The 288,358-nt window shown below is 45.7% G+C and overlaps 4 protein-coding genes and 2 non-coding genes across 17 annotated transcripts in view; 2 read left to right on the top strand and 4 right to left on the bottom strand.

The window, feature by feature from the left end:
• Positions 1 to 49,929: 49,929 nt before the first annotated feature.
• On the bottom strand, positions 49,930 to 119,558 carry LOC148517356 (multifunctional protein ADE2-like). Of its 3 annotated transcripts, XM_088478738.1 has the most exons (19): positions 119,106 to 119,558; positions 116,629 to 117,075; positions 109,541 to 109,612; positions 108,410 to 108,472; positions 107,887 to 108,288; positions 104,789 to 104,863; positions 91,669 to 91,761; positions 82,003 to 82,458; positions 79,374 to 79,445; positions 78,015 to 78,199; positions 70,527 to 70,563; positions 68,728 to 68,925; positions 67,952 to 68,130; positions 60,314 to 60,493; positions 60,109 to 60,222; positions 59,336 to 59,419; positions 57,489 to 57,669; positions 56,120 to 56,278; positions 49,930 to 50,151 (listed from the first exon to the last, which is right to left on the bottom strand). In XM_088478738.1, the coding sequence occupies exons 1-19, from the start codon at positions 119,500 to 119,502 to the stop codon at positions 49,985 to 49,987; spliced, it is 3,561 nt and encodes a 1,186-aa protein (XP_088334864.1). In that variant the 5' UTR covers positions 119,503 to 119,558; the 3' UTR covers positions 49,930 to 49,984. The 3 variants fall into 3 exon arrangements, with proteins under 3 accessions (XP_088334864.1, XP_088334863.1, XP_088334862.1); XM_088478737.1 differs by lacking the exons at positions 78,015 to 78,199; positions 79,374 to 79,445; positions 82,003 to 82,458; ... (5 more) ...; positions 116,629 to 117,075; positions 119,106 to 119,558 and adding an exon at positions 70,706 to 70,811; XM_088478736.1 differs by lacking the exons at positions 78,015 to 78,199; positions 79,374 to 79,445; positions 82,003 to 82,458; ... (5 more) ...; positions 116,629 to 117,075; positions 119,106 to 119,558 and having other exon boundaries at positions 70,468 to 70,557.
• On the bottom strand, positions 100,654 to 100,761 carry LOC148517357 (U6 spliceosomal RNA). Its single transcript, XR_015879299.1, has one exon. It is a non-coding gene; the product is annotated as a U6 spliceosomal RNA (small nuclear RNA).
• Positions 119,559 to 124,450: 4,892 nt separating the features above from the next.
• Positions 124,451 to 186,489, bottom strand: LOC148517355 (multifunctional protein ADE2-like). Of its 9 annotated transcripts, none has more exons than XM_088478728.1 (17): positions 186,453 to 186,489; positions 180,692 to 180,746; positions 178,748 to 178,813; positions 167,801 to 167,944; positions 157,121 to 157,293; positions 156,724 to 157,041; positions 153,919 to 154,056; positions 152,135 to 152,213; positions 149,841 to 149,971; positions 149,207 to 149,243; positions 147,693 to 147,872; positions 147,198 to 147,376; positions 142,011 to 142,190; positions 129,286 to 129,399; positions 128,274 to 128,454; positions 125,853 to 126,011; positions 124,451 to 125,326 (listed from the first exon to the last, which is right to left on the bottom strand). In XM_088478728.1, exons 2-17 carry the CDS (start codon positions 180,723 to 180,725, stop codon positions 125,160 to 125,162), a joined length of 2,280 nt encoding a protein of 759 aa, XP_088334854.1. In that variant the 5' UTR covers positions 180,726 to 180,746; positions 186,453 to 186,489; the 3' UTR covers positions 124,451 to 125,159. The 9 variants fall into 9 exon arrangements, with proteins under 9 accessions (XP_088334854.1, XP_088334853.1, XP_088334856.1 ...); XM_088478727.1 differs by lacking the exon at positions 186,453 to 186,489 and adding an exon at positions 185,010 to 185,195; XM_088478734.1 differs by lacking the exons at positions 124,451 to 125,326; positions 186,453 to 186,489 and adding exons at positions 126,807 to 126,902; positions 185,010 to 185,196 and having other exon boundaries at positions 125,927 to 126,011.
• On the top strand, positions 185,184 to 254,378 carry AASDH (aminoadipate-semialdehyde dehydrogenase). Of its 2 annotated transcripts, XM_088478725.1 has the most exons (15): positions 185,184 to 185,382; positions 188,592 to 188,839; positions 201,843 to 201,963; positions 219,589 to 219,908; positions 222,913 to 223,105; positions 225,452 to 225,693; positions 225,826 to 225,932; positions 226,495 to 226,667; positions 227,728 to 227,920; positions 228,128 to 228,246; positions 228,331 to 229,081; positions 230,348 to 230,511; positions 244,067 to 244,192; positions 249,943 to 250,074; positions 252,828 to 254,378. In XM_088478725.1, the coding sequence occupies exons 2-15, from the start codon at positions 188,607 to 188,609 to the stop codon at positions 253,248 to 253,250; spliced, it is 3,297 nt and encodes a 1,098-aa protein (XP_088334851.1). In that variant the 5' UTR covers positions 185,184 to 185,382; positions 188,592 to 188,606; the 3' UTR covers positions 253,251 to 254,378. The 2 variants fall into 2 exon arrangements, with proteins under 2 accessions (XP_088334851.1, XP_088334852.1); XM_088478726.1 differs by lacking the exon at positions 249,943 to 250,074.
• Positions 204,099 to 204,213, top strand: LOC148517354 (U5 spliceosomal RNA). The gene has a single exon (XR_015879300.1). It is a non-coding gene; the product is annotated as a U5 spliceosomal RNA (small nuclear RNA).
• Positions 254,379 to 263,825: 9,447 nt separating the features above from the next.
• CRACD (capping protein inhibiting regulator of actin dynamics) overlaps positions 263,826 to 288,358 on the bottom strand; it is a 24,908-nt gene continuing 375 nt past the window's right edge. The window contains exons 2-8 of the mRNA XM_088478796.1: positions 288,281 to 288,358; positions 285,431 to 285,499; positions 281,828 to 281,995; positions 278,686 to 281,323; positions 271,685 to 271,875; positions 270,864 to 271,017; positions 263,826 to 264,052 (exon numbers count right to left, since the gene is read on the bottom strand). The exon at positions 288,281 to 288,358 is cut by the window's right edge and continues 75 nt beyond it. Of these exons, the coding sequence (XP_088334922.1) occupies positions 263,895 to 264,052; positions 270,864 to 271,017; positions 271,685 to 271,875; positions 278,686 to 281,323; positions 281,828 to 281,995; positions 285,431 to 285,499; positions 288,281 to 288,358 (3,456 nt within the window). The 3' untranslated portion in view covers positions 263,826 to 263,894. The remainder of the gene's footprint in view (positions 264,053 to 270,863; positions 271,018 to 271,684; positions 271,876 to 278,685; positions 281,324 to 281,827; positions 281,996 to 285,430; positions 285,500 to 288,280) is intronic.

Raw genomic sequence — 288,358 nt, 5'->3', positions numbered from 1 at the left:
AGCAAGCCGGGCAATTAGTACCCGCCCCCCCCCCAAACCTTGGCGCCCCTACTCCTATGTGTTCTCTTCAGAGCCTTCTGGCTAGCAAGGAGCAACACCATACTCAGTGTATGTGATATATATATATTCAAAACAGGATGCACAGTAAATCCTAAGAAAGACTATCACAAAATATTCAGTTTCCAGTATCCAAAACTCGATGCTGATGTAGCCACCTCCACTAAGCCCCAACCATGGGCGGATAAGTCGGAAATATGAAAGAAAACGGAGTGTAATTTCAAAAGACAACTTTACTGCACATACATTAAGGAAACAGATTATTGGCCTCACGATCCCTCTCCAGTGCCCCTGGTTTAAGATCATGCTGGCTCCAATGTAGGTCAATGCGGCTGAGACAGTTCCTGGTCTCCAGATAGCTGGAACCTGACATGTGGCGTCACCACGTCTCGCGCCCTCCAAACCACTTCAAACGCATTTAGTCACCACTGAATCCATCTCGGGGGGTGTCAGACAAAGTCCGTGGTGACGAATCCCGTTGGTAGTATTAATGTTTCCAATTGTAAAGTGCAACGAATTATGCTGCGCTACATATATAAGAAACTGTTAATAATATAAACAACACATATGCACTCAGCTATCCACAATGTAAAACGTAACAGCAAATGTGATTCGTCAGACTAGGCCACCTTCTTCCATGGTCCAGTTCTGACACTTGCATGTCCATTGTATGCACTTTCGGCGGTGGATAGAGGTCTGCGACTACACAGCCACATATGCAGCAAGATACAATGCACTGTGTGTTCTGATACCTTTCTATCATAGCCAGTATTAATTATTTAATCAATTTGTGCTACAGTAGCTCTTCTGTGGGATAGAACCAGACAGGCTAGCCATCAATGAGCCTTGGGCGCCCATGACCCTGTTGCCAGTTCACCGGTTGTCCTTCCTTGGACCACTTTTGATAGGTACTAACCACTGCATACCAAGAACACCCCACAAGACCTGCTGTTTTGGAGATGCTCAGATCCTTACCCTTGCCCATTATTCCCGATTCCAAACAAATGAGAGTTAGCATACTGCCTAATATATCCCACCCATTGACAGGTGCCATTGTAACATATTTTTTTATATTATTTAATTCTCCTGTCTCCTGTCAGTGATTTTAATGTTATGGCTGATAGGGGTGTGTGTATATAACAAATAATATCAGAGGGCGCTAATATTCAGATTCAAAATATCCTCTGTAGATGTTACTTAAATAGTGATCCTTGGTTGCTTGAATCCCCACGACAATCTTCCTAAAATGCTTGGGGGCATGTTCAATTGGGCGCGAGAATTAGCGAGGTAAAAAACCTTACGCCCAATTTTGGAATCCCGCGGGTATGTACGCTCATGATACCACGCGCAAAAAAAATAATAATTCTGCACTTACCTGCCATGGGGTCTCCGGTGGTCTCTGCTGCTCCCGGTGGCCTCCCCTCTATCCTCTCACTGGAGAGGGGGCTGCTGGGAGTCCCGGAGGCTGCTGGGAGATGTAGTTCTCCCAGTGCCCTTTCCAGGGGGGGGGATGGGTCAACACAGACACTGGGGGAGTCACACACACATTCACCCTGCACACTCACCACTCACCTGGCTTCCGACACTGGATGAAGAAGACACCGCTTCGGAAGGTAAGTAATTACGGACTAATTAAGCTAATTGGTAACGTCCAATTGCTTAATTAGTCCTCAGGGGGGGTACCGCCGGGGTGCCAGAGCAAGTCCCGGTGATTTTCCTAAAATTACAGATTTTAGGAAAAAAGAAAAAAAAATCACACTTGCTCTGGAGGTGCGTGAAAAAAAACATCCTGGCACGTAAAAAAAAGAAAAAATCTGCAGCTATTTGAATAGCAAAAAACCCGCACCTGCTGGAAAAACCTCACAAGTGCGGGTTTTTTGCTATTCTCGCACCCAATTGAATATTCCCCTTGGTGTTCCAAATTTTACCTGTAGGGTATACCCTCTCACAGAATTCACCCAACAGAAAATGCCAATTGGCTGTATCAGTAAAAAACAATGTTTTTATTACATATAAAAACAGAGATCACATATTAAGAACATGTACACAATCGTACAGAATGACAAAGTATCCGCAATGGACAGGAGATGGATATTTCCCGCCACCACCCTTATGGGTATGAGCTTAGGATCTTTTCCACTGTACATGAGGAAACTGCACCAAACACCACCCTACACGTTTTGTCCAATAGAACTTCTTCAGGGGCAAATACTTTGTAGCTGAGTGATACATATAAGGGCACAGTTATTCCCTTATATTAAGGCTGAATTGAAATAAAACATGTGGTGTTTAAGGGGCTACATCTCAAAAGCTATTGAGGTACTGAGCTGAAATTTGGCAAGGAAGGGTAGAACTGTCGCTTGGTGCTGCATACCAAAGCTCAGGGCAAAAAATAAATAAAAAATGAGGATTTTGGAGTACGCTAAAGTTGCAATTGTCATTTTTTTCTGACACTCAATTAGGACCACTTTTCTGCTGTTTTCTATGGGGAATTTTTGGGAAGGCATAACTCAGGGTAGGGGGTGAATTTAGACTTGGGGTGTTAGGTAGCTATTGTTTCAGGGTAGGTGCTTTTTGGGTTCAGGTAAATTAGAAAGTTACAGTTTTTACCTCACAAATATGTCATTAAACAGATAGGGAGTTTCAACTTGTTGCGCTGCCTCAATAGGTTTCTCTAGCAGGGGGTGTAACCTGTCTTCACTTCGATGCACCAAGATGGCTATCCTTTGAAGGCGTTAGTGGAGGCGAAAGCTGGCAATTGTAGCAGGTGTTAGCGGCGGCAGAGACCGGGTGACGGTGTGGCAGTTAGCCAGGTGGGGACCGATAGCGGTGGAGGTGTTGGCGGCAGGCCTGTATCCGAAAGGAAGGGATCCCCGGCCTGGGCTGACTAGTGGTCAGGGGTAATGCTTTGGCTGGGGGACCCGGTGAAAGGGCTCACCTGGCTGTGGCATTAGCCCCCGCTAGAAAACGTTCGGTGCTGGTTCTGGTAAATACAGGGGAACCCTACTCTTTTTTTCCCCTGTATTTCCAGAACCAGGACCAGCTCAGAGCCCAGTGCTGGTTGAACAAAATACTAGGGACCCCTACGTCATTTGTCCCATGTATTTTAGCAACCAGGCTTGGTTCTGATTAGCCTGGTGCCAGCTGTGCTTAAATACAGTGGACCTCCATGTAATTTGTCCCCTGTATTTTCACAACCAGGAGCAGCAGTGTAAAGCCCGGGGCTGCTTGTGCTTTGGGGTGGGTGGGGGGGGCTATACCTTACACAATCAACATGGCATCCACTGCCCAGGGGTGCCGGGGATAGCCCCAGGCCTGGGGTGCCCTGGAGAGAGGGACCCTTTTATTGGGGGGGTACCCAGCTCCCCAGGCATCCCCGGCCTGGGTTGACTAGCGGTCAGGGGTAATTATTATTATTTATTAACAGTTTGTTATATAGCGCAGCATATTCCATTGCGCTTTACAATTGGAACATTAATAGAACAAAACTGGGTAATAACAGACAGATATATAGGTAGGAAGGCCCTGCTCACAAACTTACAATCTATATGCTTTTGCTTTTGCTGGGGAACCTGGTGAAAGAGCTCCCCTGGTTGTCGCATTAACTCACCCCCGTGCTAGAAAGGATCCGGTACGGGTTCTGGAATATACAGGGGAACAAATCCAAGACCAAATCGGTGCTACTGGATAAGCTAAATGCAAGCAAAAAAAAGTGCTCAAATTAATATCATGGACAGCACCATTTTATAATTAAATCCATACAATTTAATAATAAGGGACAGATACAAGGAGAAAAACATCAGGTATATAACAATTAACAATCAGGTACATACCATTTAGAAGAGAAGTGTGTCGAGGTGAGGATTACCCAAGAAGTGGTTGTCAAACTGGCATGGTTGGTATCCCGGGAGGGGTCTGGAAAGTATACTTACTCTCCCCCCTAAACCTCCCCTTTGTGTCTAAACCTAACCCACCCCCCTTAGTGCCTAACCCCTCTCCCCCCCCAGTGGTGCCTAACCCCGCTTCGCTCCCTAAACCTAACCGTCCCCCCAACAGCTAACGCTAGGGGCACCCCGGACACCTCGTTCGGGCTGGCATCCTGATTAAGATAGGCATCAGTATTTAGACGCCTCTCTTAAATCCCTTGTCGGGATTGAGACCGGCGGCATCGCGGCCACTGGTCTCATAACTACATCCCCTCAAACTGCCTAAAAACCTATTATTAGGTTTAAGGCTAAGGGAGGTAAATCTTACCCACCAAAATGATTTGATACTTATAGGGCTGGTACAAAAATATTATGCATTCATATTATTTGTAAAACTAGTATAAATCCTTACCATTAATAACATCTAATTGTCATATACTTTATATGACTAATGGAATTTTTTTACCACTACTCACAAATCCCACTATTACATATCAAACCTTTTACCTTACAACAGAATCCTTTTATACTTTATATAAGAGTCTATACAAACAAAAATATATATTGCTGGAGTTGTTCGGCATGCGTTCCAGCAACCATATTGCATACCTCCCAACATTTGCTGGGAGGGAGTCGGGACCTGCGCGCGCCCGAAAAGGCGCGATTTTCGTTTATTTATCCCTTGAAAAAATTAATGAAAATCGTTTATTAAAATCGTTCATTTACTAAATCATTGTGTGTGTATGCAGCTCAAGATGTAGATCCATTTGTATGTTTATACTGCATTAGTTGAATACATAATCATTTTTTACTAGCCCTATAAATATAAAACCATTGCGGTGGGTAAGACTTAGGTCCATATTTTTATTATTATTATTATTACCAGTTATTTATATAGCGCACACATATTCAGCAGCGCTTTTACAGAGAATATTGGTCCATTCACATAATTTCCTGCCCCAGTGGAGCTTACAATCTATGGCCCTCATTCAGAGCCGCTCGTTAGCGGCAGTACGCTCGTTCCGAGCGATGTTCGCACATCTGCGCATGCGTACGGTTTTTAGTACGCATGCGCGAACCAGTCAGTGCGGCCGAAAATCGTTGGTACGCAATATAGCGAGGGCCTGCTATTTTGAGTGACAGAATGAGGCGTATGTGGGTGGTAACAGGGGAAGGTGCTTGAAAACGGGGAGTGGAGATCCGAACGCAGGCGTGCTTAAAGGTCAAAACGGGCGTTTTAAGGGAGTGCATATTTAATACAGCAGCGTCATTGACCACGTCACTTGGTTTTTTTTAACTCAGAACTGCTCGCAAAATAGCGGTTGAAAACACCAACCACAAGAATAGCGAGCAGTTCATACGCTGTATGATGTACTCGATTAATCTAATAAATAGCGGACATGACGTATGGTGCGTGCGGCCAGGGGGCGTTTTTATCAAAAAAACGAGCGTATGTTTTGCTCGCTCGTTCAGACTTAGAGGTGTGAACAGACTGCAATTTGCGAACGGTTCATTTGAATAGCCACCCCTTGTTTTTGAACGAACGACCACAAATAGCGAACGGCTCTGAATGAGGGCCCATATTCCCTACCACATGCTCACACACTAGGGTTAATTTTTGTTGGGACCATATATATATATAACACTAGCTGAATTTAAAGAATATCTCTCTTAAAAAAAAACATTTTGTACCTAATAGGTTTTATGCAGTTTGGGAACCAATTCTTGGGTAATCCTCGCCTGGACACACTTGGTCTCTTCTAATTGGTATGTACCTGATTGTTAATTTGTATTAGAGATGTGCGCTGACCCCCGTGTTTTGGTTTTGGTTTTGTATCTGGATATCCCCTGTTTTGGATCTGGATTGGTTTTGCTAAAACCTCACCTCCGTGTTTTGTTTTTCGGTTTTGGTTTTGGATCTGGATTTTTTCTTAAAAAATCATGAAAACGGCAAAAATTACATAATGGGCCTGTTTGTGTTCCTACAGTATTATTAACCTCAAAAACATTTATTTCCACTCGTTTCCAGTCAATTTTGACCACCTCACAGCTCACTATATTGTTTTCAACCAGTTTAGGCCCAAAATTTGCACCAAGCTAGCTGGCTGACTAAGCTATGCGGCATAAAAATGTGGCAGTAAAACTGCTAACATGGCACATCAGGAAACAAATGTTTTTATTATTCAAGAGAGGCCTGAGGGAGTTGGAGTATGTATGTAGTTGAAGGCAGGGACAGGAAAGTTTTGGTAGTAAATTTAATTTCATTTTTTTATTTTGAAGTAAATTTATGAGGGAGAAGAAGAAGGAGAGGGGAGGAGGCATTTCCAAAAAAAAATTTTACTCATTCACGTCAGTCTTTGCCCCAGAAGAATCCTTGAGCGTCATGCCTGCTGCTGGGAGTGGATTTTCTCATCCCAGAAGGGGACCAGGAAGACTTCTAGAAATGCTTTCCACATGAAAAAGCATTTCACAACCTGTACAGGGACATTAAAAAAACATAGATAGTGGCCTCCAAACTGCCAGTTAACCAGCACAAAGTTATTAAGGGGTAAATTTAATTTACTAAAGTGAGAGTTTTTAGAAGTGCGTTTTAGAAGTGATGTTGCCCATAACAACCAATCAGATTCTACATAACATCACTTTCTAGAAGATAATAGCTAGAATGTGATTATTTTCTATGGGCAAACAACATCACTTCTAAAACTCACTTCTAAAAACTCTCACTTTAGTAAATTAAATTTACCCCTTAAGGTCTTACGTTGTGTCTTTCTTGAGAATCCTGCGCTTGCTTCTGCGACTAGGAGTGGATTTTCATGCCAGAAGGGGACCAGGAAGAGAGCTTTCCAAAAACAATTGACTGTTAAATAATCCTTTGCAAACCTTCCGAAAAAGCATTTACCAACCTGTACAGGAACATTAAAAAACAACACAGTTAGTTAGTGGCCTTCAGTTCAAAATGCCATTGTCCACTTAACCGGAGCAGATATTGTGGACAAGCGGAACAGAGTAACAAATGTAATATTTAAGATTTAGGGTTTAAGTCTTACGTTGTGTCTTGAGCGCCATGCCTGCTGCTGGGAGTGGGATGAAGACATTTTTTCTTCCCAACGGACATAGATCTGAAGAGATGTAAATAACTACTGACAGGATAAAGAGGCAATTTGGAGGCCCTTACACAAAACTGCCTTTACTTTACTTGAGCTGCCCACCTTCCAGTGTGTACTCAGAAAGAGTTTTCAGCACAGCCGGGAATATTGTCGGTGATCGGCCTGAGACTATTTCCCCAAAATGTGGAAAAGATTATGCCCATCAAAATGAACAACAAATTCTACCAGAAAGACCTTTACCGTCAATTACGTGCAAAAATTACAGCGGCACCTGTAATGGTGGATTCCAGCAGGGGACAAATTAATATTGTGTGAAGACGATGATGTATACATCACCCCAGATTATACCATCACCCAAGCCTATATCGTCATCCCATCCTGTGTTGTGTATAAATTACAGCTGCGCTCCCTGTTAGATTGGGGATTCATTGCCCACTTTAGTGGATGTGAGCTCCATTTGAGTCCATATCGCCACACCCCCTACACATCTGCAGCAGCTGCACTCTGGAATACGGTTACATGGAGTTGCCCCTCTGCCTTGCTGAAATTCAGGTTAGAGGGGCCATGGGTAGGGACTGGGAGTAGGGACACTATAATCAGAGAACGCAGTTTTAGCTGCTTTATTCCATTTTTTAAACCATATCCTCTAATTTCACCTTTGAAAATGTTTATGCAAATCTCAGCAGAGGTTTTTTTTATGCCATAGCTAATGCACATACACACAAAAAAAACAGATTGATTGATTGAATTAATTTTTTGGGGGCACTTGGGAGGGAGAGCACCCAAACGAGGCAGTAGCCTCCTGATAAACGACACAGGCAGCACCCCTGACACTAACAAAAAAAAAAAAAAAAAAAAGATTGATTGATTGGTTGAATGACTGAATACATTTTTGTGAGCACTTGGGAGGGAGAGCACCCTAACGAGGCAGCAGCTTCATGATAAACGACACAGGCAGCACAGCACCTATGTTGCTGATAAATGTGGCAAAAGCGCACACACAAAAAATTGTTTTTATTTTTCACTGGTGGTGTTGCTAACAGCCACACGCACACACAAAAAAATGTTTTTATTTTTTCACTGGTGGAGTGGCTAACACGCATACACAAAAATGTTTATTTATTGTTTCACTGGTGGAGTGGCTAACAGCCACACGCACACACAAAAAATAGTTTTTATTTTCACACTGGTGGTGTGGCTAACACGCATACACAAAAAATGTTTTTTATTTTTTCACTGGTGGTGTGGCAAGCTAACACGCACACACCAAAAAATAGTTTTTATTTTTTCACTGGTGCTGTGGCTAGCACGCACACATAAAAATGTTTTTATTATTTTTATACTGGGGGTGAAGAAGAGCACCCCTGATGGACAGAGCACCCCCTGGACAACACAGCAGAACAGACAGACAGCCCCTGTGGACAACAGCCAGCCCCTATGGACAGGACAACCTCAAAACAGCCAGCCAGCCAGCCAGCCCCTATGGACAACAGCCAGCCAGCCAGCCCCTATGGACAGGACAACCTCAAACAGCCAGCCCCTATGGACAACAGCCAGCCAGCCAGCCCCTATGGACAGGACAACCTCAAACTGCCAGCCCCTATGGACAGGACAACCTATTATGCACAACAACAGCGCAGCACAGCCCCCAGTACAACCTCACAAATCACAATTATGCACAACAGCAGCGCAGCGCAGCACAGCTCCCAGCTCCCTCCCTCTTCACTTTCCACAGCCGAATAAAAAATGGCGGTGATCGCGGGACCTTTATAGAATCCAAAACCTGAGAGAATCCGACAGCGGGATGATGATGTTTTGAGATCCGAGTCAGGCGGGAAAACCTGGGCCGACTCAGATCTGCCTCGTATCTGCTAAGTTCGGATAGGTTCGGTTCTCAGGGAACCGAACCCGCTCATCTCTAATATGTATACACCCAGGGGCTGGCTGGCAACTTTTAGCCTGGGGGGCAAATGCATGCAGGCGGCCCTGGCAGAGTAGTAGCGTGTAGCCAGGGTGACCGAAGAACGTGCGTGCTATGGCGCCCCCCCTCAAATGTTTCAGGGAGGAGGCAGGTCCATATGGGATTAATGTAAGGTAAAAATAAGACTAGGGGCAGCCCCCTGTCGTAGTGCCCATATGCAGTGCCCCCGTGTGCCACAGGAGAGGACACCCTTATGCAGGCCTCCAGTAGTGCCCCCAGTAGTGATCCCCCCCTATGCAGTGCCCCTTGTGCCCCCAGTAGTAAGCCCCTTATATAGTGCCCCTAGTAGTGGTCCCTCCTGTGCAGTGCCCCTTGTGCCCCCAGTAGTAAGCCCCTTATATAGTGCCCCCAATAGTGGTACCCCTATGCAGTGCCCCTTAAATAGTGCCCCCAGTAGCAGTCCACCCCCCATGCAGTGCCCCCAATAGTGGTAACCTTTATGCAATGCCCCTTAAATAGTGGCCCCAGTTGTAGTCTCCCCCCTATGCAGTACCCCCAGTATTGCCCTTTATATAGAGCCCCCAGCAGTGGTCCCTCGATGCAGTGCCCCCAGTGGTAGTCCCCTCCCCCTATATAGTGCCCCTAGTAGTAGTTCCCTGCCCCCTATGCAGTGCCCCTAGTAGTAGTCAACTCCCCTTGTAGTGCCCCTAGTAGTAGTCCCCCCATTGTAGTGCCCCCAGTAGTAGTAGTCCCCCCCTTGTAGTGCCCCCAGTAGTAGTCCCCCCTTGTAGTGCCCCAAGTAGTAGTAGTCCCCCCCTTGTAGTGCCCCCAGTAGCAGTAGTCCCCCCCTTTGTAGTGCCCCCAGTAGTAGTCCCCCCTTTGTAGTGCCCCCAGTAGTAGTAGTCCCCCCTTTGTAGTGCCCCCAGTAGTAGTAGTCCCCCCCTTTGTAGTGCCCCCAGTAGTAATAGTTCCCCCAGTAGTAGTAGTCCCCCCCCTTGTAGTGCCCCCAGTAGTAGTAGTCCCCCCCTTGTAGTGCCCCCAGTAGTAATCCACCCCCCTGGTAGTGCCCCTAGTAGTAATTCCCCCCTGGTGGTGCCCCCATAGTAATCCCCCCCTGGTAGTGCCCCCAGTAGTCCCCCTCCAGTAGAGAGAGACTTAATTTATAAAAAAAATCACTTACCTGAAACCCCTGCTCCTGGTCCCGACGCTATCAGCTCCTCCGACCGCTTTGCATGGGAGAGACGTCATTACTCATGACGTCTCTCCCATTACCCACTGCGGGAGCCGGAAGGTGGCTCCCGCAGTGGGAGCAGCAGCAGCCGATGAGAGTCTGACAGACTCTCAGCGGCTGCTGATTACAGCAAACACACAGCTGCCGGCTCCAGCGGCTGTGTGTTTGGCAGTGTGTAGCGCTGACCGAACTCCGTCCGGTAAGCGCTACACACGCGGTGCAGTCTGTGTCACAGTGACACAGACTGCCCGCATGATGCTGCGGCCCGGGGGGCACATGGCACCCTGCCCCCCGGCCCAGCCCGCCACTGTATACACCTGATGTTTTTCTCCTTGTATCTGTCCCTTATTACTAAATTGTATGGATTATAAAATTTAATTCTAAAATGGTGTTGTCAATGTTATTAATTAGATACATTTTTTGCTTGCATTTAGCTTATCTAGCACCACCGATTTGGTCTTGGATTTGAGTCCAGAGATTTTAGAACACTCCTTATTGTGAATGTATTTTTCTTCACTGGTAAGTAACCTTAGATAATTATATGGTCCATTGTGATTTTAATAATATGCTTGTTCCGCATTCATATTATATATAAATTTTATTATCACCCAGCTACAAAGTATTTGCCCCCGAAGAAGTCCTATTGGACAAAACGCTTAGGGTTGTGTTTGGTGCAGTGTCCTCATGTACAGTGGAAACGACCTGCCATCCTGAGCTCGTTACCCATAAGGGAGTTGGCGGGAAATATCCATCTCCTTTGTCAATTGGGGATACTTTGTCATTCTTTACAATTGTGCGCATGTTCTTAATATGTGATATCTGTTTTTATATGTAATAAAAACATTGTTCTTTTACTGATACAGCCGATTGCCATTTTCTGTTGGGTGAATTCTGGTGAGAGTGTATACCCTACAGGTAAAATTTGGAACACCAAGCATTTTAGAAACATTGTCGTGGGATTCAAGCAACCAAGGATCACTATTTAAGTAACATCTACGGAGGATATTGTTTGTGATATTGTATTGTATTTGACCCTAGCTGCAGGGGGTTTTATCTAGAGGTACAGCTTTGCGTGATTGATATTAGTGCAAGATAAAGGCATTTGATTTTGATATATATTACTGTCCTAATATGTCTAGTGATGCAATCAAAAAGTGTCCAGTGCAAACAGAAAAGGCCAAATACAATTATTAGCCAATGTAGAACACAGCCTCATTGATAAGGTGGTGAGAATATTCATAAATCACAAAAGGAGCAGTCAATCAAGGGTAATAATCAACGCCTTCAGTGTAGTATGTCTCAAAATTATATGCAGTCCATGCATTCCAAGATCTGCTAATGTCTGGGGTGTGCACCGGCCACTTTTCGTGTTTTGTGTTTTGGTTTTGGATCTGGATCTTTCTTCGTGTTTTGGATCTGGATTGGTTTTGCCAAAACCGCCCTTCCGTGTTTTGGGTTCTGGGTTTTGTGTTTTGGATCTGGATTTTTTCTTAAAAAATAAAAAAAAACGCTAAAATCACATAAAATGGGCCTTTTTTTGTTCCTACGCTATTAATAACCCCAATAACATTAATTTCCACTCCTTTCCACTCTATTCTGAACACCTCACAATATTGTTTTTAGGCCAAAAGGTTGCACCGAGGTAGCTGGATGACTATGCTAAGCGACACAAGTGGGCGGCACAAACACGTGGCCCATCTAGGAGTGGCACTGCAGTGGCAGACAGGAAGCCAATCAGCGTTATGGTGCCCATTTGCATGTAGCACGAACCCGGGAGATCCATGCTACATGCATCTGTGTCATTGGCACAGAGCAATGACAGGTCCGTGAGACCCGTCTGTGCTGCTGTGGTAAAAAAAAAAAAAAACCTGTGTAAAAAAAGAAAAAAATGGCGTGCACCCCCCCAAAAAAGAGCAACCAGCCCGGGCATTAGTAACCCAGTGCTGGGTGTGCTTAAATACAGGGGACAAATGACGTAGGGGTCCCCTGTACTTAAGCACAACCAGCACCAGCGCTGGTTGCCAAAATACGTGGGACAAACGACGTAGGGGTCCCCCGTATTCTGCGCAACCAGCTCTGGGCTCTGATCCGCTCCTGGTTCTGGAAATACAGGGGAAAAAAATTAGTAGGGTTCCCCTGTATGTTCCAGAACCAGCACTGGACTTTTTCTAGCGGGGGGCTGATGCCACAGCCAGGGGAGCCCTTTCACCGGGCCCCCCAGCCGCAGCATCAGCCCTGACCGCTAGTCAGCCCAGGCCGGGGATCCCTGGAGAGCTGGGGACCCCCCCCCAATAAAGGGGTCACCCTTTCCAGGGCACCCCAGGCCCAGGCTGATAGCCCGGGGCTATCCCCGCCACCCCTGGTGGCGGTGGGTGGCGGGTTGATTGTGTGGTGTGGTGTAAATAAAGAATATCAAACATTGTCTTTACAAGTAGAACTGCAAGTCCCAGCTAGCCTGCCCCGCATGCTGGTACTTGGAGAACCACAAGTACCAGCATGCAGGGCATTAAGGGCCCACTAGTACCTGTAGTTCACCTGTAAAAAAAATGTTTAAAAAAACACAGGACACACACACCGTGACAGTATAAGTTTATTAAACATACATACACACACACACACACACACACACACATGTACACATATTCACCTATTTAACCTGTAGCATCGGTCCACTTGTCCGGTAAAGTATCCATAGGGGACCTGTGAAAAAAAAACATACTCACCATCTCCTATGCGAGGTTCTGTCCTCTTCGTTCCAAAGTAGGCATCCCCGGACTTGGCAAAAAAAAAAAAACGAAAACGCGATCCACGAACTTAGTACCGTTCTATAGAACGGTACTTCCCGAATGAGAGCTTAGCGGCGAGGTATCACCATGGAAACCCCGCTGCTAAGCGTTCATTGGCTGAGAGAGGTCATCTCCCGTCTCTCAGCCAATGAACGGCTCCCTCCATTGTAGTCAATGGTGGGAACCGCAGGGTAAACTTTAATAACCTTGCGGCTCCCACCATTGACTACAATGAAGGGAGCCGTTCATTGGCTGAGAGACGGGAGATGACCTCTCTCAGCCAATGAACGCTTAGCAGCGGGGTTTCCATGGTGATACCCCGCCGCTAAGCTCTCATTCGGGAAGTACCGTTCTATAGAACGGTACTAAGTTCGAGGATCGCGTTTTCGTTTTTTTTTTTTTGCCAAGTCCCGGGGATGCCTACTTTGGAACGAAGAGGACAGAACCTCGCATAGGAGATGGTGACTATGTTTTTTTTCACAGGTCCCCTATGGATACTTTACCGGACAAGTGGACCGATGCTACAGGTTACATAGGTGAATATGTGTACATGTGTGTGTGTGTGTGTATGTATGTTTAATAAACTTATACTGTCACGGTGTGTGTGTCCTGTGTTTTTTTAAACATTTTTTTTACAGGTGAACTACAGGTACTAGTGGGCCCTTAATGCCCTGCATGCTGGTACTTGTGGTTCTCCAAGTACCAGCATGCGGGGCAGGCTAGCTGGGACTTGCAGTTCTACTTGTAAAGACAATGTTTGATATTCTTTATTTACACCACACCACACAATCAACCCGCCACCCACCGCCACCAGGGGTGGCGGGGATAGCCCCGGCTATCAGCCTGGGCCTGGGGTGCCCTGGAGAGGGTGACCCCTTTATTGGGGGGGTCCCCAGCTCTCCAGGGATCCCCGGCCTGGGCTGACTAGCGGTCAGGGCTGATGCTGCGGCTGGGGGGCCCGGTGAAAGGGCTCCCCTGGCTGTGGCATCAGCCCCCCGCTAGAAAAAGTCCAGTGCTGGTTCTGGAACATACAGGGGAACCCTACTAATTTTTTTCCCCCTGTATTTCCAGAACCAGGACCGGATCAGAGCCCAGAGCTGGTTGCGCAGAATACGGGGGACCCCTACGTCGTTTGTCCCCCGTATTTTGGCAACCAGCGCTGGTTCTGACTAGCCCGGTGCTGGTTGTGCTTAAGTACAGGGGACCCCTACGTCGTTTGTTCCCTGTATTTAAGCACACCCAGCACTGGGTCACTAATGCCCGGGGCTGGTTGCTCTTTTTTGGGGGGGGGGGCATGCCATTTTTTTCTTTTTTTACACAGGTTTTTTTTTTTTTTTTTACCACAGCAGCACAGACGGGTCTCACGGACCCGTCAGTGCTCTGTGTCAATGACACAGATGCAAGTAGCACGGATCTCCTGGTCCGTGCGTGCATCTGTGTCATTGAAATACACAGCAGCACAGACGGGTCTCACTGACCCATCTGTGCTCTGTGTCACTGTCAGTCACACAGATGCATGTAGCACGGATCTCACGAGTCCGTGCTACATGCAAATGAGCACCATAATGCTGATTGGCTGAGAGCCGTGACAGACGGCTCTGTCAGCCAATCAGCACTTTGCCCATTAAAGGCAAAGGCATTTTTTTTAAAATGGCCGCTCGAGGCAAAACCTCGAGATCCAACAGCAGATCTCGAGGTTTTGCCTCGGGAGAGGGATCCGGGGCAGACAGGGAGATCCGAGATCCCCGAAGTTCGGGTGGGTTCGGTTCTCAGGGAACCGAACCCGCTCATCCCTAAATTTTGAAGAAAAAAAAATCTAATATATGGGTACTTCCTCAGAGGTACATACTGTACAAAGTTTGTTTGCACTTTATAAGAGGGATGAAACGCATGCACACCCAGATGAAAAGACCGTCCCGTTCTTGAAATGTTGGCTTATATAATTAAACGCTGGCTTTGATCTATTGAAAGTCCATTGGAGTGCCACCTGTTCCTTCATTTGGGGGACACCAGCTTGTTTATCTATATGACGGTGGTGCTGAACGGCCTGTGGTGTGGGGATTTTTAGAGCAGGCAAGTGTACACTTATATTCGTACTTGTATAAAAGTGTGTCCTGACGAAAGGGCTGTTGCCCTGAATTGTTGATTGAAATACACTTATTTTTGCATCAGTAACTGTGCTCTTGGAGTGCTGTTATGTTTATTTGGAGTAGTGTGTATGTATGTGTATATATATATAAAAGACAAAAAACACTTAGAGGGCGCACCACGCACATGAAAGTCTTTAGGTGAAGACAAGAGCTTAAACACACTATAGTAGCGATGGGGGGGAGATCCAATCGGGAATGTCAAATGCTGGACACTGATGAAAGTGTTCCTTTCTTTGAGAAATCTGTGGATTTTTCTCAACAATGGTTTAAAAAAAGACCCTCTCACCAAAAGAGCACCCAGAGAGTTTGGCCAATAAGGCCTCACATTAGAATCAATCCAAAAATTATTTATTTTTCAGCAATTTTTATTAAAATTCACTTGTCACAACATAAATTTAAAAAATATTACTTCATTACTAAAAAAATGCTTACATCAGTAATGATTCAATGCCACACTTTGGGAGAAATAAGTATCCTGCTGCTACCCACACAGGGGTTAGATCTTTTATAGCAGGTTCCTCCCTTAGGGCAATCAGATTCCACAGATTAATACCCTACGGGCTTTGTCCATGAGGACTTCATCAGGGGTAAACAATTCAGAATAAACACTGTAACCAATCCTGATTATAAATTGGTTAAAAGAATATCCTTATGTCAATTGGGACCAGAACAAATGATGTAACCAATCCTGATAGTAAGTTGGACAGGATGAGATCCTTTTACCAATTAGGACTTATAAAGTGATGGAGATCTAGGAGCTACTTGATTTTTCCATTATGCAAGTGTATTTGAGTAGTATAAAAAAGGGAAACAGTCGGGAAGCCGACGGATGGAATCCTATGGACAGATGAGACAAAGATCAACTTGTACCAGAGTGATGGGAAGAGAAGAGTATGGAGAAGGAAATGAACTGATGGGAAAATGCCCCAAGAACAAGCAGGAACTGAAGACATTTGCAGTAGAGGCCTGGCAGAGCATCACCAGGGATGAAACCCAGTGTCTGGTGATGTCTATGCGTTCCAGACTTCAGGCTGTAATTGCCTGCAAAGGATTTGCAACAAAGTATTAAAAAGTGAAAGTTAGATTTAGGATTGTTTAGTTTGTCCCATTACTTTTGGCCCCTAAAAAAGTGGGAGGCACATATAGAAACCGTTGTAATTCCTACACCGTTCACCTGATTTGGATGTAATTACCCTCAAATTAAATCTGAAAGTCTGCAGTTAAAGCACATCTTGTTTGTTTCATTTCAAAGCCATTGTGGTGATGAATAGAGGCCAAAATATGAAAATTCTGTCAATGTCCCAATATTTATGCACCTGCCTGTATTTTTGCCAACATTTTGGCTAAGAGCTGCCATCTGAGAAACGGGGAGTTTTTCACTTTAGAGAAAAATTATTTATAGGCCATACTATGGGCCATATTCAATTTGAAGCGAAAAGGCCGTTACGTAATTTTCACCTATTTTCATTATCCCCGTATTCAATTTCAAAGACTTTTCGCCGGTGCAAAAAGTATTTGAAAAAAACGGGGATAAGTTTTCACCACGTTTTACATGGCGAAAAAAAGTGCAGAATTGAGGTTTAGGGGTGCAGGCTTAAAAAAAAATTAGCCTGCACCCCTGGGAGTATCATTTAAAAAAAACTGTCAAAAAAAGTTTCAAAACAAAAAAATCAGGACCCCCCAAAAAATGTACTTTAAATTTGGGGGTGAAAAAAAAAATATGGGAACAAAATGTCAAACTAACGAAATTAATTCTGGTGGGGTCCCCAAGTATGCGGCAGGTGTTTTCTTCATTGCGCAGAGTAGCGGCAGGTGCATCTTTGCTGAATTTTTTATATTAACTTTCGGGACTTAAAAATATGCTTACCCCCATTTTTATGTACCCCAAATTTGATAGGAAGTTATTTTTACAAAAAAAAATCTATATGCACCTGCCGCAGCCATTAGAAACCCCGACTTCCTTCAGCAGGTAAAATTGGGGGTACCCATAGTAATCCCCCTTTAGTGGGGTCCCTGGAATATTTCCCCAAAAAATTCCCGTTTTTTGGCAATACTTACCTTTCCGCCGGCTCCCGTTTTCGTTGATTACTAATTGAATGCTGGGATAAAGCGGGCACGCACCTGATACTTTATTCCCGGAATACCTGTGATGTGGAGCGTAAAGTCCAGCACGGACTTTTCGCTCCAAATTGAATACCCCCTATATTGGAGCCACATTTATCTATCTGTTCTACCTTTAATAGCTCCACCTCCAGAACCAGTGTTCCTTATATATATCTCAAGATATATCACCGCTGCTCCCAGGATTGTTGCTGGAGCAGCCCCACGGCTTTTTAAATGTGCATCATTTCCACAACTGATGCATGTTCTGTAACCCACAAGTGTGATGACTCTCCACCTACCGCCGATGAGACAAGAATTACAATGTACTAAACTCATCATCTCCCATAATTAGTCTAAGTTAATTGGCTTTGGTTCTCTATTGCCGATAGCTCTTTTCATATGTGTGATTGTAATGATGTACAGTGGCTATGAGTCCAACTCAGCATGCCTTATAAAATAGTGCTATGCCAAGAGCAATGGTAGCAGACTGAAATGGCCACGGTGTAGTGGGCAGGCCTGTATTTTGTTAAGTTCTGAGGGCAGGCAGTGGGATACACGAGGTTGGAAGTAAGAGACAGCTTATAAGGCAGTAAAATGAAAATTGAGCAGAATCCTCCCCTTTACAAGCCAACTTTATTACTGCAAACCAATTATGTGTCTGTCAGCGTCCTAATGATACTGCCTTTGAACCTCTATATACCCCTGCCTATACTTTCTAATATCCTGCCTATAAACCTCTAAGGATGACGCTAATTTGCGTACGAAGTCATACAGTAAATAAAGACTCCAGACCTAGAACCTGTGGTTCCAAAGCACAAAGTATTATTCAAGTAAAAGTACAGCAGTTACACGCTATGATCCTCATATAATCTTAGCGCAAAGAGATTATACAGACCCAAGTACAATTATACATACGCAGCGCTCTCTGGTCCAAATGTAAGCATCAGCAAGAAACCCCTCGTCAATCAGCATTCAGCACGAAGACTAGGAACCCAGGGTCAGAGCACACATATTTATACCCCCCAGAAATAAACAACACAATAGAGAAGTTTGTTGCTAATACCATTGGTCCTAAAGGAGAGGGCATATGTTACAAGGCATTTAACAGGTTGGTTCAAATAGACACAGCCCAGCCTCTAACAACTGGTGGCCTCTGGTTTCCCGCCTCATGCAAATCCTAACAGTTGTTCATATAATGTACATTTTGTTGCTTGAAGTCTCTGCGGTCCATAAGTTGAGAATGCATGTTGTGATCTCTCCATCGATATTACCGGAATACTGTTGAGAGAGTACGCATCAGTAAAATACCAAACATGGCTTACTTATCATGTATAAAACCTTAGTTACGAAATAACCTTTATTTCCTAGCAATCATAATAAATGTGCATACTCGAATCTTATACCTTATAGAACCTTGTATGTGAATATGTAATGTGTGAGTATGTGGGGTTTGATGTAAAGACGCTAGTTAACTTGGGGCAGATGCGTGTTCATGGAGCTAATATTCAGTGTTTTCATACAGGGTCTTATGCATTCGCTAATATGCGACTAGTTAACAGCGCAATTGTGCGTATTAATGTGTGTATGAGATGGTGAAAGATGCAATCGCATGATGCTAATAGTGATATCGCCACATGTACTAAAGTGTGAGTTTATCTAAATTGGCGCTTGGGCGGCCATTCACAAAATGGCGTCTTGCAATCTCATTTCCAAGATGGCGTCTTGGGGCCAGTCGCAAGATGGCGTCGCTGCGATCCAATTTTAAACTGATCTTGTCTCAGCCAATAATCCAGCTTCGACATGTCCGTACAGTGAGTTACAGTATGAGCTTACAGTGCAGAAAGATGCAAAACGTGGGCAATAAAATGCAAAATGGGTTTACATGTTACTCTGTGTGAGCTTCAATCATTTTTGAAACATCTTGTTGGGTCACAGTTTAAATAAGGGTACCGCATAGATCAGTACAGAAAGCTGTACTTTTAGATATGTTTATGAATAACCTATTAACTGTCCATATTTGCAGATAAGCCTAAACTATGAAAGGTTCTAAATACAGATTTAGACAAAAGAACAAATTGGGTATGATTCTCTGCCCTACCTTCTCCTTCTATGTATTCTTGATCACTGTTACGGGTATTATTTTGGTTCCTTTTTGTCCACTTGCTAATGCTACCCTAGCTCTTTATTATTAATACGTTATTATGTCTGCAACGCTCCTTAAAAATCCCCAACTACAATTCTTTGTTTTGTATATTGTTGTATATTGCCTTTACTTTACTGTAGGTGTATCTTCATTATTTTCTCATGTGGCCATTGTTATGCTTCCTACCTTGTCCTATCTGTGATTCTAGTAACTGGGCCACACTCTGTATTTCATTGTTTTTTTTTCTTGTGTTTGTACAAAATAAACAGATAAAAAAATGGGCAAGAAAATCAGATAATGTTTCAAGGAAATAAATGTAAGATTATTTACCTAAGCCCTAGCTGGCAGCAATGATCATACCAAATGGGACGCAATCTGAGGTTTTAGGAATACAGGCAGGCACTAAAATGAATAGCTGCACAGAGCCAGGCAGCTGCTGCAAAGCGAAGATCCTGGGTTTCCTAAAAAATGGGTATAGCTGCACCCAACCTATATAGTACAGGTTGAGTCTCCCATATCCAAAATGCTTGGGACCATATTTTGGAATAATTGCTTCTCATAATGAAATATCTTGGGAATGGGACCCCAATATACACACACAATGCCTTTATGTGTTATATACACCTTATACACACAGCCTGCAGCTCATTTTATACAATATTTTCAATAATTTTGTGGCTCAAGCCAAGTTTGTGTACATACATGAAATAAATTTATGTTTCATTTACACTCTATACACATGGAATGGGTATGATTCCCGTCAGCGGCAGCCCGACAAGAGCAGAGTTAGAAGCAGCGGAAGCCCGACAGCGCTGGAATCCCGATCGTGGATAGGCAAGTATCTGCTAACCTAACCTAACCCCCCTAACCCTCCTTAGGGGTGCCTAACCCTAACTTCCCCCCCAAGTGCCTAACCCTAATCCCCCCTTTAAGTGCCTAACCCTAACCACCCCCTTCCCCGCTGCCTAAACCTAAGTCTCCCCGGGGGTGCCTAACCCTAACCCTCCCTCCCCCTAGCCTAACCCTAACCCTCCCGGGGGGGGGGGGGGGGTGCCTAACCCTAAGTCCCTCCCGGGAGCCCTAAACCTAACCCTCCCCCCCGCGGCGCCCGGCATCACTACGATCGGGATGCCAGGCGCCGGTGTCCCGGCGTCGGGGAAATGCGGGCGTCTACATCTAGGATACCCGGCCTTTCACCTATGCCGGTATATGACAGTCGGGAAGCCGGCTGCCATTATTTAGGCAGTCGGCTTCCCGATTGCTTCCCATACACACAGCCTGAAGGGAATTTTATACCATATTTTTAATAATTTGTGCCTTAGACAAAGTTTGTGTACATTGAACCATCAAAAATCAAAGGTTTTATTATCTCAGTCATGCCAAAATTATTCCGTATTTCGGAATATTTGGATATGGGAGACTCAACCTGTATTTTATGACTGGATGACTCAGTTTACAAAAGAACACTGGAGTATATCAGACCACATCTTGAATAATTGAGCATCAGTCCACAAAACAGACCCAGATGAACATTAGAGGCAGGCATAGAGGTTCATCTCTGTAAGGGGTACATTTACTAAATTAGGAGTTTTTAGAAGTGGAGATGTTGCCCAAAGCAACCAATCAGATTCTAGCCATTATCTTCTAGAAGGTGTTCGTTATATGTTAAGTAGAATCTGATTGGTTGCTTTGGGCAACATCTCCACTTCTAAAAACTCTCACTTTAGTAAATTTACCCCTAAGGGTAGACATGAAATATGTTGGTGCCTTAAATATGCCTAATATAGCTGTATATGCATATTTATGCAGGTCTGCATTAGCATGCTATTTAACTGCACTCATTATACATTAGTCCAACCCTTCCCTTCCCCATCTCACCTTTAGTTATAATGAGGCACAAGTGCCAGATACATGCAATTCTGCATTGGTGCATATGACTGTGGTCTTTGTGGGCATATGCAGTGGAAATTTGCACAATTTATGTTGCACAAACTGGTTTCAATTCAGTTCAGCAAAAACAATGAAAATTTAAATGTATTAATTTGAGTAGCCCTCAGTCTGAAAAAGTAGGATTATGCAATGTGATCTGAAGTGATAAATTAATTCCACCTTGAATCAATGTTTCCAAACCCCCCAAAGCTTGGTTTTCTACAAAGACACATCATTAGTATTTTTGCCATTTAAGATTTTTAATTAATTTTTTTCAAAATGTACAAAAAGTTTACAACTTCAGCACATGAAATCCCCATGAGGCACAGGGAAAATGCTACAATATCCTTATACAGTTAATGAATTTGTCTCAGAAGGAAATAGAAATGGGTAAACTTTCAGAACGTCACACTGACAATGGACTCATTGTCTGTACAAACCCTAAAAAGGATATAGGGTATCATTCCATGAATATGATCAGTTTTGTTTTCTATTTAACCCTTCTTTTAGATGTTCTTTCTGGATCTTTTTCTACTGCTCGACATTCAGTTTTGGAGTTTAAATTAAAAACCCTTGAAAAACAAAATCCTTAAAACCTCTCATCACATTTTTGTTGGGATCCGATTTGAGCTTTCGTTTTGGTCATTTTTATTTTTTTTAACTGTGCAATAAGTTTAAATCCATGATTCTCATAAGGTTTCAGGGCCTCCACCCTGGCAATGAAGTCTATGTGCAATATAGTCAAAAGTATACAGTACATTGATCTATTTTCCACAACATTACACCTTTACCATCAGTAGTCCACATCGCTGATATCAGAGATGATGGATTAATGGGGGCATATTCAATTGAGCGCGAGGTTCAGCTCCGGGTATCCAATTTTTAAAAAGTGGTCGTGGGGTTTTCAGCTCTGAAAACCCTGCGCAAAAAAAAAATATATATATATATCTAAAATAAAAATACTACACTTACCTGCCCAGGGGGTCTCCGCGGCACCCGGTGGCCATCCCTCCATCTTCTCACTGGAGAGGGGGCTGCTGGATGATGTACTGTAGTTCTCCCAGCGCACATTACGGGGGGCACACTGACACTGGGGGGGGGGGCCCACACAAAACACTCATACACACTTACAAACACTGACACACACACTGCATACTCACCGCTGCTGCAGACCAGACGCTGGATGCAGAAGACAGCGCTGCAGAAGGATTAAGGACTAATTAAGCTAATTGGAAGCTTCCAATTGTTTAATTAGTCCTCAGGGGGGGTAGCGCAGGGGTGCCAGAGCAAGTCCCACTGATTTTTCCTAAAATTAATGATTTGCGTAAAAAGCAGACTTTTTCTGAAGGTGCAAGGAAAAAACACACCTAATTGAATAACAAAAATCCTGCACCTGCAGGAAAAACCTTGCAGGTGTGGGATTTTTGCTATTCTCGCCCCCAATTAAATATGTCCCATGGACTGAATATCTCCCCCCCTTCCCTCCCCTAGAGAACAAGGTTCAGCAACCCAGCAATATTGTCCCAATGCTCCACATCCAACTGCAGTATCTGCTATATCGCATGCAAGGAGCTATGCAGAGTTGAAAATTGCGATATCTTTCTTTCAGCACCACAGCAGTAATCATCCGAATGACTGAATTAGAGAAATGCCATACATGTACAGCTAGAACTTTGCAGCTTTGCACCTCTTTAGGTTTGATACATCTCCCCCTAAAGAAAGCCATAGCTCAGCCCAACTTTCATCCAACTTGTCTGTTCAACTAAAATTGTTCTCCATACATCTAACCAACTTCTCTCCACCTTGTGGGGTTACAAAATTTGGCGTCCAGTGCCTGGCTACTTGTGTTTTTTTGGAGAAGGGGGGGGGGGGGGATGTAGGAAGCTCCCTGCACTGTGCCAAGACCATCAGTAACTGGGTGTGTTCTCACAGTTAGCTGCTTTGTGAAAGAAAGCCCTTGATAAAAGGAGGCTTATAAAATATACTTTGACTGTGCTCTTGGAGACCAGGATAAAATCTGGGCATCCCATATATCTTGCATAACTGTGCAACTAATCTGACAGAATAGTTGAAAGGAAACTGCCGTATGATCACTTTCACTGTCCCATTGCTTTGGTTGAGCCCAAGGACCACTGTGCTGACTTATTTTTGTCAAACTAATATAGTAGACCTGAGCATACTATCAAATATAGACCAGTAGACCTAAGCACACTATCAAATATCTTCAAGGTGTCTTCAGCACTAAAAACCTGTACCTCATGGAGAATCATGGCCATCAGAGGAAAGAGTCAGAAGATACAAAAATTACAGCGTGGAATATCACCTCACGTAATCATTGGCTTTCAGAACAAGAAACTTTTCTTCGGCCACATTTTTTTTTTTTTAGAAATTGTGCGAGTTTGGTGTTCAGCACAATACTAGGAAGAGAGAGCTGTTGATTCCTTGAACAGTAGTTAAATAAGTTTTACTCCATAAAGGGAATAAGCTCCCTTCAGTGCCTCAGACCTATGCAGTTAACATGATATAAAACTTATGAAAAGTATGACTATGTTGCTCGAGGGAATAAAGTATAGGATGGAATCTTTGTTGTGACTTAGGTAATTGCTGAGCTGCTAGGTTTGCAAGGTGGATTCACAAAGTACTGCTGTTTTCTGTGTGTATTGGACAGCAGAGACACTAAAAATCACTATATCACAAAGAGAAACCGATGTTGCTGGAGAAAAAACAGGATTTTGGTACTTACCGATAAATCCCTTTCTCCGATTCCACAGGGGACACTGGAGTTCAAGACAGTGGGGTATAGACGGTGGTAGAGCAGAGCCTGGCACTTTAAATAATTTAGAAGTGTGACTGGCTCCTCCCCCTCTATGCCCCATCAGCCCCAGTTTAAGAACTGAGCCCGAGAGGAGACGGAGGACAACAGAAAAACGAGGAAAAGGAGAAGACCACAGAACGGAACAAGACCGACTGAAGGAGAACAGAGGAACCCACTGCAGGGAACACATGCAGTCACACCACTATAGAAACCAAACAAAAACGGCAGGTACGCAGCGCTGGGCGGGCGTCCAGTGTCCCCTGTGGAATCGGAGAAAGGGTTTTATCTAGGGGTGTGCACCGGCCACTTTTCGTGTTTTGTGTTTTGGTTTTGGATCTGGATCTTTCTTCGTGTTTTGGATCTGGATTGGTTTTGCCAAAACCACCCTTCCGTGTTTTGGGTTCTGGGTTTTGTGTTTTGGATCTGTATTTTTTTGAAAAAAAGCATAAAAACAGCTAAAATCACAGAATTTGTAGGTTTTTCTGCTCCTATGCTATTATTAACCTCAATAACCTTAATTTCCACTCATTTCCAGTCTATTCTGAACACCTCACACCTCACAATAGTGTTTTTATGTCCAAAAGGTTGCACCGAGGTAGCTGGATGACTATGCTAAGCGACACGAGTGGGCGGCACAAACACGTGACCCATCTAGGAGTGACACTGCAGTGGCAGGCAGGATGGCAGTTAGAAAAACTAGGCCCCAAACTGTACATAATGCAAAGAAAAAAAGAGGTGCAAGATGGAATTGTCCTTGGGCCCTCCCACCCACCCTTATGTTGTATAAACAGGACATGCACACTTTAACAAATCAATCATTTCAGCGCCAGGGTCTGCCACACAACTGTGGCTGAAATGATTGGTTCGTTTGGGCCCCCACAAAACAAGCTGGCAATTAATGTGTCCCTGCACAAACTGGCTCTACGGAGGCAAGATGTCATCCTCATCCTCCTCATCCACCGATTCCTCACCCTCTTCAGTGTGTACATCCTCATCCTCACAAAGTATTAACTCGTCCCCACTTGAATCCACCACCACAGGTCCCTCTGTACCTTCTGGAGGCTGGTCTCCCTGGAAGAGCTGATAATTCATTTTGATGAACATCATCTTCTCCACATTCTGTGGAAGCAACCTCCTACGCCTTTCGCTGACAAGGTTCCCGGCTGCACTAAACACTCTTTCGGAGTACACACTGGAGGGGGGGCAACTCAGGTAAAATAGAGCCAGTTTGTACAGGGGCCTCCAAATTGCCTCTTTTTCCTGCCAGTACAGGTATGGACTGTCTGACATGCCTACTTGGATGCTGTCACCGATGTAATCCTCCACCATTCTGTCAATGGTGACAGTATCATATGCAGTGACAGTAGACATGTCAGAAATTGTTGCCAGGTCCTTCAGTCCGGACCAGATGTCCAAACTTGGTCCTGCCTGCCCTGCATCACCGCCAGCGGGTTGCTTAGGATACCTAAGTTTTTTCCTGGCAGCCCCAGTTGCGGGAGAAAATGAAGAAGGAGCCGTTGACGTGTCACGTTCCGCTTCAGCTGACAGTGTGTTCACCAGCAGGTCTTTGCACCTCTGCAGGCTTGTGTCGGCCGGAAAGAGAGACACCACATAGGCTTTAAACCTAGGATCGAGCACGGTGGCCAAAATGTAGTGGTCTGATTTCAACAGATTGACCACCCTGGAATCCTGGCAAAGCGAATGAAGGGCTTCATCCACAAGTCCCACATGCCGAGCGGAATCGCTCCGTCTTAGCTCCTCCTTCACTTTCTCCAGCTGCTTCTGCAAAAGCCTGATGAGGGGAATGACCTGACTCAAGCTGGCAGTGTCTGAACTGACTTCACGTGTGGCAAGTTCGAAGGGCTGAAGAACCTTGCACAACACGGAAATCATTCTCCACTGCGCTTGAGTCAGGTGCATACCCCCTCCTTTGCCTATGTCATAGGTGGATGTATAGGCTTGTATGGCCTTTTGCTGCTCCTCCATCCTCTGAAGCATATAGAGGGTTGAGTTCCACCGCGTCACAACCTCTTGCTTCAGGTGATGGCGGGGCAGGTTCAAGAGTGTTTGCTGGCGCTCCAGTCTTCGGCACGCAGTCGCTGAATGGCGAAAGTGGCCAGAAATTTTTCGGGCCACCCAAAGCGTCTCCTGCACGCCCCTGTCGCTTTTCAGAAAATTCTGCACCACCAAGTTTATTGTGTGAGCAAAACATGGGACGTGCTGGAATTTGCCCAGATGTAATGCCCGCACAATATTGGTGGCGTTGTCAGATATCACAAATCCCCAGGAGAGTCTAAGTGGGGTAAGCCACTGGGCGATGATTTCCCTCAGTTTCTCTAAGAGGTTGTCGGCGGTGTGCCTCTTACTGAAACCGGTGATACACAGCGTAGCCTGCCTTGTAACGAGCTGGCGTTTCTGAGATGCTGCTACTGGTGACGCTGCTGCTGTTGCTGCGTAAGGTGATACATCTACCCAGTGGGCTGTCACAGTCATATAGTCCTTAGTCTGCCCTGTTCCACTTGTCCACATGTCCGTGGTTAAGTGGACATTGTGTACAACGGCATTTTTCAGGACACTGAGGACACTTTTTCTGACGTTTCTGTACAGTCTCGGTATCGCCTGCCTAGTGAAGTGGAATCTAGACGGGATTTGGAACCGGGGACACACTACCTCCATCAATTGTCTAAATCCCACTGCACTAATGGCGGATACCGGACGCACGTCTAACACCAACATAGCAGTCAAGGCCTCAGTTATACGTTTTGCTTCAGGATGACTGCTGTCGTACTTCATCCTCCTCGCTAAGGACTGTTGGAGGGTCAATTGTTTAGTAAAAGTAGTGGTGTTCCTACTTCCTCTCTGGGATGATGAACGACTCCCAGCAGCAGCAGCAACAGCAGCAGCGGCAGCAGTAGGCGTAGCAATGCAGGATCCTCCGGAGGAATCCCGGATAGGAGAGTCAGTCATGCCAGTGATATGGCCTGCAGGACTACTTCCGATCCTGACTAAGGAGGAAATTGACGAGGAGGGAGTTGACGGTGTGGTTTGCAGGCGCTTGGATACAACAGGACAACGGGATTTAGGTGTCCCTGGACTGCTTACGGTCTGAGCCAAAGTTTCTGAACTTGACAGTAACTTTTTATGAACGCGCTGCAGGTGCCGTATAAGGGAGGATGTTCCTAGGTGGTTGACGTCCCTACCCCTACTTATTTCACCTTTACATATGGTACATATGGCAAGACAGTTGTTGTCCGGATTTGGATAGAAATATTGCCAGACCAAAGAGGTGGAATGTTTGGTCTTCTGCCCAGGCATGACCGTGATGGGCTTTTTCATCCCACGGACAACAACTGTCTCCCCCGGAGCCTGATTTAAACAAACCACATCACCATCAGAATCCTCCTCGCCAACTTCCTCCTCAGCGCCAGCTACACCAGTATCCTCATCCTGTTGTACTTCAACAGTGACATCTTCAATTTGCATATCAGCAAGTGGACTGTGGGTGCTCCTTTCAGCACTTGCAGGGGGCGTGCAAATGGTGGAAAGAGCCACCTCTTCCCGTCCAGTGCTGGGAAGGTCAGGCATCGCAACCACCACCACACTTGGACTCTCTTTGGGGATTTGTGATATCTTCTTAGAAAGCACAGTTCTTCGCTGTGCTTTTGCCAGCTTAACTCTTTTGATTTTTTTAGTGGGAGGAGTGCTTCCATCGTCATGTGAAGCTGAACCACTAGTCATGAACATACTAGGGATCGACCTTAGCCGTTCCTTGCCACTCCGTGTCGTAAATGGCATATTGGCAAGTTTACGTTTCTCTTCAGCTGATTTAAATGTCTTTTTCAAGGTCATTTTCCTGAACTTTGCCATTTGGGATTGTATGTGCCCTCTACTATGACATTGGGCATCGGCCTTGGCAGACGACGTTGATGGCATGTTATCGTCTATGTCATGACTAGTGGCAGCAGCTTCAGCACTAGGAGGAAGTGGTTCTTGATCTTTCTCTATTTTATTTTTATCGGAGAAAGTTTGGTCCTCCATTTATGTTATATCGATTTGATATATACGTGCGGCTAAACACAGAAAATAAATTTTTTTTTGGTTCGGACTGGAGTGTACTTTGTGGGTTACAGCACCCTTTAACGGTCAAGCCAGCCGGCCCTTTACTTATGACACAGGCGCACTCTTGGCACTACTTTGTTGATGCACGTGCGGCTACTGCGCACACAATTCACAAACACAGAAAATAATTTTTTTTTGGTTTGGACTGGAGTGTACTTTGGGGGTTACAGCACCCTTTAACGGTCAAGCCAGCCGGCCCTTTACTTATGACACAGGCGCACGCTTGGCACTACTTTGTTGATGCACGTGCGGCTACTGCGCACACAATTCACAAACACAGAAAATAATTTTTTTTTGGTTTGGACTGGAGTGTACTTTCGGGGGTTACAGCACCCTTTAACGGTCAAGCCAGCCGGCCCTTTACTTATGACACAGGCGCACGCTTGGCACTACTTTGTTGATGCACGTGCGGCTACTGCGCACACAATTCACAAACACAGAAAATATTTTTTTTTTAGGTTTGGACTGGAGTGTACTTTCGGGGGTTACAGCACCCTTAACGGTCAAGCCAGCCGGCCCTTTACTTATGACACAGGCGCACGCTTGGCACTACTTTGTTGATGCACGTGCGGCTACTGCGCACACAATTCACAAACACAGAAAATAATTTTTTTTTTGGTTTGGACTGGAGTGTACTTTCGGGAGTTACAGCACCCTTAACGGTCAAGCCAGCCGGCCCTTTACTTATGACACAGGCGCACGCTTGGCACTACTTTGTTGATGCACGTGCGGCTACTGCGCACACAATTCACAAACACAGAAAATAATTTTTTTTTGGTTTGGACTGGAGTGTACTTTCAGGGGTTACAGCACCCTTTAACGGTCAAGCCAGCCGGCCCTTTACTTATGACACAGGCGCACGCTTGGCACTACTTTGTTGATGCACGTGCGGCTACTGCGCACACAATTCACAAACACAGAAAATAATTTTTTTTTGGTTTGGACTGGAGTGTACTTTCGGGGGTTACAGCACCCTTTAACGGTCAAGCCAGCTGGCCCTTTACTTATGACACAGGCGCACTCTTGGCACTACTTTGTTGATGCACGTGCGGCTACTGCGCACACAATTCACAAACACAGAAAATAATTTTTTTTTAGGTTTGGACTGGAGTGTACTTTCGGGGGTTACAGCACCCTTAACGGTCAAGCCAGCCGGCCCTTTACTTATGACACAGGCGCACGCTTGGCACTACTTTGTTGATGCACGTGCGGCTACTGCGCACACAATTCACAAACACAGAAAATATATTATTTTTTTAGCACTTGGGGGGAGCACCCCTGATGGACAGAGCACCCCCTGGACAACACTACAGCACCCCTTTAGGACTGGGACACTGCACAGGACTTTGGAACTGACTGCACAACACAGTCCAGCCAGCCCCTATGGACTTTGAAGTAGTGGACACAGCCCCTATTAACAACAGCAGCACAGCACAACACAGCCAGCCCCTATGGACTTTGAAGTAGTGGACAACAGCAGCACTACACTACACTACACTACACAGCACTAACTCCCACCCTCCCTCTTCACTGTCCACAGCCGAGTGAGAAAATGGCGCCGACGCGGGTACCTTATATAGGATCCAAAACCCGCGAGACTCGGAAGGCGGGATGATGACGTTTTGCCTCGATGTCAGATCCGAGTCAGGCGGGAAAAGTCGAGCCTGACTCGGATCGGACTCGGATCGGGGGGGCTCGGGGGGGTTCGGATTTCAGAAATCCGAACCCGCTCACCCCTAGTTTTATCGGTAAGTACCAAAATCCTGTTTTCTCCTTCATCCACTAGGGGACACTGGAGTTCAAGACAGTGGGGACGTCCCAAAGCCAACCTCCCGGGTGGGAGCGCGGAGAACTTGCTGATCCCTTGGCCAAACCGAAACAGGGACCGCCAAGAACCTGAGGCCCAGCGTAAGCTGAGGAGCAAGTGTTGTAGCACAGGAGACAAACACTACTCCTCACTAAACAGTCACAGAAAGTTCCACAACTTACAGCTCAAGTCAAAAGGAACAGAACAGCCGTTGAGCGAACAAACACAGGTGAGAAACTTAAGAATCTGTAATCTCAACTGAAATAGACCAAACCAGACTGTTGGTGGCAGAGAGACCCACAAGAATCTATAGGAGAAGGGTAGTAAACGAGCACAAACTCGAGAACCTTATTAGAGTCTAAACAGGCAGCTGCAGCAGCCGCAGACAGCAGAATCCCAGCACTGCTGGACATAATCGCATATAATATGAGATATGGTAAGAACTTACCCTTGTTATCTCTATTTCTACGAAGTCCATAGGGTTCCACAGGATACCTTGGGGTATAGGTGTGACGTCAGTCGCTGGGCACCATAGAGTTAAGCTTTTCAGCCTCCCAGGATGCACTAGGGTCCCCCTCCTATACCCCGCCCCCGAGCCAAGGCACCTCAGTTAGTTATCAAGCCATAGGCCGGAGGAGAAGGAAGAGAGAGAAAAAAGATCTGGACACATACAAGAATCACATTCTCACCAGAGGGAGACGGAAAACCGGTGACCAGAGCAAAGCCCATTTGCAGCACAGGTGCGACAGGGCGGGAGTCCTGTGGAACCCTATGGACTTCGTAGAAATAGAGATAACAAGGGTAAGTTCTTACCATATCTCATATTTTCTACTTCAGGGTCCATAGGGTATCCACAGGATACCTTGGGGATGTCCCAAAGCAGTATCCTTTAAGGGTGGGGACGCTCCTGTGCAGAAAGGAGAATCCGCCGCCCGAAGGAAGCATCCTGAGAGGCGAAGGTGTCAAACCTGTAATACCTCACGAAGGTATGGACAGAGGACCACGTAGCAGCCTTGCAGATCTGAACTGCCGAGGCACCACGTCGAGCTGCCCACGAAGGACCCACAGACCTAGAGGAATGAGCCTTCAGAGAAGGTGGGACCGGTAGGCCTTCATGAAGATAAGCTTCAGAAATAGCCATACGGATCCAGGCTGCCAAAGTTTGCTTTGAAGCAGGCCAACCCTTTTTACGGAAGCCATAGAGGACAAACAAAGCGTCCGACTTCCTAAACGAAGAAGTGCGGTCAACATAAGTCCTTAAGGCCCGCACAACATCCAAAGAGGCCTCACCCACGGAAAGACCCGGTGAGTTAAAGGCCGGAACAACTATTTTCTCGTTAACATGAAACTGGGAAACAACCTTGGGAAGAAACTCGGGCCGAGTGCGGAGCACTGCCCTGTTCCCATGGAAAACCAAGAAAGGGGGTCTACAAGAAAGAGCCCCTAACTCAGAAACACGTCTGGCCGAAGCAATGGCCAGAAGGAAAACAGTCTTAGCTGTTAGCCATTTAATATCCACTGAGCCCAGTGGTTCAAACGGCGGTCCTTGGAGAGCCCTCAGGACCACAGCCAAATCCCAAGGCGCCACAGGTGGAACAAAGGGCGGCTGAATACGGAGAACACCTTGCATAAAGGTGCGCACATCCGGGATTGTAGCAATCCTACGGTGAAACCAGACAGATAGGGCCGAAACCTGTACCTTCAAAGAAGCAAGGCGAAGCCCATGATCTAGTCCCGCTTGCAGGAAGGCGAGAATCCGAGACAGACGAAACTCCCGCGGTGCATAACCTCTCGGTCGACACCACTGGAAGAACGTATGCCACACGCGATGGTATATCCTCGCGGAAGACGGTTTCCGAGCTCGTAACATGGTACGCACCACAGAGCTGGAAAACCCCCGGGACCTCAGCATGGCCGTCTCAACAGCCACGCCGTCAAAGACAGCCGAGTCAGGTCCGGGTGAAGGCAAGGACCCTGAGACAGAAGGTCCGGTCGTAGCGGCAACCGCAGAGGACTGTCCACGGACAGACCCTGAAGGTCTGAGAACCAGTGCCGTCTGGGCCAAGCGGGAGCTATCAACAGGAGCGTCCCTCCTTCCTGTTTGAATTTCCGGATTACCCGTGGAAGAAGGGAGACCGGAGGGAACAGGTATGCGAACCGGAACGTCCACCGGACAGACAGAGCATCCACCAGAGACGCCCCTTCGTCTCTTGTGCGAGACGCGTACACCGGCAACTTGTTGTTGTGCCGGGACGCCATGAGGTCGATTTCTGGAAGACCCCACCTGTCCACCAGTAGTTGAAAAACGTCCGGGTGCAGGGACCATTCCCCTGGATGAACGTCCTGGCGACTTAGAAAGTCCGCCTCCCAATTTAGCACTCCCGGGATGAAGACCGCTGATATGGCCGGAAGATTGCGCTCCGCCCAAACCAGGATCCGAGAGACCTCTACGAGAGCCGCCCGACTGCGAGTTCTTCCTTGCCTGTTTATGTAGGCCACGGTGGTAGCGTTGTCCGACTGGACCTGCACCGGGTGACCCTGGAGAAACCGCTGTGCCTGCAGGAGAGCATTGAAGACCGCACGGAGTTCCAAGATATTTATTGGAAGCTCCGCTTCTGTCGGCGTCCACCTGCCCTGGAACAAGTGTGGACCCGAAACTGCTCCCCAGCCCCGAAGACTGGCGTCCGTTGTCAACAGGACCCAATTTGGAACCCAGAACGGACGTCCCTTGTTGAGGTGGGTCGTCTGTAACCACCACGCAAGGGACAGGCGAACCTCCGGGGTGAGCACAATCGTCTGGGACTTCAGAGACTGAGGCAGCCCGTTCCACTTGGACAGGATCAGGTGCTGCAGAGGTCTGGAGTGAAACTGGGCGTATTCCACCATGTCGAACACCGACACCATGGAGCCCAGTAACCTCATCGCCGAGTGTAAGGACACCCGGCGGCTGTGCAGGCAACTGCGCACCCTTGACTGTAAAGCAGAGATCTTGTCCTCCGTCACGAAGATCCTTTGCTGTCCCGAGTCCAATAAGGCTCCAAGATGCAGAATCCTCCGAGACGGGATTAGAGTGGACTTCTGCCAGTTGATTAGCCAGCCGTGCCGTTGCAGCAGTGCAATGGTCAGGTCCAAGTGGCGTAACAGGAGCTCTGGAGATCCTGCCACCAATAACAGGTCGTCCAAATACGGCAACATGCGGACTCCCTGCAGCCGCAGAGAAGCCGCCATGACCGCCATCACCTTGGTGAAAACACGTGGTGCTGTTGCCAGGCCAAAAGGTAACGCCCGAAACTGGAAGTGGTCGCTGCGGATTGCAAACCTGAGGAACTGTTGGTGGCTCAAAAGAATAGGGACATGCAGGTAAGCGTCCTGTATGTCCAATGACACCATGTAGTCCCCAGGTTCCAGCGCCAGAATGATGGACCGTAGGGTCTCCATCCGAAACTTCGAGACCCGCAAAGACTTGTTGAGTGCTTTGAGGTTGAGAATCGGACGATATGACCCATTGGGTTTCTGTACCAAAAATAGATTTGAATAGAAACCCTGGCCCCTCTGGGAGAATGGAACAGGCACTATAACTCCAGCCTGGAGCATAGTGTGCAATACCTTCCGCAGCTCCGTAGCCTTGTTCCGGTCTGATGGTAGACCCGTGGTGAAGAAGCGAGCCGGGGGTCTGTGCCGGAAGGAGAGGGCGTATCCATGGGAAACCACCTCCAGAACCCAAGTGTCTGTCGTAGTGGTCGACCAACACTGGGCGAACTGTAGCAGGCGGCCTCCCACCCTGGGATCCCCCAAAGGGAGGCCCGGACCGTCAGGCCGCAGGCTTGTCATCTGGCTTGGGGGCCGGACGTCTGGTACTCCATGCCTGCTTCTGGGGCTTGACCGATTTCTTAGGGCCAGCCTGTCGAGGAAACGACTGTGGTTTGGGCCTGCCCTGGGCCCTAGATGACCGAAAGGACGATGGTCCAGAACCAGAAGGAGCAGCGGCCGACGGGAGACAAGCAGATTTGGCTGCCGCCAGCGTGGCCACAATCTTATCCAGATCCGGACCGAAGAGAACTTCTCCGGTAAACGGCAACGCTTCCAGACCTTTCTTGGAATCTGCGTCCGCCTTCCAGGATCGCAGCCACAAGGTGCGACGAGCAGCTACCGCTGCTGAAGAAATTCTAGACACCAGAGTACTAATGTCTAGAGCCGCCTCGTTGATGTAGGTGGCCGAATCACGGAGATTGCCAATCAACTCCGCCTGTTCGGCCGGACAGTCGGATTCAAAAGAAGCCTCTAATGAATCCGCCCAGCGCTCCATCGCTCTGGCAACCCAGCAAATGGCCATAGCCGGCCGTGCTGCCCCCCCCGCAAGGGAATAAGCGGACTTCAGGCAGATTTCTACCTTGCGGTCCGTAGCATCCTTAAGGGAGGACATGGATGGCATCGGCAATGTGGCACTACGGACAAGACGGGTCACGTGAGAATCCACCTGTGGAGGGGATTCCCACTTAGCAAAATAATTATCCGCGAACGGATAAGCCACCGCCAGGCGTCTCTGCGGCTGGTATCTTTTGCCAGGTTGTTTCCACGCCTCCTCTAAATGGTCCACCAACTGACCCGAAAGAGGAAAGACTGTGGCATCGCCCTTCACATCTTTGAAAAAGGCATACTTAGATTTAGCCGCTGGGGGAACTTCGTCCTCAATCACCAAGGCTGTGCGGACCGCCCGAATAAGTCCAGGAATATATACTTTGGACTTAGCATCAGCGTCCTTAGTATGGAGAGGTTCCTGATCGTAAGGATCCAGAATCTCCCCATCATCAGACGTCCCTTCGTCATCCTCATAAGGAGCGGACAGAGACGCCACCGGCCTTTTATGAGGCCGCATCACAGACTCCCCTTGCAACACATCCGACAAGTGCTGTACAGAACTCGTCAGGGAGTTACCCCACGCTGGCTCCTGAGAACCCGGGAGCGGGGAAATAGGGAGACTGTGGGGTACCACCAATTGTCGTGGGAACCCCTGCATGGGTGACGACACCACAGACTGCTGGGACAAACCCATCGGAGTAAACGCGGGCTGCGGAGCTAACTGGCCCACTAAAGCTGTTAACGCCTGAGCGAAACAAGCCCAGGGCGGCTCCTGTACCGGTGCTGTAACCGTAATAGGCCGCGCCATGGACAAACACTGCCAGCAAAGGCCCTCCGCGCTACCCTCCCCCTCCGCTAACGGTACTTTGCACGTGGTACACTGTAGCCGGAGGGGAAAATCACTTTCAGACATGATGGCACCACGTATGTGACCTCTCTCACCAATTAAGTATTAAATAGGCGAGAGACCACCCTGCAGCACCGCACCGCAAGGGCTTTAGCAGAAAGAACAGGGACAGTAATAAAGCTGACAGTTTAGAGAAGAAAAGTTACAGGCAGCGCTAGCACAGTCACATACAATGCAGAGAAATAACAATTACTGCACTAACAGCGCTGATCACTCAACTACACAGACACAGGGCCTGGTAGGACACAGCGCTGCATACACAGACCTGAGCCACAGCGGAGGAGAGGTATGCGGGGGGACCCAGACCACGATGCTTCCGTCCAGCGCTTCCAGCAGCGTTCACCATGTGTTCTGGAGAAGATGGCCGCCGAGGAGCAGAGAGGAGGCTGGCCTGGGGGAGGAGCGCTGCCACAGGACCAGTCGGCAGCATGCAGAGAGGGCTGTGTGCAGCGGGGGAGGCGCCGGCTGTGAGACAGGGAAGGCGCGCTCCCCTGGCATGCATTTAACCCCTGGGACGCCGCAGCGCTACCGCTCTGCTGCGGTGCGCTGTCCCAGGGGGTAGTGGAAAGTGCAGGTTGGTCGCCTGGCTCCACGCTGCAGCCAGTCCCCAGGGAGCCCCCTGCCTGGGGACTTAGGACCATGTGACCAGCGGGGACCCACCGCGGGACCCCGCTGCTTACCTTTGTCCCCCTTGGATCCGGCCATGGTCCGGAACATCTGGGGTCACCGCTAGCTGTGACCCCAGATGCTCACCAGCATCCCCGGATCGGTACCGGCGTTCTGGTACCGGCGGGGGTGTAGGGAAGACAGCATGGACGTCAGGACTGTCTATGCTGTACATCCAGATGTGCAGCCACAGCTGCACTGAAGAAAGCTTCAGGGGCTCTTCTAGCCCCCACTCCGACAGGTGCACCCGACGCCGGCCGGGCACCAAACTAAACTGAGGTGCCTTGGCTCGGGGGCGGGGTATAGGAGGGGGACCCTAGTGCATCCTGGGAGGCTGAAAAGCTTAACTCTATGGTGCCCAGCGACTGACGTCACACCTATACCCCAAGGTATCCTGTGGATACCCTATGGACCCTGAAGTAGAAATAAAAGTATAACAATACCAAACCACAGATACAGAGCTGATCCTGTCCACAGACTCCCAACAAGAGTATGCAGGGAGGCAAAAGACAAGACTGAACAGTCGCCCCGAACCATCCTTGAGGTCCAACTACAACAAAGTTGTTAACCAGTGGAAGGGCTAGACCATAGAAGTCTCCAACGAGTGAAGATCCCACTGGGCATGAGACCGAGGCGAAAGAGAGAGAGAGGATTGAGACTACAATACCTTTCAGAGGGTCAGACGGAAGTACAACCCAGTATGAAAACAGGGATAAAACAGGAACGGAAATGCTGCCGCTAAAAAGAAAACAACAGACAACTTCCAACATGATAGAAGTGCGTAGTCAGTACCAACTGCTGGCCCGAACATAGTATGAAAACAACCAGGAACCTAGCAGTAAAGCAGCCCTAATGCAACAGCCACCCAGGAAGAGCTACCAATATAGGGAAGCATCCCATACAACAAGGCCAGAGCACTAGGACAACCATATGAGTGTGATAAAAATATCAACAGATACTGAACAGGAACCCAACCAGGTCCCCTGCGTGGATCACACTTATGTTCTAGTAGAATAGTGCCGCCAATCCAATGTTGTAATTATGCCCCCACACTCTAGGAAAACTCTATAGTGTAGAGCCAACTGATTAAAAGAGCGGATGGCTGCTAGGACAGCAGCTAGGGTGCGTAAGGGAGAATAAAGCTATGAATGTCAGGTTGCATGAAATAGGAGCATCATCCGAGGTATTAGTAAGCTCTTACCTTTGAGCGACCAGAAGCCCTGTGGACGCTATGTAGAATGTCACTGACCTTTACGATCACACAGCAACCTGCCACGACAGGTATAGAGAGTAGCTTCAGTGGGCTAAGACCAATTGCTCTACAGCACGTACTTCAGTCTGGAGATGTGCAGTAGAAAATACTGTGGAAACTAGCAAAATTTTTAGTTGAGACAAGAAGGTCGTAGAGCAGGACTCTATACCTGAGCTTGTTCCATTAGAGACGTGTATCTGTATAGCCGTATTATACCTACACCCCAAAAACAGTCTGCTAGTTTAAGTATCCTTACAGAAATATTTATAATGGTGAAGTGCGTATTATGCCCACCAGTCTAATATAACCCAGGTCTGACCCTGCCTATATCGGCAGGTGGTCCTAGGCCTTCCAGATATGAATTGTACCTAAGGGCCCTTTAGGCTCATATTATTGAGATATGCTACAATAATATGGAGTACCGGAATCGATACTGAGAAGAGTACCTGTACTTAGACATAGAACGAGTTGGTCATCCCAAGTAAAGAAGGGAGATATCAATAGAGATAACCCCAGTAGTTTAAACAAAAAACAGGTTTTTGTTTCCCAATTATTAGGAAATATTCATACCAGGAATGGGCGTCTTACAAGTTTGCTACCGATTGCACCACTGTAATGATAATAGTCCCCCGAAACGGGGCGCTGTAGACTGGCAGGAATGGAACTATAACTCCAGGAGGGTGTAAATATATTATATATACATATATACACACACACACACACACACACATACACATGTGACATGTCTAGGATCCATACTAGAAGCAATGCCTTAGAGAATTGTGACTATCACCATGTAAGCTGCAGCACATGACTCTAGTTTTTAGAGCCACCATATAATATTAATATGTATTTATGTAGCTTACAGCTTCTGGTAATCCCAGGCGGCTTCCCTTGTACGGATTATAGGTAAACCTAATGATTGTGGAGGTATAGGCATTCTACACATATACATAAATAAATATATATGTATATGCACACACAACCCAATCCCCAGGGAGAGAGAGTGTAAAGCGTAGTCATTATACCAACTACCGCATCAGGAGAGCCAGCCTCCAATCGCAGCCTCCTTCTATCAATATGCTAGGTATTAGACATAAATTGATAAGAACAGATCCTACCCCTGCTCCTACGGTAAGGATAAGAAGCGATATCCACATATGGATACGCGTACCTACATCAAATTTAGTAGGTGACGTAACATTTTAAAATTAGAACATGAGCAATAATCAAAGCCATGGAATGAACTGAGCCCAAGGACAAATTTTACTCCATCATGTGTGTTATACAGCAGGGCTAGTATAAAATACAATATACATACAAAGACTGTTCATGTGCCACGTGTGGCCATCATTCTGCTACGGCGTAGGGGCAGGATATTTGAGCAGTGTGCTGTCCCAGACTGGTATTGATCCTGGGACCCTTCTGTTACTGGCGTACTCGCCTTATCAGGTGAGCCATCTTAGCGCCAGATGAATCTGTTCTTCAACGTGGGAATCAACAGGAAGACCCCAGCGTTGTGAGGCAGCAACGCCAAGAACCACACCAGCCGCGTGTCAATAACCTCTTCCTGTATGTGCTGCCAAAGGGAACACATGATATAAAAAGATGCAGCTATGCATACCTTCTAAGGTAAACACAGAAAGCTGGTGAGAAAGGTTTTAAGACCAGCCTAAAATGGTATCCACATATGCATTGGAAGCCAATGTGAGGCATAAACCTGGGGATGGGACGCAAAAATGTGCTAACCCTGGGTGAAGGGTATGCTATGACCATAAGTTCTGGCAGCAGCACCGGAACAGTGGAGCCAATACACCATGAGGCTATAATACTTAACAGGCTAAGATATCAGGCCCTTAGATTAATCTAGGCGCCCTATGTTACAGAACGAAGGGGAGCCTGACGGGGTAAACCAAGCGGCGCTGCAATTGGCAGGACTGCGTTTGTGCACCGGTCCTGGAAGTAATGTCAGCACATCGTCTGTAGCCGTGATGCATCGGCTGAACAACTGGCCCCTTTCAGAACCGCTTAACGCGGTGTTATAGTGGAAAAGCGGGATTGGGCTAGGTCCCCTACCACTAGCAACCAGCTATCCACTGTAGCTAGCACTAAAACTCCTGTCATACAAGGACAGGCATCCCTTGCTGAAGCACTCACAGCGTGGTGGGCATAAGAGACCTGCGCTAAAGCACTTCTAGCTGCAAGTAGTGCACTGAGCTATACTGCTTGTGTGCAGTAGTAATTACTGTCCTTAAAAGGGAAGCAGGGGACGCTGTTTGATTATGAAATACCGCGCTGTGTGTGCGCAAACTGTTACACTTCTCAGCATAGAGCTGCTAGCCCCCTTAGTCGTATAAGCGGAGTAGGCTGAAAGTCCGGTCAGTGCAGGGAATTCGGGGAGCAATCAAGGCTCCTGAAACAAAACTGCGCATAAATCAATGTCTCTCCTGCAAGACAGGAGAGGGGCTAACTCACGGGAACACTGAAGTTGTGCTGCTGTGGCAGCAGCGTGACATCAAACAGCGCTGCTTTGTATAACATAAGGCTATTAGCTCTATGCTATAGAGTAGCTAATAGGGAAGCCTGCTCAGCCCAGCCAGGAGTTGCAGGACGCAGCGTCTCCTCCTGATATTTAGATGAGGAGAGATGGTAATAGCTAAGGCAGTGCTGCCAGCACATGGAGAACATACAAACACCACACAGAAAGGGCCGCTGCGGGATCAGAGCCTTGCGCTGGTACTTAAAGGCTATTAGCCTGTTACTATAGACTAGTTATAACAGGGAAGCCTGCTCTGAGGCGAGCTGCTAATTAGCCAATGCAGTGCTTGTGCTTCCTCCCTTGCGGTGTACATGCTATGCTGGTACCTGTAGTACTTCTGCAGTGGATGCTTCCATGTGCTGCAGAACAAGCTGTAGCATAGGGACACCAGCCCCAGGACTGGCCGGCTGCACAGGACAGGCAGCTGCTGTGTGTAATATCTCCCTGATGGGGCACGCATGTGCCTGCCTACCTCGTAAGCTGGAGATACCCTAGTGTATAGCGGGTGTACAGGGTGGGAGGGTGCGCGGTGCAACGGGGATCTAAACGCTGCCATCGCGCCACTCCCCATAATCAGAGACCCGGACACTGAGCTTAAGGTGAAGTTTAGTGGGGGAATTGAACCCCAGACCTTTTGGACGCTGTGCTGGAGCTCCTATTCGGCGTCCGCACGCGGCGGCCGCTCGGCGCGCCTACCCCAGCACTACATATGTACTCTGTAGCGAGGAGGTCCCGGACCCAGCCGGTTTCAACTGCGAAGGGCCTTATATATGGCAGAAAAGGGAGAGCCTGACTAAGACGGCGCCGCTAGATAAGCAGGACGCGCCATTCGGAATGGGCGGCTGATGCTATGGCCGCCGGTAATAAGCTCCGCCCCCGGTAGCCACTGCGCTGTCCTGTCAGCGTTACATGAGTAACTGGCCGACTAGGGATAAGCCCGAGACCCGGACGCTGCCTGTCAGGGCCGCGGCGGGTGCTGGAAGGGGCCATTAAGTAGCGACAGCCACTGCAGCGCGTTCTTTAGGACCACTTAGCACCTGCTGTTACCCAATAAGGGACTCGGGTGCGTGCGGGGGCATGGTCGGGTCTCCTAACAGTGACATGTTATGTCACTGAGCCCAGCTATGCATCCACTGCTCCTGCTATCAGCAGCAGTGGTTATACTTACAACTGCTGCGGCCGGGATGCTGGGCTGAGGGGGCGGCGTGGAACCCGGACACATGCCGGTGTCAGCAGTGGCGGGTCCTCGCAGGGTCGGATGACTCCAGTATGTGTGCCCCCTCCTTAGGGTCACCGGACACAGGCTGCAGTAGCCGTGTGGTGCCCTTCCCGGCGGCTCCCACGTAGCAGGCAGACTGCCACAGTAAGCAGCCTGCCTGTCCTCAGTGCTTGTAATAATTAATTATATGAGAAAGGCTGGAGACAGCCTGATGTGCGACCGGCTCTCTCGGGCACATTCTAAAAACTGGGGCTGATGGGGCATAGAGGGGGAGGAGCCAGTCACACTTCTAAATTATTTAAAGTGCCAGGCTCTGCTCTACCACCGTCTATACCCCACTGTCTTGAACTCCAGTGTCCCCTAGTGGATGAAGGAGAAAGTCAAGTACACTCCGTTGGTTGAGCAGCATAAAATCATTTTGCCTCCACTTCATATTAAGTTGGGCCTAATGAAGAGCATGGTAAAAGCTCTGGATAAAGAAGACCAGGCTTTCAGTAATCTTAAGTAAAAATTTCTACAGTGAAGTGCAATACCCCAATATTTGAGGTATTACAGCTGCTGCAGACCATTGTGCTTTTCTAAACACGCACAAGAAGAGAGGAGCCCGTGAGAGGCCATCTGGAATGATGGGGAGAGTAAGTAGAAGAGGAGTAGCAGTTGGTCAGAGCCTGGAGGTAGCAGCCAGAGAGGGCGGACATGCACCACTGGGGAGAACAAGTTACCTCAGGAGGATGGAGTGACATCAGCCAATATGTGAGGTGCTGAACTGTACCAGGGATGAGAGATAACCCGGTGTGAGGTAAACAAGAGGGGGGCGGGGTTCTGACAGCTGGAGAGGGACTGAGCCTGCCTGCTGTGTGGATCAGGTCTGTTCCTAAAATGCAGCACATTACACCAACCCACTTTCACCTTCTATCAGGGATCAGCAGCAGAGTCACACAGGCATTAGGGACTACATATGACCAGGAGAGCACAATCTTAATCCATAGTAAAGGAGTATAAAGGACACCTTACAGCAACGCTCCCTAACTTTAATGAACTAGACATTTAAGGAACATATCTGATCCTGCTGACTGACTAAGATAATATCCATTCAGTCTGTGAAGTTGCATAAACCCTATGGCGTTAGGCAAAGAAATCTCATGCACCACCGAGCTCATAATCTGAATTTAACTTTACAGAGATTCAGCACAAGTGTGTAGTTTATACTGCAGTGTAGATAGGGGTTCATGTGTTTAATGGTGTTATGTAATAGGAGTATTAGACAATAACACAAAACAGTTTATGGTTATAGTTAACTTGTCATTATTGTTGTATTGCAATGCGTGTGTCAAACTAATATTTTCTTTTGGGAAACATTAGCCGGAGGAGACGTCTGTTACTCAGTTTCCTGACAAAGTTGAACACAATAGTTACAAATAGTTTAATACCTGTGGCTAAAGTAAACCTAACCTAAGGACTTGTAGGGGAACTTGCCTCTCTGAAATGCTTGGGTAATTGAGTAAGGTAGCAGGAGGAAATATGATTTACCCATCACTTCATACTAACGGACCTGTTAAGCCGCTAGTTACAGTGGGCGGTAGGTCAGGGTAACCACATAAGCAAAGCTAAAAGAAGGCAAATTTGTTGTCACCCAAATACGGAAATTGCTTATGGATGAAATATTTAACTCTAAATTGAGTCTTCTGCATGGTCCTTCAAGGCTGTTGGGTGTGGATTCTTAAATAACAGAAAGAAAAAAAAAAAAAACAAGAGACAAGTTCTTACCATACCTTTGTTATCTCTGTTTCTACGAAGTCCATAGGGTCCACAGGGTTGACCTTGGGGTTATAGCTGGAACAGGATCCATGGGCACCACACAGTTAAGCTTTTAGCTCCCAGGATGCACTTGGGTCCTCCTCTATACCCCGCCCTCGAGCCACAGGCACCTCAGTTGGTAAGCAGCCTAGGCCGGAGGAGAATATGGAACAGAGAGAAGGAAGACTGGAACACACAAGAAACCATACACACAGCAATGTGAGACGGAAAACCGGTGACAAGCCACACAGCCCATTTGAAGCCAGGTGCGTCAGGGCGGGCGCCCTGTGGAGCCTATGGACTTCGTAGAAACAGAGATAACAAAGGTAAGTTCTTACCATATCTCTTGTTTTCTACTTCAGGGTCCATAGGGGGTCCACAGGGTTGACCTTGGGGATGTCCCAAAGCAGTTCAACTAAGGGCGGGGACGCTCCTGTGCTGAAAGGAGCACCCGGCGCCCAAAGGATGCATCCTGAGAGGCAAAGGTGTCAAACGCATAGAACCTCAAAAACGTTTGAATAGAAGACCAAGTGGCCGCCTTACACAGCTGAACAGCAGAAGCGCCACGTCTAGCAGCCCAAGAGGGACCCACAGAACGAGTGGAATGAGCCTTAACAGAGGCTGGCACAGGTAAACCCTCCTGTGCATAAGCCTCACAAATAACGGAACGAAGCCAACGGGCTAACGTTTGTTTGGTTTTCACAAGAGGGGTTGGCCTGCCAACAAAGAGGATAAACAAGGAATCAGACTTCCTAACCGAAGCCGTCCGGTCCACATAAATTCTAAGCGCCCGGACCACATCTAAGGAAGTCTCACCAGCTGAAACATCAGGGGACTGAAAAGCTGGCACAACAAGTTCCTGATTAATGTGGAACTTCGAGACCACTTTGGGCAAAAACTCAGGACGAGTGCGGAGCACCGCTCTGTCCTGGTGAAAAATCAGGAAAGGAGGGCGACAGGAAAGCGCCCCCAATTCAGACACCCTCCTGGCCGAAGCAATTGCCAGGAGAAAAACGGTCTTAAAGTGTCAGCCACTTGAGCTCCACCGACTCAAGAGGCTCAAACGGAGGACCCTGCAGGACCCGTAGAACCACCGCCAAGTCCCAAGGAGCCACAGGAGGCTGGATCCTGAGAACACCTTGGAAAAAGGTGTGAACATAAGGCAGCATTGCAATCCGCCGTTGAAACCACACAGACAAGGCGGAAACCTGAACCTTCAGAGATGCAAGGCGTAAGCCGAGGTCCAATCCTGATTGAAGAAATTCCAAGACCCTAGAAACTCGGAACACCTGAGGATCATAATTTCTGGACTCACACCACTGAAAGTAAGTGTGCCACACTCTGTGATAAATCCGTGCGGAAGCAGGCTTGCGTGCCCTGAGCATGGTACCAATAACCGAACTGGAGAAGCCCCGAGACCTCAAGACGGCTGTCTCAAGAGCCACGCCGTCAAAGACAGCCGACCCAGATCCGGGTAAAGACAGGGCCCTTGAGACAACAGGTCCCGACGCTGAGGAAGAAGGTACGGAGCGTCGATGAAGAGGCTCCTGAGATCGGAGTACCAAGGACGTCTGGGCCACGCCGGAGCTACCAGCACTAGCGTGCCGCCGTCCTGCTTGAATTTCCGCAGAACCCGAGGAAGTAGGGATATCGGAGGAAACAGGTACACTAGGTGAAACGTCCATTGCACCGACAGCGCGTCCACCAGACTTGCGCCTGCGTCTCTTGTCCTTGACCCGTAAACGGGCAACTTGTGATTGTGACGGGAGGCCATCAAGTCCAGCTCCGGCAGTCCCCACCTGTCCACGAGTAGCTGAAACACCTCTGGGTGAAGCGACCATTCCCCAGGATGCACGTCGTGACGGCTGAGGAAGTCCGCTTCCCAATTGAGGACTCCAGGGATGAAGACCGCCGAGATCGCTGGAATGTGACCCTCCGCCCAAGTCAGGATGCGAGACACCTCCGACATCGCTGCCCGACTGCGAGTTCCTCCTTGGTGGTTGATATACGCCACCGTGGTGGCGTTGTCGGACTGCACCTGTACCGCCCTTCCGTGAAGAGCGGGGCCGGACGACTGCAGGGCCCTGTATACAGCCCTCAGTTCCAGGATGTTGATGGGAAGAAGAGTTTCTTCCGCAGACCAACGACCCTGGAGAGACAATGAGCCGGTCACTGCCCCCTAACCCCAGAGACTGGCATCCGTCGTGAGCAGGACCCAGTCCGGGATCCAAAATGGGCGCCCCTCGACCAGATGAGCTGTCTGAAGCCACCAAGCCAAAGACTGCCGAACGTCCGGAGACACCAGCACCTGAGAGCGGATCCGGTGAGGTAACCCGTTCCATTCCGATAGAATCAGCCCCTGCAGGGGCCGGGAATGGAACTGGGCAAATTCCACCATGTCGAATGTCGACACCATGGACCCCAGAACTCTCATAGCCGAATGGACCGACAGGCGGCAACCGCTCAGGCAACTGCGTATCCGCAGCTGTAGGGAGGCGACCTTCTCCGGAGTCAGGAAGATCCTTTGCTGACGCGAATCCAGCAGGGCTCCCAAATGAACCATCCGCTGTGATGGAATCAGGGAGGACTTTTTCCAATTTATCAACCACCCGTGTGCTTGCAGGCAAGCGATCGTCAGGTGGAGATGTTGAAGCAGTACCTCTGGGGAGCTCGCCAGCAACAGGAGGTCGTCCAGATACGGCAGCAGCCGTACATTCTGGTTCCGAAGATGTGCGGCCATGACCGCCATAATCTTCGTGAACACCCTCGGCGCCGTGGAGAGACCAAAGGGTAGCGCCCGGAACTGATAGTGGTGTTGAAGGATAGCGAACCTCAGATACCGCTGGTGCGAAGGTGCTATCGGAACATGGAGGTAGGCGTCCTGGACATCCAGGGACACCATGTAATCCCCCGGTTCCATCGCCAGAATGATGGAACGTAACGTCTCCATCCTGAACTTGGGAACCCTGAGGAATTTGTTCAGAGACTTCAAGTTGAGGATAGGGCGATGAGAACCATTGGGTTTCTGCACCAGAAACAGAGACGAATAATACCCCGTCCCTCGTTGTGATAGAGGAACGGGAACAATGACCCCTGCTTTCAGCAAGGACTCTATAGCCTCCTGAACCTGTAACGCCTTGGTCTTGTCCTGAGAAGGACTCGTGCAGAAAAACTGGTGGGGTGGTCTGTACCGAAAAGACAGGGCGTACCCCTGGGAGACCACTTCTCGAACCCAGGCATCCGTGGTGGTATTGTGCCAGCACTGGGCAAATAGAAGAAGTCGGCCTCCCACTCTGAGGTCCCCCAGAGGGAGGCCCGTCCCATCAGGCCACAGGTTTATCTTCCTGCTTTAAAGAAGGGCGCCGTGCACTCCAGGCTTGCTTCTTGGGCTTAGAGGCAGTCTTACTCGCAGATTGTCTCGGGAAGGACTGACCTTTCGCCTTCCCCTGAACCCGAAAGGAACGAAAAGCCGAACTCCGAACCTTAGCAGGCAGTGCCGCCGAAGGGAGGAAGGCTGACCTGGATTTAGCCAGGGTATCCACAATTTTGTCCAAGTCCGGACCAAATAGTAATTCCCCATTGAAAGGTAAGGCCTCCAGGCCCTTCTTTGAATCAGAGTCCGCTCTCCAGGACCGCAACCATAAGGATCGGCGGGCAGACACCGCTGCAGCCGATACCCGCGAAGTCAGCAGACTAGCATCTAAAGAAGCTTCTCCAATGTAAGAAGCAGCATCCCTCATCTGTCCCAACAACGCCCGCTGGACATCCGGAGCGTCATCCGAGAAGGTATCTTCCAATGCATTGGCCCACCCCTCAATGGCCTTGGCCACCCAGGAGATGGCCATGGACGGTCGGGCCACCGCCCCGGAGAGGGAGTAAATAGACTTTAAACAAGTCTCAACTTTCCTGTCCGTGGGATCCTTCAGCGAGGATATCGACGGTAATGGTAAAGTAGCGCCCCGAGTTAAACGGGTGACATGGGAATCCACCGCCGGTGGAGTTTCCCATTTTTTACAATGTGCCTCAGGGAAGGGATAATTAGAAGCCAACCGCTTCTGAGGAAGGAATCTCTTACTGGGCGCCTGCCAAGCTACCGCCATATGATCCGTCAACTGATCCGACAGGGGAAACACCGCAGAAGCCACCCTAGTTTTTTTGAAACTAGGAAACTTCGACTTAGGAACCGGTGCTCATCCTCCATAAGAAGAATAGCTCGCACCGCCCTAACCAGTGCTCGCACATTAATGGACGACTTGGTATCCATTTCCTGGACCGAGGCGTCAGAGTCAGTGTCATCAGGGACCTCCCCATCATCTGAGGAACCCTCTGAGTCCGATACCTGAGCAGCCCGTGCCATGAGTGAGCGTTTTGAAACCCTAGAAGGCATGTCAGTCTGCAACATTGACTGAAAAACCGAGGAAGCGGCCGCCAAATTTTGTACTGAGTTGGAGAGCACATCCACCCAGGGTGGAGGAGTCACCATAGGGGCCTGAAAAGGTACCACAGGCTGCTGCGGCACAGGAGAAGCCTGTATATACATAGGCAACCCCGCATAGGGACCCACCGACTGAGACCCAGGAGGACTCCGCAATAACTGCGGGACACCCGGGGAATGGGGGATGGTCGGCTGGGGTAACGCCCTAGTAGGGAGAGCAGTCGGGACCGATAGACGGTCCGCAATAGACACCAGCACTTGAGAAAACATCGCCCACGGTGGTTCCTGCGTCAGAGAAGGTCTGGATGGGCCAGGAGCCACCTGGCACCGACTACACAGACCCTCCTGTGACAAATCCTCCCTATCCACTCCTGCAGAACAGCGTCCGCAGGAGGCCAACATCGGAGCCACTGAGCGCTCAACCTCCTCGTCTGACATGACAGAATATATTATATATCTGGCACCAGGGTAGAAGTAAAACGCTCTCACCGGTGTGCTGAACAACAGCCCACAATATGGCACTGAGTAGCACACAACTGTATGTGACGGACCTCACAAATACGTGATCTATATAAGTGAGGTCAGTAGAAACGCCCCTCCCCCACACACCTGTAGGGCTTGTAGGAGAAGTAAAGGGATAGGTATAAGCTGACAGTAAGCAGAAAATAAGCACAGACAGGCAGCACTAGCAAAAGTCACATACCATGCAGAAGTAATACTCACTGCACCTTTACACTACAATCAACCTGCCCAGATTCAGTGTCTGGGAGGGCTATAGTGCTGTGTACACTGTCCTTAATCAGGGGAGAGGTACACAGGGGGACCGGTCCGCATGCTCCCTGAGAGATCTGCGCCGCCACTGTGAGAAAATGGCCGCTGGAGACCTCAGAGGAGGAGTGGCCGAGTAATCTGCAGCTCAGCGACGCCAGACTGCGTGCTGAAAGGCGCGCTGAGCTGAGGGGAGGAGCCGCTGACAGGGAAGGCTTCCTCCCCTGGCTGGCCATAACCCCAGGGATGCTGGCTTCCCGCTTGCCCCTTTATCCCTGGTGGTCTAGTGGTCCCACGGGTTATGGGGGGGGCCCGCCGCCACTGCCAGCAGCCTCCGGTCTGTCCCCAGGACCGGAGGCTAAAGGACTGCATTTAAGGCATGCCCCGCGGCTTACCTGCATCCCCGGCGACTCCGGCAGCAGTCCTGGGAGGTAGACAGAGTCCGACTAGTACGGACTCTGCCCTCCCTCCGCGATCCCCAGATCAGTACTGGCGTCGCGGCGCCAGTCGGGGATCAGAGCGGCAGCGTGGGCGTCTGTACAGACAGCCCTTCGCTGCCATCTGTAGTAAAAAGAGATTAAAATAAATAAAATCTAACTTAAAATAAAAGCTTCTGGGGGCTGCTCCTGCAGCCCCCCTGCGCGGTGACCGACTCCGGCCGGGCACCAGCTTACACTGAGGTGCCTGTGGCTCGGGGGCGGGGTATAGAGGAGGACCCAAGTGCATCCTAGGAGCTAAAAGCTTAACTGTGTGGTGCCCATGGATCCTGTTCCAGCTATAACCCCAAGGTCAACCCTGTGGACCCCCTATGGACCCTGAAGTAGAAAAGCCAACTATAGTATGTATCCATTGTAAACAAACAACTACAAGAATATAGGTTGTAGAATGTCACTTTAAATTCACTTTTTTACATTCCCATCTAGACTTTAACAGCCTGGGTAGTGTAAGTGATTAACGGGGAAGTTTTCACCAAGATATTCTAACAATGGAGCATTGCTCCCAAGGAGGCTGGGACCCTGCAATAATGGGGGAACTGCTGGTTCCTTTTTAGAGACCAAGAAGACCCTATGCACACGGAAAGCGTCAACATCCTCTTTCCCTAATGCAAAGTGACTTTACATTTTATCTTATATTCAATTACATTACAGCTAAATGTGGACTGGAATTTAGTTTCTGCATTTTTTAACCATTTCTGCAGTTATTAGTATTTTATAAATGAATACAATGAAAATATTTAAATTCTATAGAGATTAGTTGAAACTTTATCTTACCGTTTTCAGATATAGCTATTACTGCTTTTGTGAGGTGTGTATCTTATATGTGACATGAGAGAAAATCTGATTTTTGCACTGAATTCAGCATCCCTAAATTAGGTGATAACAGATATTCACATGCCAGAAGCAGAGATTTTGTTGAGAAGGCCAATCATTTGCTCCCACACACTGGTCGGTTATTGTTCTAAACAGCTACCAGTTGGCTGGTTGGAAGGATAGCTGGCGGATGTACGGCCAGCTAAAGTCTGCTAATTACTTACATTTGCACACTGGGACATTTGTGACCAATAACTCTGGAGCGGGGTTCTCACTCCATTTAATCAGCCGCTCTTAGCTGAATGGGGTGTTAGAAAATGCTCTTCTATTGCAAGACAGAGCTGGATGAGTTTTACAGATTAATATGTGGTGCATAGACCCAGTTTTCATAGGTCCTTATGCATTTGCTACTCAACTTCCAAGTCACAAGGAAGGAGTGCTCTGGCCAACTGAAATACCAGCACATTGAGAAGAAACAGCACTTTTGTGTCTTAGACAAGATTGTGAATATGCCAGAGTACATTACCAGCCTACCAATGTAATTACTGGTTGCAGCTCAGAAAACACTCAAGTCACAACAGAGTTTAGAAAAGGAAGTTTAATTGTTATACAATGAGGAGCATGTATTCTAGGCAGCGTTACATGCTGCACGCTCTCAGCTTCACATCTGCTTGCTTAAGAGAAATCCATGTGTTCAGGGTGCACGAGCGCAACTTGGACCACACCAAGTGATTGTTCAACCCAAATATCTGAGCAGCAAACTGAGCCGCTGCTTCTGGAGACAGCACAGTGGAACAGCCGAGACCTGCATACAGACAAAAACAGGATTTTGGTACTTACCGATAAATCCCTTTTTCCGATTCCACAGGGGACACTGGAGTTCAAGACAGTGGGGTATAGACGGTGGTAGAGCAGAGCCTGGCACTTTAAATAATTTAGAAGTGTGACTGGCTCCTCCCCCTCTATGCCCCATCAGCCCCAGTTTAAGAACTGAGCCCGAGAGGAGACGGAGGACAACAGGAAAAAAAAAAAAAAAAAAAAAAAGAGGAAAAGGAGAAGACCACAGAACGGAACAAGACCGACTGAAGTAGAACAGAGGAACCCACTGCAGGGAACACATGCAGTCACACAACTATAGAAACCAAACAAAACGGCAGGTACGCAGCGCTGGGCGGGCGTCCAGTGTCCCCTGTGGAATCGGAGAAAGGGATTTATCGGTAAGTACCAAAATCCTGTTTTCTCCTTCATCCACTAGGGGACACTGGAGTTCAAGACAGTGGGGACGTCCCAAAGCCAACCTCCCGGGTGGGAGCGCGGAGAACTTGCTGATCCCTTGGCCAAACCGAAACAGGGACCGCCAAGAACCTGAGGCCCAGCGGAAGCTGAGGAACAAGTGTCGTAGCACAGGAGACAAACACTACTCCTCACTAAACAGTCACAGAAAATTCCACAACTTACAGTGCAAGTCAAAAGGAACAGAACAGCTGTTGAGAGAACAAACACAGGTGGGAAACGTCAGAATCTGTAATCTCAGCTGAAATGGACCAAACCGGACTGTTGGTGGCAGAGCCCCAACAAGAATCTATAGGAGAAGGGCAGTAAACGAGCACAAACTCGAGAACCTTACTAGAGTCTAAACAGGCAGCTGCAGCAGCCGCAGACAGCAGAATCCCAGCACTGCTGGACATAATCGTATATATAAAAGTATAACAATACCAAACTACAGATAGAGCTGATCCTGTCCACAGACTCCCAACAAGAGTATGCAGGGAGGCAAAAGACAAGACTGAACAGTCGCCCCGAACCATCCTTGAGGTCCAACTACAACAAAGTTGTTAACCAGTGGAAGGGCTAGACCATAGAAGTCTCCAACGAGTGGAGATCCCACTGGGCGTGAGACCGAGGCGAAAGAGAGAGAGAGAGGATTGAGACTACAATACCTTTCAGAGGGTCAGACGGAAGTACAACCCATTTTGAAAACAGGGATAAAACAGGAGCTGAAATGCTGCCGTTAAAAGGAAATAACAGACAACTTCCAACATGATGTAAGTGCGTAGTCAGTATCAACTGCTGGCCCGAACATAGTATGAAAACAACCAGGAATCTAACAGTAAAACAGCACGAATGCAACAGCCACCCAGGGAGAGCTATCAATATAGGGAAGCATCCCATACAACAAGGCCAGAGCACTAGGACAACCATATGAGTGTGATAAAAATATCAACAGATACTGAACAGGAACCCAACCAGGTCCCCTGCGCAGATCACACTTATGTAAAGATGTGCAATAGCCTATAGGTGTGCTTCGGTCCAGAACCTTAACAGGTTCTAGTAGAATAGTGTCGCCAATCCAGTGTTGTAATTATGCACCACCCACAGTCCAGGAAAACTCTATAGTGTAGAGCCAACTGATTAAAAGAGCGGATGGCTGCTAGGACAGCAGCTAGGGTGCGTAAGGGAGAATAAAGCTATGTATGTCAGGTTGCATGAATTAGGAGCATCATCCGAGGCATTAGTAAGCTCTTACCTTTGAGCGACCAGAATCCCTCTGGACGCTATGTAGAATGTCACTGACCTTTACCATCACACAGCAACCCACCACATTAGGTATAGAGAGTAGCTTCAGTGGGCTAAGACCAATTGCTCTACAGCACAGACTTCAGTCTGGAGATGTGCAGTAGAAAACACTGTGGAAACTAGCAAAATTTTAGTCGAGACAAGAAGGTCGTAGAACAGGACTCTATACCTGAGCCTGTTCCATTAGAGACGTGTATCTGTATAGCCGTGTTAGATTATACATACAACCCCAAAAACGGTCTGCTAATTTAAGTATCCTTGCATAAATATTTCTATTGGTGAAGTGCGTCTTATGCCCACCAGTCTAATATAACTCAGGTCTGACCCTGCCTATATCGGCAAGTGGCCCTAGGCCTACCAGATATGAATTGTACCTAAGGGCACTTTAGACCCATTTTATTGAGATATGCTACAATAATATGTAGTACCGGAATAGATACTGAGAAGAGTACCTGTACTTAGACATAGAACGAGTTGGTTATCCCAAGTAAAGAAGGGAGATATCAATAGTGATAACCCCAGTAGTTTAAACAAAACACAGGTTTTTGTTTCCCAATTATTAGGAAATATTCATACAAGAAATGGGCGTCTTACAAGTTTACTACCCAGTGCATCACTGTAATGATAATAGGTCCCCCGAAACGGGGTGCCGTATAACTGGTAGGAATGGAACTAGAACTCCAGGAGGGTGGAAGTACATAACTTTATATACATGTGACATGTCTAGGATCCATACTAGAAGCAATGCCTTAGAGAATTGTGACTATCACCATGTAAGCTGCAGCACATGACTAGTTTATAGAGCCACCCTATAATATTAATATGTAGGGATATAGCCTACAGCTTCTGGTAATCCCAGGCGGCTTCCCTTGTGTGGATTATAGGTAAACCTAATGATTGTGGAAGTATAGGCATTCTACCCATATACACAAATATATATATGTATATGCACACACAACCCAATCCCCAGGGAGAGATAGTGTAAAGCGTAGTCATTATACAAACTACCGCATCAGGAGTCCAGCCTCCAAACGCAGCCTCCTTCTATCAATATGCTAGGTATTAGACATAAATTGATAAGAACAGATCCTACCGCTGCTCCTACGATAAGGAAAGAAGCGATATCCACAAATGGATACGCTTACCTACATACAAATTTAGTAGGTGACGTAACATTTTAAAATTAGAACATGAACAATAATTGAAGCCATGGAAGGAATTGAGCCCAAGGACAAAATCACTCCAGCATGTGTGTTATACAGCAGGGCTAGTATAAAACACAATATACATACATAGACTGATCATGTGCCGCAGGTGGCCGTCATTCTGCTACGGCGTAGGGGCAGGATATTTTAGCAGTGTGCTGTCCCAGACTGGTTTCGATCCTGGGACCCTTCTGTTACTGGCGTACTCGCCTTTTCAGATGAGCCATCTTAACACCAGATGAACCCATTTTTTGAAGTGAGAATCAACAGGAAGACCCCAGCGCTGTGAGGCAGCAACGCCAACAACCACACCAGCTGTGCGTCACTAACCTCTTCCTGTATGTGCTGCCAAAGGGAACACATGATATAAAAAGATGCACCTATGCATACCTTCTAAGGTAAGCACAGAAAACTGGGGAGAAAGGTTTTAAGACCAGCCTAAAATGGTATCCACAAATGCATGGGAAGCCAAATGTGAGGCATAAGCCTGGGGATGGGACGCAAAAATGTGCTAACCTTGGGTGAAGGGTATGCTATGACCATAAGTTCTGGCAGCAGCACCATAACAGTGGAGCTAATACACCATGAGGCTATGATACATAACAGGCCCTTAGATTAATCTAGGCGCCCTATGTTACAGAACGAAGGGGAGCCTGACTGGGTAAACCAAGCGGCGCTGCAATTGGCAGGACTGCGTTTGTGCACCGGTCCTGGAAGAATATCAGCACATCGCTTCTAGCCGTGATGCATAGGCTGAACAACTGGCCCCTTTCAGAACCGCTTAACACGGTGTCATAGTGTAAAAGCGGGATGGGGCTAGTCTACCGCTAGCGACCAGCTATCCACTGTAGCTAGTACTAAACTCCTGTCATACAAGGACAGGCAACCCTTGCTGAAGCACTCGCAGTGTGGTAGGCGTAAGGGACGCGCGCTAAAGCACTTCCTGCTGCAGGTAGTGCCTGCGCTATACTGCTTGTGTGCAGCAATAACTACTGTCCTTAAAAGGGAAGCAGGGAACGCTGTTTGATCATGAATACCACGCTGTGTGTGCGCAAACTGGTACACTTCTCAGCATAGCGCTGCTAGCCCCCTTAATCGTATAAGCGGAGTAGTTGAAGGTCCGGTCAGTGCCGGGAATACGGGGAGCCATCAAGGCTCCTGACGCAACACTGCGCATAAACCAACGTTTCTCCTGCAAGACAGGAGAGGGGCTAACTCACGGGAGCACTGAAGTTGTGCTGCTGTGGTAGCAGCGTGACGTCATACAGCGCTGCATTGTATAACGTAAGGCTATTAGCTCTATGCTATGCAGTAGCTAACAGGGAAGCCTGCTCAGCCCAGCCAGGAGCTGCGGGACGCGGCATCTCCTCCTGATATTTAGATGAGGAGAGAAGCTGATAGCTAAGGCAGTGCTGCCAGCACATGGAGAACATACAAACTCCACACAGAAAAGGCAGCGGCAGGATCCGAGCCTTGCGCTGGTACTATTAGCCTGTTACTATAGACTAGGGATAACAGGGAAGCCTGCTCTGAGGAGAGCTGCTAAATAGCCAAGGCAGTGCTTGTGCTTCCTCCCTTGCGGCGTACATGCTATGCTGGTACCTGTAGTTCTTCTACTGTGGATGCTTCCATGTGCTGCAAAACAAGCTGTAGCATAGGGACACCTTGCTGTGTGTAATCTCTCCCTGATGGGACACACTTGTGCCTGCCTACCTCCTAAGCTGGAGATACCCTAGCCCGCCTGTTATAGTGCACATAGCCCAGTTGGAGTGCACTTATCCGGAGAGTAAGTCCAGAAGCCTTGCATAGCGGGTGCACAGGGTGGGAGGGTGAGCGGTGCAACGGGGACCTAAACGCTGCCATCGCGCCACTCCCTATAATCAGAGACCCGGACACTGACCACTGTAAGCCGTGGTGGGTCTCTCTTAATAAACTCCTTGTCCAGGACTGGCCGGCTGCACAGAACAGGCAGCCTGATAGAGGAAATGGTAGGCGCCCGCATGCGGCAGGCGTTCAGCGCGCCTACCCCAGCGCTACACATGTACCTTCTGTAGCGAGGTCTTAATATGGCAGGAGGGAGAGCCCGACTACAAATGGCGCCGCTAGATAAGCAGGACGCGCCATTCGGAATAGGCGGCTGATGCTATGGCCGCTGGTAATAAGCTCCACTCCCGCTAGCCGGGACCGCGATGTCCTGTCAGCGTTACATTAGTAACTGGCCGACTATGGATAAGCCCTAGACCCGGACACTGCCTGCTGAGAGCAGCAGCGGGTGCTGGAAGGAGCCATTAAGTCGCGACAGCCCTGCAGCGCGTTCTTCGGGCCCACTTAGCACCTTCTGTTACCCGATAAGGGACTCGGGTGCGTGCGGGGGGATGGTCGGGTCTCCTAACAGTGACATTATGTCACTGAGCCCAGCTATGCATCCACTGCTCCTGCTATCAGGAGCAGTGGTTATACTCACGGACTGCTGCGGCCGGGATGCTGGGCTGAGGGGGCGGCGAGGAACCCGGACACATGCCGGTGTCAGCAGTGGCGGGTCCTCGCAGAGTCCGATGACTCCAGGTGTGTGCCCCCTCCTCTAGGTCACCGGACACAGGCTGCAGTAGCCGTGTGGTGCCTTTCCCGGCGGCTCCCACGTAGCAGGCAGACTGCCACAGTAAGCAGCCTGCCTGTCCTCAATGCTTGTTAATAAAAACTAAAACTAAATAAGAAAGGCTGGAGACAGCCTGATGTGCGACCGGCTCTCTCGGGCACATTCTAAAAACTGGGGCTGATGGGGCATAGAGGGGGAGGAGCCAGTCACACTTCTAAATTATTTAAAGTGCCAGGCTCTGCTCTACCACCGTCTATACCCCACTGTCTTGAACTCCAGTGTCCCCTAGTGGATGAAGGAGAAAGGAATGGTTTTATTTAAGTCTTGTGCCAAATGTAGTTTCCTGTGCATGGACAGTATGCACTATACAGAACTCCACACATGGTTTAACTTACCACTGGGCATTCTTAGGGAAGACCAGACATCCTGCGCCCCCCAGTCTGCAGTAAGGGGAGGACAGTTAATAACTGGATAAGCTGTGTTTCCCGAGAGCACAGGACCCAAGCCATTGCTTCTACCAGCAACTGCAACAAACACTGTCGGAATGCCATCACCTGACGGGAAATAGAAAATGACTAGTTAGTGGAACAGTTGGGATCTAGGTATTCACTTTATGCCAGTACTATATGGTCTCAAACATAATTAAACAGACAAAAGCATTTGAACTGCAAGGGACAATATATGTAGCATGCAGGCAATTCCACCCCGATTTATCCATATGAAAAAGATCAATATATGAAGAATGGGGAAGTCAGTCTATGGATACATACAAATCAGCTTTGTCTGATCAGTCATTTCTGATGTTAAATAGCCAACAGAGAAGATGTCAAGAGATCCTTTACTACAGATCCCTAGAACACGATTTGAGGAGGAGATCAAACATAAAAGGGTAAAGAGTTTAAAAGCCACTTTCACAGCAGGTGCAATAGTGTTAGTCACCACCCTTCATCCAGCTAAACATCAGGCAACATTTTCAAACAAAGACAAGAAGTTGGCAGCACATTGTCAAATGAATTATATAGCACTCAAACCAACATTATGAGTCCACATTTCTCACTATTCCCTACATTCACCTCTATACCCCAATGCAGTGGTTCTCAAACTCTCATCAGGACCCCACACAGGTCATGTTTTCCAGGTCACCTAGCAGGTGCACAGGTATACTCATTACTCACTGACACATTTTAAAGGATCCACAGGTGGAACTAATTATTTCACTTGTGATTCTGTGAGAAGACCTGGAAAACATGCAGTTTGGGGTCCTGAGGACAGTTTGAGAACCTGTGCCCTAATAAAATGGAGAAAAGTCTGTTTTTCTCCCTCTTCTTTGGATGATACAAGTGTCAAAGTTTATCACCACAACCAAATAAGCTTTTGCAAGCTATATGGCCAAGAGATTAATCTCACTTTAAGGACTTCTGCAGACGAATAGTTTGTGTAAACGCTGCTGCATCTCAGAGTATGACCAGTTTCAGTTGTCATTGCTGCTGTATATATTAGTGCGGCTTGAAATAGAAAAAAAAAAAACCCCAAAAAACTGCAAGTTGTCCTGCTGTGTTTAAGCCATTCTGTTTACATCAATGTATGCCTAATAAAAAACTTTTTTTTTTTTTTTGCCTCATCTGTGGCACCTACCCATGGTTTCACCTAACATGAGTAAACAGCAGCTGTTCTTGCATCCCACTTACACAATGTGGCGAGAGAAGCGGCAATATAAAAGAAGAGATATTTAATTGAGACCTTTCCTCACACTACATTTATTACCTTCATACTCAGACTTAATCCTCAGGGTTTCATCAGGGCCTTTATGGGCAGAGGTTACCCTCAGCTCACATGGGATTCCATAGTTTGCACAGGACTTTTTGATTTTCTCACAATGTACCAGATCAGAAATTGACCCCATCAACACAACCACCCTTCCTTGGCTCTCACTGGTCAGTAACAGCTAAATGCAAGACAAAAAGAAAATAAAAAAGGCACTTTAGTTAGTAGCAACGCAATACTGATCTAAACACAATTATTCTGATATCAGTCATGGCTACAGAAACTCAGCATTTATTACACAAGTGTAGCATATCTGATCCCCGCAACTCCCCCATACACCAGAGTTCCTGTCACAGGAGAAGTGTTTTACTGTCAATCTCAAAATTTGTAATTTCATAGCCCGATTTGCCATCGGCCTCACTGCAACATAAAGCCACTGGTAGAACTGGTTTGTGAAGATTTAGCAAATTAACTGCAGTCACAAGACCAGTGCCTTCCCCCATTCACAGGCAGAATTGTGCTGCCTTGTGATTGGATTACACCCCAAACAGGAGCATGTGACAATTCATGTACTTAATCATGTGTTTCCTTTTAGCAACCAAACATGGCTTTACATAATTCATAGCCTGTGCATGTTATGAAGGTGGAAAATACTAACAAATTATGCATCATAATAGAATAATTGAACTTTGAAGAACTTTTTTTTTTTTTTCTTTTTAATCTTAAAATGGCCACACATCTAAAAGAATATCTGTCCAACCAGCCAACTAGTTGATTGGTTGGAATGAAAATCTGGTAACGTATGGGAGTAAATGACAATCAGCAATTTGCTCCTAAATACCAGAAAACTGATGAAAATGGTTGTTCAAACATTTAACAAACTTGTCTGATCTAAACAATGTGTTCAAACAGTTTTTGTCCATTTTCCGGCGTTTGGGAGCAAATTGCTGATTGTCATTTGCTTTCATACTTCACCAGATTTTCATTCCAACCAATCAACTAGTTGGCTGGTTGGATAGATGATCTTTAGATATGTGGCCAGCTTTAGACTAGTTCAATAATCCAGGTATATAGCACAATTTACAGTTCCTTGAATAGATTTATGCAGCTTTTTACTGTCCCAGATAAACATGTCACATGTGGAAATAAAGCATCTGCCATTACAGCAACTAACAGTATCATTTCCAACCAATGCCATTTACACGGTATGGGAAATGGATATCAAATCTAAAGGTGCATACACACGTAACGATTTTGTTACCAACAATTTTCTGTCAGATTTTCTAAAGTGTAAAGGCGCACACACACTGGGCGATTAAAGTGGACGACTGAACGATAAAGTTAGCGTTATCGTCCATTATTTTTACCTAAATGATGGATAACGATGGACGAACGATGCGCGTTCCCACAGGTAGTTAGTCTTTATCGTTCATTGGACAAACATGCAGGCCAACCTGACGATATGGTCAGGTTGCTGCATGTTGGGGAAGGATATGATATCGGGGGGATGATTTCGTTCAGCAGGAGTGATCATGACCGACATTGAGCACACCCTGTCAGTTACACACTAGACGATATCGCTCAGGGAGCATATTGTCTAGTGTGTATGCACCTTAATGAACGATTTTTTTTAACTACAAACGATTTTTGTAACTTCCCTTAATGAAAATCATTCAGTTGGTCAGGAAGAATGAACTACAAACAGGAACGTGCATGAACGATAATCATTCATCATCATCACTCACAAACTGAACGATTTTTTCAACGATTGAATAACGACATCGTTCTAGTTAAATCGTTACGTGTGTATGCACCTTAAGCAATATGATGATCATTAGAGTTCTTACCTCCACTCTGTCTGCAACCCATTCAAAATTTCTTTTCACCACCTGCATAGCTTCTGGTGTAATTTCCTTTAGATCTCGGTATGTCTGGGAAAAAACATACAAGCGTCAGAAGAAAAACAAATAAAAATAAAATACATTTAAGGCAACAACTGCAGGACAATAAAAGCGCCTTGACTGCCAAACTGTCACGCTGGTGAATCACATTATTTCTACAAAGTGCATTTAGAAGCCGAGACACTGATGAATAGGTTTAACATATTTAGGTCCCTAATATGCATCTCAATGTTGGAGGGGGCAGGGATAAAACAGCACAGACAAGTCCATCAGTCACCATTTTTAAAAAGGAACTACATGCAGATTGTGCAGGATCTTTCCATAGCGGTTTAGTGCCTTCATAAAACTAATGCACAGGGAGCCATTATAGGAGATTACTTCTGTATGTAACACTTAACGGGGTATCCAATTAGTAGCGCTGCTAATTGATCGCTGCTGGGCTATTCAATTAGCCTGAAGTGCCGCCCGACGCCGGCACTTATCGTGGATATTTTTCGGGACGTGTCCTGAAAAATAATCCACGATAAGTGCAGTTTTTTTCACCACCTAAACGGTGAAAACATAGGTCCTCGAGCTTATCTCTGACCTGAGTGTTTTCAGGAGAAATATCCTATTTCGACCAAAACGATCGGCAAAAAGAGGATTTTGGATATCCCCCATAGTGTGGTTTTCAATGCCCCCCATGCAGTCTTACAGAAAAAGGGGCCAGACCTACGCACCTGCTTATCTTTCTGCTGGGTCTTGTCTCCTGATGGCCACAGACGCCATGAGTCATTATCAATCACATCAGCAAGGACAATTTCTTTTTTGGTCACGTCCACACCAAATTCAATCTGGTTTAAAATTATATAAAAAATTTTTTTAAGAAATTACAACAAAAAAATAAAAAAACAAACAATAATTCTCATTTTGCAGTTGATTTACCTTCATGTCTACTAGGGTGCAATCCTGTGTCGACCATGCTTTTTCCAGAATCTCAAAGATGGCCACTGTGGAATGATTCATGATGTCCACCTCCGCCTGGCCAATGAGAAGTCCTGCACAAGTGAGTTTAGCAGCAATTAGTTGTTCTTCAGACCACTGAGGGTCATTATTAGCATCATCCTGCAATAAATATAGAACATTCAAATCATTAGTTTTAGTTAAATGTTTTAAACTAAATACAAGCTACTCCCAAATGACCGTAATATGTAACATGAAGGTGTACATCCATATCTAGCTGCTTTCAAGGTCTTCATATATGTGACGAAATTATTCATAATTTAGTTATAGAAAAAAAAAAAAAAAAAACTCTTAAAAATGTAGGGGCCAAGCTGTTTTGACACCTAGCAATCTGCACAATAGATTACAATTGAACAGTTTGTCTGGTTTAGGTCTACAGCAGTGGTTCCCAAACTATGTCCTCAAAGTACCATAACAGTCCAGGTTTTAAGGATATCCATGGTTAAGCACAGGTGACTTAATTAGTACCTCAGTCAGCTGGATTATACCACCTATGCACAAGCATGCATATCCTTAAACTTGGACTATTAAGGTGACTTGAGGACAGATCTGGAGGAGGTGTATCAAACCTTTGATATAAAGTGGAGAAAGATAAAGTACTAACCAATCAGCTCCTGTCATTTTACAGGATGGGTTTGAAAAATGACAGTAGCTACTGGTTGGTACTTTAGCTCTCTCTCTAAAAACAAGAGATATGGTAAGAACTTACCTTTGTTATCTCTGTTTCTACGAAGTCCATAGGGTCCACAGGGTTGACCTTGGGGTATAGCTGGATCTGGATCCATGGGCACCACGCAGTTAAAGCTTTAGCTGCTCCCAGGATGCACTTGGGTCAGTCCTCCTCTATACCCCGCCCCCGGCCACAGCACCTCAGTTGGTAAGCAGCCAAGGCCGGAGGAGGAGACTAAACAAACAGAGAGAAGGAAGACTGGAACACACAAGAAACCATACTCACAGAATTGGGAGACGGAAAACCGGTGACCAGCCACACAGCCCATTTGAAACCAGGTGCGTCAGGGCGGGCGCCCTGTGGACCCTATGGACTTCGTAGAAACAGAGATAACAAAGGTAAGTTCTTACCATATCTCTTGTTTTCTACTTCAGGGTCCACAGGGTTGACCTTGGGGATGTCCCAAAGCAGTACAACTAAGGGCGGGGATGCTCCTGTGCTGAAAGGAGTACCCGGCGCCCAAAGGATGCATCCTGAGAGGCAAAGGTGTCAAACGCATAGAACCTCAAAAACGTTTGAATTGAAGACCAAGTGGCCGCCTTACACAGCTGAACAGCAGAAGCGCCACGTCTAGCAGCCCAAGAGGGACCCACAGAACGAGTGGAATGAGCCTTAACAGAGGCTGGCACAGGTAAGCCCTCCTGTGCATAAGCCTCACAAATAACGGAACGAAGCCAACGGGCTAACGTTTGTTTGTTGGCAGGCCAACCCCTCTTGTGAAAACCAAAGAGGATAAACAAGGAATCAGACTTCCTAACCGAAGCCGTCCGGTCTACATAAATTCTAAGCGCCCGGACCACATCTAAGGAAGTCTCACCAGCTGAAAGATCAGGGGACTGAAAAGCTGGCACAACAAGTTCCTGATTAATATGGAACTTCGAGACCACTTTGGGCAAAAACTCAGGACGAGTGCGGAGCACCGCTCTGTCCTGGTGAAAAATCAGGAAAGGAGGGCGACAGGAAAGCGCCCCCAATTCAGACACCCTCCTGGCCGAAGCAATTGCCAGGAGAAAAACCGTCTTAAATGTCAGCCACTTGAGCTCCACCGCCTCAAGAGGCTCAAACGGAGGACCCTGCAGGACCCGTAGCACAACCGCCAAGTCCCAAGGAGCCACAGGAGGCACAAAGGGAGGCTGGATCCTGAGAACACCTTGGAAAAAGGTGTGAACGTCTGGTAGTATTGCAATCCGCCGTTGAAACCACACGGACAAGGCGGACACATGAACCTTCAGAGATGCAAGGCGTAAGCCGAGATCCAATCCTGACTGAAGAAATTCCAAGATCCTAGAAACTCGGAACACCTGAGGATCATAATGTCTGGACTCACACCACTGAAAGTAAGTGTGCCACACTCTGTGATAAATCCGTGCTGAAGCAGGCTTGCGTGCCCTGAGCATGGTACCAATAACCGAACTGGAGAAGCCCCGAGACCTCAAGACGGCTGTCTCAAGAGCCACGCCGTCAAAGACAGCCGACCCAGATCCGGGTAAAGGCAGGGCCCCTGAGATAACAGGTCCCGACGCTGAGGAAGAGGGTACGGAGCGTCGATGGAGAGGCTCCTGAGATCGGAGTACCAAGGACGTCTGGGCCACGCCGGAGCTACCAGCACGAGCATGCCGCCGTCCTGCTTGAATTTCCGCAGAACCCGAGGAAGCAGGGATATCGGAGGAAACAGATACGCCAGGTGAAACGTCCATTTCACCGACAGCGCATCCACCAGACTTGCACCTGCGTCTCTTGTCCTTGACCCGTAAACGGGCAACTTGTGATTGTGACGGGAGGCCATCAAGTCCAGTCCGGCAGTCCCCACCTGTCCACGAGTAGCTGAAACACCTCTGGGTGAAGCGACCATTCCCCGGGATGCACGTCGTGACGGCTGAGGAAGTCCGCCTCCCAATTGAGGACTCCGGGGATGAAGACCGCCGAGATCGCTGGAATGTGACCCTCCGCCCAAGTCAGGATACGAGACACCTCCGACATCGCTGCCTGACTGCGAGTTCCGCCTTGGTGATTGATATACGCCACCGTGGTGGCGTTGTCAGACTGCACCTGTACCGCCCTTCCGTGAAGAGCGGGGCCGGACGACTGCAGGGCCCTGAAAACTGCCCGCAGTTCCAGGATGTTGATGGGGAGAAGTGCTTCTTCCGCTGACCAACGACCCTGAAGCGACAAAGAGCCGGTCACTGCCCCCCAACCCCGGAGACTGGCATCCGTCGTGAGCAGAACCCAGTCCGGGATCCAAAATGGGCGCCCCTCGACCAGATGAGCTGTCTGAAGCCACCAAGCCAAAGATAGCCGAACGTCCGGAGACAACACCAGCACCTGAGAGCGGATCCGGTGAGGTAACCCGTTCCATTCCGATAGAATCAGCCCCTGCAGGGGCCGGGAATGGAACTGGGCAAATTCCACCATGTCGAATGTCGACACCATGGACCCCAGAACTCTCATAGCCGAATGGACCGACAGGCGGCAACGGCTCAGGCAACTGCATATCCGCAGCTGTAAGGAGGCGACCTTCTCCGGAGTCAGGAAGATCCTTTGCTGACGCGAATCCAGCAGGGCTCCCAAATGAACCATCCGCTGTGATGGAATCAGGGAGGACTTTTTCCAATTTATCAACCACCCGTGTGCTTGCAGGCAAGCGATCGTCAGGTGGAGATGTTGAAGCAGTACCTCCGGGGAGCTCGCCAGCAACAGGTCGTCCAGGTACGGCAGCAGCCGTACATTCTGGTTCCGAAGATGTGCGGCCATGACCGCCATAATCTTCGTGAACACCCTCGGTGCCGTGGAGAGACCAAAGGGTAGCGCCCGGAACGGATAGTGGTGTTGAAGGATAGCAAACCTCAGATACCGCTGGTGTGAAGATGCTATCGGAACATGGAGGTAGGCGTCCTGGATGTCCAGGGACACCATGTAATCCCCCGGTTCCATCGCCAGAATGATGGAACGTAACGTTTCCATCCTCAACTTGGGAACCCTGAGGAATTTGTTCAGAGACTTCAAGTTGAGGATAGGGCGATGAGAACCATTGGGTTTCTGCACCAGAAACAGAGACGAATAATACCCCGTCCCTCGTTGTGATAGAGGAACGGGAACAATGACCCCTGCTTTCAGCAAGGACTCTATAGCCTCCTGAACCTGTAACGCCTTGGTCTTGTCCTGAGAAGGACTTGTGCAGAAAAACTGGTGGGGTGGTCTGTGCCAAAAAGACAGGGCGTACCCCTGGGAGACCACTTCTCGAACCCAGGCATCCGTGGTGGTATTGTGCCAGCACTGGGCAAATAGAAGAAGTCGGCCTCCCACTCTGAGGTCCCCCAGAGGGAGGCCCGTCCCATCAGGCGCAGGTTTATCTTCCTGCTTGGAAGAAGGGCGCCGAGCACTCCACGCTTGCTTCTTGGGTTTAGAGGCAGTCTTACTCGCAGACTGTCTCGGGAAGGACTGACCTTTCGCCTTACCCTGAACCCGAAAGGAACGAAAAGCCGAACTCCGAACCTTAGCAGGCAGTGCCGCCGAAGGGAGGAAGGCCGACTTGGATTTAGCCAGGGTGTCCACTATTTTGTCCAAGTCCGGACCAAATAGTAATTCCCCATTGAAAGGTAAGGCCTCCAGACCTTTCTTTGAATCAGAGTCCGCTCTCCAGGACCGCAACCATAAGGATCGGCGGGCAGACACCGCTGCAGCCGATACCCGCGAGGTCAGCAGACTAGCATCTAAAGAAGCTTCTCCAATGTAAGAAGCAGCGTCCCTCATTTGTCCCAACAACGCCCGCTGGACATCCGGAGCGTCGTCCGGGAAGGTATCTTCCAATGCATTGGCCCACCCCTCAATGGCCTTGGCCACCCAGGAGATGACCATGGACGGTCGGGCCACCGCCCCGCAGAGGGAGTAAATAGACTTTAAGCAAGTCTCAACTTTCCTGTCCGTGGGATCCTTCAGCGAGGATATCGACGGTAATGGTAAGGTGGCGCCCCGAGTTAAACGGGTGACATGGGAATCCACCGCCGGTGGAGTTTCCCATTTTTTACAATGTGCCTCAGGGAAGGGGTAATTAGAAGCCAACCGCTTCTGAGGAAGGAATCTCTTACTGGGCGCCTGCCAAGCTACCGCCATATGATCCGTCAACTGATCCGACAGGGGAAACACCGCAGAAGCCACCTTAGTTTTTTTGAAACTAGGAAACTTCGACTTAGGAACCGGTGCCTCATCCTCTATAAGAAGAATAGCTCGCACCGCCCTAACTAGTGCTCGCACATTAATGGACGACTTGGTATTCATTTCCTGGACCGAGGCGTCCGAGTCAGTGTCATCAGGGACCTCCCCATCATCTGAGGAACCCTCTGAGTCCGATACCTGAGCAGCCCGTGTCATGAGTGGGCGTTTTGAAATCCTAGAAGGCATGTCAGTCTGCAACATTGACTGAAAAGCCGAGGAAGCGGCCGCCAAATTTTGCACGGAGTTGGAGAGCACATCCACCCAGGGTGGAGGAGTCACCATAGGGGCCTGAAAAGGTACCACAGGCTGCTGCGGCACAGGGGAAGCCTGCATATACATAGGCAACCCTGCATAGGGACCCACCGACTGAGACCCAGGAGGACTCCGCAATAACTGCGGGACACCCGGGGAATGGGGGATGGTCGGCTGGGACAACGACCTAGTAGGGAGAGCAGTCGGGACCGACAGACGGTCCGCAATAGACACCAGCACTTGAGAAAACATCGCCCACGGTGGTTCCTGCGCCAGAGAAGGTCTGGATGGGCCAGGAGCCACCTGGCATCGACTACACAGGCCATCCTGTGACAAATCCTCCCTATCTACTCCTGCAGAACAGCGTCCGCAGGAGGCCAACACCGGAGCCACTGAGCGCTCAACCTCCTCGTCTGACATGACAGAATATATTATATATCTGGCACCAGGGTAGAAGTAAAACGCACTCACCGGTGTGCTGAACAACAGCCCACAATATGGCACTGAGTAGCACACAACTGTATGTGACGGACCTCACAAATACGTGATCTATATAAGTGAGGTCAGTAGAAACGCCCCTCCCCCACACACCTGTAGGGCTTGTAGGAGAAGTAAAGGGATAGGTATAAGCTGACAGTAAGTAGAAAATAAGCACAGACAGGCAGCACTAGCAAAAGTCACATACCATGCAGGAAGATATACTCACTGCACCTTTCCACTACAATCAACCTGCCCAGATTCAGTGTCTGGGAGGGCTATAGTGCTGTGTACGCTGTCCTTAATCAGGGGAGAGGTACACAGGGGGACCGGTCCGCGTGCTCCCTGAGATCTGCGCTGCCACTGAGTAAATGGCCGCTGGAGACCTCAGAGGAGGAGTGGCCGAGTAGCTGCAGCTCAGCGACGCCAGACTCCGTGCTGAAAGGCGCGCTGAGCTGAGGGGAGGAGCCGCTGACAGGGAAGGCTTCCTCCCCTGGCTAGCATATTAACCCCAGGGCTTGCCGGCATCCCGCTTGCCATATATCCCTGGTGGTCTAGTGGTCCCACGGGTTATACCTCCTCAGAGGGGGAGCCCGCCGCCACCGCTAGCGGCCCCCGGTCTGTCCCCTAGGACCGGGGGCAAAGGACTGCATCTGCAGGCAAACCCGCGAGCAGCCGCTAATCGGCGACTCGCGGCTTACCTTGTCCCCGGCGACTCCGGCAGCAGTCCAGGGAGGGACCCAGAGTCCGGCTAGTACGGACTCTGGCCTCCCGCCGCGATCCCCAGTGCAGTACTGGCGTCGCGGCGCCAGCGGGGAAGGAGAGCGGCAGCGTGGGCGTCTGCATAGACAGCCCGTCGCTGCCACACTAGAGCCTCTGTTTTGAAATAAAAATCTAACAGGCTCTTTTTTTTTTTTTTTTTTTAAATAGAAAGCTTTTGGGGGCTGCTCCTGCAGCCCCCCTGCGCAGGTGACCCGACTCCGGCCGGGCACCAACTCAAACTGAGGTGCTGTGGCCGGGGGCTAGGTATAGAGGAGGACGGACCCAAGTGCATCCTGGGAGCAGCTAAAGCTTTAACTGCGTGGTGCCCATGGATCCAGATCCAGCTATACCCCAAGGTCAACCCTGTGGACCCCCTATGGACCCTGAAGTAGAAAGGCTTGATACATATCACCCAGATTTTGAGAAACCCACCATGTCAGTTTGACATGATGGGCACTTTGGGTTTTAATGTTGTAGTCTCTATAGCATTCAAACCCAATAGTGCCTACCATGTCAAACTGACCCAAGGAGCAGCCCTTGTCACATCACTGCAGGATGGTACACAGAAGACATTGAATCTCTCTGCAAACTGGGAAGGGTGGCTGTGCAAACCAATTAGAATAACATTCAGAGCAACTCGGAGGCCATTAATCTGCTGTTGACATGCACAAAGATCAGGTCTACTTCTGAACTCATTGGCTAGTGCATATTTGCAAATTCCTAGTAATTAGACTTGCCAGCTATACATTCTAGCTGTGGGTGAAGACCCCTTGCATATAGCATGGTCTCTGTACCCGGACACATCTATGCCTGGTACTGCTGGTTAATGACCACTCCTGGTGAAATGTCACACGAGCAGTCTGTTACTAGCCATGTTAGCTTAAGGAGCAACATGCTATGTTGCTGGTAACCTGCCCAGCTCTACACATGGAAGCAAACCTGATTACTATACTACCCATCACCTACACTAACAAGTCAGTCAGTGCTAGATAAGGAAGACCAGAAGTGGCAGCAGGACACCAGGATCCCTACATTTTACTTCTACTTTTCCCTCCACCTGAGCTAATTGTTCCAATTTAAACAGATAACAGAGAGCATCCCCACAAAACACAAAAGGACAAAATAACCTTGAAAAACAGTTCAACTTTCGGGGGATAAAACTTGTATCCTTCCTTGACCCCAGGATTTCTCTTTAGGAAGGAGCCAGTGGCTATTCTCCTGCACACCCATTCTATGGGAATCATCTCACAGTGGGTGGCGATGAATCCTGTCTCACTGCATTTCTTCACAAACGCGGTCTTGATGCCTGAAAGCAATGCAAATAGAGGAGGCATGGATGGACAAGTTATAAAACATTCACAGACTTGGGAATATTAGATGTAGGTGAAATATGCAGGAATCACATGCAAGAAGATGACTCCAGGACAAACAAATACATATTGGGAAACTAGAACAGACACAGCCAGGTCATTAGATTAATAGTCAATGCAAGGTGTCAATGTATCCTAGTAAAGGCCAAGAGGTGATATGACATTTTAAAAGTCATTAGAAGTAGAGTTTGTACAAATCTAATGTGGAGCTACAAATAAAACAGTCCATAATGGAGTTGAGAGGTCAGACAAAATGTTTTATACCACATTAATCATTAAATAACAGTATAGAGGATTTTGCAGCAAAATGTGCCCTAAAATGCATGTAAAACTACTCCATTATGACAGCACATTTTAAGATTCTCAGACAAGCAATGGGCCACAGAAAACCCAGATTATTATAGACAGGCCACCATATAGAAATATTAGATAACCATAAAGAAACGACCATGTCGATTTGTGTTTTATATAGTGGCAATTCACTATAGTATCATGGATAACGAATCGAGAGGATTGAGTTACAGGGATCTTACCAGCTTCTTGCAGCATTTTAAAGATGCAGCTGGTGGTCTTGTTGGAGATTGAGGCTTTCCCCTCCATGTGGTCCTTCCTGGCTGCATTGCCTGCAGTGATCTGGTCTTTGGACTGCATGAGAACACAGCCAGGGTGCTCCGGCAGCTCATACACCTCTTTAGTTTTACCTTCATTCAGCTTCTTGCCAACCCTTGGTTCTTTACAGAGAACAAAAAGATTAACAATTAATTATAAAGCACACACATGTACTGCAGCGCTTTACAGAGATTAGATCATTCACATCAACCACTGATCAAGTGGAGTTTGCAATCTATGTTCTCTACTACAGTACATGCAGTCATACACTGGGGCAGGCTTGCTGAAATTTCCCTTTCATCAGGTGCATTTGAATTACACCATTTCTGTGGCTAGCCTTAAGTTGCCCATCACCTGCTTTTATTCAGCAAGAGAGCCTGTGCAATTCATGTGTCCCTGAATAAAGTGATTACAGCACTACAACTTCGGTTATTTTATTATGTCAGAAGCCAAAATAACAAAACCAGTGGCTTTCGGAATTGTGGGAAGAAGCCAGGGGGGGGGGGGGGGGGGGGCGACCACGGAGCATGTAAGTGGAGTAGAGGGAAGTGAAGAGAGCGATGGAGCAAGTAAGGAGGGTGCCGGAGGGAAGGGCCGCGGACAGAGGCCTGGCACCTTAGGTGCAGGGGGAGGGCCGGGCCCCGGGTTGGTCCGGGCCCCATAGCAGCCGCACCCCCTGCACCCATGGTAGTTACGCCACTGGAAGAAGCACACACAAACTCCACACAAAGGTCTTGGTGGGTCTGAAATCCAAAACCTCAGTGTGGAGGCAGCAATACTAACCACTGTGACAACTGCTGCTTACAGAAATAACCATTGTTTATTTGTAACTTAATATTTGTAGAAATGATCCAGAGCTATCCGGCACTAGCATAGCAGGAAAAGTGTAATGGTGCATACACATTGTCAGATTTTTCATCAGATTTGAATAACTATTTTAAAAATCGTTCAAATCTGATGAAAAAAATTGTTCATGTGTACAAGCATGAACGATGCGTGTTCACGTTTGTTAGAGAACGATTGCTGACATGTTTGCAGTCAGATATCGTTCAAATCGTTGAGTAAATAGTTAGCAAAATCATTCAAACGATATAGTTCAAAAGAAAAATCTGACCGTGTGTATGCTCCATAATGGAGCATACACACGGTCAGATTTGTCAGATGAACGATTTTACCAAAGATTTTAACAATTTTTGACTGCATTAAAATGAATGGAATCGTCCAAGTCTGACTGCAAACACAGATGTCAGATATCGTTATCTGACCATCGGGAACGCGCATCGTTCATCTGACAGATGCGTCAGATTTTCCTTCAGATATGAACGATTGAATGATTTTTTTAAATCGTTTTTGTTCAGATGTGAAGGAAAATCTGACGGTGTGTATGCAACATTATACTGTAGAACTTAGTGCATCATTCAATCCTGCATTACATACAAGGGTGCCATTTCTTACACACATGCCAAGTGCATTGACCAAAACAAAGCAGACATGAATGTACACTACTATACGGTGACCCGGTGACACAATACAAGGCTGTGATGTATGTACTATGGATAGTGCCCTGCCGATAGGCTGATCAGCGAGGGAGATGGATGAGGCCTGTGATGGCAGAGTTATGACACCGGCAGCACCGCCTGCCTCCCCCACGTGCTCCGCCTCACCTCGCTCGCACTCCATGAAATGCACCAACACGCACACGCCGGGGGATATGCGCACTCACCTGCGCCGGATTCCATGATGCTGACGCAGTTGTCACCCTACAGGGAAACAAATAGACAATTACATGCTGCAATGTGCGCGCACAGAGGTTGCCGTTTAGCGTAATTAGAGTGCTGTATCTGTACAGCGTTACTACAAGTCCCAGCATGCCCTCCCCACCAGCACTGATGATGCCATTACCGGAGTCACAGCAGCAGGCTGCACGGCGTACACACACAGGGGGAGCAGAGAGGACGGGGAGCCGACCGAGGCACCGGGCACACTCCAATAAGAAAGAGCGATGTGCCCGCCCACTCACAGTACCCAATCACGGCGCTCCTAAAATTCTTATTTGCATATCGTCGTTTGTTAACTCTTCCAGTGCTGAGGTCTGCTCAAGTTCTAGGCTGCACAGCCACAGACCGAGATGGGTCATGGGTGGGAGAGGGTGATGGAAGAAGAGCTGGCTGTGACCCTACTGGGGCAGATGATGGGGGTTATTGTATGTACATACTACACTGATTGCAGACTGCTGCAGCAGTTTTAGATCTTTCCATTTCAGAAATAATGATACATTGCTGCACCAAATGAAAAATATACTTAGGGCCGACTTCAATTAACCGCGAAAAGCCGAGCCGCGTTGTTTTCGCAGCCTTCATGTGATTTTAGGCGATACTTTATCCCTGCGCGATCCCGCTTATCTCCGTATTCAATTCCAAAAGACGTGAAAAAGCCAAACAGGTGAAATCGTCAGAAAGCAAAACTGGCAAAAAGAAAACGCTGCTCTAATATCAGAGATCAATATCGAAGTGTCCTAATAGCTGTAATAAAGTGTTTTGTGTTCTTAAAGTGTCAGAATCGGCTGTTATATGCATAAGTGCTGAAAAATGATACAAAGCAATTTCTTATGGGAAAAATAAGTACCAAGGTCAAATTTGGGGTACATGAAAATGGATACTAGCATAGTTTGATGTCTCTAAAGTGAAGATTTAAAAAAATCTGAAAAATACACCTGCTGCAGCCTCGTGCAATCCCAAAAACACCTGTCCCATCCATGTAGCACCCCGAATTACCAGGCTCACCACTCTTTACCCATTTTCCAACACTTTTTCATTTTCATTTCGGTCTTCTCAAAAATTTCTTTTTATGTTTTTTGGACTTAGTCATTAGGGGAGGTATCCAAAGGGTTCTGAATCAAATCCCAATATTTGCACCCCAAAATATAGATTTTGCACTTCCAATTCGCTTGCCTATACATAAAGTTTTTTTCCGCCTGGTCGAAAACTCCTGGAATTGAATACGGAGATACTTTGAAAACAGGTGAAAAGTCCAAATCCGCAAAAACTTTTCTCCAAACAGCACTTTTCATGGCTAATTGAATACGACCCTTCGTTTTAAAGTGGCATCAAAATCATAGTTGAATGGGTTTTGAAATGATTTGCAGGGACTTTGATGGGGTCTATTCAGCAAGGACATTTTCACTTCAATCATGCGGAAACTAATGTTAATTTAATTATTCCGCTATGTAACAAAGGAATAACGGAGAAGATAACACAATAAAGTTACAGTTAATGTCCAACTCCATCTATAACCCGTATTCAATTAGAAGCGAAAAACCGAGATCCGCAAAAAAGTATTGCCGATTGCGACTTTTCACCTGTCAGAAAAGTATCTCTGTATTCAATTCCAACCGCTTTTCACGTACGCGGAAAGTCAGTGCAATGTAATAGGCGAAAAAGTTACGCCTATGAATAGGTGGAGAAAAGTGCACATTTTTTGTTTGGGGGTGCAAAGGTGGGCAAACCACTCAGAACCCTTGGGACAGCCCCCCAAAGGAGAACTGCATCAAAAATCCTAAAAAAAAACCTTAACACCCCAAAAATGTATTTTGAATTTGGGGGCGAAAAAGTGCAAAGTGGGGGGACAAGTTCGAAAACTAACTAAATAAGGTTTTGGGGGTACTCTAAGAAGGGGTCAAGTGTTTTGGGGATTACAGGTGCATTTTTTGGGGTGAAATTTCACTTTATTTAAAAGTTCACTTTAGAGACATTAAAAGATGCTTGCACCAATTTTCAGGTACTTTATGCCATTCTTCACCACTTGTGCAAAGACGCTAATTAGTGGCAATTGTGCGAACTTAAGTACCCCAAATAGTTTTATTAGGGCTAATCGGACACTACTACATTGATCCCCAATGTTTCTGCCGCTTATTGGGGGGTTCAGGCTGATTTCCCCGATTCTGACACCACTTTATCGTGGGGGCAAAACTAATTGAATACGGCCCTATATCGCAATGTAGAGAGCAAGCTGTATACTGTGCATCCGTCCAGCTCAGAATTATCACCCCTAAGTTGTAAGAATGCAGGTACTCAGCACAAATATGGCTCTGTGATGTGTTCCTGTGTCGGCAAGTAGAGGAGAGAGTATGTACTATTAGCTGAACAGGCTGGGTGACTGCAGGGTCGCACATTTTCCCTTATCTGGTATCAGGGGCTAGGCAGATTTATTGCTGCATGTGAGCTAGGAGTACGAATACACCTCATATCATGACCATGTGCTAAAATGCGGTACCCTAATGTGAGACAGCTTCCAAAATAAGATTTAAAAAGTTAACATTACACATTCTGGGTTGTGTCCCTGGCTTAGCAAGTGGTTACAGTGCCTCATCCTCTGTCACATCACATGTCTGATACCATGACTTTCATTATAATTTCTGTAGTCTCTCTGGCCTAAGCAGCTTCAGGAGCACAACACACTTTGATTTCCATAGGTGCTGGAATATTTCTGGTGCAAGTCCGACTAGATTTCCAGAGCAAGATGGGTGCACTTGCAGAGGAGAGGGACGAGATCTGGGCTGGTCCCAATTCTCTACTAGCTCCCTGTGCAAGAAATTTAAAGTGCCTTCCTACCATTGACACGTATTGCTCCCTGGTGTCCAGACTATAGCCAGACAGTTAAGGGGTTGACAATGTCTAGATAGACACAAGGGGGTAAATTTACGAAGATGGGAGTTCTATTTAAGAAGTGATGTTGCCCATAGCAACCAATCAGATTCTACTTCTCATTTATCTAGCACCTTTTAGAAGATAATACCTGGAATCTGATTGGTTGCTATGGGCAACATCACTTCTTACTAGAACTCCCATCTTAGTAAATTTACCCCCTGATGCTAGACAAGCAATAGGTCAACAGGATCAAAAGGTAATTTAGTTGGCAGTGTAAATTTCTATATCTATAAAATACCTGAGGACCAGCCCAGATCATTCTTCCATCCGTGGTCTTGACCTGCACCGCCGGCAGAACTGCAGAGACTGCTGAATCCCGTAAGCACCGGATGTTGAAGAGCATGCTGCAGTGGCTCTCTCCATAGGGTCTATTTACTAAACCTTGGATGGAGATAAAGTCGACGGAGATAAAAGGTACCAACCAACCAGCTCCTGTCATTTTTTAAACACAGCCTGTGACATGGCAGTTAGGAGCTGATTGGCTGTTACCTTATCTCCATCCAAGGCTTAGAAAATAGACCCCCTAGCATCAAACACAGAGCCACTGCACAGCACACCACAGCCCCACAGGAACACATAGGACACTGTTGATTCCTTCCATCTCCTCTCCAAGCACGACAAGTCCCACTGTTGTGACACTGTCCCTCGGGTCCGCTCAGCACCTGACATCATGAGGTCCTTTCCGGCTAAGGGAATCTAGGGACTACCTGTAGTGATACCCCAGGGCTTCGAATGACAGTCAGGTGAGGAGGCGGAAATCAGGGAGGGCAGGCAGGCCGGCCAGCCAAACCCAAAAAGTTACGGTGGCATCCATAGGCAGCTGACGGTTGTTGTAAGTCATCAGTCCTGACATGGGTGGCCGCATTGCACCCCCTATGGGGTGGTGCTCACGTCTGGCCACTCTGCTTGAATACCCCTTCGACGAAATGAACGTGTTCCTAGTGAAGTACGGAGTTGGCGCCTTTTGAAGAGCATTTAAGTTTGTGGAGCAAGAGTATTACATTTAGATTATTCTCTATACACTTTACATAGGAAGATCAAGTACATAAAAATTTATTTTTCTTTATATTATACATATGTTCAGTATTTATTTGACTCAGGGCCTTATTCAGGTGTAGACGCTAATGCATTAGGAGCTGAGATTTTGTATGCGAATGATACAGCCTCCTGGAAATGTATTGAGCCTCCCACCAGTGGTATCACAGAACCAAGTGAGTGTGGTATAAGAGATAGACAGTAATTAGATAGACAATGTATAGATAGGCACCAGTTGTTAATAGTTAGACAGGGACAAAAGGTCAACAAGGACAAAAGTTAAACACCCTAAATTTCGACATGTAAGAAGGTCAACCGGTACAAAAGGTCGACAGGGTCAAAAGTTCGACATGAAATTGTCAACACATTTTACATTTTTAGCTCTAATCTTCACCCTAATCCTCCCCTTGGTGCCTAACCCTAACCGTCGGAGTAAGTGCCTAATCCTCCAGTAAGTGCCTAACCCTAACCGTTGGGGTAAATGCCTAACCCTAATCTTCCAGTAAGTGCCTAACCCTAACCATGGGGGTAAGTGCCTAACCCTAATCCTCCAGTAAGTGCCCAACCCTAACCATGGGGGTAAGTGCCTAACCCTAATCCTGCAGTAAGTGCCTAACCCTAACCGTGTAGGTATTTGTCTAGCCCTAATCCTCCAGTAAGTGCCTAACCCTAAACGTGGAGGTATGTGCCTAACCCTAATCCTCCAGTAAGTGCCTAACCGTGGAGATATGTGCCTAACCCTAATCCTCCAGTAAGTGCCTAACCCTAATCGTGGAGGTACGTGCCTAACCCTAATCCTCCAGTAAGTGCCTAAACCTAACCATAAAAAAGTCTTATTAGATTCCTCCACCAGCACGATTACAAAATTCTGCAGCAGCTGCATGACAGCCCACCTGCAAGTTGTGGCACATATTAAGGCGTAAACATAATTTAAACTCTGACAAGTCTGTTTCTGTCATTCTTGAGGAATCAAGAAGAAAATTTTCCCTGTATTCACTATGGATTGGCTTGAAACCACATTGAATAAGAAGAATCAAGCCCCCAAGTATTTTGACACTTGGAGAGGTATGTGCCTACACTACCTGTAGACTTTAAACAGAGAATACATAACTCCATCAAGCGCATCCAGTGGTAGGGTTACCATCATGATCCTCAGATTCTCCTACACCCTTAGCTGGGCTTTTTTTCATTTTCTTTCCTCGCCTCAGACGCGTGGTCCCACCTAGAGGCTCTCCCTGCTCTCTTTTCATTTGTATTATTGGCTCTGCGGTGACTCAACAAAAAAAAGCAAAATGACAAAAAATGACACATAGATAAGATAGGAAAAATGGGGAAACTTGGACCTGAAACAATATGGACAGGCAGTTTATAGAAACTCCATGTATAATCCCTAATTAGAAAGTCGGTGCTATGCAAGCATTTAGTGAATAAAATAAAAGGGAGGAAATGTCCCAAGTCTAATAAAAAAGGGCAGGAGGGCGGAAGAAGGGCCAGGAGCTTGCAGCTGGAGGTGAGAGAAGAGTAATGTGGGGTGAGCAGGGATAATTGTCAGGCAATAGATAATGTTGTACAAGTACTGTGGATAAAAGCTGCTGCCCAAGGCTTGTAAACACAAGCATTTCTCTGAATGGAATGCAATATGGGAGAACTGCCAGGGAAATAGTAATCTGTACAGATAATGAGGTGCCTGCAAGGTCTGCAATGAATGTAACTTGGGAGATATTGAAGGTGGGATGTACTAACCACAAAAATGTTGTCAAACTTCCCCAAAAAAACCCTGCCTTTTCAGAGGTTTGCCGCAATCCCTGTATGCACTAAAGTGGTCCGCAGCAGATGTCCACAGTTACCCGCCGGCACTGTAGTCCCCGTAGAATTCTATCTGCCAGTATGCACTAAGCATAGTGGCACAAGCGAAGGAAAGTGAAACTTTTCTGAGCTTGTGCCCAATAGGCAACACTTATCTATAGATGGCATTGCTTATAGAAGCCTATGGGCTTCTTTATGCAGCATTCCCCTGAGAGGGTTCCGAAGGACCCCTCTATGACCCCCAGCACCTGTGGCTTGCACATGCACAGAACGACGGCCGTGCATGCACAGTAGGACTCCTGGGTCATAATGCCGGAAGTCTTTACATTGCAAAGGACAGTTGTTATCGGAAGAGCTGATCTTTGCGTTTTACTCGCATTTATTCATGCATACAGTGTTACTACGTGCCGCTATGCATGCAATAAGTAGCGGGATAGATCACATGCAATATGCGATGCATGAAACTTCCCGCCCTGGGGATGGCTCTGAGTCGGATGCTATGTCGATGACGGAAGCATTTGTGCATTTTATTTTACACTGCATGCATCTAAGTCGCACTGCCCATGTGTTCCGATTGTGTTCATGCGTATTCACAGCTACGATTTCAGATGCATGCACGGAGAAGTATATTGAAAATGTACTGGGAGGGGGCTATTCAGATGTACGGAGATGGTCCTTCTTATGGGCATGTTATGGGAGTGTCACAAGCGTGTTATGGGAGTGTCACAAGCATGTTGCTGAAGGGTTTGTGCACACAGATGCAGAACCACTCACATAGGAGGCCATACTCCTACAGAGAAACTGCACCTGCCATAGGGCTGATGTAAGATTCGATGGTGCGACTGATGCAGGTATTTAAAAACACACCAATCGGTATATCAGCATCTATGGATGAACGCTGAAAGTGAGCCCCTCAGCCCTGGCACATGTGGCCGCACGGCTGTGCGCCAGGGAAGAGCTTTATAGTGGTATTTGTATAAAGTCATCCCACTCAGAATCAGCCCCACTATGAGCAAAATCCGGTAATGTCCAAGCTGCATATTTCACTGCTGCCCATGTCTACAGAATATATTGACGATGTTGCGTTCCATGTGCAATAAGCAAGCACTTATGTGCCCCAGCTCTTACATCAGTATGTGTTTCCTCCAGCAGGTATCGGAGTTCAGCCTGGATGCATACAGGGTTTGTGTACAGCCAATGAGTGATAGGGAAGAGTATATTTGTACTTTTTCTTCCCTTGGCTGGATGTGATAACCAGGGCATGTGTTGGAGTACAGGAGAAATCACTCAGTTGACACATTATCATATATTTATATACGGTTGATGTCACTAAATTACATTTTAGCATATAGTACAGCACAACAGTCAGGGCCGTTGCAAGGTTTCTTGGCACCTTAGGCAAAACTTCAGCCTGCTGCACCCCCCAATACTCACTTCACAGCCCCTCAGGTGAATGTGTGGATGTGTGGATGTGGTGCCGCCACCTGTATTAAGAACAAGACTGTCTTATCTGAGACATTCTTAATTTTGTGATGGGCAGACTCTTTGGCGCACCCCAGATCCTGGTGCCCTTGGCAGCTGCCTATTGGTAGAGCCGGCCCTGACAACAGCATATAAAATAATATCTCATACCATACAGATGATCAATTGTGGCATAGTCTCACCTGGTCATTTAACCTTGGTTCTCCTGATGGCTGCTCTTCACTAGTGCTTGGACACCCATTGTGTGGACTGGACAACCTTCCTGCAGCATCGTGTTCACCCATAATAATAATGGAAGCCTGATAAGGTGGATTTTTATCAGCAATAGGATTCCTTGTGGGTTTCTTTTTATCTGGAGTACTGGGTTCTATGAAGGAAATTAACGAATTAAGTTCCGTGGACATTCTGATGTCTCCCTTATTTGAATTGGGAATTTTAGTTTAAAAGACGGAATAAAAGATAAGTGAATACAAATTATCATAATGAACCCGTGCTTTATTGTTTTCAAAGTTTTCGCCATGGGGAGAGTAATGCAAAGCCATGTTATTTATATGGGAGTGTTGAAACAATTAACAAACATTTCTGTTTTCTAAAATGTAGCAGTCTGTGTATGGTTTTGCACAAAGAACTAGCAAGAAATAATATGTGAGCTATATACAGTATATATATATATATATATATATATATATCTGTATACAGATGTGTCCTTATACACTAATGCCGCAGTCCCGCTAAACAGTCCTACTCTGCGCACCCGGTCCAGTGTCACTTGGCTTTCGTTAGTCGCACAAATAAAAAAATCAGATGCTACAAACTGCTTAACGAGACTGCAGGGGCGTCTCTTTGGCTGATAGCTGAGAACAACAGCTTGGACCTAGCTGCATAGCAGATGCAAATGCAGTGATTGCATATAGTTTTCACAGATATATATTTGTGAATGCTACCTTGTATTTCAGGGTTAGGGGTCCTTTCAGAGGACACGGCTTCTTGTGTGACATATATATTTAAGAAACACACAGACAAAACTAAATACACATCACAATATATGTACTAAGCAATGCCACACACCATAAAACCCAAAACTTTAAAGTTGTACTAACACTTATGTAAAATATTTTACCCCCCCCCCCCCGCTTGGCTAAGCATTAGGGGTTGCAACCACTTTACCCAGGGCTCTGCCACTTATGTAATACAGACCCAGCGAGTACATTTAAGTTTTCCACTTTGTGACTTGTCAACCTGCTCCACCCCTGTAAGTTGTAAAAAGCAGCACCATGAAAAAACAGGGAGGGGCCTAATTAAATATAAAATATAAATGTGTTCTGTTACTTATGAGGGCATTTTCTACTGTATTGAATCTCAGGTAAGATTTATTTTGTTTAGCCTCTCTATTATTTTCTATTGTATCTGTCCTGCAAACATGTATCTACAACAAACCTGTGGGCCTTCCCATGAAACACGTGATCAGCATGCATATAGAATAGCTTTATGAAGTGTGGCAGTTATCAATGTAGAACTTTTACTACTATAACATAACTCACCATTTGGGCAAGATTTTCTCTTTATTCCAACGACAAGTGCGGGGATGTTCAGATCAACTGTGCTGTCCTCAGCTGTTTAAATTACAAATAAATACCTCATCATTTATATTTAACTTTTTCTACATATAAATCAATCAATCACATAATGAATTAAAGAACAGCGTTATCACATGGAATGGTGCTTGTAGATTTGCAATGCGTTTCTTGATGCAACGGACCGCTTCATCAGGCAATATGACCATTAGATTATATACTGTATATTTTGATGTAGAACTCTCTTTTTAAACATTTAGGTTTATATATGAAAATTTTTATATTATATATAATATATAGCTACTTAGCATTTGAAGGTTTTTTTTTACTCATTTTTTTTATTATCTGATTGCCACGCTACTACATCAATTTTGAGACCCTTGGATTGTGCACCCTTACACTACTGTTATATTGTCAACTTAGTTTTATTACAGGGTCTGTGCCCACCCCACTGAGGTTACTTCATCCCGTTTTTATTTTGTTATTGATCTTTTATTTTTATAGATTTTTTTTTTTTTTGTATTCCCCATGTTTAATAAGGTGACGATATCACTTCCGGCTGTTGCCCAGGAAGTAACCTGTGTTGTTTGCCACATGTTTTTGGTACATAAGGATGGGCCTAGGAGGCCATACTATTTTCTTTGCCAGAATATACTGTATACTATGTTGGACCAGTTGCTATGTTGAATTGATGTGCTTGTCTTGAGAAAGAAAGATTTTTAACAGAATTGAAGCGTGGACATTATTTCTGGTATGAATATGTGTTTCTAAAGAATTAATTACCCATTTGATGTTGTTGAAGTGGTCAGTGCCCTCTGTTCCGAGGACCTTGGATCAAGACTTCTATATTATATATCTATAACAGAGGCGTAACTAACGCATCAAACATGGGCGTTGCCCCCCGCTACCTGATTGTATTTTAGATTCATAATAATGTGTAGTAGCTTGAGTTTAGTTAGAATTCACAGACTTTCTCTATAGTAGCAGTGGCTCAATTGGTAAGGTGACTGACTACAAAGCAATAAGTGACAGGTTCAATTCCCAACTATGACTGTATTTTAAATTAAGAATATAAAGTAGCCTGATTTAGTTAGAATTCACAGGCTCCCTTGTAACAGAAGATTGTTCAATGGTAAACTGTCTGACTGCAAAGCATAAAGTGTACAGGTTTGCCCAGCTATGACTGAAGGGGAGGAGATGTGATCAGATGCTGAGAGGAGATGCCGGCCCGGGACTCACAGTGCCTTAGTTACGCCAGTAATCTATAGCAGCCAGCGCTGGCGGCGATGCGTGTGTTAAACAGCAGCCAATGAGAGTCAGACTCTCATTGACTGCTGCAGCACCCACTGCAGTGGCGTCTGTCCCATAATGCTGAGCGTGCCCGCCCGGGCGGGAGCGGCGTCGCGATAAGGACCAGGAGCAGAGATTCAGGTAAGTATATTTTTATAGATATATATATATTTATTTTTTTGTAATCTATCTGCACAACGGGGGAGGGGGGTGGCTACTACCGTGGGGACCTCTACTGGAGGAGGGGTGACTACTACTGGGGGGACCTCTACTGGGGGAGGGGTGGCTACTACTGGGGGGGACCTCTACTGGGGGAGGGGTGGCTACTACTGGGGGCACCATTGGGAGCACCTACTCTACTGGGGACTACTACTTGGGGGTGAACTACCACTGGGGGCATTATGAAAGGGACCTACTAGAGGCACTGCACTCGGGGGACCACTACTGGGGGCAATAATAGGAAGGGCCACTACAGGGGGCACTGGATAGGGGGGATCACTACAGGGTGCCTGCATAAGGGGACCACTACTGGGAAAACTGCATGGGGGGGGGACTACTGCTGGGGGCACTATATAAAGGGCACTGCATAGGGGGGGGGGACTACTACTGGGGGCACCATATAAAGGGCACTGCATAAGGGGATACTGCTACTGGGCGCACTGCATTGTGGGGACTGCTACTAGGGGCACTGCATAAGGGGGACCACTACTGGGGGCACTGCATAAGGGGAACACTACGTGGGGCACTGCATTTGGGGGGGCCACTACTGGGGGTACTGTATAAGGGGCACTACTATGGGCCTGCATAAGAGGGACCACAACTGCATACTGGGGGTACTGTATAAGGAGTACTACTGGGGTTAAGGTGCATATGGATAGGAATGTTCAGCGTGAAAATAAAGGGGTGTGTCATGTTGACACGCCCCAATTTTTAATAGACCACGCCCATTTTTCCCCGCGCGCGCGCTTACCAATGTGTCGGGGGGGGGGGGGGGGTTGGGGCTCAGTTTTCAAATTTGCCCTGGGCTCCAAATGCCCTAGTTACGCCACTGATCTATAGTCTTGTTTTATTGCGCCATTGTCTAAGTAGATGGCCTCTAAGGTTACCCCAATCGTTACTCAGCAGAATCCAAAATCAGAACATTCATCTTCACATGGAAATTACACACATACATATTTTCGTTTATCTGTACTAAAATAACTTGTGTCTCTATAATACTTGCAAAGTATGAGGTGAAAATGTGGTCATTTGCTTATCTACCATAATTAAATAATGTAACAGATACAAAAAAGTGAGATGTGTTTACCTATAAAGTCTTGTTGTATAGTAATTGTTGTGGGCTCTACACAGCTTCCTCTGCCCAGAGCTCCTTCCTGATGATCACTCTCTGCAGTTAGATCAGAAAACTTTGGTAGTCGTGGTATTAAATGATCAATCTCCTCATAGAATTTCATGCTCTTTCTCAGTGCAGGTTGCAGAGTCTCATCTTTCTTAATACTGTGATATTCATATTTTAGGTTTTTGTACTTAGTCCTGCACTGCTTCCAGTCTCTATTAATCCCACACTCCAAAAGTTTGTGAGAGATCTCCTCAAACAGCTCTTTGTTCCTGAACGTCCCCTCCAGCTGCCGGGAGATCCGCTCCTCTGACCACACGTGCAGGAGAGATCTAACTTCGTGGTCACTCCAGTTTCTGCCCCCTCCTGCATCACTTACGGTCACTATCCTGAAGTCCTTGTCAGCATCATCGTCTTGTTCTGTACCTGGGTACATATCACAAAGAACAGACACTCAATAGGTACAGCAAATACAGTCATGGATGTACATGGCATGAAAACATACACTACCAACACAAACAAGCGAAACTGCGCTAATCAATACAGTATATACATATGAAAAATCATTAAATACTGGTATTTCAGAATTGGTAATGGTCAAGACACATACAGATTTAATACAAGACACAAATATGCAATAACAATTATATTGCACTTGATAGTAAATAATCCGGGTCACATATATGCCCTAAGAATGATGAAAGTTCACGCTGGTAGAGAATAATATAATATGAGCCGTTTGTATAGTAAGTCCCAATGATTTCAATACATATATTGGAATTAGAAAGAGCCTCTTATGGCTAGAAGTGTGTTTGTGGAACTACAAATCCCACGAGTATGTAAACAGTCACGGACCTAATAAACAAAGGAAGCTGATATTACCAGAATGTCAGGCTAGAGTAAAGAGCTCCCAGATCTAACATGCAGTTGTGGTTAACCACCGGGTGAGCTGATCTATTAGGTTGGTGCTCAGTCTCGCGGCACTTCCAGCCCAGACAGAGGAGTGGTGCAGTCAGAGACGCTACACATTGAGCTCCAGGCACACACTGGGGAAAGTCTTTTAGAATAAAACAAGCAGCTTAGAGATCTAATAATAGTGTGATGCAGGTCCTCAGACTAGTTTCGCCCCTAAATAGAGGCTTTCAAAGAACTGAGGGCCTGATTCACTACGGATTGCAATATAGCGTATGCACGCAGTTCAACTGTGATAGGATGCTAACCCATAGCGATCGCAATGCTGCCGCAGCACTACATAAGGACGCCCACTTCACCTACACGCACATCTGTAATGGTTAGCAAGACTGCTAAAACATTGGTACAGTAGAGTACCATCAGACCCATATGCACAGATAAGGCAGGTCAGGCTTCACTCAGCAATTCAGCACACGCTATAAGGCCTCAGGCTGCGTAGGGTACCGCAGTGGATAATTTTTGCACACCCCTTCAACGCCGTTGAAACGCACTGGCACGCCTGCGTTCGGCCGACCCCTCACACAAACGGCACTTCCTGTCAATCACTCTGATGGATCTGCGTAGCCGCTGCGATCGCAGTGGCCGGTTTGCGCACGCGCAATGTAATGCATACGCATGCGCAGTAATCGACTGAATGCGCACGTATTACCAACTGCGATCCAAGCTGAATCAGACCCTGAAACCTCTATTTGCGGGCGAATATGTGTGCACTATATAAATAACTGGTAATAAATAAATCTAAGGGTTTGGGTCTTTTCCCCATCAGCAGAGAGCTATAAAGGCACAAAGAGAGATGTATCAAGCCTTGGAGTGCGATAAAGTACCAAGCAATCAGCTTCTGTTATTTTCTAGCCTGTAAAAACAGGATTTTACAGCCTGTAAAAACAGGATTTTGGAACTTACCGGTAACCTGTTTCTCCGACTCCACAGGGGATACTGGAGCTACGACACTAGGGTATAGACGTGGGTCGAGAAGAGCCTGGCACTTTATAAAACGCTGAAGATGTGACTGGCTCCTCCCCCTCTATGCCCCATCAGCCCCAGTTATAAAACTGAGCCCAAGAGGAGACGGAGAAAGCACATAACCAAAGGAGAAGGAGAAGCCAAGAAATAAAGAGCACAGCTGCGAACCAAACACACTGGGCTGATTCAGACCCGCTCGTGAGCGCTGAGCGCTCGCAAGCGGGTCGATGTTGGCCAAGTGCGCATGTGCACGAGGGATCCGGCTCTGTCGTGCGCATGCGCGAGACCCGCATAGCGACGGGCAAGCCGTCACTATGGGTCACGCTACAAAGGGGGCGTGCTGTCGATGTTGAGTGACAGCACGCCCCCTTTGGTGGGCGGGCCGGGAGCGTTGCTGCCCAGACGGATGCGTTCCCATGGGAACGCCTACCGTCTGGGGCCGGCTCCACTGACATCACAAGTGATGTCAGTGGGAGTGCTTTTGGCTCTGATAGAGCCAAAAGCACTCCAGGGCTTGCGGCAACGAGACCCTACCAAAAGGGTCTTGTCGCAAACCCGATGGCCATCTATTTGGCCACTCGCTATAGCTGTCTGCGGTCACCCACAGCTATGCGAGCGGCCAGGGGGCCACTCTAAGAAAACCAGAAGGCCGGCCCTGATTCAGAGCGAGCGCTCTGTCAGAACGTCCGGCTCTGAATCAGGGCCACTGTGTGTAGCAGCCACACCATAAACAACACATGGCAGCAAAGAGTGCAGAAGAAAACAAATCACAACAGTAACAGTTAACTTACTGAACACAACAGGTAGCAGCACTGGGAGGGCATCCAGTGTTCCCTGTGGAATCAGAGAAACAGATATACCGGTAAGTACCAAAATCCTGTCTTCTCCTTCATCCACTAGGGGACACTGGAGCTATGACACTTGGGACGTTCCAAAGCCCCATCATGGGAGGGAGAGCGCTGAGGAACCTGCAGAACCCTATGGCCAAAACTAGCGTCCGAGGCCGCAAAGGTATCAAACCTGTAAAAAACTTTACAAAAGGTATGTAGAGAGGAACACGAAGCCGCTGTAAAAAGTTGAGAAGTGGAAGCTCCTCCATGGGCCGTCCAAGAAGTACCTACTGAGAAAGTAGAATGCACAGCAATGGAAACAGGAGTCAAAGTAGTGGACACGTAAGCCTGATGAATGGTCAGGCGGATTCATCTCGCTAAAGTTTGTTTTGATGCCGACCAACCCCGCTTGGTTGCATCATAAAAGACAAAAAGAGCAACCGATTTACGGATCCCCTCAGTGCGAGATACATAAATACGGAGAACATGCACCACATCCAGAGGGTGCAAAGCTCCCAACGAATCCTTCAGTGCCGGAACCACAATAGGTTGATTTATGTGGAAGGCCAACACCACCTTAGGCAAAAATGAAGGGCAGGTGTGCAGAACCACTCTATCATCATGAAATACCAAATACGAAGACCTGCAGGAAAGGGTGTCTAATTCCAAAATTCTTCTGGCGGAGGCCAGCAATAGGATCAGCTTCCAGGTAAGAAATTTCAAATCAATTTGGTCCACTGGCTCAAAGAGCGAGGACTGAAAGAAAAAAAGAAAGAACCAGGTTAAGATCCCATGGTGATGTAGGAGGAATAAAGGAAGGTTGCACACAAAGAACCCCTTGAAGAAAAGTCTGAATCTCAGGAATCAGCGCCAGACGACGCTGAAAGAAAACTGACAAAGCTGAGACCTGCACCTTAAGAGAACCCAACCGAAGCCCAGCCTCCAGGCCTCTTTGTAGAAAAAGAAGAATGCGAGGTAAATGGAAAGAGGAAGCGGAGGAACCACGCAACTCACACCAGGACACATAAGATTTCCAAATTCTATGGTAATGGGCCGAAGTGACTGGCTTACGAGCCCAAAGCATGGTAGAAATCACCTTCCTCGGTATGCCCCTATTTCCTAAAATGGCGGTTTCAACAGCCGCGCCGTCAAACGAAGACGACTTAAGTCAGGGCCCTGCTGCAGAAGATCTGATCAAAGTGGAAGAGGTCAAGGGTCATCTACCAAGAGGGAGAAAGATCAGAGTAGCAAGCTCGGTGAGGCCAATCCGGTGTCACCAGGATGGTAATGACAGATTTGCGCTTGAGCACCCGTGGAATCAGAGGGAACTGTGGAAACAGGTACACCACATCGTATTGCCAGGGCAGAGACATAGCATCTGCTCCTACAGCTTTTGGATCCCTCATCCTGGAGCAATACAGGAGTAATTGGTGATTGTTTCTGGAGGCCATGAGATCTATCTGTGGTACTTCCCAGCGGAACACCAGACGCTGGAAGATGTCGGGATGAAGAGCCCATTCTCCCTCATGAAGATCCTGCCGGCTGAGATAATCTGCTTCCCCGTTGTCCACTCCCGGAATGAAGACTGCTGGGACATTCCTTTCTGCCCATTTTAAAATGTGTCTTGTCTCTTGCATGGCCATGCAGCTGCGAGTTCCCCCTTGGCGATTGATGTATGTCCCCATAATAGAGGAGCCACTGCAAGCAGAGCATAATACACTGCTCGCAGTTCTAGGACATTTATTGACAAGAGAGACTCCTGGCGTGTCCAACGTTCCTGGAATTGGTTGTTCAAGGTCACCGCTCCCCTACCACGGAGGCTGGCATCCGTGGTCAGTAGAATCCAGTCTCAAAGGCCAAATCGACGTCCCGCCAGTAGGTGATACGTCCGGAGCCAACAAGGCAGGGTGATCCGAGATTGCGGAGACAATATCACCAGATGATGCATCTGCAGATGAGATCCAGACCATTGGGACAGAAGGTCCAACTGGAACATCCTGGAGTGAAACCTGCCGAACTGTATGGTCTCGAAGGACACCACCATCATTCCTAGGAGCCTGATGCATTGTGGACTGAAACACGTTTGGACTTGAGGACTAAATTTACCAATTCCTGGATAGCCCTTGCCTTGTCCAGAGGAAGTAAGATTTGCAGTAACACAGTGTCCAGAACCATCCTCAGAAACTGAATCCGTTGAGATGAAATCAACTGGGACTTCTGGAAATTGATGATCCAGCCGTGTTGAATTAGGAACTGGTGCATCAAAGCTACATGTTCCAATATACTTTCTCTCGACGATGCTTTGATTAGAAGGTTATTCCAGTATGGAATAATGTTCACTCCCGGTTAACAAAGATTGGCAATCATCACCGCAATTACCTTGGTGAAGACCCTGGGAGTTGATGATAGGCCAAACGGCAGGGCCTGAAACTGGTAAGGGGAATCCAGAACCTCAAAGCGAAGAAATGCTTGATACGGTTTCCAAATAGGGATTTGAAGATACACATCCTTGATGTCCAAAAAGACCAGATGTTCCACCTCTTCCAATCCTGCTATCACTGAATAGAGGGATTCCATCTTGAATCTGTGATATGACAGATAAAGATTTAAAGATTTGAGATTTAAGATGGATCGGACCCAATCGTCTGGCTTGGGAACTACAAAAAAACTTGAATAGAAACCCTGATGGAACTGGAACCAGGACTTCTGAAGCCAAAAGTCTGTCAATTGCCTGCTGAAGGACCTGTCGCTTCCTCAGATCGACAGGAAATCCCGTGGTGAAAAACCAAACTGGAGGAGAAAAGGCAAAGTTGATCTTGTAGCCCTGCCTGACCAAACTGCTAACCCAGGAATCCGAACATGTCTTGGTCCAGATCTCCGCAAACCGCAGAAGACGAGCAACTTCCTTGGGGTTCCCCAGGTGGGACAGGAGCCAGTCATGTGGCCGGCTTGTCGGCAGGCTTTGGATTGGGGTGACAGGAGCTGGCAGCCTGGTGTTCTCTAGCACGACCTCCTCTGGTAGCGGATGAAGCACCCCTGTCTGCCTTGGAATTTTGCAGAAGAGCGAAAGGAAAGAAAAGTAGGCCTTTTAAAAGAACGGCGTGGAGAGGGAGCTGAGGAATGCAAAAAGGTGGTTTTTCTGCCCGTGGCTAGAGATCCATTTGTCTAGTTCCGGACCAAATAGAATATCACCTGTGAATGGAAGTTTCTCAACCGCACGTTTTGATTCTGCATCCTCTTACCAAGAGCGTAACCACAGGGCTCAACGAGCAGCAACTGCAGAGGCCAAAATCCTAGAGCCTTCCTAGCCTATATCACGCAAAGCTTCACCCAGGTATGCAGCAGATTCCTTGATATGTTCCGATAGGGTGATGAGCTCTGATCTAGGAGTATTAGATCGTAGACCCTCCGCTAGTTGCTCAGCCCATCTTTCTACCGCCTTGTTGACCCAAGAGCCAACATGGGTCGGTCTAATTAGAGCCTCTGAAGCCACATAGATGGTCTGAAGAGTGACCTCTATTTTGCGATCTCATCCTTCCTTCAAGGTCGTAGCACCAGGAACCGGAAGGGTAGTCTTCTTAAAGAGGCGAGAGACCGAAGAGTCCACCTGTGGAGGAGTTTCCCCATCTACTCCGATTATCAAGAGGAAAGGGATACAGAGACAGAAAACGACACAGAAGTTGAAACTTCTGATCTGGATGTTTCCAGGCAGCCGTCATCTGTTCGTCTAATTTAAAGGGAAACTGGAAAGGTAACCGTCAATTTATGTTTCTTACCGAACAAGTCTGCATCCACTGATTCCTGAACATCTGTATCGGACACCTGAAGGACCTCATGAACTGCAAGGATCAAAGCCTCCACCACTTGCGACGGAGGATCTGGTTCATGAGAGAAGACTTCCGTATCCGATTCCTCAAACGTCTCGCCTTCCTCCTTCTCCTGTGAAGTATAATTTCCATACGATTCTTCCTCTGACTGGAGAACTGCAGGTAGGGTCAGTTTTCCTAGACTGTCGGCTGTTTCCGACATTTGACGGTCTGGAAGAAGAACTCATCTGTTCCAAATGGTCTACTGAACGGAATAAACCCTGTGCCCATTCACTGGTTGCAAAAGGGGGGTGGAAAGTACTTGGACCTTCCTGAGCAGCTTCCCTTTCCATTCTGGAGGCGGCTAACTCTGAAGTTAAATCCGCCATAACACTAGTAAAAGATTGCATCCAGGATGGGAGCGTATTTACACTCTGCGGAGCAATAGAGGTATCACACACATCACATATAGAGGGTACCTTCTGAGCGTGCATGTGTAAACTTTTTCTTGCATTTAGAGCAAGCAAATATTTTTTGTGAAGTTTTCTCTGCTGCTTTAGCTGCCATTCTTGCAAGCCTGACACACACATACACACCACCTGCCTAAGCACAGGACAGATAGGGGGGAGACAGGAATAGAAGGAGAGAAGCAGGTCACAACAAGCTCCCACCTTATGGGGATTACAAACCCATACTTTTGGACTGGCTCCCCAGTGACTGCAGCAAAACAGCGTCCTCCTATACGGTACATGCGGAAAAATGGTGTCAGTCTGTGCTGAGCGTGCCAACAGAAGAGGGAGAAAGGCGGCGCCATATAATGTCTGCCCGCCTAAGCTCCGCCCCGGGTCCGCAGCCGGGACCACTCTGTGCTGAGCGGTTATGTGTGGGGCTGTCTGCTAATCAGGAGCGGTGTGTATACTCACGAAGTCTGCTGCGGCTGGCGTGCTGGCCTGAAGGAGAGTGAGGACCGGCACCAGCTCAAAACATCTGCCGAGGTCTTAGTTAATTCCTTAACAGGGCACCGGACACTGGCAACAGTAGCCCTGGGGGTGCCCTCCCCAGCGGCTGTTGCAGAAAGCAGCCTGCCTGTACTCACAAAACATGATAAAAAGTAAATAAAAGTGTAAAATAAAATCCAATAGGGCTGGAACACAGGCCCTGATTCAGAGCCGGACGCTCTGACCAGAGCGCTCGCTCTGAATCAGGGCCGTCCTATTTAAATTTGGAGCGGCCTTTTGGACGCTCGCATAGCTGTGGGTTACCACCCACAGCTTATGAGAGCGTCCATAATGATGGTCGCCATGGTCAAGACCATCGCGACCATCGGGCTTGCGACGAGACCCTGCGGTAGGGTCTCGCTGCCGCAAGCCCTGGAGTGATTTTGGATCTATCGGAGCCAAAATCACTCCCACTGACATCACTAGTGATGTCAGTGGGGCCGGCCCCAGACGGTAGGCGTTCCCATGGGAACGCCTCCGTCTGGCAGCCACGCCCTCGGCACGTCCACCAAAGGGGGCGTGTTGTCACTCACCATCGACAGCACGCCCCCTTTGGTGCGAGACCTGGAGCGACATCTTGGCTGTCGCTATCCGGGTCTCGCGCTTGTGCACGACGGAGCTCCCTCCGTCGTGCGCATGCGCATTTGGGTACCATCGACCCGCTTGCGAGCGTCCTGCGCTCGCGAGCGGGTCTGAAGGAGACCCTCAGACCAAAGTGCTCTGGCTTATCTTAGGCACATTTTAAAAACTGGGTCATAGAAGGGGAGGAGCCAGTCACATCTTCACAATTTTTTGAAGTGCCAGGCTCTTCGCAACCCACGTCTATAGCCCAGTGTCGTAGCTCCAGTGTCCCCTAGTGGATGAAAGAGAAATGACAGAAGCTGATTGGTTGGTACTTTAGCTCTCTCCAAAGATTGATACATCTCCCCCACAGTTTGAATTCCTCTGGCACATTAGTTCAGTTTCTTTAGTATTGATCAAAGAATAAATCACTTATTCACTTTATGGACATTTTCATACTTTGCAAAGCTCACACAGAGGGCCCGATTCTAAGTGGGACGCAGCGGCGATGTCGGACGCAGTGGAGCAGTGTTTGTCATCTGCTCATGCATCCCGTTTTTGCTTGTGCAGAGTTACAGTACAGATTTACATGCACGCTAGCAGAAGTGTAATGGAAATGTGTGTGCGTTCCTGGCCAGTGCCTGGGAGATAGCAGGGGAGTTCCCAATCAAACACTCTGAGATGTTGCGAGTGCGTTGCCGATAGTGGTTGAATACAGAGACACAGAATTGGTCACATGGGCGGCCATACGCAGACGGATAATCTGCAACTGCCAATGGGCTGGTGCAGATTTCAACAGTGAGTCCTATGGTGCAACTAAAGGCGCACCAAGCGCGATTGCTGTGGAGACACTCAAAGTGGGAGTCCCAGTCCTTGCACATTTGGGCCCATGGATGTACACCAGGGAAGGGTTTTGTAGCAGCATTAGCATAAAGCCACAGAGGCGACTGCGGCAAAAATAACGTACACGGAAGTGTTGTGTCCAACTCAGACTCCAGCCCAAAGTGTGTAAGGAATTCAACTTCTTGTGTCAATTGACACAATCTGGCTTACATCAAGGGTTTAATGTCATCTTGGTCAGCTTCAGGGAACTACCAATTCCTTCCCTTAATCACCTTGGTGTTTCTTTGGGAGACAGTAGACCTCAGTAGACCTCCCTGGCTACAGGTTAGGATGCGTCACCTTGGCACCTGCTTAACTTCTTTTTTGTACATATACATTATGTGTCATGTAAAACAAATATGTCCTTCTGTCATATCAGGTGCGGCTCTACTACAGCTATAATAGTTCCTCTTTTGTTACATTTATTGTAAAAATGTTATTAAATCAGGGAGCATACTTCCTTCTTATGTTACAAATGCAGAGAGTTCCTGTCACATGATATCAATGTCAAGGCTTCAGTACCCCTGCGACACATCGTAGCGTAATGCTAATATTGTGCCACTAGGCATTCTGCTTGGTAATGGTCACTGGCCTGGAATCTATGTCTGTGTAAAAGCCACTTACCGACATGTGACGTTTCTTCTTTTACAATGGTCATGGTCACGCTTGCTCTGGAAGACAAGGGCTGCTCCACTCTCTCAGAGTCAGTAGCGTGGTCTATAGATAACAACATGTGCAATTATTAATAAGCCATTTCATTTGTATTATATTTATTAATTACCCTAGATTTATATAGCATTTGCATATTACACAGCACTTTACAAAGAATCATTAATATCAGTCCCTGCCCATTGTAGCTTACAATCTAATTTCTCGACCACGTACAAACTAACGTTAAGAAAGTTTTTGGGAGTGTGGGAGGAAACCGGATCACCCAGAGGTACAGCACTGTAATTGGGCAGCAGTGTGCCCTGTGCCGCCCCGCCCCCTAACCTGTGACATCAATAGGTCATGCCTAAGGAGTGGGGCAGTCTGATCTGGGAAGTGGAGCACTGCTCTACAGACTGCAGTATGCCTGCACTGAATCTCCCATGGACGCTCTGGGTGGCTCTGCTGTAGCGCTACTGGCTGCTGTTTCAGGCACTTTGCAAGCCACATGCAGGTGCTGTGGAGCAGTGACGGTGCCGCCCCAGTGCCCTGCGTGACGGCACAGATTGCACATCCATAGTTATGGCCCTGCAGAGGAAACCAACACAGTTTATTAAGGAACTATTTGTGTGGAGCTTGTATGTTCTCCCCATGTTTGAATGGGTTTCCTCCAAGTTCTGTGCTTTCCCGCCGCAACCAAAAACTTTCTGGTAGGTTAATTGGCTTCTTACAAAAAAATGAACCCTAGTGTACTGTATATGCTTGTGTACATGTAGCAGGTAATATAGATTGTACGGTTACTGGGGCAGTGACTGATGTAAATGAATAAAATAAAGCATTGCAGAAAATGTTGCACTATATAAATAACTTAATAATAATAAATCAGTTAGCATATGTAATGTGCTCACTGCAAGACAATGGGCCTGATTCAGAGGTGGATGGAGTTGCAGTAGCGGCTACTGGAAATTTATGCTAATGCCGCAGCCGATGGTCTTCCTACAGAGACCCCCCACCGGCTGCAGCTCAAAACCTGCCGCTGTGCGCAAATAGTTGCACCACTGATAGGACATCGGCCATTAGAGCAGCCCTATGGTTACTCAGGTTTGACGGTACAGGGGAGGGACTGACCCCGCAGGTGCCACTCAAAAACACCCTTGGGTGCCACCTTGTGGTATTACAATGCATGATGTATAGCATATACCACATAATATGATAAGTCTAGCAAGCTCATTGACTTAGACAAATTCAAATTAAAACATAAGAGACTACATATTATTCTAAAATGTATTCCTCGGTGTGGCCTGGAGTAGCTAGGAGAAAGGTGCATGTGGCCGGCTCTCCTGCCTATATCCTGTTAAAAATCCTGTTATTTACGGCTTATTCCTTTCCAAGCGAACAGCTGTGGTGGGCTACTGCATGCTGGGGGCTTGAAGGTGGAATCCTGCTGGGTACCTATGGTGATATATCCCCAGTGTTTTTGGAGGCCGGGCTCTCTGCTTGCAGCATGCGCTGTCCATGATTCCAGCTCTGGAGGCTGTATCGTGTGTTGTACTTACCTGAGGTCTCCATCGGCCGCATCCTTTGAGACCCTGCTGCCGATCCCTGGCGTCCATCTCCTCTCCGGATCCCATACGTCTGTTGTGGTGCCCGGGGAGTGCTGGTTGCTGATAGCCGCTATCTTTTTGCAGTGATTCTCCTCAACTGTTGTGCGGATCCTCCTGCTGCTCTGTGCTTCTGATCCCGCGTATTGGACTCTCTCTGCTTGGTTATCATCGCTGATGCTGTGGCTGTGGTGCTCCGCTGTTTTCTGATCCAGCGGTCATCTTGTCTGGTGCTCTTCTCTACAGCTGCTGCCTCCTGTTTATCTGAGGGTGTGCTCTGGTGGTGTGCTAGCCGCCGCCATTTTGCAGCTGGTTAACTTCCGGCTTGGTATTTCATTAATCCTTTATACCACGCACCATTAATTGCACCTATAATCCTGTTATTATTCCTGCTGGAAATTGTTAATACCTCTACTCAGAGGTTTCTTAATAATTTTGATAACATGATGGATGGACTTCAGTGTTCTGTAGCAGCTGTCTGCACGCCTTCTATGGAGGAACAATATCTGGATTTATCCTTTTCTTTGGTGGTGCCCACTTCTGAGTTTAATACCCTTTTAGCTCTTGAGTACCAAGACTCTGATCTAATTTACCTGAAGATCAGTCCATTTGGATTGAAGCTACTGAATTTAGTTAAGAATTTTTCGCTGTATACTATACTGTATGTCCTTGGATGGTCGGGAGTCCTCTGGACTTAGGACCTCATTCAGAGGCGCTCGCAAAATGCGAGCGCTCGCTCTGAATGAGGGCAGCCGCATCTATTTTCCGGCCCAGCCTCCTGGCCGCTCGCTAGGCTGTGGGTGACCACCCACAGCTTTAGCGAGCGGCCAGGTTGATGGTCGAGATGGTCAAGACCATCGCAACCATCGGGGCTTGCGACGAGACCCTTGTGGTAGGGTCTCGTCTGCCGCAAGCCCCAGTGAGCTGTCAATGGGGGGGGGGGGAGAGAATGACATTGACATAAATGAGGCATAACCCCATCTCAGGAACATTCGAGTCTCAGTCTCTCTCTCTCTCTCTCAGTCTCTCTCTCTCAGTCTCTCTCTCTCTCTCTCTCTATATATACATATATACACACACACACACACACACATAGCCAGGTCCATAAATATTGGGACATTGACAGAATTTTCAGATTTTCGCCTCTATTCACCACCACAATGGTTTTGAAATGAAACAAACTAGATGTGCTTTAACTGCAGACTTTCAGATTAATTTGAGGGTATTACATCCAAATCGGGTGAACGGTGTAGGAATTACAACAGTTTCAATATGTGCCTCCCACTTTTTAAGGGGCCAAAAGTAATGGGACTATCAACTCAAAAGCTATTTCATGGACAGGTGTGGGCTATTCCCTCGTTATTTCATTATCAATTAAGCAGGTAAAAGGTCTGGAGTTGATTCTAGGTGTGACATTTGCATTTGGAATCAGTTGCTGTCAACTCTCAATGGGGCCCATTTATTAATGATCGCATTTTGCAATGCGATCAGGGCATGCAGTACCGCCCCTGATCGCATTGCAAAATGCGATCCTATCTGCCGGATGTATTATCCGGGACATGCAGGGAGACGGGCTCCGAAAAGAGCCCGTCCCTGCGATGTCTCTGGAGGGCAGTCGGGGCTTCTGCGCATGCGCAGTCCCGCGGACTGCACATGAGCGCCACCCATTGCCGGCAGAGGGATCTGGCAGATCCCTCCGCCGGCTGATATGCGGTAAGTGCCCATACGAAACAGCGGCTAACGCTATCTTTAGATAGCGTTAGCTGCTGGGGCCAATATCGGGAATGCTTCGCATTCCTGATATTGATACATTTGGCAGCATCGCATCCCCCATAGAAACCTATGGGGGAGGCGGCTGCCGGCGGATATGGAGGGATCGCAGCAGGTATCGGAGATACCTGCTGCGGTCCCTCCTTCATACATTCGGGGGATACTAAGTATTTGACGTAAACACCCAAAAACAGGTGTTTTCGGGGAATTTACCTCAAATGCCCTTTGATAAATGGGCCCCTTTATGAGATCCAAAGAGCTGTCACTATCAGTGAAGCAAGCCATCATTAGGCTGAAAAATCAAAACAAACCCATCAGAGAGATAGCAAAAACATTAGGTGTGGCCAAATCAACTGTTTGGAACAACTTAAAAAGTAAGAACGCACCGGAGAGCTTAGCAACACCAGAAGACCCGGAAGACCACGGAAAACAACTGTGGTGGATGACAAAATAATTATTTCCCTGGTGAAGAAAAACCCCTTCACAACAGTTGGCCAAATCAAGAACACTCTCCAGGAGGTAGGTGTATATTTGTCAAAGTCAACAATCAAGAGAAGACTTCACAAGAGTGAATATAGAGGGTTCACCACAAGATGCAAACCATTGGTGAGCCACAAAACCAGATTAGAGTTTGCCAAACAACATCTAAAAAAGCCATTACAGTTCTGGAACAACATCCTATTGACAGATGAGACAAAGATCAACTTGTACCAGAGTGATGGGAAGAGAAGAGAATGAAAGGAACTGCTCATGATCCAAAACATACCACCTCATCAGTGAAGCATGGTGGTGGTAGTGTCATGGCGCAGGCATGTATGGCTGCCAATGGAACTGGTTCCCTTGTATTTATTGATGATGTGGCTGCTGACAAAAGCAGCAGAATGAATTCTGAAGTGTTTCGGGCAATATTATATGCTCATATTCAGTCAAATGCTTCAGAACTCATTGGACGGCGCTTCACAGTGCAGATGGACAATGACCCGAAGCATACTGCAAAAGCAACCAAAGAGTTTTTTAAGGCCAAAAAGTGGAATGTTATGCAATGGCCAAGTCAATCCCCTGACCTGAATCCGATTGAGCATGCATTTCACTTGATGAAGACAAAACTGAAGGGAAAATGCCCCAAGAACAAGCAGGAACTGAAGACATTTGCAGTAGAGGCCTGGCAGAGCATCACCAGGGATGAAACCCAGCATCTGGTGATGTCTATGCGTTCCAGACTTCAGGCTGTAATTGCCTGCAAAGGATTTGCAACAAAGTATTAAAAAGTGAAAGTTAGATTTAGGATTGTTTAGTTTGTCCCATTACTTTTGGCCCCTTAAAAAGTGGGAGGCACATATAGAAACCGTTGTAATTCCTACACCGTTCACCTGATTTGGATGTAATTACCCTCAAATTAAATCTGAAAGTCTGCAGTTAAATCACATCTTGGTTGTTTCATTTGAAAGCCATTGTGGTGGTGAATAGAGGACAAAATATGAAAATTCTGTCAATGTCCCAATATTTATGGACCTGACTCTGTGTGTGTGTGTGTGTGTATATATATATATATATATATATATATATATTTATATACACACACACACACACACACACACACATATACATACACACACGGAATTGAGTACTGCTTATTTTATATATATATATATATATATATATATATATATATATATATATATATATATATAATAAGGAGTACTCAATTCCGGAAATGCTGCTGCAGCAGCAGCCAGGTTGGAACATTTTTCAAGATCCTCCACTCCTCAGCCACCCCCAAGTGAGGACTCCCAAGATCCCCCCTCACCCGTTCAGGCTACTCAGATGCCTGGACTGGATCCCCAGTCTCACACCTCTTCCTCCACATCTCCAACAGAGGTCACCCTACAACAGCTTCTGGAGGCTGTCAACTCCAGTGAACAGAGGTTATCTGACAAAATAGGGAAAGTACAGGCCGACTTATCCTTTCTACGTCAAGATCTGCAACGGGTCCGTGAGAGGGTTGGGGAAACTGAAACTCGCATTTTTACACTGGAGGATTCCCATGCGCCTTTGAAAACATGTATCCGCATTGACCTCCCAGATTTCTACAATGTAGAACAAAATTGCTGACATAGAGGGTCGTCTGAGACGAAACAACATTCGCTTTTGTTGGCTTGCCGGAAAGGGAGGAGGGGTCGTCTCCTGAGGCCTTCTTGGAAAAATGGCTTGTGGATAAATATGGCCGCGACTCATTCTCAGCTCAATTCGCGGTGGAAAGGGCTCACCTAGTTCCTGCTAGAACGTTGTCTTCTGGGGTCCCTCCACGCACCTTCATAGCAAAATTCTTGCATTATTTTGATCGGGACTCTGTGCTCCGATTGGCTAGGGTGAGGGGCACACTGGAATGTAATGGTGTGACAGTGTCGGCATTTCCGGATTTCAGCTGCTGAAGTTCAGAGGGATAGGGCTAAATTCATTCCCATCAAAAGACGACTGTGATTTGAATATACAGTACGCCATGTTGTTCCCATCTAAATTGAGAGTTATAGTAGATGGAGAATCCAAATTCTTTGTCTCCCCACGTGAGGCTGCGGCATGGTTGGACCATAGGGTACCTGACGCCAGACAATTGGCTCCTGACTGGGATATGGCTTTGAGTATTCCCCGCATTTCCATTGCCCAAAGTGTCAGATGGCTGTTGGTAATTTTTGGCCCTTACTCTGGGAGGAATCGGTATGATTTACCCGCCGGACCCATGCCCGGTGGTTCAAATCCCGACAGCGGCAGCCCGACAAGGATGAAAATCCCGACTGTCCCCAGGTAAGTATTCACTAACCTATTCTACCCCCTAACCCTAATCCTCCCTTATGGGTGCCTAACCCTAACCTTCCCCCCCAGTGCCTAACCCTAATCCCCCCTCTAAGTGCCTAAACCTAACCCTCCCTTCCCCACCGCCTAAACCTAAGTCCCCCCTGAGGGTGCCTAACCCTGACCCTCCCTCCCCCTAGCCTAACTCTAACCTCCCGGGGGGGTGTCTAATCCTAAAACCCCCCGGGAACAATAAACCTAACCTAGATTTAGACGCCTGTGTCATTTAACTCTTGCCGGGATTAAGCAGTCGGGAAGCCGGCTGTCGGGATTAGGTCACCCGGCTTCCCTTCTGCATACCCTCTGGGATTGCCCCACAGTTCAGACATTTTGGGGAAAAGTTATACATGTTCTTTCCACCACTGGGATTAATGGCCCTCTTCTTACCCCGATAGTATGGTGTCTGGGTGTCGTAGAGGATACCATTCTTGATAAGTATGCTAGGCAGTTTATCATTAATATGTGTACTTTGGCTAAGGTTAATATTTCTCGCACCTGGTTGGCCTCTCAGGGTCCGGACTTCTGTGCATGGCTTGCATTGGTCCGAACCACTGTCCGACAGGAGAAATACCTTTATCTAACTCAAAAGGCAGAGTTTAAATTTGACCGCATTTGGAGTAGATGGAATGGGTCCAGATACGCTCTCCCCGATATGTAATGTTTAACTGTTGTTTATTGGTGTATGGTATAGGTGCAGGCACGGGAGAAGCTTCTGTTCTCTCTTTCATTTTCATTTTCTCCTCTTTTTGTTAATATTGCATGGTTATTCAATAGTATAAGGTGGATTTGATCACCGTGTGATAGGTATAATATTATTGTGGAATAGATGTCCTAATTGAGATATATTGCTAGTATGTTTCTGTGTTGGGACTGAGCTGTGCAAAGATGATAATAGTTCTATAATATGTGTACTCTCTATACAGATAGGTAGCTATTTAGTAGTACAATGATAACTTAGGGATATATGTATTGCCTAATTGTATATCACATTATTTTGTGTCTATACATATGTGTTTTGTTGATTTATTTGCATTGTATTATGCTAGTGTTATTGTTTTTATTGGATGTTTGTATTATGTAAATTTCAATAAAACTTACTCAATTTAAAAAACAGGATTTTGGTACTTACCGATAAATCCCTTTCTCCGATTCCACAGGGGACACTGGAGTTCAAGACAGTGGGGTATAGATGGTGGTAGAGCAGAGCCTGGCACTTTAAATAATTCAGAAGTGTGACTGGCTCCTCCCCCTCTATGCCCCATCAGGCCCAGTTTAAGAACTGAGCCCGAGAGGAGACGGAGGACAATAGGAAAATGAGGAGAAGGAGATGAACACAGAACGGAACAATACCGACTGAAGGAGAACCGAGGAACCCACTGCAGGGAACACATGCAGTCACACAACCATATAAGGAACTAAAAAAACACGGCAGGTACGCAGCGCTGGGCGGGCGTCCAGTGTCCCCTGTGGAATCGGAGAAAGGGATTTATCGGTAAGTACCAAAATCCTGTTTTCTCCTTCATCCACTAGGGGACACTGGAGTTCAAGACAGTGGGGACGTCCCAAAGCCAACCTCCCGGGTGGGAAGCGCGGAGAACTTGCAGACCCTTTGGCAAAACCGAAAACCAGGATCGCCAAGAACCGTAGGCTCAATGGAAAGGCAAGAGCTGAGGATCAAGTGTCGCAGAGCAGAAGAGACAATCAAAACTCCCTGCTAAACAACCACAGAAATTCCACAACTTACAGCGTAATTCGAATGGAACAACAGCTAGCGAAAGAACACCCGCAGATGAAAACATCAAAAGCAGCATAAACCCAGCTGAAAACAGACCAAGTCCGAACCATAGTCGAACATAGGAAGCTGTATAAGTCGCCGACAGCAGACCTCCAGCAGTGCTGGACAGAATACATATAGATATACGTATAAGAATACCAATTTACAGATACAGAGCTGATCCTGTCCACAGACTCCTAACAAGAGTATACAGGGAGGAAAAAGTGAAGACCGAACAGTCGCCCTGGACCATTCTCGAGGCCCAACTACTACAAGGAAGTCTCCAACAAATAGAGATCCCACGGGGTATGAGGCAGAGGCGGTTTTGAAAGGAATTGTGGTCTCAATTCTTTCAGAGAGTCAGACAGCAGTACCACCACTCTGAAACAGGGAGATCAAACAGCAACGGAAACCCTGCAATAATAAATCCCCATACCAGACCACTGGCAGAGTGTCTGGCAGCTCATCAGTTGCCTGCCTATAGGGAGGTCACTACCGCTTGGGGTGGGTCTCAAACTCGTGTATGGGGCGCCTCAGGCGGGGACTATACGGCACACGCCCTGTGCCGGCCTGAAAAGAAAACCACAGCAACGACCCCAAACAACAGACAACGTCCCTCATGATGGAAGTGCGTAGTCAGTACAAACTGCTGGCCCGAACATAGTATGATAAACAACCCGGATACCCAGGCAGTTAAAAAACACGGATGCAACAGCCACCCAGGGAGAGCTACCAATATATATATAGAAGCATCCCATACAGCAAGGCTAGAGAACTAGGACAACCATAAAGGTACCCATCAGGTACCTGTCAGTGTGATGAAAATATTCAAAGATACTGAACAGGAATCGGGCTCCCAATGCAGAACAGAATGACCGCACACTTTAATGTAAAGAAGTGCCTTAGTCCATAGAAGTGCTACAGTCCTTTATAACTCCAACAAATTCTAGTAGAATAAAGTGACAATTAAGTATGGAATGCTTCACGAAAATGCGTGTCATCCTTGCGCAGGGGCTATGCAAATCTTCTCTGTATCGTTCCAATTTTTAGAATATGTGCTGCTGAAGCGAGCACTCTCAATGTTGGAACTATGCACCCACACGCCAGGAAAGCTCTAAAGTGTAGTAGAGCCAACTGATCATGAGAGCGGATGGCTGCTAGGACTGCAGCTAGGGTGCGGACGGGAGACTTGTAATGCCAGGTTGCATGAAATAGTAGCCTCTTCCGAGGAATTAGTGAGGTACCGCTTACCTGTGAGTAACCAGAAGCCCTCTAGACGCTATGTAGAATGTCACTGACCTTTTCCCTCTCACAGCAATCCGTCACGTCAGGTATAGAGAGTAGTTCAGTGGGCTAAAAGCAATGCTCTACAGCACGGACTTCAGTCTGGCGATGTTGTCTTAGGAAATACTGTAGAAAACTAGCAAAATGTTAGTGGAGACAAGAAGCTTGTACAACAGGACTCTAAACCTGAGCTTGTTACATTAGGGATGTGTATACATATAGAGATTATACATATACCCTAAATACGGTCTGTTAGTGTATCAGTACATTCATACTTATAATGGTGAAGTGCATATTAGTTAAAAGGCGGATTTAAATAAGACCTTGTATCGGTAAAGATACACACAGAAATATTACATATTTGATGATGGATCCCCACCAGTGACCCTTGAAAGTTATAGTGATCACAACGTGAAGGATTCAAAATTGAACCGCAGGTCCAAGGATTTACTTGATACTCACCCATCTAATCAAGCCAGGCCTGACCCCGCCTATTCGGCGGGTGGCCCTAGGCCTTCAGGCACAGGAGCAGTAACTGCAGTCTGTTGTCATTTAAACAATTAGGTCCTGAGGATGGTGTAGAACCTGGATTCCCCATGTACTGATATGAAGTGTATCTAGGGGCCACTTTATAGCCTTATTTAATTGAGATATTGACAAAACAATAATCTTGAGTACTAGAACCTATACTGAGAAAGGCACCTGTACATAGACATAGAGTGCCTTAATTATCCCAAGTAAAGAAGGATATATCTGTAGCGATAACCCCAGTTAGGGTTAAAAAACAGGTTTTCCCAATTATTAGTGGCCGTCATTCTGCTACGGCGTAGGGGCCTGGATATTTTAACAGCGTGATGTCCCAGACTGGTTTTGATCCTGGGACCCTTCTGTCACTGGTGTACTCGCCTTATTGGGTGAGCCAGTGAAGCTCCAGTTGAACCCGCTTTTTCAAAGTGGGAATCAAAGAGACGACCTCAGTGCAGTATACTGATGTATACAGGCCTATTTGACACAGACATAGATCAATCGGCAGATCATGCGGAGGGCAAGTGACACGGACACAGCCTCTGTATTAGGCTGCGGCATGTTCCTCCCTGAGCTAGTGTCAGGGGCCCAGACACTCACTCTCTAATAGTGGCGGCGGGTCCCATGATATGTAGAGGGCTGCTCTTTAATAGGAGTACTGATTAAAACTTAATCAAACAGACTCCTGCAGCCATTTTGAGATAGACAATCGTAAAATGGTTATAACTATCCTCTACACAGTAACATCACAATGACGTAGGGCAGCAGTTAGGATAGTTATGGGGCCGACTGTTTTGCAGTGCTCTCTCTTCTAACAATTCATTGTGGAATCTGACCACCATTCAAGTTCTATATGGACCTTGCCGCTGCGTAACTCAGTAAGCAGGAAGACTGCTACACTGCGTGCGTAGGTTTGTAATTCACTCAGTATGCATCAGCATAATCTATTCTAGCAGTATACTATTATAGAGACCAAACTAGGTTCTATCTAGATTCTGCCGCTGCCCATATATGCTACTGCTATGCACAGGGGATTATACATATATAAATTTTTTTTTTTTCTTTTTAACAGATTCTACACAGCACAGCGTATTCCACTGCGCCATCAATTCAGTAGACAATACTGGCAATAACAGACATTTTATATACATATATACACATATATATACATATATATATATATATATATGTGTATGCGTGTGTGCATGCATGCACACACACATACACACACAAATGCACACACATGCAGTAAGGCCCCGCACATACATACATGTATAAACACACACTTCCCCATGTAGGCATGTCATATTACATTAGGCATGCCTTGTACTAGCTGCAGCAGCGGAATTGCATTTAAGGTTACAGTGGGTGTAGCCTCTACAGGGGCCCAGACCTCTCTCTGCACTGCCAAGCGTAAACCTGCGCTGTACTGCGCGCCAACTAAGCGAGAGGCTTAGAAGCAATTGCGGCACCTGCTCCCCGGGAGTATTAATGGCCGCCGGACCTAAGCCACGCCTCCGCACAACCAGGAATAGCACTAACTTCGTTACCGTTCCCGCTAATGGCGGGCATTTGGCGCTACACCTCCCATCTTTATTTTGGGAGGACTACTGCGCGCCTCATGTCCTGTCAGCGCTTTATGATCAGCGGTGCAGCGTCTCCTTCTTTATAAGAGGAGGGAGAGCCTGACTCTGTTTAAGCGCACCTATAACAGCCGCGTGGGAGATTAACTTGGCGCCGGTGTTCTTTGTAAGCACCGGCGCTGTGATAATTGACAGCCGCTGAGCGGCTGCTAGATTACAGACAGCCACGCTGAAGCGGTGTCTAAGTGCCCCCGTTAATGCCGTCGCCGGAGCTTCTACGGTACAAGCCCCGGTGCGGCTACAATTATTCCTCCACAGAGGCACCTATAGTGACTCACTGCCAGACGGTCCTCCCCTCATTAAATAGGAGGGGGAATTAGTGGCTAGTAGAGACCCGGCCGCTGACTGCAGAGTGCAGCGGCGGGTCACATAAGCAGCTCCGACACTGCCAGTTTACTGACAGGGGGAAAGAGGCTGTAATAGCCGCTTGTTCCTGAGCCCAGCGTTTTTGGCCCACCACTCCAGCTAGTCAGGAGTGGTGGGATATACTCACGGACTGCTGCGGCCGGGATGCTGGGCTGAGGGGGCGGCGAGGAACCCGGACACATGCCGGTGTCAGCAGTGGCGGGCCTCGCAGAGTCCGATGACTCAATTTGTTATTGCCCCCTCCTCAGGGTCACCGGACACAGGCTGCAGTAGCCGTGTGGTGCCCTCCCGGCGGCTCCCACGTAGCAGGCAGACTGCCACAGTAAGCAGCCTGCCTGTCCTCAATGCTTGTTAAATAAACATTAAAATTAAAAACTATGAAAAAGGCTGGAGACAGCCTGATGTGCGACCGGCTCTCTCGGGCACATTCTAAAAACTGGGGCTGATGGGGCATAGAGGGGGAGGAGCCAGTCACACTTCTGAATTATTTAAAGTGCCAGGCTCTGCTCTACCACCGTCTATACCCCACTGTCTTGAACTCCAGTGTCCCCTAGTGGATGAAGGAGAAATAAGGAGTACTCAATACTGTATATCCTGATATTTCTATACCATGATATACTTTTATGTACAATACTATATATATGCCCATCATATGCTATATTTGTTTTTCATATCTACGTCTGCTCAATTGTTATATATCCTGATTTTCTTTCTATTCTCTGTATTTGTTTTGTATGTATGTTAAAAAATGTCAATAAAAATTTGAATAAAAAAAAAAACGTATCCCTGGATTGAGGTATTGATGGAGAGCTGCATATATTAGAAACATACTCTCTGCGCTATAGCACATAATCAACCACCTCCCCATTTTACTGTTTCTCTAAATCTGTGAAAGTTGGATGGTTCCATCAATGGTTTTCATCTCTAAAACTGGGTACATAGGGGGCGATTGGATTCCTATCTCATGGTGCTCAAGAGTAACAATGTTAATTGTGGATGGCCAAACTGGAGAAGATCCAGCCATATGACTCCAGGCATGGCTGCGGCCCATTAGTGCTGTCTAAGATGACAGCGCAAACACAGGTCGGTAGCAATAATCCAACATCATATTCCGACAGCTGTTACCAATATGTCTGATAATCGCATAATCAATGTCTTATGGATTATTATTGGGCATCGCAGTTGTATTTGGGGCCCCTATGTAGTAATACCGGAGTATAGGCTGCAAAATCACAGACTCTGAACATCATTATGAAATGTAGATGATAAATCAAATATCTTACCACTGGAAGTAGGTTCTTGCTTTATGTTTGGCGTTTTCTGAGAAGTCTTTTCTTCTGGAAATTGTGCGAGATTATCTTTCAAACAGATAAATCACATTGATTAGTTTTATAGACATATACATCACTGATCTAATTACACATTTTGCTTTGTTTCCTTAAATCTGTAATTAAATTGTTTAAAAAGACCTCTTAGGGGCTGACTCAGAGATGTACGTTACTTCAATGTTATTGCGCATCTCCAGTGTTTTAAGATCTGCACATGAGCCGGAGCCGCACTGAGCACGTGCATATCTGGGTCTGCGATGCCGCTCACAGTGCCCCAAAAGCCGCAGCGTGACTGACATGTTTCTGGCATGTGTGGGCAGCGACGGCCAGACAGTGGCATGTTGGCCACATTTCCTAGACATGCCAGTGGCTGCGTCCTTGGCTCAGGCAGCGTGATTTCACTGTATACCCTGAGTAACCCGAGGGAGGGCTACTCAGATGTTCGATGTTCACGCAATTGAACCAATGGCAGCGGACAGAGAAGCGAGCAGGGGGCGATGTTTTACATAAGACTTCCTCCTCCAGGGGCTTTTGCATAATTTGGCACAGCCGATGCATATAGAGACGCAGCGGCCGTGTGAATGGCGTCCATCTCTGAATCAGGCCCTTAGTTATTAGATCCTCTTCACACCTAATGATCAGGTACAACATCTTTGTAATGTGCTAGTTACTGTGGGGCACAAATAGGAAATCATTACACTTTTTCAGCTTCAGAAATATGCACTTACAGAGGCTCTAAACTTATTAAGGTTTTATTTTTCCTTTGTATTTGTCAAATGTATATCAAGGGATGAATATAACTTGTAAAGCGGAATATAAATATACACTTACTCTTGTTACAGAACTTTACCTAATTTCTATGGTGGAACAAACACATATGATTACAGAGATCACCGTTTAGTAAAGTGCCATTGTTTTCCTTCTTGTCACAATAATCCCTTTAACCCTTCCCAAAAGCTCTTATGAAAATCCTATTGAATGGTCATAATCATCTTACAATACATTAGCGTGCATGTATGGACTAGTATCACTAGCAATGAATGTTATTGGTCCAGAAAAAAACAAATACATGACAGATTGCAGGCAAGAAGCTGGAAGACAAATCTCCTACAACTTACTACGGTGGCACAGCATAGCCTAAAGCTACGTCTCCAGTGTAACATTCCCTTATGACGAAATCAGTATGTAATACCGCCGGCCGCAAGGCCGGCAGATCGAATCCCGGCAGCGTCAGGCCGACAGAGGAAGAGATCCCGGCAGCGGCAGCCAGACAGCGCTGGAAATCCCGATCGTCCCCAAGTAAGTACTAACTAACCTAACCTACCCCCCTAACCCTAGCCCTCCCTTAGAGGTGCCTAACCCTAACCTCCCCCCCAAGTGCCTAAACCTAACCCCCCCCCTTCCCCGCTGCCTAAACCTAAGTCCCCCGGAGGTGCCTAACCCTAACCTCCCCCGGGCGTGCCTAACCCTAACCCCCCCCCCTTCCCCTAGCCTAACCCTAACCCTCCCGGGGGTGGTGCCGAACCCCAAGTCCCCCCTGGGAGCCCTAAACCTAACCCTCCCCCCCCCCCCGCGGCTGTCTGCTCGCGGCGCACGGCGTCCCTTCGATCGGGATGCCGGGTGCCGGTCTCCCGGTGTAGGGGTAATGACAGGAGTCTAGATTTTAGACGCCTGTCATTTAACCCTAGCCGGGATTGAGGAGTCGGGAAGCCGGCGGTCGGTATTGCGGCCGCCGGCATCCTACACGTATACCCTTATGACAGTGGGTGGAGGGATACAGTCTGCTGCCCCTTCTCCATACTATGAGACTAAGCCCCACTCCAATACATCTCTCACCAATATAGGCATTATCTGCAGACAGACTTCTAGCTTCTTCATTACTCACAGGTGACTCTGCAAGTACAACACTCTGAAACAAACAGGGAAAATGTGGGCAATCCATTAATTCTAGAACAGCAGGCTTGCTCCACAGTTAGTAAGACAAGGCTCCAAGAATACAGTTACTTATTATAGAAACAAAATAATAAACCTAACATTTAATGAAAAGCAACTACAACTGGTCAAATAGTCCCCTCTTTATTAACAATATTAAGATAAATACTTTTGATAAGAAGCCACACCTAGGGGTAGATTAGGTTTGTCAAAGCCGCCGATGATCTATAGCTTTGACCGGTAGTTTTAAAACGACAACAGAAATAAATGCTAAACTAGCCCGGTTTACAATTTTTTCTGATGCCGCTTTAAAGTAAACCCATCAGTCAAAGCTGCCGATCATCGGCAGCTTTGAAAAACACTGGGTTAGTAAATCGAGCCCATAAGCGCAAATTTTTATTTTTTTATATGCTGTAATGGAAACAGTCTGTATGCCGCTTGTTTGCGATACTTATGTTCCCAAATGCTATCTCTGAAGTGTCTATTGACACAAAAGTTATATTTTTACTATATATACGAATTAGGCAGCTATAAGGGGGCAAAGTGTGTTTGTGTACTTATGTTAGTATCGTAACAAGCAAAAAGGGGTATGGGTACTAATAGCAAATCTGGAATCACAATTCTGTAGTAAGTTTGTAAACCATGAAAATAAAGTTATGCAAATTAACAAAAAAATAATTAAAGTAATATCATATAAGTTAAAAAATAAATCTGCTATAAAAAAAATGAAACAACCATATCTTTCTCATAACATACTGAGCACATATAAGGCACATGAAAGGTTAGGCTGGGTACACACTAAACGATGTGTGTACCCAGCGATGTGACTGACGACTCCCCCGCCAATGGGCTGTCATATCGGGCAGCCGGTACACATTACACGATCTGGTGCCCGACCGCCCGAAATGTCAGCCCTTGCCGCATCCTGCGGCATGGGGTCATCAGTTGCGCTGCATGTAAGGCCGACCTGACGATGCGGCTGATGACCCCATGGGAGTGCGCACTGCGCAACATTGTGGGTACACATTGGACGATTTGACATTCCAATCTGTTTGAATTGGGCAAATTATTCAAAATATCGCTAAGTGTGTACCCAGCTTAAGACTGTAAATGGTCAGTACCTGTGACATGTGAACCATTACTGAGGTGTGTCCTGGGTACTGAAGATCCTAAATCCACAGAATCTGGTTGTGTTGGCTGCTCAGAGTCCTTCTTTTGTAAAATATCATCCAACACGTTGAAGAACTTCATGGTCCTGTTTGTGCAGCCAGACTCCATGGCCTTCTTACTGACAATGTACTCATGTTTCAGGTTCTTGTACTTGGTCCTGCACTGCCTCCAGTCTCGGTCTACCCCGAGTTTTTGCAGCAAGCTGGCGATATGTTCAAATATTTTCCGATTTCTCACAGTTCCTGCCAACGACTTTCTGATGTTTCCGTCAGACCAAACTCTTAGCAGTGCTTTGATCTCCCCATTCGTCCAGTGTTTTCCTGCTTCGGTAATTGTGGGCATTCTTGGTGGAGCTGCATTTAAATGAAATATAATTTGATACGTTATGATTATTACATATTGCAGGTCATTTCTTTTTATGTTGAAGAAAGATTATTTAATCACTGGGAGTAGCAATATTTGTGAGCGACTTACCTGCAAGAAGACATTGCTTTGCTTCCACTTTCAGTTCATCTCCTTGGGACATTGTCAATTTACCTGAAAAATAAAACATCAACATAAATCTCAGGTCAGACTCCTCTTATTGTGTATACAATAATTCCTGGCTCAGTACATCCTGTCACTGGTGCTTTACCATATTGCGATATGGGTATTTTGGAGCAACATCTGTGAGGTATAAAATATTTCAAAAATGTATTCTGTAATATTACTTATTATGTTGCCAACAGTCATTTATATAGTGCACAAAAATGACGCAGCGCTAGTACAAGGAATATTCAGTCAGTCACATCAGTCCCTGCCCCAGTGGAGGCTACAATCTCGGCCTGATTGTGAGGTGGACGCTTTTCCTTATTCTTGAAAATCCATACAACTACATGTGAAAGCCTAACCCGCCCAGTTTTTCCATCCATGCCATCATCATTAGTATCGGGACAGACACCTGCCCATGCTGGGTGCAAAAGATCCATCAGAAATAGTTGTCCCATCTCCATCTGACACTCCCATGAGACGGAACAGTTTGCACGGCCACCACCCAGAAACGCCCATTCCACTGATAGTGTTTTCAGCTGATGGATAGATCAATCCGCACGCTGTAGCAATCTCCATCCGTGTGCGTATGCCTGGATTGAAGCATGTGCAGTCGCTGTTTTTGGTCTGTGGTGCATGCTAAATTCTATGAGATCCGTCCGCATTCCCAATAACGTCCAACTAAGAATCATGCCTTCTATATTCCCTATCACATGGACGCACACACACTAGGATTCATTGTTTTGTCAGGAACCGATTAGCCTATGATTTTGGAGAACATACGTGTATAAATCTACCTGTATATCATGCCAGCATGTGCCTAGCGCAGAGGTTCCCAAACACGGTCCTCAAGGCACCCCAACAGTTCAGCTTTTAGAGATATCCATGGTTGAGCACAGGTGGCTAAATCAAATTGATTGAGGTACTAATTAAGTCACCTGTGATCAGCCATGGATATCACTAAAACCTGAACTGTTGGGGAGCCTTGAGGACCGCGTTTGGGAACCTCTGGCCTAGTGCAAAAGTTTTGATATATTGCTTGGCATTATATTTTAATACTTGATAAAAGTGATTTACCTGGTATGGCCACCCAGTGTCTAACAAGCTGAGGCTTTCCTGTGGCTGAATCTGATCCCTTGGATCTGTCACCTGTTAAAAGAAACATAACACTTATACAGTGACAGGTATACATCAGCCTAGAATTGATTCCACCATAAATAAGTAATGTAAGAATTGATACATTCCTCTCCCTTACAATTTTATCAACTAAACGTTATTTTGTATATATGAAGATAAAAGGCATTGTTCTGTGTGACCCTGAACTGCCACCTCAGTCTTATTAAACAGTAGGGAATGAGCCGTGGCCACTTCCTACATCTCTAGGACACGGCCATAAAGCTGCCCTTCAAGGTAATGTGGGACAAAAATCCCTCTCAGGCGGTTGTTCCATGTTATAGGCCCAGCTGAAAGCGTGGGGCTGTGTGAAGCTGTGGAGGGGCCTGTAAAGCTGGGTACACACGTCCAATAGATCACAACACGGTTCGGAACTATATATCGTACATATCATATAGAGATCTGTCGTCACCGCATAGTACATCTGCTGTGCTGCACATCAGATGGTGCGATGTGTTTTACGATGTGGTAGTGTGTACGCACAATGGCACATAATACAGGAGAAATTATCAACTGGATATAATTCCCCGTCATGATATATCGTGCCGTCGTTCGGAAGATTGCATAGTGTGTATACTCTGTATTGTATGTTCTGGGACTTAGTGACATTGGAATGCTGGCGCAACCGGTTTAAGTCGTGAAGATTGTAGTTTTTTTTACTAGACCTCCCACAGTGAATTTAAAGTGGTAAAAATGTTTTATTTGTTTTACAATGTTATAGTACTGGAAATGACGGAGCTGTTGCAGCTTGTATTCCCTGTGGCAGCAATAACGGGAAGGACTTGGACCAAGCAACTGGGAATGTAGCTTTGAGCAAGTCAGATGCACAAGAAGAAAAAATAAAGCAAAGTACAGCTTATTCCTGTGATGTCACTGCCCTGCCACTGTGTTTATATCCGCCAATCTGCAGTCTGTACAGAGCATTTCTGTTTTGTTTTTTAAATGTATTAATGAAATATAATTGTATATAGATATAGTCAATAGTGGTTTGTTTATGTGAATTATAGAAAAACCTCCTAAAATGCAGCATTGTGCAATAAATTGGACATAGGGCCTGACTCAGAGCCGGACGCTCTGACCAGAGCGCTCGCTCTGAATCAGGGCCCTCCTCCATGAAAATGGAGCGGCCTCCTGGCCGCTCGCATAGCTGTGGGTGACCACCCACAGCATATGCGAGCGGCCAAAAAGATGGCCATCGCGACCATCGGACTTGCGACGGAGACCCTGCGGTAGGGTCTCCCTGCCACAAGCCCTGGAGTGATTTTGGCTCTATCAGAGCCAAAATCACTCCCACTGACATCACTAGTGATGTCAGTGGGGCCGGCTTCAGGCGGTAGGCGTTCCCATGGGAACGCCTCCGTCTGGCAGGCACGCCCCCAGCACGCCCACAAAAGGGGGCGTGCTGTCAATCAACATCGACAGCACGCCCCCTTTGGTGCGAGACCCGGAGCTATGGGAAGTCCGTCGCTCCCCGGGTCTCGCGCATGCGCGCGACGGAGTTCTCTCCGTCGTGCGCATGCGCAGTGGGGAACATCGACCCACTTGCGAGCGTACTGCCGCTCACGAGTGGGTCTGAATGACCCCCATAGACCATAACCTGCTTAAGTGCCTTTTCTAAAAAACAAACCCATTGATTATGTATGACTCTGTTACGGGAGTCTGGATCTATGTTTGATTTCATCATCCATAATCTGCAACATACAGTAGTATAAACTGTGTTCTCTCAGGAGCATTATATATATATGTCAAATATATTTTTGCTTAACTACAATTGATACTGTAGTAATTATGTGAACAGACAGTGGCCCTCATTCAGAGGCGCTCGCAAAATGCGAGCGGTCGCTCTGAATGTGGGCGGCCGCTTGTGTTTTGAAGTGCGGCCTCCTGGTCGCTAGCTAAGCTGTGGGTTACCACCCACAGCATTAGCGACCGACCAGGTTGATGGTCGCGATGGTCAAGACCATCGCGACCATCGGGGCTTGCACCGAGACCCTAAGGTTGGGTCTCGGCAACCGCAAGCCCCAGGGAGCTTCCTGCTCTGATCAAGCAGGAAGCTCCCCACTGACATCACTGCTGATGTCAGTGCGGCCGCCCACAAAACGGCAGGTGTCCCTTAAGGAATGCCTCAGTTTGTGAAACCACCCCCCCGCCACGCCTACAAAACACCGCCACACCTAAAAAATGGGGCAAGCTGTCGATCGACAGCCGCCCCTTTTGTAGTGAGCTCTGGAGCGTGAGAATTTCTCTCTCGCTCTGGGGCTTGCGCACGCGCAGTGCGGCCGCTGCACGTGCGCAGGGCCTAAACATCGACCCGTTTGCAAGCGGGTCTGAATGAGGTCCAGTGTCTCTAGTATATTCAGTGCCTGATCCATAGTGAAGAACGGTAGTAGCACTTCTGGATATTATTAACACGATATATGGGTTAAGTATTATAAGATTGCAAAACCAACGCAGATGTATGCATCTCTATACTGTGACTTTTTTGGAATACATGTGTATGTACTTATATAGAACATCCAGGTTCTTGTACAATTTGTTATCATCCTTGTGATTGTCTATGGTTCTAACAGAGTACTAATTGACATATGGAGGAATATTGATGCTTAAAATAAGGGAATTACCCCACACTACAGTATATTTTATGCTCTTCGGTGGTTAGATGCAATTGTGTATTCATATAAGAGTATTATATTCACCGTTACACCACTTGAAATTGAAATGTATTTTTGTTCTGGGGGTAGACTCATCATCTTTAAAATTTGAGTCTAGATATGTAAATCCCTATCTTTTAATAGAATTAATAAAGATTACATTTTAATACATATTACCTTTACAACTCAACATTAAATAGTACTGTAGACAACGAGTGTCCCAGAATAGGAATTTCTTTTTAGCACTTTTGCTAAATTTGTATAGTTGTGAATATTTACTAACAGGAAGAGCACCACCAACGTATGTATATATATACTTGGATTATCTCAGTGATATCTATAAGCAAGTTGGTTTTTGATATATTGTTATTATTCAGTCCGCTGAGGGATCACTCTTGAATTTTTGTGGATGTATAAATGTTACAAGGTTTGTGGTGAGCTAATGCTCGGGTCCTCCTACTTACTAATCACAGGATTACAGTGCGGAACACTGCAGCGTCTTCTCCACCCTCCAAACCACTGTAATATAGATCAATTATGCCACTGTTCATCTTCTTGTGTTGAACAGTATCTGTGGCTGTAGAGATCAGTTTCCTGATCTCCAGCATCAGGGGTTCAATATCAACATAGAAGTGAGTACTCACAATCGGCCATTCCTTTTGCCCTGTCCGAAATGACAGGTATGACACCTGAAACCATGGAATTCTACTAATGCTTTACGGCTGTCCTTATCTAAACTGGCACAGATGTTACATCATTATACGTTTTAGCTCATGCATTTCTCTTTACGGTTATGGTACGCAATTAATGTTTTACTGCATTATATGTGGATTGTATCTTGAGTCTTAGAGTTAAAGTATTTAATTTTATATCAAGTTCCCTTTTAGCTTTAGTATAAGCAATGAGATGTGCATGCCTCCCACAGTGTGTACGCATAGGGGGCCTAATTCAGAGATGAACGCAATGCCTATTACATACGCAGATTGAGAGATTGTTTGCCATCGCGCATGCGTATAAGCCACATTGCCCGTGTGCTGCGATTGCATTGCGATTATGGACGTAGAAAGGAATACATCGCACAGTGAGTGACATGTCAGCATTTGGGGGGTGGTAACGGGGGTGGTCAGAAAAATGCAGGTGTATCTGTAGGCTAGAATGCCATTTTATAGGCATTCATAAATTAACCACTGCGATTGCATATGCAGCATGAGAGCCCCCTGCGAGAGCGGAGAGCACTCGAGTCTGCTGCAGGTCAGACCTGCCATAAGGGCAAGATGGCCACTCGATGTGCGTCGATGTTACCGATACTTATGCAGATATGCGTCGTCGCATGCAGATAAGAAGGCAACAGTGGACATCTTTATGCTCGTGATCTTTGCACACCATAGCATATTTACGCAGCTGCCTTACGTAGGAAAACGCAACTGCGATCGCATAAGCATCCATCAATCAATCAGGCCCAGAGTTGCAGTAACTATTGAGATGCACGGTAGCCAAAATATATTGGGAGTTCCTGGGCGGTGCTAACCAGACACACGGAGATGGTACGTCTTATGGGCGTTTTATGGGAGGGTCACATGGCAGGAAGAAGCATCAAGCAAGCTGAAATACCAAAGCAATCGTAATAAGGACCGGAATCCTCATGCGGTATCTACAATTATGTCGACTGTCTCTGATTCTCACAGATGGTGCTGACAATAAGTGATCCAATATACTGCCCCAGCAGCTTTCATACCCAATATATCATTACATTAAACAAGTGGCCTCATTTCTTCTGAATGGCCTAGAAATAGATCCTATCACTTGGCCCATATCTGTAAAGATTATTTCTTTGTTCTTTTATTATTTATTGAGATGTGTGTGTTAAGGGCCCGAGTCAGATGGACGCTACTGCTGCCGCAGCCGTGTGTTAAAATATGCAAAATGTTGCAGCCGCTGGGATTTGTATGGAGACACCCACTGGCGGCTTCGCAAATCCAAGCAGCTGAGTAGACAGACGCAGCATCGGTTGCAGATCAGTCGATGATCTACGGTTGCCCAGGAAGTGCGTCAGAAGTAGTTTTCCGGAACCTCTGTAACTGTGTACACAAATGCGCTCACAGGCTGAGACACGCCGCAGACACTGTGGCTGCACACCGGCGCTTGACTCACCACCCCCCGGTACCTCCCGCAAAGGGTCACTGACTGTCAATCACTATGCGTTCTCACTGTGTCTGCCGTCAGTAACCAAACTTGGAGCATGCACAGTGCAATAAAAATAATCGCTCAGCTCTGCAAACATCGGCATTGCGTCCAACTCGGGATCAGGCCCTAGGCCACCGTAATGCTTTACTTGTGCTTTATTGAACAATAGAGATAGACTTCTACAAGCCATACAAAAGAAAAAGGAAAGGACGGAGGGGAGAGACAACAGAGTGGCTCAGTAAAGGTGTAATTACTTCAGTTACACGAAGGGAAATGTCTGGCCTGATTTGAAGTAATAAACAATATGAAATAGGCTGTAAAGACTGATTTTCTTGCCGGGTCTGGAATTGACCATAAGAAGTGTATGAAGCATGAAAAATATGTAAACGTGTTGGGTCCCTGTCCCTAACCAAACGTCCTTTCCTGCATCCCGGGAAGGAAAGGTTACACAATAAGTGTGGAGCAGGCAAATTGCATGATTCTAAATTCAATCCATATTAAAAGGGGGCAGTGGCGGAACTAGCGGCGGGGCAGCCAGTGGCTTGCACTGGGGCCCACTGTGGTGCAGGTGCCCATAGCCACCGCTGCACCCACCGCTAGTGTCCCCCAGGCCCCACAAGTGTAGTGCAGAACGCAGTGAGAGCGGTCAGCACTACACAGTAACAAACACACTGCCACCAGCAGCGACGGTGTGTTTGTTATAGCAGCCGATGAGAGTCAGACAGACTCATTAGCTGTTGCATCCATTGAAGGAGCTGGCTGGAGCTCACTTGTGACCGCCACCTTCCGGCTCCCCCCACAGAGGGTGATGGGAGAGACGTCAGGACGTCTCTCCCATAGTGCAGAAGAGCGGGCCGGGAGGAGCGGACAGTGGCTGTTGCGGCAGGAGCGGGGATTCAGGTAAGTTGTGTTTCATTTGGGTTTTTTTTGTGTGTGTGTAAGGGGGTACGGGAACTGACATTGGCACAGCATAGGGGGGAAGGGCACTACTGGGGGCAATGCATTGGGGGGCTACTACTAGGGGCACTGCATTGGGGGGACCACTACCGGGGGCACTGCATAGGGGGGACCACTACCGGGGGCACTGCCTAGGGGGGACCACTACTGGGGGCACTGCCTAGGGGGGACCACTACTGGGGGCACTGCATAGGAGGGCCCAAAGCATATTCTTGCACCTGGGCCAACCACTCACTAGTTCCGCCATTGAAAGGGGGCATCCAAAACTAAGCACAAGGATGGCCAAGTACCACAGAATTGTAACTATGCCCATCTGAAGTAGGAGTATGGCTTGCCCAGGCCAGCTGATGAAGGGGACTCATGATAATAGAGGGAAGGGTGCAGGATGTCAGTTGCTCATCATTTCAAAGCAAATCTTCTTTCTGAGCTTGTATATCACAAACTTTGGTTTATAGGCCCTCATTCAGAGCCGCACGCTATTTGCGGTCGTTCGTTTAAAATCAAGGGGTGGCTATTTAAATGATCCGTACGCACATTGCAGTGTGTTCACACCTCTAAGTCTGAACGAACGAGCAAAACATACGCTCGTTTATTTGTTAAAAACGCCCCCTGGCCGCACGCATCCTACGTCATGTCCGCTATTTATTAGATTAATCGAGTACATCGACCAGCGTATGAACTGCTCGCTATTCTTGTGGTTGGTGTTTGCTACCACAAATTTGCGTGCAGTTCTGGCTATAAAATAACCCAGTGACGTGGTCAATGACGCTGCTGTTTTAAATATACACACCCATAAAACGCCCGTTTTGACCTTTAAGCACGCCTGCGTTCGGATCTCCACTCCCCATTTTCAAGCACCTTCCCCTGTTACCACCCACATACGCCTCCTACTGTCACTCAAAATAGCAGGCACTCGCTATATAGCGTACAAAGGATTTTCGGCCGCACTGACTGGTTCGCGCATGCGTACTAAAAAGCGTACGCATGCGCAGATGTGCAAACATCGCTCGGAACGAGCGTACTGCCGCTAACGAGCGGCTCTGAATGAGGGCCATAGTGTAAAGCATTTTGGGGGTTTATACAGTACATGTACAACCTGTCAGCTAGAATGTGCAATGTCACAGCGGGCATAGCTTGGGAGTAAAGAAGTATAAAGCCTCATCACATGAAGAGGTTTATGTCAAATGTAAAACAACTCACCTGCTGGACCGTCTGCAGGTACCTCAGGAGGAGCCGGCCTTATGCATGACACGTGTGACTGTTTATCAGTGTGATTCTTTCTGTGCCCGGCTGGTTTGCTGGATAGAATAGTCTCCAGTTCATTGAAATATTTCATGGTTTTACTCTTGTTCCCGGACTCATGAGCTTTCTTCACTACAACATACTCGTGCTTGAGGTTCTTATACTTTGTCCTGCACTGCCTCCAGTCTCTATCTATACCCGCTTGTTGCAGAAGCCGGGCAATGTGTTCAAATATCCTTTGGTTCCTGACGGTTCCTTTCAGCTGCCCTCTGATGTTCTTGTCAGACCAGATGTTGATAAGTGCTCGGGTCTCCCTGGCAGTCCAGTGTTTGCCAGCCTCGTTACACACAGGTGGGATTACCAGGCGATCATTAGCACCTCCATGCTTCTGATCAGCTAACATCGCTGGAAGAGAAGAACAATGGTCTCACTGTAACAACAGACCTAGCAAAATGCAACATATATATGATATGTCAAGTATAATTTATTTTAGTGAATAACTGGATGTGCTAATATTATGACATGTGTGCAACAGATGCAAAGGGAGCTGGCTGAAAAATATTTCACTTTACATTATACGTCCTGTAGCTCAGGCTATATGAAATAATGAAATTAGAAATTTAATGGAACTACATGAAAAGCCCAATGGTGGGCTAGGCTAGCCGGCTTAAGCTGCTGCCGTTGCCAAGGCTATGCTTTCATGAATGCAGGCTTCAGAGTAACGGCAGGGGAAACTGGTTGCGTTATAGTTTATTTTCTAAAATTTCATGTTTTGTAACCAACATTGGATTTTTAATAGTTCATATTCCTCTAATTTGCTTGTTGATAGAATGGATCCGTTTCAGCAATTGCACATATGAAATATTCCAATACTTGTGCTAATATTATTGTGGCATCTAGATCACTGTCCAATGTGGGTGGTTTTCTTAGCCTGAGTACACAGATGATATATTGTCCCATATATACCGATTTGAGGTGGATCAGAATGATCTATCGTCTAATGTATACCCGCGATTGCGTGCTCCTGTGTGCCATCAGCGCCGTTGTGTGACTGGCCGTGCAGTACGGGCAATCACACGATAACAATGCAGTGCAGTGCATAATAATGAAAGACAGAACAAGTGATTGTTCCATCTTTCTTTAAATCTTCAGGTGTGTACCAGGAATCTTGCATGGTACGGGGCGAAGGGTAATCGCTCTGACCATCGGCATTGTATTATTTCCATAGAAACAAGGAGAGGACGCTTATTATATCCTAGGGCTGCACAATCATAAACCGCTTTACACACTTATAGTAGTATGTAAATAGTTTCCGTTAATAAATCCTTATAAACAAATGAGAGATGAGCGAGACACTTACGATTCAAGTTACCCTCCTTAGCAGACTTTTTTTTAAATGGTAGGTAAATGTAGGTAAATTTAGATCCTAAATGATGTATACCCTCTTTCACTCGCCTTATGAGTTTTAGATGTCCCTCTTGATGAGTATTATGTTGTAAATTACAGTCATACAAGCTTCACTGTCTTTTGGGAAGCTTTGTCCCACAAAAAATAAGACACTATAATTTCTCTACACTCTGATCTCGTCTTATTACATCACTCATGGGCCATGGAATTGGAGCACTTCCGCATTTTTTAAGCATTTCCGCTATTTCCACTATTCACCAATGGGATAATGGAGAAGATAACGCAATTATCTTTTCCATTAATTCCCATATCGCAGAGTATCGCATTGTAGGGATCAGCCATTGCGCTCTACCGTGCTAAATCTTTATAGAACGCCATCTCAGAACGCAACCGCTGTCCCTGCATAAAGAAATGCTGAATAGCAGCCTTAAAATTTAATAATTGATAAAAAAAAATTGTGACGACATTGCCCGATAATATTCGGGGCAACATCGTCACTGTAGCTGAATAGAGCCCTTAGGGGGGTATTTAATCAAAGCTGGGAGAGAGATAGAATTTTGGAAAAAATTTAAATTACCAACCAATCAGCTCCTAACAACCATTTTATAAACACAGCCTGCAAAATGTAAATTGGAAGCCGACTGGTTAGTACTTTATTGCTCACAATTTTATATCTCTCCCAGCTTTGATAAATACCCCCTTGAGTCTTAGGGAAATGTTATGTGCTCTGTGTGAGTTTTTCAGATTACATTCCCCAAACTAAGCAAAACAATAGTAATATTTCACCTGCTCTAAACAAAGTTCTCCTCAACCCTCCACAAATAAAAGTGCCATCACAGAAATAAGAATTATATTTTATTGGTTTTTTTTGCTGTGCCAAAAAAAAATAAATTCGTCTGCAGTACCACATTCCGACACTACTAGCGCTCGCACTGAATAAGTCAGTTGCAGCTGCAAACCGTGCTGTTAGTGCTGCACACAGGCTCAGCCCAGGATTCCTGCTTACAATAGGGGAAACAGCTTATTACCTGCTTCCTCCATGGCTGTGACATCACCGCTCGGGTTCACATAGCACGCCCCGGGTTCTGCATTACCGCTGGCCTCATCTCCTGCTGCATCTGAGCTCCCCAGTATGGCATGCAGCTCGCCATAGAAGCGCAGCTTGTTCATGTCCCCAGTGCTGTGGCCGCAGTGCATGGCTCTGTACTCATACTTCAGGTTCTTATACTTTGCCCGGCATTGCTTCCAGTCCCTGTATACCCCCATCTGCTGCATCCTCCTAGCTATGTACATGAATAGCCCCTTATTCCTCAGAGTGCCCTGCAGCTGCTTCCTAATGCTCCTCTCTGACCACACGCTGATCAGGGCGCGGATCTCATCCTCCGTCCAGTACCTGCCCGCTGCCCCCCTCTCTAGTCTCTCCATGTTGCCGGAAAGGAAGCGCTATTCCTCGGCTAGGGCTCAGTTTCCAGGGGAACTATCCGGTTACTGCTGCTGTGCGATCACATATAGCCGCCTGCGGGGAGTGACTGGAAGCGCAGCCAACCACGCGTGTTCTTCTGCGGGAATAAAGCAGCTCAGAGAGGTCACATGAGCTGTGTCTCCTCCAGAGAGAGAGAGATAGTTACATTGTATCTAGAAATGATTTATTTCTTGTCTGGTGTATAAAATCTTTCACATTCTATTTATTTCTTACCCGGTGCATTCCATTTCTTACCTAGCTCATTGTATTTTTAGGTGTTCTATTTATTTCGTACCCAGTGCATTCTATTTCTTACCTAGCACATTATATTTTTAGGTTTTCTATTTATTTATTTCTTACCTAGCACATTAGATTTTTAGGTTTTCTATTTATTTTTTACCCAGTGCATTCTATTTCTTACCTAGCACATTATATTTTTACCATATTCTATTTATGTCTTACCCAGTGCATTCTATTTCTTACCTAGCACATTATATTTTTAGGTTTTCTGTTTATTTCTTACCCAGTGCATTCTATTTCTTACCTAGCACATTATATTTTTACCATATTCTATTTATGTCTTACCCAGTGCATTCTATTTCTTACCTAGCACATTGTATTTTTAGGTGTTCTATTTATTTCTTACCCAGTGCATTCTATTTCTTACCTAGCACATTATATTTTTAGGTTTTCTATATAATTCTTACCCAGTGCATTCTATTTCTTACCTAGCAAATTATATTTTTAGGTTTTCTATTTATTTCTTACCCAGTGCATTCTATTTCTTACCTAGCACATTATATTTTTAGGTTTTCTATTTATTTCTTACCCAGTGCATTCTATTTCTTACCTAGCACATTATATTTTTAGGTTTTCTATTTATTTCTTACCCAGTGCATTCTATTTCTTACCTAGCACATTATATTTTTAGGTTTTCTATTTATTTCTTACCCAGTGCATTCTATTTCTTACCTAGTACATTATATTTTTACCATATTCTATTTATTTCTTACCTACCACATTGTATTTTTTTCCATATTCTATTTATTTCTTACCCAGTGCATTCTATTTCTTACCTAGTACATTATATTTTTACCATATTCTATTTATTTCTTACCCAGTGCATTCTTTTTCTTACCTTATTATATTAACACGTATTGATTATCTTGACATATCTATACTTTACACTTCACTATCACCTTTCTTCCAGTGCATTCTATTTCTTACCTAGCACATTATATTTTTAGGTTTTCTATTTATTTCTTGCCTAGCACATTGTATTTTTACCATATTCTATTTATTTCTCACCCGATGCATTCTATTTCTTAGCATATTCCAGAGGATCCCAAAGTCCGCCATTACAGTGCCAGGTTTTAAGGATATCCAATTTGATTTAACCATCTGGATTTAGGCATGGATATCCTTAAAACCTGGAATGTAATGACAGAGTTTGGGAAACTGGCGTACTCTATTTATTTCTTATCTAGTGCATTCTATTTGTTACATAGTACATTCTATTTATTTCTCACCTTGCACATTCTCTCTCTTACATAATGAATTTTATTTATAGCTGGGTACACACTATGCAATCCATCTTATGATGTATTGTTCCATTGCGGATTGAAATAATATATTGTGTGGATTGTATAGTGCGAAAGCCTGATCGCACGTGCACGGCAGTCGTACATCCCATCTTTCCATCTGCTGTGCTGCACAGCAGATGGGACAATGCAATGAACAGTCGTAAACCGACAGCCAGCGTGATGTAGTTTTAGCGCGTTGTGCCGTCGCTGCATACTCACATCGTATAGTGTGCGCCCAGCTGTACTCAACTTATTCTATGTACACGTTTGAGATAGTATACAGTGTTACAGAATTATGCAGACAATGTGTCATTCTGAGGGGTCCATTTATCAATCACGTTTGCAATGTAATCTGGGTGTGATATTCGCCCCCATGATTATAATGCAGCATGCGATCATAGTGCAGGGATGTATTAAAGAGTGCCTGCAGGGACTGTCCCGCCAATGTGCTCGGAGGGAAGACACTATTCTCCCTCTCCGACCGTAGTGGTTCAGGAGAATGAAATCCGGCATGGGCAATATTCTCTAATAAAGTATGTTGCTCCGAAGATGGTAAGAGTCCACAGTGGGTATTCTTGTTCAAAGTGTCAGTGCAAGGGCTCAACTCATTTCAGTTTGGAAGTACCCACATCTTCCTCAGGAGCATTGCCAGCCAAGATTTGCTGTCCTCTTGCACCACTACGGCCGGTGATTCTTGCTAGCAGGATCCATATGGCACCTCATAAACTGGGTAATAAATCTCCTACTTTGCTGGACTTCTACCAGAAAATTACTTCTTTTTTTTACTATATAAAGTGATTTTTATTATTTAAAGGGGTATACCTCATTTCCAAAAAAGTGCACAAGTAGAATGGACATAAGTACTTCTACTCCCACTGAATAGACTGAATAGACCGGTCTATGGAACATTTTACTTATTTGAGCCTCAATTAGTTGTTTATTTTTCATATTTATCACATAAACTTGAATGTTTTTATAGAAATATATTAAATGTGATACTACTTTCATTGACCCAACCACATTGTTTATGCTTAATTCTACTGTGCTGCATATACCCATAGTGCTGTTCTCTTCCATCTTATAGCCGTACTTGTATACAGGGAGTTTAACACACTCCTTTGAATAGCAGCTGAAGGCAGCGGCGGTGTGGCCTAGTGTTGTATATATTTGGACCTGTTTACGTGCATCCTCTGCCTTCTTAATCGTGTATCCCTTAGGACATAGTTTATAAACATTGCTGCAATAGCGATCATAACACTCAAATAAGCAGCAACCAAGTGGTAGGTGCCCCTGTGGTGAGTTCAGGGCCGGCAACAGCAATCTCCGGTACACTGATGTCTCTGGGGGGCCTCACCTTCTCACCACCAGCCCTGACCTAGCACCCACACATAACTCCCCTGCATGTGTGATATGTGAAAAATGATGATATGCAAGCCTTTAAATAAAGTAAAAATCCACTTACTTACCACATTGTCACTGATGACACTATCAGGTCTTGGTCACAGTGCTGTAGATGCCTCGGGGTAGGAGAGTTGGTGTCTGTAGCCAGCCATGCTTATTTCCTCAGCCCCTCATAACCTTCCTCAGCCTCAAACCCTCATCACCATGCTCAGCCCAAAAGTCCCTTATCACCTTCATCACCCTCAGACCCTCATCACCATCCTCAGACCACCATCAACTTCCCCAGCCCTCAGACCCCTTCACCTTCCCCAGCATGCTTCACCTTTCCCAGCTCATAGCCCCCTTCACCTTTCCCAGCCCTCAGTCCCAAACCTCCTCACCTTCAATAGCCGCTGCCCCCAGCCCCTTCCGCCACACCCAGCCCCAACCCCCTCACCTTCCAGAGCTGCTGACCTTAGCCACTTCCTCCGCACCCAGCCCCAAACTGCCTCACCTTTCATAGCCACTGCCCCAGCCCCTTCCTCCGCACCCAGCCCCAAACCCCCTCACCTTTCAGAGCCGTTCCCCCAGCCCCTTCCTCCGCACCCAGCCCCAAACCCCCTCACCTTCCATAGCTGCTGCCCCCAGCCCCTTCCTCTGCACCCAGCCCCAAACCCCCTCACCTTCCATAACCACTGCCCCCTCACCTACCTCCGCACCCAGCTCCAGTCCACTCTGAAGAGGATCTCCACTTCCGCGCCCGACAGCGGGGATGATCTCTCAGGACGGACATGACCTTTTCAGTATGCAATGCAGCGGCGTGACGTCATAGGTCACGCCGCCGCGTTGCATACTGAAAAGGTCATGTCTGGCCCGGGACATGTCTGAGCTACATGCAAGTCAAGCCCAGCACTGCCCGGGCCAGATTACAAGAGCTGGGCGGCGGATATATGGGTACCGGCAGCCGTGGCTGGAGCACTGAGTCTGCTGTCCGCGGCCCCACTTTGTGCCCGTCTGGGCCTCAGGGCCCCACTGGACCTTGGGGCCCGGTACAGGTGTACCCGTAGTCCTCCCCTGTCGCCAAGCCTGGGTGAGTTAAGAGTAGACGATCGTATGAATGTGGGGAGTGGGCCCTGCTCATTAGAGTTTACATTCTAAAGGGGAGGGGCAGACAGACAGGGGTGACACAGATGGGGTAGACAGAGAGGAAGAAGCATGGAGCAGCCCGTTTGAAGATTTGTATAGAGGTGGAGAGTCTGATAGGGAGAAGGAGAGAGTTCCAGAGGTAGAGAGCTGCACAGGCAAAATCTTGGAGGTGGGAGGAAGTAATCATTTGGCAAGAGAGGCGGCATGCATTTGTTGAGCGAAGTGGGCGGGCAGGAGTGTGAAGTGATCTGAGATCCGAGATGTAAATGGGAGAGGATTTGGTGAGGGTTTTGTAGGTTAGTGTAAGAACTTTGCATTGTTTTCTGGATGGCTAGGGGAGCCAGTGTAGGGCTTGTAGGAGATAGGATGATGAAGGGGTGGTGAGTTTTGGGTTGGACCCTTGTCGTTGAAAACGAAATGCAGGTTATAATACACTTTGCATAAAGAGTAAACTTGTCCAAGTGTAACACTTGCTATAAATTATATTTACTGCATCCAAATCCTATATATGTACCAGTTCAAACTTTGTATTTTAAGAAAGTCTATATATTTTAAGAAAGTCTATGTGACTATGTTACGCTCGCGGGTAAGTGCAGCTATCTGCTGCACTCACGGTACTGCCAGGCTCGTGGATTTTTGCAGCCCAATGGGGTTGTGTACTAGTAATCCACTAGTCCAGGGCAAGATCCGGCCGCGAGGGGGTGAGTTCTGCTGCCATTTATACGCTGTTGCAACTGCAACTCGCCCCTAATTGAATTGACACATGCTGCTAACACTACAGAAACAGAGACAGAGACAGAGACACAAGAATGTAACCATCGTTTATTGAGGTAGATAACAATGAATAAATCTTTTGTAACAAAGTCCAAATCAACTGAACCAATTGTGTTCTAAATATGACCTGTAAGAAAACACAGCTTTTCTCTCATGTCTGTTCTCCCCACTCACATTGGCACCAGCCAGTTAGCAAGGATGGTATCAATTCGTATTACTTTCACTGTGGTGGCTAGGCCAATCAATGGAGAGTCTACCAAGGGACCCTAGGTTTTGGGAGCTCTCAGGTATACAGAACAATTCCTGGTTACTTCTGTGTGAATGCTGTGACTGTGAGGCAGTGGTGGATTATTATGTGTTTCAGGGTTATAAGGGAGTCAAACCCCAGTCAAATTCAGTGGTGCAAATATAGAGAGATGTCTATTGCAAAATACTGCAGACTACTAGATATGCTGTGCATTTTATATAGGCAGAGATGCTCGCTGTATACTCTAATGAAAACTTAAGCTCACATGTGGATAGAGGGGAACATGGCGTGAGCATCAAGACTGATGTTAACTGTAATAAGTCCTGTAATTGGGTCACAGCACCTCTCTGTAAAACTGTATCTTGCTCTCAGCCTGATCAGTTATGGAATCAATTTTATAATGTCACCCTGCATAACTTGTCAAACATATGCAAAGCAGTGCTTCAGTGGGAATGGCATGACAGAACATACAGCAGGTAATAAGAGGGTGTCACATGGCGCCTCCTCTCAGCTTCACATCCGCCTGCTTCAGAGAGACCCAATTGTTTAGAGTGCAGGAGCGCAGCTTGGCCCACAGCAGGTGGTTGCTTAATCCCAAAATGTGGGCGGCAAACTGAGCTGCTGCTTGAGGAGACAACACAGTGCAAAAGCCAATATCTGAAAGAAAAGACAAAGCATGTATTACAGAACTGGGCAAAGGCATTTCTCATCAGGACAGAAATTACTAACAATTATTTAATAATATGTTTAGTACATGATGACTAATAGAAACATGTGATTTTTTTTCCGTCTTACGTTAGAATTAAATTTAAAATAAAAAACTCAAAAGAATGAACTTTCCAAATCACAATCCGCACTTAACTTGATTAGTTGTTTACATACACTCTCTCTAGTGGAACCTGTAGGTACCTAATGTATGAACATCCGCTCATTTAAAATTACTGCTGTAAATGTATTTTCACACTGGGGATTTCAAGACATGTTATGATGTTTTATCTCAAAATTACATCTTCTGGGACCAAAGGTAAAAGTCTCCTTTGCCTTGCCCTTCAGCCAGCCCTGGTGATGAGCAATGATATATAGAACGGATGTTCTGGTTTGGGTTATTGGCAGCTACTTCCACATAGCATGTACAGAATACTCTGAGACACATTACATCTTATATATAAAATGAGATACATACTCTCTGGCGTCCTGAGGGCAGACCAGACATCTTGTGCACTCCAATCTGCTGTGACCGTGGGGCAATTAATGACAGGATAGGCAGTATTTGCAGACAGTATGGATGCCAAAGCATAGCTTCTACTGGCTACAGTAATGAAGACAGTGGGAATGCCATCTCCTGGGGGAGTACAGAACCCAGCGTCAAATATTGTTACAGCAAAGATGGCATTTAGTCACTGCATTACTCATTATTACTGTATCACTTTTGTTCAACATTATCTCCTCACTAGCAAACACAGGCAACCTCATTTTTAGTAGAATGAGCTAATAACATGAGTAATAATGATTAACCTTCAGTGGCGGATTTTACCTAGGGCCTGCAGCCCCCCAGTAAAATCCAACATAGCCCCCAATCTCCTAATCCGTGCACTGGCAATAGGCAGACTTCTCACTGGAAGTGCTCTGTGCTAGTTACACGCTGGACTGTCTCCCCTTGGGACTGCTGTTGGCAGAAAGCGCTTCCAATGGGAAGTAACTTCTGCGTTGAGTACGCCAGTGCTACCTGGCATCTAGAAACTGGGTTTTGTGCCCATGCACACTTTCCCTACCTACCCTGTTAGATTATCTGCACATGCCCAATGGACGCACCAACCCAAATGCCGCTTGAAATGAATTGCAGCCGGGCAGCCCACTCTTAGCTGCAACAGTACACGCTAAATAGTGTGTCACACAGATTTATAACAGTTGTTGTTATGTGGTCTCCACATTTAAATTACGGTGTCAAGCACTATTACATACACACAAGATAAGGTGACAGAGTATGGTTGTTGTACATATATAAAAACATGAATCTGAGGATCTAACTGAAAATTGTATCCAATACTCGTGTCTGAGTAATTTAGGCGATTGTATGCTGATTGGGTACCTATTACTCACATGAGTGATGAGCCCAGGATATGCAGAACATACTAACTTGATGGTACCAGCTACATGCTGGCTGTAGAATGTGAATATTTTCCAACGACAGAGCGTTCCATGGGCTGCAACATTGTATCGAATAATGATGAAACTATGAAATAAAAATGTAATTTGCTACAACATTATTTATATGGTGTGGAAGGCTAAAATCCATTCCCCTGTATTTATAATTTACCTGTTATTTTACTGTAATCTGCTCTTTATGTGAAGCTTATAATAATAGTGATTCCGTTTTCCAACGGAGGGTGCTGATAATTATAGCAGGCATTGATGAGTTATTAATTATAATATACTATGCACCCTGAGGAATAGAATCTAATTTTACAATATAAAAAGGAAAAGTTTGAGTGGAACACTATTACACAGGTTCTCAAACTCGGTCCTCAGGACCCCAAACAGTGCATATTTACCATGTCTCCACACTGAATGATGAGAAATAATTAGATCCACCTGTGGACCTTTTAAAATGTGTCAGTGAGTAATGATTACACCTGTGCACATGCTGGGTGACCTGCAAAACGTGAACTGTGTGGGGTCCTGAGGACAGAGTTTGAGAAACATTGCTCTATTAGATTGGGGCACTTGTGTACCACTATTAAATATAGGATTACCTTTTACTGATGGGTGCAGATTTAATAAATTTTTGCAATTTGTGAACAGTCCGATCTATGGACATATCTATTGTTAATTTTGATATATAGTACATTGGTCTAGCTCTCTTATAAGTATACACCCGAGTTAAGGGTCAATATTTATAAATTGAGGAGAGTGCTGCTCTTTTTCCTATTATATTTGATATGTGAGACGGCTATATTATCCACTGTCTTACAATTGAATCTATAAAACATCGAATATATAGTGGATAGATGATGATAAATTTCATCCAATAATAACCCAATTACGTAGACAGATGGAATTTTATTCTATTCAGGTCATCCTTTAAAATAAGTACACAATACAATTAGTGCTATATGAACAAAGCTACACAATTCAATAATATTGACAAAATATAATTTATTCAGGTACAGGTTGAGTCTCCCATATCCAAATATTCCGAAATACGGAATATTCCAAAATACAGAATTTTTTTAGCATGACATATACATATGCCATTTACAACTTTAAGTTTGTTTTACATTTCGCTTGCTTGTGATTTTAATCATTTAATAAAAGTTTTATTTTAGTTACAATTGGCCTTATGGAAACCCAGATATTTAAACAATTTCTATTTATTATTAAAGAGTTTGGTCCTGCGAGTGCCCCTATATAGGAGTACTGTTCCCCTTTTTTCTTCTTTTAATAATTACTTATATTCCAGGTTGCACCCCTTTATAAAAACCTTTACAGAAATAAAGGAAGGACTTAGATAATATACGAAAAGCATATTTCTTTTGTTTGTGCGGATATGTATATTCCTTGGATAGCCCCCTCTTCCCGTAAGGTAGGGGTCACCACTGTTTACCTTCATATTGTGACTTTATATCCAGAGTCTCCTCTGGTGCGATGTGGGCAGCTGTCACCCGCAGCTCACATTGGATACGGTAGCTGGCGCATGCCACCTTGATTTTTTCACAGTGCACAAGATATGAAATGGATTCCATCAGCACAACCACCCTTCCTGGGCTTTTCAGGTTTAACAAGTCCTGGGAAATTGAAAAAAAATAAATATATTTTTCTGCAATATCATACCAAGAAAAAACAAACAAAACTCAAACACAGTGTCGATGCCGCACGCAGTTTTAAGCCTGGGCATGTGTCCCTATTGTTAGCGCTCAGAGACACAGAGTAGAATTGGATGCACAGTCTGTGGCAGTCAGTAGGCGTTGCTGGGAGGTAATGGGGGGGGGGCTAAGCAGATGCAGGCCTGTCGCTGTAAGCTGCTGGGTCCAAATATGCCCAACTGCTCACAGGAGGCCATGGTCAGACGGAGAACTGCACCTGCCATAGGGCTAGTGCAAATATCAATGGTGCGCAGACTGTGATTCTAAAGACACACCGAGACGGAACTGCACAGCCGCAATATGCTGCAAGTGGGCGCCTCAGTATTAATGAAATCGGCCGCAACTTTAGCATAAGACGCAGACTCGACTGCAGGACAAGACGCAGCGGCATCTGCACGCGACTCAGAATCAGCGCCGCAAACTTTAACTTAGTCTGAGACATTTTCACATGCAGACAACAACCTTGGTCATTTACAATGGAAGTGCAATCCACATATATAGTATAGTAATATAATCTGGCTACCTTCATATTTACCACTTAGAAAAGCTGCACAGCAGAGAGAACAGGTCGTACATATAAATGTGTGTACATAGCATGTATCTACACAGTTGTGTTTATTATTCAAGGTGAAAACTGCCAGTTGCAACACAGGAATACATATAATCTCCCTTTTATCTGAATGACACAGTTTCCTCTGGGGTAATATTGTGGTGGTAATTATCACACACAGTGCAGGTCATAACAAAACTTACTTGCTTATCATTCTGCTGAGTTTTGTCTTCTAATTGGCTCTGGTGCCAGGAATCATAGTCCATTACATCAGCAAGGACAATTTCATTTTTGTCAATATCCACACCAAACTTAATCTGATGAATGGGAAGAAGGGAGAGAAATGCATTAGTAACATCAATGTGTACAACTACATCTATTAAAGGACAACTGTCCAATGCACACATTAGCTAGATCAGTATTCATGAGAATGCCGCCTGTCACCTCACTAGAAGGTAGTGCCTCATGAATGATAGTCATATGGTGCCTCACTGGGTGATGTCACTGGGTCCTTGGTTAGAAACATTGGTCTAATAGGCAGCATATGTCCTGTTATGACAAGAAATCTAGAATTCATGTCTAATTTATCTGCTTGCAGTAACCAGCTGATTTAAGACAGAAGAGAAATAACTGCTTCACACTGCACTAATATAAAATAGTGTTTGTACAGTTCTAGGAGCACAGACACTTCTCAATAGATCTAGTTTACACTGAATCCTTTAGTGTTGGCAAAGGGTGAGTCCCAACAAACAAACCAGCCACCACAGATTAAGAAATCTGTATAACAACTAAACAAGGTCTGTCTTTTGTTATATATATATATATATATATATATATATATATACACACACACACACACACACTAGGGATGTGCAGGCTCGGATAGGTTCGAGTTTGCACGCCGAGTTCGGATTTTTCCCTCCAAAAAACGGGACTCAGAAAGAGGCAAAACGTCATCTTGCATGCACAAACATCATAATTCCTGGACTTGTGTATGTATGTAAATGTAATATATATTTGTAGGACTAATGTTAGTATAAAGTAGAGATGAGTGGTAAGGTTTTACTCGGTTATGTTCGGATCTAAAAAACAGCATCATATTGGCTATCAGGCCCTCACGTGTTTTGGATAGCCAATACAATAAATTTTAACTAATCCGAACTTGCGCTAATTTGGCGGAAAGAACAGTCAAAACCAAACCGCTCATCTGTAGTTTAAATGCTACATATCTATATATAATAACCTCAAAATATCTCATGGATAAGGAAAATTGGGTCATATAATAATACACTACAGCCCCAGTTTACCTTCTTGGGGTCTATATATTTGGATAGATTAAGTAGATAGCCTTTATTATTACTATTGCAGTCATAATGTATATTCTATTTAGATTATTCTTTACATTTTATATTTTTTTCTTTGTGTTGTCCTCGTCCTTTCAAATATCCGATTGTGCCCCTCTACGTCTGTACTGTAGGTTCTATATTTGTTTTGCAAGACAGTCATTTCTCTTTTCCATCCCCCTCCCATACACTGTACTTTACAGTTTGTTCACTCACAGACGGGCAGGCAACCTGTTACACATCAGAAACCCACCCATCCCCCTCACACGGTATGCCTAGCCGTGTATTTCAAAGTGAACAAGATGAACTTTTGATGAACATTTAAAATACATAACATATTTTATATAACAATATAAAAAAACAATAATTTCAAAATAAATAAATATAACCCCACCCCACCCCCCCCTAAAAATTATTATAAAAAATGTAATTCTGAAGCCTCTTGCAGCAGCTCTTCTGCCATCCAAGTAAACATCTGGCTCCACTCCTGAGAAATGTCTGCCATCCGCCATAACTAGCTTTCAGTTATTCCTGAAAGGTAACTAAGAGAATGAATAGTAGGGTTAAGGACGGGTGATTTTAATTATTCTATGTGCGCTCCTTCAGGTTACAATACAATTCACAAAGTACATGATTAATACTTTGGTAATACATTTAAAACAACTCCCAGTCTCACATATGGAAAAAAAAAATCTAAATATTTGTTTAATCACACATACTGTACTGTACAAAGTATAATATACTGTGTGACCAAGAAATAAAGAAAGCGCCGATCAGTACTATACAACTGAACCGTCTAGTGATTCATTTATTGAACTAATACCAATGAATCCTGGTTTGACCGTTTGAACATTGGTCAGCACCTGATGGTCTCTCCTTCCCTTCCAACCGTATTGTACCCCGGGAAGCAGTCGGGAAGCCGACAGACGGAATCCTGACCGCCGGCTTCCCGACTGTCTAATCCCGGCAAGGGTTAAATGACAGGCGTCGATTTCCCGACGCCTGTCATTTTACCTACGGGAGGTTAGGGTTAGGCTAGGGTTAGGCACCCCCGGGGGGAGGTTAGGGTTAGGCACCCCCCTGTCGAAGTTGGTTTAGTGGCTGAGACAGAATCAGTGTAAAATTAGTTTGGAGCGACGCCATCTTGCGAATGGAAACCAGACTCCATCTTAAAAATAAGAATCTGCACGACGCCATTTTAAGTTACAGCTCACGAGTTAAGTACAGATGGCAATGTTTTTGGTAATCCCTTTAGAAGCCATGACAGGCCCATTCTGGGGACAACCTTGCATAGAAATAATATGAGATATGGTAAGAACTTACCCTTGTTATCTCTATTTCTACGAAGTCCATAGGGTTCCACAGGATACCTTGGGGTATAGGTGTGACGTCAGTCGCTGGGCACCATAGAGTTAAGCTTTTCAGCCTCCCAGGATGCACTAGGGTCCCCCTCCTATACCCCGCCCCCGAGCCAAGGCACCTCAGTTAGTTATCAAGCCATAGGCCGGAGGAGGAGAAGAAAGAGAGAGAAAAAAGATCTGGACACATACAAGAATCACATTCTCACCAGAGGGAGACGGAAAACCGGTGACCAGAGCAAAGCCCATCTGCAGCACAGGTGCGACAGGGCGGGAGTCCTGTGGAACCCTATGGACTTCGTAGAAATAGAGATAACAAGGGTAAGTTCTTACCATATCTCATATTTTCTACTTCAGGGTCCATAGGGTATCCACAGGATACCTTGGGGATGTCCCAAAGCAGTATCCTTTAAGGGTGGGGACGCTCCTGTGCAGAAAGGAGAATCCGCCGCCCGAAGGAAGCATCCTGAGAGGCGAAGGTGTCAAACCTGTAATACCTCACGAAGGTATGGACAGAGGACCACGTAGCAGCCTTGCAGATCTGAACTGCCGAGGCACCACGTCGAGCTGCCCACGAAGGACCCACAGACCTAGTGGAATGAGCCTTCAGAGAAGGAGGGACCGGTAGGCCTTCATGAAGATAAGCTTCAGAAATAGCCATACGGATCCAGGCTGCCAAAGTTTGCTTTGAAGCAGGCCAACCCTTTTTACAGAAGCCATAGAGGACAAACAAAGCGTCCGACTTCCTAAACGAAGAAGTGCGGTCAACATAAGTCCTTAAGGCCCGCACAACATCCAAAGAGGCCTCACCCACGGAAAGACCCGGTGAGTTAAAGGCCGGAACAACTATTTCCTCGTTAACATGAAACTGAGAAACAACTTTGGGAAGAAACTCGGGCCGAGTGCGGAGCACTGCCCTGTTCCCATAAAAAACCAAGAAAGGGGGTCTACAAGAAAGAGCCCCTAACTCAGAAACACGTCTGGCCGAAGCAATGGCCAGAAGGAAAACAGTCTTAGCTGTTAGCCATTTAAGATCCACTGAGCCCAGTGTTTCAAACGGCGGTCCTTGGAGAGCCCTCAGGACCACAGCCAAATCCCAAGGCGCCACAGGTGGAACAAAGGGCGGCTGAATGCGGAGAACACCCTGCATAAAGGTGCGCACATCCGGGATTGTAGCAATCCTACGGTGAAACCAGACAGATAGGGCCGAAACCTGTACCTTCAAAGAAGCAAGGCGAAGCCCATGATCTAGTCCCGCTTGCAGGAAGGCGAGAATCCGAGACAGACGAAACTCCCGCGGTGCATAACCTCTCGGTCGACACCACTGGAAGAACGTATGCCACACGCGATGGTATATCCTCGCGGAAGACGGTTTCTGAGCTCGTAACATGGTACGCACCACAGAGCTGGAAAACCCCCGGGACCTCAGCATGGCCGTCTCAACAGCCACGCCGTCAAAGACAGCAGAGTCAGGTCCGGGTGAAGGCAAGGACCCTGAGACAGAAGGTCCGGTCGTAGCGGCAACCGCAGAGGACTGTCCACGGACAGACCCTGAAGGTCTGAGAACCAGTGCCGTCTGGGCCACGCGGGAGCTATCAACAGGAGCGTCCCTCCTTCCTGTTTGAATTTCCGGATTACCCGTGGAAGAAGGGAGACCGGAGGGAACAGGTATGCGAACCGGAACGTCCACCGGACGGACAGAGCATCCACCAGAGACGCCCCTTCGTCTCTTGTGCGAGACCCGTACACCGGCAACTTGTTGTTGTGCCGGGATGCCATGAGGTCGATTTCTGGAAGACCCCACCTGTCCACCAGTAGTTGAAAAACGTCCGGGTGCAGGGACCATTCCCCCGGATGAACGTCCTGGCGACTTAGAAAGTCCGCCTCCCAATTTAGCACTCCCGGGATGAAGACCGCTGATATGGCCGGAAGATTGCGCTCCGCCCAAACCAGGATCCGAGAGACCTCTACGAGAGCCGCCCTACTGCGAGTTCCTCCTTGCCTGTTTATGTAGGCCACGGTGGTAGCGTTGTCCGACTGGACCTGCACCGGGCGACCCTGGAGAAACCGCTGTGCCTGCTGGAGAGCATTGAAGACCGCACGGAGTTCCAAGATATTTATTGGAAGCTCCGCTTCTGTCGGCGTCCACCTGCCCTGGAACAAGTGTGGACCCGAAACTGCTCCCCAGCCCCGAAGACTGGCGTCCGTTGTCAACAGGACAAAATTTGGAACCCAGAACGGACGTCCCTTGTTGAGGTGGGTCGTCTGTAACCACCACGCAAGGGACAGGCGAACCTCCTGGGTGAGCACAATCGTCTGGGACTTCAGAGACTGAGGCAGCCCGTTCCACTTGGACAGGATCAGGTGCTGCAGAGGTCTGGAGTGAAACTGGGCGTATTCCACCATGTCGAACACCGACACCATGGAGCCCAGTAACCTCATCGCCGAGTGTAAGGACACCCGGCGGCTGTGCAGGCAACTGCGCACCCTTGACTGTAAAGCAGAGATCTTGTCCTCCGTCACGAAGATCCTTTGCTGTCCCGAGTCCAATAAGGCTCCAAGATGCAGAATCCTCCGAGACGGGATTAGAGTGGACTTCTGCCAGTTGATTAGCCAGCCGTGCCGTTGCAGCAGTGCAATGGTCAGGTCCAAGTGGCGTAACAGGAGCTCTGGAGATCCTGCCACCAATAACAGGTCGTCCAAATACGGCAACATGCGGACTCCCTGCAGCCGCAGAGAAGCCACCATGACCGCCATCACCTTGGTGAAAACATGTGGTGCTGTTGCCAGGCCAAAAGGTAACGCCCGAAACTGGAAGTGGTCGCTGCGGATTGCAAACCTGAGGAACTGTTGATGGCGCAAAAGAATAGGGACATGCAGGTAAGCGTCCTGTATGTCCAATGACACCAAGTAGTCCCCAGGTTCCAGCGCCAGAATGATGGACCGTAGGGTCTCCATCCGAAACTTCCGGACCCGCAAAGACTTGTTGAGTGCTTTGAGGTTGAGAATCGGACGATATGACCCATTGGGTTTCTGTACCAAAAATAGATTTGAATAGAAACCCTGGCCCCTCTGGGAGAATGGAACAGGCACTATAACTCCAGCCTGGAGCATAGTGTGCAATACCTTCCGCAGCTCCGTAGCCTTGTTCCGGTCTGATGGGAGACCCGTGGTGAAGAAGCGAGCCGGGGGTCTGTGCCGGAAGGAGAGGGCGTATCCGTGGGAAACCACCTCCAGAACCCAAGTGTCTGTCGTAGTGGTCGACCAACACTGGGCGAACTGTAGCAGGCGGCCTCCCACCCTGGGATCCCCCAAAGGGAGGCCCGGACCGTCAGGCCGCAGGCTTGTCATCTGGCTTGGGGGCCGGACGTCTGGTACTCCATGCCTGCTTCCGGGGCTTGACCGATTTCTTAGGGCCAGCCTGTCGAGGAAACGACTGTGGTTTGGGCCTGCCCTGGGCCCTAGATGACCGAAAGGACGATGGTCCAGAACCAGAAGGAGCAGCGGCCGACGGGAGACAAGCAGATTTGGCTGCCGCCAGCGTGGCCACAATCTTATCCAGATCCGGACCGAAGAGAACTTCTCCGGTAAACGGCAACGCTTCCAGACCTTTCTTGGAATCTGCGTCCGCCTTCCAGGATCGCAGCCACAAGGTGCGACGAGCAGCTACCGCTGCTGAAGAAATTCTAGACACCAGAGTACTAATGTCTAGAGCCGCCTCGTTGATGTAGGTGGCCGAATCACGGAGATTGCCAATCAACTCCGCCTGTTCGGCCGGACAGTCGGATTCAAAAGAAGCCTCTAATGAATCCGCCCAGCGCTCCATCGCTCTGGCAACCCAGCAAATGGCCATAGCCGGCCGTGCTGCCCCCCCTGCAAGGGAATAAGCGGACTTCAGGCAGATTTCTACCTTGCGGTCCGTAGCATCCTTAAGGGAGGACATGGATGGCATCGGCAATGTGGCACTACGGACAAGACAGGTCACGTGAGAATCCACCTGTGGAGGGGATTCCCACTTAGCAAAATAATTATCCGCAAACGGATAAGCCACCGCCAGGCGTCTCTGCGGCTGGTATCTTTTGCCAGGTTGTTTCCACGCCTCCTCTAAATGGTCCACCAACTGACCCGAAAGAGGAAAGACTGTGGCATCGCCCTTCACATCTTTGAAAAAGGCATACTTAGATTTAGCCGCTGGGGGAACTTCGTCCTCAATCACCAAGGCTGTGCGGACCGCCCGAATAAGTCCAGGAATATATACTTTGGACTTAGCATCAGCGTCCTTAGTATGGAGAGGTTCCTGATCGTAAGGATCCAGAATCTCCCCATCATCAGACGTCCCCTCGTCATCCTCATAAGGAGCGTACAGAGACGCCACCGGCCTTTTATGAGGCCGCATCACAGACTCCCCTTGCAACACATCCGACAAGTGCTGTACAGAACTCGTCAGGGAGTTAACCCACGCTGGCTCCTGAGAACCCGGGAGCGGGGAAATAGGGAGACTGTGGGGTACCACCAATTGTCGTGGGAACCCCTGCATGGGTGACGACACCACAGACTGCTGGGACAAACCCATCGGAGTAAACGCGGGCTGCGGAGCTAACTGGCCCACTAAAGCTGTTAACGCCTGAGCGAAACAAGCCCAGGGCGGCTCCTGTACCGGTGCTGTAACCGTAATAGGCCGCGCCATGGACAAACACTGCCGGCAAAGGCCCTCCGCGCTACCCTCCCCCTCCGCTAACGGTACTTTGCACGTGGTACACTGTAGCCGGAGGGGAAAATCACTTTCAGACATGATGGCACCACGTATGTGACCTCTCTCACCAATTAAGTATTAAATAGGCGAGAATCCACCCTGCAGCACCGCACCGCAAGGGCTTTAGCAGAAAGAACAGGGACAGTAATAAAGCTGACAGTTTAGAGAAGAAAAGTTACAGGCAGCGCTAGCACAGTCACATACAATGCAGAGAAATAACAATTACTGCACTAACAGCGCTGATCACTCAACTACACAGACACAGGGCCTGGTAGGACACAGCGCTGCATACACAGACCTGAGCCACAGCGGAGGAGAGGTATGCGGGGGGACCCAGACCACGATGCTTCCGTCCAGCGCTTCCAGCAGCGTTCACCATGCGTTCTGAGAAGATGGCCGCCGAGGAGCAGAGAGGAGGCTGGCCTGGGGGAGGAGCGCTGCCACAGGACCAGTCGGCAGCATGCAGAGAGGGCTGTGTGCAGCGGGGGAGGCGCCGGCTGTGAGACAGGGAAGGCGCGCTCCCCTGGCATGCATTTAACCCCTGGGACGCCGCAGCGCTACCGCTCTGCTGCGGTCCGCTGTCCCAGGGGGTAGTGGAAAGCGCAGGTTGGTCGCCTGGCTCCACGCTGCAGCCAGTCCCCAGGGAGCCCCCTGCCTGGGGACTTAGGACCATGTGACCAGCGGGGACCCACCGCGGGACCCCGCTGCTTACCTTTGTCCCCCTTGGATCCGGCCATGGTCCGGAACATCTGGGGTCACCGCTAGCTGTGACCCCAGATGCTCACCAGCATCCCCGGATCGGTACCGGCGTTCTGGTACCGGCGGGGGTGTAGGGAAGACAGCATGGACGTCAGGACTGACTGTCCATGCTGTACATCCAGATGTGCAGCCACAGCTGCACTGAAGAAAGCTTCAGGGGCTCTTCTAGCCCCCCACTCCGACAGGTGCACCCGATGCCGGCCGGGCACCAAACTAAACTGAGGTGCCTTGGCTCGGGGGCGGGGTATAGGAGGGGGACCCTAGTGCATCCTGGGAGGCTGAAAAGCTTAACTCTATGGTGCCCAGCGACTGACGTCACACCTATACCCCAAGGTATCCTGTGGATACCCTATGGACCCTGAAGTAGAAATACCAAAACAAACACAGTATCAGTTAGCAACTAGAAAAACAGCTTCTTGAGAAAAGGAATTAGAAAAAAAACAATACACCAGGAACTGTGGGTGTTTTTGCATGTAAAGGGAGAGACCCCACATGTGGACAGGTGTAGCTGTGGCAATTGTAATATGGCCCAGACACTTGAATTTGACTTAATGAACAATGGTAAGAAACCTGCTCTTTTAAACTCACTGTCAGACAGGCTGGCACCAACACGGTTGGGGTTCTCCACCCTGTTTGAGAGTGAAGCTCACTGCCCATAACACATTTGCATTACAGTTTAAAAAAATGTTTTTTTTTTCTCTCTCTCCCTCCTAAATAGAATCACATGCATAAACACCGCACATTACATGACGCACATTAGCGAATGCACAATATCCCGCATGCGAACGCTGTTTATTAGCTGCATGCGTGCACCTCTGCCCCAAATCAGATAACCCTAACTAGCGTCTTTTCCCAAACCCCTAACACTCACATAAAAGGTTCCATAGCTTTAAAGTATAAGATCCAAGTTTTATTCATTTATTATAAATGCTGTGAAATAAAGGCTATTTTGGTATCTAAGGTTTAATACGTGATAAGTAAGCCGTGTTTGGTGTTATACTGATCTGCACTTTCTCAACAGCTTTCCGGTATCATCGGTGTGAACATCGCAACATGCATTCTCAACTTATGGACCGTAGAGATATAAAGCACCAAAATGTATTTTGTAAAACCAACAGCCTAGATTTGCATGCAGGGGGAATAGAGGAGACAATAGGCTGTCGGAGGCTGACCTGTGTCCATTTGAATCAACCTGTTAAATGTCCTGTAACAAACGCATGTGATGGGGAACCAATGGGATCAGCAACAAACCTCTCTATTGTGTTGTCTGTTTCTGTAAGGGAATAAATGTGTGTGTTGTGACCCCAGTCTGGAGTCTTCTTGCTGATTGACGCAGGTTTCTTGCTGATGCAGGTATCTGGTCCAGAACGCGTGCGTATGTATAACTGTATCTTGGGTCTGTATAAATTCTTTGCGCTAAATTGTACTTAGATCACAGCGTGTAACTGACTGTACTTTACTTGAATAATACTTTGTGCTTTGGAAACACATGTTCAAGGTCTAAAGTCTTTATTTTACGGTATGACTGCGTACTCAAATAGCGTCAATTTTAGAGGTTTATAGGCAGGTTTTAGAAGGTATAGGTAGGACTGTATAGAGGTTCAAATTCAGTATCCTTACCCCGGGGGACTTAGGTTTAGGCGGCGGGGATAGGTTTAGGCACTTAGAGGGGGGATTAGTGTTAGGCACTTGGGGGGGAGGTTATTGTTAGGCACCCCTAAGGGAGGGTTAGGGGGTAGAACAGGGTTAAGAAATGCTTACCTTGGACGATCGGGATTGTCACCCCTGCCGGGCAGCCGCTGTCGGTAAATCATACCGAACACTGTACCCCTTATGCTTTCCACATTTTCCTTCCTGCACCCTTAATTGGGGAAAACCAGGAGAAATAATATAGTGTACTTGGGCGGGTGGCTGGGGCCTGCTCCTGAGTCAAAGGTGAAAAAAAAAAAAACAATGAATACATTTTTATAAATGTAAAAAATATATACCGTAGATAAAATAATATTGATTACAAAATCACATTGTTTGATGCCCCTGGCCTTAATGGGAATTGAACCCAAGGTAATGGCTCTGGAATCCACCTTAACCAGTGTCCCATGAAGGATACTGGCAAGGAATGGGAAATCCCGACAGCGGCTGCACGACAGGATGAAAATCCCGACAGAGGTAGGTAAGTATGCTAACCTCCTCTGTCCCCCCCCAACCCTCCCTTAGAGGTGCCTAACCCTAAACTCATACCCTAGTGCCTAACCCTAATCTCCCCCCGGGGGTGTCTAACCATAACCCCCCCTTACCACTCCCTTTACCTATCCCTCCCAGGGGGTGCCTAACCCTAACCCACCCACTAGGGGTGCCTAACCCTAACCATCCCCCCAAAAACCTAACGCTAACCCCGCTAACAGCCCTAAACCTAACCCTCCCTCCCTGTCGCTAACAGGACGGGCGCCCCGGACTTACCTCATTCGGCCACGCGTCATCCTGGATTTTGGCGTCGGAATTATGACAGGCGTCGGTCATAAATCCCTAGCCGCCATTCTGCTGTCGGGATTGTGACCGGCGGTGCACAATCCCACTGTCCAGATGCTTTACACCTGTTGCCTAAGACTTGCTCTTCACTGCTGTAGCATCAGTTTAATACAGATGCACCCCGGTTCATTGTGGCTGATCGCTCCACAAACGTGTGCGCGCATCGCGCTATGCGCCAGGATAAGCTATGGCGCATCCTCAATTACAGGAGTGCGTTTCCATTCAATCCTATGGAGACGTGAATGCGCGTCTCCGATCATGGGAGTCCATCTCGCGATACGCTGTGCTACAGGCAAGGATGTTGCTGGACATATCTGTAGGCAGGGGATACACAACACTACAAGCGTCAGCACCTACTTTATGATTATAGTGAATATTTTTATTTTGCCGTGTCCCAATCCTGCATTTACTTTTCTGCGTCAATTACTCTGTGTGCGACTTTCATTATTTTTGCAGTTAGCCAGATATTGCTGATACAGTAGTTTGCTGCAAAAGTCGCACAAGCAGTGTGTAAACTAAACAGACCTTTTTCTGTGCTGAGAATTGTAGTTGTAATGGTGATTTCATAGAGCGCCCCTCAACCCCAGTGTTCATTTGTGCCCCAATTGCCGCTAGGAGCTTGCAGAACAATATGCACGGCACAAGTAATTGCATGGACATTCTTTAATAAAATAGCCCGCCGTGCAGTATTAGTACAGTATATTAAAAAGACTGTTTACACTGTGCAGTACTATACGTGATTAGCCCACCTGTCGGGGCTTACTATTGTATTCTGTAGTTCCATATCCATCCACTGCTGTATTATTCAGCACTGTAGTTTTCATTAGTGGAGCAATCGCCACCCAGCGGTGAAGCTGTGTATTGCATGTTGTGGATCCTCTTGTGCCCTATCACGCCAACCCACACAATTTTCATGCCGCAAATAGGATGTCTGTTTGCTACCCACCCAAGCTTCGCACGGGAGCAATTTCATCTTGCCAAAGCCCCCTGCATCTCAGAACAACCTATGCCATGTCACCACAGCTCCCTGAATCTCACAACAGCCTCCTGCTTCTCAATCCTTCAATGTCCTCCTATATTTTATCACAGGCCACTGCTTCTCACTCTTGCCACTGGTTTTTACCACAGCCCCCTGCATCTCACTAGTATCATCCCAACCCCCTTGCTGCTGCCCTGAAGCTGGCTACCGCGAACTGCAGCACTGGGAATGCTGGCCTCTGCAGGCGATCAGAGACTGATCATTTCAGAGACCAGCGTTCACAGTTTTAAATAGAGTAAACACATATATTATGCAGCTCCAATTGCAGCAGGGGTGACTGGGCCGCATAATATATATTTAGGCCCACACTGTTAGGCCGCATAAAATTTTTATTTGGGCCGCATGCGGCTGCAAGTTTGACATGCCTGCTGTAGAGTGTCTATAGGCAATACTCCAATCACTGCTACAATTTGTATTTAGAAGCTGTATGTTTATATAAAAGAAAATAATTAATTAAAAATAAATACACAGTTATGTAAATTGTCTCAGGTCCTCAGTTTATGTCAATTGTCGCACACCATGAAACTAAGTAAGAATAAAGAATAATCATAATAAGCGGAACTAAGACTACCCTAGTATACTTACTGAGAACATTGGAGAAAAAGCATACAGTAGTCGTGTACTGTGTCATTTCACTACATTGTTTATTTGACGCATACACCATGCAGTTTAGGAAAGGTGACATTTGAAGGACAGAAAGTAGTATTACACTCTCCCGCGTCTCTGTACGTTATGCTGTGGCTGAATATACTATGTGCACTACATGGCGTATGGAAGATAAGTCTATAAGGACTATATACAATGACATTTTTTCTATATTAGTTTATATTAGAGATGTGCGGTTCGGTTTTACTCGGATATGTTCGGATCTCAAAAACGGCATCATATTGGCTATCTGGCTGCATGTATTTTGTAAATAGTCAATAAGAGAAATCCGAGCTAATCCGAACTTGCAATAATTTGGCGACAAGAACCGAATAAAACCGAACCCGCACATCTCTAGATAATATATATATATCATCGCACCCGTACTCAAGGGGGGGCGGAGTAGCAAACAAACCAAATTGTGCGCAGGGCTGCATGGCCTGACAAATGATACTTCAAGATAGGCAAATATACATAGCACTACACTAAATTTAGCATGGAATACCTTTATATTTATGAGTGAGAAGTCTTCAGCCAAACAAGACTTTTCCAGTATTTCAAAGATGGCTACCGTGCTGCGATTCATGATGTTTATTTCTGACTGACCAATCACAAGTCCGGCACAAGTGACCTTTGCAGCCAACAACCGTTCTTCTGAACACTGGAGATCATTACTGGTGTTATCCTATAGTGAAACAATATATATGCACACTGAATTTATATGCAAGTTTACAGACATAACCAGATTACCCATAATGTAAACTAAGGGAAAAAAGTATCAAGTAGAAGCTGGCACTAGTAAGCTGCTGGGCCGATAAAAGAAACTACCAGATTGCCAGGAACTAAGAGAGTAGGTTTATTAGGAGCTCTGCTAGCGGTATGAGGCAATGGTGTAACAGCTTCTAAAATCAATATTTTGTCAATGCACGTATAATCTGGGTACTCTTATGGCATAACCAGTAAGGGAGATATGAGTGGTGCGATCATTATGTGTATAGTACATGTATAATTATCATATGGACAATGTTGTTACAATCACAAGGTTGACAGTTCTGGTATTATATTGGCATACTTAGGGACCGACTGGTGTTGGACATAAATGTGGTTCTGCACACTAGAGTATATATATTTGAAATCTGAGTAAAATACATGACACGTGCAACCTTAAATATACTACATAGATCATTGGTCTTCAACCCGTGGCATGGGTGGCCCGTGGAGCTGTCGCCCGTGGCCCACCGATGGTGTGCAGGCACACCCTATGGTCACCGCCTCCAGGTCTGTTTCAGTAAGTATAGTGCGGACCGTAGTGAGTGCGGTCCACACTACACAGTAACAAACATCGCCGCCATCGGTGGTGTGTTTGTTTTGTCAGCCAATGAGAGTCAGACAGACTCTCATGGGCTGCTGCACCCACTGCCGGAGCTGGGCTGGAGCTCACTCATGAGCTCCACTTTCTGGCTCCCACAGTGGGTGCAGAGCAGGCCGGGAGGACGGAGGAGCGGACGGCGGCAGGCGCAGGAATGAAGATTCAGGTAAGTGGGGGTTTTTTTGTGTCTTTGTCCTATATATGTAAGGGGTACTGGCACTGCATGAAGGGGGGGGGGCACTGCATTGGGAGAACTACTACTGGAGGGCACTGCATAGGGGGGACCACTACTGGGGGGCACTGCATAGGGGGGGACACCACTGCATAGGGGTGGCGGGGACCACTACTGGAGGGCACTGTATAGGGGGGGACCACTACTGGGGGGCACTGCATAGGGGGGACCACTACTGGGGGAACCACACCTGGGGGGCACTGCATAGGGGGGGAACCACACCTGGGGGGCACTGCATAAGAGGCACTGCATAGGGGGGATCACTACTGGGGACACTGCATAGGGGGTACTACTGGGGGCACTATATAAGGGGCACTTATGGGAGCACTGCATAGGGGAGACCACTACTGGGGACACTGTATAAGGGGCACTGCAGAGGGGGGCAGTTATGGGACATATCTGTTTGAGGATGGGGGCAACTATCTGACATAATTAACGGAGGAGGAGGGACAGTTATGGTGCATAATTATAATTGTGGGAGGAGGGGAACCGTTCTGGGACCTAATTAAAATTGTAGGAGGGGGCAGTTGTGGGACATAATTATTGTGTGAGGAGGTGGCAAATACCGCAGTATAGGTTGGTGGCCCTCTGGCTTCGTTGAGTTTTTTGAATGTGGCCCACACGGTCTTAAAGGTTGAAGACCCCTGGCATAGATGCTGCAGTGGGGATACATATGATTCGTCAACAAAATGTCAACATCGTTATATTAGTGGGAGAATGCAGACACGGTGGTAATGTTATTATATGCATTTTAACCATGTCTGCATTATAACTTTAAACATTGTAGTAAAGCATGATATTTAAAATGATAATTCCGACAGTTATAATGCTTTAGAAAACAATACAACTGTGTCAATATTATTCCGTCGACAATACAACAGTCGATTAAAAGGTGCATAAATTCTACTTCATAAGTAATGTTTTCAAACATAACATGTAAGCCAAAATCTAGACATTCAAGTAGGCAATCATCATGGCCCTGCCCCCTGCTATACAGTGCAGCAATTACAGGCATTGTAAGCAGGGACGGGGCACAATGATGAGAATTGCATCAGTAAGCCACCCAGACCGCCTGGGAAGTAAACTGCAGGAGACGGCCTCCGGGACAAATTGCCCACTTTCCCAGGTGTTCGGGAGTGCTACACGAGAGTTCGGTATCTTACGGATAAGTACGCTACTTCTATTGGCAAATACTGTATGTATATCTGGACTGAATATTTAACCAAAGCCATTTGTTATTATCCTTTAATCACAAACCCAATATTTGAAGGCCTGACATTGAGCACTATACACTATACAGATGTGTCCTTACACATCTTTGCTGCAGACGCTCCAAAAAAATCCTCTCTGCGCCCCAGAGCCCACGAGACTCTGCTAGCGCCGGGTGTCTTTTTTTGCATTTTTTTTTTTTTTTTGACAAAGTTCCGTTGTGCTTATACAAACCCAGGTGCACACAGATATACAAGTGATATACAAGTGTCGCATATCAAATTATTGGGCATAGTCTGCTGGTGCGTCCTACAAAGAATTTTCGGCAAAACAAAGACACCCGACGCTAGCAGTGTTGCGCGGGACCTGGCGGCTCTCTCACGCCAGGCAAGTTGCGCTGCATGGAGTATTGAGGCTAGATATATGAGAAGACATCTATAGCTCTGCCCACAATGAATATTACAGATCATTATAACTATAATTGATTATGTGTGGCACATTCTCCAAAGTTTAGCTGCTCACACTTGGAGTTTATTCAGGTCTTATTGCACTGCAATCACCACATCAGTGGTGCACTAGGATTGTACATTGCTGTAACACTTTGGGCCTGATTCAGACCCGCTCGCGAGCGCATAGCGCTCGCAAGCAGGTCGACGGTGGGGTACTGCGCACGCCGCGCGCATGCGCAAGCCCCAGAGCGAGAGAGAAATTCTCTCACTCCGGGACTCACTACAAAAGGGGCGGCTCAAAAAAACCCAAAAAATGCCCTGATTCAGAGCGAGCGCTCTTAAAGAGCATCCGGCTCTGAATCAAGCCCTTTATTCCTTCGACCTCTCAGAGGCTGCCTACACTAAAACTACAACTCTAACAAGAAGTTTGCATCTTAAAAGTGTGTTTGGAACTATGTGAAATCCTTCATATAAAGTTTCTGCCTGATTACTACATTTGATATAAACGGTCTAGGAAATCCTCTTGGCCAGGCAGGGTGTTATTTCAATGATGTACAATATGCTCTTGGGCACTGAGGGCCTGATTCAGAGATGTACGCTAACCTAATGGTCAGCATACATCTTAGATGGCGAGTAGTCTGCGCATGCACTCTCGCAAGCCGCAGCATGATTGGCATGCTGTGGCATTTGGGGGGGCAGAGCGGGGTGTGATGCCCCCGTTTTCCAGGTGGGACGAGGCCAGGGTCTGCATCGATGAATCGGGACTCACTTGGGAGAGAAGCATTTTTGTGCCCCCTTCCTGTAAAAGAGGAAATTGGCAAGTGCATATCTAGCACTTCTATATCCAATTTCCTAGTACTGTACCCTGGACAAGTTACATAGGATGTTCTTCATGGAGTTGGAGAAATTGTGGCCACAGAGACACTTTCCTTTATCATTGGTGACCACTGTAAGTTTTCATTGTTTTGGGACATAGGGCCTGATTCAGACCCGGACGCTAAGAAGTGTTCGCTCGTAGCTGCCGATGGTTCGCATTGTGCGCATGCATCGCAGTGCGCGGACCACTGCGAAAGATCGGAAAGTGTTCGCTCGCCCAGCATAGACAGCCCAGCTGAATGAGTGACAGGAGAAGCCATTTATGGGTGGTGACAGGGGAAGGCCACTAGAAACGGGGGAGTGGAGGTGCGAACGCAGGCGTGTCTGAGCATCTTAACGCCATTTCTGAGGCGTGTGTAATTAACAGGCAGCATCATAGTACACGTCACCTGGCTGGTTTTTACACTAAAGTGATCGCAGTGCTTGCGGTAGGGTAAAGTCAACCTCAAGCGTTGCGTTCGCTTCCAATGGTACCCAATGTACCGATGGTTACATACACTTCCTGGAGATGACGTGCGCAAGTGGGCGTCTTAAGACAGGCTGGTGGGCGTCTGCAGACACAAAGTGAACACACGTCAAGACATAGTGGGCGTGCTTATGCCTTGCCGTGTGATCGCCTGCCTTGCTGGGTGTGTTCCGAATTTGCATATGCTGGGAGCGAGCGTACGCATCTAGCAACCGGGTCTGAATCAGGCCTATAATACACAGACTCCTCGAAGATGGATGCTTGGATGCCTACAGACTTTTGGTTTTTCCTTATCTGCCACCTACCTCAACTTGTTTCACATGTACTGTCAGCCACCCAGTCTACAATTGCATCTCACTGGGAACAGATAGAATCACCTTCCCCTTCAAGCACTCGATAACTGTATCTGGAACGCTGCTTGCATGGAAAATATAACCTGCAACCTAAATGACAGACCTGACCTATAACTACAGTGTGGACCTGTTTACTATGGCCATTCAGTTGGGATCTCTGTTGAGACCCCCAAGCCTCAGCATGACTGACATGCTGCAGCGTTAGGGGGGCGTGCATGGTCACCGTTCCCAGAAATGGGGGCGTGTCGCCACCGTTTTCTTGAAGCGACAAGGCAGGGTCTGCTTCGGGGAACGCAGATTCCTAGCCTCTTAAGTGACCAGGACCCGGTCAGGCTGCAGGAGGCTTCAGCTCTCGCAGGCTGATCAAAGGAGCTACTATCGGCCACAATGGTGATCCCAGCCTGCGATGTCGGTCACAGTTCTGGGATTGTAAATGCAGCAAAGAGATGTCTGACATCTGCTTCTGCATTTGGATCTGAGATGGTCGGAATTGCAAAGCAGTTTGTGAGCGACTCTGCAAATCTGTCCATCTCTGAATCGGGCCCTAAATTCCTTTCCACAAGTATTATAAGCTAAAAATACACCAGCCTCCTCTCAGCCTTCTCACCCCAATTCCCTGTTTGTATGTTTAGATAGTTTTTTTGATTTGTTACAGTAAATGGGCAGAGTACTTATACGTTTCCACTGTTTATGTGCCCTTTCAAAATAATGTTGTTTTTAAAAAGTGAGTTAAGTTACCTTAGAAAAAAGCTCTACTTTTGGCGGGGAAAGTCTGCGCCCTTCTTCCACGTCAGGATGTCTCTTGAGGTAGGAGCCAGTGGCCATTCTCCAGCACACCCATTCAATAGGAATTATTTCACAACTGGAGGTGATAAATCCCTTCTCACTGAACTTTCTGACACAAGCCGTCTTGATACCTGAGGAATGTTTAGAATACATATATCTCCCCCACAGTGTTACATTGTTACTGTGTTTATTGATTAGGCAGATGCCAGTAGTGGTTGTTATAAATACAAATCAGTCATATTAGGTGGTTCTCATGTTTAGTGTCTATTAATACTTATACTTTCAGTGCAGTTGCTGGTTGTAGGAGTCACTGATATGTACAGAAATTGTAGGTAATATACATGATTTAACCATTTCTGGAAGATGCACAAAAAGTATCTAGTAAGCATTAGTTTGTGGCACATACTAAATGCAGTTATGCCACTTAGAAAAGGACGAGGTTCCTACCTGCTTCTTGCAGTAGTTTTAAGACACAGCTGGTAGTCATGTTGGAGGATTTGCCTATTATATGGTCCCTTCTGGCTTCATTTCCGGTAGCAATGTGGTCCTTAGACGGCATCAGTAAAATGCCAGGATGTTGCATTGCTTCACATTTCCCCTGATGTCGTTTCTCGCCAAGTCTTAAGCCTTGCATTAAGAAACAATAGTGTTCAGTAGAAAGTCAGATTCTAAAAATGATGCATAAGACATCTATCTGAGCCTTTATTACATGTGTAACACAAACACCTTCAGGATAAAGTTCATACTATAAATTTGGTTTTAACAGTCTGCTTTATTTGTCAGGCGATTTTCACTTTAACAAAATAATTTCTTCTTGGTGATCCTTAGCAATAGCCAACACAGCCCAACTGACTAATCGCCAACATAGCCCAACTGACTAATAGCCAGCAGAGCCCAACTGACTAATCGCCAACATAGCCCAACTGACTAATCGCCAACATAGCCCAACTGACTAATCGCCAACATAGCCCAACAACTAACTAATAGCCAGCAGAGCCCAACTGACTAATAGCCAACATAGCCCAACTGACAGATAGCCAACATAGCCCAACTTAATAATTGCCAACATAGCCCAACTGACTAATCACCAACATAGCCCAACTGACAGATAGCCAACATAGCCCAACTGACTAATCACCAACATAGCCCAACTGACAGATAGCCAACATAGCCCAACTGACTAATCGTCAACAGAGCCCAACTGACTAATAGCCAGCAGAGCCCAACTGACTAACAGATTGGCCAGATGGTCCAGCATCATTCACCCCGCCTACAGGGAACACAAGCATTTTAGACTCTTAGCTCCTCCCACATCTGTAGCCTTATTGACAGGTGTCTCACCCATATTTTCCTCCCTCTAGGTTTGCCGGTAATCATCTCATCTATATAAAGGTGCTCTGTTTGATCTATTTACAATCAGAGGCTCCATGTCAGACACATGTGTTAAGTCATTTACTTTGCCACACTTGATTTAGGTGGTTGGAGTTGAAAAGACAAGATAAATCTGCTAGGTAACCCATATGTATGCATAATAATATCTACCATTCCATTTACTATATAAAAATATGGAGTAATAGGTCACTTGAAACAATAAATGACACAAACATGACAGTGTTGCATGTAACATAGCAACATATAAAGTATATAAATGTAACTTTAAGCACAAAATGACAACTACAATGTGTTATAAAATGTGAAACAACTGAATTTTGACAATTTTTTTCTTTATTGTGTTATGTTGCTTTAGATGAGTAAACTTAGATTAATATTGGATTGTTACAAGACATTAATATGTACCTTCACAGCTATTTTAGTAAGTAAAGTACATCAAGGATTTTGGGACGTTATTATTGCTATCAATCATATTTGAATACAAATCATAAAAATAACAGGACAATCTATTCAATTACAAGGAGTTTTGGAACCGAAATATCATACAAAGTGAAACTAATAACACCAACCTGTAGTAAATTCGGCTGCATCAGAGAAGCCTGGTATCTATAATAAATGAAAAATAAAACTAAATATTTGGGGAGCTATGCTACAACATTGATTAGCCACTTTTAAAACTACTCCTGAAATGAGTACTTTGGCTGTTGTCCCACCCCTTCAACCCATATTAATACCAGAGAACAGTATCAAGCTATTTCAGCTCTGGGAAAAGAGAGAGTTATCAGTGCCGTAGTACTGGAGCTATCCAGGGCACTCTCCAGCTGATCGTTATCTCTGCTAAATGTGGAAACTTGTTGGACAGCTACAGGATCGTTCCATTCATCTCATCCTTGTAGAAATGGAATTGCTATATGATCCAGTTTCCAGTGCTGACTGCAGCTGTGCTCAGCTTACAGGTGTGGTTACCTGCAGGGGTCCCCCATCAAACAGCTGCATAGGATAAAGGGATGTTGGCACAGTTAAGGAGCGGTGGAAGCCACAAAGTATTCCTAGAATTTGGCATACAATAATGTACAAATATCACATTTATTCTGAACATATTAGAAACAATATTTAAACATTTCTTGGCTGTGATAACTACACTAGAGGATAAGTTGCCCCAAAACATGACCCATACAGTATGCAAGTTGTGCTTTTACTCACAATGGCACTGTGCTTGGGAACCTTAAAGTTTTTCAATGTGCAGTATTGTGAATTTTCCATGTCCAGCGGGCATGAGCTGCTTATGGGCAGATGGGCAGCTGTTCGCTGGTTGACTTCTACTTTCTGGATGTCTATGGGGAAATGGCCACATCATACATAAAAACAGATTTCAAACAAGAAGACAATGAATTAATCTACACAGGTGCCTGGGATATGTTTTTGTAGCCAAGCTGCCATGACAACTGGGATTTTGCCATTCTGGGCCCCCATTACATACATACTGGCTAGTAAGAAAGTCCATGCTAGGAACTTTCTAATTAATCTGACTCCCAAAATGGTTTACAAAATAAAGCTTCCAACAAAGGAATCGAGTTATCTTAAGTGACTGAGAAAAGGTTGTTAAATACATTATCCTAATATCAGAATTTGTTATAAGCTACATTGTCTAAAAAGTTTCATAAGTGAATTGAACAGATATAAAGACAGATACCTGGAGAGAGTAAAGCTGGGTACACACTGACAGATATATTGGCCGATCAATTGATTGGTCAATATATCTGGTGCTAGCCGGCCAGTGTGTACCAGCGACATGTCTGTGAACAACGTCGTTAACAGACATAACGGTGCAGCAGAGCTGACACGATAATGGCAGATATATCTTCCCATCGGCAAGTGTGTACGGGCGATCAGCCGATCGCCCATACACATGCAGTGGCAGCCGCGGGGAGGGGGTCGTGGCTTGACCCGCGGCCAGCAGGACCCCTGGCTGCCTGGAAGAAGATGGTCGTTCAGTGTATATGAACCACCATCATCTACAGATATAGCTGCAGATCACTCAGATTTGCAGATATATATCTTTGCGGTGTGTACCCTCCTTAACCGCTGCCATTAATTGTGAAACATGTAACAACAATAAGTGACATCAACTAAAGAAAGTCAATGTAAAACATGGGGCAAGGAACTGTGACACCCTGCAATATACTTTGCCTAAGATCCTAAGGTCCCATTTATCTATGATCGCTTTTGCAACGTGATCAGGGCATGTCAGTAACGCCCCTGATCGCATTGCAAAATGCGATCATAGAAGCCAGATGCATCATCCGGGAAATGCAGGGACACTGGCTCCGAAAGGAGCCTATCCCTGCGATATCTCCGGAGAGCTGCTGGCCAGTGCAGGGGGTAGTGCGCACGCGCAGTCCCGTGGACTGTATATGAACAGCTGCCATAGCCAGGGAGGGTTCCGGCAGATCCCTTCGTTGGCTAATTATGCGCAGTTTCGCCCATAGGCTACAGCGGCTAACGTCATCTTCAGATGGCGCTAGCTGCGGGGGCCAATATCAGGAATGCATCGCATTCTGGATATTGGTAAGTCTGGCAGCATCGTATCCCCCATAGAAACCTATGGGGAAGGCGGCTGCCATGGATAATGGAGGGATCACAGCAGGTATCGGAGATACCTGCTACGGTCCTCCTTAATACATATGGAGGACACTTAATATTTTGGGTATACCCCTGAAAACGGGTGTGTTCACGGATTATACCTCAAATACACTTTGATAAATGGGCCCCTGAGTCTCAGTAAAAGGCACGGACATTATTCCCAGTTTAAAAACTGTTCCAAATCAGAATAGTAGTATAAGAGGAGATGAAACATTGGCCCTCATTCAGAGCCACTCGCTAGCGGCAGTACGCTCGTTCCGAGCGATGTTCGCACATCTGCGCATGCGTACGGTTTTTAGTACGCATGCGCGAACCAGTCAGTGCGGCCGAAAATCGTTTGTACGCAATATAGCGAGTGCCTGCTATTTTGAGTGACAGAATGAGGCGTATGTGGGTGGTAACAGGGGAAGGTGCTTGAAAACGGGGAGTGGAGATCAGAACGCAGGCGTGCTTAAAGGTCAAAACGGGCGTTTTATGGGTGTGCATAATTAATATAGCAGCGTAAATGACCACGTCACTTGGTTTTTTTTAACTCAGAACTGCTCGCAAAATAGCGGTTGAAAAAACCAACCACAAGAATAGCGAGCAGTTCATATCCTGTTCGATGTACTCGATTAATCTAATAAATAGCGGACATGACGTATGGTGCGAGCGGCCAGGGGGCGTTTTTAAGAAATAAAAGAGCGTATGTTTTGCTCGCTCGTTCAGACTTAGAGGTGTGAACAGACTGCAATGTGCGAACGGATCATTTGACTAGCCACCCCTTGTTTTTGAACGAACGAACGCAAATAGCGAACGGCTCTGAATGAGGGCCATTGTTCGCACAGAAGATTAATTAGCACAACAGCAATTACCTGATGGGTTACTGACAATCATATGTTCACTAACACTATCTGCATCAGGAAGACGCTGATTACTATTGAAGAAAAGATTCTAAAAATACAAAGAGTTAAAAAAAAAAAAGTAATTTAGATTACAAACAATATGCACAAAAAGTCATTAAAACAAAAACCACTGATAACCTAAACACACGTCCCCTTAAATTTGTGTCTGCAATGACTCCTGTCCCTGGCTGCTCTGGCACTCAGAGACTATCACAGAGGATGACTAAACTATCTACATACTAATTAAAGGGAGCATTCGTTTTATTTTACAAACAAACTGTACTCTGGGGACTCAAAAGACAATTAGGCAAGGCAATAACTATTCACAGCCACGTCCCAAGTAGGAGAAACTCCAGATGTAGTTGTAGTAGTGAACTCAGCAGTACATGGGCCAAATGTGATGGGGCGAGAGTTTAGAATATGTGAGTTTAGCAGTAACCTCTCACACTGTTACATTGGTCGAGTTGTATCTTCAAACTGGAAAAACATCTGGATGAGAGTTTAAATGATGAGTTTCTTTAGTCTGAAAAACACGTGAGTTTGCATGTTCTCGGACTCTATTACATTGGCAGAGTAAAAAGTGTGAGAAAATGCAAACATATTCTAATCTCTCACCCAGTTACATTTGGCCCCATATGTCTGACGATCTGAATGAGTGGTGCCGCACCTCTGTCAGGAATATGTCATTTCTGTCCACACAGCCTTCTCTGGTGAGATTATGATGAAATGCATCACGATCCAGGATCATAGTGCTAAAAAGCCTCTTTGTACGTGGATTCATGATACTCTCAAAGCCAACTCTCTGGACATAAATCATTTATTTCCCGGGAATAATTGACTCCCCTTTATTTCCTGTCCCTTTAGTCATAAAATACAAGAGCAAAAAGTTCCAATTTATTCACAAATGACTTTACTGGGAAATGAATGAATTACTGGCTGAGTGTGACACCACCCTCATTGGGGGAGTTAGTTCATTTTCCGACATTCATGATGTTGACAATTTTTGCCATCATGATTAAACTTTTGCCAATATGGTTACAATAGTTTTACTAGCATTAGTACAGTGTCTACATAGTGTGCTCGACATTACACTGCCGACACACTGATCACCGACATTGTAACTGCTAGCAAAGTATACCGATCCCCGCATCGTATAGGGCAGGGGTAGGCAACCTGTAGCATTCCAAGCTGCTGTGGAACTACACAGCCCAACATTCTCTGCCACAATATTAACATTTCCTAACAGCAAAACTGTGAAAGGTCATGCTGGGAGGTGTAGTTCCACAGCAGCTGGAGTGCCACAGGTTGCCTACCTCTGGTATATGGAATGCATTCCTGGTAGTACATAATGTTTTCTGTTTTACATGTTGGGACTTTTTATATACTGTATCTTCATATAATATATATTTTTTTAAATGCAACTATCTGACTCATTTGTATTCTGTAAGTGAATCACCTAAATTCAACGCTGCTTTAAGTATCCTGTTTCTTGCCGTCTATGTTAAAACTATACAGTTTTATTTCAGCAGCAGCTGGCAGGTAAATAATCTTTGAGAAGTGAATTTGTATTTTTATTTGTATTATGACAATTTTTTGTAGACAATGATAGTGTTTGTTTTTCTTCCAATTAGCGCTAAGAGGTTTTTGTTTCTGTTGTTTTGGGGTCCCATACACGGGCTTCATAATGAATCTGATGGTTCTAACAAATCACAATATTTGCAAATTAATATATTGATATAACATAGATGACCTACCTGAGCATGTGTAGCAAGCGTGTGCTGTGTTTTGATATACAATGAGCCTTGCGCTGCCAGGCTTATAATTGCAATACCACTCCATTTGAAGCTGGCGGATACATTTGGCTTAATCAGTTTCCGGTTTCCTGGTAAGCACTGCAAGGATATTGGTATAGTGACATGGTGTTGTCAAGCTGTGAGCTTACCTGTGACTCTTGTAAATGCCTGTCAGACTCAGAGCAAGTTTTTTGTGAAAAAAAACACACATTAGGAACCTGTGACTTGTGTGGTACACGTTATCATACGTGTAATAGCTTATTATAGACACACTTGTGCATACAGCCATGCTACAATTCAATTTGTTCATGTTTCATCAGCGCTTCCAATCTGCAAACTAGCTGGCTGTCATTACTGATGTCCTCAATCTTACTCTTTCCCCAGACTGAAATGAAAATCGACACACCCCTCCCTGAAACCGGAATTGGTATGAAATACCGCTGGCTGAATGGTTCGATTCCCGGCAGCGGCAGCCCGACACTGGAACAGATCCCGGCAGCAGCAAGCCCGACAGCGCTAGAAATCACGATCGTTGTAAGGTAAGTATTGTCTAACCCAACCTAACCCCCCCTAACCCTCCTTAGGGGTGCCTAACCCTAACCTCTCCCCTGTAAGTGCCTAACCCTAATCCCCCCCTTCCCCGCTGCCTAAACCTAAGTCCCTCGGGGGGGTGCCTAACCCTAACCCTCCCGGGGGGGTGCCTAACCCTAAGTCCCCCCCAGGTGCGCTAAACCTACCCCTCCCCCCCCCCTCGCGGCTGTCCGCTCGCGTCGCCAGGCATCCCTTCGATCGGAATGCCAGGCGCTGGTCTCCCGGCATCGGTGAAATGAGCGGCGTCTACATCTAGACACCGGGCATTTCACCCTCGCCGGGATAAGACAGTCGGGAAGCCGGCTGTCGGTATAATGTCAGCCGGCTTCCCAATTGCATCCCCTGAAACCTCACCCCCACATATGTAAGGTAATTTAAAAAAACCATTATCACTTTTAAATGGAAACTCTGGAGGTCCCTTATTCTACAAATATCTCACCCTCTTTTATGAAACGGTACCCATGGCACTTACATGTCACGGAAAGGACGTCCCCTCACCATGTCCTAATACGAGCTGCCACCCGCCTACATCCAATTTGAATGAACCCCCTGCTGACCCTAATTTCCTGTTTTCTACAGGTACTTTTATGTACTCCGTTCAAACAATATGCCTATGTGACCATTCTGTTTTCTTCTTCTTATATTTTGGAATGTTTTCTATCCCCCCAAACCCCTTCCTCTTTTTTATTTTCTGTACCCCATATTTTGAATTTTCAATAAAAAAAAAACTTACAGTAATATTGAGGAAAAAACCGTTAATCTTTCCATCTTCAGCACATTCTGCCATCAACAAGCTAAATAATATATTATCATACAACTATTAGATTTTTAATATGGGCAATATATTTTCTTAAAAGGATTAGTAAGCAACAACATTTAAAATTGTGATATATGAAAAAAGAAGGGAAAATGTTTAGTGTCCTAATGGGATCTGCAAAGGTATGGGCTGACATGCTCCAGTGCAGGAATCCATCAATACATGAAGAATAAACACTACAGGTACACTTCCAGGTATAGTACTAAGCTCAGCAGCGCACTGTGTCATATAGTGGCTTTACTTGGTCTTTTGTTTCTAGTAAGCAGGTAACTCAGAAAGAAACTTCATGGATTTTATTTCCTGTACACTACATGGTAATGTATGATAACACATTTCAATAAACCTTAGTTTCCAAAGCATTTTTGAAAAGAGAAAGTTTATTATTTGCTACTGTGAGCCACTTCTCATTATGGAACAAATATAGTAAATACTAAATGTGCGAGTTGGACTGAGATTAGGAAAACTTTTTTTTAACCCTCATATGTATTTTTGCTTTGTCTGGCTGACTAGCTAAACTCATGCTTACAGTTCTATGCCAATAATCCCTGAGTGTGACCTAGGGTCTGTATTGCTCAGAGCTGGATGACTGCACATACCCCTCCATTTTCCTCTTGGTTGGGTTAATACACAATTATGAGCTGAGGGGTTGTGAATCGAAAGCGTATCTGGGGGATTGCCAGACGCCAAGGCCTTATCATATTGGGGAGGGCATTGTCTCTTGGGGTACATAAGGCACTCTTGAAAAATTGTAGCATTTATATGCCCTGTGGATGCAGGGGCGTTTCTAGAGAAGAGGGGGCCCGTGTGCAGTCTCTGACACGGGCCCCCTCCTCTCCGCAGGGCAGCGCACTGAGCTGTGCGCGGCCAGCGCCGGAGTTATAGACTCTGGGCACTAGAGTGTGCCCAGAGTCTATAATGTATGCACAGGTCACAGGGAAAATGGCCGCGGCGGCCATTTTCCCTGTACTGCGCATGCGCAAACGATGGGAAAATGGGCGCGCCGACGTGGGACTCCAGAGAGGTAAGTAATATTATAGGTGCAGGGTGTGCGGTGCGGTGCCCACCGTGTTCCCCGCACCCATTATAGATACGCCCCTGCGTGGATGTCTCCGCTGCCTCACTGTGTATCTCTCACCTGTACGTTATGTTTTTTACAATTTATGATTAGTTATTTCTCTAGCATCAATTTTGCATCTTGGTAATGTGATTACATGCGCCTTATGTTCATTTCCACACAATACCGTGATGTTCGTTGCGTTATGTGTTTGTGCTTATACTGCTGTCAATGATTATATATATTTTTGCTAGCTCTCAAATAACTTTTTCAATAAAAATACTCAATTTAAAAAAAAACCTACCTGTAAGAAATTGAATGAAAACTCATTATCAGAACATGAAAAATGCTTTCGGAAAAGGGAGACAACTTCGGTCCTAAAGTTCTCAAAGCTCCAGGAACTCTGTATGAGGATCTTGCCCACTAGTCCCTGCATGGCCAGCTGTTCCCGCTCTTTCCCTCGCGGAACCCTATATGTACAATTCTCTTCTGGGTACTCCGCCGGCAAACAAATGATATCTTTAGAGACCTTCCTAAATTTTCCAGAGGAAGATCGGCAACGTTTTGTTGAGCGACCAAACAGACTGCTGTTTCTTTTACACCTTGCTTGTAGCTGTGACAACTGTAAATTCAATAAATAAATAATATGCCTATGACAGAGATTTGTTTTTCCATGCAGACACATACACAGTACAACTCACCTGAGAATGAAAGCTCTGGTGTTCTGACTGATATTCACCATGCTGATCGATAAATCTTTCTGTGTCCTGCATCCTTCCAATTGTCACATTGACAGGGAGCTCAGATGGGCATTTCTCAGGACCATATGTCATGTTCTGATCGGGAATATGAATTTTATCTACAACTTGAGAATCTGCGAATACAGAAAATACACTTGTGAGAATAATTGAATGAAATCTTTATATACTGCAACCAAGTTTTAAATAATAATGAAAGTGTGAGTGCCTGTGAGCATTGTTTTTTTTTTTATAGTGCCAGAGCACTAGTGCTTCCAGATACAAGAGCAATAAGAGCAATTAAGTACTACAATTTAGGAAACACTAGCGGGGAAGGTATAGAGCAGTGAAGGGCAATCTGACATACTACAAGCGCTACATGTACCCCCCTCCAACCTCAAACATGGAGATATTATTTATATGTGTCTATAGAGCACAAGATTGGACGGGAATTGCCATATTCAAAATAGATCTGGCCTGTAAGTATCTCCAACAACATGGAGCAATAGGAGTGATATCACTATGAAGATAATCATACGAATGTCTTTATCAAGCACAAGTGTTCTTAATGGGCAAATGTGCAGATTCAACACTAAAAGGCATTTTGTAATATTAGTAAATATGTAAGGACTCCTTTACTTCCACAGAACATACTATGGGGTCAATCCAATTGTTCGCAAAGGGTGCAAGTTGCTGTTGCCATGGCTTTAAAACGCCGGCAACGGCACCTGAACTCGCACACCTCACGGTCTGCTCAGAGCTCGAATTTGCACAGTTTAGCTCGGAGCCCTATGGGGCTGCGAGCACTTTTGTGCTGGTTTGGGCTACTGTAAAGTGCGGCTATTGCTGCAATGACTCGCACCCGCAAGATCATTGCGGCTAATTGGATTGAGCACTGTGATTGAAAAATAATCAAGTTTCATTTTATCACGTGACAAGTTTGTTTATACCATTGCAAATCTCCCTGTGCAGTGCTGCGGACACTTGGAGGACACTTAAATAAAAGACAATAGAAGAAATAATAATCCAGTCAAGTTGTACCATGCAGCAATGTCATTGTGCTCATATGTTGCATGCAACAAATCATGACTATTCATATTTATAAAAAAAAAAAAAAAAAAAACACATACCATTGCTTGTAGTTATACGTACCATGCAATGAAAACAATCAAATGCAACAGTCATGGCAAAAATAGCCCTTGCAGCCCTAGCCTAAGGAGCAATTACTCAGCCCACTCATAAGTCAAATCACTGAGCTGCAGATACTGGGATTGTATTTGTATACAAACTAACACAAACTCCTGGCCTGCATTACCATCCACATTCTTCTCTTCAACTGGTAAAATAAAGGAACAATAAAAATGTGTTTGCTAGTAACTAATGCTGCACATCAGGGGGCTCAGTGGCAGACAGAGCACTTAAGTCAAAGGTTCTGTACAACCATAGGTAAAACTGAGGGGTGGTCCAGGTGTGCACCGGCCCACCCATTAGCTAGCTTGCCAGATTTTTTTTTCTCACTAATACCTTCTCACTAATACCTACCACGGCTGCTACGCCTGGTAAGCCAAGGATACCTAATAGCTCCGCCTTCCCCCTGGCTATAAACAACAGCCTTTCATTGGCTGTGCGCACAATGTGACGTGATGATGTAACGTTGTGCGTGGTGCGCTTGTGGCCTCTGTGTGTCTCAGTGCGTGTTGTATAGTGTAGCTGTGAATAAGTTGAATTACCGATGAGCAGCGCACTAGCATACACATATATATATATATATATATATATACACACACACACATAGCGACCATCATTTTGGCCGCTCGCTATAGCTGTGGGTGGTCCCCACAGCTATGCGAACGGCCAGGAGGCCGCTCCAAAAAGTGGGAGGGACGGCCCTGATTCAGAGCGAGCACTCTGTCAGAGCATCCGGCTCTGAATCAGGGCCCCTGTTTGTAGGACTTCTATTCAGGGACGTGGCAGAGAGGGAACTAGTTCCACCTACCATTAGAAGTGACGGAACTCAGTTCCACCCCTGTTCCTGCCCACTTTAACCCCTGGATATGGGGATGAGAGAGCGGGGAAGTGAGTGATGGAATAAGAAAAGGGAAAGTCCAGGAGAAACAGAGGAATTTCTATGAATTTAGTATGGCTCCATCTTTTTCTATATATTTAGGGCTGATTCTGAGACTGACGGAGATGCGGTTGTTCTTGCATCTTTTGCTGCAATCGTGTCTGTGTCTATATGCTGCCAAAAAGCCCTTCCCTGGTGCACAAGAGTGCGCCCAAATGTGCAAAAACTGATACACCCACTTGCAGCATCTGAAGACGCTAAATTACCGTTAAGATGCACCATCGCTCGCACCATTGCACCTTTCACCAGCCCTAGGTAGGTCCAGTTTCTCCGTCTGAGTATGGCCTCCTATGTGCACAACTGTACGTCTCTGTACATAGCTGCTTCCAGTGACACTCCTATAAGGCGCAACGTGTCAGATTTGCCCTCCCCCTCCTCTCGCTATCTCCCACTCGCTGCACAGGATTGCCCAATATAATTCCAGCACCCTGTGTACAAATCTATAATGCGTTTCAGTGGGCAGGACTATGCGCGGTGCAACTCAGATGCATGCACAGACGAAAAATCATTGGCTGGTTGCATGCTAATCAGGATAGTGTGCGACTCAGAATCAGGCTCTTAGTATGGAACCAGTGGATGCGGCACTCCTGGCTCACAATGATCAACCCCTGGTCCGTATATATATCAGCAACGTTTCAGTGCCTTTTTATTCAATCAATGCGGCACTTTCATCAGGAATACAAAAACATAAATATTTTTTGTATTCCTGATGAAAGTGCCGCATTGATTGAATAAAAAGGCACTGAAACGTTGCTGATATATATACGGACCAAGTGTTGATCGTTGTGAGCCAGGAGTGCCGCATCCACTGGTGATGTATTCTGTACTGCGTTTTTGCTGCACTTATGCAGGTACTAAACACTATTATTACATATATTGAAGGGAGAGCCGGACTTTGGGCATAGGTGGATCCAGCTTTTTCAATATGCTTCCTATGGATTAGGCTTATTCAATATAATATATGGATCTGGCTTTCATCCATACCCTTTGTTTTGTCATGTTACCTGAATATGAATATTGACACATTTGAGATATAGAGCAATTTCATTATTACAGTGCTTGCGGTACATTATCACACATTAATAAAAAGTGTGCATTTTATAATTCTTCTATGTGGATATTTTTTTATTGATATAAATATTTGATGTATATTGTTTAGAATGTTTATATTTATGTACTCTTATAATGGGTACTTATAAGTGTGCAGGATGTGATATATTTGGCATAGAGGGCTTTCAGGATGCATAATTTGGATACATGCCAAATAGAGAACTCTATTGCTGCCCATCCACTATGCGATTAAACCTAGCGATTGAGCGATAACGACCATCTCTATCGCTCAATTGCTTGGTAATCGCATGCAAATCGGGCAGTAAAATGTTAAAAACAACCAGCGATGCGCGCATGCGCGCTGGTCGTTTTTAACATCTATCATCACCCGAACATGACGGTCAACCTGATGAAGTTGCTATGTTCGGGGATGATTGATCTGCATACACTGAACGTCTGAACGTTCAGTGTATGCACTTCACCACTAGGGGAACGACGGCACGATTATGATGTCGTAATCGTGCCGTCGTCCCCACATCTAGTAGTGGAAGGGCAGCTTTACTGTTTTATATTTATTATTACACATTGCCATTAGTGAGTTATCCAAGATGCTGTTTGGATTATTGGTGTGTTTGACCACATATGTAGTTTGATGCACTGTATGCTGTTCACTGGGACGCTTGACTTATTGTAAATTACAATGTTGCTAGGGTAATAGTTTGCAAGTCCCACTAACGTTTTTGTTGGGCCCCGCTTATAGTTGATTTGGTCTTGCCTAAATGGGGCCACTTTCAAAAAATGTTTCCACCGCCACTTTAATTTCCCAATCCACCATTGTTTGGGGGATTATTTGTTCTCTAAACTGACAGGTTCTGTCTTTTTGAAGTCTATATGCAGTGCTGCTACAGGAGCTGTAAACTAAAGTGATTTCCTAGCAAACACAATACAGCAGTGGTTCCTAAACTGAGTGCCATCAGTGACAGCACACTCCATCACTGATTGACAATGGCTGACGGTGGAAGCCCCATCCCCTCGCTGACATGATGCCGCGATTTGCGGGTGTATTGGCAGGGGGCAGGGCTTAATACAGTCAAGTGCCTGCCTCCATTAGAAGCCTGCCTGCCCTGCTGCCTTATGCTGTACATAGAGGTAGGGAAGTGTGTGTGCGCTCTCTGGGCCTGACTCAGACCCGGTCGCAAGCGCGGAGCGCTCGCAACCGGGTCGATGGTGGCCCAGAGTGCATGCGCACGATGGAGTCGGCTCCGTCGTGCACATGTGTGAGACCCAGATAGCGACAGGCAATCCGTCGCTCCGGGTCTCGCACCAAAGGGGCCGTGCTGTCGATGTTGAGTGACAGCACGCCCCCTTTGGTGGGCGGGCCGGGTGGGGTGGCTGCCCAGACGGAGGCGTTCCCATGAGAACGCCTACCATCTGGGGGCGGCCCCACTGACATCACAAGCCTACCACAAGGGTCTCGTCGCAAGCCCGATGGTTGCGATGGTCTTGACCATCGCGACCATCTTTTTGGCCGCTCGCTATAGCTGTGGGTGGCAACCCACAGCAATGCGAGCAGCCAGGAGGCCACTCCATAAAAAAAAAAAAAAAAAGACGTCCTGATTCAGAGCGACCGCCTCTGAATCAGGGCCTCTGTCCCTTCCGCCCTTCCTCCCTCTTTCTCTCTCTGTCTCCAACTCTGTCATGTCTTCTTTCTCTATCTTCCTCCAATAATGCTGTTTTCGGATTCCCCATAAGTACAAAGCACCAGAATGCAATGCATCGTCAGGTGGTGTTACCCCATAGAAGCCTATGGGTTTCTTATTGGGATGCTCCACTTTGGCAGTGATCCAATCGGATCCCTCCCATCACCCCCCACGGCCTCCGTTCTTCTGCGCATGTAGAACATTGCTATGTATTCGAAACCTTGATCAACCATATTTTATATGGTTAATGTTAGAAAACATTAACAATCCCAAATTATTAGGATTTTGTATCTCATCAAAAGAGAGCCACACTAAACGGTTGTACCAAGCGATGCGACGGACAACCGCATGGGTGACCAGCTGACATCGGGCGGCAGGTACACATTACACGATCCGGTGCCCGACAACCTAATATGTCGGCACCAGCCACATCCTGCTACATAGGGTCCTCAGTCTCATTGTCAGATTGAGCTGCAAGAAAGACCAACCTAGCGATGAGACTATATGGCCCTCTATAGTGCGTACACATTTGGCAATGGTGGGTCAGCTAAAATATTGTCTAATGTGTACCCAACTTAGGTCTTTCTTCCTTCAACTCATCTCAGTAGGACTGAAGAAGATTAAACCATGAGGTGTTTCTCTGTGTATTTCTTCTTTAATGTGTTGGAGTTGTTTACCCTTTAAGACTGAGAATGTTAGTTGTGCTTTTCTCCTGTCGTATAGAATTGTCAGATTTAGTACCTCTCTGATCTGGGTCACCCTCCCACACTCTCTATTTCTCTGTTGTGTGTGAATGTACTGTATTGGTTCAGCTCACCCAAATGAAGACCACAAGCAACAAGAATATTGAATACTGCGAGGGGGATTCACTTATAATAGGCTTTTTTTTTAAGAATTCACAGCATAATAAAAAAGTGTTTTCTTATTTAAAAAAACAAAACAAAACAACCTCTTTGGTTTAAACCAAAGTGGTTTAAACCAGCCGACCCTGAAAATACTGCTATAGAGGAATAAACATGAATCAGATGTATACATATGTGAAACCACGTGCTTATTTATTAAATTGTTACAAAAGTTATACTACAAAATATATCCTTAGTATAGTGTCACTCCAATGCAGGTGAGCTTCAAGGGCTTTCATTAGGAGATGGATGTATTGGATCCAATGCTGGAGCCTGGATGTTAAGCCGATGTGGCCACGCTCATGTTAGCTCAGATGTTCTTCAGATCTAGGCAGAGTGTGGAGCTTGTGGAGTGGGGCCAACCATTGGAGTGACCACTGATAGAAGAGGGGTCTGAGAAAACTGGAGCATAAACAGTGAGAGTGGTGTTTGCAGGCAAGCCTGAAGTGAGAAGTAGGCCCTGACAGGTGAACACTTGGTAGGCCAAAAGGTACACAAGATATTGGCAAAATTGCACTCCGGGGTGAATAGGAGGCAAAATGAGTAGAAATTGAGTGTATTAGACAGTAAGGGAGTCCCCAAAAAGCAGGTTTGAAAGCTTGGTAAACAGGAACTCCAGGGACAAATGTCTTGCTCAGTCAGCAGTACATCTAACAGGCGTGACGCTGTTGCGCCTTAGAAATACATTGCGCAACGATGTTCCGATGCTGCTTATGAAGCCTCAAAAGCCAGAACGTGGTGTCTTTCCCTGAAGCCTCTCATTTAATTTTCTCTTTTCCAGCTGGAGTTCTCTCAATTCAGTTTTTTTTCTTTTTAATTTCAGCTTTTACGTCTTGTTTCCGTTGCTCTAATGCCTCTGTATTATCATCATCGTTGGGGACTGCTTGTGTTATGTCCTCCTGCTTTTCTTGGGACCTTGCAGCCGGGCTGCTCTGTTCTCCGTTCCTCACAATACCTTCAGGGTCCTCTATATCAGTGGTAGGAATTTGTGGGGTGTCAATGACGATCGACCTTGCACAGTATGCCATTTTCATATTCTTCCAGCCTACTGAAGGGTCATAATTCCATGTATCTGGCACACCAAACATAGCAATTTCCGTGAAATTATTCCCTATGGTCACCACCAGTTGGTCGTCCTCTGAATTTATGTTACATGGGTAGTATCTCCGCTCTCTTTTCCCATACTAAAATTCCAGATATTGGTTTCCCATACATTGGGTAATAAATTCCTGTACCACATGTCCTTCAGGGTCCATTTCAGTGTTAGCTTGGTGTGAATCCATGCCAAATATCTAAGAGCTGCTTATCTGTCCTGTGAGTCTGCAGCAAGACAGGTGCCGGTACAGCGAGCAGCTCTTTAGTACAGTCCTGGAACAGACGCCATTATGACATAACAATCAGCTGTGCAGAGTTCTATTCCCCCCTCTCTCCCCCAGCACCTGACAATTTGTCCCTCTTTTATATTAATTTCTGTTAGTAAACTTTACATTTTAGTAAAAATAAAACCTTTATATTTGATCTTTTCATATCTTGTTTTTTATCATCTTTTATTGAATTACAGCAGACAGGAAAGGCATAAAAAAGTAAAAGTAGTCAGTAGTAAAGACATCAAATACATATAAAAAGAGAACAGCATTTTAACAACAAACAGTAAACAACTGATACATATACAGTCAGGTGCATAAATATTGGGACATTATTCACCACCACAATGGCTTTGAAATGAAACAAACAATATGTGCTTTAACTGCAGACTTTCAGATTTAATTTGAGGGTAAATACATCCAAATCAGGTGAACGGTGTAGGAATTACAATGGTTTCTATATGTGCCTCCCACTTTTTAAGGGGCCAAAAGTAATGGGACTATCAACTCAAAAGCTATTTCATGGACAGGTGTGGGCTATTCTCTCGTTATTTCATTATCAATTAAGCAGGTAAAAGGTCTGGAGTTGATTCTAGCTGTGACACTTGCATTTGGAATCAGTTGCTGTCGACTCTCAATATGAGATCCAAAGAGCTGTCACTATCAGTGAAGCAAGCCATCATTAGCCTGAAAAATCAAAACACACCCATCAGAGAGATAGCAAAAACATTAGATGTGGCCAAATTAACTGTTTGGAACATTCTTAAAAAGAAAGAATGCACCGGAGAGCTCAGCAACACCAAAAGACCCGGAAGACCACGGAAAACAACTGTGGTGTATGACAGAAGAATTATTTCCCTGTTGAAGAAAAACCCCTTCACAACAGTTGGCCAAATCAAGAACACTCTCCAGGAGGTAGGTGTATGTGTGTCAAAGTCAACAATCAACAGAAGACTTCACAAGAGTGAATATAGAGGGTTCACCACAAGATGTAAACCATTGGTGAGCCTAAAAAACAGGAAGACCAGATTAGAGTTTGCCAAACAACATCTAAAAAAGCCATTACAGTTCTGGAACAACATCCTATGGACAGATGAGACAAAGATCAACTTGTACCAGAGAGATGGGAAGAGAAGAGTATGGAGAAGGAAAGGAACTGCTCATGATCCAAAACAAACCACCTCATCAGTGAAGCATGGTGGTGGTAGTGTCATGGCGTGGGCATGTATGGCTGCCAATGGAACTGGTTCCCTTGTATTTATTGATGATGTGACTGCTAACAAAAGCAGCAGAATGAATTCTGAAGTGTTTCGGGCAATATTATATGCTCATATTCAGTCAAATGCTTCAGAACGGCGCTTCACAGTGCAGATGGACAATGACTCGAAGCATACTGCAAAAGCAACCAAAGAGTTTTTTAAGGCTAAAAATTGGAATGTTATGCAATGGCCAAGTCAATCACCTGACCTGAATCTGATTGAGCATGCATTTCACTTGATGAAGACAAAACTGGAGGAAAAATGCCCCAAGAACAAGCAGGAACTGAAGACATTTGCAGTAGAGGCCTGGCAGAGCATCACCAGGGATGAAACCCAGGGTCTGGTGATGTCTATGCATTCCAGACTTCAGGCTGTAATTGCCTGCAAAGGATTTGCAACAATGTATTAAAAAGTGAAAGTTTGATTTAGGATTGTTTAGTTTGTCCCATTACTTTTGGCCCCTTAAAAAGTGGGAGGCACATATACAAACTGTTGTAATTCCTGCACCGTTCACCTGATTTGGATGTAATTACTCTCAAATTAAATATGAAAGTCTGCAGTTAAAGCACATCTTGTTTGTTTCATTTCCAAGCCATTGTGGTGGTGAATAGAGGCCAAAATATGAAAATTCTGTCAATGTCCCAATATTTATGCACCTGACTGTAGCATACAAAACAATGAAAGGCTTTGGTGGTCCAACTATAAGCCAGACCTACACAAGATGTTGCCATCCCATGACTGCAATTCTATGAAATAGGGAAGGCGGGGGGGCGGGACTGGAAAAGAAAAAGCGATCATATAACATCACAGAGTATGCATATGAAAAAGAGAAACATGATGCCGGGAGTCGGTTCTCAGCAGTGTTGCGGATATGAAGTAGTATGCTGCGATATTGCCGGGCAGTGGACAGTCCGGAGACAAGACAAGGGGGATAATACTTGTTGTGTGGGTCTGTAGCAATTTTATTTTAGGGGCCCACACAACTTAGTTACCCCGGGGCCCCCACAAGCCTTAATCCGGCCCTGTACCAAATAAAAAAAATTTGGTCAATGTGATTGGCAACCAATAGAACTGGTTTTGCCTATCATAAAATATGTGGACATAATTGATATCTTCTGTATTACTTGCTTAATGAATGGCCCTGAGCATTAATTTTTTACAAAGTTGGGAAAAATTTACAGTTTCACACATTTTTGTAGAAATTAAGGGATGATGAATAGACCCATAGGGGTGATGTGGAAAACATGCAGGATACTCTAGGGCGCCTTGATTCAAAATAGTTTGGGAACCACTGCAATACAGAGATTAATCTTCACTTTACAGCAGGAAAGTAAACACCCATTACACCCATTTTCTTTGGCAGAGAGTTATTATATTTTTAAAGGACAAAAATGAGAAAATGAGTGCAACGATGATTGGTGTTTTGTATTGGTGAAAATAATGCATTAAGACTACTTGAACTTAGGGCCTGATTCAGAAATGTACGAAATCTACTAGTTTATGTACCTTTCCCATGGCGGAGCACTTGCACATGAGCAGGACCCATTCTGAGCATGTGCAGAGAGTCCTGCATGATCACATGATAACACGCAGGGGCAGGAATATGGTGACGCCGGCCTGCGTTCCAGGAAACGGGCGTGTCACCCCAATTTCCTGGGAGTGCCAAGGCCAGGGTATATGTTGGAGGCATTGGTATCAGAACAGATGACCTGAAAAGGCTAGAAATCTTTGCTGCCTAAATAAAGGTTATGAAACACAGTGGCAAACTTCCAAGGTACAGTAACAAGTTCTGGTGAGGGGTTGGAACTAGGACCACCCATTACCAAATATCTAGTTCCCTCTATGCGTACAACTAGACATTCCACCATGCATTCTACTAGACATTACTGACGTTCACTGTATACTATACAACAGATAAAAACTATTTCCTAAATGAAAGGGAGCCAAAAGGTTGTCTACAAATTTCTGCATTTAATACAAATAGCCCGGGTTTCCCAGTACAACAGGTGTCTATATCTCCAGTGCTTTGTAGCTCCATATATTAATAGAGGTTGTTCTGTGAGGTAACCTCTAGACAGATAGTCTCACTAAATCATCAGTTATCCATGCTGAGTTTCATCTAGTAAGAGTACAATGTACTTGTGGTTTTGCACAATGACACACTCTGCTTCTAACTCTCTATCAGTCCCTAATTCCATTACCATGTTATAGATCTTTTTCAGACAGCTCGTTTCCTGAACGTACCCTTCAGCTGATGGGAGATCTTCTCATCGGACCACACTTGCAGTAGAGATCTAACCTCGTGGTCACTCCAGTTCCTGCTCGCTCCAGAGTCATTTACAGGCATTACCCTGAAGTCCTTGTCATTCTCCAGCTCTAGGTCATTCTCTAGGCAAAGAGCAACAATAAGGTAAATGAACCTTGCACTAAGGTTGCACATATACATAAAGTAAAAGAGAGCATGCAGATTTACTTTTTTTTTTTTCAAAGCGTAAAATACATCAAGTTATATTACTAGAATATTTTGCTGTAGTCATAATCAAAGTTCAGTAATGAGAATAATCCAAGAGATGTAAACAAATAGAAGGTAAAATAGGGGAGGGGGGGGGAGGGGGAAAGGTCCCGTCTGGTTGCCATTTCATATTTTTACTGTACCTCATTGCAGTCAACAGCTCCATAAACATATATCCGTCTATTATGCAGATTATGTACATTTTCCACGCACTTTGGCAGAACCAGTAAACTCATTTGACCTTCCTTTCAGTAAACAGGTGATATTTTAAATTATATATTGACTGGTAGAAAACAACTTTTGTTCAAAACTAGCAGGCTATTTCTGCATATAAGCACAAGGAACTTAAGTCGCACATGCACTAGGCGACTATGGAAAGAGTACGATTACAACATTGTAATTGTACCGTCGTTCCCCATCCCCTGCAGTGCCTACACTGACTGATATCGTTAAATGTAGGCACCCTCCCTCATCCCCGAACATGGCCAATCGGTCGTTATCGGCAGATTGACCAGCATGTTCGGGCGATGATTGATGCCGGAAACGACAAGCGGGAGCGAGCATCGCTGGTCGTTTCCGACATTATAGTGCGCGATTTGTGCACGATTACGATGTACTAGGCACTAGTGGGGAGGTTCGGGTTAGGCACCAGGGAAGGAGGGAAAACACTTGCCGTTCGTTCCTATGGGTGTCGGGATGCCGCTGTCTGTATTCTGACCAGCTCCATCCGACAGCCGGGATTTCTACATCAGGGTCCATAGGGTATCCACAGGATACCTTGGGGAATAGGTGATGACGTCAGGCATCGGGCACCATAGAGTTAAGTTTTCAGCCTCCCAGGATGCACTAAGGTCCCCCTCCTATACCCCGCCCACAAGCCAATGCATCTCAGTTTTGTTGGTGCCCGGCTCGGAGTCGGAGCACCTGTTTAGAGGGGGGCTAAGGATTAGCCCCTGAAGTTTTCTTCAAGGCAGCTGTGGCTGCCCATCTGGAAGTACAGCATGGACAGTCACTACTGACGTCCATGCTGTCTTCCCTACACCCCCACCGGTACCAGAACGCCGGTACTGATCCGGGGATGCTGGTAAGCATCTGGGGTCACAGCTAGCGGTGACCCCAGATGTTTTGGACCATGGCCGGATTCAAGGGGGGCAGCAGGTAAGCAGTGGGGTCCCGCGGTGGGTCACCGCTGAAACATGGTCCTGAGTCCCCAGGCAGGGGGCTCCCTGGGGACTGGCTCCAGCGTGGAGCCAGGTAACAAACCTGCGCTTCCACTACCCCCCTGGGACAGCGGACCGCAGCTGAGCGGTAGCGCTGCGGCATCCCAGGGGTTAATTGCATGCCAGGGGAGCGCGCCTTCCCTGTATATAGCCGGCGCCTCCCCCGCTGCACACAGCCCTCTCTGCACTGCCGATTGGCCCTGTGGCAGCGCTCCTCCCCCAGACCGGCCTCCTCTCTGCTCCTCGGTGGCCATCTTTATGGAAGCATGGTGAACGCTGCTGGAAGCTGCTGATCGGTGGCATCATAGTCTGGGTCCCCCGACATACCTCTCCTCCGTTGGAACAGGTCTGTGTATGCAGCGCTGTGTCCTACCAGGCCCTGTGTCTGCGTAGTTGAGGATCAGCGCTGATAGTGCAGGGATTAATTTCTTTGCATTGTATGTGACTGCTGCTAGCGTCTGCTGCCTGTACTTTCACTTTCTGCTGTCAGCTTTTTCACTGTCCCTGCTCTTCTTCTGCCAAAGCCCTTGTGGTGCGGTGATTGCAGGGCGGTTCTCCCACTATACTAACGAGTATCAGTGAGAGGGGTCACATACTTGCCATCATGTCTGAGAGTGATTTTCCTCTCCAGCTTCTGTGTACTACGTGCAAGGTACATATAGCGGAGGGGCTATGTCGGCAGTGTTTTTTATTGGCGCGACCAATTACTGTAACGGCTCCGGTACAGGAAACGCCCTGGTCTTGTTTCGCCAAAGCGCTTACAATCCTAGTGGGCCAGTTAGCTCCGCAACCTGCTTTCTCTCAGGTGGGATTGTCCCAGCAGTCAGTGGTGTCGTCACCCATGCAGGGGTTCCCGAGACAACTGATGGTACCCCACAGTCTCCCTATTTCTAGCATGTGAGATGCACCCACTCACAGGAGCATGGCATAGCACCCAGCAGCTGGAACTAAAGTAGTCACTACTGTATTAGGATGGCGGGACAGTCCCATAATAGCTGCATTTCTTGTCAGGCTGTATATAGATGCTAAAATGTAACACACAAATTAAAGTGCTTCTACTTTACTTTGTACATCTCTCATGTAAATAACACAAACAATCTATTTTCTATCATAGAGATAGATGTATGAAGGACTTAATTTTTACATAACATCAGGTCGTCTTATACACACACATTCCGCAGCACATATCCTAACCCACTGCTCCATGCTCCTTCTTCACTATCTACCCCTCTGTGTCGCCCCTGTCTGTCTGCCCTTCCCCTTTAGAATGTAAGCTCTCACGAGCAGGGCCCTCATCCTCACGTGCTTCTCCTCCCCCTACTTATAGTATAATTTACTCCTAACTCCCTACAATGGCACCTACCACCTGGTTGCTCATGTCCTGCTGCTTGTGTTTTGCAGCTGAGTTTATAACCTTGTCCTTGTCCTGCATTGTTTTGTATTACTATTAACTGTTTTTCTTGTGTGCTCATTTATGTACTGTGTAAGGCGCTGCGGAACCTTTGTGGCGCCATATAAATAAAGGATAATAATAATAATAATAATAAATTTCCCCTCCTCAGGTCTCTCAGGAGCCTGCATGGGTTAATTCGCTGACAAGCTCTGTACAGCATTTGTCGGACGTGCTACAAGGGGAGTCTGTGTTGCGGCCTCACAAGCGGCAGGTGGCGTCTCTGTCTGCTCCTTATGAGGATGACGACGGGATGTCCGATGACGGGGAGATTCTGGATCTTTCGGACCAAGAACCTCCCCGTACTAAGGAGTCGGACGCTAAGTCTAAAGTTTATATTCCTGGCCTTATTCGTGCAGTCCGCACAGCTTTAGTAATTGAGGATGATGATCCTCCGGTGTCAAAGTCCAAATATGCCTTTTTCAAGGATATTAAGGGTGACGCCACAGTGTTTCCTCTTTCGAGTCAGTTAGTAGACCATTTAGAGGAGGCGTGGAAACATCCTGGCAAACGGTATCAGCCTCAAAGACGTTTAGCGGTGGCTTATCCGTTTGCGGACAATTATTTCTCTAAGTGGGAATCCCCTCCTCAGGTGGATTCTCATGTGACACGCCTAGTCCGAAGTGCCACATTGCCCATGCCCTCCTTGAAGGATGCTACGGACCGTAAGGTGGAGATCTGCCTGAAGTCCATTTATTCCCTAGCGGGGGGGCATCCAGACCGGCTATGGCTGTATGTTGGGTAGCCAGAGCTATAGAGCGCTGGGCCAATAGTTTGGAGGCGTCTTTGGATTCCGACTGTTCGGCTGAACAGTCCGAGTTGATAAGCAATCTCCGAGATTCGTCCACTTACATCAATGAAGCGGCCTTGGATATTAGTACCCTCGCTTCTCACATTTCCTCGGCAGCTGTGGCTGCTCGTCACACCTTATGGTTGCGATCCTGGAAGGCGGACGCTGATTCCAAAAAGGGATTGGAAGCTTTGCCATTTAATGGAGAAGTGCTCTTTGGTCCAGATCTGGACAAAATTGTGGCCACGCTGGTGGCAGCCAAGTCTGCATGTCTCCCGTCTGCTGCAGTCCCTTCCAGTTCGGGTACGTCATCCTTTCGGCCTTATAGGGCCCAGGGTAGGCCTAAGGCACAGTCCTTTCCCAGACAGGCTGGGCCCAAGAAATCGGCCAAGCCCAGGAAACAGGCCTGGAGTACCAGACGTCCGGCCCCTAAGTCTGATGACAAGCCTGCGGCCTGACGGTCCGGGCCTCCCTTTGGGGGATCCCAAAGTGGGAGGCCGCCTGCTGCAGTTCGCCCAGTATTGGTCGGCAACTATGACAGGTTTCTATTCCAATCTATTTTTGGTGCAGAAACCCAATGGGTCGTACCGTCCGATTCTCAACCTCAAGGCCCTCAACAAGTCCTTGCGGGTGCCCCGGTTTCGGATGGAGACCCTACGGTCCATTATTCTGGCGCTGGAACCTGGGGATTACATGGTGTCATTGGACATAGAGGACGCTTATCTGCATGTCCCTATTCTTTTGCGTTACCAACAGTTCCTCAAGTTTGCAATCCGCAACGATCACTTTCAGTTCCGGGCGTTATCTTTTGGCCTGGCGACAGCACCACGTGTATTCACCAAGGTTATGGCGGTCATGGCGGCATCCCTGAGGCTGCAGGGAGTCCGCTTGTTGCCGTACCTAGACGACCTTTTGTTGGTAGCAGGGTCTCCAGAGCTCCTTCTACACCACTTGGATCTGATGATTGCAGTACTGCAACGCCACGGCTGGTTGATAAACTGGCAAAAGTCCACCCTGATCCCGTCTCAGAGGATTCTGCACCTCGGAGCATTATTGGACTCCAGTCAGCAGAGGATCTTTGTTATGGGGGAAAAGATTTCTGCCTTGCAGTTGAGGGTGCGCAGTTGTCTGCAGAGTCGCCGTGTGTCTCTACACTCGGCGATGAGGTTACTGTGCTCCATGGTGTCAGTATTCGACATGATGGAATATGCCCAGTTTCACTCCAGACCTCTACAGCAATTGATCCTGTCCAAATGGAATGGACTGCCTCAGAGTCTAAAATCCCAGACGATGCTGCTCACTCCAGAGGTTCACCTGTCCCTTGCCTGGTGGTTGCAGATGACCCATCTCAACAACGGTCGTCCGTTTTGGGTGGAGAATTGGGTCCTATTGACAACGGACGCCAGCCTGCGGGGCTGGGGAGCGGTCACGGGTCCACACTTGTTCCAGGGAAGATGGACTCAGGCAGAAACGGAGCTTCCAATAAACATCTTGGAACTCCGCGCCGTTTTCAATGCTCTCCAGCAGGCACAGCGGGTTCTCCAAGGTCACCCCGTGCATGTCCAGTCGGACAACGCCACTACCGTGGCCTACATAAATCGACAAGGAGGAACCCGAAGTCGGGTGGCACTCGTAGAGGTGTCCCGCATTCTAGTCTGGGCGGAGCGCAATCTCCCGGCCATATCACCAGTATTCATCCCGGGAGTTCTCAAATGGGAGGCGGACTTTCTCAGTCACCAGGACGTTCATCCAGGGGAGTGGTCCCTGCACCAGGACGTCTTTCAACTTCTGGTGGACAGTTAGGGTCTTCCAGAGATCGACCTCATGGCGTCACGGCACAACAACAAGTTGCCGGTGTACGGGTCTCGCACAAGAGACGAAAAGGCGTCTCTGGTGGATGCTCTGTCCGTCCAGTGGACGTTCCGGTTTGCTTATCTATTTCCTCCGTTTTCCCTTCTTCCTCGGGTAATCCGGAAATTCAAACTGGAAGGAGGAACGCTCCTGTTGATAGCTCTCGCGTGGCCCAGGAGGCACTGGTTCTCAGACCTTCAGGGTCTGTCCGTGGACAGTCCTCTGCGGTTGCCGCTGCGACCGGACCTACTGTCTCAGGGTCCTTGTCTTCACCCGGACCTGACTCGGCTGTCTTTGACGGCGTGGCTGTTGAGACGGCCATGTTAAGGTCCAGGGGGTTTTCCAGCACTGTAGTACGAACTATGCTAAGAGCTCGGAAGCCTTCTTCTGCAAGAATATACCATTGTGTGTGGCATACGTTCTTCCAGTGGTGTCGGCCGAGAGGTTATGCACCTCGGGAGTTCCGTCTGTCCCGAGTGTTGGCTTTCCTGCAGGCGGGACTAGACCGTGGGCTTCGCCTTGCTTCTCTGAAAGTGCAGGTGTCTGCCCTGTCCGTCTGGTTCCATCGTAGGATTGCTACAATCCCTGATGTGCGCACCTTTATGCAAGGTGTTCTTCGAATTCAGCCGCCTTTTGTTCCACCGGTGGCGCCTTGGGATTTAGCTGTGGTCCTGAGGGCTCTCCAGGGACCGCCGTTTGAACCACTGGGCTCAGTGGACCTTAAATGGCTGACAGCTAAAACAATTTTCCTTCTGGCCATCGCTTCGGCCAGACGTGTTTCTGACTTAGGGGCTCTATCCTGTAGACCCCCTTTCCTGATTTTTCATGGGAACAGGGCAGTGCTGCGCACTCGTCCTGAGTTTCTTCCCAAAGTTGTTTCACGTTTCCATATCAACAAGGAAATCGTTGTGCCGGCTTTTAACTCACCCGACCTTTCAGTGGGTGAGGCCACTTTGGACGTTGTGCAGGCCTTAAGGATTTATGTTGACCGCACTTCCTCGTTTCGGAAGTCGGACGCCTTGTTTGTCCTCTATGGCTTCCGTAAAAAGGGTTGGCCTGCTTCAAAGCAAACTTTGGCAGGTTGGATTCGTATGGCAATTTCTGAAGCTTATCTTCATGAAGGCCTTCCGGTTCCATCCTCTGTGAGGGCTCATTCTACTAGGTCTGTGGGTCCTTCGTGGGCAGCTCGACGTGGTGCCTCTGCAGTCCAGATCTGCAAGAATGCCACATGGTCCTCTGTCCATACCTTTGTGAGGTATTATGCTTCCTTCGGGCGGCGGATTCTCCTTTCAGCACAGGAGCTTCCCCACCCTTGAAGGATACTGCTTTGGGACATCCCCAAGGTATCCTGTGGATACCCTATGGACCCTGATGTAGAAAATATGACATATGGTAAGAAATTACCTTTGTTATCTCTATTTCTACGAAGTCCATAGGGTTCCACAGGACTCCCGCCCTGTCGCACCTGTGCTGCAGATGGGCTTACTCTGGTCACCGGTTTTTCCGTCTCCCTCTGGTGAGAACGTGATTCTTGTGTGTGTCCAGATCTTTTTTCTCTCTCTTCCTTCTCCTCCTCCGGCCTATGGCTTGGTACGTAACTGAGATGCCTTGGCCCGGGGGCGGGGTATAGGAGGGGGACCCTAGTGCATCCTGGGAGGCTGAAAACTTAACTCTATGGTGCCCGATGCCTGACGTCATCACCTATACCCCAAGGTATCCTGTGGAACCCTATGGACTTCGTAGAAATAGAGATAACAAAGGTAAGTTCTTACCATATCTCATATTTTCATACCCAACCCATGGAAAGGGGGGGGGGTTAGGCACTAGGAGGGAGGGTTCGGTTTAGGTAATGGGGGGGAGGTTAGGATTGGGGTGCGGGGAGGGAGAATTGGGTTTAGGGGGTAGAAGTAGGAAAAGGGTTAAGATACTTACCGATGGCTGTCGGTATCTTAACCCTGTCGGATTGCCGTTGTCGGCATTCCATATCCAATTCTTCTGGGACTACACTCTTTGCTGTCAAGAGTGAACCGCAGTACAAGGAACACCATCCGTGGAGAAGGTGTTAAATTACATTATATGAAATTGCAAGTCCAATCAAGAAATGTTAAAATCTATACTGTTTCTAGAGGTAAGATTTATAACCATGCCTTGATCTGCAGATCATTCATACAGGGAATAACAGTCAGTCCCTGTACCTCAGAAGAGCAATCATAATTTTTCTGATCTTCATGAACACAGTCGGCACAGTTGAAAAGATGGGTTTGAATGGCAAACACTTTAAAGTTCAGACCATAAATAACTCATCATTCATGAGTACACCCTGAACACGCTCTTATCCATGCTGGTAATGACAGGCCTCAGGACTCAATCATGAACCTGCCATCTGAACATAGGTGCTGAGGGTCTACAACTTTAAAGTCCGACTTCTTGACCAAGAAGAGACAGGAGCTAAGAAAAAAAAAAAAAAAAGAAGCCCATCTGCTCTTCTTGGACAGGAACCATTCCTCTCACGTTCTCACCCAGAAATTTCAAGTGGAATTAAACCACCAGTCTAAGAAAACAGACAGGCTCCTACCATGGGTTAAATTTGGTGGGCAGAACATGCCAACTGTTTGCTTGGAGGCTTGGAGTCTTAGCTGACCAAATCAGTTATTTTGTGTTGTCCTCTACAAGGGACAAAGGCATGTCCTTTGGATGTTGATCTCTTGCCTTCTCTGCACATCAAAAATTGGAGATTCTATTTCTGGGAACCTTCACGTGGCCTGGCAAACAATCCTAACCATCTGGGCCTCATAAGGCATATCTGGTCTGCATAAGAAGTTTTTTAGAGGATGGGAGAGATTGCAGACGACCACACAGTTTGCCGAGATGCCCCCTGCTTCTAGCAATTACTAATAGATATACGTATCCCTAATAGTCTAATAATCTCTTCAAAGACTGACTCTTGGAGCATAAGTGAAATTAACTAATAAAGAATACTTTATTTACAGAGGCGTACAATGCTTAGTTAAAAGGAAGGTTACAAAGAAAAATGATTACAAAGTACATACATGTATAGCAAGGATCGCAACTGCTAAAGCAGACGGTCGATTGTTGCGTACTGCGCATGCATCACAGAGCGCATGCGCTATGTCTCACTGCGATCGCAGGGAGTATGCAGACCCATCGCAGAGTGATTGACACAAAGTACTGTTTAGGGGTCAGTGGCAAACACAGGATTTTACTTATCCAATGAAAACAAACACACACACACACACACACACACACGATTTAGGACAACTACAGTAAAATAATAAATACAGCCAGCATGATTTGTTAAAGAGCCCCGTCCACCCAGTAGTGCCCCTTATGCAGGACCCCCAGTAGTGCCCCTTATGCAGTACCCCTCTATGTAGTGCCCCCAGTAGTGGTCCCCTATACAGTGCCCCCAGTAGTGGTCCCCCCTATGCAGTGCTCCCAGTAGTGCCCCTTATACAGTTCCCCCAATAGTGGTCCCCCTATGCAGCACCCCTTATACAGTGCCCCCAGTAGTGGTCCCACCTATGTAGTGCCCCTTATACAGTGCGCCCAGTAGTGGTCCCCTCTATGCAGCGCCCCCAATAGTTTCCCTTATAAAGTGCCCCCAGTAGTGGGCCCACCTATGCAGTGCCCCCAGTTGTGGTCCCCCTATGCAGTGCTAGTGGCCCGCCCTATGCAGTGCCCCTTAGATATATAACACAAGACACGCACAATATACTTACCTGAATCCCCACTCCTGCGGCCGCCACCGTCCGCTCCTCTGTCCTCCCGCTCGACACTATGGGAGAGACATCATGACGTCTCTCCCATCACCCACTGCGGGAGCAGCCCAGCTCCAGCCCAGCTCCCTCCGTGGATGCAGCAGCCAATGAGAGTCTGTCTGACTCTCAGTGGCTACTAAAACAAACACACCACCGCCGGGTAGGGACGGTGTGTTTATTACTGTGTAGTACGGGCCGCACTCACTGCGGTCTGCAACACACCACTGATCGGCGGGCAGGGGGAGTTTCTGGAGAAAAGCAGGTGTGTCAGTGCGTTTGGACGCCATTGCAGAGGCATGCATATATTAGCCACTGCGATGGCATACGCATCTTGAGCCCTCAGTACATGCAGGAAAGTTAGCAATGTAGGGGTAGGGTCAGACCTGCCTTAAATGTGTGAGAGGCTCCAATGTACTTCAAGGTTACCAATGTTTTGGCTGGATTGCAAGGTATTACGGATGTGCAAGAGGGGACGTGGGCGTCTGCATGTCGTCCGTGCGAGTGCTTTGCGATTGCAATTCTTAGCATACTTTTGTAGCAGAACTGCGTGCCCAATTGCAGCCGCGATCACATCAGCGATCCTTGCTGAATCAGGCCCTGAATACACTTTGGTTTGATCACTTTATGTTCATACACAGCAGGTGTCTGCAGTTATAGTTTCCTGCTTCAAGTCTAAAGCAGGGTATACACTAGACGATATGTCGTCCGATCCGGCGAATCAGACGACATATCGTCCACATCAGCCAGTGTGTACCGGCTATGTCGCTGATGATGTGCGCTTCCATGCGTCGTCAGCGACATCGTCCATCGGACTTGCATGCAGGTCCGACAAGCAATATTGTCAGCGGAGGCCATACTGCCGAATGCAGCATGGCCCCTGCAGTCGCACCTGGCACTGGCAAGTGTATATGCACTTGCCGATGCCGGGACACGTCGTTAACGAGATCATGCTGGGTACACATAGTTTATTGTGTACCCAGCATAAAGCGGGCAGACATATCGGGCGGCTGGTACACATTACATGATCCGGTGCCCGACACGTCGGTTGCATTGTCAGATTGAGCTGCATGTAGGGCCGACCTGACGATGTGACCGATGACCAAACGGGAGTGTGCTTGGTCATTAGTAGTGCGTACATACTGACCGATATTGACGATGTGTCGGCCGGATCGAATTACAGATTGCCTACATATTGGCTAATGTGTACCCAGCTTAAGTAATCAATATGAGGCCCCAGACAATAGGCCTTGTTAAATTAGGTTCCGTGTCATAGCATGCCCTTAGAGAGATACATCCTAACGACTTCCAAACATCCTCTCCTGAGTGGAATTAACATGCTAATTAAAATTGGCCTGGCTCTTAATTCTATCACCTGTGCTATATGACATAGGATACATATGACCTAATAAGGGCAGTCAGATTTCCTGCCCTCAAATACCTTACAGTTACAAAACCAGCTCCCCTACGACTTTTAATTAACAAACTAGCATCACATGAAACCATAACTTGCAATATGCACCATATCTCTATATTCCTTACAATCCCCTTAACTCCTGTAAGTTGAGCAGAAGGCGTGTAATGTGACATACCTTCTTTTATGGCCGTGTCCCCTACATGTGAAAAATACTGTTCTTGGGATTTGCTGCTCATGGAATCTGCACCGGACATGAAATATAAAAACAAGACACTAAGGGCGGTATTCAATTGTTGCGCCCCTGTACATGCCCGATAGGAGCTATTCAATTGTTTCTCCTGTCAGGTGCGATCAGCTGCCAGTGCACCATTTCAGCTCGCAGCCCCAGGGGGGTTCAAGCTGAAATGGGTAAAAAGTGACTTGTTTGGACACCCAAACATCACTTTTCGCAATCGCGCCCTGCACTTTGGTGGGGGTAGCTGTTTTACACGGCTAAACCCGACCACTTTGGGCAGGATCAGTGAGAAAACAGTAACAATTGAATAGTGCCCCGCAATCTCCCGTCACTTTATTTGGTAGATAGGGCGCGCTATAACAATTGAATACTGCCCTAAGTAATTCTTTGGAACAAGTGACCATTACACCGTCAGTGTTCTCCCCAGGATTAATTTCACAGGTGCTCTACCCAGCTCTTTTTACATGCCACCCAGCACTCTCACAACACCAATCAGATAGCTCCCCCAGAGTGATCCCTCGGCAGAGTGTAACCAGTATTGTGGTTATGTGACCGATACAGGGCTCAGCCAATAGTGCCCCATTCCTAGCCTGGTAATTGGGCGCTACTGACTGAGCTCTGTATCTGTCACATAACTGCAATGCTGGTTACACTCTGCAGATCGCTTGCTCTGGGGGAGCTATCTTATTGGGGTCTGCCTCTCAAAGATGGGGAGGGATCTCTGATGGGAGGGAGATCTGTGACTGTGCCTCTGATCAGAGTTGCGCTTCACTTACTTTACTGTGACAGTCAAGAAAGAAGAGGTAAAGAGTCTTCCTTCTGACTCATGGGGACCACCGCCAAATTTACATAATAAATGAGTATAAAAAGGGCAGAATCGCTATTGATTACTAGATTGGACTAATATTATCGGTAACCAAATATGTTTTTTCATTAAATATTTTTTTGTGAACATACTTGCGCACTGACCATCCCCAATATGTGTTGTATTTACTGTGACAGATCCCCAGTGTCGCGCTTCGCTGATGTTACTGTGACAGGTAGTCACAGAGATCCCTCCCAACAGAAATCCCTCCACCATCTTTAAGAGTGAGGGAGCAGTTTGGATTGCAGAGAGAATAGATGGAGGGTACAGAGGTGTACTATGTGTATCAGCGTGAATTGCTGGACACCATAATATCTGTGTCCAGCCAGCAATTCGGCAACATCTGCAAAAGTCTTTAAAAATAATATCAACATTTTTTATTATTGTGAAGTATTACAGTGCCCCCACCCGGCTACTTCTTATTGCCACCCGCTGGCAACATTTTCTGGGGAAAACACTGTGAAATCACTTATTTCTTTCTGACATTCTTAGCCTCACATTAAGTCATGTTTTTTAACCCACTTGAACTTCCACTTATGTTTATATCCCTTACCATCTACCAGTTACAGGGGGAGATATACTAAACCTTGAAAAGTGATAAACTGGAGAGTGATCAAACCAATCAGCTCCTAACTGCCATTTTTCAAACACAGCCTGTAAAGTGACAGGAGCTGATTGGTTGGTACTTTATCCACATCACTTTTCAAGGCTTAGTACATCTCCCCCACAATCTTGTCACCAGTCTCTCCATCGTCCCAACAGGACCATGTGTTCAAGTGACAAAACTATAGTCCACCCACCTTAGCAATGTCTTGTTTCCATGCGCTTCTAGATTGTGAGTGCTCACATATAGGGTCATCAATACAAAAGTTTGTAAGGATTACGATATCTGTAACTCTACCGTTGGACTGTGCTATGAAATAGGTCATGTGCATAACAACCAAATAAACTAATATTAATAGATATTAACATTAAATACACTTGTGTATTTTATTTCAGTATGGGAACTACTTACTCACCAGGATCAACAGGCTCTTTCTTTATATTCTGCATGGTGACTGTCAGAATTGTAATCTATAAGAAGAGACACAGAAACCTAATAAATATATTAAGAAGTAATAACCTGCATTTATAGAGGAAACAAGTGTTCATACAACATATAAAATCTGAAATGCTATTGATACATTTACATAAACATTAATTCTCATGGTGCAATCGGCATTTCCCACAAGGACCCCCTTTATGGTAGGTCGCAGCCTGCTTTCAGGCGCACACGGCTCCGTCGCGTGTAGGGAATATGGAGTGCATACCGGGTGTCACCAGGCCCGGTGACGCCTCTGAATGTGATGCTATAACAATGTTCAGTCACTTACAGAATTCTCTGTGCAAAGCAAAAAATATTGTGGCACCTGCACGCTATAAGGTGATGTTACAGTATTCTAATACCAACTGAAAGTTGGGGAAATAAATCAGTTACACTATTTATTTTGCAAAAGATTCCAAATATATTCACATAAGAGCTGTTTGCTTTAGTATATAGACATCTAAGCTTCATCCTTTTGTAGCATTATAAACAAAAACAACGGCTTTCTGCATGATGGTAATCGGGGTTACACAACAAAGCATGTAGGGCAGGATAGTGCACCCATTCAACGCTGGATTCTATGCAGGATGATAATGGAAACCATAATCATATTGCAGTTATTTCACTCGTCATACAATGATATTTATATACTAGGCTGGCAACCTGCTATAGTTCCCTCACCCGTGCTATGAAATACAGAACATGTACAGTATATTATATATGGTACTGAGGGTAACACTAGTTTTTCTGATTAAATCACATAACACTCAAGAACTTCCTTCCTGGAACAAAAAATGAAGATGGGCATTCTAATGGGGAACCTTCCATTACAATGTATGCTCTGCCAAGCAAGGACCTCTCTCCTCCTGTATTCTATTCTTACTTATCCAGGTATTACTTCAGGTATTAACAGGTATCCTGTCATCTAGTGTTGTTGTATTATGCCACCTTCATGTCCTTTTCTATCTTTACAACCAACTGCCACCAATGTTATCCTTGTAAATTGCCTTTTGTAATGCTTCTTGTGTTATGTTTATTATTTACAGTCACATTACCCTTCTTTTGGTGTTGTCATTTGTGCTACATAACGTTAGTTTGTGTAAACAGATATTGTAACGCTTTTTGTGGCACTCTATACATAAACGTTAATAGTAATAATAACAGAACACTCATGCACAGCTATTATACTAAACAGTTACACAGTGTATGTGACTTTGTAGGCATCTTTTGTTTTTTAACAAATCAGACTTCGGAAAGGTGCTAAACAGTACAATTTACTGTCTGTGTCAAAGTTTGAAGTAACAAGATATTCATTTAATGGAGAACCAACGTGCCACAAACTCACAGAGGTAACAGGCCCAAAAAGTTAAAAGTGTGTGATATATATATATATATATATATATATATATATATAGTGGCAAAGAGGGTTCTTTGGAACAGGGGTAAAGATGTTGTTCCCTACTGGATACCTTTAAAACACAGCTGCAGCACATGGGTCTGATTGTGTGTGAGGAATAAAGGGTTCTGGGATTCAGGGGGAAGTGCTCCTGACACTGAATTAGTTGGCCAGATGATAGAGAGCTGGTAATGTTTAGCTTAGTGTCAGGGAGCCATATGCTGGATGTAAATGTGCTGATATAACATTTTGCATTAGTAACAGTAAAAAGCCATCTGACAAGGACAACTGCTGTCAAGTGTGTTCTTTGTAAGGAGAATCTTATCCCATCTATAGATTTACATTGCCAGGTGAAAGTGTCATGCGCAGACTCGCCATCGCGCATAACACAACAGCCCGCCGCTGGCAGTGGTAAGCTGCCGGCACCAGAGTGGTGGATGCAGGCGAGTAGGGGGACGTACCAACAGCATATTCATTAGTGTAACTACAAGACTAAAAGAAATTTGCAGCTGTTATTAAGGTGCATTGCTGAATGGGGCCTTTCGGGTGCTAACTATCAATCACCTTTTACCTTAAAATAATGTGGAATTGGCCGGTATTCGGGCTATTTAAAAAGAGCCTAATGCTGGGTTCACACTAGGTCGACGGATCAGCTGTTTGGCCGACCTGTCAACCTATCTGATGATTGACCTGATGTCACAACTGTACAATTTTCCCGTCCAATTGAGCCGTTTCTTACCACCGGATCCCTGCAGGATGTGGACGGGCGATCGACAGGTCTGTACACACCAGCAGATGCACCAATTTTTATTTGTAGATATATCGGCCATCTTCTGTGCTGCACAGTCGATGTGACATGTCTGAGAACGACATTGTTCGCAGACATATTGGGGGGTACACACTCGCCGACACGCTCGTAATATATTGGCCGATATATCGTCCAGTATGTACCCAGCTTAATGCACGAGACCACGGCTATTATCTAGTCTAAGTAAGGCGGCAGACCGTAGTCCCCATTATTGTCAATGGGAACTGCATTATGGCCCTAGCATCAAGCTCTGAAAAGTGTTCAGAACTTGCCCCATATTAACTAATGCCGTCTTCAGATGCAACTAATGAGCTACTAACTATCATTTTATAGTATGTACTTGATAAATGATCGCTAGAAGCTGATTGATTGATTGCTATGGACAACTTCTCCTCTTGTTTGGCACATCTCCCCATCACTAAAGGACCAGGCCAGTGGTATTTTATGGATACACAGAAGTAAACCAAGATTGTTTCCATTCAGTTGTTTAGTAGTTGACTGTATGACCATTGGACTTCAAACCCATGGACCAAATTTTAACACCAGACAAAAGTAATTGTTGCAAACACTGGAGAAGCTAAGGAGCGGGTGGGGCTAGTGCCCTGGATGACTGAAGTGTGTGTACATTCAAAAAGCTGCTCAGCCGGGCTGTGGACTAAGGACCTGATTCAGCAAGGATCGCAATTGCAAAGCTGCCTGCGTGCTGCATTACTTATCTGAGCTGCGTTGTCCAACGCAGCATCGGATACTCTGCATGAACATCAGCCAGCTAAGGTGACCCATGGGGTCAAGCAAGCCGGCCGTCACAAATGAGAGGAAAAGCCAGGAAATCTCCGTCAGCTTTCGGATAACGGAGGCCATTGCCGCCCCTGATTGACAGTCTGCTGCCAGTCGGCATGCGGGCTCACAAAACGGGTCAGGTGCCTGCGCAGATTCTCGATCTGCTGAATAAGGCCCTCAGTAAGCCAAACCTCCAATTAGTTAAATAGAGGAGTCGAGGGTTTGGCTTACTGACGCCACAGCTCTACTACTCAGCTTTGCTTAATTGGGATTTTTAATTGTATTGTTACGGTTTTATGTGTTTATAATAAATAGATTAGAATTTTATTTAGACCAATCTATATATGTGTATTATATATAATAATTTGATTTGTGTGGCTACTATCCTCAGTGCAATGTCTGTTTTTATGTGTTTTCTCCTGGGTCTGACCCAGTTTGGAACCATATGCCAAACCCCAGGTCAGACCCAAGACTTAGGTGTAAAAGGGTTATCAGTGGCATTTTCCATATTCCTCATAGGTGCTGCCGTGAATGGCAGTCAATTATTTCACTCTAATTTACACTACATTAGCGTTCATTCTAGCACCCTGCACCTGTCATAACCGATGCAGTTCCTCTATCCTGCCTGGGGTGTCGCTCTCTGCTCTGGTGCTTCAAGCACACTCTGGTCTGTATCTCAGCATCAGGTGAGTGTGCTAGATGCACCAGAGCAGAGAGCGACACCACCAGGCAGGAAAGATGAACGGCACAGTATGCGACAGCTGCAGGGTGGTAGAATGTACACTACTATATTAATATCTGCTCTGCCCGTTGGTCCTTTGTGGTAATTAAATATAATAATGAGCCTTACATGGAAGAAGCCATGCATTATTTTTTAATTATTACATAATTTGTTAAGGTCAGTGGGGAGGGGGGCACAAAGCCGGGTCTTTGTCCCCGGAGGTAGAAAATCTAGCTTCGCTCCTGGCTGCAAACATTAGACTTGAACATTATGGTAACTTAATAGATGGATAACAGTGCTAGAAATGATTAAGGGAGACACTTGTCTTATTTTGGACTATCCAGCCATTCACAAAACAGAGGTCTCCTTAGAAATCATGAGCCATTTATTTTTCCTATAGGGCATTTGGCCTCAGGGACTATTATATAAGGGGACAAAGAGCAATGAGCTAAAGTAACAAATGCAACAAATAGGAATACTGCTGGACAACTGAGCTTATATCCAAATGTACTGGACTGAGGTTCCACCTGGTGAGAGTGTGTACTTACCTCTCAGCAATGACAGCCACTCCAGGTGCTGCAGTCCCTACCCCTACTCAGGAGAGCTGCCATTGCAGCACATGATGTCACCGCCGGGTGCATGATTATACAGGCTAGGAGGAGACATAAGCCGCCTGGTTCCTATAGTAACTGGACAGCATCGCTGGCTGGAGGAATAAATCGCTCCCGGGTCATGTGCGTGTCGCAGACAGGAAAGGAGTTGTGTGACCTGCGCACATTGACTGACCATGCATGGCATGCTGCTGCACCATCCAACAGACTGCACTGACCTGGGCACCCAGGCTGATAGATACGCCCTCATAGAACAGTGTACCTCAATGGATGAGAACAGTGAGCAAAAGCCTGGCCAGCGCCGGTGACGGTAATTAGCCCGCATACTAGTGGGCAAAATTGTATAATATATCTTTGCCAGGAACACTGGCAGTTGTTTTTTCTATAACATACGGGAAGGGAAAGTAACCACCATGTAAGGTGTGCTGACTATGTACAGGCGTTCCTGCATTGCAGTTTTTTTTTTGCAGGGGTAGGCAACCTGCGGGCGCTCCAAATGCTGTAACACTACATATCCCAGCATGCCCTGCCACAGTTTTAGCATGCGCTAACAGCAAACCTGTGGCAGTGCATGCTGGGATGTGTAGTTTAACAGCAGCTTTCTCTCCCCTGGTGCTATAGTTATCTAGGTGTGTAAAAGATGGTTACAGCTAGATCCCCTTCCGTAGATTGACCCTGACGTCATCAGTTACGCCAACATCATTCCCTACCATCCACGTGGGTATAGAGGAGTATTATAATCTTGTAGCGAGCCACTGAGCCTGCAAATGGACAACTTTCTTCTTTTGGTGGACAGTATGGGCAGAAAACTGCACTTTCGCCTCACGCCACTTCCAGTTACAGAATCTGAAGGGGAAATATACCTATTGGTGCATACACACGGTCAGATTTTTCTTCAGATCTGAACGATAACGATTTTAAAAATAGTTCAAGCGTTCATATCTGAAAGGAAAATCTGACGTGTGCAATGATGAACAATGCGCATTCCTAATTGTCCGATAACGATATCTGATGTGTTTGCAGTCAGTTTTGGACGATTTCCTTTCATTTTAATACAGGCTGAAATCGTTCAATCGTCCAGTCGTTCATCTGACATACTGTATCTGACCGTGTGTATGCAACTTTACCGCGTAGAAATCCCCTTCAGTGAATGTACCAGACATGACATGGAGCATACTTTTGAAAAAGCATTTCAAGGAGATTGTGAAAGCAACACCTATTAAAGTGGGCGTGTACTGATACATCTGAGAGGCGTGTCATAAAGTTGATTTGCATTCAAATGTAAATGAGCCTCAAAGCAAGTTAGTTGGATCTAAGTGTTGATGAATACACGCCGATACATTTCAGAAAATGCATGGAAATGATACAACTGATCCCTACCCTTCAACATGACCCCGTCCATCTGATAGAAAATGCTCTTCTCCTGGACTTCCCACCTAATTTATGATTGCAGTCTCCCCTATTGAATTAGCTAATTGATGCAAAGTATTTTAACACAGGTGGCTGCAATCATAAAGTAAGAAGGAAGTCCAGGAGTAGATCATTTGTGCCTGATGGAGAGGGTCATGTTGGGGTGGTTTGCTGATGCCATTTGACTGTATAGATCTGTTTTTTTTTCTTTTGTTTTAAAATCTGTTTATTTATAAAAGGTAGATAACGGGTAAATAAGAAAAGTGAAATTACATACAGCCACAAAGAAAGGCCATCGATCGTGCGGCATCCATGGCCTACCATTGCTGACAAAATATGAAAAAAACCATTTGCCATCGCCCATAGACCATCGATGGTTAGCGTTCCCGCTAGGCTGTTTCAGCGGGGCGCCGCGTCCTATCCTATTTATGAAGGGCAGAAAGCACCCTGCCCTCCAGTGCGGCGCCCCGCTGAAACAGCCTGCGGGTTCTGTCCTCCACCCGTGGGCCGCAGTGTCCCACGAGTGGGGAAAACTGCAGAGCAGTTCAGTGACCGCGGCGCTTGGGGGCTGCCCGGCATGTCTGTAATTACCCAAGAGTCACGAAAAGGGGACGTGTCGTTGGTCACGCCCCCTTTCCGGGCGCGCGCAGATGTGCCCTTGCTCTAGGTCTGGCACCCTGCCTGCTGCCTGACCTAGAGTGAACACTAGATGGCTGTCATCCCTAATGCAGGTAGGTTAATTGGCTTCTGAAAAAAAGTAACGTGTGTGTGTGTGTGTGTGTGTGTGTGTGTGTGTGGTGTGTGTTAGGGCAGGGACTGATGTGTATGTCTGAAAAGTGGTCTTGAAAGCACTACCGAATGTGTGCGCTATATAAATAACTTAATAAATGAAAGTACTGGGGGCATATCTTTCAAATGTAGGTCTATCCTTGTAAATTAGGGAGTGGCACTTAAAATTGTAACTTTGTTAGTAATTATGTGTTAATCCAAAATATAATAGATTAACATAATTCACTATTGGAGTAGTTTAAAAAATAAAGGGTTATGCCAATATAAGAGCAAAAAATAAGTACAAAATAAAGTGGCACATCTGATTAAAAGCTGCCAGCACGAAAGAGATACATAGTGCCCCTCTATGATATAAGGGCAATGAAACTAGTTCAAAGTGCAAACTAGTATAGATACTATCCTCCTGTGTTAATCCGGATAAAAACTAAAGATGTAAGGTATAGATCTAACAAAAAATATCCAGCTATGCATCAGTACCTCTTAGTAAGCAATATCTAATGCCCTTAAAATGAAACTTTTAAAATGATCTTGCGAGTATCCATCTATCAAACAGACATCATGTGGTCCGGAGGTTGGCAGTTCACCAGTCATTATGTATAACCCTGATTTTTATTATGTCATCATGTTTACGTGCATGCCGGAACGCACGTGCATGGCGAGCGCATGTAACCGCAATATCATAATGTGAGTGCTGCAGCCCGGCTCCCTGCAGCCACCTCCACACGATGTCCTTTCCGACAATCACAGCTAGCCGCCGGGGCCATTAGTGGCTGAGTGGAGGGAAGAGGCTGTGGTGTATGGGCCCCATAACGTGCATTAGATATTGTTACGTAGAGGTACTGATACTTAGGTGGATATATTTTTTAGACGTTAGATCGATACCTTATATCTTTTAGTTTAGATCCATATCAACAAAAGAGAATAGGAGAGATTCTATCCCTACTATCCTATGTTTGTAATGTAGCTTATAATGTGCATGTTTGTTACCTGTGTTTCATAAGAGCAAGAATTGTCTGAAGTAGAGCGCTTGCTTCAATTACACTACAGTATGAAAGAAATTTGTGTGATCAGCAAACAACCAAATCTGTGATATTGTCCAATGTCACCATACTGTACATGGATGGCCTCATTGGACAGATCCAGTTGTTTAGCAGTTCGTCCAACGAATTAAATGACATTTGGCCCAATCATGTCGTGCGATGAGCGCAACCATAATTATTGCAGTTCTAGATCATTCGTATTTGCCATCCTAAATGATAAAAATCCATTTGGTATTCTGACAGCGGACCATATAAACTGATGTCTCCTATCTACTTCTAGGCCTGTGGAATAGAAATGGCACGTTCCCTGCATGAGATGGTTGTGCAGACTGCTGCAATCCATAATGACAGAAAAGCGGTATGTTTTCAGACATACGATGGGACTCCAGTTTATTGCACGTACCAGGAAATGATGCGGAGGGCTGAAGAGCTTACAGTTTTTCTAAAATCCCACATTAGTGATTTGGAAAAAAAAGTAATTGGTCTCTATTGCCATCCAGGGATCCACCTGCCATCATGGATTATAGGGTAATCAATTACCATTTCATACGTTCATATATTTCAGTACTTTAAATATAATTGAATTATTGTGAACAAATGTAATATTGCCTGTATATTCCAACTCTGACTTATCCTGGCACATATCTATCTATAACACAGCTAACTGTACAACATTACAAATGCCATGTACTGTAGTTTTGACTCTCACAGTAACGCTCAAGATTTAGGGCCTGATTCAGAGTTGGGAATAGAGAGAGATTTCTCTCTCACCTGATCATCTTGGTGAAACCGTGCTGCACTGCAGGGGGGGCAGATTTAAAATTTGCAGAGAGATTTAGATTTGGGAGGAGTGTGTCCAAACGGACATCGAAATTGTAGAGTAATAATAAAGCTGTGCAGTATTTGTGGGCTACATGCAAAAGCAGCCAGTATTTACCCCACATGTAAAAAAAATGATATACACTCCTTGCATTGCAACATGGTTTGTCCAGGTACACAGTTAAGTGCTATCTCTCTCTCTCTATTCCCAACTCTGAATCAGGCCCCTAGTGTGTCAGCAAGCAAACCGTTTTGGTATACACAAAGCAGTGTGTCGAAAGTCTAAAGAATAAACATGATAATGTGGCATCTCTGCCTAATTATGAGTGTTTATATTGTCAAAGTTGAACTAATTGTAATAAAACAGAGTAGTACGCAAGAGATTTGGTTTTAAATATTTATTTAACAATCAATATTCTCTATAAAGTAAAACACAAAACCAAAAATGCTTAAAAATAACATCACAATAAAAAGGTAAATATAATTTTATGAGGGAATATTTGACGTCCATTTTGTGCTGTATATAATTGTATCACAGAATTATTCTAACAGCCTTCTTGCCAGTACCAAACAACAAAAAAACAGGCTTATTTAGGAACAGCCAGTCCCAGAAGTTTGAAGTGAGTGTTAAGCTGGGTACACATTAGACGAGTTTTTTAACTATTTGGCCGATTCCAACGGATCGGAATGACAAATTGTTTAATGTGTATGCTCTGTCGTCCGGTGCATGTTCCCGTGTGGTCGTCAGCTGCATCATCAGGTCGTCCCTACTAGCAGGGGAACCTGACTATGCGGCTAACAACCCATGCAGCGGGATGTGGCAGGGGCGGACATATCGGTCGGGCACCGGATCGTCTAGTGCCTACTGGCTGCTCGATATGTCGGCCTGTCGTCGGGTGGGAGGGGTTGGAGGTAGGTCACATCACAGGGTACAAATGTCATCTCATGTCTACCCAGCTTTAGACTTGAAACGCACTGTCTCTTGAGCATTAGTCACAAAGTAATCTTATGGGGGGCATCCACTAGACTATTTTATCCCTGTCCAACCTCTTAACGATTTTCCCTTGAAACTTGATCTTCCACTCTGAACAATTTGCAAAAGATCTGACGATAAACTATGTTGTTTCAATCTGTGATTGAGAGCTTTCAGGTATAGTGGGCAGATAGTGGTTCATCGTTTGATCGTTCAGCTTGAACGATGTGTAAACGATTTGTAAGCAATCAAGTGAAAATGACCTGCATGTTCAGTCGATGGAGGAGACGATCAAATGACCAGCGGGAGCGCACATCGTTAGAAACAATTACTGCACAATTTGCAAACGATGTTCAAACGATGTTTGAACGATTATCGAACGATTTTAGCATTATCGTTCAATCGTTCAACTTTATCGTCTAGTGGATACCCCCCCTTTACCTTTGATAGTCACTAGGCGACCACCTAAATATTGTTTCAATCCGCATCTCTCCAATGTGACATACCAATAGATATGGGCTTGCTTCAATGTATAATACAATCAGTGTAGGCCTTTCTCTTTAATGTCAGCACTTTTCTAAAGCTCTCTCTATATAAAACCGGCCGGATGCATTTCACCAAATGGGATAGACTTTTTTTTAACCACTTAACTGGCAAATTTGTTTTCCAAACCCCTCCCTGGAATCGTCCGTTTTTGTTTATGATTGAATTGGGTCAAGAACATCTAATTAATACTTATCCACCTCGATTTTATAAAAAAAATAAAAATTATTATTTATTTATTTTTTTTAAACATTCAACATTAACATTGATCTTTACTTCAGTTATCGATTTAGTGGACTAACGATTTTGGGAATATCTCGACTTTGATTTCCCCAGCAACTGCTGCTTTGATCAGCTGCCAGGTACACACTGGGGGGGGGGGTTAATTTAAATTTCGCCAGCGGATGCTCCTCTTTGCCAGGTGTTGGGGGGGTCCTGCCATGCTGACCATTCAGAAGTAATAGGCAGCATGGCAATCGCTGGGGGAGAGTGCGTGGATGCAGAGGGGCCGGCTGCTGGAAGATTATCTTCTAGCAGCCGCCCATTGTGCATTTCTGACAGGTTGCATAGTGTTAGTGCACAGCCTGACGTCGTCGCAATCGTTGCGACCATGCCAGACAAGTGTATAAAGCATCCTTGTATTTCCAGCTGTCACTCATTTTGTTATTCCGTCCTATCTTAATTATGCCCAGATTACACTGTTTGTGACTGATTAGAAGTCTGCTATAACTATTAAGTGATGTACTTACATACCGTACAACACAAATTGGACTCCAAACATTCTCCTTTATATTTATATGCACTTTTTTTTTTTTTTTTAATTTGTTCTTAAAATTATGCATCTATTTTATTCTGTTTCATTGTTTGTTTTATGTATACTATTTATTGGTTTAGGTTATTAACATTAAATTAACAGACTTTTGTATTTCATATGCATTCTACATCAAACCTTATTTTGCTTTTAGTTAAATTTTGAAGCACCATTCAACTTAAATGTTACTGTTCAATATGTCAAAGGTGACAGTCTATTTCCTTTTTTTTTAATTGGTAACTGAATTTCAATATTTTAATTTGAATATAATTTAATATTAATTCTGAAATAGAGTATATCAAAACAAAATGAATAACAGCGCTGTGTGACACCTACGGTACAGTCTAAATAGATATCGAATAAAAAATGATGCCGGAAATAAGAATGAAAAATATATTTAATAAATAATAACGATATAAATAAAGTGTAACTTGTATGCATTTGATAATATATATCAGACCTCATTGGCCAATATAACGAATATAAATGCAATATATTGTTCAGTCATTCAATTTATCTGCTATGGATAGGCCCTGAACGATGACAGATGAGCACTCCCGCGGCCGATAAATTTAATTTCTCCTTCATCCACTAGGGGACACTGGAGCTTCATGATAGTGGGGTATAGACGGTGGGTTGAGTTGAGCCTGGCACTTTAAAAATCTACAAGTGTGACTGGCTCCTCCCCCTCTATGCCCCATCAACCCCAGTTTTTAGAATGTGCCCGAGTAGAGCCGGTGCACAGGGGCTGTCTCCAGCCCTTTAAATTAAATAAAAATGTAAAAGAAAGACAAAGCAAGAGGACAGGCAGACTGTTGGCTGTGACAGTCTGCCTGCATCGTGGGAGCCGCCAGAGAGGGGACCACATGGCTACTGCAGCCTGTGTCCGGTCACCCTATGGAGGGGAGGCTGCTTTAGGCAGTTAGGAGTCATCAGACTCAGCGGGGCCCGCCACAGCTAACACTGGCTTGTGTCCGGGTCCCCGCTCTCCCCTCACTGCCCAGCGCTCTGGCCGCAGCAGCCCGGTGAGTAGCACACCTCTCCTGACTAGCAGGAGAGGTGAAAATATTCTGCTGGGTCTGAAGCGGCTGTCAGTGCCACGCTGGTGTTGTGATAGAACACCGGCGCTGGCTGTTAGGTAGGCGCGCTCACAGCAGTCCTGCCTCTGCGTTCCGTTGCTTGTGTAAAAGGCACCGGCACGGTTATCGCTGGCGGCGGTCGTGCCGCTGGCCCCCGCTGTCAGTGCGGGGACACAGAGGGAGAGTGAGAACGTCCCCACTGAATAAGTGTATGCCGCGCGCATACAAAGCGGCGGCCATTAGGAGGAGGAGCTTATAGGTCCCCCCTCCTCTTCCTCCTTCACTGCCTGGGCTAGTTTGGCGCGCTCTGAACAGGAGTGGCGCCTCAGAGAGACTGAAGGCACTGAGCGGAGGGGGAGAGGAGAAATCTGACAGCTTCTACAGGGGGTCTGTAAATACAGAAGGTGGTTTTAACTACTTTCTGGTCCTATTGACTGCTCCTCCCTTATATGCCTGTCTGCCCCTGTTACTGAGTTGCATTATTCTTGAAATTCTGCTCCTCCTATACTGCTCTGCCTGCAATTTGAGTAGCATTATTATTGAAATTCTGCTCCTCCCTTATTGCTCTGTCTGCTCCCATACTTGAGTAGCATTATTATTGTAATTCTGCTTCTCCCTATACTTCTGCATTCCTGAATTGTATGTGGTGCTTGTCTGTGAGTACATGATGACATCCAGGACAGAAAAAACTGCACCACAAAAGCGGTTTGCCTGCACTAAGTGCAGGAAGAAATTTACCCATGCTCGCTCCGAAGGGTCTTCCCTGTGCGAGACGTGTGAAGCAGACAGTGCTAACACGCAGTCTGTCACTCCCTCCTTCATAAATAGTTTGGCCGGGGTCATGGCGGACCTTTCTTCTGAATTAGCCGCTTCCCGTAGGGAACGGGAGTCTGCCAGAGATCTACCTGGCACATCTCACCCTTCTTTTCTAGCAGAACCAGCGTGGGCTCAGAATTTAGTCCGCTCGGTGAATAGCCTTGCTCAAGCGATGGGTTCTGCGTCTAAAGCTCCTGAAGCTACGGTAAGTCGCTCATCTAAAAAGAGGGCTTTTCCGGCGGTTCTCCAGTCGGATGAGGATTCGGCAGCGGATCACTCGTCTCAGGAGGAATGGGAGATGCTGGACGAATCAGACGTAGAGACTTACTCACAAGAACCTGAGGCATTGCAAGGTATTGACGCACTCATTCTAGCGGTAAGGGAAGTTCTTAAGATTTCAGGCCAGGAAGCTCCAGAATCGTTAGAAGACTCCTTATTTGCCAGGTCACAGAAGATGGCCGTCACATTCCCTGTTTCTCTCCAGTTGGACGAACAGATGACGGCAGCCTGGCAGAATCCGGACCGTAAATTCCAGATTCCTAAGCGTTTTTTCTCTCTTTACCCATTTCCTGCGGAAAATAGGAAGAGGTGGGAGACCCCGCCACCTGTGGATTCTTCGGTTTCTCGGTTGTCAAAGAAGACCACGTTACCTGTTCCAGGAGCTACTACATTGAAGGAAACCTCAGAGCGGAGATTAGAAACCACTTTGAAATCCATTTATACGGCCGCAGGTGCACTTCTCCGGCCGGCCTTGGTAGGATCTTGGGTCAATAAGGCTGTGGAAAAGTGGGCGGAACAATTGACTGAGGGTCTTAGATCCAGCACTCCGCGGGCAGATCTGATTACCTTGGCAGAACATATTCAGGAGTCTGCTGTATACTTAGGAGACGCCTCCAGAGATATCGGCCAGGTAGCCGCTAGGATTTCTGCTTCGGCGGTCTCTGCTCGCCGGGCACTTTGGCTTCGTGCCTGGCAAGCGGATGCGGAGTCAAAAAGAGCAGTGGAAGCTCTTCCTTTCACAGGCGATATTTTATTTGGTGCAGAGCTGGACAAATGGATCTCGCTGGCCACTGGAGGTAAGAGTACTTTTCTACCTTCATCAGCACCTCCTCCGCATCGCTCGTTTAGGGGACCTTCCTTTCGTTCCTTTCGAGCATCGGCAAGATTTCAGGGACGATCGCGAGGTTCGTCTTCAGCGGGGCGAGGAGGCCGTGCTAGAGGACGTCAAGCAAATATTGCCCGCCGTCCAGATCCCAAGCCAGCAGACAAGCCTGTGGCATGACGGGCTCCCATCCCATCTCGGAAATCCGAAGGTGGGGGCTCGCCTCCAGCGTTTCTCGGAGGTTTGGAGACGGACTTCTCCAGACACTTGGGTTCGAAATCTGGTATCTCAAGGGTACAAGATCGAGTTCGCTTTCACTCCTCCTGGGCGTTATTTTACAACAGGTTTGCCCGTCGATCCCTTGAAGCAACTAATTTTGCGTCAAGCGATCGAGAAACTTTTGCTGGCCGAGGTCCTTGTGGCGGTTCCCACTGCACAAAGACAACAAGGGTTTTACTCAAACCTTTTTGTGGTTCCGAAACCAGATGGGTCAGTCAGACCCATTCTGAATCTGAAATCCTTGAACCAGTATCTTTCATTTCACAGGTTCAAGATGGAATCTCTCCATTCTGTCATTGCGGGACTAGAGGCAGAAGAGTTTCTGGTGTCGATAGATATCAAGGACGCCTATCTGCATGTCCCAATTTGGGTTCCTCACCAGGCTTTCCTCAGATTTGCCATCAGGGAAGCTCATTTCCAGTTTCAGGCCCTGCCATTCGGTCTCTCGTCAGCTCCCAGGGTATTCACCAAAGTGATGGCCGTCATGGTGTCTCCCTTGCGCTCTCGGGGGGTGACGATAGTTCCGTACCTAGACGATTTACTCATCAAGGCTCCGACGGCAGAAGTCCTTTTACACCAAGTATCCCTTACACATCAGATTCTCATTCAACATGGATGGATTGTGAACTTCCAGAAGTCTCAGTTGATGCCGTCCCAGAGACTTCAGTTCCTAGGAATGATTCTAGACACTGTTCTGCTTCGTATATTCTTGCCAAGGGACAAGGCCATAGCCATACAGGAGCTGGTTCGTCTAGTGCTCAGACCCAGGAAAGTATCTGTGCATCTTTGCATCCGTCTCCTGGGGAAAATGGTGGCTTCCTTCGAGGCCATCCAATTCGGCAGATTTCACTCCAGAATATTTCAACTGGATCTTCTGTCTCAGTGGTCCGGGTCCCACCTACAGATGCATCGGCTGGTGCGTCTGTCTCCCCGGACCCGCATATCCTTGCTCTGGTGGCTTCGGACGGAGCATCTGTTAGCGGGTCGGCGCTTCGGAATTTGGAATTGGACCTTGGTCACCACGGACGCCAGCCTCCGCGGATGGGGAGCGGTGGTTCTGGACAGTCACTTCCAGGGGCTTTGGTCGCAGCAGGAGTCCCTCTTACCAATCAATGTTCTCGAACTGCGGGCAGTCTACAGAGCTTTGATACAGGCTGCTCCTCTGTTACGAGGACTTCCGGTTCGGATACAATCCGACAACGCCACGGCAGTGGCATACATAAATCGCCAAGGGGGAACCCGCAGTCGGATGGCAATGAGAGAAGCCAGTCGCATCCTTCTGTGGGCAGAAAGACACGTAGAGGTCATTTCCGCAGTGTTTATTCCGGGGGTCGACAACTGGGAAGCGGACTACCTCAGTCGTCAGGATCTTCATCCCGGGGAGTGGTCCCTTCATCCCGAGGTCTTTCATCAACTGGTTTGCAGATGGGGGAAGCCACAGATAGACCTGATGGCATCTCGGATAAATCATCAACTACCCCTTTACTGCTCCAGGACCATGGATCCGGCAGCGGTGGGAGCGGATGCTTTACTGATCCCTTGGCCGTACAGCCTTGTGTACCTGTTCCCACCGTTTCCGCTCCTCCCTCGGATTCTCAAGCGGATCAAACGAGAGTCGTCCACCGTCATCCTAGTGGCTCCGGATTGGCCTCGTCGGGTTTGGTACTCCGATCTTTTATTCCTTCTGGCAGACGAACCTTGGCCTCTTCCGCTACGATCGGACCTTCTACAACAGGGTCTATGTGTGTACCCGGATTTACGGCGGCTTCGTTTAACGGCGTGGCTATTGAGACCGCCATCCTAAGAAGCCATGGAGTTCCTAGGTTGGTCATTCCTACCATGCTTAGGGCTAGAAAACCGGTAACATCAGCGCATTATCATCGCATTTGGAGGGCTTATATCTCCTGGTGTGAAGGTCGTGGATCCTCCACTTCCTCTTTTCATTTACCACGTCTTCTTCATTTTCTTCAAAAAGGCCTCGATGTGGGGTTGCGCTTGGGATCGCTTAAAGTGCAGATTTCTGCTCTTTCTATTTTTTTCCAGCGTCGCCTAGCTCTGATTCCGGAGGTTCAGACCTTTTTTCAAGGGGTACTTAGAATTCAGCCCCCCTTTGTGCCACCCACGGCTCCTTGGGACCTGAATCTTGTTTTATCTTTTCTTCAGTCATCCACCTTTGAGCCTTTGCAGGAGGTGGAATTGAAGTATTTGACTTGGAAGATGATCCTTTTATTGGCCCTGGCTTCGGCCAGACGTGTGTCTGAACTTGGAGCCTTGTCCTGCCGTTCCCCTTACTTGATTTTTCACGAAGATCGGGCGGAACTTCGTACCCGGCCTTCCTTTTTGCCCAAGGTGGTCTCGGGTTTTCATCTGAATCAGCCGATTGTAGTGCCAGCGTTGTCGGACTCTTCTGGGGATTCTCACTTCTTGGATGTGGTTCGGGCACTTCGCATTTATGTGTCCCGTACTGAGGGGCTACGTAAATCAGAGGCTCTAATCGTCCTTTATGATGCTAATCGGCGTGGCTGGCCTGCGTCTAAACAAACTTTGGCCAGGTGGATTCGTCTGACTATTCGTCAGGCATATGTTGCTTCTGCTCGACCACCGCCGGTATCCATTTCTGCGCATTCTACGTGCTCTGTGGGTACTTCTTGGGCGGCACGTAGAGGTGTCTCGGCTTCACAGCTTTGTAGGGCAGCGACGTGGTCTTCGGTTCATACTTTTGTACGTTTCTACAGATTTGACACTTTTGCGGCTTCTGCTTCAAATTTTGGTCGTAGTGTCTTGCAGGGCGTTCAGCACTCTCCCCCCCAGGAGGGTAGCTTTGGGACGTCCCCACTGTCATGAAGCTCCAGTGTCCCCTAGTGGATGAAGGAGAAAACAGGATTTTGGTACTTACCGTTAAATCCATTTCTCCGATTCCACAGGGGACACTGGACGCCCACCCAGTGCTTCTTGCCTGTTCTCAGTTGCTTGTTCTGCTTCAGTTCTGTTGCAGTTTTGTCTGTTTTCATTGTGTGACTGTTTATCACTGCAGCCTGCTGTGTTCTTGCAGTGTGTCAGTATGTTGGATGTTTCTTTTCCTGTTCTCCTTCTCTGTTCTTCAGTCTGTTCTCTGTCTCCTCTCGGGCTCAGTTCTTTAAAACTGGGGTTGATGGGGCATAGAGGGGGAGGAGCCAGTCACACTTGTAGATTTTTAAAGTGCCAGGCTCAACTCAACCCACCGTCTATACCCCACTGTCATGAAGCTCCAGTGTCCCCTGTGGAATCGGAGAAATGGATTTAACGGTAAGTACCAAAATCCTGTTATTTCGTCTCTCTAACATGTTGGTCAATTATCGCATATCGCTGCCAGATATTAGAAATATCGGGCAGTTTATATGCGGTGAACGACGAAAGATATTAGCAGCAGCTACAGAGCACTGCAGAGCAGAAAATCCTCTCCCTGAATGATGTCATGCGATATCGTTCATCGTTCGTCTTTTGCCAAAATCTGTCATGTACATGACAGATATCTTTCAGCACAGCCACCGGAATTTTCAATAGATATCTTTTGTCTTTCATAAAAACATCTGCTAATGGATAGGCCCATTTAAATATGTCTAAAAACATAACATCAAAAAAGCCAATAAATACAATGACAAAGTGATAAATATATAATATCAAATGCTAAAAGTAAGGGCATAAAAAGTTGCACTCCCATGTATGTGAGCAAGGAACCTAAAATATATATATATAACGTTCCGCAAGAAAAAGTATAATGGTTTTCAAGAAAAGTCTCATCCGGATAGGTGATACAATAAATTTGAACAGTAATTCCCAAACTGAATCCTGCTGAGCACTAATGACAACTGTCCAGAAATAGAACTGAGGGAATTTTGAGATAATATTCCACTGTCAGTTTCAGTGCAGGTTTAATAAAATGAAAGTCTCACAGTGAGTGCAATATGTACAATGTGTCCTCACTCACCAGCGCACCTCATGCTCTATCTGTTTCATGAACAAATTTGCGGTTCATACCTCTTAATAGAGACAACAGCGTGGCAGTCTGCAGGCTCAGTCCGTTTCACGGCAAAAGGACATGCACTTTTGGTGCTAATTTGCAGTTAGTGACGCACTACTGCTCAGCCGCCGGATGGCGTCTCCTGTGCTACCGCCTATGCTATTTAGCGGCAGTGGACTGTCAGGTAACAATGTTTCGTATACCGAATGTGGAGTACGTAGTACACAGTACTGTGGCAGATCACGCAATGGGCCAACTGTTGGACGGCGTCTGGTAAGCCGCTGCCTTCGATGTCTTACAGCAGCGTGCTGGCAGATGAGGGTATCTCCGTGTATTAGAAAAAATCCACAGTGTAACAGACAGCGCTGCAAATAGATTAATCATACATTTAGTTTGAATACTTCAGAAAATATTTAATCAAAAATGAAAAAAAAAAAAAAAATGGCCATGAAATATCTAAAAAGACATTATATTGGGGTATGCCCCTAAAATCTGTGAGTACAATCAGATATATATATGTGTGTGTGTGTGTGTGTATATGTATATATATATGTGTGTGTATATGTATATGTGTATATGTATATATATATATGTGTGTGTGTGTGTGTGTGTATATGTGTATATATATATATATATGTGTGTGTGTGTATATGTATATGTGTATATGTATATATATATATATATGTGTGTGTGTGTGTATATGTGTGTGTATATATATATATATATATATATATATATATGTGTGTGTGTGTATATGTATATGTGTGTATATATATATATATATATATATGTGTGTGTATATATTAGTAATTGGCTTGATACCATTAATAGTATATTTGTTCTTGTAGTCACTAATATGATAACATCGATTGCTTATCTAATCGCGCCACAATTCATAAAACACAAAAGTAATAATAATAACAAATCAGCAAGCATACACGTTTAAATTCCCAACATTGCTAATATAGTGCTTTCTTTCAGAGACTGTTGGGTATTTGTAGGATTTTGTGATATCTATACTCCTTCTCCCACGTGATCCACTCATTCGGTGGGTAGCCACATGTTATTTCCTCAGTGTTTTCACTGGCAAATGTGATGCAATAAGATCATTCTCTGTATAGGGGCGATTGACAGTCCACTCTTTCCCGTTTTGAATGGTGAGTGCACCAATGGTATACTTCCGACAGTCAAAATAGACAGGACGCTATGATGAAATAATAACTCAGCCCACCCTTATAGCCAAACGCTGGAAAGACCACCGCCCACCCTCAAAAGTTGCTCTTATAGCTAAAATTAACTATATTGCATCAATGGAATATATTTCCAGCTTACAAAATAACTCGGTGACAAAGTATCATTTGATTTGGTCAATATGGTTTCACTCTCAGGCCCGCTCTACTCCTGGAATCCGTTGATAACTCTACCCTAAAACTCCCTCCTTTCCCCTCTCCCTTGAATTCCTTCCTCCCTCCTTTACCCCCTCCCCCCTTTCTCTTTTCTGTTACAATATAAAAATTTTGGGGTATTATGCATTGTAATACTCAGTAAATTATCGGTAGTATTTTTGCGGATTTTGGTTAAAATCTATTATATACTGTTTTTATTTGTTTCGGTAAAATTATATATTTTGAATGTGTTTCATCCCATTTTATACTCGACATTGTTCTACTTTGTTTTTTAATGCAAATTTACGATATCTTCCAATAAAATATTTTTTGTTTTAAGAGAGGAAATTACAAAATTGAAGACATAGGTTGACGAACTCTCTTGCTGAACATATTCAAGAGGAATTCGTACTATACCACGGACTTTCTCCTCTTTTGTTAGTCTATAAAAGGACATTCTCTGTTTGTTGTTATCTCACAGTCATGCATTTGTATTCTTATTCTCGATTTATTCTTATATTTTATATGTGATGTTTCTCATATATGTCTTCATAATTGCAAGATTTTCTTTTTCTCAATAAAAACATTGTTATAAAAATAAAAAAGAAATAATAACTCAGCCCTCTATTGACTTTTAGGTCAGGCAGTCCATGTGGCCATACTCGCTGGGAGTCTTGTGGAGGAGATTTTTAGCAATCCTTCTTTCCAGCCTTACTGCACTTGTAGCTCAAAAGTTCCTTGCTGCAAGCAGCGTGAAGCACAGACACTTGTGGGTAATGAGTAACGCGTTTGCCCACCTCTCTGAGTCTCAGCGGCTTCCTCAGGCAGAATCTGTTTGAACAAATTGTTTAGATCAAACATTTAACAAACAGTTTTTGTCCATTTTCCGGCATTTGGGGAAAAAATTGCTGATTATCAGTTACTCCCATACCTTACCAGATTTTCATTCCAACCAATCAACTAGATGGTTGGTTGGACAGATAATCTTTACGTGTGTATGCAGCTTAAGTAATTTTTTGAGGTGTTCCTTGATTTATTTATTTTTTGACGGTTATCCTTTGGGGGGCTGTCCCAAGGGTGCTGAGTGGTTTCCCCACCCTTGCACCCCAAAATCACGAATTTGCACTTTTTTTTCCGACGCCTCTTCATAGGCGAATCTTTTTTGCCTATTACATTGTTTTTGTGTACGCAAAAAGCCTTTGCAATTGAATATGGCGATACTTATCCGCCTGGTGAAAAGTCACAATCGGTGTTACTTTTTTGCGGATTCTGACTTTTCGCCGGCAATTGAATACGGCCCTAAGTGTCAAGTTTAACATGTCCTTTTTTTGACAGTTAGAATAGTTGCAAAATCACAATAATACTTTCAATTTGATATGAAGAAATATTTTCATTTGAGTAAATTGATCTATATTAGACAAAAATTATAATATATTGAAAATACTATAATAATGAAGACTGTTTGCTATATCCTACACTTTGGAATATTACGTTCAGTTGGTTCACAGATGAATTGCAACCAGATATTGCACAATGGCTGGTAAAAGTAGCCATTCGTAATGCAGGAAAACAAATGGCAATATCAGTTTGGTTTTGATTAAAATCTACATGCTGATGGTGTCTCCAAGCTTTCTCCTCTAGGATATGAAATGTTTGACTTTTTTTTTTTTTTTTTTTGTAGCAATAGTCACAGAAAAAATAATTAACTGTTATTCCTTTGATAGGGTTCTCCAGGTGCCCGCTGCTTACTCTCCTATAGATCCCAATGCTCCCGCTCACTTTACATCTTTGCTAGTGGAGCGTTCTAAGGTGCGGTACATGCTAGTGGAAAACAATAAAATTGAGGTGAGCAATAAATCTGCATACATTTGCATAACTATCCAAAATGTCATTATTGTGTTTCATAGATAAAATGACTAAACTTCGATAGCATTTTCTCCTTCATCCACTAGGGGACACTGGAGTTCAAGACAGTGGGGTATAGACGGTGGTAGAGCAGAGCCTGGCACTTTAAATAATTCTGAAGTGTGACTGGCTCCTCCCCCTCTATGCCCCATCAGCCCCAGTTTTTAGAATGTGCCCGAGAGAGCCGGTCACATAGGGCTGAGCTCCAGCCCACTCTTAGTATTTTTTCTTTTATTTTCCTTTATTTTAATTTCTAGCTTTCACAAAGCATTGAGGACAGGCTGACAGAGTACTGCGTCTGTCAGCCTGCTACATGGAGGGATCAGGTGACCCGCCACCACTAAAAAAAGAGTGCGTGTCGGAGTCCCAGGCACCCTGGCAGTAGCTCAGGGAGGACACGCCACAGCTTAATATAGAGGCTGTGTCCGTGCTTCCGAATGCCTAGCCGCAGCCCTGATGCCAGCAGTGGTAAGTATAGCTCTGTTCCCCTTATGGGAAACAGAATTTAATCTGCGGCCCCTACGCCCCCTCCCAGGCTCATGTGGTATATACTGTAGTATATCCCCTCCTGGAATCCTGTAACGCCGTTAGCGTTATTACAAGGGGCGGAGCTACCGCGCATAGAGCGCGGATACCAGTACAGGGAGACTGTTCAGACAGTCTGTAACGTTGCTGCCTAGCAGCATGCCTGATCCCTGCACGACTGAGCGCTGTCTTACTTTATAGAGCCTGACAGCGCTCTGTTTGCTGCTCTCACGAGAGCCGAATCCTCCCTCTGCTCTATCCCCACGAGGAGGGAGCCTGCCGCGCCCCGCTACTCCCATAAGGGAGTCTACATAGCGCACCAATTGGCGGGGCTTAGGGCTGTTCCCTGCCGCGCTGGTGCTTGTAGAAGCGCTGGCTTCTGCACGCAGCCGCCGGGGAGCGAGGCTGTTATTCACAGCGCTCTCGGCTGCGGGTTGCAGCGCCGGTGCTTGTATGAAGATTGCACCGGCGCTGTCTATTTCATTCCCGCTCCCCCACTCGCATTATGCCTACAATACATTGTTTGCGCCCCGCCCGCTTATTATAGTAGGGGCAGAGTCTACTCCATGCTGGCGTGCACAGATGCCGCCATACTCCAGGAGTATTATTAGCATATGCACCTGCCTTAAAAGGAGCCGGGGCTTATTGCCAGCATCTCCTGCATCCTCACTCTGGAGTTGTGTGGGGGGTGCAACCCTTAACAGGGTTGTGGGTTTTATTCCCAGTACGGCCATAGCTGTTTGGAGTTTGTATGTTCTCCCTGTGCTTGCATATGGCCTCTACCGTTTTTTTCTTTACTTAAACCTACAGCACCTGGTCTTATTAGGTTTAACGGCACAACTGTGGAGTTTGTACTTAACCTGCAGTCCTTATAGAGATCTGGCTCTGCCTCATCTCGGTTATATTGCAAGTAGTTCCCCTACGGAACTGGGCAGTGTACTGGTTTAATATTATATAAAAAAAAAAAAAAAAAAAAGGACCCGCCGCCACTATTATAGAGTGAGTGTCCGGGTCCCAGGCACCCTGAAGCACGGGGAGGAACATGCCACAGCCTAATATAGAGGTTGTGTCCATGCCACTTTGCCCACCACATATCTATCAGCGCCTACGGCCACACGCCCGATCTCGTCTTATCTTGGACGCTAAGCAGCGCCAGGCCTGGTTAGTACTTGGGAGACCGCCTGGGTATGCCAGGTGCGACAGGCTTATTACATTGAACATCTGGGGCAAATATGCTTGATGTGTAACAGAATAATGCAGTGTTTCTTGCATCTATAGCTGCCAGAGATCACTCTGCCTAAATAGTCGAGGCCACTGTTCTGGCTGCTGCCAGAAATTACGGTTATTGCATATCTTTAACCCAAGGTTAGCACAAGGGTGCGTCCCATCCCCAGGCTTAGGCCTCACATTGGCTCACCTTAAGAATGAGCCGTACTCTTCTCATGCACATATGTGGCTGCACATATGTTAAATCTCAACAGCCTTCGGTGCTTACCTTAGAAGGTATGCATCTGTGCATCTATAGGGATTTATATCTTATTTATTCCCTTATACTGTGGTTTCTCTTCAGATCGAATAAATCTTTCGCCTTTTACTAAAGATTTCCGTGGAGAGGAACAATCATGAGTTTCATGTAATTTTTTGATGCCCGGCAGCTGCTGGGCTGCACACACAAGATGTAACGTATGGCCGTTGTAGTGGTTGGCATTGCTGTCTCACATCACTGAGGTCATCTTTTGATTTCCATCATCTGGAGCCAGAAGGGCACACCTGATAAGGCGAGTACACCGGTAACGGAAGAGTCCCAGGATCGCAATCAGTCTGGGATAGTACGTTGCTAACATTTCCTGCCCCAACACCGTAGCAGAATGACGGCCACGCGCGGCACATGAGTAGTCTCCCTGTGTGGAGGTAGGCCACATGTATGTATATACTTGTATTTTGTACTAAACCCTGCGTTTAGACCTGGGGCTCAGTTCCTACTAACTATTGCCCATGTTATATTTAGCAAATTATATCGCCACCTACTAATCTTGTATGTAGGTACGCGTAGGCATGTAGGGATTTATGTATGTGTTATGTATATATATATGTGTGTGTGTGTGTGTGTGTATATAATATGTATGTATGTATGTATGTATATGTATATATATATATATATATATATATATATATATATATATTGCTTCTTATCCTTACCATTAAAGCAGGGGTAGGATATGTTCTTATCAGTTTTATGTCTGATACCTAGCATATTTAATGAGGATGCTGCGATGAGAGACTGGACTCTCCTGATCTGGTAGTTTGTTCTATAACTCCGCTTTATACCATCTCTCCCTAGGGATTGGGTGGTGTGTGTATATTATGTATATAATTATGGATATGTGTAGGTATTCCTATACTTCCACATTCATTAAGATACATCTTATTCCACGTCTGGAAAGCTGCCAGGGTTTACCAGAAGCTGTCGCTTATATCCATACATATTATATGGTGGCTCTATAGATTAGAGACATGTTCTGCAGCTTACATAGGATAGTCACAGGCTCCTACGGCATTGCTTTTAGTATGGACTCTATACATGTCCTGGGGCCTTCCTGTATGTCCACACATGTATAATAAGGATATGTACTTACACCCGCCTCGGGTTATAGTCCTGTTTCCGTTAGTCTATATCTACAGTGTCCACTTCAGGGGACCTATTAATTACAACTACACTCTAGGGCGCACTTAGTAACAAACTTGTAAGACACTAGGAATGCAGTGTGTGTATATATAGATATAGCATGCTGATCTCCTGGTGCGGGATATGTGTATGTGTGTATATGTATATATATATATATGTAATGTAGCGTGCGGATCTCCTGGTGCAGGAGTTTGACAAGTGACTTACTATGTCGGTACTAACTCTTCCTTTCAGAGAGTTTGCCTTTTCATGCAGCTATGTTTATATGTGTGAATGTGTATATATACTGATATATTCCCGTTCCTTGTATGAATTTTCCTAATAATTGGAGAAATCTGTTTTTGCCCCTGACTGGCGTTATCACTACGGATATATCTCTTCTTTACTTGGGATAATTAACGCATTCTATGTCTATGTACAGGTACCTTTCTCGGTATCAATTCTGGTACCTTATATTATTGTCTTGTCGCATATCTCACTACAATAGGTATCTGTAGGTCCCTTGGGTACATTTCCTATCAGTACATAGAGAATCCAGGATCTATTCCATCCTCATGGCTTATTTAGTTAATTTACATGAGGCCTAGGGCCACCCGCCGATATAGGCAGGGTCTGGCCTGGGTTGTATCAGATTGTGGGCGTAATACACAATTCACCATTATAAGTGTTAATGTAAGGATACACTAGCAGACCGTTTTTGGGGTATGTGTAATCTCTATATGGATACATATCCCTAATGGAACAGGCTCAGGTATAGCGTCCTGTTGTACGACCTTTTTGTCTCCATTAACAATTTGCTAATTTCTACAGTATTTTCTTCTGCAGCATCTCCAGACTGAAGTCCGTGCTGTAGAGCATTGATCTTTGCCCACTGAGGCTACTCTCTGTACCTGTCGTGGTGGGTTGCTGTGAGATGAATAAGGTCAGTGACATCCTACATAGCGTCCAGAGGGCTTCTGGTCGCTCACAGGTAAGCGGGCTTACCCCACTAATGCCTCGGCAGATGTTTTCTTTTTCATGCATCCTGACATAGCTGTTATTCTCTCTTACGCACCCTAGTTGCTGTCCTAGCAGCCTTCCGCTCTTTTCAATCAGTTGGCTGTACACTTTAGAGCTTTCCTGGTGTGTGGGTGCATAATTGCAACATTGAGAATTGTGACCCTATTCTACTGGAATCTGTTGGGGTTATGGACTGAAGTACATCTATGGGCTAATGCACATCTTTACTATAAAGTGTGACAGTCTCTATGTTCCATACAGGGGGCCTGGTTTGTTTCCTGTTCAGTATCTGTTGATAAATTCAGCACACTGACAGGTACCTCAATGGTAACTTCATAGTTGTCCTAGTGCTTTAGCCTTGCGGATGGGATACTTCCCTATATTGGTAGCTCTCCCTGGGTGGAGGTGGCATCCGTGCTCTTTTTCTGCTAAGGGTATCCTGGGTGTTTTCATACTATGTTCAGGCCAGTTGTTGGTACTGATTACACTCTACCATCATGTAGGAAGTTGTCTGCTGTTTGACAGGATGGGTGGTACTGCCGTCTGACCCACTGGAAGGAATTGTAGTCTCAATCCTCTCGTATCCGCCTCTGCCTCATGCCCAGTGGGATCTCCACTCGTTGACAACTTCTATGGTCTAAACCTTCCACTGGTTACCAACCCTTTAGTTGTTGGACCTCGAGAATGGTTCAGGGCGACTGTTAGGTCGTGATTCTTGCCTCCTTGTTTGCTTTGTTAGGAGTCTGTGGACAGGTCCAGCTCTGTCTCTGTATATTGGTCTCATTATACTTTTATCTATATGATGTCCCGCAGTGCTGGGATTCTGCTGTCTGAGACTGTTGCAGCTTCCTGTAGTTGTCGCTAATACGGTTTTCTCGAGTTTTGTTCTCATGTTACTGCCATTCTATGGATTCTAGTTGGGGTTTTCTGCTCCCAACGGTCTTGCTTGGTCTGTTTTTGGCTGAGCTTACGGTGTTCTGATGCTTTTCATCTGCGGGTACTCTCTCTAGCCGTATTCCATTGAATTTACGCTGTAAGTTGTGGAATGTCTGTGACTGTTCAGCAAGGAGCTCTGATTGTCTCCTGGCTCTACGACATGCCTCCAGTCTTGGGCTGTCCCTGTTTCGGTTGGCCGGAAGGTCGGCAAGTACTCCGCGCTTCCCACCCGGGAGGTTGGCTTTGGGACGTCCCCACTGTCTTGAACTCCAGTGTCCCCTAGTGGATGAAGGAGAAAACAGGATTTTGGTACTTACCGATAAATCCCTTTCTCCGATTCCACAGGGGACACTGGACGCCCGCCCAGCGCTGCGTTCCTGCCGTTTTGTTGGGTCCTTATCTAGTTGTGTGACTGCATGTGTTCCCTGCAGAGGGTTCCTCTGTTCTTCTTCAGTCGGTATTGTTCCGTTCTGTGGTCTTCTCCTTCTCCTCATTTTCCTATTGTCTACCGTCTCCTCTCGGGCTCAGTTCTTAAACTGGGGCTGATGGGGCATAGAGGGGGAGGAGCCAGTCACACTTCAGAATTATTTAAAGTGCCAGGCTCTGCTCTACCACCGTCTATACCCCACTGTCTTGAACTCCAGTGTCCCCTGTGGAATCGGAGAAAGGGATTTATCGGTAAGTACCAAAATCCTGTTTTTACCATCATTAATTTAAAAAAAATTATGTTCCAAATGTCAAAATGCAGCGCTTAATTTCTGTAATACCCTATCCTTTATAATCAATATATAATCCTTGTTCCTTTCAGATTATAGTTTAATGAATTTATCTAGAAATGGCTGTGGCCAGCGGCTTTGCCCACATTGAAGCCGCTACTTTGAGGTTGCAGGAGTGGCCCATGCAACCAGCATCGTTACACATTAGTGGCGGCCGGGCCTTCACCCACCACTTACCTCAAGGTCACGTGGTCCTGCGCACACAAATTGGTGGCAGCTTCTCCTCCCCACCACCACATTTGGGCTTTTTGAGTACAGCCTATCACAGTGTTTCTCAACTCCAGTCCTCAAATGCCACCTACAGGTCCTGTTTTGTGGATTTCGTTTAGCTCGTCTGATGCTTGTCTGTGATGTGACTGAATATTAATTTGCCCTTCATTGCAAACGTCAAGCTCCACAGGGCTTTAAATGGGTCAAAAAGTTTTAATAGCAAAGCATAGTATGCAGGGCTCTGTAGTCAGTACACTGAACCAAAAACATAAAAAATGTAATAAAAATTTTTGGTCAAGAAAACTTTGCTAACTTCCTAAAATGCAGGGTAAAAATAGAGCTGACCGATAGGTGCATGCAGCATGGAAAATCGTGCAGTATTTTCACTGCAAGCAAAATAAAAAATATACATGCACACCTTTCTTACAGTGATACATGGTTTGTTCAAAAAGTACACATTGCACCAACTCTAAATCAGGGCCATCATTAGTATTCCGCCTATCTCATGTACAGCTACCAACACGCTTGGTCATGTGTGAATGGGATTGCTGATATTTTTATGTTTTTATTTTGAAGCTGAAGTCATAGGGCCGGTTTCAATTTTTTGCAGTTTAATTACCACGGGCTAATTGATCTGTCAGGGCTATTCAATTATAGCCCGCAACAGCCTGTGATCTGCAGTTACATAGAAACCTAGAATTTGACGGCGGATAAGAACCACTTGGCCCATCTAGTCTGCCCATTTTCATTTATTCTTTTGGCAACTTCAACAATATTTGTTTCTTAGGTCTAGGATATTCTTATGCCTATCCCAAGCGTGTTTAAATTGTTCAACCGTCTTAGCTTCAACCACCTCTGATGGGAGGCTATTCCACTCATCCACTACCCTTTCTGTGAAGTAGGTTTTCCTCAAATTTCCTCTGAGCCTACCTCCCTCCAGTTTCAGTGCATGTCCTCGTGTTCTTGTACATCTCTTCCTTTGAAGAATGCTTCATTCCTGTACCTTGTTAGAAACTTTCAAATACATCAAGGGTTTTATCATGTCCCCCCATTCCCTTCTCTGCTCCAAACTATACATATTAAGATCTTTTAGTCTTTCCGGGTAAATTCTGTGCTATATGCCATGCACCATTTTAGTTGCCCTTCTTTGTCCCGTCTCTAATGTATTTCTTTCTGGATATATGGCCTGCAGAACTGAGCACCGTATTCTAGATGAGGCCATACCAAAGACCTATACAGTGGTGTCATCACTTCCTGATTCCTCTCCCTATGAAACCTAGCATGTGACTTGCCTTCCTCAATGCTTTGGTGCATTGTTTGCCTGCCTTCAATTCCTCTGAAATGGTGACTCCTAAATCCCTTTCCTCCTGTATTTTCCATTATAGTGTCCTTGATACTATATTTAGCCTTTATTTTATTGAGACCCACGTGCATGATTTAACATTCTTTTTTACATTACCTGTAGTTGCCATGTTCTTGCCCATTCCTCTAGTCTTCCCAGATCCTCCATTTGTTTTACCTCTCCTGGTGTGTCTACCCTGTTGCATACTTTTGTGTCATCTGCAAAAAGGCATACTTTCCCTTCAATACCATTTGCAATATCGCCATCAAAGATTTTAAAAAGCATTGGCCCAAGTACAGATCCCTGGCTTACTGCACTGGTAACCTTTCCCTCGCGTGAATACACTCCATTTACTACAACTCTCAGTTAACACTGATTTCAGTTTGAGCCTGAGGAGGCTCGAACAGAAATCTGAGTTAAATGTTCTTTGTGGGTACCGTAAATGTGTTAACCCATAGCTCTGGAAATTATCCTGGATCCTATGGGTTAACGAGCGTTGGTGGATAATTACGGCGGAAGGAAAAGATGTAAATGAATAGCCCCGGGCGTTAATCCCCTCGGCTACCACCTTTTTCCCGGCACAGTAATTAATTTGACTCATAGTTTGAACATTACTACCGACTCTGACTCCATCCAAAATTGTCTGACAACAACTCCACAGCCCTGATAGTATGTCCCTTCAATGTTACAGTGACCATGTTGATCATACTAGCAGGGGCAAACCTAGCATTTCTAGAAGGAAGGCAGCCCATGAAGAACATAATTGGTACTTAAGAAGCTATAGTGTGCCTCATACAAAGTGGAGTGTATGTAATGCATGCGACATCTACAGGGCCAGCAATCACAGTGCCATGTTTAGGGTTGTTAAATACAAGTCAAGACCCATGGACTGGACTTACGAGTCGTGGTAAAATATTAGTGGTTGAATCTGAGGTCTACTCATGGGGTGAGACCCATGTGATAAATACCTGGTGCCTTCAGAGAGGTCTGTGTCACCTAGAAGGCTACCAGTCTGTCCCTGGAACCAATTGAGTGGAACTCAACCCCTTACCCTGTATATAGGGATATGGTACCGGAACCAGTGTTTGAGAACTCTGGGAACAGAACAGCAAGTAATACAGGTAATCTGTAGAACAGCTAGAATCTGCTAACAGATACTGCAAACCAATTACCAGAGCTGGGTCACTGCAACCTAAACCCTCAAAGAGGAATCCAGATCCAGTATTCAGAGCCCAGCAACCAGAGTGAACTCTGTTTGGGTCCCTGCAGAGTTTCTGCTTCACTCTCAGAGATGACCCTCAGGCCAACAAACACTATCGATAGTGGTACCGATGGTATAGTGCTGGTCTGGCCAACCTGAGGCTCTCCAGCAGTTGTGAAATTACACATCCCAGCCTGCCCTGCCACAGTTTTAGCATTCCCTAATAGCAAAACTGAAGCAGTGCATGCTGGGACTTGTAGTTTTACAACAGCTGGAGAGCCACAGGTTGGCCATTCCTGGTATAGTGAGTAGAGAGTCCCAAAGTAGGATGCTGAGTATAAGCAATATAAATGCAGAGCAGAAAAGGTATAGTGAAATATAGTCCACTTGGAGCCTCAATAAGTAGGAGAATTGTACTCCGGGGACTTGCTTGTAGGCAGAAGACATGGCACTTGGAGGCACTAGGAAAGTCTTTGACGCCCAGGAGACATCAGACTATTATGCAAGCTGGAAACAGGGATAAGTCACAGACTTGGACCGGATAGGAACTGGAGGTTGCAAATGAAGAACTGGAATGGAACCGGAGGCTTGAACTGGAATGGGACCGGAGGTAACAGAAGCTGAGTCGGACTGGAACCAATATGGGACAGCAGCTAGCCAGAGTGGAACTGGAGGTTTGGGATGGACTCCGAGATGGATGGAATTGCAGAGCCCTACACGAGCAGCTTTGCAATTCCGTCCATCTTAATGCAAATGTAGAAGGAGGTGTCAGACATGTCAATCATGCTGTGTCTTGGGGGGTCGGCGAGCATAATCACAGACTTCTAACCATCGGAGATTTACATTCATCATCTGCTGAGCGTAGTCGTACATCTCTGAATCAGGACCTGGGACTGGTGCTTGAGCACAGGCTGGTATGGAACAGACTGTAAGCTGGAAACAGCACAGTGCTGCTGGAGTGGAAGCAGCGGCTTGCAGAAATCCAGTAGTCAGCAGCCTAGGTTCAGGCAGTGGATTGGAGGTAGTATTTACTCCAATAGTGAGTGAGCTTACAGTGAGGTAAAACCAATCGCGCATGTGTAAGAAGATTTGGGCTCCTGTACTGTTCTATTTTGTGGCTTGGTTCTAGATTATTTAGAAATGGCAAAGATTCATCTTGCAGAGCAATTTTAAAAATGTCTGTTTTCAAAAGGAGTGGGTTAGGTGTGTTGGACAGATTTAATGTGACATTCTCACTATAAAGTTATAGAGAAATAGAGTAATACGTGCTCCCTTTTTTTTTTTTTTTTAAATGCAACACTAGTCACACATTGCATGCATACAATTGTAGTATGGGGAAGAAGAAGAAAACTCTCTTGTTGGGGGCACTCGAATGTAAAGGTTATAATAAGAATAATATATAAAAAATAACTTTTATTAGATATATTTTAAAATACCAAAAACAAGTCTGAGCCTGTTACTTATTGGCATTACTGTTGGAATAACAGCTATAAATTATCACAAGCAGAACACGAACATACATAGAACATAAGACAACATATAATACAATACTTATCACAATTGTGTGAAGCTAAGTGAAATATTACAAATAGGTCTATAATTCTCTGTCTCATACAATATTGAGACCTATATAAAACATATACTAGTTCAATGACCTCATAATGTCGTCATAGCACAATGGCTAATCAGAATTACGGCAGAAGCATACAAGGAAATCTTCTAGAAAAGAATGTGATAATAACCATACAATATTCAATATAGGTTACGTGAGATATCACAGCACAATAACGCTGAACAGTAATCAGAGAAATACAATGATAAAGGGGGTCAGATGAAATAATAGCTGACCCTGCAAATATCAAAATGAATATAAGTAAATCACAGGTTGTAATGAGAGGCAGATCACACGTAGGTCGCCTGTGATGCCACCCAGGTACTTGTAGACAGTAAGGTTATAGGAAAAAGTAAAGCTACTCCTTTATGTGGAGTTTACAAAATAGCAGCTGCTGCATGCCATTGTATAGCCATTGAATGGCATGTGAGCGTACTATAAAGGTACTCCCAGGGTAGGGAATAAGTACAATGAGTATCTGCTGTTGGACTGCGTTAAAAAGAAGGTCCTGGTGTAAACATTGCAGGAACCTCTAATAGGCGCACCCCAATGAGAGTACTCATAGAGACAATAGTTATCGTAATGAAATAACACAGCATAGGTTTGCGATCTGTGCTGCTGCCAGTCATATACCAAAAAAGGTAGTGGTGAGTGGTGGGAAACCCAGATCGCATATGCAGTGATAGGAAGAAAGAGTATGAGTGTAGCTGCACTATGGCTAGTACAGGACAAGTGGAGCTCTGTTGCCCTAAAGGTATTGCAGGGTCACAAACTTGTCTCTGTTGAATAAAGCCACTCAGTGCGCTAAAGAAAGTGTAGTATGAAAAGTACCTGAGCGCTCACCTCCAGGGAGCCGGTGTGTAGTATAGAAAATCTGCCACTAGAAGAGCCTGTCAGTATGCTGCCATGACGAATCCCGCCTGTACACAGCCGGATTCGCGGGTCTGAGACGCGCGTTTCACTGTCGCTTCCTCAGTCAGATGCATGTGGACTGTGATACACAGGTGATCTTTAACCTGCGTTGTGACCAATGGGAGAGCAGGTGTTGTGTGTTGCAGATGCAATACCCTTGTCAATAGGTCCAAGTGTTAACTCCCTCTATTGGTCCACAGCAACAGGAGGGAGTGAGTCATAGGAGGGGGGAGTGTTTGGGTTAGATGAAGCTCATAACGATCAGGCTAAGGTGGAAAACCTGACTAGTAGCTGAAGTGTCTGTCTTGCAGCAAAAATAGTTATGCAAAAATGCTAATACCAAACATACAGATATATAAATAGTAGATATAAATAAGTGTGTATAAAGTGATTAGAATAAAGAAAATGATACCAAAATAAAAATAAATAAAAATTAAAAATAAAAATAAATATAAAGATAATAAAAAAAAAAAAAAAATTAATAATAATAACAACAATAATAACAATAATAATAATGAGTAGATAATAATTAATAAATATATGAATGGTGATGTGACGACAGTGATATATTCTAGAAAAGTGTATACAAATGTGAATACAGATTGTGTGCAGAAATACCTTGACATAAGTTGACATGAAGTATAAGGTAAATACCAAAAGGATATGTTGGATGTATAGAGTGATCAGGAATTAAGGTTATAAAATTGATGAAACATCAAAGTGATGAGAACATGGCTAAGATAAACAAATGAGAAGACAAATGAAAACAGTGTGGGGTAATGAGTATTCAATAATAATGCTGAGATATGTATTTATACATAGAGAATAAGTGTATGTGGAGATGGTGGGAGAGAAAAGTGTAAAAAATTTTAAAAAATATATATTAAGAAATATGTGAAATATCAAGTTTAAGAATTGGTCACTAAAATACTAAAATGATGTCTGTGTTGGAGTTAAGCTTCCAATGATCGTCCATTGCTGCTTGCATATAAAAATAAGTCAGACATGACATAAGTTTTAATGAAAAAAGACCTCTCAGAGAAAGATACTGTAGTTGATCATTTCATTGAGTCCATTAGGGCTCACAGTATTGAGTCTAAAGGTCCAGTTGCTTTCCCTCTGTAGTAATATTTTTGTCAGGTTGCCACCTCTTATGCCCAATCTAATATGTTCTAGCCCAAAGGCTTTCAGATCTTGTGTTGTTCCATTGTGGTATTTTAAGAAGTGTCTGGCGACAGATGTCAGTTTCTTCATTTTAGTGAGGTCGCTACTTGCATTTTTGATATTCCCCACGTGTTCTAAGATTCTCTGTTTAAAGAAGCGACTTGTCATGCCTATGTACCTAAGGTTGCAACTGCACTCCAAGCAGTATATAACCCCCATAGCATCACAGTTGATAAATTGTGTTAGCATGATAGTCTGGCCATATCTATCGATAACGTTATCTTTTTTGGTGATATAGCCACAGGCTTTACACTTACCACATGGGTAAGTACCTTTTAATTTCATCTGCCTTCTGGGATTTCCTACAAAATGGCTCTTTACCAGTCTATCACTGAGATTTGGGGATCTTCGGCAGCTAAAGGTGGGTTTACTCTCCAGAGAATTTCTCAGATCATCATCCATGAGTAAGACATGCCAATGTCGTGTGACGATTTCCTGCAATTCTCGCCACTCATTACAGTAATTTGTAATGAAACGTACTTGGTTTTTTGTTTCACTAGATTTGTTATTGGAGAAGATCAGGGTCTGTCTATCCGTTTTGAGAGCCTGGTATTGGGCACTCTTAATCATTTTCCTACTATAACCTCTGCTTAGGAGGCGTTCAGAAAGATCTTGACTTTTGCGCAGAAAGGTCTCATCAGTTGTGCAATTTCTTAGGTAAGTTTTTGATAGTAGGCGGAAAGTGAGCACTACTGCAATGAAGAAGACTATTCGTAGCTGTTTCTTTTCTGAATAGTTCTGTTTGTAGGTATCCATGCTCATTAGTAAAGAGGTGAAGATCAAGAAAGGTGGCATTATCTCTGCTAAAGGTATATGTAAGTTTCAAATTTATTGAGTTTTTGTTCAACTCCTGGATAAAGGTAAGTAGGTCGTTCACATCTCCCTGCCATATCATAAAGATATCATCAATATATCTTAGCCAGGTGGTTATATGGCTGGTAAATCGTTCATTCGACTCTTTGAAGACAATTTCCCTCTCCCACCAACCGAGGAACAGGTTGGCATATGTCGGTGCACATGCTGCACCCATCGCCGTTCCTCGGATTTGGAGGAAGAATTTGTCATCAAATGTTAAGAAATTTTTGTAAAGGATGAACTCCAATAAATCCAGTAAGAACTTTTTAAACTCGTCCATCCCCTCCATCTGTAGGAAATATCGAATTGCTGAGATGCCGATGTCATGTTGGATACTCGTGTACAAAGATTCCACATCTAAAGTGACCAATAATTGTTTTTCTTCAAGTTGTACATCATGTATCTTTTTGAGGACATCCCTAGTATCTTGGACATAGGATGGTAAGGTATCGACGTGATGTCGTAAGTGTTGGTCTAAAAAGATACTGGCTTGTTCGGATAGTCCCCCAATTCCCGAGACAATTGGTCGTCCTGGAGGGTTGTGAATGTTTTTATGCACTTTGGGTAGCATGTAAAAAGTGGGTGTTTTAGGTTTGTCCACAATTAAAAAGGCGTGTTCTTGTTTTTTAATGACGCCTTTTGTGAAAACATCATTGACAAGTTTATGATATAGTAAATTATATAGTTCTGTGGGATTGAAAATCATTTGTTTATAGCAGGTTTTATCATATAATTGCCTATATGCTTCCTTTAAATACATATCCTTTGGCCAAAGGACTATGTTACCCCCTTTATCTGAGGGTTTGATAATTACATCGTCCCATTGATTTATCACCTTAAGTGCTTGTCTTTCATCCTGATTAAGATTGTCGCTCGAATGAGAGGTATCTTTGTTACTGTGTGCTTTGTCCATGTCGCGGGAGATTAGGTCCAAAAAGATCTTAACCTCAGGACATATCATCTCTGATGGTGTGAACGTGCTCTTCTTTTTACAGATGTTTCTGCGTGTAGATAACACTTCTGGAGGGCTATTGGTAGATTAATTTACTTCCATAAGTTCCTCTAAGTCTATTAAAGCTTGTACTTCTTCCTCTGTATGAAAGGGTGGGAGAGTATCTCCAGAAAATAGCCCTTGAGTTTGTGTATCAATAACCGTCAAATCACTTTTGTCTTTATTTGAAAAAAAAAAATTTTTAAAGTAATTTGCGTCCGAAGAGACGTAAGTCCTTTTCCCATGTAAATCTGTTAAATGTTTTGCTGGGAGAGAACGACAGTCCCTTACTTAGTACCTCCATCTCAGTAGTCGTAAGGCACCTAGGTGACAGATTGATAACCTTCAAATTGGATGTCACCTCTAATTCTTGTTGCGGATTCTGGACGATGTTCTCTGGGGTATGGGAGAGTCCCAAGTTCTTGGGTCTCTTCCCCTTCTTGATACTTCTCCTCGTCCTCCTCTTTTTGTACGGAAACCTCGCGTACTCCTGCTTTCTTCTAAAAAAGTGAGTGTGTTCCTGCGAGGTGGTGATACAAGATCTTCCGTACCAGAGGACTCTGTTTCGGAGGAGCTATAACCAGCGGGATATTTGTATTCTTTAGTGGTGGTGTTGTGTTTCCACTTGAATATGTTGCCTTGAGAGAAATCCCTCTTGTCTCTGATAAATTTATTCCTTTTTCTTTCGATCAGAGTTTCTTCATAGGTATTGAGATCCTCTTTAATTTTTTCAAAGGCTCTTTGAAATCTAGCGTCTTTTTCCCACTGTTCAAGTGTTTTGCCCAGGGTATCAACTTCTTTATCTAGTTCTTCTAATACAAGGAGATTGTGTTTGAGTAGAATATTCATCAATTCTTGAGAGCATTTGAGGAGGCAGGCTTCCCAGTCAGTTTTGAGAGAGTTGGTGGCAAGTTCAAAGGTGGGAAAGATCTTTGGTCTCAAACCACGGGGAACAATTTTTTGCTTCAAATAGTTTTCTATTGTAGTTAACTCCCAATTAGATCTTGTTTTGTTTTTGGAGTAAAAATTTGAGTTTTCTTATGTCATCGTCCCAATTGGATTCATGTGGTAAACCTGCTAGTTCACTGGGAAATATGTTATTTAGTTCCTCGATGGTTTTCCGTTTGGAACTTAATTCATTTTTAAGGCTGAATGCCATATTATTCTCTCCGTATAGAGAGTAATAATTCAGAGCCAATGATGAGTCAGATCGTGTTATAAGGTTGTTAAATGTTACTTGCGTAGTATATCGCTAAGATTTAGATAAACATCCGTGCGTCAAAAACTGAAGGCTGGGATAACCCAGAAAAAGTTTAAACATAAATGACCATAAATAAAAATTTAAAATATGAAAAATATTTATTTATTTTTATTTTGGTATCATTTTCTTTATTCTAATCACTTTATATACACTTATTTATATCTACTATTTATATATCTGTATGTTTGGTATTAGCATTTTTGCATAACTATTTTTGCTGCAAGACAGACACTTCAGCTACTAGTCAGGTTTTCCACCTTAGCCTGTTAGCCTGATCGTTATGAGCTTCATCTAACCCAAACACTCCCCCCTCCTATGACTCACTCCCTCCTGTTGCTGTGGACCAATAGAGGGAGTTAACACTTGGCCCTATTGACAAGGGTATTGCATCTGCAACACACAGCACCTGCTCTCCCATTGGTCACAACGCAGGTTAAAGATCACCTGTGTATCACAGTCCACATGCATCTGACTGAGGAAGCGACAGTGAAACGCGCGTCTCAGACCCGCGAATCCGGCTGTGTACAGGTGGGATTCGTCATGGCAGCATACTGACAGGCTCTTCTAGTGGCAGATTTTCTATACTACACACCGGCTCCCTGGAGGTGAGCGCTCAGGTACTTTTCATGCTACACTTTCTTTAGCGCACTGAGTGGCTTTATTCAACAGAGACAAGTTTGTGACCCTGCAATACCTTTAGGGCAACAGAGCTCCACTTGTCCTGTACTAGCCATAGTGCAGCTACACTCATACTCTTTCTTCCTATCACTGCATATGCGATCTGGGTTTCCCACCACTCACCACTACCTTTTTTGGTATATGACTGGCAGCAGCACAGATCGCAAACCTATGCTGTGTTATTTCATTACGATAACTATTGTCTCTGAGTACTCTCATTGGGGTGCGCCTATTAGAGGTTCCTGCAATGTTTACACCAGGACCTTCTTTTTAACGCAGTCCAACAGCAGATACTCATTGTACTTATTCCCTACCCTGGGAGTACCTTTATAGTACGCTCACATGCCATTCAATGGCTATACAATGGCATGCAGCAGCTGCTATTTTGTAAACTCCACATAAAGGAGTAGCTTTACTTTTTCCTATAACCTTACTGTCTACAAGTACCTGGGTGGCATCACAGGCGACCTACGTGTGATCTGCCTCTCATTACAACCTGTGATTTACTTATATTCATTTTGATATTTGCAGGGTCATCTATTATTTCATCTGACCCCCTTATCATTGTATTTCTCTGATTACTGTTCAGTGTTATTGTGCTGTGATATCTCACGTAACCTATATTGAATATTGTATGGTTATTATCACATTCTTTTCTAGAAGATTTCCTTGTATGCTTCTGCCGTAATTCTGATTAGCCATTGTGCTATGACGACATTATGAGGTCATTGAACTAGTATATGTTTTATATAGGTCTCAATATTGTATGAGACAGAGAATTATAGACCTATTTGTAATATTTCACTTAGCTTCACATAATTGTGATAAGTATTGTATTATATGTTGTCTTATGTTCTATGTATGTTCATGTTCTGCTTGTGATAATTTATAGCTGTTATTCCAACAGTAATGCCAATAAGTAACAAGCTCAGACTTGTTTTTGGTATTTTAAAATATATCTAATAAAAGTTATTTTTTATATATTATTCTTATTATAACCTTTACATTCGAGTGCCCCCAACAAGAGAGTTTTCTTCTTCTCCCCCATACTATGTTTATCTATACTCTCATGGGGAGCACCTCCACACTTTACAATATTTTTGCTTGACACCTATACTAGGGTTTGATATTTATAATTGTGGATTTTCATTATTGTTTTGACTAATTATATCCAATATATTATATCCTGTGCTCAAACTATATCCCCCTATTCCCCCCTTCCCTGGTCATTTATGCATACAATTGTCTAAGTTACACCATATGTGCCCACAACCGTTTACATGGAATTATTTTCTTTTTTAAGGCAACTGTATCCATTTGAATTATCTGTTCTATAACTTTGTCTGTTTTATCCCAGATGTTCAAACTGTTGCTCCCAGGATGGATTGGCAGGGATTCTTCCACAGTGCAGCATCTAGATGTCACTCTTTTCGTGTCTGTAAGAAGTAGAAATGCAATTGACCCTTCAATAACAAAGTGTATGGATGAGAATACAAACCACTACGCTAAAACTGACGTTGACCTGGGCGTTACAGAGGGGTTGCCAAGCACAGAGTACATTGACATACGAGACCAACAATGCCTAGCTTATGTTCTGCACACATCTGGGACAACAGGAGTCCCCAAAATAGTCAGTGTTCCTCATTGCTGCATTGTACCAAATATTCATCATCTCCGGTAAGCCATTCTTAAATGTATTGGATATCAATCATACTATTGCTCACATTACATTTCTAAAGACTACTGCACAAGGTGAATTACTAAAACAATAGTATCTCTACACTATATCATTAAAGGCTACATCCTATATCCAGATATCTTTATGAAGAATTGCTTATAAAAATTTTGTGGTGTTCTATTTGCCATGTTTTTCTTCTTAATGTTTATTTTTTCTGCCTCCCTAGAACCATTGCAAATGCGGTCAGCGTCGTGCACAGTGGGGGGGGTTCTGAGTACCCAGAACCCCCCCCTCAAGACGGACCAAACTTATTTTTCTGTGCCTGAGCCTTGCCCATTGTGTTATTGGCTTCACCCCTCTCCAAAGACCCACAAATCGTGGCATTACACCGCAAGGTGGGGGCAGGTCTAGTGATGCATAGATCCCAGTCCCACCCTTGCCGGTGACCTGCTGGCTGTTACCTCTGCCATGAGAATTGGTTAGTATGGTGGGGGTGGGCTTGTGTGTCTGTTGGGGTATTAAGTACCGCGCCAGGAACTTGGGCACTTGAAATTTACTGACAAATAGCTCAAGTTCCTCTTCCGCTATACAATAATTGGCAGTCTGGGTCTTCAGTATTTTTTTTTAGCGGAGAGACCTCTGAAAATGATCTACCTCTTCTCATTATAGGGTATGTGTCAGAGGCCCCTTTTTGAATTGACAACATCAGTAACATTTATCTACATTTCTCTATTTGTAGTTATGGTGGACAGGCACAAACAAAGCAATATATGGCAATAGCGGTTTTGTTTTATGGAGGTGATTGGTCTCAGCATTTGCAATGGTTTAAAAGGGGGATAGGGGACAAAGCCAGTGACTGAAATCACAAAACATGGCCAATAGAGCAAAACAAAAAAAAGATGGTTCTCGTGGTGGGATACAATAAGAGTTCTCCTACACCTATGAATTGATACAACGCCTAAATTCCGATAGGTGCTGTTTAATGGATTTACAGGCTTTTATAATCAATTGCTGTGCTGCAGAAAAAAATACAATTAAAGACCGTTCTTTATGGTTTGTTGGTGCCTGGAATATTCCTGTGCTAATAGGATTTTCATTAGTTTACATCTTTTATATAAAAGAAGTTGTCATCCTAGAAGTCCACCTACAGGTCTTCCTCTTCATGTCATTTGAGCCTCCCCACATACTTATCATATAATCCTTAAGTGCCAATCAGACTCTCCTATTGCCCCTTCAAGGTCCATCAGACCTCCACATGCCGTCAGACCACACCAATATGCTTCCCTCATCCCATGCCAATTTCTGGGTAGTTAACAAAGAGAACACGATGATGAAAGAAATACTGTAACTTGTCATATGCTTGAAATCATGACTCTACATGCAGCGTAATGACTGGAGTCATTGGCAGGATCTGCAGTTAGCATGAACTAAACTTTCCCTCTCTAATACAAGGTGCTTCTGACCTCGGGGTTGGGTGGGACGAGGACATATAATATGGACCTCAGCCAGAATGTCTTACCTGCCTATGAGAAGAACTACTTCATCCTGGTCCCTGGTGTACTTCTGCCCCCAGTATGGTTGCCGTGATTGAATCTTCCAAAGGGCTGATGGAGGGGTGATCAGGACCACATTGTCATAGGAGTGGCAACGGCTCTGATTACCCCCCCCCCCCCCCCCCCCCCTTCTGGATCCACCAATGATCAGTGCTATCTGACTGTCCATAGTACATCCTGCAGGACCTGGCCTTTGTTCTGTGTTTTCTATTCTTTCCGCAATTTTTGAGTGAAGGAAGAACGTACAAGTGCTAGCACTGGGAAACTCTCCAGCTGTGCAGATCACTTGCATTTATTTTGCATGTGCCATCCTGATGGCAGAGGACATAGGAGCTCATTCAGACCCGCTCGCTAGATGCGTTCGCTCGCTCCCAGCGTATGCCAATCCAGTGCATGCCCAGCAAGGCAGGCGATGGCTCGGCAAGGCATTAGCACGCCCACTATGTCTTGGCGTGCGATCACTTTGTGTATGCAGACGCCCACCAGCCATTCATAAGACGCCCACTTGCGCATGTCATCTCCTGGAAGTGCATGAAACCATTGGTACATCAAGCACCATCGAATGTGCTTGCAGCGCTTGAGGTAGACTATACACTGCCACAAGCACTGCGATCACTTGAGTGAAATTCAACCATGTGACGTGTACTAGGACGCTACCTCTTAATTATGCACGCCTCTGAAACAGCGTTGAAACACTCAGACACGCCTGCGTTCGCACCTCCACTCCCCCATTTCTATTGGCCTGTTACCACCCACAAACGGCCCCTCCTGTCACTCATTCAGCTGGGCTGTCTATGCTGGGCGAGCGATCGCTTCCTGATCTTTCCCAGTGTTTCGTGCACGCGCATTGTAATGCATGCGCATATTGCAAATATCGGCCAGCTACGAGCGATTGCATCCTAGCGAGCGGGTCTGAATCAGCTCCATCGTTTCAAGACAGAGAGGGTGATGTAATATTAAAAGTGGTTTACACTAGAAGAGTACATTTAGGATAAAGACTTAAATTGCAATACAATGTTATTGTGGTTGAGCAGATTTATGAACTCTACAGTGCTGCTTTAGTCATTGTGGCTGTCATCTGCTCCTTTATTAGAAGAGCTAATTATATATGTGTTTTCATCCTGGCTTGCCATATTCCTTTGACAGTATAAATCAAACCTATAGTAGTGATTATCTTACTGATATAATATTTAGCATATTTGGAACCTGGGAGCTGGTTTCCTAGCGACCATATTCGTATTTCTTGCCAAAACGATGTATCATCAAAAAAAGTACAGACTGTGTTTTATATACTGTTTTGTTTAATTTTTTTATTTTCTTCTACTGCCTCTTCGTTTATTGAACATATTTATGTTGAATTAATATGGCTATATAACACCGTATTAGAACACCATTTATTTATTTTATCATATAATATGCTTATGAAAATGTTATGTCATTTATTTCCCAGATCCATCTTCAATGTCTCACCCCATGACCTTGTGTTCTTTGCATCACCTATGACCTTTGACCCATCTGTTATAGAGATGTTCCTTGCTCTGTCCGCTGGAGCTTGTCTCCTAGTTGTTCCAGACCCACTTAAAATGATGCCTCGGGAGCTGTGCAGGCTCCTGTTTCACCAGCATAGAGTGACTGTGCTACAGGTATGGTACTGGGCGCTACAAAGTCATGTCATGTTGCAGGTTATTTTACACAAATTTATCATGCAATTTGATACTAAGGCCCTCATTCAGACCCACTCGCGAGCGGCTGTCCACTTGCAAGTGGGTCGATGGTCTGCACTGCGCATGCGCACGACGGAGGGAGCGAGTCGCGACTTTCCTTCGCTCGGAGTGTCTCATCAAAGGGGGCATGCTGACGATGTTGACTGACAGCACACCCCCGTCTGAAGCCGGCCCCACTGACATCACTAGTGATGTCAGTGGGAGTGATTTTGGCTCTGATAGAGCCAAAATCACTCCTGGCCTTGCGGTTGAAAAACTCAACCGCAGGCTTTTGCTCGCAGTTTCGATGGTCACGATGGTCAAGACCATCGCGACCATCATCCTGCACGCTCGTATATGCTGTGGGTGGTGACCCACAGCTATACGAGCGTCCAGGAGGACGCTCCATATTAATGGAGGTGGGCCCTGATTCAGAGCGAGCGCTCTGGTCAGAGCGTCCGGCTCTGAATCAGGGCCTAAGTGCCCAATTTTCTTGTATTCTTTGTTTTTCACATGGTGATCTGCAAGTTATGCGGCAAGAGGATATCCATACTTGCACACAATTGTTCCACTCTCCTGGCTTCTGCTATGTCACCTGTGTATTTGATTCCATAAGATATATTAAATGCAAGTGGATTGTAATGTTGCTAGTTTACCAATTGTATATAAGCTGTGAGCCACAGCATCTGGTTTCTATGTCATATCACTAACTCCCCAGTCAATGTGCGCTCAGCAGTATATGTTTGTAAATAAATAAAATGGCTCAGTAAATGGGTGGAAAAAAGTTTGTGACGGTTTCTAGATAAACATTAAGGGTGTGTGCTAGCCTATATCAACTTTATGAGGCTGGTGTCTATAACTGATCCTCCTTTTACCTGCACATAGCAGACAATGTAAACCACATATATATTATATTAGATTTTTGATGACTTGGGGTAATTAGCCCGGTAGAGGGGTGAATTTGTGCATGGTCTTTAGTGCTCAAACAGGATCCAACACTGCTTTCGGGTAAATAAACAGAATGGCGTTAACTTTTCAGCATAAATCAGGTACAACACAAAATAATAAACGCCTAGCCCTCATTTAGGGCAAATAACTTACTTCTTTGCTCCTGACTAATTGGGCAGCTAGTCTGCAAACTAAGTCTCTCTGAGTCAAAGTCCCAGTCCTGTCTTTGACCGGTATTATCGCAGTCTCCAGCCTACTCACGTACAGGCTCCTGGCCTGATTGCAGTCTCACACTCTGCTTCCTGCAGGGTAACATACACAGTCTTTCGGAGTTTTAGGGTTCTCCCTACCTCCTGAAGGTCTGAACCTGGCTTCCTAGCCACCAGTGGCTTCCCAGCCCACACTGTTCTCCAACTACAGTGCCACCTGGACTGGACACACAGGCCCCAGCCTGTCCTGACTGTAGAGTCTTGCAGACTGACTCTCTCTCACTCCAGCAATTAGGCATGCCTCACCTGGCCTTTCTATGTGTGGGCAGTTCCCTCCTGCTCCACACAGAACACCTGTGTCAGTAATGCCATTTGCCTTCATGCTGCCAGAAAATATATAAATTATAAATATAATGTGTGTGTAAGGAGCAGATTAACACTCACTTGATGTAACGCACCAGCTGGGGTGCCACACTCTGGCTAGTCCAATGAAGGGACCATGATAATTTGTAGAAAATAGTCCAAAATAAGAGAGATGCGCAACACTTTAATCTTGCATCTCTGTAAAAAGACAGTTGACCTTGGTCGACATTTCGGTCCATGCAGGGACCTTTCTCAAGACCCATAACCTGCTACATGGTCAGTCATAATGTTGAAAGAACCTATCCCAGGCACCTGCACGCCCTTATATACCCATATATGTTAGATAAACTCTATTCACGTGGGCTGCGACCGGAAGTGATCATCCCCTCCTGTAGTGCCCGTGGCTACCGCAACTGGAAGTAACAATCGAATGTCACATCCGGATAGCATGGGAGAGCTGGCAACCCAACGCTGGCATGCGTTCCACATACAAACCTAACATCTTGATAAAAGAGCTGAAACGTTGATTTGTGACACTGGCTCCTGCCTGTTTCTTTATTCCGCTCTGGATTGACCTGGAGTGCCATCCATTTCTGCTGCTTACATTGCCCCAGTTCAGGAAAGGCACCCAGGCATGTTGTACTGTAACTATACCAGAGTGCCGGACTTTGAGATATTTGAGTGTGTATATGTATGTGTGTAATATAAATATATATATATATATATATATATATATATATATATATATCATTTTATTTCTGTTTAGGCGACACCCACCTTCTTGAGAAGATTTGGTTGGCAAACCATCCAGTCTTCTGTGCTGTCCAGAGAGACGTCCCTCAAAGTTTTAGCTCTCGGAGGGGAACAATTCCCACCTCTAAATGTCTTTCGAAGTTGGAGGGAGCCTGGCAACAAGACCCGAATCTTCAATCTCTATGGTATAACAGAAGTGTCAAGCTGGGCAACTTATTGGGAGATTCCAGAGAACCTTCTTAATTCTCAAGCAGGGTAATTTTGAAGTCCTTTATTTCGTGACAAAGTGGTAAGCCTTGATTGTGTGCCGCTGTGAACTTGGGTTAATTTAATTAATTAACATAATGAACTCTAATTTGTAAACTGTTTTTATTTATTTCTTCTTAGTAGTGTTCCCCTTGTGACACTTGGCAGTCCACTGCATGGGACAATTGTGGAAGTCCGAAATGATGATGACCTCAAGATTGAAGAAGGCGAAGGACAAGTTTTTGTAGGTCCTGAAAAAGTTTTTGTATGTTCATCCATGGCGCCTGTCTTAGTGTATGACTCTGTCATGTCTCAGAATATAAATCTGGTTTCGATTCTGTATATAGTTTATTTATATGATGACTTTGTTACTGCAGAAAATTACACAAGTGCTGAAGATGGAGGTTGGGGGGATTTGCATAGTTAGTGGAAGGTCTTCTCAGTGCAGACAATAACAATGATGGTGGTACTTCCATTTGGATGTCTAACTGCTGCTTTCTTGGAATATTCCTTTGACTCCGGTAGAGTAGTCTTCATAGAAGCATGAGACCTCTCCTCTGATAGAAATGATCTGCTCTCCTCTATAGCAGACAGAATGTTAGCAGTACCATGGGATTATAACTATACTTGATGCTATCAATAGAGTGCCTCAGTTATGCCATTAGTTTTTAATAAACTGTTAGGCTGTATCTCATAAATATTGTCTCAGCCTGAAATTGCTGCCTTTTCCTTTTGAAAGTCATATATTATAAAATGTTTTAACAATTATAGATGCTAATACTGGATACTGACTCTCCTCTCATCCTGCAGGAGGGAGACAACGGATCTGCTTTTTGGATGATGATCTCACTCTACCCTATGGGACCATGAGAAGAACAGGGGACTGGGTTAGATTACAAAATGGGGACATGTTCTACTTGGGACGCAAAGATAATCAGATCAAGCGTCATGGCAAGAGGCTAAATACTGAATATATACAGCAGGTATGTGAATCACATAGCTATAGTGCACACATTCTGCAGCACTTTACAGAGAATATTTGTCCATTTACATCAGTCCCTGCCCCAGTGGAGCTTACAATCTATGTTCTCTACCACACACACATCCACTAGTGTTATGTTTTTTGTTGGGAGCCAATTAACTTACCAGTATATTTATGGAGTGTGGTAGGAAACCGCAACACACTGTGGAAACCCACGCAAGCACATAGAGCACATACAAACTCCACACAGATAGGGCCCTGGTTGGAATCAAACCCAAAACCTCAGTGCTGTGGGGCAGTAATACTAACCATTATACCATCTTATATTGTACTCCACAAATGTAACATTAAAGCTGCATACACACACAACGATTTTGTTACCAACGATGTTATGAACGATTATCTGTCAGATTTTTTAAAGTGTAATGAACGATTTTTTTGAACTACAAACGATTTTTGCATATTAACTTAATGAAAATCGTTGAGTTGACAAGTCTGACTGAACTACAAACGTGAACGCGCATGAACGATAATCGTTCATCGTTTGACTCAGAAAGTGAACAATTTTTTCAAACGATCACCGTTAAACGATATCGATAATCGTTCAAAAAATCGTGTGTGTATGCAGCTTTATAGTTAACGTACCACTCTGCATCATCCGTAGTTGCGCATGCTTGGTCTTGGAGTATGAGCTTGTGCTGAGCTCTGCATCTGCCCTACTATAGTAGAGAAAAAGTAATTAATCAGGGTTTACTATTTTTTATTTTTATTTTTTATTATTGAGCCCTCACTGTAGATATCTGGTCGATACCTTTTTGTAAAATGGTTTTCCGTATAATTCAGCATGTAGAAGTACCACTCACACAAAAGCATATCAATCCTTTTCAGTTCCCTATGCTCCACGTACAGATGTGGTTGTTGGGAAAGTGAACGTCACATCAGCCAGAGGCTACCGGGACCGGTTGGAATTTGCAACAACTGGGGAGCCACCAGGTGCCCAGGTCTCATCTACACAGCGCTATGAGAGAAATATAAGTGTGTGTTTTTTAAAATATTTTCAGGTGGTAGAAGGACTTGAACCAGTGGAAACATGTGCAGTGATTTGGTATGAGGCCAAAAAAATGGTCTTATTTGTTGTACCCAAAAGGCCTGTTGACAAGCGTTTCCTATGGAGGGAGTTGCAGACACATCTGCAGAGCTACGCAGTGCCTGATGACTTAGTACTTCTGGACGCCTTACATCCTACAAAGCATGGTAAGCTCTGGTACTGAGGCTTAATGTACATTTATTTTATACTGCCCTAAGCAATCTATAGCAGACGTTTTAGCAGCTCTACGAACCGCTTTGTTCACATTTGTGTAATGTAATCCTAAAATACATTAATACATAGTTATACATCATGTACAGTGTATAAGCATGTAATGTTTATGTTACTTGGATGTTTTATTGTTATACTTTTAGGTAAAATAGACTTTTCCAGGTTAGCTCTGATTTATGGTGATCACTTAAGGAAAAAGACAGATACACCCATAACACAAAGTGAAGATGACTTGTGGCATACCATACAAGACCTGTGGAAGGTATTGTCTATTTGTGTACACAATATTATTTCATAACTGAGCCACGGTGCATCAGTAACTGTTATCTCCCCTTTGCTCCTCCAGGCTGTACTGGGAATCCCTGAAGACGTTCCTCCTGTTGCTGGAGATTCAGTTTTCCTGCTCAGCGGTGGTGACTCTATAAAGGCAATCCGACTCCATGAAGAGGTGGAGATTCTGGTTGGTAGACCTGTACCAGGACTTTTAGAAATTATCCTCAGCAATACTATTCTGGATGTTCACAGACACATTATTAAATGTAGGAGCCCAGTCAAGGAGAAAATACAGGCCAAAATCAATGTAACTATAGCGGAAACTAACAGAAATACCAGCGCTGTAGATGTAAGTGCAAACTATCCAAGTAAAAGGAAAGTGGACTCTCTGGGTAGTTCAGAAACAGATGTGAGTTCATTTGTATCTCTGAGTAGAGGCAGCCGGCTGTTTACAAATTTATATTCGGACACTGAACCGGCTGACCAGAGGTGTCGGGTCACGCATGGGTTCAGTCCAGATCTAGCACACTTATTGGACCATCCTAGTACAGGCCATAAACGTCTAAGATCCACTCCATCCCATAAGAAGGCAATGTGTCTGCAGGAAAGGTGGGCATCTGATACCGGCAAATGTGTTGATGCTTCACCACTGCTCGTCATGTCAACCATTAAAGACTCAACAGCAACTGTGTACGTTGGCTCCCACTCCCACCGAGTGCAAGCGCTTGATCTGCACACTGGGACAGTGATGTGGGAAAGAATCCTAGGAGATCGCATTGAATCTTCTGCTGCAGTATCTAGATGTGGGAATTTTATCCTTGTAGGTAAGCATTGCTTTTATCATCCCTCCACAGGCTCTGTGAGATTATGGGACATGCAGGTTTTACATATTTTACAAACTTCACTTTGTAACTCCTATGTGGGGGAGTTGAAAGTTGGTGTTTGACAGTGGTTCTCAACTCTGTCCTCAGGACCCCAAATGGGTCAGGTTTTCCAGGTCACCCAGCAGGTGTATAGGTGTATTAATTACTCACGGACACATTTTAAAAGATCCACAGATGGAGCTAATTATTTCACTTATAATTCTCTGAGGAGACCTGGAAAACATGCACTGTTTGGGTTCCTGAGGACCGAGTTTGAGAACTTGTGGTCTAAAGCTGGCCACACACTAGACCAACTTACATCCAACCAGCCAACTTGTTGATTGGTTGGAATGAAAATCTGGTAAGGAATGGGAGTAAATGATGATCAGCAATTTGCTCCTAAATGCCAGAAAACAGATGAAAATGGTTGTTCAGACAAGTTTGTTAAATATTTGATCTAAACTATTTGTTCAAACAACAGTTTTGGTCCATTTTCATGCGTTTGGGAGCAAATTGCTGATTGGTTGGAATTAAAATCTGGTAAGGAATACAATCAACTAGTTGACTGGTTGGACAGATAATCTTTAGATGTGTGGCCAGCTTAAAGCACAGGTTCTCAAACTCTGTCATCAGGACCCCAAACAGTGCATGGTTTCTAGGTCTCCTCACATAATCACTAGTAAAATAATTAGGTCCACCTGTGGATTTTTAAAATGTGTCCATGAATAGTGAATGCACCTGCTGGGTGACCTGGAAAACGTGAACTGTGTGCGGTCCTGAGGACCAAGTTTGAGAACCTGTGTTCTAGGGTATCTGATGATATTTATTACAAAACTATGTGCAAGACTAAATAAAGATTGAACGTTTGTAATGCAATACACATCTGTGCAGAAACAGGCTGGATATGTGACAAGAATATAGACTTGATAAAGGACATGTCTTTAATGAATTTGAAAAGGAATTGATGTATTGTTTAGGGAAGGTTTTGCCATTTTCGTACAAGTATTTAAAACAGAATGTTAAGGTCTTCATGTAACAAAATGACAATTTTGTGGAAGGATAATTGTCAGAGTTGTATTGGGAACCCTTATCAAATCTTACATAGTTCTGACAAAATTTTGGTTATGCTGATGATATAAATTGCGTTGTCAGTGGACCCCGATGGACATTCTGAGAAGAGGAGAAATAATGAAGGCCCTTAGTAAGTTACTACGGTTTCTTTGACAGGCTGCTACGATGGGTCCATTTATATCCTGCAGAGGAGTAGTGGGGAAACGCACTGGAATTTCACTACCGGAAATGCCGTGAAGAGTTCTCCTGCTGTTGATCCGGTGTCTGGACTGGCAATTTTTGGCTCTCATGATCATTATGTATATGCTGTAGACATTGAAGTAGGTACTTTTTAGTCTTATACCCTCTTTTTAAATACTTTACTGCCTAGCTATATTTTGCTCATGTATTATATTTATGGTTAACAGACCTGCATTTATAATGCTAATGTTCCAGATCTTTACACGTTATTATAATAGATGTGTGAGCTAGTATTTAGAAATTTGGTGCACACTTTGATCCAGTTTCGGGTTTGTGGATCTCAGCTGCCACATAAAGCCTCAAATACAAGCGGCCATATAAAGCGCTACTAATATCATACAGAAGTATATGCAGTATTTTAAAGCTCCCATAGCTATACAAAACTAGCTATGGGAGCTATGTCTGGCCGATTTGTAATGACAAATCACCTACATCGCTCAGTGTGTACACTCAGTATTCGCGTACACATGGTCCCTAGCGGCGACCTCCAGTTTTATTTGCTGCACATCAAACCTGACGATATCACATGTTAAGCTGGAGCAACCGGCAATCGTTCTGCCTTTCCCAACAATTTCCCTTGAGCGGGGATTGCGCATACACACTAGACGTATGGAACAATATATTGTTCCGTCCTGCATTAACATACATGAGGTCACATGCGATATGTAGTGTACTAGTATGTACGCTCAATCCCCGCTCTAGGAAAATCGTCTGGAATGTTGGAACAATTGCCGGTCGCTCCAGTGTGTATCCAGCTTTACGATGTTGGACATTGTCTCTATTGTCCAGTTTAGACCATTCCAGTTAGTGTGGTTACAAGTGTCTGCTCTGCATTAGATCCTTCCCTCATTGTAATCACTTTCACTGACATTGACAGTGGCACATTTCAGTGAAGCAGATATTGAAAGAGATAAAGAGGGAGATGTATGAAATCTATAGTGGACACATGTAGAAGTTGGCTATAGTAAACTATCAGATCCTAGCAATCTTTTATCTAGTACATTCTATAAAATGATTTCTAGAATCTAGTTGCTATGGGCAACTGCTTCACCTGCTCTAGCTAGAAGTTTTGAGACCTCTCTCCCAAAATTCAGCAATTCGGATGCAATAACCTGCACCTAGTTATAATGAAGGATACAACTGTGGAAAATAAAGTAACATCATCATATAACATTCTAAGCCTGTCCAGCTCTATATAAACATTGTAAGTTTTCCTTTCTCTTAATGGCAGAACTTAGATCAAGTCCCACAGACTACTACAGTTGCAAGTATATTTTCCTGCTTGCACATCAGGGGACTATTTCAGATGTTACTTGACTGGGATCCAGGCCTGCACGCTATCCTTTATTCCTCGCAGTTTTGCCCATCTGGTTTGAAATATGCCGCTCCCATCAACTCTTCCCATAAACTAAACGATCGTGGATGCACTTAACGATGCCGGACCCGACACTGCCGATGTCGCTCACTGGACACATCGTCCAGTGTGTATGCGCCTTTAGTGGCAGTAACCCCCATAACTACTGTATCACACTGACTTCTAGAGTCAGCATCGGGGAGGGGGGCAGTATTTCTACTTCATAGGGGGTCCACGTCGGTTGACCTTTGGGTATAGCTGGATCTGGATCCACGAGCACCACGCAGTTAAAGCTTTGCTGCTCCCAGGATGCACTTGGGTCCGTCCTCTATATCCCGACCACAGGCACCTCATTTTTAGTTGGTGCCCGGCCGGAGTCGTGTCACCCTGGGCAGTGGGGCTGCATAAGCAGCCCCTAAGCTTTAATTTAATTTTTTTTTGCAAAGAAGATTTTATTATTTTATTTTTTACTATCTTCAGAGCGGCAGCATAAGACTGTCCATCTGGACGTCCATACTGCCGCTCCAACAGCCCTGCTGGCGCTGCGATGCCAGTACTGATCTGGGGATCGCAGCGGGACCCCGGAGTCAGTACTAGCGTGGCTCCGGGAGCTCCCACTGACTGCTGCCGGATTCTACGGGGCCAGGTAAGCCGTGTGTAGCGCTTCGCGCTGTACGCGGGGGAAAATGCAGTCTTTCAGCCACGTCTCTGGGGACAGACCGGCGGCGCTAGTAGCGGCGGCGGGCTCCCCCTCTTCAGGAATACCCCGCGTGACCGCTGGCCCCCGGGGTGTAAGTACCGGCGGGGAACCGGCTTCCCTGGGGGTTTAATACTAGCAGGGGAGGCAGCCTTCCCTGCTTTAGTGCTCCTCCCCTCAGCCCAGCGCGCCTTCTCTCATGCGTGCTGGCGTCGCTGGGCTGTTATCTCTCGGCCACTCCTCCTCAGTGCTCTCCGGCGGCCATCTTCAGGCAGCATCGCAGAGCTCCCAGGCAGGCTTCCAGTGGACCAGTCCCCCTGCGTACCTCTCCCACTGCAAAGGACAGTGTTCGCAGCGCTATAGCCCTCCCAGACACTGAATCTGGGAGGTTGATTGTAGCTGAAGGTGCAGTGAGTATAACTTCTCTGCATGGTATGTGACTATTGCTAGTGCTGCTGTCTGTGCTTTTTCTACTTACTGTCAGCTTTTTACCTATCCCTTTCCTTCTCCTACGGCCCGCAGGTGCATGGGGGAGGGGTGTTCTTTCTGTATACCTCACTTTTATATACTTCTACGTATTTGTGAGGTCCGTCACATACTGCGGTGTGCTACTCAGTACCAGATTGTGGGCTGTTTGTGTTGCATACTTGGGAGTGCGCAGGTGTTATACGCCTTACCTCGTTTCGGTTTATTGCAAAAGTTTTGTGTCATGTCTGATGAGGAGAATGAGCGCTCCGTGGCTCCTGGGTTGTTTTCCTGCCGACGCTGTTCGGCAGGGGTTGACGGGGCGGATTTGTCTCAGGACGGTCTGTGCGGACGGTGCCAGCTGGTACCTTGTCCCTCTAAACCCCCAGTGGCGCAGGATCCTCCGTGGGCGATGTTTACACAAGTGCTGGCGTTGATCGCGGACCGGCTGGCGGTCCCGATTGCGGTCCCTTCTAGGGTGTTGCCCCAGCCTACCATCCCCCGTTCCCCGGGCGTGACGCGTCTGGTGCAGTCTCCTCCCGGGTCTCAGACTGTGGGTCCTTATGCGTGTTTGCCTGTGTACGTGCAATCTCCCACGGTACCACAGCAGTCGATGGTACCGTTTCAGGGGTATCCTCAAACGGTACCCCCTCCCTGGGTGGATGTCCTCTCCAGCTCTGTTCAGAGCCTGGCGGCTTCGTCATCGGCCTTTCAAACTATGTTGCACAGTGATGTGCCACCAAGGATGTCCAAGCGAACCGTTTCGGCTTTATTGGCGGCACAGTTTACGGACACGGACGTGTCTTCGGATGACGGGGAGATTTATGAAGACTCTTGACTCGGATGCTGGGGCCCAGGAGGTGGAGGCTAAGTCCTCCATTAATGTACCGGCATTGGTTAGGGCGGTGCGGGCCATCCTTCATATAGAGGAGGATGCGCCGGCTCCCAGGTCGAAGTACCCTAATTTTAAGAAGGCCAAGGTAGCTTTGACGGTTTTTCCCCTGTCTGACCAGTTAACGGATCATATGGCAGGGGCCTGGCAGTTGCCCAGCAAGAGGTTCCAACCGCAGAAATGGTTGGCTTCAAACTATCCTTTTCCTGAGGCTCATTGCAGGAAGTGGGAAACTCCGCTTCCCGTGGATTCCCACGTTACCCGCTTAATTAAAAGCGCTACGCTGCCTTTGCCGTCGATCTCGTCCCTGAAAGATCCCACGGACAGGAAAGTGGAGACTTGTTTAAAGTCTATCTACTCTCTCTCAGGGGCGGTTGCCCGTCCGTCCATGGCCATCTCTTAGGTGGCTAAGGCCATCGAGAGCTGGGCCAACGCTTTGGAGGATACCTTTCCGGAAGATGCTCCGGAGATCCAGAGAGCGTTGATAGGACAAATGAGGGATGCGGCTTCCTACATTGGGGAAGCATCGTTAGATGCAAGCCTGCTGACCTCTCGGGTGTCGGCTGCAGCTGTGTCGGCGCGTCGGTCCTTGTGGCTGCGGTCTTGGAGAGCGGACGCAGACTCCAAAAAGGGACTGGAGGCCTTACCTTTTAATGGGGAGTTGCTTTTTGGTCCAGACTTGGACAAAATTGTGGATACTCTGGCTAAGTCTAAATCAGCCTTCCTCCCTTCGGCTTCTGCACCTACCAAAGTACGGCGCTCTGCCTTTCGGTCCTTTCGGGTTCAGGGCAAGGCCAAAGGTCAGTCCTTCCTGAGGCAATCGGCGACCAAGGCCGCTTCTAAGCCCAAAAAGCAGGCCTGGAGTGCCAGGCGCCCTTCTTCCAAGCAGGAGGATAAACCTTCTGCCTGATGGGACGGGCCTCCCTCTGGGGGACCCCAGAGTGGGAGGCCGACTTCTTCTTCTATTTGCCCAGTGCTGGCACAATACCACCACGGATGCCTGGGTTCGAGAAGTGGTCTCCCAAGGGTACGCCCTGTCTTTTCGGCACAGACCGCCCCACCAGTTTTTCTGCACGAGTCCTTCTCAGGATACGACCAAGACTTTACAGATTCAGGAAGCTATAGAGTCCTTGCTGAAAGCAGGGGTCATTGTTCCCGTTCCTCAATTACAACGAGGGACGGGGTACTATTCTTCTCTGTTTCTGGTGCAGAAACTCAATGGTTTTCATCGCCCTATCCTCAACTTGAAGTCTCTGAACAAATTCCTCAGAGTTCCCAAGTTCAGGATGGAAACGTTACGTTCCATCATTCTGGCGATGGAACCGGGGGGATTACATGGTGTCCCTGGATATCCAGGACGCCTACCTCCATGTTCCGATAGCACCTTCGCACCAGCGGTATCTGAGGTTCGCTATCCTTCAACATCATTTTCAGTTCCGGGCGCTACCCTTTGGCCTCTCCACGGCACCGAGGGTGTTCACGAAGATTATGGCGGTCATGGCCGCACATCTTTGGAACTTGAATGTACGGCTGCTGCCGTATCTGGACGACCTCCTGTTGTTGGCGAGCTCCCCGGAGGTACTGCTTCAACATCTCCACCTGACGATCGCTTGCCTGCAAGCGCACGGGTGGCTGATAAATTGGAAAAAATCCTCCCTGATTCCATCACAGCGGATGGTTCATTTGGGAGCCCTGCTGGATTCTCGTCAGCAACGGATTTTCCTGACTCCGGAGAAGGTCTCCTCCCTGCAGCTGCGGATACACAGTTGCCTGAGCAGTTGCCACCTGTCGATCCATTCGGCTATGAGAGTTCTGGGGTCCATGGTGTCGACATTCGACATGGTGGAATTTGCCCAGTTCCATTCCCGGCCCCTGCAGGGGCTGATTCTATCGGAATGGAACGGGTTACCTCACCGGATCCGCTCTCAGATGCTGGTGTTGTCCCCAGAGGTTCGGCAGTCTTTGGCTTGGTGGCTTCGGACAGCGCATCTGGTCGAGGGGCGCCCCTTTTGGATCCCGGACTGGGTCCTGCTCACGACGGATGCCAGTCTCCGGGGTTGGGGGGCAGTGACCGGCTCATTATCGCTTCAGGGTCGTTGGTCCGCGGAAGAAGCACTTCTCCCCATCAACATCCTGGAACTGCGGGCAGTATACAGGGCCCTGCAGTCGTCCGGCCCCGCTCTTCACGGAAGGGCGGTTCAGGTGCAGTCCGACAATGCCACCACGGTGGCGTACATCAACCACCAAGGGGAACTCTCAGTCGGGCAGCGATGTCGGAGGTGTCTCCCATTCTTGCTTGGGCGGAGTGTCACATTCCAGCGATCTCGGCAGTCTTCATTCCCGGAGTCCTCAATTGGGAGGCGGACTTCCTCAGCCATCACGACGTGCATCCCGGGGAATGGTCGCTTCACCCAGAGGTGTTTCAGCTGCTCGTGGACAGGTGGGGGCTGCCGGAGCTGGACTTGATGGCCTCCCGTCACAATCACAAGTTGCCCGTTTACGGGTCAAGGACAAGAGACGCAGGTGCCTGTCTGGTAGACGCACTGTCGGTGCAATGGACGTTTCACCTGGCGTATCTGTTTCCTCCGATATCCCTGCTTCCTCGTGTTCTGCAGAAATTCAAGCAGGATGGCGGCACGCTCGTGCTGGTAGCTCCGGCGTGGCCCAGACATCCTTGGTACTCCAATCTGAGGTGCCTCTCCATCGACGCTCCGTACCTTCTCCCTCAGCGTCGGGACCTGTTGTCTCAAGGGCCCTGCCTTTACCCGGATCTAGGTCGGCTGTCTTTGACGGCGTGGCTCTTGAGACAGCCGTCTTGAGGTCTAGGGGTTTCTCCAGTTCGGTTATTGGTACCATGCTTAGGGCACGCAAGCCTGCTTCCGCGTGGATTTACCACAGGGTGTGGCGCACTTATTTTCAGTGGTGTGAATCCAGAAACTATGATCCGCAGGTGTTCCGGGTTTCCAGAATCTTGGAGTTTCTTCAGTCGGGTTTGGACCTCGGCTTACGCCTGGCCTCTCTGAAGGTTCATGTGTCTGCTTTGTCCGTGTGGTTTCAGTGACAGATTGCTACACTGCCAGATGTTCACACCTTTTTCCAAGGTGTTCTCAGGATCCAGCCTCCCTTCGTGCCTCCGGTGGCTCCTTGGGACTTGGCGGTGGTACTATGGGTCTTGCAGGGTCCTCCTTTTCTCCTTCATCCACTAAGGGACACTGGAGTTCAAGACAGTGGGGTATAGACGGTGGTAGAGCAGAGCCTGGCACTTTAAATAATTTAAAAGTGTGACTGGCTCCTCCCCCTCTATGCCCCATCAGCCCCAGTTTTTAGAATGTGCCCGAGAGAGCCGGTCGCACATCTGGCTGTCTCCAGCCTTTTTCATATTTTTTATTTAAACAAGCATGAGGACAGGCAGACTGCTTGCTGTGACAGTCTGCCTGCTACGGGGGAGCCGCCGGGAGGGCACCACACGGCTACTGCAGCCTGTGTCCGGTGACCCTGAGGAGGGGGCACCAGCAGATGGAGTCATCGGACCCTGCGAGGACCCGCCACTGCTGACACCGGCATGTGTCCGGGTTCCTCGCCGCCCCCTCAGCCCAGCATCCCGGCCGCAACAGCCCGTAAGTATATCCCACCACTCCTGACCAGCTGGAGTGGTGGGCGAAAATGCTGGGCTCAGGACAGCGCGCGCTGCGCGGCTGTTACACAGCCTCCTTCCCCCTGCCAGTAAACAGGCAGTGTCGGAGCTGCTGATGAGACCCGCTGCTGCACTCGGCAGTCAGCATCCTGGTCTCTGGCTTAGCCTAGCCACTGTTCCCCCTCTCCTATTTAAATGAAGGGATGGATAAAGGAAGAGGCCCCTCTGCGTTGGTGACAGCGCGGTGCTAGCCGCAGCTGTCATTGAAGACGCCTGCTCCTCACTCCTATATGCAAGGAGGGAGACTGCTGCGTCCCACAGCTACATAACTGGAGTCTGCAGCCCCGCTATTATAGCCCTGCATAACGGGGCTGGGGCGGGGCTTAAGGAGCCGCTCAACGCGGCTCTAAGTTGCCGCGCTGGTGCTTGTATGAAAGCATCGGCACTGGCTTATGCTCATTAGCCGCTGTAGAGCGCGGTACAGCGCTCTTAGCGGTTGGTTGCTGTGCCGGTGCTTATTTGAAGAAGCACCGACGCTGGCCCTCACAGCGCTATGCCTGCCTAGAAGAGAGGCTGGAAGATAACATAGCGCTAGTAGTGCACAGTCCCCGTTGGCAAGACGGGGTTGATTTACCGCCATTACTGTGGCGTTGGGGGCGGGGCTTAGCGGCGACCCGGCCAAGGCCAAAACGCTGGGCTCAAGGACAGCGCGTGCCGCGCTGCGGTTAGAAATGAGCACAGCTGCGCTTTTGTACGGGATCCCCCCTCATGTAGTCTGCACTGCAGCAGCATCCCTGAGGTTAGTAAGCGGCTCACTGTAATAATGCCGCTTCCCTGTACAACGCTCTGGAACATCCTGCCTGAGCAGTGCCAGCAGTCAGTTCCAACACGGGTGGGCAAGCGCTGACCCCCCCCCCCCCCCTGCTCAGGAGAGAGGCTGGAAGACAGGACCCACCATAGCTGAAATCGTCAGAGTCCGGTTCTCCTGCCCCTTCCCAAACATGGCTGTTAGTAGGGAAGCCTCTGTGGCTTAGTGGGTTAAAAGCTAATCTCCCTACTGGTTATGATGGTGGAGCCCCTGGTTCTAATTCCCATCTAGATCTCTATTCCTGACAGCGGTGAGGTCTCCGTTGCACCGCGCACCCTCCCGCCCTGTATGCTGCGTTCTCTTGCAGGGAGGTGCGGGCGCTGTTGCAGTGCTTGTACAGGGAGGAGGCTTTCCGGTGGCGCGCACTCCACGCGCTACAGACCTGGGCCCTCCATTTCAGTATTCGGGCTAGGCATAATGCAGCACTGCCTTAGCGATTAGCAGCTCTCATCTATTAACAGGAGGAGACGCTGCGTTACACAGCTCCTGGCTGTGCTGAGCAACTTTACATGCCCGCTCCTCCAAATGATGATTAAGCCCCCCTCGCTTGTGTAGGAGCCATGATCGCTCCTCCCGTGTTATCGGCACCGGCTGGACCTTCAACTACTCCGCTTTTATGCGGTTCTACTGCGGGGGCAAGTAGCGCTGTGTTGACTGGAGTATATCATTGCTCACACAGCGTGGTAATTCAGGAATGCTTACAGTCCAGCGACTACAACAGCGCCCCTGCTTCCCTATTATGGGCAGCAGTATCTACCTGCACACAAGCAGTATAGCTCAGTGCACTACCTGCAGCAGGGAGTGCTTTAGCACTGGTCTCCTACGAGACCCCTCCCTTTTTGGGAGTGCTTCAGTAAATAATAGGGAATGTCCGTCACTGTATGACAGGAGTATTTCCAGCTAAATACGCTGTGCTGACGGGACACTGTCCCGCCATTTTGCCAGACAGTGTAGTGGTTAGCGTTGCTGCCTCGCAGCAGTGAGGTCGTGGGTTCTCTTCCCACCGTGGTCCTAGCTGTGTGGAGTTTGCAAGCAACGGGTGTTACCCCCTGTCATGGCTTCCCCTTGGTTCTATAACAAAGGGCACTTGGCTTAACCTAATTAAAGATATATAGTATGTATAGTACTTGTACTAGTCATTGTTCTGGTTGCTGGGAAAACTTATGGTTATAGCTTACCCGTAACCAGGGTTAGCACATTATTGCGTCCCATCCCCAGGCTTATGCCTCATAACCCTGAACACGCTCTATCTCGTCTGATTTTGGAAGCTAAGCAGGGTCAGGCCTGGTTAGTACTTCGATGGGAGACCACCTGGGAATACCAGGTGCTGTAGGCTTATATAGGTGCCAGCACATATACTACATTATAGGCTGGTTTTAAAACCTTCCAGTTCTGTATAGTGCTAGCTACTGTGCATAGCTAGTTGTTAGCAGAATGGGAACTAGCCTAAACCCCTGTTTGCACTATAACACCGCTTTTATGCGGTTCTGAGAGGGGCCAGTTACTCAGCCGGTGCACATTCCCGGCTAGAGGCGCTGGGCTGACGGGACACAGTGCCGTCATTGCAGCGCAGGGTATTACCCACTGTCAGGCTTCCCCTTGGCTTTATAACAAAGGGTGCCTAGCTTAATCTAATGGCCTGATGTCATAGCCTGTGAAGGTTACTCCATGGTGTACTAGCTACTCTGCCTAAACTGAGATCGTCTTTTTGAGTCCCTCTTCGAAAAACGGGTTAATCTGGAGCTAAAATAGCTCACCTGAAGCACGCACGCTCATAATATATAAGGCGAGTACACCAGTAACAGAAGTCCCAGGAACGACACCAGTCTGGGACAGCACGCTGCTAACACATCTTGCCTCTACGCCATAACAGAATGACGGCCACATGAGCAGCCTCCCGGCGTGGAGGTAAGCCACGGTATATATGTGTAGCCCTGCTTTAGAATATATACATGCTGGAGTGAATTTGTCCTTCCATGGCGCTAATTATGATCAGGTTCTATTTTAAATATTATCGTCGCCTACTAAACTTGTATGTAGGTACACGTATGCATATGTGGATATCGCGTCTTATCCTTACCATAACTTACTAGCATAATTAAAGATGCTACGATTGGAGGCTGGACGCTCCTGATGCGGTAATTGGTACAATGACTCCGCTTTACACTATCTCTCCCTAGAAATTGGGTTGTGTGTGTGTATGAATATATAATGTTTATACTTCCACATTCATTAGGTTTACCTATTATTCCACGGATGCATAGCCGTCTGGGTTTACCATAAGCTGTAGGCTATATCCATTCCTATTATATGGTGGTTCATTAAACTAGAGTCATGTTCTGCAGCTTACATAGTGATAGTCACAATTCCCTGGGCATTGCTTCCAGTATGGTCCCTATACATGTCCTGGGGCGCGCCCCATTCGGGGGATCTATTCTCATTACAACTACAGTGGTGCACTTGTATTAATATTTCCGAACAGGTACCCTTCTCAGTATCTATTCCGGTACTCCATATTTTTGTCGCATATCTCAATAAAATGAGTCTCAAAAGGGCCCTTAGGTACAATTCATACCATGAGGCCTTGGGCCGCCCACAGAACAGGCTCAATTTAGAGTCCTGTTATACGACCACCTTGTCTCCACTAACCATTTATTAGTTTCCACAGTAATTTCTACTGCACTTCTCCAGACTAAGGTCCGTGCGGTGGAGCATTGGTCTTAGCCCACTGAAGCTACTCTTTATACCTAACATGGCGGGTTGCTGTGTGATAAAAGGTCAGTGACATTCTACATAGTGTCCAGAGTGCTTCTGGTCGCTCACAGGTAAGAGCTTACCTCACTAATGCCTAGGAAGATGCTCCTATTTCATGCAACCTGACATACATAACGTTAATCTCCCTTACGGAGCCTAGCGGCTGTCCTAGCAGCCCTCTGCTCTTTTAATCAGTTGGCTCTACACTTTAGAGTTTCCCTGGTGTGTGGGTGCATAGTTTGTACATTGAGATTAGCGACACTATTCTACTAGAATCTGTTGGGGTTATGGACCAAAGCGCATCTCTGGGCTAGTGCACATCTTTACATAAGTGTGACAGTCACTATGTTCCACGCAGGGGGCCTGGTTGGGTTTTCCTGTTCAGTATTTGTTGATATTTTATCACACTAATAGGTACCTGACGGGTACTTGCATGGTTGTCCTGCTGCCCTGGCCTTGCTGTGTGGGATGTTTCCCTATATTGGTAGCTCTCCCTGGGTGGGGTTACATTCGTGCTCCTTTACTGCTAAGTTCCTGGTTGTTTTCACACTATGTTCGGGCCGGCAGTTGGTACTGACTACGCACTTCCATCAGGTTGGAAGTTGTCTTTTTATCCCTGTTTTCAGTATGGGTTATACTGCTGTCTGACCCTCTGAAAGGAATTGTAGTCTCCATCCTCTCGTATTCGCCTCTGCCTCATGTCCCGTGGGATCTCCACACGTTGGATACTTCTATGGTATAACCTTTCCGCTGGTTCACAACTTTGTTGTAGTGGGACCTCAGGGATCGTTCCAAGCGATTGTTCGGTCTTGTCTTTGACCTCGCAGCATACTCTTTATTGGGAGTCTGTGGACAGGATCAACTTTGTATCTGTTGATTGGTATTGTCATACTTCTATCTATATGATTATGACCAGCGGTGCTGGGATTCTGCTGTCTGCAGCTGTTGCAGTTTCCTGTGCAGACTCTAGTACGATTCACGAGTTCTTCTCGTTTTCTGCCCTTCTCCTATGGATTCTTGTTGGGACTCTCTGCTACCAGCTGTCTGGTTTGGTCTATTTTCAGCCGCTTCTCAACTGTGATTGTTTTCTCACCAGCCGTTCTGTTCATTTTGGCTTCCGCTGTGCGTACGTTGTGGAAGTTCTTCTGTGACTGTCTCCTGAGGAGTAGTGTTTGTCTACTGTGCTCTACGACACTTGATCCTCTGCCTCTGCTGGGCCTATTGTTCTTGGCAGTCCCTATTTCGGTTTGGCCGAGGGGTCAGCAAGTTCTCCGCGCTTCCCACCCAGGAGGTTGGCTTTGGGACGTCCCCACTGTCTTGAACTCCAGTGTCCCCTAGTGGATGAAGGAGAAAACAGGATTTTGGTACTTACCGATAAATCCCTTTCTCCGATTCCACAGGGGACACTGGACGCCCGCCCAGCGCTGCGTACCTGACGTTTTGTTGGGTTCATTCTATGGTTGTGTGACTGCATGGTTCCCTGTTATGGGTTCCACTGTTCTCATTCAGTCGGTCTTGTTCCGTTCTGTGGTCTTCTCCTTCTCCTCATTTTCTTTTCTCTTGTCCTCCGTCTCCTCTCGGGCTCAGTTCTTAAACTGGGGCTGATGGGGCATAGAGGGGGAGGAGCCAGTCACACTTTTAAATTATTTAAAGTGCCAGGCTCTGCTCTACCACCGTCTATACCCCACTGTCTTGAACTCCAGTGTCCCCTGTGGAATCGGAGAAAGGGATTTATCGGTAAGTACCAAAATCCTGTTTTTGAGCCGCTTGAGTTGGTGGAGCTCAAGTGGCTGACGTTTAAGACCGTTTTTCTCCTGGCTATTGCTTCTGCCAGGAGGGTGTCAGAGTTGGGGGCACTTTCCTGTCGCCCCCCTTTTCTGATTTTTCACCAGGACAGAGTGGTGCTCCTCACTCGTCCTGAGTTTTTGCCCAAAGTGGTTTCCAAGTTCCACATTAATCAGGAGCTTGTCGTGCCAGCTTTTCAGTCACCTGATCTTTCCGCTGGTGAGGCTTCCTTAGATGTAGTCCGGGCACTTAGAATCTACGTGGACCGGACTGCTTCGGTTAGGAAGTCGGATTCTTTGTTTGTCCTCTTCGGTTTTCACAAGAGGGGTTGGCCTGCCAACAAGCAGACGTTAGCCCGTTGGCTTCGTTCAGTTATTTGTGAGGCTTATGCATAGGAGGGTTTACCTGTGCCAGCCTCTGTTAAGGCTCATTCCACTTGTTCTGTGGGTCCCTCTTGGGCTGCTAGACGTGGCGCCTCCGCTGTTCAGCTGTGTAAGGCGGCCACTTGGTCTTCCATTCAAACGTTTTTGAGGTTCTATGCGTTTGACACCTTCGCCTCTCAGGATGCATCCTTCGGGCGCCGGGTACTCCTTTCAGCACAGGAGCGTCCCCGCCCTTAGTTGAACTGCTTTGGGACATCCCCCAAGGTCAACCCTGTGGACCCCCTATGGACCCTGAAGTAGAAAACAAGAGATATGGTAAGAACTTACCTTTGTTATCTCTGTTTCTACGAAGTCCATAGGGTCCACAGGGCGCCCGCCCTGACGCACCTGGCTTCATATGGGCTGTGTGGCTGGTCACCGGTTTTCCGTCTCCCATTTCTGTGAGTATGGTTTCCTGTGTGTTCCAGTCTTCCTTCTCTCTGTTTGTTTAGTCTCCTCCTCCGGCCTTGGCTGCTTACCAACTGAGGTGCCTGTGGTCGGGGGCGGGGTATAGAGGAGGACGGACCCAAGTGCATCCTGGGAGCAGCAAAGCTTTAACTGCATGGTGCCCGTGGATCCAGATCCAGCTATACCCCAAGATCAATCCTATGGACTTCATAGAAACAGAGATAACAAAGGTAAGTTCTTACCATATCTCTTGTTTTTACACTGAGGAAACTCCATGTCTTCTTATCATCCAGGATTGATCATTTATAAATGACAGGTTTATAGTTGTAATATGAGTATATGTATTATTGTTGCAGATGAAACGGTGTGTGTGGAAGTCTCACTGTGAAGGTGGTGCCGTGTTTTCTTCCCCTTGTATAAGCACAAAACCACATCATGTGTACATAGCCACCCTGGGAGGACATGTGCTGGCTCTTCACCCTGTAAGTGAATAAATATGTTATGTCTGCTGCATATGATTCATAAAGTGATTCCTTAGATAACAGAACATAAAAACCTTTTATCTAGGACTAATGAGCATGCAGCCTTGTTTTGAACATGTAGGGGCTGATGAGTAGTTGGTAGCAAAATGGGAGTAATGGTAAGTAACTCAAAAGTAGGACATATCCGCACATATGCAGAGCTGTATACACTCCTCATCATATGCACCTATTTTACCAAGTCATCATCATTCAGATGTCCCATAGTAGGTTAAAAAGACACGCCTCCTTGCTGGTGTACTGGGCTGTATTTGCATGTACACGCCCTTAGTATACTTGGTGATAACACCCCTTTCCACCCCTCTTCCGCCTCTCTGGTCACAAGGTTGGATACATTCCAAATTGTGCAGATCTGCATAGGCACACATAGGTTTGTTCACTTTATGAGAATGTGGGGTGCAAAAGGTACAGTGCAAAAAACTACAATAGTTATAACTCTGCCTGAGGTACATACGCTTGTTTGACATTCATACTGTTGACTTTCAGGAGACTGGCAGCAGCATGCCAGTGCTAGTATATATAAAATGCAACTTAAAGCATTTTAACGGTGTCTGCAGTATAACTAAACATGCGGGGTACAGTTATAGACACTATAATGATGCAGGCTGGGTGGTCTTTTCCTACATTTTCTGTTCCTTACATCTCTCCTTAGGTCGGCTTGACCCAGGGTTTCAGTTTTTTTTCTTTGATGGGTTACGTGTATGCCTTAATGGTCCTGTTTCAGAGGCGTCCTGCCTTACTTCCAGACATTAAGACGTTTATGCAGGGTCTGCTTCATATTGAATCTCCTTTAAATTCCGCAGGTCCCGCCTTTGGACCTCAATTTGGTCTTGGAGGCACATCAGCAAGCTCCTTTCAGCTTAGTCATTACTTCCGCTAAGCAGGTCTCTGATCTGGCCCATCTGTTGCTTGTTCTACTTTCCTGATTTTCCACTTTGTCCAATGTGGTTTCCAGGTTTATGTGGATCGGACCTGGTAGTTCAGAAATTGGACAGTTTCTTGATCCTTTTTGATATTAATCGGTGGGATGGGCCTGCTTCCTGTAGTCTTTGGCTCACTGGATCACTTCTACTCTTAACTAGGCATACTGTATGTCTCCTGGGTTCGCCTGTGACTGCTCTACCTGGGTGCATTCTCCTCCGCCCATTTGTGCTTTGTGGGCAATGCGGCGGGGTGTCTCGGTTTTGCACAGAGATTCTTGGTCTTTTAAATGTTCCACAACTGCCAGTTTTGGTCATTTGGTCTGTGCATAGCTGGCCCGGTGCATGTCCCCCTCCCTCTTGAGACTTGCCTTTTGGAAGTCCCAAAGTCTGCAGTGTTGCACAAATATGACAAAAGAACGATTTTTTTTGTGCTCACCATAAAATCAAATCCTCTGGGCACAACCCTATTAGGTGCAAATATTCATGGCGAACTCTCACTGCAAATTACGTTTGCAATCCTATTCCAATCTAAAATAGGTTTTCAGAGGAAATTAGCATTTTCTTCATCACTCCATAAGGGACACAGGCAGAGACCATGGGTATAGGGTGGAGCAGGAGTCCGGGCACCAACTAGTTAAGCTTCTTCTCCCAGCAGTCCTGGCTCCGCCCGCAGCCCCAGGCAGGCCAGCTTTGTTTGGTGCCCTACAGGAGCAAGGCACATGTTTAGAGACTGCTCAGCAGTCTAAGCATTTTATTTATTATATGTATTTTTTCTGAGTGGAGTGCGCTAGGCGTCTTATAGGATGCCCGCACTGCCTCTCTACCGATCTCCTGCCGCAGCACTGGCGAGCTGGTCAGTGACTTCACCCGGTCCCCCAGCACATGCCAGGGCTCGCAGCCGGACACCGCCCTCTCCCGGAGGTAAGAGCGGCTCCCTGCTTACAGGGAGCCACCCTGCAGCGGCTGTCACCGGCGGTGCTGACTGCAATCTGCCAAGGCCGCCTGGCACCTCCGCTAGACCACCAGGGCACAGACAATTGGGTGCTTCATTAGAAGCAGCCATTGCCTTTCGGGATCTTATTCAGCAAGGGGGAGGTAGGCTCTCCACATCAGCCCCTCCCCCGCTCCCTTGGCATGTTCCCTCACTGCAGAAACCACCATAGAGATTCTGCACCTCACACTCCCTCCAAAATGAGAAACTGAGCAGCCATTTTATCCTGTGCCTACTTCAGTCAGTCTCTGGAGAGCAGTAAAGGGCTCCTGTCTCCCTGTATACCTCCCTCTGTGGTCAGGTTATACACTAAGCTCCTTCCTACCGAGTGGGGTTTGGATTGTTGAGCGGTAACTGCCCATTGTTACAGTATTGAATGTTTCTGTGTGCAGGAATTTGTATTTAGGAATAGTTTTATTTCTCACCTGTTCTCTAATTTTCTTCTGTCTGCCTTTAATTTTTTATGACAGTTTAGTAAATCCCTCATCAGTAAAGCCCCACTTATTGTGGGGTAAGGTCACATTCATTGCACTCCCCCTTTTATTGGACACAGTACTTTACTAGCTGGTGCGTGAGGACTTCCCTGGATTGCAGTACCAGGTTTTCTAAGGGCAAAGCACCCAGGGATGGGGGTGCTTCAGTGTTGCATAACTGCAGGACTTGTACTTCTGTACTTTCTCCTCGGGCTCCGTACCACAATGGGCTCTGTCGGGTGTTTGACACTCTGGCTGCGAATCTGACAGTCAGCCATGACTTCCACCTGGAACCGGACTGGACTACCTCTCACATGTAAGGTTGCAGTTGGCTAACAGACTGGCAACCCCAGGGCCCGCTCCCCCTACTAGTATCCCTACATGGGCCCAGCTGTCCCCAGTTGTACCGTCTCAGGGCACCTTATAGCATTCTGCCTTAGGAGCCATGGATGCAGCTCTTCTCGCTTTTAGCGCAGCTGTCTGCATCTTTCCAGCAAGGCTGGACAGGGATCGCACTTCAGACTCCAGTCTAGATAGTTCTGCGTCTTGGACCTGTAATAATTCAGACTCTGAACTTCCTCAACTCACTGGGACATTATGTCTAATATTTCAGATGCTGAGACCTTCGTCTATCCCGGATGACTCCCTACCGCAGCTAGATATAGCCGCCCTGTTTAACGGGGTGAGAGCTGTTTTTCGCTTCAAAGATGCTGAGCAGACCTCTAAGACTAGTGCTTCGGTCTTCAAGCGTCTGTAGATGGTCTCTGCAGAATTCCCGTCATCCGTGCAGCGAGTGGACCTTCTACGGAGGGCTCACCCTAATAGGGCACCTCCAGGTTTCTAAGCGCATTGCCTTCTTCAATTCTCTATCTGCTGCGTACCAGGCATAATAAGCCTCCTTCTCAGGTGGATGCTCACAGGGTCCGCCTTGTCAGAAAAGCTACCCTCCATAGTCCAAATACGGCATTTCCTAGGGATCCGACGGACAGGACGTTGGAACTTCCCTCAAAAGGGACTTAGCATCTGCAGAATATATCTCACGTCCAGCCCTGACTTCTGCTTAGATAGCTAAAGTTATTGGATGTTGGACACATGCTCTTTAGCAGAGCCTCATCTCATATACCCATAGGAACGAGCTATTAGCATCAGGTGAGAACATCAGAGGGCGGCCTCTTATATAGGTGATGCAACAATAGATAATGGTATCCTAGCTTTCAGGGTGTCTGCATCCTCTGTGGCTGTTAGGCGAGCCCTCTGGCTTAGTTTCTGGCGCGCTGACTTTAGGAAGGCTATAGTGGCTATTCCACTTTCAGGTCATTCGTTGGGATCCTGATTTGGACAAGATGGTAGCCGCAAGGGAAGGGCCCAGGTCTACCAGTTATCCTACCTCCAGGCCTACTGACAAGCACCTAGATGGTGACCACGTTTTTCCGCCTGAGTGTAAGTTTTTCTCTCCCTGGGCTATGCCGTAGTCTATTTATTTTTTTTATTTTTTTATACCACAGGCTTTCTGGTAGATCCAAACAAAGCGGAAGCACTGGCCTCCTGGCCTTCAGAGTGCATGTGCCAGATGCCCTCTCTAAGAGAGGCAAAGGCTTTTGTCAGTCTCTTGTTTTGTTAAGAAGGCAATGGTTCTTTGCGGCCAATACTCTGCCTGGAAATCCTCAACAGGTTTTTGTGAGTCCCCAAATTTAGCATGGGGTCTCTACATTCCATAATTCTGGCACTGGATCTGGGGGATCTCAGGCCCTCCTTGGAATTTTCGGGATGCCTATTTGCAGGTTCCTATCCGGCCCAGTTACCAGTGTTTCCTCTTGCTTGTGGTACGAGAGGAGCGTTCCATTTTTGGGCATTGCAATTTAGTCTTTCCATAGCCCCTCGACTTTGTCGAAAGTCATGGCAGCTCATTTACTACCTTCTCTGGACAACCTTCTGATTCTTGCCTGGTCTCTGGATGTACTCAAGGAACACATCAGACACTCAACCAGTCCCACAGAAAGCTCCATAATGGGATGAATTCCTGCTGGACTATGTCGCAGGAGATGTACCATCTGGGGGCCTTGCTGAGTTCCAGGGTTCAGTAGGTCTTCCTCCAGCCAGAAAAGCATTGGGACCTACAGGCCAGGATACGTAAAGTTTGAAGTAATCGCTGAGCGTCAATACACTTTTGCATTCAGATCCTGGGTTCGCTTGTCTCTACCTTCGTCATGGAGGACTATGCCCAGTTTCACGCCCGGCCTCTTCAGTTGGAGCATGTGTCCCAGTGGAACTGGTCCCACCGAGAGCTCACACCTTTCCTGGGAGGTTCGGCTCTTCCTCTTGTGGTCCAGGCGATACTCTTAGACAGGGACCGCCCCCTTTGGGATTCCACATGTGGTCCTCACCACCGATGTCAACAACCTTCCAGGGTCCGTGAACAACTTCCGTGAGCCGACTGCTGATCAACTGGGCGCATTCATGTACTGTATGTGAGTTTCATGAAACAAATGCGCATTCCTAAACTTGCACCTAATAATAGGATTGAGCCCTCTGAGTCCATCTGGCGGACAATGCATTCCCTCCTTGGTTGTTTACTGTATTAGTTGTACTTGTTTCAAGTTGTTTTCTCCTCTGGGCTCGCTTAGATAAATAACTGATTAGCTTAAGGAGTTTGGGGTGCTTAGAGTGGGAGAGTTTCCGCTCCAATAGATTAAATATTTAGCCTCCCCCTCTAAACCCATATTCTGCAGTATTCCCCAGATGGATTTAGAGGAATTGATTTTACGGTGAGTACAAAAAAAAATAATTCCTTTCTTTTCTTTTAATGTGTTCTGCAAGCATGGTTTCTACGCTATTTGAGTTTATGGCCTTTAATAGCATCTCAGCGGCACTAACCTGATGATATGTGGTCCATTTTTTTTTTTTATTATATCTAATAGCATTAAAAGCTTGTTAATGGTAGTTGGGTGTGAGTCCTATATGACACAGATAACAAATCTATACAACACTAATAATCTCTCCTCATTAAGGAACTGCTTGTGTCTAGTTGGCTTTATCTTCACACTCTACACAATATCATACTGCTGGGTCTCCTAGTAGAGATAACAAGACCTGTTTAAGGAACCTTTGTCTCTCAAGCTGTTGGCTGCACAGATTTGCCTACCTGTGATACAGATCAAGGCCAGATACGTGAATGAACTTTGAATGGAGGAAACTATTGTACATATATGACTTGTTTGTGTCATTGTGACCTAAACAATATGCTTCTGACCTAAATCATGGGGTTGTTTTGACCTGTTATCTTCATTACATTTGTATCCTTTATAGGCCACAGGAAAAACTTTATGGAAGTTTGACGTTGGGAAACCTGTGTTTTCTTCACCACAATGCAGCGAGGATCATGTGTTTGTCGGCTGTGTGGATGCAAATTTTTATTGTCTCAGTCATTTGGGGGAAAAGGTTAGGAATGCAGGACTATTATTATTTCTCTTTTCTCACTTGTTCTGGAGAGAATATGAGCAAGTACTGCGAATGGTCCTTTTTACTAAATAGCTGTAAATATTCTATGTTAATTGGACTCTTTTTGGTGCATATTCCATTCCAACACCCCACACCAGATAGTGGAGATACCCACCCCTGACATGGTAAGTGTATCAGTTCTATTCCTAACCCTCATGGCAGTGCCTAATCCTAAAGGTCGTCATTCTAGAAATTACGAGGTTTCACAGAGCAACATTTCAGATGTCAACCAGGTGTCGGTTAACATGTTCAACTATGTCAACGTGTGCGTGGATACCGTCTGTCCCTGTCTCAGTAATGACGGAGATTCCAGGAGATAATGACCTAGGGAAGAGGTTCCCAACCACGGTCCTCAAGGCACACTAACAGTCCAGGTTTTAAGGATAGCCATACTAGAGCACAGGTGTCTTAATTAGTACCTCAGTTATTTTGATTTAACCATCTGTGCTCAAGCATGGATATCACTAAAACCTGGACTGTTAGTGTGCATTGAGATATATAGATATATATAATTTATTTATTTTTTGTTACAGTGATGCACAGAACGTTCCCTTCATAGACCCTGTGTGGCGTTTTCTGCATTTTGCAGGGTTTGTTGGGACTGTAGAATATTAATGGTTATGTTCACCTTCAGGGAATTCCTGTGATAGTTTCCTAGATACATTTTGCTATGGAGTGTATCTAGCACACCCTATTGTTGCTGCTTCTGTATTTTCATGCAGACCAGCCACACTGAGGGCCTGATTCAGACCCGCTCGCAAGCGCTATGCGCTCACTAGCTGGTCGATGTTTGGCCACTGCGCATGCCGGAGCCGGCTCCGACGTGCACATGCGCGAGACCCGGCTAGCGACGGGCGCTCCATCGCACCGGGTCTCGCACCAAAAGGGGGCGGCTGTCGATGTTGATCGACAGCTCGCCCCCTTTTGGAGGCGGGGGGGGGGGGGGTGGCTGGCCAAGTGGAGGCGTACCTGACGGAACGCCTGCCGTTTGGGGACGACCCCACTGACATCACATGATGTCAGTGGTGAGCTTCCGGCTCTATTAAGGGCCAGAAGCTCACTGGGGCTTGCGGGAACGAGACCCTACCGCAAGGGTCTTGTCGCAAGCCCCAATGGTCGTGACCACCACGACCATCACCTGGCCGCTCGCAATAGCTGTGGGTGGTCACCCACAGCTATGTGAGTGGCCAGGAGGCCGCACATAGGTCTAGGAGGCTCTTTCACAGCGTCCGGCTCTGAATCAGGCCCTGAGTTCTCTAAAGGTGCCTACACACTTAGCGATATTTTAATGTCCACTCACGATGTCGATGCTAGTCCCCGCAGGTCGTACATCGCATCTTCAGATCTGCCGTGCTGTAGGGCAGATCTGACGGTCTCAGTCACAATGCACTGGAATAGTTAGGAGGCACGATAGATCATTTGTCACATTGTACATTTTTTAACACCAAATCATGCCCAGGACTGCCGGGGAGCTGCTGGGGAGAGTTCAAGGGGAAATCGGACATGATATCGCATCATGAGCACATCGCCAAGTGTGTAGGCACCTTAAGGTCCTAATTCAGAGATGGATGAAATTGTAGAGCCGCACACAAGCGGTTGTGCAATTCAGTCTATCTAAAATACAAATGCAGCAGGAGGTGTCTGTAGGAACCTTGCTGCATCTGCCATCCCAGTGATGGTTGCCCCTTTGGCCAGGCTGCAGTAGCTGAAGCTTACCACAGGCTGATCAGGTCCTTGCAGAATGCAAAGCCAGGAAATCCGAGTCCACCAACACAGACCCTGGCCCCGTCCCACCTGGAAACCGGGGGTGATACACCCCCAGTTTCGGGAATGCTGCCAAGGAATGCCCCCTCCCCGCCTCCCAAACCCCACAGCCGTTCATCAGGCTGCTGTTAGGAGACACTGCGGCGAGCGGACTCGCAGATGGAGGGCTGCACATGCACAGTACACATCCTGCGCATGCAAAGTCCTTTAAACCATCAGAGATGTGCGCTATCCATTGGTTTAGCGTACATTTCTGAATCGGGACATATGAATATACCTCTGTCTCTCATCTGTGCCCCACAAACCTGACTTATTTGGGTTTGAACTGCATAGTGCAAAAATCAGAGAAGGTAATTGATAAATGCACTTAGGTAGCGAGTTCATCTGAAAAAAAACAAAAAAAGTATTGCTCTTAGCAGATGGATTATTTTTGCCTATTTAACCCTTGAGGAAAGTTCACAAAAAACCGATTTTGTCCTTTTTTTTTTTTTTTTTTTAAGCCTATAAATTCACTAAGAACAAGTGACATCACTGAGACACAAGGCCTTACACCACCGTGATGTCACTGGTTCCTAATAATGAATTATTGCTCTGCATTCTGATACATGTTGGTGTCTTGCTCTACTGGTCTAAAATGTATGTGTGTATGTATATGTGTGTGTGTGTGTGTGTGTGTATGTATGTACATATATATGTGTGTGTGTGTATGTATGTGTGTGTGTGTGTGTGTGTGTGTGTATATATATATATATATAATATATATATATAAATTTGTGGGCAGTAAACCTTATTGCTAGATAATGAATTAGGCCATGTAAATATAATGCAGGTTATTATGTGTGGTTCCTGTTATGTACAAATGCTGTGAGGTGTATTACTGAAATGCATACTAATAATCATAGTGTGATCTCTCATCTCTCTGTGTTTAGCTGTGGCATTTTGCTACTGATGGGCCTATATTTTCCTCTCCATGTATCTCTACTCTCTCCAAGCAAGTCCTCTTTGGCTCACACGATGGCCTCATCTACTGCTGCACTGATGAGGGTCATTTATTATGGAAATATAAAACCAGCTCGCGATTGTATTCAACACCGTTTGTGTTTCCCAACCCACACACAGGAAGCACAGAGCTGCTGGCAGCAGCTTCTACAGATGGCAATTTGTGGATACTAGATTCTCACTCTGGACTCCTGGTGGCTCAGTGTGCACTAGAAGGGGAGATATTTTCTTCTCCTGTGGTGTGTGGGCGCAGGCTCATTGTAGGCTGCAGGAACAACTTTGTGTACTGTTTTGATCTGATCAGCTGTGTGAAGGAAAATGGAGATCTAGAAAGCGGCAGCAGTGATTGCTAGCAAGGTTCTAAAAAGGCTGACCCAGTGGAGGAAAATGGAGACCTAGAAAGCGGCAGCAGTGGTTGTGCGTAAGGTTCTAAAAAGACTGACCAAGTGGCATTCTTGGGCCAAAGCTTACCTCCGGTCATCTGAGTGGCTCCCACCATGGCTGAAAGCCCCTTAGGACGTTGTATGAAAATTCTTAAGCCTTCTGAGGAACGCGGAGATCACTATTGGGAAGAATCCACATTCTTGCCTAACTCTAACAGCCACAATTATTACACAATTCTACTACATGTCACTATAATGCCAGTTTTGTCATGAAAATGCTTTGCTATGATTGTCTCCTTTACTATCAAACAGGTGGGTTATGTAAAACTAATACTGTTTTAAGTTATTGATTAAAATACACAACAAAATCTTTGAAAAGTACATACTTTTTATTGAAGTTTAGTTTGTTTGCTTTTTTGCAATGGACCGCTCCATAACAGTCAGACAAAACGGAAATAGAAATTACACAGATTTATATATATTTTGTTCGTAAAACATTTTCCAAAACACAATTAGCACAAAAAAATTCAGCTAAAAGTAAACCTGAATTTCAGAGTTCAATGAGCAAATGATACTGAACACATTTGTTTTCTTGCTAATAACGTTAAAACTAATATATTAGTATAAGAAACCATTGTACTTGAAAAATAAAAAAGTACAGTAAACAAAAAAAACTTCACAACTTTACATGTTAATAGATTTATACACAATTGTATTAATACGATAAAATATAATGAATTGCGTGTTCACACAAACAGTATTGTCCACAGCAAATGATAGGAATGTTATTGTACAGTATGTCCTTCAATTTTTTAAATGAACTCTCTTAATCCTGAGTCACCATTGGTCAGAAAAGGTTCTGTATGACAAATATTGGTTGTGTAACGGTTTCTGCTAATTAAGATGGTAATTTTGCCTATTGAAAGAGGAGGCAGCCATTTTGAGAGCTACTTTAATTTGCCCTCTGTCAATTCACTAGGAATTTGTTTTTTGTGTTCCTGCTGTGATCTTATAAATATTAGTTCTGCTCACAAAATGTCTGACTTCATTGTGTGTAGGAGACACTTAGAGGTCTATGTACTAAGCAGTGATAAGAGACAGAGTAAAAAGTGATAAGGTGCCAGCCAATCGGCTCCCAACTGCCATCTCACAGGCTGTGTTTGAAAAATGACAGTTGGGAGCTGATTGGCTGGCACCTTATCACTTTTCACTCTGTCTCCTAACACTGCTTAGTAAATAGACCCCTTAATGACATAAAGCTTACTTATACCCCTTTTACACCAGAGCTAAAACCCGGGTTATTGCAGGGTTAACCCGGGTATCTACTTGGTATAAAATGGGACAGGGTTGGATTCCCTGACGGAGTGACCCGGAAATCCAACCCAGGTAACTTGCAGGGTTTAACACTGGAATGACCCATGAAACCCTGCAGTGTAAATGGCGCGATCCGGGTCACGATGACCTGGAGCGCGATAATTTGCCCCCAGTAATTCGCTAATTTTTCTGCGCACCTCTCTGGATTGCATGAGAAAATTATCAAAGTTTGGCTACCGTTACAGACAGTAATGTGTGCGGTCAGACACTGCAGTGTTGACCTGCGGAACATCACAATGAATTGCGTCCCCTCCCTCCAAAAAAAAAAAATGCGTCCGCAACCAATCAGCAAATAACTATTCTCATTCCAGTGAAAGATGAAGAAAGCGGTTTTCTGGTTGCTTTGGTTACTGCAGATTTGCACTTTGTTGCTAAGTAACTGTCCCCTTATGTTGAAAGATAGGTTAGGTTGCAAATCGCCTAAAGACCTTTGTCAAGCTGTGTTGGGGTATTGTAATTGAGAAAACAAACTTTAGTTTTGTTTTTTTTTATTTTGCATATATTTAACAACATTGTGCATATCCGAGTGATACCCTGGTTTCAGTTAAGGATACCAACAAATTATATATTTACTTAAAAATAGGCTATAGTTTATATTAAGTGTTATAGCATCATTACAAGTATAATTCGGCCAAAATCTATAGAAACCAGTGCAAGATTCTTCTAGTGTTGTAACACATACTTGGTGCAATGTCGTGTTCTAGTAAGAGAAATGTCTGCAAAAAAAAAACCCTACAAGCCAGTCACACCTTTTCCTGCCTGGCATGGTAAAATCATACAATTTGGCTTGAAGTTGTCCATTTATGTGATAGAGGGGTCTATTTACTAAGCAGTGTTTAGGAGACAGAGTGAAAGGAGATAAGGTGCCAGCCAATCAGCTCCCAACTGTCATTTTTCAAACACCGCCTGTGACATGGCAGTTGGGAGCTGATTGGCTGGCACCTTATCACTTTTCACTCTGTCTCCTAAGACTGCTTAGTAAATAGACCCCCTCGCCATTTTTAATGCTTTCATCCTAACCACGAGTATTTATTTATTTTTTTTATCCAAACTGTCAATTACATTTTGTGTAAATAAAAAAAGAAGTTGATTATAAAAGTTAGTTCTTTACATGTTTTGTCTTTGATTTTTCATTTCAACATGGCCTTTTGGGTTATTTGTCAGAAACATAGCTGGAAGCACAAATCCCAGCCACGCTTGTACTGGCCGTTAACGATTAATAGAGAAGTCTTCAGTGTTCCCCAAATAAAGTGCTACCTAAAGCATGTTTGGTACAAGAATAACATGGGGGAAGTGACTATTGCCCTCTGATATAACAGAATCATCCACCAAAAAGGTTCAGACTGTTGTGATTTTATGGTGTACAATATGTGTAGGTCCTTGAGTGGGACTTTGTAATTACATTTTATGTTGGTCCTGCAAATGCCAAACAGACACTGAGTTCAGCATCTGCTCAGAGTTCTGTTCTAAACAGCTGAACAGCCACAAGTTGCATACGGCTAGTAGTGACAGATTAGCTAGTGCAGTAGACCATTAACTTTGGAAAAGTACACCTTTGTAAACATATAGGTAAACCGGGATGCAGTCACTATGTCGACATTCAGTTATGATGTTGAAATTTCAGATGTTCACATAGTGAAAATGTTGACATTTCAACATGTGAATTGCCGACATTAGGGTTAGGCTGCAGGGGAGGATTAGGGATAGTGGTTGGCGTACCGGAAATCCGCATCACCTGACACCACCGTACCCGGAACACACCGCTGGAGCTGAACAGAGGTAAGTAATCGCTGCACTGCAGAGACCCACTGTTCTGTTGAAATGTCGACATGCTCAGAATGTCATCAGTTATCAAAACCAAAGAAATTTCATCAGTGCCATCATCCTGACTGGCAACTGACCATGTTGACCTTATTATGTCAACAATTTGAATGTCTACAAAACATACTGAACCCCTGCAAACCAGCAGCAAGAATATCATAGGCATTGTTATAAATGACCATTAACATGTTATAAACTATAAGCAATTTAGCATCATAACATAAATACATACTGTACATATTACATTTTTTATTTTGTGGCTCTCATTAATTTTGTTCATATTTGTATATATACCACAACTGGATTGTATAACATAACAAAATGTGAAAAATCACTTCCCAATAAGTAGAGCAAGCCTGAGACACCGGCCAGTATGTATTTCTTATTGTTGTACTAAAGAGGTGAAACAAGTAAAACCTACAGATGTAATTGTTTAGCCTCTTTATTTTGTGTTATACTAGCATATTAATTGGGGAAATACAATAATTCCATGTTATGCATGAGGCCATGTTTTCTAAACTACGCCAAGCAGGTCCTCTCCATTATTTCTTACAGTATATCCAGGATCCCTGCTAGTACCATTATTCAGCCAACAAAGAGAGAGTGGTCTGCCTATGGGGCCAGTGGACAAAGTGGATTGAAGTTGGGTCACTGCATTGTTAAGGCAGACTGAGGCACAGCCAAGTGTGTACTGTACCTATTTGTAATTGGGAACTTGGCAGGTATCCTTACACTATTCTAACTAGGTTATATAACCAATTTGGGTCAGAAATGTGCTATACGTATCCATGTTAGGTTGAGTACTTGAAGACTAGAGTTGAGAACTATAACTTACTATTGTTGAACTACAAGTACCAGCATTCACCATGCCTTGCATAATTCTTCTCTGGGCCTTATGGTTTAATAAAAAATTAGCTATATATGAGGCTTAGATTTCTGCACCAATGTTCTGCCAGACTCCTACAGTGTGACACTTGTTCCTATAGCCCCCTTTTTATAATTATGTCTGAAATGATGTTGCTGGTATGGTGAGATATATTCATACACAGTGTGTACATTTACATCATACACTTACTAAACATTTTGAATAAGACATTTTGCTATTAATAAAACGTAAACACTGGTCAAAGACCGTTTCATTTAAAATTATTTTCAAATCTTATGAAGAATAAATAAACATCACAGTACACATGTACTCTATAGGTACAATATTAATTATTCTAAAGTCAGATAGATTTACTTTTTATGTGCTTTTAACCAAGGACATTAGTTAACAAAGAATCTGTTATCAATATTTCTTTTTAGAGTACACAAAATAGAGAAAATGCTTCAGCGGTGTCATTACCTGGTATAAGGGGACTGTATAAATAAGTTGTACAGTAATTGTCTACTTATGAAATGTAAAGTGATATGTATTTGAAGGCTGACATTTCCTATACACTCAGCACCATAACAGACGGGCCGGGTGCCCTGTGTATGTGCATGATGTCATGCAGTGGGGCGGGGCCACTGGAACAGGGATGTGCAACACTGCCCAGTGCGTCCTGAGGATGCCTGAGCGGCTGCACAAACTGCAGGTTGTCTTGTCTGTCTGGGGCATCCAAAGGCCGATCCGGATTGCACTGCAGCAGCGATACTGGCTGCAGAGTGCCATTCCAGACAGTAGCTAGGGCCGTGGGGCAGCACTGGGGCCACCCCCAGGGCCCTCTGCCCTGTGCAACAGCACATGTCACACACTCCTATTTACGGCCCTGTAACACTCATAGATTTCTTCCATTGGGTTTTCTAACTGCTAAATAATTGGACAGAATTATTTTTTATTATCATTCTCACTTGTAGCTTCCTCTTCTTCATTACCCAGCATCTCCTGGCCTCCCCTATCTCTTCCCTGGCCCTTCCCCAGGAGGACATGGCCCTTTTTCAGGTCCACTATCTTATGTCCCTATTTAAAAAAAAAAATATGGGGGGAGGGGGGCACCGCCAATGCTTTCTCTGGCACAGGGCACCAAAAAGTCTAGTTACGGCTCTGCATGGTCTAATGACATTTTACACTTTTTGCTGGTGGAATATGGCTTTAACGGTTCCCAGTCCTATACAGCACAGCTGTCGTTGTCCCAGCTCTGTTTATATAGCGCACATTTCACATTCTGAGAATGTTATGGCAGTGTGCGGCACAAGCGGAACTCTATCACAGGAACTTTGCACCTCTACATAACAGTCTGTTCTGCCACAAAACTGCTGCCAATCTGCCCATCACAGCGCCATGTGTGGAGATTATCTTGTGTGTTATTGCACTGGGAATGCTCCAGAACCAGACGTATGCAACGATAGCAATGCACATTTGTGCCCCTCTCTGTGATTCAGTAGGTGTTTTGGGGCGTTCTCCGTAGGTTCAGAGAGAGTGTGATGACCAAATCGCGGGCTATTCTGAGTTGTGCATATGTGTTAAAACATGTTTTGAACAGAAATTTTGCACAAAGGATAGGACTGGTGCCAGTGTGCCTTAATGATGATGATGATGGCTATGAAACAAGGTGTACAGAAAGGGGAGTCTAGCCTTAACAATGCATATAGGTGAGATTGCACAGTGTGTATGCACTAAATCGTTTCCCGGGAGTTCAGGGGAAATCGTTGATGACATCGCATCGCTTGCAAGTCGTCTCATGTGTACCTAGCTTTAAAGTCTCGCCTATTTGAGATACTCTTTTATTATTTGGAACTGGAAAACACAAATTAAGATTCGCTGCAGAGCTAATTGTTTATTTTCCATCTATAAAAGGAAAGCCTAATATAGTAACCGACTGGCAACAATTGAAACTCAAACACTGGCATGTTTCTGACCAAACTATTGATCACTAACTTTGCAACCTCAGCCGATTCAGGGTCTTGGGGGTAAATTTACTTACGTGAGAATTTTTAGAGTGAGTTTTAGAAGAGATGTTGCCCATGGCAACCAATCAGATTCTAGTTATCTTCTAGAAGGTGCTAGTTAAATGTTAAGTAGAATCTGATTGGTTGCTATGGGCAACATCTCTTCTAAAACTCACTTCTAAAAACTCTCACTTTAGTAAATTTACCCCTTGGAGTCTGATGCATTTCTTTGACTTTCTATTTTGAAAATTTGTCCCATTATTTCATTTAGCTTGTTAATACGATATATGTCGTATACAGGTTGTCTCTCCCATATCCAAAATGCTTGGGACCAGGGGTATTTTGGATAACGGAATATTCCGTATTTTGGAATATTTGCATATCACAATGAAATATCTTGGGAATGTGACCCCAATATACACACAGAATGCATTTATGTGTTATTTACACTTTATACACACAGCCTGCAGGTAATTTTATACAATATTTTCAATAATTTTGCGGCTAAAGCAAAGTGTGTACAGAAATGAAATTAATTTATGTTTCATATACACCTTATACACACAGCCTGCAGGTAATTTTATACAATATTTTTAATAATTTGTACCTTAGACAAAGTTTGTGTACATTTAACCATCAAAAATCAAAGGTTTCATTATCTCAGTCACGTCAAAATTATTCCGTATTTTGGAATATTTGGATATGGGAGATTCAACCTGTATAGCAAGTGCTTTTGAGAATAGCAAAGTGTTCCCACCTTGTGTGTGTGTGTGTGTGTGTATATATATATATATATATATATATATATATATATATATATATATGTGTCAGTGTGCAGATTTTGACGAATAGCCCAAAGACACCTGTCTGAATTCCACTTGCACAACAGGTGAAAGTCTGTTTAGCCATTATATAGCAACAGATTGTCCCGTACACATATCACAGCACTGGCCACGGCAGTATTGTAGCCCGACGTCTTCCCCGTAATTACCCAAATCTATTCGGGCACTATCTAAAAACAAAACTGAAGAATGCGGGGGCGCCACATCGTGCATCAACAAGATAAAATTTATTGGCAAGTAAAAACAAGCAGAGCATGTGTACCACAACAAGTGGTTAACCACCGCGGAGTTTGACAGCAGAGTAATGGAAAGGTGCTCCCGGCTGGTGCCCTGAACGTCTCCAGGACCTCTTCACCAGAGCACTAACTACAGAAAGACATCACCAGGCCACGCCCCTATGCATTTTGTCACTAGGGCTTCGTCAGGATATATATATATATATATATATAGGCTTCACATGGGAGCATTTTCATCTCGCCACAGCCCTCAACAACTTCCGCCATGTTACCACAGTCCCCTGCATCTCATAACAACTTACACCATGTTACCACAGTCCCCTGCATCTTACCACAGCCCCCTGCCTCTCACAACAGCCTCCTGCTTCTCACTACTGCCACCTGCATTTCACCACAGCCCCTTGTATCTCACCATAGGCCCCTGCATCTCATAACAACTTACACCATGTTACTACAGTCCCCTGCATCTCATAACAACTTACATCATGTTACTACAGTCCCCTGCATCTTACCACAGCCTCCTGCTTCTCACTACTGCCACCTGCATTTCACCACAGCCCCTTGTATCTCACCATAGACCCCTGCTTCTCACTCCTGCTACCTGCATCTCACCAGTGTCACCACAACCCTCCCTGCTGCTGCCCTGCAGCTGGCTGGGGTCCGACCACTGGGATGTGCTGGAGGATAATGGATGAGATATTTGTATTGCAGCTACCATAAGCATTATCAGCAGCATGTCCATGGGGCTGGGGCACAGGTGCATATTTCCGCAGCTACCATGTGCATCCCTCCCTGGCTGCCTAACATGGTGATGAGCAATGTCCTCTTTGCACAATGGGCTGATTCATTACAGATCGCAGCTGCAATTATGCACGCAGACCCACTATACTAATTATGCTAATGTTTGCATTTGCAATGCTGTCGCAGCCTAACATAAGGACGCCCACTTCCCCTTACATCCGTAAGTTAGCAAAACAGCGAAACCATCGGTAACATTGTGTACCATCGTAGCCTCACACACAAATGCACAAGGTCAGACCTTTCTCAGAAATTGCTAATCTCATCGCACGCAGTGGGAGCTCAAGCTGCATATACCATCGCAGTGGCTAATTTATGCACGCCCCTGTAACGGCGTTCAAATGCACTGACACGCCTGCGTTTCTCAGCCCCTCCCCCCCAAATGGTCACTTCCTGTCAATCACTGCGATGGGAATGTGATTGCAGTGAGACCTATGTGCATTGCAAAGCATACGCATGTGCAGAACTCAAGAATCGGCCATCTGCGTGCGTAATCGCAGTTGTGATTCTTAATTGATCAGGCCCAATGTACCCTGTATTTCCTGGGCTTCCTGTTGAGCTTGCTACTGTACACCAAGGGCGTGTGGCTGAGCTGGAACATCACACTGGAGAGGGAGCACTTCACGGTGGTGGAGTAGTGTCCAAAGTCTGCTTGCAGTTTCAGCGTAAGGATGGATATTGGAATCCAATGGTTACTAACCATCGATGTTTTTGTTCTGATTGTAGTGTTTTTTGCTATTTGATGGTGGCAGTCCGATGTTGCCACCATTGAATGGAAATCATTTGATGGTGTTATGATAGCTGTTTGTTTTTAATTCTTCCCCAGGCTACTGTGTTTGCATCACGGTATCTTCATGGGTTTGTTGGAGGCTGTCTCTCACTCTCTGTCTGCCTCAAACGTGACCCTGCTCAGTCCCTGACACCCTCCCCTGTCTAGGCTGCTGCTAAGCAAAAGGACACATTGCTAGCTCTGATTGGCTCTCACTGTCTCAGAGAGCCAATTACAGTGCAGCCCTCAGCCCTGCAACAATAGTCAGTCACTCAAACAGCATAACAGTACTTTCTGTGACTTGCTTCAGTAAAATCGTCACTGCCCGGGACCCTTTTGTCAAAAATTAATGGTTCATACACCTAAACCTTCCTCTATCAATACTGTATGGAATAGTGAAAACTCCATCAAAATCTGTCTAGTGGTTTAAGAGATTAGCCCAAACAAACACACACACACCTCAGAACCTGGAACTTAATTCTATATATATATATATATATATATATATATATATATATACACACACACACCATTTTCCCTTTTATCAAGGCAACAAACGATAGAGCCCTGAATGTTGGTGTTCTAGGAATAATCTCTCTCTCTCTCTTCCCCCCCCTTCCCTCTCCTTTTGTCACCTTACAGGCCAATGGTTCCCCAAACTAATATGAACAGTCACTCCTTCATGGGCCATGTCTTGAGAGGGTAAAGATCGTTGTGCCATGTGACTGCCCCAAACAGCATTTTTCCTCATACTGAAAGGCACTCATACTAATTTAACATGTTTTCTAAATATAATAGGATGTTTCATGTAGCTATTAACAGTTATCTATATTGTCCCTTTCTGTGAAGCTGCTCACTAAATCCCCAGACAATTCCTTTCTGTGCATATAAAGTAGAAATAAAATAAAAATACTAGAAAATATGAATAGCTGCCATATATCTAATTGCTGTACGGAAGCTACAGACTCTCTTTTGTGACCAATGCATTGCTGACAGTGCCTTTAATTACCAGACCTGTTTTAAACGGACCATTCTCTGGCTGCCCCGGCTCTCAGAGCAGAATATCCTGCCATTATCACCTCACAGAAGCTCATTTATATTTGTTCGGGTCACAGCTGCCTTTCAGCCTTTAGCTTCACTAGACGCAGGTCTAGTACTAAAACTAGTCCTGTTTGCAGGACTGTATTATTATTACTACAGCTCATAATTAGCTATAAGGTGATGATAATTTCACCAGTTTGTCATGGGCTAAGGTTCTCGTTAGCATTTTTCCAGAATCCTTGGGGGTCAGCATTACCAGAGACAATGTCATTAATCCAAGCGTTAATAGCACTGCAGTAGTAGAGGCACATAATATCATAGTGTGCAAAACATGAACGTGTTTAAAAGAAAAAGTGCAAAACTGTATTGGCCAAAGTGGTCCAGAGAAGACATAATCTTGTGCAGGTTATGATGCCCATCATTCCTCAAGGAATACATCTAACTTGTGTCCTACCCCTATGAAACATCATTACAGCAATATACACAAGCCTAATAAGTACCTGAATACTGTACATTCCATCTGTTGTGCCTGGGGCACAGTGAGATCTGTACATGGTTGCAGAGGCATTGGTAATTGGTAACCAACTGGCTGAAGATCATTTTAAGCTGTAGCCCTGTTGAAGTTGTCTTCCTCACAGCTTGATATAGACGTTCCATGACTTCAATCTCTGAAAATGTCTCAAGGAAAGTAATTTGCTTGTTCACATTTGACCAAACTAACAGATATGATTATACTAATGCTTCTTGAATAAGCCCTCGGACAAATAACTTATCACTGTATACGTCTATCGTAACAACCATATAGTGGAACACAGAGAAGAGTTAAGGACTAATGAGACTTTAAGCATCTAGGATAAGACATCTACTTAATAATTTGTGGACAGTCGCTCCAGGCTTTTGATTTCCTCTTTGCTAACGCCAGCCATGCTGGTTCTGAGGAGGCAGGAGTGGCGTCTGGAGTAGAGAATCTCTTTGGAACATCCTTTGCTAGATTTACTGGTACAGTCTCTGTAATTTCCACTGTTTTAGAGAGAGAGAGATAGAGATAGAGATGATAAAATAAGGCTGCATTATTGTCATTTCTTGATGCTCTGCACATAAATACATTTAGAGTGAAAGACATTAAGGTTTATAGGGGCTGGGGTTGAGGTGGAGGGTGTGGCTGACATCCTACTTCTGGCGGGGGCGGCTCCGATCAGTGAGCTGTATTGTGATGTGGCCAATAAGTCACGCTGATATTTTGGCTCCGCCCCCTCCCCATAGACCCGTGAATAGCGGCCTAATGACGCAAGGGGACGGGGCTACGTCCGTGTGTGAAAATAATGTGGTCTTTCAGGGAGGAGGTTCTGAGTAGTATTGGCGGGTGCACCACTGGTGGTACCCGGGGTACTGATACAAAGAGCTGGGCAGAGGAAGGAGGATGGAAGTGATAATAGAGGGTACTGTCCTCTATTATCTGCCCTGTGACCTAGTCAAGACTGAGGAGGAGTGCATTGTGCCCAGACAGGGGCACACAGGAGCAGGAGGGGGAGGAGCGGGAGGCAGGCCCATCAGTCAGCAGTTGTGATTGCACCTGGATGATGATGCTGCGCACAGTGCTTAGTGTCAAGGGGAGTTTTCGGTGTTACCAAGTCCCAGAGCCAGAGCACAGAGGCAAGGACGCCCGAGTGGGGGGGGGGACGCTCGGCGATCGCACACTGCACTGTTAAGCAAAGCAACGGATGAGAGGGGGTCTCCCAACCCGCACTGCACTGCAAGACACTACAACTCGTGGATGGGCCAGTGCCCAAAAAGTAGGCCTGTACCACCAAGATTGGGACCATTAGGAGGTACAGAGCATACAATCTAGCTTTTCTCTGGGGCATATAAAGACAATGAATTATCCATAGATCCAAATTAGCAATTTCTTGTCATTGTTATATGGTCAGTTTCCTTAAAACTATCCTTCTTGTAAAGCTACATAAATACAACACTTGTGCTACATAAATACAACACTTGTGCTACATAAACACAACACTTGTGCTACATAAACACAACACTTGTGTTACATAAATACAACACCTGTGCTACATAAATACAACACCTGTGTTACATAAATACAACACCTGTGATACATAAATACAACACCTGTGTTACATAAACACAACACCTGTGTTACATAAACACAACACCTGTGTTACATAAACACAACACCTGTGTTACATAAACACAACACCTGTGTTACATAAACACAACACCTGTGTTACATAAACACAACACCTGTGTTACATAAACACAACACCTGTGCTACATAAACACAACACTTGTGCTACATAAACACAACACTTGTGCTACATAAATACAACACTTGTGCTACATAAACACAATACTTGTGCTACATAAATACAACACTTGTGTTACATAAACACAACACTTGTGCTACATAAACACAACACTTGTGCTACATAAACACAACACTTGTGCTACATAAACACAATACTTCTGTTACATAAACACAACACCTGTGCTACATAAACACAACACTTGTGCTACATAAACACAACACTTGTGCTACATAAACACAATACTTCTGTTACATAAATACAACACCTGTGCTACATAAACACAACACCTGTGCTACATAAACACAACACCTGTGCTACATAAACACAACACTTGTGCTACATAAACACAACACTTGTGCTACATAAACAACACTTGTGCTACATAAACACAACACTTGTGCTACATAAACACAACACTTGTGCTACATAAACACAACACTTGTGCTACATAAATACAACACTTGTGCTACATAAACACAATACTTCTGTTACATAAACACAACACCTGTGCTACATAAACACAACACTTGTGCTACATAAACACAACACTTGTGCTACATAAACACAACACTTGTGCTACATAAACACAACACTTGTGCTACATAAACACAACACTTGTGCTACATAAACACAACACTTGTGCTACATAAACACAACACTTGTGCTACATAAACACAACACTTGTGCTACATAAACACAACACTTGTGCTACATAAACACAACACTTGTGCTACATAAACACAACACTTGTGCTACATAAACACAACACTTGTGCTACATAAATACAACACTTGTGCTACATAAACACAATACTTCTGTTACATAAACACAACACCTGTGCTACATAAACACAACACTTGTGCTACATAAACACAACACTTGTGCTACATAAACACAACACTTGTGCTACATAAACACAACACTTGTGCTACATAAACACAACACTTGTGCTACATAAACACAACACTTGTGCTACATAAACACAACACTTGTGCTACATAAACACAACACTTGTGCTACATAAACACAACACTTGTGCTACATAAACACAACACCTGTGCTACATAAACACAACACCTGTGCTACATAAACACAACACCTGTGCTACATAAACACAACACCTGTGCTACATAAACACAACACTTGTGCTACATAAACACAACACTTGTGCTACATAAACACAACACTTGTGCTACATAAACACAACACTTGTGCTACATAAACACAACACTTGTGCTACATAAACACAACACTTGTGCTACATAAACACAATACTTCTGTTACATAAACACAACACCTGTGCTACATAAACACAACACCTGTGCTACATAAACACAACACCTGTGCTACATAAACACAACACCTGTGCTACATAAACACAACACCTGTGCTACATAAACACAACACCTGTGCTACATAAACACAACACTTGTGCTACATAAACACAACACTTGTGCTACATAAATACAACACTTGTGCTACATAAACACAACACCTGTGCTACATAAACACAACACCTGTGCTACATAAACACAACACCTGTGCTACATAAACACAACACCTGTGCTACATAAACACAACACCTGTGCTACATAAACACAACACCTGTGCTACATAAACACAACACCTGTGTTACATAAACACAACACCTGTGCTACATAAACACAACACTTGTGCTACATAAACACAACACTTGTGCTACATAAACACAACACTTGTGCTACATAAACACAACACTTGTGCTACATAAATACAACACTTGTGCTACATAAACACAATACTTCTGTTACATAAACACAACACCTGTGCTACATAAACACAACACTTGTGCTACATAAACACAACACTTGTGCTACATAAACACAACACTTGTGCTACATAAACACAACACTTGTGCTACATAAACACAACACTTGTGCTACATAAACACAACACTTGTGCTACATAAACACAACACTTCTGTTACATAAACACAACACCTGTGCTACATAAACACAACACTTCTGTTACATAAACACAACACCTGTGCTACATAAACACAACACCTGTGCTACATAAACACAACACTTGTGCTACATAAACACAACACTTGTGCTACATAAATACAACACCTGTGCTACATAAATACAACACTTGTGCTACATAAACACAACACTTGTGCTACATAAACACAACACTTGTGCTACATAAACACAACACTTGTGCTACATAAACACAACACTTGTGCTACATAAACACAACACTTCTGTTACATAAACACAACACCTGTGCTACATAAACACAACACCTGTGCTACATAAACACAACACCTGTGCTACATAAACACAACACTTGTGCTACATAAACACAACACTTGTGCTACATAAACACAACACTTGTGCTACATAAACACAATACTTCTGTTACATAAACACAACACCTGTGCTACATAAACACAACACCTGTGCTACATAAACACAACACCTGTGTTACATAAACACAACACCTGTGCTACATAAACACAACACCTGTGCTACATAAACACAACACTTGTGCTACATAAACACAACACCTGTGCTACATAAACACAACACCTGTGTTACATAAACACAATACTTCTGTTACATAAACACAACACTTGTGCTACATAAACACAACACTTGTGCTACATAAACACAACACTTGTGCTACATAAACACAACACTTGTGCTACATAAACACAACACTTGTGCTACATAAACACAACACTTGTGCTACATAAACACAACACTTGTGCTACATAAACACAACACTTGTGCTACATAAACACAACACTTGTGCTACATAAACACAACACTTGTGCTACATAAACACAACACTTGTGCTACATAAACACAACACTTGTGCTACATAAACACAACACTTGTGCTACATAAACACAACACTTGTGCTACATAAACACAACACTTGTGCTACATAAACACAACACTTGTGCTACATAAACACAACACTTGTGCTACATAAACACAACACTTGTGCTACATAAACACAACACTTGTGCTACATAAACACAACACTTGTGCTACATAAACACAACACTTGTGCTACATAAACACAACACTTGTGCTACATAAATACAACACTTGTGCTACATAAACACAACACTTGTGCTACATAAACACAATACTTCTGTTACATAAATACAACACTTGTGCTACATAAACACAATACTTCTGTTACATAAACACAACACCTGTGCTACATAAACACAACACCTGTGCTACATAAACACAACACTTGTGCTACATAAATACAACACTTGTGCTACATAAACACAATACTTCTGTTACATAAACACAACACTTGTGCTACATAAACACAACACTTGTGCTACATAAACACAACACCTGTGCTACATAAACACAACACCTGTGCTACATAAACACAACACCTGTGCTACATAAACACAACACCTGTGCTACATAAACACAACACCTGTGCTACATAAACACAACACTTGTGCTACATAAACACAACACTTTTTGTTAGCAGAAATGACGTCGAAGCTTTCTTTTTGAGAATTTAAAAAAAGGTCACATTAGAAGGAAAAGAAAATACACGAATGAATGTTTTTGATAGACTGCAACCAACAAGTTTGAGTGCAACATTGTGTTTATTGTTATCACTATATATAGTATGGAACATTAAAAAAAAAAATTCAGTCTGAAGGTGCATAACGATTCTGTAACCAAAGATTTTCTGTCAGATTTTCCCTTGAAACAGTGAACGATTTTTTGAAGTGTAATAAACGATTTTTACAACGATGAACGAAAAATGTCCCTTCCCTTAATGAAAATCATTATGTTGGACAGTCTGAAATTAACTACAAGCGGGAGCGCGCTTGAATGATTTTCATTCATCATTATAACTCAGAAACTGACCGATTTTTTGAACGATAACGATGTCGTTAACGTCAAATCGTTAAAAAAATCGTTACGTGTGTATGCATCTTAAGCAGAGGTTCCCAAACTCCGCCATTACAGTCCACGTTTTAAGGATATCCATGCTTGAGCACAGATGACTTAATACCTCAGTCAATTTAAATTAACTATCTGGATTCAAGCATAGATATCCTTAACACATGGGGACCTATTCATCATCACTTAATTTATACAAAAGCTGGCGAAAAATAAAATTTTCACCTAATTTTGTATAATTTAAGTGTCAGCCGCATTCATCAATCATGTAACGCAGGAGAGATCACAGATATCTCCTAGTTACAAGTGTGTCCCGATAATATCCACAGTCCCCATACTTTAGTATAGGGATGTGGAAATTGTGTAATTCATCAAGTTGTGAGTGATACTGTACGCCACTCTGAGATGGCGTACAGCATCTGGTATCATGCACAAGCTGCTGTTTACATAGTAGCTTGTGCAGCAGAAGGATCTATTCAGATCAGACTCCGGCGGCGGGTTACAGAGGGACAGAGGGGAGTGACTCCGGTGGCCCGTGGGGGGAGGGAGAGGGAGCTTGTGCGGCGGCGGCGGGGGAGCTGAATAGGACACCGGGTAAGAAAGCGGGCCGGCTGGATCGGAAAATTGCGGCCGCACGGGGGGGGGGGGGTCTGTTTTAGCCGGATCGGACACCGGCAGCCACTGAGAGGGGACCTGATCATACACTGCCGGCCACGGGGGGTCTGGCCAGATTTGACACTGCCGGCAGTGGGGAGGAGCCGGATCATACACCGTCAGCCACTGGGGGGGAGCCGGATTGTACACCACCGACCATCGAGGAGGGTCTGGCCAGATTTGACACTGCCGGGGGTGGGGGGAAACCGGTTCGGACACAGGCGGCCGTGTTTGAGCGGGAGTCGGATCGAACAGCTCTGGTGACAGTGGAGTATCAGCTCCCAGCACCGGCCGCTGCCGGGGGTGGGACCTCAGACAAACACCAGTGGCCGTAGGACGTGTGGGGGAGGGGTGTCTGGGGTGAAAGAGAGGGGGGGGGAACGGCGCAGTGTGAGGAAATCCTTATGAATACCACAGCTACATGGGGAAAAGTATAACTTTTCCGAAAAAGCTGACTCCACAAAAACAGCAGCTTTTCGGAAGCGATACTTTTGTTAGGGAGGCATGATGAATGCCTCCAAAACATTGTTTCAACTCGCAGCGAGTTTAAAACATAATTATTACTAATGATAAATAAGTAATGATGAATAGGCCCCATGGACTTTAATGGTGGAGTTTGGGAACCTCTGGTCTAAGGCATTTTTTATATAAGTATTGGGGTAAAGGTTACTATATGTAAAATCAGGGTGTTGGTTGAACCATTGGCTAGTGGTATCCACAAAACCTAACTTCTTGATATTTTAACAAGTTTCAAAACGTTGTAAAGTGTTTGACAAAAATCCATTTTCACTAGGGATTGGGCCATATATAGTGGAAGTCTTCCTTGTCTCCCAATATAACAGCCTATCAGATTCTCAAAACTCCTAAACTGATCATTGTAAGCACAGTAATAGGGTAGATTCAATGCACGAGTCGTACCTGTGACAGATGTTGGAAGAGTGTTGGATTTCTGCAGCTGTTCTCTGCGTTGTAGTCTGGTCACCACCAAGTCACCTTTCTTCTCTTCCTGGGGTACTAGCTTCTGTAGCGAGCCAGATCTGCTCCGGTATTCTCCTGCCTGGATACCAGATGCCTAAAAGTATATTATTTAGAAACATAATGTCATTAAAGCAAAGTGATAATCTATACACAGCGGAGCAAGCAATTTTGTGTGTTGAACAATGGGAATCATGGGAATACAGCCCATTGAGGAGGCACTAATTCCTTAGCATTGACATGCTGTACATGTTTACGCCCACTAAATGTCTGCCTTCACTGTGTGACATTGTCATTTATTTGCCTCTAGAAATCCGATTCCACATCCCTCTTCTCTTCTCCAGCTCACAGTGCAGTTCCTGCTCTTCACTGCAGCTGTGATTAAAGTATGGGGGCCCCCTATGAGACGAGGGCCTGGAGAATCGTGCCTCATGTGCTTCCACCCCCTAAATCTGGCTCTGTGGCTACAGGCAGGGAGACAGGTAGAGCATGCTGTTTGGGCACTCTGATTGTGTGTAACTCCCAAGCAGAGTGGCCGGGGATCATCTTTCTCTGCCTGCCCCTCAGCTGGCTGTCCTATGCACGGAGAAAGTGGCCGCCCACTCCATGTAGAGGCCCAACCTGCCCCTGCTCAAAGGCACCTAAAATCATGGGGCCCTGGGCAGCTTCCCAGTGTGCCTATACGTTAAGATGGCCCTGTGACCATATCTTATAAATATGCTTGTCTCATGCTATTATACATGTACATTATTATATAAAATTACATTTTCCTTTGCTAATTTGTCTCCTTGTTTGGACTCTCTGGCTTGCCGTCTCTCCTCCCTGGATGCTTGCTGCTCCCGAAATCCTTTCTGCTTCTGCAGAGCCAATGTGACCCAGAGCGGCTGTCCAGACTCAGCCTTCTCCACCAGCCTGGTTCCATCTAAGGAGTGTCGACTCTGGAGGATGGGTCTGTCTGTAAGAACAAGGAACACTGGGTGAGGAACATATTCATCACTCATTCTCTATCTCCAATATTTTGGAACCTACTTGTCTGCTGGATCTGGCTAAGAGTTCTGGTGTCTCAGACCTTGGTTACATTGCCCCATGTGCAGTATCCAGGAGTGTACGCAAGTTTTAAGTGTAAACTGATAAAGGTATTTTACAACGACATGTATGCACATGTAAACTTAATTGGTCCCCTAGTGCAAAACAAAGAGCATGCCACGGTGGCTTTGCCACCCGCCCCCACAAAAGCACTGAATTATGTGTAGCAGATTTGTGGACCTAACCTGAAATGAACATGGAAAGAGTAAGAACATTATATTCAAAGTAACAGCAAGTGGGCACGTGGAAACATGATCTACTGCTGTATCGAAGGTCATTGATCACATGTTAAGTACTCTTATTATATTATATCTCAACTATAAACATGGCAGCTTATGCTTGGGCTTGTGTTCTTAGACTACTCCTCATAAAGGAGAAATGTTTTCACTTTATCTACCCCAATAAGCTTGGTATATAGTATTAAAGACACATTACATAATAGAATGCTTTCACATTATAATAGATGTTAGTTGTAAAAGTTCATATATTTCAAGTGGAGGTAACATTAAAAAAATAAAAGCACTGATTTTAAAAGTCCATATATGCATGCATTTGAATGCAATAAGAAAATAATTGGGAATACTTTGCTGTTATAGTGTATTTGTGTGAAAGTGTGATGTGTGAAAAGGCCAAGGAAGTAAAATGAGGCCAGCTTCAGTACATATGTTGTGCCAAAGGATGAGGGGCTTCCTTGTTTAAAATCATTGACTAAGGATGAGAGAAGAAATTTCACAAGCACATGCCAGCACCTAGTAGCATTCAGTGAGAACCTCTGCTTATACACTGAAGTGGCAAAAGTCATGGGATAGCAGTATGCAAAGGGAATGGTAGGTGGCGTCACCGTACTGTGACGTCTTGGAAATGTCCAGACCTGCATCAGTTGTAATCTGACATCTCATGAGTCAGTCCAAACACTGGTTAGGCTGCACATGGCAAGGCGACCTGAATTATCAAAGTTCAAACGGGGAATAATAGTAGGTGCCCAATGGTGGGACATTCAATTTCTGAAGTTGTGCGGACATTCAACATTCCTCAATCTACGGTGTCACGTGTGTACCGGGAATACCTCATGGAAGGCATTACCACCCTCCATGGACAGCGCAGTGGCCAACCATGGGTGCTTAATGATCGTGACCAGCGGCATCTGACCAGAATTGTCTGTGGTAACAGACAAGCGACACTGGCTGAAATCACATGCACATGCAATGCAGGAGGTACCAGATGTATATCCCAGCAGGTCAGTGCACCGGACACAGGGCCTGATTCAGACCCGGTCGCAAGCGCTGAGCGCTCGCAACCGGGTCGATGGTGGCCCACAGCGCATGCGCACGACGGAGCCGGCTCCGTCGTGCGCATGCGCAAGACCTGGCTAACGAAGGGCACTCCATCGCTCCGGGTCTCGCACCAAAGGAGGTGAGCTGTCGATGTTGAGTGACAGCTCGCCCCGTTTGGTGGGCGGGCCGGGGGGGGTGGCTGTCCAAACGGAGGCGTTCCCATGAGAATGCCTGCCATTTGGGGGCGGCCCCACTGACATCACAAGTGATGTCAGTGGAGAGCTTCCGGTTCTGTTAGAGCTGAAAGCTCTCTGGGGCTTGCGATGGGCCACAGAGAGTCTCGATGGGCCACAAGGGTCTCGTCGCAAGCCCGATGGTCGCGATGGTCTTGACCATTGCGACCACCATCCTGGCCGCTCGCATTAGCTGTGGCTGGTCACCCACAGCTATGCGAGCGGCCAAGAGGCCGCTCCAATAAAAAAAAGCCCGGCCCTGATTCAGAGCGAGCGGCTCTGAATCAGGCCCACAGCGCCTCAGACGGGCTTGCTAAGCCACATCCCTGACATTGCTACAGTTGCAGACAAAACAATTCAAGACACAATAAATAAGTTTTAACCTCAATACCTTCCACATTGATTTATTTTCTTTAATCCTCTGCCAAAAGCTTTCTTCATATCTGCACAGACATAAGGATCTGGCAAGGACTATGTGTTCAGGTAACTAATTATGAAGTCGTTTATGATAATGCTGTAAAACAGCAATGTGCAAAGTACTACCAACCAAAATGTCCCTATATCAGGTAACACTGTAATAAAAAATAAAAAAACAATATTCAGTAAAACAGCTTAATGGTTAAACTCAAAGGAAAAGTTTCGGAATAGACATTAATTTGAACTAAAAAATAAATGCCTCCATGTAACTGATAAGAATTTATATTTTAGTCTTTTAATCCTACAGAGCAGAAGTAACAGTGACAGAATTACAGTGCAGAAAACCGCGCCTGTGCTATGCTGACAAACGTTGGATTACAGATTGAAGATGTGGAGCTAAAGTACAAAGGGGTCGAGCTGAAAACTATGGGCCTGATTCAGCAAGGAATGCAGTTGCTAATACGCAGGCAATCGGTCGATTCATTCGCACTGCGTATGTGTATGCATCGCAGTGTGCATGCGCAAACTGGCAATTGTGATGGGATCTGCGTCTGCAGAGGCTGCGCAGAACCAGAGCAGAGTGATTGACAGGAAGTGCCGTTTGTGGGTGGTGACGGGGGCGGTGGTCGGGCGAACGGAGGCGTGCCAATTATGCACTGCGATACCAGACGCAGCCTGAGGCCTCATAGCGTGCACTGAAGTTAGAAATTCCTGAGTGGGGTCTGACCTGCCTTAACTGTGCGTATGGGTCTGATGTTACCGATTAATTTGCTATATTGCCCAAGTATATGGATGTGTGTAAGGGGAAGTGGGCGTCCTTATGTTAGGCTGTGATCACAATGCAAATGCAAACATTTATATTTCACCGCGGATAATAGCAACTGCGTATTAGCAGACTAGCGATCCTTGCTGAATCAGGCCCTGCAGGGCCGGATTAAGGTCTGTGGGGGCCCCTGGGCAACAAACATGTGGGGGCCCCTATGAAATATGGATGAAATGGGGGTATGCGCAATGGGGACCGTATCGCTGGTAAGCAGTACATTGACAAGGAGGACAGTAAGCGAGTGCCATAATCCCTTTAGCACTGTCTCCCCAGAGAAATCAAACTTCAAGCACACACAAGATAAAAACACACAATATACACCCACAGGAAAAAAACACACATATAGGCACCCACATGAAATAGTACTCAGCAGCTACACAATCTTATCCACATTACACCGCACACAGGACCCGATTCAGCAAGGAACGCACAGGAGAGAACGCACGCACCCGTCCGCTGCGGGAATATGCTAATCAATGCATATGCACGGAGACCGCTGCACAAGATGCAGACGCCCAGCGGCATATTAAGCCACCCATCTCCCTTTACCCAAAGCCTGATCAGTACACAAGATAGCGTAAACATCGGTAATATCGAGAACCATTGGACTCATTAGCATATTAGTAGTTGACCTGAGATGCCGCAGAATTTTGGCCGCTCCCTGTGTAGAGCTTACGGTATGGCTGCGTATGCCGCCGCACTGCCTTAATTATGCACACCCCTATAACGGCGTCCCAGTACACAGGCATGCCTGCGTTCACCTTACCACCCCCCGTCACCGCCCACAAACGGCACTTCCTGTCAATCAGTTTCGGAAGGGTCTGCGTACACACTACGTGTAGTCTGCGTACCCTAACTCAATCTCACTGGCTAGTTCACGCACGCGCATTGCTGAATCAAGCCCTTAGAGCCCGATTCACATTACACCACATAGTACTAGTGCCCCTTATTCATGTTATGACAAACAGTAGTGCCCCTTATACACAATGCCCACAGAAGTGGTGCCGCTAATATACACAATGCCCACAGAAGTAGTGCCTCTTACACAATGCCCACAGCAGTAGTGCTCCTTAAGCAATGCCCCCAGTAGAGGTGCCCCTTATGCAGTGCCCCTAGTAGGGGTAGGGCCCTTTATGCACTGCCCCCAGTAGTGGTAGTGCTCCTTATGCAGTGCCCCCAGTAGTGGTAGTGCCCTTTATGCAGTGCCCCAAGTAGTGGTACCCCTTATGCAATGCCCCCAGTAGTGGTGCCCCTTAATGCAGTACCTCCAGTAGTGGTAGAGCCCTTTATGCAGTGCCCCCAGTAGTGACAGTGCCCACAGTGGTAGTGCCCCTTTTGCAGAGCCCACAGTAGTGCTGCCCTATATGCAGTGCGACCAGTAGTAGTGCCCCCAGGAGTGGTTCCCCTTATGCAGTGCACCTATGCAATGCCCCCATTAGTAATGCCCCCTGTGGTAGTGCCCCCAATAGTAATGTCCCCTGTAGTAGTGCCACCAATAGTAATGTCCCCTGTAGTAGTGCCACCAATAGTAATGTCCCCTGTAGTAGTGCGACCTGTATAAATTCCCCCACTACTAAATGCCCCCAGCAGTAGAGCCCCCTAAGTAATGCCCCCAGTAGCTGTGCCCCCTATGTAATGTCCTTCGAGTATTGCCCCCAATAGTAATGCCCCCTATAATGAAGCCATTGCCGTCTGGTCAGCTCCTCTGAACTATGGGAGAGAAGTCATGATGTCTCTCCAATACTGCACTGCGGAAGCCGGAGCTCAGGAGTGATCTCTAGCCTCCGACTCCGGCAGCTGCTGTGGGGAGGGAGCCGAGCGCCCGCTGGTAACAAAATTTCAGTGGACGCCCGGCAAATAGAGCCTCCCTGCGGTGTCGGGGTTAGGTGGGCTGGCGGAGGCGGAACTGATCCTGTCTCCTGTTCCGCCCCACTTTAACCTCGGTGGGTGTGGTAGCCCTTATTGTTGTGTAGGGGCCCAGGGACGAATGACTCTCTCGCCCCCCCCCCCTCCCCGTTAATCCGGCCCTGAGGCCATGTAAGCGCTCCTACATCGTGTGCACAGAACTAAATTCATATTTTGGCCTATTTGCAGAGTGGTGTGCATTTTCATACACTTGGGGCCATATCCACTGTTCGGGCACTAATTGTTCCCCGCGATCGGTGAAAAATGGGGATGTTTCACCGATAATCCCCGATTTTCGCAGATATTTTTTACTCCCTATCCTATTAATTTGGGTGAAATAGTAGGATAGTTCACCCGTTAACACAAAGGAGCCGCGATAAGCTCGCGGCCGTATGTGTTCTAACTTTTTTTGGGGCGAAAAAACGGCACTTATCGTGGATTATTTTTCTGGACACATCAGGTCCCGAAAAAAAAAACCCCGATAGGTGCCGTCATCAGGCCGACTACGGGGTTAATTGGATAGCCCCGAGCGAGCTAATTAGCCACGTAATTTACCACTGCTAATTGGATATGCCCCTTGGTTTCATAGCGGTCATCATTATCAGTCCAATACTTGATGCAAACAATACAGCTGAAAACAGTTGTAATTACAAGTACGCAAAAGTCTCCATAGCCCATCAGTATACAACATGGCCTCACTAAACTTTACCACCCAGTTCTGGGTCATGAGGTTGCGTACACCTGGCTTCTGAGCATGCCCAATGAGAAAATACACAAGATCCTCCCACAAAACCAAATTTTCTTTAACTCAACATCAGACCCAAAGTGTCTTTTCTACTTCTGGGTGGGTTTCTCAAATGGTTCTGCATGGACATGCACTACCCCTGTTACATTTACATGATTTCACACATTGACCCACCAAAATATGTGTAATCAGCTTGAATGTGGCCATGTCACATACCAGTAATGTGCTGCTCTATACCAGAAACTCAGCTGCAATAACAGCCTTGGGTTCCAGTGATATGTACTACCATTCATTTCCTAACCATTGCTGTACATAGTGCCTGATTCAGATTTGGAAAGAGAAAGTAACTGTGCACCTTGGTAAAACCATGCTGCACTGCAGGTGGGGCCGATTTAAAAGGTGCAGAGAGATTTACATTTGGGAGGAGTGTGTCCTAACTGCAATCTAACTTGCAGTGTAAAAATAAAGCTGTCCAGTATTTGTGGGCTAAATGCAAAAGCAGCCAGTATTTACCCCACATGCAAATAAATGTATGTATTTGCACCCCTTACATTGCAACATGGTTTGTCCAGGTACACAGTTACTTGCTCTGTCATAAGCTGGGTACACACTAGGACGACGGATCACCGGCATCCCGCACCCAACCTATACTGAGCATTATTAATATTGTGCTTATCACTGGAATAAGAATTTTGCATTAAATTTCTATTTTTTGCTTTCATTTATAGCATATGGTGAGAGAAGGCTGATTGCGGTGCCTATTGGGATGGCCGAGCATGCACAGTTGCATGGTATCAGGATAGAAGATCGACATTGAATAGGTCGACAGTCAATAGGTCGACATCAGATGGTCGACGTGCAATAAGTTGACAAGTACAAACAAAGGTCGACTGGCAAAAGATCGACAGTGCAAAATGTCGACATGGTTAAAAGGTTGACAGGTTCAAATGGCCGACACACAAATGGTCAACACATTTTTTATGGTTTTTCAACAGGTTAGGGGCAATGCATTCCCAGACCCACTTCAAGTACAGCCCTATTGTACCCTCAGTCTCATGATTCTTTACGTGTATGATTTTGATTAAGACGCCAACTATAATAATATGCTATTTGAAAATATTGGCATTAATCATCCTAGGGAACGTTAGATTAATTAAAGAAAATCTCTGTGTGTTAAAACACGTCTACTAATTTCACCTTGTATCTGAAATGAATAAACAATAATAATGATGATGATGATAATAATAATAATAATATAGATAAACGATGAGCATTTTATTACCTTTTCCAATTTTCTCAGGCCTTTTGTCTTGCTTCTCTCTCAAAGCAATTGATGAGAAACCTGTTTTATCTTTTATATCATGCTCTAGGCTTTCATTATGTTGTAGGGAAGACAGCCCAGAATTCACTTTGAAATCCTGCCCCAACGTTCCTGTATCTTCTTCGTTTATGTCCAACTTTTGCCCATGTAAGTCGGTCACACTTGTTCTACTCAGTTTTAAAATAGGGGAGGAAGGTGGAGTTGAGCTGGATGGTTTAGGAGCAAGTGATGGTTTCTGCATGATAGGTGACTTGGGGACTGTTCTGTCTTTATTAGGCGATGACAGATGGGTGCCTGGGATCAGTGGAGAAACTACTGTGCAATGAACATAATCAGAAGAATTGGTTGAGGTATCTACCAAGACTTTGACACTACTGTCTATTTTCATCTTACTGGGAGACCCTGACAGTTCTTTCCTGGGTCTAGTCCTCAGTTCTGTTTCATCTGCTGGAACAAATGGAGCAGGAACGCCATCAAAGCTGTCACCAGCGCTATAACGTTTTTTCCGCTTTTGTTCAATTTGGGTTTCAGAATGAAACCTCAAGGAGTAATTTGTCCTTCTCAGTTTGACTCCAAATGGAGAGCTTTTCTCCTCTGTATTTTGTAATAATTTATCTGATTTCCGAGTGCCATTGGTCATTGGTGTTTCCAGGGTACTCTGTCTGTCTAACTGACCACGTCGCGGAGACTGAGGTGGGTGGGGGACCAAAAAGGATGGAAGGTCTTTGGAAAATATCCAGCCTTCTGTATTATCCTCAATTGTAACTTGCTTTTTAATTTTATTTGCCACAATGTCTTGGACACTCATTGTCCCCTCTGTTGGCTTGGCCTGAGCTGCAGCATTTGATAGCACTGTAGCACTTAATTGTTTTACTGAGGTGTCACTAATAACTTCCGTAGATTTTATGGTTTCTGGGAATTTCTGCCAAGCAGTTGTTATAGAGAATTTAGCAGTTGCTGACATTGTCTTCCGTAAACTGATGTGAGAGTCGCCTCTGCCCTTGGCCGTCCAGTCATCACTAGATACCCGAGGGCCTTGTCTGATACCTTCAGTTATACTGTTATTTTCTGATTTACTTAGTATTTTTGACCTGATGGAAGCCAACTCTGCCAACACTGATTCGTTGTCCAATGATTCAGACGTGTATTTTGTTTTACTGCTGATATGTTTAGTATTGTCTCTTTCTCTTTCGGGTTTGGTTTCCATGGTATCTAACTTTCTTTCTTCCGTCAGTCCAAGCAAAGACTTACAAGCGGTGTCCTTAATTTGATTAAGGTTTACAGCTGTACCACAAAGTTGCGCTCCTGTAACCAAAATTGCAGTGTGGGGTATGCACTGAGAAGATGGAAGAGCGTGCGAGCTAATATTGGCCTTATTTTCGCTTGGGTCCTGGGTTTCAGTACGTGTCACTGGCTCTTTCAGTGGAGTAACTGGAGATAGATGTACTTTCTCAAATATAATCTGCTTTTCACCTGATGTAACTTTAAATGTAAAAGGCCTTTGCCTTTGGTCAAGTTCTTGCCACCGCAGTTCTTCATTAATTCTTTCCTGCTTTTGAAAGTCATCCTCCGTTTGCTGCTTCAGCTTTAATTCTCCTTCGTCTTCTTTTACCTCTGGCTTTATTATCTGTTCTTCAAGTCGATCTTTCACTATGAATTTACCTTCTGGATCTAGAGAGAAAGACGTTGTTGGAACTGCATGCTGGTTGACTTGGTTTATCTGCTCTCCCTTCTGTACCTGCTCTGGCTTCTTCGGTCCCTCTGTTCTCATTACATCATCATTGCTCAATTTATCATTATGCTGTTGGGTTCTGTTTTCTCCTAATTCATAAACATTCTGTCCTTTCAGTGTGTGCTGTTTGTGCTCCTCTCCTAGCTGCGCTACTAATTCATTCCTCTTCTGCTCCACAGCTATCTCAAGGGCTTTTTGTTCCTCCAGTTCATCTCTCTTCTGCTCCCCTGTTACCTGAAGGGGTTTCAGCAGTTCCAGTTCACATCTTTTCTTCTCATCTGCTACTTGAAGTGCTCTCTGCTGCTCTGCTATCTGAAGGGCTTTCTTCTGCTTTTCCATTTCACGCCTTTTCATGTCCTCCAGCAGTTGGAGATTTTTCTGGTCCTCACGCCGTCTCTGCTCATCCTGCCGTCTATGTTCTTCTAGCTCTTTCAGTATTTCTTCTGCTCGCAGTCGTATCTCCTCCTCGCGCCTGCGCTGTTCCCTCATTTCATTTTCTTTCTGTTCTTTTAGTATCTGTTGTAGCCTTTCTAGCTCTATGTTTTTAATGATGTCCTTTCTTCTTTGTTCCTCCTGTTCCCTCCGTTTATCGGCTTCTAACTTCCTTTCTTCATCTACTTGTCTACTTACTTCTTCATGTTTGGGAACAGTTGTCTCCTGCTGCTTCTCTTCCACATTTTTCTTTCCTACACACTCTCTACTGGGTGTTGGAGGTTGAACGTTCTCAGAACTGTGTAAGTCTTTATGTTCCAAATGATCAGATATAATAATATCTTGAGTAGATATTTCCATTGGGTGGTATGTGGTTTTGTCAGTAGATCGCTTTGTGTGTATCTCTTGTTCATAGATTTCTACACTGTTGTATTCCTGTAAAAAATAAAAAATAAAGATGTTGAAAAGAAAAATGTTCAGCATTGACTGCAAATCACCAGCATTATTCATTACTTTATTACTGTTCAACCTGTCAATACAAGTCAGAACTAACACTTCAACACATCTGACTTGTGATCACTTCAGCCATGCTTCATAACCATCCCAATTTAGGTGTAATAGGCCCAATTTGGGGACTTTGACCCTCCTTCTTGGTCAGGACAGCTTTGTCTGGATTAGATTGTAAATTGGCAAGTATGTCCTGTCCACCACTGCGCTGCAAGGCCCCTATGATGCATGGCCATGCCCCCATCTTCAGCATGCCATGGCCATGTGTGCGCTTGTTCCAACTCCTACACAGCTAACGTTGAGAGGTAACAATCACCTCAATAATAAAGGATACGAAAAGTAATGGTCGTCTTCCTCACGTCCGTTTCAGGTCCGCCCTGCTATTTAACCATTCACACCAATCACACTATGTGGTGTAACACAGTTCATTACCTGGGACATTCCCCTGTGTCTCTTTCTCTGTTTTTTTGGCTTGACAGCAAGTTTGTGTTTAGCAGCACTGTTGTCTAAGCGAGCGACAGATCGAGGAACAGCATCCAGGTTTATAGAGTCAATTGTGCCAGACAGCTTCTTTGGCCGCGTTGATTTCACTGGAGTGAACTGTAATGCAGAAAACAAGCAAAGAATTCACATTTAAGGAAAATAAATATAATGCAGGTCTATGAAAGATCATTATATTTTCTATTTTACATTAGTTCTTGTACACATTATATTAGTTATCTGATAATCTGTAGTTCCTATTTCTACAATTTTCGATCCTTTCTCACATGGGCCTGTTGTGACATTTAATTAATCAAAAACAACCACTTGGTCCGTCTACAAATAAGTAAAACTCCATTTCCTATAACACAATTACTAGTATCATCTGCATCACTACTACTAAGGGGTATATTTACTAAAGTGCAGGTTTTTAGAAGTGGAGATGTTGCCCATAGCAACCAATCAGAACCTAGCTATTATCTTGTAGAAGGTGATAGATAAATGATAGCTAGAATCTGATTGGTTGCTATGGGCAACATCTAAATAAAATACCAATCTAGCACTTGACATGTAAGAAGAATACAGAACATGCACTCAGAACAGTGTTAAAGGTATGATGTAATACAATGATGGCACAAAATTCTCATAGCATTATAAGGATTTATTACAGAAGTCAGCACACTTACTGGATCTGTTTCTGTAGCAGGAGAGAAGCCATAAAGGTAGGATCACCCCTCAATCTGATTACTAGAATGACCAGAGTCTGTGTGTCTGCCATGGCATTTTATGCCTACTGGGGGTCGTCAGATTGCCCCCCGCCTTGTGATCCAACAGCAGCTGGGGTAGTGCATGTACATGCAAATGAGCCATTTCTGAGGTGCGGATGGGAGTAACCTGTCACTAAATGTAGATGGTGTGTGATATCAGTAGCCCAAAGTTACAGGTCAACTGACCATCATTTTGCCAGCCTCTCTCATCAAATGCCATCTTCTACAACCCGAATCATCCTACCACCTGGACATTGCAAATACAGGTTAATTTGCAGGTCGCCCTGGTGGGCTACAAAGCTGAAATCTGTACATTAATTCATGTTGCCCAATATCTCATTCCCTGATCTAAGCAGCTCTAACATACATCTGGCTGCCCAACAGTCTCTAATATACCCATAGTCCCAGTGCTGTGAGGCAACCATGCTAACCACTGTGCCACGCATACCTTGTTTCATTAATCATCATCATATTGTAGGTATTAATGAAACTTAACTAAACTAAACTAATATCTTTTAACTGCATATTGAACAGCCAAGCCCTCCATAAAGCCTGGTCTTTGTTTTACCATAGAATATAACATGCCATTTACTTGAGCCTTGCTTAATAGTGATATGTAAAATATATTTCCAGGTCCCTTGCCAGGTTATATAATAATTCATGATACAATAATACGCTGGTGTCTTCTTCATTTTATGGTTACATATAAATCAGTTGTAGTGTTACATTGTTCCCAAACCTTCATTTGTTAAATGAGAAATTCACCCCGATTAATTCATATACACCAGTAATTAGTGACACTATTCAGAAGACTGGGCCTGATCCAGAGATGGATGTGTGGATGTGCAATTCCGTTCATCTAATATGGAAAATGTTTCCTTGCTGCATCTGCCATCCAAGCACTGCAACAGAGGTCGCAGCCTGGGATCACCATTACAACCATCGGTCCAGGTGGTTGCCCCTATGGCCAGGCTGCTGTAGCTGAAGCTTACCGCAACCTGACGAGGCCAGGAAACCTGTATCCGCTGACACAGACCTTGGCCTCGTCCCTCCCAGAAACACCCTGCTCCACATCCAAGCTGAGGCACTACAAGCAGACTCACAGATGGCGGGCTGCACACATCGGAGACGTGCGATAACCATCGGGATAGCGTACATCTCTGAATCAGGCCCATTGTTCGTTATTAGTGGAAGGTTTGAAGCTCCCCAGTAAAATCCACCACTCCCTCCCCCCCAGTGAGCCGCAGTCCATGCACTACAGTGACTGGCTGCACATTGAAAGCACATTATTTTGCTAATAGTAATTGCATGCCATACTGTCAGTGCCAGGAAGAGGTGTTTTCTCCCCCTGGCACTGACAGTATAAAGTGCTTCCAATGTGAAACTACTTTCGCCTTTATTGTGCCAGCCTTACCTGGCTTCTAGGAGCTGCAGCTGGTGCAGTCCCTAGAAGCCGGGTATTGAGCACATGCACGAGGTTTGATTGGCTCTTTTTTTTCTGTTAATTTTTTTGTGCATGTGCAATGTATAGGGCAGGTGACCGGACCACCAATGGCAGCCCCCCAAACCAAAGAACCACCCTTGTTATTATTCTGCTTCCCAATGGTTGAGCACATAACACTTAAGCTAGGTACACACCTAAAAGATAAGCGAATGGTCCACAATTATCACTCTCATATGAACAATAAATTTCCCTAAAGATCGTTGGGGTGATGTTTTTACAGAAGCCGATCTGATGTGTTTGTGAATGACAGCTGACATGCTGTTTAAACTCTGTGCAATAATTGGACCGAGCAGCCGAGATCAGTCCCATTACCTAGCATTAGGCTTATCTACTTTCCTGCTTCAGAAATGTTTAACTTACAATGAAAGTCCAAAGGAAAAAAATGGCAAGCTATGAGAAGAGACTTGTCAATAAGAAGTTTTCCTTGGTTTAATTCCCAAATATATAAAAAATATAAGAAAATATAAGTCTATTGGGGCTATAGTCATATGGAGTGGATTCACATACGAATATATTTTCACAATGTGTATAAGGCATCTTCTTACATTGACAGATTCTCATTGAGTTTGCAATCATATGGAACAAATGGGATGTAGTCAGTTTGCAGGCGGACGAGATGCCGGCTGTTGAAAATGAAATCCCGGCATCGGAATAAACATAGGCATTGAAATCCCGATGCCAGTTTAGATACCAACGCCAGAATGCCGGATCTGTTAGCCGCGGTGGAGGGAGGGGGAGGTTTAGGCACCACGAGGGCAGTTAGGTATAGGCTTTGGGGGGTGTTAGGGTTAGGCACCAATGGGGGGTATGGTTTGACACTAAGGGGGGATGATTAGGTTTAGGCACTAACGGGGGGGTTAGGGTGCAAAAAGGGAGGGTTAGGGGGAGAAGGGGGGAGGGTTAGCATTCTTACCCAACCTCTGTCGGGATACCGAGCATTGGGATGCCACTGTTGGCATTTTGACAGCAGGCATCCCGACTGCCTGTATTTCATACCCAACCCAGAACAAATACTCTTAGGTACATGAATTCACAATGAACATTTAGCAGAGTTTGCATACATATATGAGCTCCCAATAAGCTGTAGGCAAAATATAAAACAATCAACATAGACAACACCCTTAAGCTCTTACTGTATAGTTGCATTTCAGATAAATGTCTTAAAAGTAATATTGTTTGACAGGTGTTCATCAGGGGCCAAACACCTGTGAGTGTGAGGGGGCGGGCTAATAGACACACAGATAGAAGGTTATATAATAGATAGTCATACAAAATAATAATGACCTTATCATCTGCTTTGTGTTCTTGCTCAGAAACATTCCTTGGGCTGTGGGAATTTGGTGATCCTGTGGTCTGTATGAAGACAAAGACAACACAAATATTACTGTACATATACAATAGTCAGCTGTGTGTCTGGTAAGGCAGAAGCCACAAAAATATAGAGGAGAATTTTCTTGCACTGTAGATTATAAGGATGTCAGAAGTATCCAAGGAATTCTGTTACCATACAGGGGCCAATTGTTCTAGGGATAATTGATCTCAGGCTCTATTTCAGAGCCGGACGCTCTGACAGAGGGGCGTCTTTTTTTTTTTTTTTTATGGAGCGGCCTCCTGGCCGCTTGCATTGCTGTGGGTTGCCACCTACAGCTAATGCGAGCGGCCAGGATGTTGGTTGCGATGGTCAAGACCATCGCGTCCATCGGGCTTTGCGACGACTTGTGGTAGGGTCTCGTGGCCACAAGCCCCAGAGAGCTTTCGGCTCAAACAGAGCCGAAAGCTCTCCCACTGACATTACTTGTGATGTCAGTGGGGCCGCCCCCAAACGGTAGACGTTCTCAAGGGAACGCCTCCGTCTGGGCAGCCAAGCCCACGGCCCGCCCACCAAAGGGGGCATGCTGTCACTCAACATCAACTGCACGCCCCCTTTGGTGCGAGACCCGGAGCGACGGTTGCCCGTCGCTATCCAGGTCTCGCGTATCGCACGACGGAGCCGGCTCCGTCGTGCGCATGCGCTCTAGGCCACCATCGACCCGTTTGCGAGCGCTCAGCACTTGCGACCGGGTCTAAATCAGGCCCTCAGTTCCAATTAACACTCCTATGAAGATATCACCAACTACATATGCACTGAACAAATGAGAACAGGAAAGTGTAGTTTCAAGGTGCACAAATCGGTAATATTGTAAGAAACCAAGTTTAAAATATAACTTTTATTGTGTTTAATAAAACAGCAAGTAGACCCAATTAGAAGCAAAATATTAAAAATAAATAAAGAAAAGGTGAAGAAAAATAAATGTCTGGCTAAAAATGTTTCAGAAAACGTTAAAGATAGTAGAATGTCCAATCTATTATTCCACGTTAGTATTCGTATAGGCATTCGTAAAAAGGAGTGACTTTCTACTGCTTCTGACTATATGACCTAATTGTCGACACTTTTTTAAGGTTAGGGTTAGGCACTTGAGGAAGGGCTAGGGTTCGGGTTTGTAGGGGACAGTTAGGGTTAAACTAGGTACACACTGATAGTTCTATCGCCTGTTCCATTGAACGGGCGATATATCTATAGTGCATCTTCGAGAGTGTACAGCATATATGTCTGTGAACAACGTAGGTTACAGACATATCCGATCTGCTGTGTGTACGGACAACCTGCAGACCACCCATACACATGCTGCGGGGACTAGGTGGTGATTCACAGCTCAACTGGGAGGGTGATTTAAATGCCCGCCCATTTGAGCTGTCAAGACCCGCACATCGGGCAGACAAATTGGAAAGTGTCGACCTAGTGTGTACCCAGCTTTAGGCACTAGGGGTAGGGTTAGGTTTAGGCACTACAAGGAGGGTTAGGCACATGGGGGAGGTTTGGGGTTAAGCACTTGGGGGAGGGTTAGGGTTAGGCACTTGGGGGAGGGTTAGTCACATGGGGAGGGTTAGGGTTAGGCACTAGGGGGAGGGTTAGGGTTAGGCACTAGGGGGAGGGTTAGGCACATGGGGAGGGTTAGGCACTAGGGGGAGGGTTAGGGTTAGGGTTAGGCACTAGGGGGAGGGTTAGGTTTAGGCACTAGGGGGAGGGTTAGGGTTAAATTACAAATAATAATAAAAGAAGTCAACCATTGGTGTGTCGACAATTTGAACCTGCACTGTCGAGCTATTGCATGCCAACCATTTGGTGTCGCCCGATTGACTGTTGACCTTTTACTGTCATTCTTTTATACCACACCCTCTTACACATTGCAAGGACAGGCTCAAAATGCATATTCTAAATGTCTTATTGCAGCAATAGGCAATTTCCATTGTAAAGGCGTGGAAACGCCGGCCACGACACTTCAACTCGCTCCCGCAGCAGCTCGATCTTGCCCCAGACTTGTGGGTTTTTGTATGCAGCACTAAGGGTCTGCAAACATATATCCGTGAATCACAAAGTAACGTAAGTGCGGCTTATTGAATTGACCCCTATGGGATTGATTCAATTAGCCATAAGGGGGAGAGGGTTAGTCAATGCAACAGCATGCATGCCTGCCAATGATCCGCAACTCACTCTCCTCTTGGCCCGATCTCCCTCTGGATTCGTGGATTTTGGGCTTGGTTCAGAGATGTACTCTAACCCGATGGTTCGCGTACATCTCTGATGTTTAGGATCTGTGCAGGCACAGGACACGTTCTGCGCTGTGCAGAATTGGTCCTGCGATCTCGCTCACAGTCCTCCCTAGCTGCAACATAATTGATGTTTTCTGGGAGGGACCAGGCCAGGGTCTGCATTGGTGGACGCGGATTTCCTGGCCTCACAAGTGACCAGGCACTGGTTGTGGTGGTGATCCGAGGCAGCGTCTACGGACTATTTCCTATAGAGGCCTCCAGCTGCATTTGCATTTTTGTTGGACGGTATTGCACAGCCGCTTCTGTGCGGGTGTGCAATACCGTCCATCTCTGAATCAGAACCATTGTAGGCCGCCCATATAGCCACACTTACTCACGCCACAAAGGGGACTTGCAGGTAACATATATCTTAGATTGCCCACATCTTACTCTTACATTATAACTTTTCCTTAGGAGTCCTGACTTCAATCTTAATATCACACATTCATTTCTCAAACTTGTCATCTCATTAGTTTCCGGTTTACAGTTTAGCCTCAGTCTTACCCCATTGCCTTCGCTTCCCATGTCCATTTCCTCTAAAATCTCCTTGGGGCTGTTGTGTGTCTCCATTTCCTCAGTGCT

This window comes from Taudactylus pleione, unplaced genomic scaffold (assembly GCF_031769625.1).
Source record: "Taudactylus pleione unplaced genomic scaffold, aTauple2 ptg000218l, whole genome shotgun sequence".
In the NCBI taxonomy this organism is placed as follows: domain Eukaryota; kingdom Metazoa; phylum Chordata; class Amphibia; order Anura; family Myobatrachidae; genus Taudactylus; species Taudactylus pleione.
Note: the sequence above shows the minus strand (reverse complement) of the source record. Positions and strands in the feature narration are given on the sequence as shown.

What these genes read in the sequence shown, in the direction of transcription:
- LOC148517356 (XM_088478738.1), bottom strand. Translation starts at nt 119,502, where the DNA reads ATGGAGAGACTAGAGAGGGGGGCAGCGGGCAGGTACTGGACGGAGGAT. An exon ending in AAGTTGAACTGTTTTTCAAG is followed by an intron (nt 60,494 to 67,951) that starts GTTATTTTGTCC and finishes TATTTATTGCAG; the next exon opens with GATGATGCTAATAATGACCC. An exon ending in GCACCCTAGTAGACATGAAG is followed by an intron (nt 60,223 to 60,313) that starts GTAAATCAACTG and finishes ATTTTAAACCAG; the next exon opens with ATTGAATTTGGTGTGGACGT.
- LOC148517355 (XM_088478728.1), bottom strand. Translation starts at nt 180,725, where the DNA reads ATGCAGAATATAAAGAAAGAGCCTGTTGATCCTG. An exon ending in GATCTCCCATCAGCTGAAGG is followed by an intron (nt 157,294 to 167,800) that starts GTACGTTCAGGA and finishes CTGTATTCGCAG; the next exon opens with ATTCTCAAGTTGTAGATAAA. An exon ending in TATAAAGTCACAATATGAAG is followed by an intron (nt 126,012 to 128,273) that starts GTAAACAGTGGT and finishes GTACTCCCCCAG; the next exon opens with GAGATGGCATTCCCACTGTC.
- AASDH (XM_088478725.1), top strand. Translation starts at nt 188,607, where the DNA reads ATGGCACGTTCCCTGCATGAGATGGTTGTGCAGACTGCTGCAATCCAT. An exon ending in CTTCTTAATTCTCAAGCAGG is followed by an intron (nt 225,694 to 225,825) that starts GTAATTTTGAAG and finishes ATTTCTTCTTAG; the next exon opens with TAGTGTTCCCCTTGTGACAC. An exon ending in TCAGTCATTTGGGGGAAAAG is followed by an intron (nt 250,075 to 252,827) that starts GTTAGGAATGCA and finishes CTCTGTGTTTAG; the next exon opens with CTGTGGCATTTTGCTACTGA.